Source organism: Podarcis liolepis (genome assembly GCF_965112155.1).
Source record: "Podarcis liolepis genome assembly, chromosome: 3".
In the NCBI taxonomy this organism is placed as follows: Eukaryota; Metazoa; Chordata; class Lepidosauria; order Squamata; family Lacertidae; genus Podarcis; species Podarcis liolepis.
The window spans coordinates 18,654,669-18,943,026 of record NC_139557.1 but is presented as its reverse complement, the minus strand read 5'-3'; the positions used below and the strand labels follow the sequence as shown (position 1 = coordinate 18,943,026).

Genomic DNA, 288,358 nt, shown 5'->3' with positions numbered 1-288,358 from the left:
AAATGAAGGAAACATTTTAGAGAATCCTATGTGCATGCCAAAAATAACCTGCAAGCTGGTTGCTAGGTGCTCCGCTCCTTGACATTTGTATGGCGAAGCAAAGTGTTATCTGCCAATTAGCAAAGGACCATAACAAATGCCCTTTTCAGAACTCTCCCTGTTCCAGAATGGAATGGCCCCTATATAGGGAAAGTGCCCATTGTTACCCTTCATTGAAGAACAGTGTTAAAAAAGAAGAAGCGTTGTTTCAGGAATTCTGGTAGCTGTCATTAAAATTTGCCAAGTAGATGCCATGATGCTCCAACTTCCAAACCATCCACTCTTCACATCTCTGCTTCTCAACAGATTCCTCTTCTTTGGGGCACCCACCTGCTATTCTGTTTACACAAAAGTGTCCAGGCATACTTGCTCTCCTGGGGGAGAGCGAGGCTCTGCATAAAAACCTCAGAAGGCTCGAGGCTGGCAAGGTGATAAGATTGGATGAGAAATGACAAGTGTTATCTATTCTCCTTGATGTACAGGAATTGTGTCTGTTCAGACCCAGGCATGGCCATGGGCAGAATGCAATCAGATTGTAGCATTTTAATTATGTATCCAATAGATAAAGTGGCTCATTTGGACCAATATCGGTCTTCCAGAAGTATTATAACATTGTAAACAACCCATGGGGGGGCAGGGGGGAGGAAGCAGTGGGTAGGTCCACACCTAGCTATTGTGGTAAAGGTAAAGGGACCCCTGACCATTAGGTCCAGTCGTGACTGACTCTGGGGTTGCGGCGCTCATCTCGCTTTACTGGCCAAGGGAGCCAGCCTACAGCTTCCGAGCCATGTGGCCAGCATGGCTATGCCGCTTCTGGCAAACCAGAGCAGCGCACGGAAATGCCATTTACCTTCCCGCCGGAGCGGTACCTATTTATCTACTTGCACTTTGACATGCTTTCAAACTGCTAGGTTGGCAGGAGCAGGGACTGAGCGACAGGATCTCACTCCATCATGGGGATTCAAACCGCTGATCTTCTGATCGGCAAGTCCTAGGCTCTGTAGTTTAACCCACAGCGGTACTACTAAGCAATTACATGCATAAAAACATGATTAGCAACGGCCATTGTGCGAACTGGATACCAGGCTAGATCCAGCAGGCTATTTTTAAATAATGACTGCTTAGACCAGCCTTTCTCAACCTTGGGACTCCAGATGTTCTTGAACTACAACTCCCATCATCCCTGACCACTGGCCATTTCTGGCTAGGAATGGTGGGAGTTGTAGTTTAACAATATCTAGGGACCCAAGTTAGAGAAAGGCTGACTTAGATGATGCTGATGCCTCTCTGTTTCTCCTCAGTTATTCATGATTCATATAGGAAATTGAAATAGCTACCTAAAGGTAAAGGTAAAGGGACCCCTGACCATTAGGTCCAGTTGTGGCCAACTCTGGGGTTGCGGCGCTCATCTCGCTTTATTGGCCGAGGGAGCCGGCGTACAGCTTCCGGGTCATGTGGCCAGCATGACTAAACCGCTTCTGGCGAACCAGAGCAGCACATGGAAATGCCGTTTACCTTCCCGCTAGAGCGGTACCTATTTATCTACTTGCACTTTTGATGTGCTTTCGAACTGCTAGGTTGGCAGGAGCAAGGACCGAGCAATGGGAGCTCACCCCGTCGCGGGGATTCGAACCGCCGACCTTCTGATCGGCAAGACCTAGGCTCTGTGGTTTAACCCACAGCTACCTAGATGTATGCAAAATCTGTTCATGCCAAACCAGAGAGCTGTCACAGTGGTTTCACTTGCAGTGAATAGCTATTTCATTGCATTGCATGCTAGGACTGCATGGGACCATTGTCAAGTTGAAAGACCTCTAGGCTGATTACTGATGATTGTATACAGGCATTCGCACAAGTCTGTGTTGGTGTCCAGAGTAATTCATACAGAGGTGGAAGGGGAGATGTTTTCTTCACCATTGTGATAGAAACAAATGTACGAAATAGTATTATTAGGACTATTAGATGCAGATGGTGACATAGAGGAGACATGAAGCAGAGATCTAAAGTATCAGATAAGCAGGCAGGAGAGCTGTAAACAAAGAGGGATTTCAAGTAACTCAGACTGGATGCCCATTAAAACAAAGCGGTAATCCATATGGGAACAGCTATGTTTCATTTTCCTTATGCAACTCCAGTGAGAAATAATCTATAGATTTTGTTATGAATGGAACAAGTAGAATGGAAGTGAATACATCATTTATCGGTAGTCATTCAGAATCTGAAAGCACCTTCATCCCTGCTCATGCATTCTGCTCATTTCAATGGGAATTTGAACTCTAAGCAGTACAAAGCATTGAAAACTTTCAAAATGTATCATATTCTGAAAAAAAGACAAAAACAGTAGGGGCACACACACAAAAAGGCCCTTGCATTTTGGGTGAGAATCTATTGCTATTCCAAGAGGAGGGGGAAGCCAGATTCTATGCCTCAGTAGAGATTTGGTCAGCCAACACAAAAACCTAATAAAAAATGCAAATGTTATAAATTACATAGTTCTTCTCTATCAAACCATGAACAGAGTTTAATTTTTGAATATTCTACTTTCAAGCTAGTGATAAGCATATTAATTAAACACATCAAAGTGTCTCATCATAGTGAAAAGATAATTACAACAAACCACCTAGACCCATGTAGTTCAGAAGAAGCCTGATAAAAATAACTCATTTTACATAACACGCCAAGAAAGAGAACTTAGATTTTAGAAGAAGATAGAAAGTTCCCATGCCATTTTCTCACCAAACCTATAATGAATTATAAAGCAAGCCCCTGATCTCAGAGAAGATATCTTTTTTGTTCAGTCAGAAGACAAAATACATTTTTAATGCAATCACAAACAGATTAAAGGGACAGTGCTAGGATACTTTGAGAATTGAACTTTCCTAGAGGTCTTGGCTCAACCATCTTTTATGAGAGCACATATCTTTTACATATATCAGACAGGCCTTCCAAACTTCCAGCAGTTCACTAACAAATGCCTTCCTTTTACACGTACTTTTATGTGTGATGAAGTTCTTTGTTTTGGGGGGGGGGGTGTTCATTTCACGCAAGGAGAATGGTAGAGTTAAGAACCTGGCCAATTGACTAGTAAAATTATTCACAATCTGACTGGGCAAATATTTTGAGCTTTACTCATTAGAAACTTTAATTTATATTTATTGGGGGGATTCAATTCTCCTGTTCAACTTGAATATGAAGAAAAACAATATTTGTGGAGGGGGGGAAGTGCATATTTTTTTGCTTTTAGATGATGAACACAAGAAACACCATCTTAGAATAGGTGTTGCTGCTATATATGAGAACCTGAACCCTTTAGCACTATAGTGTATAGCATAGTGAGATTATATTTCAGAAGGGCGGGAAAGAAAGAAAAAGTATAGTTGACTTTCTTTTTCTCTTGAAATCTCCCCCAATTTCCATGAGTCTTGAACATGCACACTAGAATCAACTATTGTAGACCAGGCAGAAAGTCTTCCTATGTGGTTCTGGAGGGCAAAGATACCACCAACAGAGTGCCACAAGATGGAGAACATTTTAGTCCAGTTGCCTAAGCAACAGGGATGTCTTCTTTGGCGATCACTCGTAGCTGAGTAAGATTGTCTTCCATGAACATGGTTTTAACAGTGAGTCCATAAGTGACTGTGTAGGCCAATTCTGGATCCACACATCCTTCCACAGTGGGGACATGGGTTTCTGGGTAGGAGTTGATCACGGTATGGGTTTGCCAAGCATGCCTTCCTCTTAGCACATTTCTCCCTTGTGTCCTGAGTTTGAGCGTCTTCAGAGCCCATGACACCTTTGGGAAAGGCTGTTCTCCAACTGGAGCGCTCACAGACCAGTGTTTCCCAGTTGTCGGTGTTTATACTACATTTTTTAAGATTTGCCTTGAGAGAGTATTTAAACCTACAGTGGTGCCCCGCAAGACAAATGCCTCACAAGACGAAAAACTCGCTAGACGAAAGGGTTTTGCGTTTTTTGAGCTGCTTCGCAAGACGAATTTCCTATGGGCTTGCTTTGCAAGACGAAAACGTCTTGCAAGTTTGTTTCCTTTTTCTTAACACCGTTAATACAGGTGCGACTTGACTTCGAGGAACAACTCATAGAACACGGTGTGGTAGCCTTTTTTGAGGTTTTGAAGACTTTGGTGATTTTTGAAGCTTTTCCAAAACTTTCCCGACAACGTGCTTCACAAGACAAAAAAATCGCTAGGCGAAAAAACTCACGGAATGAATTAATTTTGTCTTGCGAGGCACCACTGTATTTTGTTTTCCACCGGCATTTCGCTTTCCATTCTTAAGCTTGGAATAGAGTAGTTGCTTTGGAAGACAATAATCAGCCATCCAAGCAACATGACCAGTCCAACAAAGTTTGATTTTTGAAGAATCATTGCTTTGACACAGGTGATCTTTGCTTCCTCCAGCACACTGGCATTAACCTAAGCAACAGGGATGTATTCTCTATTCACTGTGAGGTTATAAGACCTCATTTATTCTCAATGGCATCAAAACATAGCCATATTTGATTGGTTGCAAATTACTATGATATCATCATGTATACTTAACACTAAGGGAGTGTTGACAAATTACAAGCTCTATCACTACGGAGGATTTTACGCAAATGCTTTACCTAGCACTATCCTGAAACGGGAAGTTTCACGGTGAAAATTGCAGAGCAGCAGTAATTTCGCACTCAAAGTTCAGGATGATTTATTTTTACATGCAGGCTTGGCACACAACAGCTACTACTGATTCATTTATCTTCTCATTTAGCACCTTAATTATAAATGTTCCTCTAAAAGTTATTTTATAGTTTATCTATCATTGTACCTAAACAAATGAGTACAGAGAATAATTGGTCTTCAGCGACACACTTTACAAAGCATGAGAAGCTAATTTTTTGGAGAGGGAGAAAATATTGTGCTAGCAATTTACTTTATTAAGGAAGATGGCATTTATTAAGAATTGTTTTTTAGGTACCGTGTGTGAAAAGTGGAGCCCTTCTAATAAAATGGTACTTGGTGACTGAGTAACTGCCTTATTAGTAATAGTGTTTTTGTTTGTTTTCTGAAAGCTATTCAAACTCTTCTGCAGCAACGATAACTAAAAAAGATACATTCTATAAACTTTAATATCTCCAGATACAGTGGTACCTCGGGTTACAGACACTTCAGGTTACAGACACTTCAGGTTACAGACTCCACTAACCCAGAAATAATACCTCGGGTTAAGAACTTTGCTTCAGGATGAGAACAGAAATAGCGGTGTGGCGATGCGGCAGGAGCAGGAGGCCCCGTTAGCTAAAGTGGTACCTCAGGTTAAGAACAGTTTCAGGTTAAGAACGGACCTCTGGAATAAATTAAGTACTTAACCCAAGGTACCACTGTACTAAACTCTGGCCAATATGGAGATGTTGGTAACTTTCAGACAAAAAAAAAATTGACTACACTAACCAGCCTACATCCTTATTTCTGATCGCATGGATTATTGGCAATGCTACAAAACAGGTGACACTGTGGTCTAAACCACTGAGCCTCTTTGGCTTGCTGATCGGAAGGTTGGCTGTTCAAATCTGCGCAACAGGGTGAGCTCCCGTTGCTCTGTCCCAGCTCCTGCCAACCTAGCAGTTCAAAAGCATGCCAGTGCAAGTAGATAAATACGTACCGCTGAGGCAGAAAGATAAAAGGCGTTTCCGTACACTCTGGCTTCCATCATTGTGTTCCGTTGCACCAGTAGCAGTTGAGTCATTCTGGCCACATGACCTGAAAAGCTTTCTATGGACAAACACCAGCTCCCTCGGCCTGAAAGCGAGATGAGCACCACAACCCCATAGTCGCCTTTGACTGGACTTGAGAGCCAGTGTGGTATAGTGGTTAAGAGCGATAGACTCGTAATCTGGGGAACCGGGTTCGCGTCTCCGCTCCTCCACATGCAGCTGCTGGGTGACCTTGGGCTACTCACACTTCTTTGAAATATCTCAGCCCCACACACCTCACAGAGTGTTTGTTGTGGGGGGGGGGGAAATAAAAAAGTTAGTTCTTGGTATGAGCTTTCGTGTGCATGTGTATCTGAAGAAGTGTGCATACACACGAAAGCTCATACCAAGAACTAACTTAGTTGGTCTTTAAGGTGCTACTGGAATGAACTTTTTTATTTTGACTATGACAGACCAACACGACTACCTATCTGTTGTGGGGGAGGAAGGGAAAGGAGAATGTTAGCCACTTTGAGACTCCTTCGGGTAGTGATAAAGCAGAATATCAAATCCAAACTCTTCTTAATATTCAGATATACTATTAACAGTAGACCTGCTCCTTGATGCTTGTTACATTTGTTTAGAATATTCCACTCCTCACCCCAGAAAATGTCCTGCCGAACCCCATTGGGACTGAGGTTGACAAACTGATTATCCTCACCCTCTCTTGCTTGTCAAACTTGCTGCGCCTTTAGGCCCTTTGTGGAAAACGTCACAGATAACAGGACCGATTTGCGTGATCGGCTAGCCTTCATTCCTCATGCTCTTGGGATTTTCCGTGCCTCAAAATGTTCTAATGACTAGGTTTGCCACACATCTCAATGCACGTTAATTAACTGGGTCCAGCAGTATAGAAACAAATAGCTGGAAGACAATGAGAAAACGGCTGCTGTAACATTTGCATGGGAAATATGTATGATGCAGTTGATTAATTAAAGACATATCTTACACTGCCTCCAATGCGTCAGATAGTTGCTAATTATTGGTCCGCACCACAGCAACAGGGAAAGTAATACAGAAGGGAAATCCGGGGATCATAATCCACAGCATCTTTCTGAAAGTGTGCTGAAAAACAATCTCTGTTAGCATGATATTTTGATCGACTTTCTAATTCCTCCTGGTGCCGCTTTCCGCCCTGCACAAACATCTCTGATATGAGCTGCACTATGAGAGGTGCAGTCTAACATTCTGCACACAAGGAAAAGAGGTGGTTACCATGGCAACAATCTTCATGAAGATGCTCTCGAAATATATGTGGAACCATCCTGCATATATATTTTAGATTCCCCATTAAGTGCGGGGAAATGAAAAGGGGGAGAGCGGTTCCTCTACCTTGAATGGTTGTTTAGAACAGGGCCACGTGTCAAGGGGCCCAGAAGTTTGCCTTGTTGGGCCGAGGCAAGAAAAGCTGGACTTCCTGGAATCTTCTCCTGTATAAGTAGAGGGGCCTTTATTATTATTATTATTATTATTATTATTATTATTATTATTATTATTATTTGTATACCGCCCTATACCTGGAGGTCTCACGGAGGTTCACAGAACAAAATTAAAATATAAAACCACAAAATATATAATCAAAATAAAAACACCAACCCAATAACACCCCCCCCCAAAAAAATCACATTTTAAAAGGACATAGGATGTCAATCAGATCAACCAAAGGCCTGGTTAAAAAGGAACGTTTTAGCCTGGCACCCAAAGATGTATAATGAGGGTGCCAGGCAAACTTCCCTGGGGAGAGTATTCCACAGATGGGGAGCCACTGCAGAGAAGGCCCTGTTCTCGTGTTGCCACCCTCTGGACCTCTCAAGGAGGAGGCACACAAGGAGGGTCTCAGAAGATGATCTCAGAGTCTGGGTAGGTTCATATGGAGAGAGGACATCCTTGAGGTTTTGCGGTCCTGAGCTGTTAAAGGCTTTATAGGTCAAAACCAGCACTTTGAATTGGTCCGCAAAACTAATTGGTAGCCAGTCCAGTTGGACCAGGATCAGTGTAGTATGCTCAAACCGTCTTGCTCCGGTGAGCAACCTGGCCACTGAACTCTGCAACCAATGAGCCAGCAGAGGGAAGTGTCACAATGAAGGGCGTGTCACAAGGAACTCCGCAACCTAGCAACCACCAGCACTGAACTGACACTACTCTCAACTGACACTACTAACTTTCCTTACCTGGCTTTTAATCCATGTTCAGCCCCAACACATTTTAAAAAGGGCATTGGATGTCAATCAGATCAACCAAAGGCCTGGTTAAAAAGGAACCTTTTTGCCTGGCGCCTAAGTACTGAAGGTGCTAGGTGAACTTTCCTGGGGAGAGCATTCCATAGATGGGGAGCCACTGCAGAGAAGGCCTGTTCTCATGTTGCCACCCTCTGGACCTCTCAAGGAAAGAAGGGCCTCAGAAGATGATCTCAAAGTCTGGGTAGGTTCATATGGAGAGAGGACGTCCTTGAGGTTTTGCGGTCCTGAGCTGTTAAAGGCTTTATAGGTAAAACCCAGCACTTTGAATTGGGCCCAGAAACTAATTGGTAACCAGTGCAGTCGGACCAGGATCAGTGTAATATGCTCAAACTGTATTGCTCCGGCCACTGAATTCGGCAGTAGTTGACGCTTCCAAACTGTTTTCAGAGGCAGCCAAACGTATAACGCATTGCAGTAATCTAACCATGAGGTTACCAGCGCATAGACAACAGTAGTTAGGCTATCCCTGTCCAGATAGGGGTGTAAGTTGAAGGAAGGCAGTCTGAGCAACTGAGGCCACCTGAGCCTCGAGCAACAGCAAAGGATCCAGGAGGACCCCCAAGCAATGAACCTGCTCCTTCAGAGGAAGCGTAACCTCATCAAGAGCTGGTGATTTCCTACCCATCCGGTCTAGGGAACCACCCACTAACAATGCCCCCGTCTTATCTGGACTGAGCTTCAGTTTGTTGGCTCTCATTCAGTCCATTACCAAGGCAAGACACTGGTCCAGCGCTTCCACTGCCTCACCTGCAGATGTAAAGGAGAAACAGAGCTGAGTGTCATCAGCATACTGCCTTGGCATCCTTTACATCTGCATCAAGCTGTTTAATACTCCCTGGCCCTGAATGGGGAGGCCCGGCCAGATGGGCGAGGTATAAGTAAATAATAATAATAATAATAATAATAATAATAATAATAATAATAATAATAATAATTTATTATTTATACCCCGCCCATCTGGCTGGGTTTCCCCAGCCACTCTGGGCGGCTTCCAAAAGAATATTAAAATACTGTGATACATCAAACATTAAAAGCCTCCCTAAACAGGGCTGCCTTCAGATGTCTTCTAAAAGTCTGGTAGTTGTTGTTCTCTTTGACATCTGGTGGGAGGGCGTTCCACAGGGAGGGCGCCACTACCGAGAAGGCCCTCTGCCTGGTTCCCTGTAACTTGGCTTCTCGCAGTGAGGGAACCGCCAGAAGGCCCTTGGCACTGGACCTCAGTGTCCGGGCAGAACGATGGGGGTGGAGACGCTCCTTCAGATATACTGAACCGAGGCCGTTTAGGGCTTTAAAGGTCAGCACCTTTATAATAATAATAATAAATTATTATTATTATTACACAAAGGTCACATCCACACCATACCCTGAGAGCACCCTCCAGGGACGTCCTAAGGAAAAGCGGGACATTCAAGGATCAAATCAGAAACCAGGAAGGCTTCTGTAAATCCGAGACTGTCCCTGGGGGAAAAGGGACACTTGGAGGGTCTGTACTTAGTGGAAGCAGATGTTTTTAGGGCTTTCCCACACTTACCTTTCCTCAGAGTAAATGGCTACCCACGAAAAACCCAAACTGTCGTTTGTTGTGCTTTTTCACGGGGAAAGGTACAGAGCAAAAAAAAGGGAGAAGCACTTTGATACGGAAAGCTTTTCCTCGAAAGAGTGAGGCAAAAGGTGAGCTCTTACTTTAGGTAAGAGCTTGTACTTTTCACTTGCAAAAGGCTGCGAGAAAGCTTAGCAGTCTACACAGGCACCGACATAAATAGCTGTTGCCTAACATTTTTATACCACATACATTTCTGTAATGGTTTTCCCCGCCATTATAAACAACAGAGGACAAAATACATTACGAAGCAATCTAACCCTATCAGTGTGCGTGTCTGCTTTCCCCTTTTGCTTGATGCCACAATTGGCAATGATAGTTAAATGTGTATCAGCATTTTTCTTAAAAGCCTTTTCAGTAGGTATGGAAAACACAGAATCCAACAGCCAGCTACCGACACCTGACACATTTTCCGTTGCGAAAGCAAATAGACTTTTTTTCTTTAAGCGCTGACAAAAGTCACGAGTTCTATCGCCTAGCAGCCAAACATGATCAATTAGCAAATTAAACCCATTCCAGCATTTGTTTGTTTTATCAAGATAATGCATTTCAACCTTGGGACACAAAGGTAAATCTTACTCTGTTAACTCCTTGTTCACCATATCAAAATTAAAAGGGGAGGGGAGAGAGAGAGAGAGAGAGAGAGAGAGAGAGAGAGAGAGAGAGAGAGAGAAATGTTAAAAGGACAGAATGAACCCTCTCAATGTTTAGACAGATCATATCCAGGATCACATTGAGGAGCAATTTATGTTCCTGTGGTCAGAAGGAAAAGCTGCCCATGCACACCAATGGAGCTGAGCACAAATTTGTATATAATTTTTATTAAATTTTCTGTTTTACAATTTAAAATACTCATTTTTACATCAATGACTTACCTTCTTCTCTTTCCATGGCTCATTTTACACATCATAAATCCCTTCATATTTTATAAAAAATTTCCCTATTGGTATTCCATTATTGCATCCATCAAAGCTTGTTTACACTGCTGAATTCATCTTAATGCTGCCGGTGTTTTTAGCTGTACACAATTATTTCCCATATATTCAATAAATGTTTTCCAGTCTTCTCTAAACGCATGTTCTTCTTGTTCTCTTATCTTATATGTTAAGTCTGCAAGTTGTGCATATTCTGTCAACTTAAGTTGCCATCCTTCTTTGGTTGGGACATTGCTCATTTTCCATTTTTGGGCTAACAAAACATGGGCCGCAGTAGTGGCATACATAAATAACCTTTTTTGACACCTGGGAATATCAGTCTGAATTATCCCCAACAGAAAGGACTCTGTTTTTTGGGGGAAAGTACTTTTAAACTCCCCCCCCCCAATTCATTATGGATTATTTCCCAATACTCTTTTACCTTTTTACAGGTCCACCACATATGAAAGAATGTTCCCTCCACATCTTTGCATCTCCAGCACTTATCTGATTCAGTCTTGTACATCTTAGCAATCCTACTTGGAGTTAAATACCATCTATATATCATTTCCAAGTAGTTCTCCTTCAAAGAATAACTTGCTGTAAACTCCAAGTCTTCACTTCACTTTTCCAGAATTTCCCCAGAGATTAAAACCTATATTGTGTCCCATATCTATTGCCCTAGCTGAGCACAAAATTGTGTCCTCCCCACCACCCTAAACATAAACAACTTGTAACAGAAGGGTAAACTCCAGAACAGCCTAACGGGAACTGAGCATGCTCAGTGGGCACAGAATGCTGATTGGCTGTAGGGGAGAGGTGGAGAGCCATGGAGGAGGGGAATGGAGGGTCTTGAGGGAAAGTATGCCTGAATCAGAGCACTCCACACTGCAATGATTTGTTGTGGCTTCCACTTCAGGAGTCCTGATCAAGGCCTCTTCCGTGGACTTCAACACATGACGTGGGTGTTAGGAACTCAGCCTACACTCGAGTAGGACCCTGGCAGAGACACATGCCCGACTGGAATGTTCTCTCCCTCCTGGTCGATCCTTCGGGAGCTTCAAAAGCTTTCTTCTGCCCGAACATCACAGCGACTGATGCCAACCGACATCGGCACACTTAGGGATCCACAGAGTCTTCTCAGCTTTGCGTAACAGACCTCAGCAACTCTGCATTTTGGCTAATCTATTTTATTTACATATAAACACACACACAGCACTGCAACATGGCTCCCTCTCTCTCTCTAGCATCAGACAGCAAAGAGAAAAAGAACAAAGGACAATAGTCCCACTTCACGGAACACAGTAACATAAACATCCTGTCTTCCTCACTTCCCACTCTGTGGAGTCAAAACATACACCGTCATGTGAAAGACAACAATCCCATGACTGCAATCACAGAGCAGGAATTCTAACAATGGGGGGGGGGCAGGTGTCACAAAAAGATATTCACATTTATTATTCATTATTACGCTTTTTCAAGATAACTGAATTCATTTAGTTGCCAGGCCACTGCATACTATGCTGGCGAACTTGTTTGGTTTGCATCCTACTTATGCCTCATTATCACACAAGTGCATGTTGTCAACTACACAGATTCCGATGACCTTCACTATGAAACAAAGACACTGTGTCGCGGAGCGTCGCTTTAAGCGAGAAAGATTTATTGTGTGGCATATCACGGTAAACACAAGAGCAAGATGAATGATAACTGCAGCCTCCAGAAGATTGAAGAATTTCTCTCTCTCCTTCTCCCCATCTACTGTTGTTTGCTTATTCATGCCTAATGTTCATTCTGGTTCCATGGTCCTATAGACAGGTTTGCTCGTTCCGTCATAACATGTAAAAAATTAAAACCATCCTCTATTGATCTCTTGTCTTAGAAAGTGAATGTTTTGTTCTTCTGCTACCTCACAGTCAATTGATTAATTGATTGTGTTTACAGTGGACGCACGGGTTACGAACGTGATCCATGCGGGATGCATGTTCACAAGCCACAGCGTCTGCGCACCTGCGGGTGGCGGTTCAGTGCTTTTGCACATGTGCAAAGTGCGATTTAGTACTTCTGCGCATACACAACCGCCGAAACCCGGCGGTTGAGAAGTCAGTCTGGAGTTAGAGAAGAGAGAGAGGATAAGACTGTGGGCTAGTCTGATATGAGAGAGTGAGAGAATCTGTTAAGAGGAGTCAGTCAAACAGTTGAGATAATCAGTCAGAAGGTATTAGGAAGGTATAGGCCAGTAAAGAAACTAAAGTCAAGAAACTGGCAGGAATATTAACTGAGAAACCATAAACTTGTTAATGCTTATAAAATAAACTTATTTATTTGGTTCAATTTTAACAACTGTCTGGACTCAGTGTTTTACCAGAGAATAACGGGTTGGTGGCAGCGGGGAAGCGAGCATAGTGGTGGCACAGGGATCAATAGACCGTCAAACGTCCGGGGACCCTGTGTGATCGCCACAGCCATATTTCCTGAATTTCCTGGATTCAGGAATACGAAGCATTGGGTGGAGGAGAGAAATCGATTTACAAAACATATCGAAAAAATAAATTAAAATACTGTTATGCTCTTTAGTGGGATTCTATCTTATATACAACAAACACAGAAACAAATGGTACAATGCAGAATGTGGCTTTTCTAATGGTCTTAAGTACTCCACTTTCCTGATTTAAGTCTCTTCTGGATATACCGCTCTTTCTTTCTTTCTTTCTTTCTTTCTTTCTTTCTTTCTTTCTTCTCTTTTTGTATTTCTGCTATTTTTGTTGTTGTATTGATTTGTTTAATTGTTTAAACAAATCCTTTGACTGCACCAAAGGGTTCCAAGTCCCTTTGCCGTTGTGCTGGAAAAGATGTGCTAACAATACCCTGCTCCCCTGCTCCACACTTTTTAATGGAAGCACCAGACTTATTGGAATCATTAATCTTCATTCTCACTGTTTGACCTTGAAGAGCCATCATGAACATCTTCAAAAGCGTTAACATGCTGAAATCAGCCACCTGAGTTTATAGATGAAGTGCTTAGATAAGAAGCTACTGTTAATTTATCATGCCTTTCTGCGGCATAAGGTTTCTATAACATCAACCCTCCCCACAGTTTAAAAGGCGCCATCATATTAGGAACAAAACTAGTCTATATCCAAAGAATCTATGGCTAAAACGAGTACTGTCATCCCACCAATGGGTACTGCCATCAATAATAATAATAATAATAATTTATTATTTATACCCCGCCCATCTGGCTGGGTTTCCCCAGCCACTCTAAAGGTTTGGTAGTTATTTTTCTCTTTGACATCTGGTGGGAGGGCGTTCCACAGGCGGGTGCCACTACCGAGAAGGCCCTCTGCCTGATTCCCTGTAACTTGGCTTCTCACAGCGAGGGAACAGCCAGAAGGCCCTCAGCACTGGACCTCAGTGAAGGTGGAGATGGAGGTGAAGGCGCTCCTTCAGGTATACTGGAGCCAAGGCTGTTTAGGGCTTTAAAGGTCAGCACCAACACTTTGAACTGTGCTCGGAAACGTACTGGGAGCCTGTGTAGGTCTTTCAAGACTGGTGTTATGTGGTCTCGGCGGCCGCTCCTGGTCATCAGTCTAGCTACCGCATTTTGGATTAGTTGTAGTTTCCAGGTCACCTTCAAAGTTAGCCCCACCTAGAGCACATTGCAGTAGTCCAAGCGGGAGATAACTAGAGCATGCACCACTCTGGCGAGACAGTCTGCGGGCAGGTAGGGTCTCAGCCTGCGTACCAGATGGAGCTGGTAAACAGCTGCCCTGGACACAGAATTGACCTGCGCCTCCTTGGCTTTCATCTTTGAAACGTGAACAAGTTTCTATCCCTCAAGGTACGGTGTGAAAAGTGTGTCCGGTTTCGACTGAAGATTGGGTCTGAAAGGAGGAAGAAAAATATTGCCGGTGGGCTGGGTGGTGGCACTTTTCTGCTCTTCTATTAATCATCTAAGTCTAAAGCCCTAAAGTAGGGGCGAGAAACCTGTGGCCCTACAGGTATTATTGGACTCAAACTTCCTTAAACCCCAGGCTACATAACTAATGGTCAGGGGTGATGAGAGTTGCACTCCCGCAACATTCAGAGGACCACAAGTTCCTGCTCTAAAATGATCTTGGCCCCAGTTTTCTCGAGGACCATCTGACAGTTTGCTCGTGCTTTAAGATCCGCCTCAGATATTTCTGGCTGCATCAGAAATGGTCGAGCAAGTGAGAAGGATAGAACCTGTTTGGTGTCAACACTATGGGTTGGCCTTCCAGCAGAGATTAGCTTGGCTTCCGTCCTGTTATTTTATGGGGGGCACAAATTGAAAACCATGAGAGCCAGTGTGGTGTAGTGGTTAAGAGCGCTAGTCTCGTAATCTGGGGAACCGGGTTCGCGTCTCCGCTCCTCCACGTGCAGCTGCTGGGTGACCTTGGGCCAGTCACACTTCTCTGAAGTCTCTCAGTCCCACTCACCTCACAGAGTGTTTGTTGTGGGGGAGGAAGGGAAAGGAGAATGTTAGTCGCTTTGAGACTCCTTAAAGGGAGTGAAAGGCGGGATATCAAATCCAAACTCCTCCTCTTCTTCTTCTTCTTCTTCTTCTTCTTCTTCTTCTTCTTCTTTCCAAACAAACTTTTAAACCTAGCCATGCTGCTGTTTTAATCATTCTCATTAATCATGCAGTTCTTCGTCCTTGTTTTTCATTCTGTAGGATGATATCCAATGTTAGACATTTTCAGAGTAAACCCATAAAAACCCCATGATTTTAAGCCACTTACTAACCTTAGCTGTCACCCCATGATTTATAACATTGTGTTATTATTCTTTAATGTATTGCTGTTTTTGTAAGTCATGTTAATATAAGAGAATGATAAAAATATTTATTAAACATCAAATGCAAGTGTTAATCCTTTGATGTCCCTTTCCCTGTAGCACCTTGGTATTTAACAAAGAGCAAAAAATATCTGATTTCCAATTAGGTCCTGGTATGCACAGTCGTCTGATGGTGGCTTTTTATTCAAGCATTTAGATTTCCCAGTAACAGCTTTTTTTGCTTTAAAAGCTTGCAGTGCTAAGGCACCACGATCTTACAAGACAACATACTTTTCTTGCTCCAGATTTGCTTCTTCTTTTTCTTCTTTCTTTTTTCTTTTCTTTCTTTCTTTCTCATTTTTTTGCACAAAGTTTCTAGATGTTCTACACTTAGGCAGGAATAACAAGTTGGACAAACATAAGATCTGCAGAAACTGATCTTTGATGAACCGCAAGCTCTGGGATTAAGCCCCTAGTGACTTTGTGGAGTGGAGTCTCACATCAGTAATAGAAATGTGTTTTCAGGAGACAAAGCGAAATTCACACTGCAGGCAAGCTGCAACCATGTAAGGGAGTTTGTGTGATCATCTTTTCACAGAAATCTCATAAGTTTGTGGACGTTCTCTACAGGCATCCATCTCTTCCTGACTAAACACGGGGGCTGGCAAACAGATGCCCTGTCAGAAAAAAACCACTGACCTTTTCAAAGTTTATTTAGGATGACGAATGCTTCTTGCTGTCGAACCTTCTTAATGATCTCTGCGCCAGCCTTGTGCTACAATCAAGTTCAAGTCAACATCACTGGAATGCACACGGTTCGCTTCAAGACAATAGTGACTACTTCCAAATGGTCACTATTTTGCAGATACGTGAAACTAAAGTGGATTTGGCCCTCTTGCGCAACAAACCCATTTCCTCCCCCCTCCCAAAAAAAGGCCTGAGAATTTGGGGTAAGAAAAATGATGGGGAAATACACTGAGAAGTTTAGGGTGACAGTGTTGCTGAACAACATTGTATAATCTTGACGCAAGCAAATCCGAATGGATGTCCAACAAACAGAGATGTTGTAGGAGCTCCGTGCATGTTTGGCGCAAGCAAATCAAGATGAACGCTCAATAACAAGTCATCTGGAACAGCCCTTACGCTCAGCCCATTAACATCAGATATTATTAAGCAGGATCGCTGAACGCGTATTTGCCTCACACACTGTGTTCGCTTTCTCAAATGGAGCCTTATAAAGAGGAAGCTGGTATGTGTGACTGGGGGGAAGTCGGAGGGCAGCCGTATCATTCTCTGTCCTTTCCAATGGAAAGGTCGTTTCCAATTGCCAACTCGCTTCACTCCTTGGACATCTTCACTTCTTGGTGCCTCAGAGAAGATTTGGGCAGCTGGCTACTTTTTCATACCTGTATGGTAAATTACCTGAGCACAGCAGGGCGCTGCTCTCAAGGCAGCAACTCCTAAACTGTATGCTGGGGGTAAGAGATGGAATTAAGCCGTCATGTTAAGCCAAATGTGTGTTTTTATTTTATACTTTTCAAGGTTATACATTTCACTAATTTTATATATTTCACTAATTTTACAATCATTTCGACATTTCAAAACTTGACTTCCTCCCCCCTCTTTCTGCAGTTCCTTAAATTTGTTTTTTTAATATCTTCTGCATACCCACATTAACTCAATTTGTTCATTTATTCATCTTCTTTAAATATATACTCATAAAACTGCAGGTTATTATAATAATCCCACCAATGTCTTTATCTGTTTAGAATTTATCTGTAAATATTCAATAAACCATTTCCATTCTTTTATTAAAAGTTTTTTATCTTGATTTTTTTATCCTTCTGGTAAGTTTCGCCATTTCTGCATATTCCATAAGTTTTTGTATCCATTCTTCCTTTGCTGGGACTTCTGCTTCTTTCCATTTTGGGGCAAGTAAGTTTCTTGCCACTGCAGTAGCATACATGAATAAGTTTCTATACATTTTTAGGTAGTTCTGTCCCTATAATTCCCAAAATTCTGGGTGGTTTGTTTTTTTAAGAAAGGTTATTTTAAAATGTTAAGCCAAATGTTAAAACTAATAGGCTTAAATTAAAAGTTAAGATCAAATTGGCTGAGTTATGTGAGGGTTGGTTTCAAATGAGCTTTAGAATAAACTTATTGAAGGCAACAGCAGTTTGACAATCAAACAAATTGTCTCGGGTTGTGTGCCCACTGCCCTTTTAGCCAGCTCCATTGCAATCCCGCAATGGTGTATCCCTGACATTAGCCACCATCCCTATCTATCCAATTTGAAAGCATTCACTTTGAAGTGAAGCTAAGGTATGCACATTTATTTGAGGCAACCGAACGTAAGGGGAGTTCTGTCCACCCCTAATGGGCTGGCAGATTACATTAAAGGCTCTTTTTCACAGCTTAAGAGCTTTGGCTACGAAGCAGTTTCAGGATCTAAGCAATAAATAATCCATCTTGGCTCCAAATGGTCAAAAATGGCAGTTACAAACCAGGTCAAAATTGCGGAGGCCAGAAAAAGGCTTGAATGCTATGCATAATTATTTGGGAGTAACTTCCATGGATATTGGTGGGGTTTACTTTTCAGTAAACATGTAGAGGATTGGGTCATGAGAATTTCCATCCCTCCTTCATGGAAATCACCTCTTATGTCAGCTTTGGTAATAAAGCAAAGATATACTGTGGTTACCAGACCATGTTTTCGTTTCCTTCCATCCAGAATTTAAGTGTTGTTGTTGTTGTTTAGTCGTTGAGTCGTGTCCAACTCTTCGTGACCCCATGGACCAGAGCACGCCAGGCACTCCTGTCTTTCACTTCCTCCCGTAGTTTGGTCAAACTCATGCTGGTAGCTTCGCGAACACTATCCAACCATCTCGTCCTCTGTCGTCCCCTTCTCCTTGTGCCTTCCATCTTTCCCAACATCAGGGTCTTTTCCAGGGAGTCTTCTCTTCTCATGAGGTGGCCAAAGTATTGGAGCCTCAGCTTCACGATCTGTCCTTCCAGTGAGCACTCAGGGCTGATTTCCTGAAGAATGGAGAGGTTTGATCTTCTTGCAGTCCATGGGACTCTCAAGAGTCTCCTCCAGCACCATAATTCGAAAGCATCAATTCTTCGGCGATCAGACTTCTTTATGGTCTAGTTTCACTTTCATACATCACTACTGGAAAAACCATAGCTTTTACTATACGGACCTTTGTTGGCAAGGTGATGTCTCTACTTTTTAAGATGCTGTCCAGAATTTAAGTATATATTTGCAATTTTTTGGTATTAAAAAATATGTTACCAGCTGCTTTGACATTTTGCAGAAGCCAGGCAAGCCAGTATCTCTGAGCAACAACTATTAAGGTAGGTCATTGAGAGCTTACAAGGCAGATCCACCATCAGGCATAACATGTGACTTTACTTAGTAGGACGCACTGACTGCCAACCTAAATGAAAGCTTGTTATGCACAGGAACATTTCTGTATACCTCTCTTCTTGATTCAGCAATGCAGAATTATGGGTTGTCATGGAAAAACCGCCGCCATGACAAGGCTCATGACGTCAAGTTCATTCAATGAGGTACTTTATTTCAAAAAGGGAAAAGATGTACAAAGCAAAATTGACCGGATTCAAGGAATGAAGAGTGCTTTTTATAGTCAATGAATGGAAAAATACCACCTGCTTTACCTTCATTTGGTCACAGAGCAGATGGGACTATTTTAAACATCTGGCCATTTCTTCCAACCTTTATGTTCAGAACAACTGAAACTAATTGAGAACCAGATCCTCAGTCTGGGATTCAATCTGAGATGCCCACTTACATGGGAACAAGTCCCATTGAGCCCACTGGGACTTAATTCTGAGTAAGCATGCATAATTGCAAGAAGCTTCTGGCCAGTCTGAATCCAAGCTTATACATTATCTGTGAACTTGAGGAGCTCTTCCACGTTGGTATGAAAAAGGTGTTTGTAAGGAATAAAAATGACTCCACCTGACAATGCTTGTGATGCAGAGCCTCTCACCACAATTCCTTACTTCAGTTTTACTCCAATCATATTTTTTTAAAAAATAATAATAATCCGTTTTTGTCTCATCATCAGAGCAGAAGTTTTCAGCTGCTTTGTAGTCTAACGAGTGACCTTTCAGTTAAAATTGTGAATTATAAGCATAGATTGCACGGTGGGTATTGGCTTTTAACTAATATTGGGATTTTGCTTGCTAGCTGTGCCTTTTGGGGTGGAGCAATACAATACTGTCTGTATGAGAAGGAGAGAACGAATGGTTTTGTGTTTTTTTAAGGAATATGAATTTTGGAGCTGTTGGTGAGCAGCTGTTCCAAGCAGTGGCATAGCGTAGGAGGGGGGCTTATTTTGTTTAATGGTTAATCCAATCCTGGGTGGAATCCTTCTAACATAAAGCCTAGGTTTAGCTCTTGGGGAATGGTGTTCTGTTGCGCCAGAAGTGGTTTAGTCATGCTGGCCACATGCTGTGGACAAATGCCGGCTCCCTCGGCCTGAAAGCAAAATGAGTGCCACAACCCCATAGTCACCTTTGACTGGACTTAACCGTCCAGGGGTCCTTTACCTTTACCTTCATCTCCCCCCCCCCTTTTATTAAATATTTTCTTTGTTTACAAAAGTATGTGCAGTGTCTGGGTCTTTTCTTTTTCAAGTAATGTTTTTTACAGATCAGTTTCATTTGTTAAGACATTAGGAAGAAAAGGGGGAAAGAGGTGGAGGGGGGAAAGGTGAGTGGGGGTGGGGTCGGGTGGCGATGTATCTATTTTAATTAATATATGTGGGGTTTTGTGTCAGCGTTGCTTGTGCAGGTTCTCTGCTATTCACTTGTGTTTCTTTGGTGGTGAGAGAGGTTGGGGTTGGCCTAGGGTGTGGTTGTTTGTTTGTGATTGGCTGTGGTGATCTTTGTTTTTGTGTGTGAGTGGGGCGGGTGGGTGTTTTGGATCAGGTTAGCCATATTGATTTGTATGTTGTTGGTGGATTTTTGTCATTGTCTTGTTGGGCTGTGTGGCAATAATGCCACAAAGAATTCATAACCCACCTACTTTTTTCCAAAATTAAAACAAAACATATTATCCAAAAACATATCATCCTTGTTTCCCCCCCCCCCCATTTTTCCTCCCTCCTCCCACCCTCCCACACAAAACCCACCCACCCCCACTCCCCGACTTCCCTCAGTTCCAGTCTTTGGTTTCTCTGAGACTGCTGTTTTCTCCATGTTACAAAGTTGTATAGATCCTCAAACTATTTAGCTGATTATTATCAATAAAAAGTTTGTGAATGTTTATTCAAAGCCTGCCAAGGAGTCCAGTTCACTTTGTTGCGTCTTCAAATACTTTGCAAAGGGTTCCCATTCATCTTTAAAGTCACAGTTATCCTTGTCCCGTAGCTTATATGTCAGTTTTGCCAGTTCTGCATAGTCCGTCAAATTTTCTTGCCATGATTCTTTAGTTGGGATTTCTTCAGTCTTCCATCCTCGTGCTATTAGAACTCTCGCGGCCGTTGTTGCATACATGAAGATGTTTTTCAGCTTTTTTGGCAGGTTTTTCCCTACAATCCCTAACAAAAATGCTTCAGGTTTTTTAACAAATGTTAGATGGAACATTTTCTTCAATTTGTTTCATATCATTTCCCAAATTTTAAAAATTACATTACAATCCCACCACATATGATAAAATGTCCCCTCCTTTTCCTTACACTTCCAACATCATAACCCACCTACTTTCAGCAGCCAGAAACATCATAGAGAGACACTGGAGAGATCTGTCAGGAGTAAGCAAGGACCAATAGTACCAAATAGTATGGGAAACAGCCTTACTAGAAACAATAACCAATAAACTGAAACTGACATGGGGACAAATAGAAGATGACACCTTCACCCCGGTATGGCTCCCCTTTATCACATTTACCTTTACCTTTTTACCTTTTACATGTCCAGTGAAGCTGAATTCTGGAAGGTTCAGAATAGACAAAAGAAATTTGGAAGGACCTTTCTACCTTAATTTTAAGACAAAGCCCCAAACCGTTCATCCATATGCACTTTTACAGTGAACAGTTGTGTATTCAGAGCATCAGTGGCGTATGTATGCTTTGGGGAGGGGAATCCCCTGAGACAAGGAAGCAACTGTGTTATTTGTTCATCTATAAAGTTGCGCACTCAATGCCCTTTTACAGGGTTGACAAGGTCTTGGGAGAATTATTTTCCCAAGAAAAGTGTGAAATGCACCTACAAGGCAGATTGCTCATTTTGACTAATGTGACACCTCTGTCTTGAAGAAGCTCAGCCTGACCGTTCCCCCCCCCCCTTCTTTAAAGCATAACACTCCTTGGGAATTTAATATGGGAGAGTCAGATCAAAGTGCCCTTAGCAAGGCTGTTAATTTTAACACCTTTGTGATGAGTAGCAGGACTCACCTGTTGTAAAGCGCAGGTTGTGAAATTTATGACACTTATCTGCAACACCTACGCAGAGCATTAATGAGATGGCGATGGGTATTTTTGCACTGTGGCAATTTTTCATGATCTGCTATGTGGAAAGAGGACACCTTCACCAGCTAGCTGCCTGTCGAGGCCTCAGAGAGATGTAACTGTCATGATTGGATTAGACGCCATAGAACTATATTTGGGAAATACGATAAGGTACAAGATCAGGAAGGCTGTGAAATCCCAGGGCAGATAGGCAGAGGGCCCACTATCAGGCAAGAAAAAGAAGAGGCTAGCAAAAGGTTGCAAGATGCCCATGCAAAGAGGAGGAGGAGGAGGAGGAGGAGGAGGAGGAGGAGGAGGAACAAAACAAGCAGGCCAAGGAGTAGCTATTGAACCCATTGCCAGAAAAGAGTGCACAAATTTGCATTTATATTGCATCATGTTATATTCATGCCTATACACTGATTTATTATTTCTTTCTAACCTTGGTTTCTCACATCCTAGTCCAACACTAGGAATCAAACAGAAACAGAGTCCAACTCACCATAGCAGGGAAGACTGTGACCTGTGTGCCTGCTCAGTCCAGTTACTCTGTCCAGGTACTCAGTCCATTGCTGATGGGCAACTTCAAGACCCCTGCCCTCCCCTCTTAGGCTCTTTAAACTGGGCTCAGACCAGATACCCCTTAACTGAGGCAAGAGCTGCTTTCCATTCCTCCATTCCTTTCAAAATTGCTTGAGGATGTGTGTGATTGGCTCCCAGTCTTCTTCAGAGGGATATGCTAATTATTGCACCATTGTTGGGCCTGAGTTGGGATCCCCTTGATTGTTCCTTCTCCTAGATCGGCTACCTTCCCAGGCTGATGAACCCCATCTGCCCCTCACTTCCCTCTACAACACATGCAGTTAACCACCTTCTTGACGTTTGGATGCACTATTGGTCTTGTACAGTATGCTCGATCCACCACAGCCTGTCTTCACATGCAGGGGAAGTCCCTAATTCATGGAGAGTTTGATACCCATTGGCTACTCTCACTGGTGTCAGGATGCTGTCAGCGACTCCCGGCTGGTAGCCCAGGAAAGTATAAAGACGAGGGAAAGTTTCTTACACTCCTTTTTTATTTCAATCTTTACGGAGAGAGGCTACAGAACCCAGCCTCTTGGATAATGGCGTTGTCCCGAGTGAATCTTCACCCCCAGTCTCTCCCACTTCCTCATTCGTCATCATCATCATCACCTCCTCTATGGGTGCCACTAAGTGCCCTCTGTCTTTGAGCTCTTTGCTCTACTACTTTTAAGGCTCGCCGGGTTCTGGGAGATGGAGGGTCCAGGATGCTTTCTAATGACAACGTGTCGGCCCTGTGTTGTTCTGGCTCGCCCATGATTTCCCAACATTTCCCCTCATCTGCCTCTGAGCTGCAACCTCCCTCAAACCTCTGCTGTAAATGTATACTGTCCTCTCTTCCTCCTCCCTGGAAGGGTCAGGATAGGGAGACGGTCTCCACCATTCCGCCTCTGCCCAGTTCCTGACACCTGGTTTAGCCAGCCACTTTAGCCTACTGACAAGTGGACAAACTACCCCAGAAAGAGCATGATGTGTCCCCCCACCAGAGGTACAACCCTTCTCCTAACACCCCATACCCCCCCCCCAGTGCTAGTAGGGCTATTTTATAATAAGCGTTGCCTCCCTGCACCCACATATACGTCTTGTTTTCACATTCAATTTATCTTGACAGGAAGAAATCTGCAGCCACAAACTATATTTTAGCCTTGGAGAGCATCTATAGGCTTAATAAATAATTAAGCATTGCGAGGAACTCGGTGACTCATTCACAAAGCTTGTGCTCTCTACTACCAAATTATTAATGTAGAGAGAGAAATTCACAGAATCTCCTCCAGACATTTTTCTGGCCGCCTTGTCGTCGTCATCGTAATCCTCAATTTTTTTTATGAAGCAGCTCTCACAAGAGGAGTAAACAAACCATCAATTTTGGGGTGCAACAAAAAACGTAAACATATTAATCGCATTTCATAAAGATGGCGTTTTGTATCCCCCGCTGGCAAGCTTAAAAATAAATAAATAATCATGTTCAAATGTTCCCTAACCATAGGATTCTATGCATCTTGAGTGACAGGAGTAGTCTTTGGCTTTGGAACTGTCCAGGGTCCTGATTTCCCAGACCAGGAAGAATTGGGCTGGGCGGAGAAGCAGGGATGATGTCACACACCTAAATGGTCTCTAGGAACCTTCATCTCAGCCAAGGTTCTCTGACTTTCCCCCCATCAAGTCATTGAGCTGGAGTGATAGCATTTCTCATTTTGAATTCCAAAATGTCTTTGTTACCCAGAGATATGCGCACGCAATATGAAGCATGATTTTGTACAGACTCCTTATGTTTCAATGCAGTGAAGAACACTTCTTTAAAATAAAAATGGTAATGACAAATGGGTGCTGTAACAAAATTTATTTATTTATTGAATTTATATACCGCCCTATACCCGGAGGTCTCAGGGCAGTTCACAGAGCAAAATCAAAATATAAAACGACAATATATACAATATATACGCGGGTGGTGCTGTGGGTTAAACCACAGAGCCTAGGACTTGCCGATGAGAAGGTTGGCGGTTCGAATCCCCGCGACGGGGTGAGCTCCCACTGCTCAGTCCCTGCTCCTGCCCACCTAGCAGTTCGAAAGCACGTCAAAGTGCAAGTAGATAAATAGGTACCGCTCTGGCAGGAAGGTAAACGGCGTTTCCGTGCACTGCTTTGGTTCGCCAGAAGCGGCTTAGTCATGCTGGCCACATGACCCAGAAGCTGTACACTGGCTCCCTCGGCCAATAAAGCGAGATGAGCGCCGCAACCCCAGAGTCGGCCACGACTGGACCTAATGGTCAGGGGTCCCTTAAACCTTTACTTACCTTGGTTCTCGAACTTAATCCATTCTGGGAGTCTGTTCAACTCCCGAAACTGTTCAAAAACCAAGGTATGGCTTCCAATTGGCTGCAGGAGCTTCCTGGATTCAGGCAGAAGCTGCGTCGGAAATTCGGTTTCCGAAAAATGTTTGCAAACCAGAACAATTACTTCCAGGTTTGCAGCGTTCCGGAGCCAATCTGTTTGGGAGCCAAGCTGTTTGAGTACCAAGGTACCACTGTATAATCAAAACAAAAACAACAACCCAATAACAACCCCCCTCAAAAAAAACACCACATTTCAAATAGGATGTAAATCAAATCAATCAAAGGCCTAGTTAAAAAGGAACATTTTTGCCAGGCATCTAAAGGTGTATAATGAAGGTGCCAAAATGTAATTGCATGGAGTACACCTGCAGAAGACTCTAGTTAGTTGCCTATGTCCACTCCATTTCTTCTCCTCCAACATGTATCAGGTTTTTCCCTAAAGGTACTGGAAGGACAGGTTGTGAAGCTGAGGCTCCAATACTTTGGCCACCTCATGAGAAGAGAAGACTCCCTGGAAAAAACCCTGATGTTGGGAAAGATGGAGGGCACAAGGAGAATGGGATGACAGAGGACGAGATGGTTGGACAGTGTTCTTGAAGCAACATGAGTTTGGCCAAACTGCGGGAGGCAGTGGAAGACAGGAGTGCCTGGCGTGCTCTGGTCCATGGGGTCACGAAGAGTCGGACACGACTAAACGACTAAACAACAACAACAACAATTTATATTTCCACAAACAGTTGTGTTCCCCAAAGCCTGCTGGTCTCTCTCTCTCTCTCTCTCTCTCTCTCTCTCTCATGAAAGGTGCCATTATGGCTAAATAAGTATCAGTGCTCAGAGAATGAGCCAGATATGTCTATGTGGGAAAAGGACAATAGGATTACACCAAGCACATTAAGAAGACACCAAAGCCCAGATATTAATTCATCAAGCATAATAGATGGAAGAGATTAGGACTCCTTCCTTGCAAAGAAGCAAAATGCAGATTTCTATTCACTTCGGTAGTAATCATTGTTGCCCGTGTCTTGTGTCTGAGTTTTTAATTTCATAGCGCAAGTAAGAGCCACGTAACACAGATGCATACTGATATGCCATCACAGAATGAATTGACAGAATGAATTCCTACAAAAGGCTTCAATATTTAAAAAGCATTATTAAGACTCAAGTCACATCCCCATGAACTAAACCATAGCATATACATATACATAGGGCTTCAACTACAGAATTATTTATATAGTAAACTATCCAAATGTGTGCTTTTTTTTTAGGCAGCCCCCCCCCCCCGAGCTGCAGATTTAAGGATTTCAATCAAAAATACTACAATTGCTCTCTGAATCTGGTAGCTGCAACAGTCCTCTACAGTGGTACCTCTGGTTAAGTACTTAATTCGTTCCAGATGCCCATTCTTAACCTGAAACTGTTCTTAACCTGAAGCACCACTTTGGCTAATGGGACCTCCCACTGCTGCCGTGCCGCCGGAGCATGATTTCTGTTCTCATCCTGAAGCAAAGTTCTTAACCCGAGGTACTATTTCTGAGTTAGCGGAGTCGGTAACCTGAAGCGTATGCAACCTGAAGCGTATGTAACTCGAGGTACCACTGTACAACTAACTAAAAAGCTACATAGGCATTTCTGTCCACTGTTCCTTGTTAAATGCTTTTTAAAACAGGCTTTGATTTTCATTTCCTTGTAGAACAGTAAGAATGTGTTCGAAAGCCTCAGGAACCAAAGGTGACTTGAAAATTCTTGCCTAATTCATCTTACTAGATGACATGATTTTCACACACATTTTCATGGGCAGGGACCATTGATGCACCAGAGTTAAGCTAGACCTGCACTTTCCATACAGCATTCAAAGAAAGTAGCACAAGCAGTAAAACTTGGCTTCGTTACAGTGGTGAAAGTTCCTAAATTACTGTTCTAGGAACTCAAGAGAGGCTTGTAACACCCATGTGGTCTCAAACCTCTTCACAGCTTGAGCTTTTGGGGTAGACTGGAAGGCGAACAAAGGCTTGATGGCCTAGTCCAGGCTTCCTCAACCTCGGCCCTCCAGATGTTTTGAGACATGGTGAGTTGAGGAAGCCTGACCTAGTCCCTCCCAAGATGAGCTAAGCCTGGCAGGACAGCTTACTCTATGGTTTTAACCCCTTCATGCATTAATTAAACTTCAGCATATTGGTTATATCAGACTGGTTATCCCTCAAATATGACAAAGAGCATTTATCCTGAATACATTTTGATTTGCTTACAATTTTATATGTCCTCCTGCTGATCATTCATTCATCCCACAGTTTTCATATCATGCGTTTCCCCATCACATTTATTTATTTATTTATTTATTTATTTATTTATTTATTTATGAATGAATGAATGAATGAATGAATGAGTTTGTTAGTCACTTTATCTTGCCCAGGGCAACCCAAAGTGGCAGACAGACAGACCAAAAACCCAACATAGAAATATCAAAACCAAAAGAAAAAAGAAATACTTTTAAAACACTCCATCACAGTTAAATGTTTTTGCCAGCATGCTTTTATCGTGCGTCTCCTGCTTTCTGCTACTGAAAATGACTGCACCAGCAGAAAACAACTGCACCAGCAGAACGGCAACACTAGATGCTGCCCATGGACATGCCCTTGCTTAAATCCCAGCAATATTCCACAATATTTCATTATCAATGGCGAAGTTCCCCCAAAGAGCAGGCAAGGATTCTGGCAAAGGATTGCTTTGTAGTGCTTCTAAACCAGGGGTAGGCAACCTAAGGCCCATGGGCTGGATGCGGCCCAATCGCCTTCTCAATCCGGCCGCAGACAGTTCAGGAATCAGCATGTTTTTACATGAGTAGAATGTGTCCTTTTATTTAAAATGCATCTCTGGGTTATTTGTGGGACCTGCCTGGTGTTTCTACATGAGTAGAATGTGTGCTTTTATTTAAAATGCATCTCTGGGTTATTTGTGGGGCATAGGAATTCGTTCACTTTTTTCTTCAAAATATAATCCAGCCCACCACATGGTCTGAGGGATGGTGGACCAGCCCACAGCTGAAAAAGGTTGCTGATGCCTGTTCTAAACCCTAGAAGAGAATGGAGAACCAGAACCTGCTCAGCTAGAAGTCCCATCATCCCTGATTCTTGGTCATGGTGGCTGGAGATGATGGGAACTGGAGTCTGGCAACTTCTTAAAGAGCCAGAGGTTCCTTTATCCTTGCCTTGTGGGGTCTTCTAGGGTAGTTTCTACGGCACACAACACTTTAATTTAGCTACTCTTTGAAGGTGCTTTGCCATTTCCCAATATCCTTAGAACACATTTCAACTTTGCCTCACATTGGGAAATGACTATTATTTAGAAGGACCATGAATGTACCACGATGCTGAATGCCTTCAAATTGCTGCTCTTATCTTCTTCCTGGAGCCAGATAACAGAACTCAAGGTAGAAGGTTGAAGAGATACGGCAAATTGCCTCATTTAAGTGGTGTAAGTAGGCCGTGTGGTTTCAAAGAAATCTCAGATTGAACAAGAAATGGCATATCATGGGTCTGAGCAGCACCCTGGTGTATAAATGCCTTATCTTCAGCTGCAGAATAACAAAGCAAAGCTACACGGCAGTGTGATAAGCTTATACTTTATGCTACTTTGAAGACACGTTCACACACGATCCTATCAATGTTTCCTCAGAAAAAGGTCTCACTGAATTCAATAGAACACGCTCCCAAGAACACACATTTAGGATCACAATCCACACAAATCCTTATATGACACTTTTTGAGTTTCTGGCTATCTATATAATTAGTGATGTTGCCAAGACTCATATTTCTGTGTTTTCATATATAAGCCTCAGGGACTCATAACATTTACCTCAAATATGAAGCCCAGAAATAGATGATAAACTATTTTCCAATGTTAGGGAGAGTGAGTAGCTTGGCTTGTTTTGCTGACACAGTCTAGGAGAATAATTATCTGTAGAATCACAGAAGAGGAGCCTTTCCAGGGAGCCTTACTTGGAAGCAAACTCCACTGAAATTGGTGGGGATCAAACGCGATTCAGAAATTGCAATTCCATGCAAACCTACTTTGATGCGATCTCGTGGAGAACTTTCAAGTAAGGGTACAACCCTGTGCACATTCTCCGATAGACTCAACACTTCTGAGTTAAATATGCCCAGGGTCAGACTACATACCTGCTGGAGAGAGAGTGCCCTCAATTCCAGCAATGCCAATGAGTTCTTAACCTGAGGTACCACAGCAAATATAAATCAAATAAGTGCTGGCAATGTAAAGAGAAAGAAGGTTCTTTTTATCATGTGTGGTGGTCTTGTAGTAAGGCTGAAGCTTACTGGGAAATGATATATAACAAAATGAGAAAGATGTTTAAAATAATGTTTGTAAAGAAACCAGAAGCTTGGGGGGGGGGGGAATTATAGCAACAGAACTATCTAAACTGCATAGGAACTTATTCAAAATGGAAATAAGCAGAAGTCCCAGCGAAGGAAGAATGGATACAAAAACTTATGGAATATGCAGAAATGGGGAAACTTACCGGAAGGATAAGAAATCAAAATAACAAACTTTTTATAAAAGAATGTAAATGGTTTATTAAATATTTACAAAAAACTGCAAACAGATTAAACACATTGGCAGGATTATTGTAATAACCTGCAGTTTCATAAGAGCATATATTTAAAGAAGATGAATAAATGAGCAAATTAAGTTAATCTGGATATGTAGAAGATATTTAAAATAAATTGAAGGAGACCCCGAGGTGGCTGTCACCAATGGAGGCCAAGGCTGGAAAAAGACCCAATATGGAGGCCACTTGGCCGAAATATTGGGAGATAATAGAGAAAATTGGAGATAGTTGGAGGTTGAAGAGCTTGGAGAAAATAAAAAACAAGGTGCGAGATTGGTTACACTATGCTCAAATTCAAGAGGTTTTTAAATTGGACAAAAAAATAGGGTTCCAGGTGGAGAAATCGAAACTAGAGACAGAACTTTTAGAACCTAAGACTAAGGTACTTTCGAGAATGTACAACTTGCTGCTTAAATGGAACACACAAGATGAGACAGTTAAATCTGCCATGATAAAATGGGCACAGGATATTGGGCATAACATCATGTTTGAGGACTGGGAAAGGTTATGGACCACCGGAATGAAATTCACGGCATGTAATGCCCTGAAGGAAAACATTATGAAAATGATATACCGGTGGTACATGACCCCAGTCAAGCTTGCTAAGATATACCACCTGTCTGATAATAAATGTTGGAAATGTAAAGAGGCGGAAGGGACCTTTTTTCACCTCTGGTGGACATGCCCGAAAGTGAAGGCCCTCTGGGAAGTGATTTACAATGAGTTAAAAAAGGTATTTAGGTATACCTTTCCTAAGAAACCAGAGGCCTTCCTCCTGGGCATTGTCGACCAGAAAGTGTTAAAGAAGGACAGAACTTTGTTTATGTATGCAACTACAGCAGCAAGAATTCTTATTGCAAAGTATTGGAAGACACAAGATTTACCCACACTGGAGGAGTGGCAGACACAATTGATGGATTACATGGAACTGGCTGAAATGACTGGCAGAATCCGAGATTTGGGAGAGGAAACAATGGAAGAGGACTGGAAAAAATTTAAGGACTATTTGCAGAAACATTATAAATTGTATGAATGTTAAGAAGGTGCATGATTTGGAAATTATAGCTTCAGCAAACTGATTTAGTGAATTGGAAATTAAGTTATAAGAAAGAAAAGGTGGAGACTTGAAATAATTTTATTATGTTTATTTTAAGGTACAAGTAATGGAGAAATAGTATTTTGAATCTAGAAACATAATATTTGAAAGATACAATAAGGTATGAAACAAGGTAACAAATTGCTGACGTTTTCATTGTAAAGAACGCTGGGTTCGGAAGATGTGGGGAAGTCCAGTTGGATTTGTAAAACGATTTGAGAAGTTGAATTTTTTTTTATTTTTTCTTTCTTCTGCTTTTTCTCTCTTTTTTCTCATGTCTACATTTCTGACTTTGTATACGAAAATCCAATAAAAATTTATTTAAAAAAAAAATTGAAGGAACTGCAGAAAGAGGGAGAAGGAAGTCAAGTTTAGAAATGTTAAAATGATTGTAAAATCCATGAAATGTATAAATATGAAGAGTATAAATAAATATAAATAAATAAATCTGGGCCTGTGATGCAGGCAATCTGGACTTTCCCCAAGTTTACGAAACGTTCCTCTCCACGTAAAGAAAATGGGCTCTGTGCGATGCAAGTCAGCAGTCTGGACTTTGCTATGAGGACACTTTTGGCCCAGGGCTGGTCCTAGTGGATCAGGCCAAAGGTCCATCTATTCCAGCATCCTGGTCCCACAGTGGCCAACCAGATACCCATGGGAAGTGCAGAACCTAGTCATTTTGACACTTTGGCACCCTATTTGCCAAAAAAAAATTCCACTGGAAAAATGGTTATGTGCCTGTGGAGACGGCAATGTTGAGTCAGTGGCTCATGTGATTCTGGCTTGCAGTCTTTATAAAGATTTGAGGAGTGAGGTTATTACCCCTCTATTATTGTCCATGCCTGGTCTCTCAACCATCGCTAGAATGTCCTTTCTTTTGGCAGATCAAGTTGAACAGGTGACAGCAAAAACAGCAAGGTTTTTAGCAAGGGCAATTGGAATAAGATCTATTATTTGATTATTGATGTAAACCCCCCAAATGTATTTTCTATTGTTAAGTTTTTGCCTCTATCTTCAGTACATTTTATTTTATTTTATCGCTATGGCTAGTGGCTGGTGCAAATAAAGATTCTTCTGGTTCTCAGAAGCAGGACATGAGCGCAATGCCCATTCCGATGCGCCAGCCTCGCGGGAAGCAGGGATTCCCTTATTTGCATCCCCTGCAGCGCCAGCCAATCGGCTGGCGGCAGGGGCGGGCCTTCCAGAGGCCACATAAGGTCGGGGCAGCCCTCGGCTCGCCCCCGCAACAGCACTCTCTCTACTTGCAAATCAGGTCGGGATCATGCTTGTAGGCCTTCAGGCCAGTAACTATGGTGAATATTTTGCATCTTGTGTGAGACCACTGGGCCGTCACTTTGGTTCCCATAGGATTTCTGTTGGGATGTCACTTGGACAGGAAGAATGATCAGAAAAGGCCACTCTTCAGGAACAAAAGCAAGTTATTTCAAAGGGAATTGAAACCTGGAGAAGAAGTCACATGGCGATGATGTATTAAATACAAAATGCTTCCAGAAAATTAAACCTGTATCTATAAGAAGTGTGGGATTGTGTTATCAAGTGAAATGAGCAAATGAAGAAATATATGTGCACTTTTCAGCCAGTTAAAGTGCAATCCTGAAGGACTATCTCTGTGTATGAACAAGCTTGTACCCTGCTCTCAGGCACACTTCCATTAGCCATACAATTTTGGTAGATACCAGATACGGGCCCTTTTTGGTGATGACGCTGCAATTGTGGAATTCCTTTTTTCATTCCTTTAAAATAAAAAATGTCTTAATATCCCACTTAAAAAAACCAAAAATCTCAGCAACAGGTATTCCAGGTCGCCCCACAGATGCTTTACCACTGAGCTACAGCCCCATCAAGGATTTCTTTGCTGCACTGGAACAACTCTTGAGCTGTCCAGTAGGATGACGCCAACACATGGCCATTCTCTTCTGTTTCGTTTCAGCACTACATGTTCTTTGCTGTATGTTATTCTCAGAGCAGAGAGGTAGAAACTGGCTTTTTTACTTGTGTGTTTTGCACTTTATGGACAAGATGGGTGCACAAAGCCCACTGTTCTCGCTAACCCATAATTTATACAAGGGCCTATTCTGCATTTCACAAAGCATATAGACAGAGCCTATTCATCTGAGGCTTGAACACTTTACCATGTGATTCCTTTCATGCCTAAAGGAAAGCTTATCAGTGGTTTGCTAACTCTTCTCGCCATGCGGCAAATTAAAACAATTAGCAAACAAAAGGCCGGGTACTTTCTGCAGAAGCTTCTGAAGTACAAACAGAGAAAGCCAAGGCTAGGGTGTTTTTCTGTCTCTTATAAAAGGCATTTATCATGTGACAGAATATAATTTGGGAGGCAAGAGAGAGATCTAATAGCAGTCCACTTGCCAGGACTATGCATGAAAAGCCATTAAGGGAGAAGGTTAACCCCTCTTCCTATCAGACACTCAAGCAAGCAAATGTTGATTCACCCAGTAATGAAGAATATTTGTTTAGCAGAGAGAAATGAACTGCACACAGCATGGCAAACAGACTGAAGAGGCCATAACTCATCCTCATGGTCAAATTACCCCTGGGTCTTCTCCTCTGAGGTTGAGCACCCCGGGGCAGTTCCCTGGAGAACTTGCAGGCCTCCACAGGATCTGAGGGAGGCTGATGTTATTGGCTTCCCAGTTCTCACCAGCCCCAGCTAGTATGGCCAATGGAAGCTTTCTCAACACAAGGGCCATGTTTTCCCCTGGGCAATCTTCTGAAGGCCTCGAGGCAATGGGGAAGGCATAGGGCTAGAGTCAAGTGTGCAGTGCACCAAGGGTATTTCTCCTCCTCCTCCTCCTCCTCCTTTGGCGATCACTCGTAGCCGAGTAAGATTGTCTTCCATGAACACAGTTTTAACAGTAAGTTTGTAAGTGACTGTGGAGGCCAATTCTGGATCCACACGTCCTCCCATAAAAAGCAGAGACATCACCTTGCCAACAAAGGTCTGTATAGTTAAAGCTATGGTTTTCCCAGTAGTGATGTATGGAAGTGAGAGCTGGACCATAAAGAAGGCTGATTGCCGAAGAATTGATGCTTTCGAATTATGGTGCTGGAGGAGACTCTTGAGAGTCCCATGGACTGCAAGAAGATCAAACCTCTCCATTCTTAAGGAAATCAGCCCTGAGTGCTCACTGGAAGGACAGATCGTGAAGCTGAGGCTCCAATACTTTGGCCACCTCATGAGAAGAGAAGACTCCCAGGAAAAGACCCTGATGTTGGGAAAGATTGAGGGCACAAGGAGAAGGGGATGACAGTGGACGAGATGGTCGGACAGAGTTCTCGAAGCTACCAGCATGAGTATGACTAAACTGCAGGAGGCAGTGGAAGACAGGAGTGCCTGGCGTGCTCTGGTCCATGGGGTCACAAAGAAGAAGAGTTTGGATTTGATATCCCACTTTATCACTACTGGAAGGAGTCTCAAAGCGGCTAACATTCTCCTTTCTCTTCCTCTCCCACAACAAACACTCTGTGAGGTGAGTGGAGCTGAGAGACTTCAAAGAAGTGTGACTGGCCCAAGGTCACACAGCAGCTGCATGTGGAGGAGCGGAGACGCGAACCCAGTTCCCCAGATTACGAGTCTATCGCTCTTAACCACTACACCACACTGGCTCCCAGAAGAGTCAGATGCGACTAAACGACTAAACAATAACAGATTTCCTGGCAGGAGTTAATCACGGTGAGGGTTTACCAAGTGTGCCTTCCTCTTAGCACATTTCTCCCTTTCGTCCTGAGTTTGAGCTTCTTCAAAGCCCATGACACCTTTGGTAAAGGCCTGGCTATGTAAAATTTTGTCTAAAATGTATAAATTGCTGCACAATTCATACATATGAGCACAATTTCTGTTCTCATCCTGAAGCAAAGTTCTTAACCCGAGGTACTATTTCTGGGTTAGCAGAGTCTGTAACCTGAAGCGTATGTAACCTGAAGCGTATGTAACCCGAGGTACCACTGTACACACAAACCTCACTCACACCCCGGCATGTGCTTTCCTAGCAACCACTCAAGCTTAGCTGTTGTTCTTGAGAAGTAATTAAAACCTAAAAGGCAGAAGATCTTCTTGCTACCCTTCAAAATAGGTTACGAACACATACCCTCCAACATTTCTCCAATGAAAATAGGGGTGTTTTATTACATACCCACCAACATTTCTCCTAAGGAAAAGCGGGGCATTCCGGGATCAAATCTGAAACCTAGATGGCTTCTGTAAATCCGGGACAATCCCTGGAAAACAGAGATACTTGGAGGGTCTGCCAACACATCTTTGCTAATTATGAATAGATTAGAACAAAGAGATTTTATATATATATATATATATATAAATTTATTTAGTTGGTTTTTCAAATGAAAGTTTTACAATCACATGTCCAGCATACATCATAAAAACAAAATTCTAAAGAATCTCGACTTCCCTCCTCCCCTTTGTGGGTCCTATTGTTAATCATTTCCTCCTGCATCTTTTATAATAATCCAGATCTTCTACATCTCCATTACAGTGGTACCTCGGGTTACATACGCTTCACGTTACATACACTTCAGGTTACAGACTCCGCTAAGCCAGAAATAGTGCTTCAGGTTAAGAACTTTGCTTCAGGATGAGAACAGAAATCGTGCTCCGGCGGCGCGGCAGCAGCAGGAGGCCCCATTAGCTAAAGTGGTGCTTCAGGTTAAGAACAGTTTCAGGTTAAGAATGTACCTCCGCAATGAATTAAGTACTTAACCCGAGGTACCACTGGATATCCAAATTTCACCATTAAACTGTGTTATTCCAATCCTACTAACGGTTTTAATGGTTTACAGTGATTTTTAAGATAAATTATAAATTTTCCCCATAGAAGAGAGAGATTTGATCCATGTTTTCAAAAGCATCATACATGACTATGCCATAAGTGTAATGTCTCCAAGAACCATTAACGTTCACGGTGGCCAAATATGCACGTTGGCCCTAGTGCTTCTGCGTATTAGGGTTGCCAGCTTACTAAAATCATGTTCATAGATTCGAAATGAATTTTAATCGTGACAAAGCCATGTTTAGCAGCTGAAGGCCCAGTTTTAGTACAGCACTGGGCACATTCAATGCCACATGGCCAAGTTCTTGCTTGCTGGCATCAGGTATAAATGAGGCCTGATTTGTCTCCATTCCCAGTCGCATCACACCCCGCTGCTGCATGAGCTGCGTATAATGAAGTTATACCACTTCTCTCCGTGAACTTTGTAGCTCATGGGACTGAACAATATGTAAATTTCTCTGGATTGCACCCAACATCTGGATCCACATTGTTACAAATTCAAAAGCAAGTATTTCAGTTCACATACCCCTGCATTGAATTTAGATAAAATGGTCAGATTTGCAAATCTCTGAAAAGAAAGAGAAAGGGGCGGCTGAACTATGCTAACTGGTGAATGTATTACCATTTCAAAGCCCCTTTTATCTTTCTAGGGCTTTGAAATTATAATCATCATAACACGCAGTACAGTTTCAATACTCTCTTAATGTTTCTTATTCCTGTTTTCATTTAAAGTCTCATAATTTGGGGCACTGAACTCATGAGGTCTGAATGCATGCAATATTGAACCGAAGAATTGGGGGGGGGTGGAAAAATAACCTATCCCACCCCCCACAAAAATCACAATTTTAAAATTGAAGAATGACTGGAAGAGAAAAGGTATTGTTTATGTAAGTTCCTGAACCCATAATGACTTTTGCTAACACCAGGCTCAGTCTAACAGGTATGTTTTTTTTGGAATCGCAGCAGTGAAGGGTTGTGCCATTTCAAGGAAAGCTCCAATAAAAGGATTTAACTTTTAAATAAAACCATTGAAATTTTCACATGATGTTTCAATAAAAAGAAGCAAAATTTCTCCGGGACATTTTGATATCCCCAGGCAGGATGAAAATGCAATTAAAATTCTTGAATGAAATAATAATCATCATCATCAAACCTTTTATTGGCATCACATACAAACATCCAAAACAAATCAATACAGAATTACCACTTCCCCAGTGGCACAAAACATTTGCTAAAAGAAAGGAGGCAGAGCAATCTATCGTCACATCTTTAGGTCTCCAGGGAGATCAGACGTCTGCAGTGTATTTCAACGACAAAAAACCAAATAGAGATACTTAGCCACTAACTTGGTGAGCTCCTGATCATTCCCCAGGAATAGAAAATGTATGACCTCCAACTCTGGTTTCCATTTGGGGATACAGAGTTGATCTAGAAATTGCTGGTGGAGATCAGCATATAGTTTACATATGTGTAAGAACCATATGTGTAAGAACATATGAGATCAGCATATAGTTTACATATGTGTAAGAACCATATGTGTAAGTGTTAAGTTGTGGGTGAACATATCAGACGACACAGCGATTCTCCAAACAGCTCTTGTTTATTCACAGGCCAGAACAGAACTGAACTGAAGGGTTCAGCCAGCCTGCTTATATAGAGCTCCAGTACAGTGCAACAGTAACCACTTTCTGTAACTATCCAATCACTGAACATCACTTTCAATCCCCTATTTGCATATGTGGACCTGAGTGAAAACTATCTACAGTATCCCCCTGCTGGCCCAGGGTGAGAACTTCAGTACATAACAGGAAGGGTTTCCACCAGGTGGTCTTCACATTGGCAAGTTCTTTCTCCTTCCACCCTGCCTGAGAACCTTCCCCAAAGGAGGTTTGATGGATTTGAATTAAACCTGGCCAGAGAAAATGCCCTTCTTTCTTGAGGGTTAAGCAGAAATTCAAGGTAATTGTGGTTAGTTTCATGCGCCCAAGAAAGTTGAAAGTAAAGGTGAAATAATGTAGAGTATGCTAACTAGCTACCTCAGGTATACTGAAAGTCAAAGATTGCTTTTAAATGTTTTAAGAATATTCTAGAATATATATCACAGCAGAGAAAAAGGTGTGTTTCTTTTTCATCTTATGATTTATTTTTCCAAATGAAGTTTCAGTTTCTCCTTGAGTAGGTTTCATGTGCCAAAATGTTGTTTTATTGTGGCATCCTGTAGAAATTTCCAGTGAAACCCAGATGCCTTTGTTGTTGTAGTTGAGCTAGCTGCTCTAGAACAGAACTTCATATCCTTCAAGTGTCCTGATTTTTCCAGAACATCCCAGAATTACAGAAGCCATCCCAGTGTCTGAATTTATCCTGAGACATCCCATTTCTCCACTCCAGAGCCACCACTGCCAGCACTGCCATTTGCAGTAGTACCGTACTCTTGCACAAGTCAACATCAAAAGATGTGCAACCCGAATTTCAACATGTGGTTGAATTTAACAGCTCAAAGATGTTTTGAACTGGGAGGAAAGGACTTCTGTATGTGCCACAGAACTTCCTCTTCTGTCCTGCCTCCCATGCCTCAAAATCAGTTCTGGAGCGTTGGGGGTACTCTGTGTAGGAGAAATTGGAGGCGCAGAAATCCTGTTGCCCAAGCAGAACTCGACTGGTGCAACACTGGATACAAAGCACTGTATTTACATTGAAATGGCCATAGATAAAGGTGTAAGTTTCCAAAAAAGCACCAGCATTCATTGCCATATTCCAAACCTTCTTAATAGAGGGTACAACAAATAGCAGGTGCCCCCAATTTAATCTATCCCTCAGTGCCGTATTTGCAGAATCTTTTTGCAGAATATCTTTTTAAATAAAGGATGAAGATTTTGCCCATTTTGCCCCCATCCCAGTAATCTGTACCATTCCCAGTTGCAACATACCTACTTTCCCACCTTAATGATACATTTCCAATGCATGAAGTTTACACATGCACAGCGCAGTCCTATGCATGTCTACTGAGGTGTAAGCTCCACTGAGTTCAATAGGGCTTACTCCAAGGTAAGTGGGTAGAGGATCGCAGCCTCAGACAAGGAAAAAACTAACATCGTAGCAATAGCTGCAGGAAAACAGGAAACACCATCAATTCTCCAAACACTGAGATCATCTCAATACTGTAGCTGGCAGTGTTGTAATTTAAAAGTGTTCTGTTATACGTATAAGCAAACTCAGAGGTCTCATAATTTCCAACTTGGCAAGCAAGCAAAGCCAAAATCATTAGGGTGGTTTTTGCTTTTTTTTAAACTAGAGATGTGAGCTTTGAGAGTGGTTTTATAAACGCTACAATGACAAACAGGAGCATTCTAACATGCCAGCAGATATTTATTTAACCAAAGAAATAGCAGTGTTATGGTCAAAAATGATTAATAAGTAATGTCAAAATTCCCAGACTGCTCTTCAAATCAAGCACAATCAATGTAGAGACAGCCACTGATGCCTGTTGCTTTGTGAGGTACAGTAAGGTTCATACAACGCCACTTCCCATCCCTCCTGATGGCAGGGGTCAGGCCCACTAGCAACACTTCCCATATGCCCACTGGCCAGGCAGACCTGCAGCCACGCTTTCACTGTTCTCTGATTGGCCAGAAAGGAGGTGGAGGATCCATCTCTTAGGAAATCCAAGGAACCGTTGATCACCAGGTAGAGACAATGCTTGTGTTGAGTGTCTGGAGGCAGTCGGAGGATGGATGGTGGCTAATCAAATCAGATTGAGGTTGAATCCAGACAAAACAGAAGTACTGTTTTGGGGGGACACAGGGAGAGCGGGTGTGGAGGACTCCCTGGTCCAGAATGGGGTAATTGTGCCCTTGAAGGACCAGGTGTTCAAACTGGGAGTCATTTTGGACTCACAGCTGTCCATGGAGGCGCAGGTCAATTATATATCCAGGACAACTGTCTACCAGCTCCATCTGGTACACAGGCTGAGACCCTACCTGCCCACAGACTGTCTCGCCAGAGTGATGCATGCTCTGGCTATCTCCTGCTTGGACTACTGCAATGCGCTCTAAGTGGGCCACCTCTGAAGGTGACGTGGAAACTACAATTAATCCAGAATGCAGCAGCTAGACTGGTGACTGGGAGTGGCCGCCGACACCACATAACACTGGTCCTGAAAGACCTACATTGGCTCCCAGTACGTTTCTGAGCACAATTCAAAGTGTTGGTGCTGACCTTTAAAGCCCTAAACGGCTTCAGCCCAGTATACCTGAAGGAGCGTCTCCACTCCCATCGTTCAGCCCGGACATTGAGGTCCAGCTTCGAGGGCCTTCTGGCAGTTCCCTCACTGCGAGAAGTGAGGTTACAGGGAACCAGACAGAGGGCCTTCTCAGTAGTGGCGCCTGCCCTGTGGAACGCCCTCCCAGCAGATGTCAAGGAAATGAACAACTATCTGACTTTTAGAAGACATCTGAAGGCAGCCCTGTTCAGGGAAGTTTTTAATGTTTGGTGTTTTATCATGTTTTTAATATTTTGTTGGGAGCCACCCAGAGTGGCTGGGGAAACCCAATCAGATGGGCGGTGTATAAATAAATGATGATGATGATGATAGAAATAGAGGTGCATGCCTATGCTGGCTGTGTGCAAGGGAATAAGGCATTTGCACCCATCAAGGAGCTCTTGCTTTTCCCCAGACCAGGAGAGTGAATTCAACTCCTCTCAGGAATGGCAACTAGGGTACACCAGGATATGTTCTTGCTATTCTTGCAAATACCCTGTGCTTTACACAGCCACTTGTGGAGTCCGAGGTGGTTTTAGGGTAGCACAACCACTGCGACCGCACTGGGCACCAGTCTGCACGGGGCGCCACAACAATGCTGTGGAACAGGGTGTGAGAGGCAGGGGGCACCAATTTTTAACATCACATGGGGCACCACTGAAATTTGCAAAGAGTTAAGGGGACTTGAGAACTTGATGACAGAAAACAGCCTTGGGTTAAATAGACACATGTATGACAAGGAACACGGGACGCGGGTGGCGCTGTGGGTTAAACCACAGAGCCTAGGATTTGCTGATCAGAAGGTCGGTGGTTCGAATCCCCGCAACGGGGTGAGCTCCCGTTGCTCGGTCCCTGCTCCTGCCAACCTAGCAGTTCGAAAGCACATCAAAAGTGCAAGTAGATAAATAGGTACCGCTCTGGCGGGAAGGTAAACAGCGTTTCCGTGCGCTGCTCTGGTTCGCCAGAAGCGGCTTAGTCATGCTGGCCACATGACCCAGAAGCTGTACGCCGGCTCCCTTGGCCAATAAAGCGAGATGAGCGCCGCAATCCCAGAGTTGGCCACAACTGGACCTAATGGTCAGGGGTCCCTTTACCTTTACCGTTATGACAAGGAAAGGGTTAAATACACGCATGCGTGCGCACACACACACACATGGCCATCTTCACTATTGCTATTCTTTGTTGTAACATCTGCAACAAAGCCCTTCGAACCATTATGGGAAAGAAACTGCTTCCATTATGGAAAAGAAACTGCTTGCAATATATGTACCTAAATTCCATCTTGCCCCCAAGGCTTGAAGGTGATGCATAGCATGTTTCTCCAACCACGTCAAAGAAGCACATTTTAATTGTCAAGACTGTTTGCTCAACAGTGCGCAGTCTGTCAGCACATATCAGTACTCGGTTGAAAAGTATCCCTCTGCCCACACAGATTCAGATGTCAGATACATCCATTGTGATTTGTCTTAAATGAATCTTGACAATACTGGAGCCTGTAGCACCCTCTCCCACGTTTTATAGGCAAGCTGCAAACAATACCAGCCAGGCATTAGTAAACCAATTCCTGGAAGCAAAGTTCAGTTTTGTGGACACATCTACAACAGCCCTTTATTAGGGACACACCGAGTGTGTTGGCTTTGCACCAAAGTAAGTACCTAATAAGGGACACAGGTGGCGCTGTGGGTTAAACCACAGAGCCTAGGACTTGCCGATCAGAAGGTCGGCGGTTCGAATCCCCGCAACAGGGTGAGCTCCCGTTGCTCGGTCCCTGCTCCTGCCAACCTAGCAGTTCGAAAGCACATCAAAGTGCAAGTAGATAAATAGGTACCGCTCCGGCGGGAAGGTAAACGGCGTTTCCATGTGCTGCTCTGGTTCACCAGAAGTGGCTTAGTCATGCTGGCCACATGACCTGGAAGCTGTACGCTGGCTCCCTCGGCCAATAAAGCGAGATGAGTGCCGCAACCCCAGAGTCGGCCACGACTGGACCTAATGGTCAGGGGTCCCTTTACCTTTAAGTACCTAATAAACTCATTGGTAGCCAGTGCAGTCGAACCAGGATCGGTGTAATATGCTCAAACCGTCTTGCTCTGGTGAGCAACCTGACCACTGAATTCTGCACCAGCTGGGTATGTCTCAGTATCTGCTTTAGATACAGAAGGTCACAGGTTCAATCCTGGGCACCTGCAGGTAGGGCTGAGAGACACCAGCATAAAACCCTGGAGAATTGCTGCTTTCCAGTGTAGACAATACTGAGCTGGATGGACCAGGGGTCTGATTCAGTATAAGGTAGCTTCCTATGTTCCTGTCTATTGTTTTGCAAGTTTGAGAATACCAGTTGCCCCAATCCCCTTGTACCAATGAATCTGGAAAGAGCCAGTCTTGTGTGTTTATCCTCAAATGGAACACATTCCCAATAAGGATTATACAAAGAAAGTTGTGCCAGGTTTACTCATCTCATCCTATCGCACAGGGTCCTGCAACAGTTCTTTCCTTTATGAGTAATTGGATCTGATGGGCCTGTGTCAAAGGATTGGTTATTTTGAACAGACCAGATGGAATAAGCTGCCCTGAGTTACTTCTAATGAAATATCTCAGGGGAATCCAAAAGATTAGGTTAGCCTTAATAAGATGACAGTGAGCACATGGCAAGTGAGAACTGAATGCCAAGAGGCATTTCCAAAAAGTAAAGCAACCAGTCTTGCCAGAGAAAGCAGCCGAGGCCAGCAGAGGAAGTCTAGCAGAAAGTGGAAGAAACCAGGTCAGCGGTAAAAAAAGCTGAACATAAAGAAACTATCTCGAACATCTGAACTATTAGTATGTAGCTGAAAAGACTGTGATCCTCACTACTATCCTCATTACTATCAGTGCCAAATCTTTATTTTAGAACTGCTGTCTCTTTAGTAAGGTTGAATATACAGCAGGAGTTCCGAAACTGTGGTCTATGCACACCCTTCATTCACGTGGTCTGTGGCATTCTCACGTTAAATGGACAAGTTGATTTCTAATTGCATTTCTATAGCTTCTTTTGTTTCTTATATTGTATGTTATCATATTACGATTTGAATTGTATGGATCCAAAACAAAAAAACCTATGGCCTGTGTTGCTTAGACCTCAGTTTGCCATAGGGGAATAACCTTACATTTCTAACAAATCTTAGGTGGCCATGTGTCCTACTTTACAAAACACAGTCCTCTCTTTGAAGGGCTGTCTGATTAAAGATGAAGAACACTAAGAAGGAAAGTCTGGGGCTTTGAACACACCCATGAAAAGCCAGCAGTTAGAAAGTAGCCTGCTCAGCTGCATGGGTCATCTGGTCAGCGTTTTCCCCACCATGATGAGAGCTGCATGGCATGTCTGCTTAGATTATACCTATACTTTCTGATTTTTCTTCTACACATGCAAATCAGCACATGCAAATTGTACGCAAGCCTCTTTCTGGCAGCGTGTTTCCACTTCTTTTTAAGTTGCATATAAGCGGCCATTGACTTGAAGGCTAGCCAAACTCACCAGGAACATAGAAACATGTCGGCTAAGTTTTAGAACAATAGGTCCTTGGGGAGCTATCTGCTTGCTTTGATTTTGCCCATTTTGCCATGAATTTAGGACGTGGGTGGCGCTGTGGGACGTGGGCGGTGCTGTGGGTTAAACCACAGAGCCTAAGACTTGCCGATCAGAAGGTCGGCTGACCGAATCCCTGCAACGGGGTGAGCTCCCGTTGCTCAGTCCCTGCTCCTGCCAACCTAGCAGTTCGAAAGCACGTTGAAGTGCAAGTAGATAAATAAGTACAGCTCCAGTGGGAAGGTAAACAGCGTTTCCACACACTGCTCTGGTTCGCCAGAAGCAGCTTAGTCATGCTAGCCACATGACCCGGAAGCTGTACGCCGGCTCCCTCGGACAATAAAGCGAGATGAGCGCCGCAACCCCAGAGTCGGCCACGACTGGACCTAATGGTCAGGGGTCCCTTTACCTTTACCTTTAGGGTTGCCATATTCCAAAGAACAAAAACCCAGACACATTTGGGGGCACCCACTCCCGCATCTCCATTGCTCTCCACCCCCCTGCCGCTGACCCCTTCCTCGCTCACCTGCTCACCCCCCCTCCCTCTCCTCTCTTTGCTGTCAAGAGATACTGCATCTCTCCAGACGATGCGAGAATGAGCAGCCCCGGGAAGATCACGCCAGGTCACACCAGAAACTGTGCAAGGCCTAGTGTGCGCTCCAAAATAAATAAAATTAAATTAAAAACCCCAACCCAAGACACTTCACATCAAATGCAAAAATCCACCTGGATGGGCATGCTGGCCCCAAGAAAGAGAGCATTCCTGGGGAAACCCAGACGTATGGCAACCTTAAACTAAATAGGACAAATATCATCAAAAGTTAAAAAAGGGGGGGGTAATGGACCCCTGGACGGATTACTCCAGTCAAACTTGACTATGGGGTGCAGTGCTCATCTCACTTTCAGGCCAAGGGAGCTGGCATTTGTCCACAGACAGCTTTCTGGGTCATGTGGCCAGCATGACTAAACCACTTCTGGCAAACAGAACGCCGTGAGGGAAACCAGAGCGCATGGAAATGCTGTTCACCTTCCCACCACAGCGGTACCTATTTATCTACTTGCACTGGCATGCTTTTGAACTGCTAGGTTGGCAGAAGCTGGGACAGAGCAACAGGAGCTCACCCCACCACACAGATTCGAATTACTGACCTTCCTATAGGCAAGCCCAAGAGGCTCGGTGGTTTAGACCACAGCGCCATCCGCTCCCTTAAATATCATCAAGCACTCTGTTCCCACTGACCACGTTCTTCTGCCCTTTGGTGTTGCTCCTCAGCTAAAGGATGGTTTTATGTCAAAACAAGAGCACCTTGTGACAGCATCCTTTGTGGCATCTTGGTCTTATTTTCCATACGAAACGTAAGCACCATGGCAGCATGGGGTGTGTGGCAGAATTGCTGGGGGAAGGAGAATGTGTCTTACTGAAAAGACAGAGAACCCACAGCATTAAGACGCCCAGAAACCCTCACCAGGCCTCATATTTGTTTCTTTTTCTTTAAAAACCCTGCTGTTCTGTTTCGTAGCTTTTTGACTGAAATAAAGCTAGGAGGACCTCTAGAGGTGAAAGGATGCATGAAGCCAACCTAAGCCCAAAACGGTGGTTGTTTTCCAAAATCATTATCACACGTGACAGAGCTGTACCCAGTTCTGTCGGTAACCAAGTAGGTGTGCATGTAACATGACAGCCTATCTGGAAACCCTGGCAGTTTTTAGTGCTGCATTAATCTCTGCCTTACTGGAGCCCATATCCCTGCACAATGCAGGGGAGAGCAAATGATAAGATTGCAGCCGACCAGCAGGCCTTGGGGCAGCTCTAAGGGGCTTTTGTGACAGCTGTTGGGTTACTGGGTTTCTTGCAAAGAATGCTGGAATAGTTGGAGAATAATCTGATCCAGAAAGAGGCCTATGGTGTGCTTACTTGAAGAGATTGTATTACTCTTTCTTTTCTCTATCTGCATATTTTTCTCTGTTAGCGTAGAAAACCAATAAAACTATTCTTTAGAAAAATTAAAGAGAAGATGAGCATGCTCTCTTTCTTTTAAAAACGTGGACTAAATGGAAAGCACATGTTACATCAGGCTTGTGAAGTAGTCTTGTCTTCCTATACTAGTATTGTTCGGATGGGTGAGGGAGAAGGAGAAGGAGAGAAAGAGATTTGGGCTCATGATGCTATCGGGATAGTCACATGCACAATCCTGCTTTCAATATTATTTGCCCCTGTAAAAGTTTGGGGGAGGTCACACAGCTTCATTACCAATCAGTGCCTGTCCCATAACATCCTACTGAAATCCCAAGTTCAGACAATGTTTTCTGCCTACAATCTACAGCCGTTCAGTTTGACAAAGTGACCCTGGGATCTAATATTATAAGTGGGAGGGGGAAAGCACACCATGAATATATTTTGCAAACCTCAGAAATGAACCCCATGCCTTAAAAAGGTAAAGGTAAAGGGACCCCTTGCCATTAGGTCCAGTTGTGGCCTACTCTGGGGTTGCGGCGCTCATCTTGCTTTACTGCCCGAGGGAGCCGGCATACAGCTTCCGGGTCATGTCAGGGAACTGCCATCAGAGCATCAGGTGGTGGAGGGACTCAGGCAGGATGAAAGAGACTCAACTGCTGAAGCAGGGACCAGCAGGGGGAGGAGTGGGTCTCTGAGGGAATGCGAGCAGGAGGGAGGGCTCAGGGAGGCTTCCAGCGAGAACAGTGGGGAGGTATCGGAGTCTCCCATAGGGAGACCCACACCTCGCAGGAAACTGTCACGCCGTGAGTCCAGGAGACGCGTTTCCGTTAAGGAACTTCTTTGCTGGAAACGCTTCCGCAGACAGCCACTGTCGGACTCTACTAGTGACTAGAGCAGACATGTCTGAGGAGCTCCGTCACACACGGAGGTTTGTGGGGTCGCACAAACTCTGAGGGAGCACGTTTTCACGCACAAGCAGCTAATCAAACCCTCACAGCAGTCCGACAGTCTTTGTACGCTGCCTGTGCAAGAGAAGGCATCATGAGCGAACCAACCGGAACCGGAGGAGCAGGGGCTGGAGCTGGTCCAAGCTTGGAAGATAGATACCGAGCGTTGGAGGTTCAACTGGCCCTGCAGACGGCGAGGTTGGAGGAGAGAAGGGCTCAGGATGCAGACAAGAAGGGGAGAGCCACGCAATTCCCCAGAAAGGTACCTGGATTGGTGCAGAAATTTGGGGGGGACCCCAAGGACTACCATGCTTTTAGGACAGAGATGCAATATGCCCTTAATGTGCAGTTCGATGAGTTCCCTGATGAGGAATCGCGAGTTGCTTTTGTAATTGGGCATCTTGAGAAAGGGGCTAAAGACTGGGTTCGACCCCTAATGGCAACGCACAATGAAATACTAAAGGACACAATGAAGTTCTTTCGTGCAATGGATATCATGTTTGCCAGCGATATTGAGGAAGGGGTGGTGCGCAGACAGTTAATGGCTTGTAAGCAGGGAAGTCGATCTGTCCGTGAATATTGGACTGAGTTTACCATGCTGATTCACAGACTGAGTTGGGATTTATCGGCGGCACCCGTTCAAATGCTATTTGAAGAAGGTCTTTCTTCGGGGGTGAAAGACGAGCTGGCACGGAGCCCCAGGGCGGAGTCTATGGATCAGCTGACCAAATCTGCGCTGACCATAGGAGCGCGGCAGGAGGCAAGAGCCTTGGAGAAGCGGGAAGGGAGAGGGGAACGTTGGAAGGAGTTCCGCATTCCAGACATTCCTGAGCCAGCTTTCCCGCCGGCAGAGCCGATGGAAATCGGAACAGCGCGCGCGCGCGCATTTTCAAAAACCAGCGAGGGAGCTAAGAAGGAGGGAAAGGGCCCCCGGAAATGCTATCTCTGCCAACAGCCAGGCCACTTTGCCAGAGTCTGCCCCCAGAGGAAGGAATGGCAAGGGATGGTGGGAGCTGTTGAGGGGGGAGAAGAAGGGGGAGCGGAGCAGGTAAAAGCCAACGCCTGGTTGCCACAATTGGGGCACTGCAGCCAGGCCAAAGAGCAGTGAAAGTGCCCGTGCCAGAAGCTCCTCGACCTGCTCTAGTGATTGAAGTGTGGCTAGAGCTGCAGAATGGGCACCCCCTAAAAATAAAGGCGCTATTGGACTCAGGCAGCTCCTGCAATTTTATGAGCAAGGAGTTTGCTGCTGAACACCAGATACAGACCATCCCTTTAAGCAACCCCCTGCAGGTGACCACGATTGATGGCAGGGAGTTGTTGGGAGGAGGAGTCCGCTTGCAGACTGTCCCAATGATAATGAGGGTGGCAAGGCACACAGAACTGATAGCGTTTAATGTGGCCACCCTGGGAGGCGCTCCCATTATTTTGGGAATGAGCTGGCTAGCTCTACATGATCCGCTGGTTGGCTGGCATCAAAGAGTGGTGTCCTTTGGTTCAGCCCATTGCCTAGAACACTGCAAAGGGGAGAAGGGTTCAGCAGGGGCCCAAGCCACCCTAGCAGGGACTGAAGTAATGGGGAAGGTGAAGGTACCACCACAGTATGCAGATCTCAGCGACGTGTTCAGCGAGAAGGAAGCTGACCAACTACCACCTCATAGACCCTTTGATTGTCAGATCAATTTACTCCCTGGAGCACAGCTTCCTGTAGGCAAGTTGTATGCCATGTCAGACAGAGAAATGCAGGAGTTGCGAGAGTTCATTGACAAGAACCTGAAGAGAGGCTTCATCAGAGAGTCCAAAGCCGCAGGGGGGAGCCCAGTGTTCTTTGTGGACAAAAAAAAATGCTGACAAGCCGAGACTTGTATGTGATTTTAGGCGGCTGAATGCAGTGACTGAACCGGTGGCGTTCCCTATGCCCAGAATTGATGATATTTTGACCAGGGTGAGGAAGGGAAAGATTTTCACAAAGCTGGATCTAAGGGGGGCGTACAACCTGATACGCATAAGGAAAGGGGATGAATGGAAAACCACCATGTTTACCCCTTTGGGGGCGTTTGAATACCTCGTTATGCCATTTGGATTACAAGCAGGCTCCGCGTGTTTTCAATCTTTTATGAACCACGTGCTGGGCCCTTTGCTCTACAAGAATTGCGTTGCCTTTCTAGATGATGTGTTGGTGTATTCTGAGAATGAGGAGCAACATGTGAGAGACGTCAGAGAAGTGTTGAGCAGACTGCAAGCCAACAGGCTGTGGGTCAGACTGGAGAAGTGTCGGTTCCATACCAAGGAGGTGGAATTCCTGGGGTACCGCCTGTCAGACAAGGGATTGGCCATGGATCCCGGCAAGGTACAGGCAGTGCTGGAATGGAAAACACCCAAAACCAAGAAGGATGTGCAGAGGTTCCTAGGGTTTGGAAACTTTTATCGTAAGTTCATCCGCAACTTCGCCCATCTGACGGCGCCCATCACTGACTGTCTCAGCAGTAAAAAGAAGTTTGTATGGACGGCGGAGGCGGAGCGAGCGTTTGAGGAACTGAAAAGGGCCTTCGCCTCTGAAGAACAACTTCTGCATGTGGATTTACGAAAGAAGCTAAGGGTTGAAACAGACGCATCTGACCGAGCCATAGGGGCGGTGCTTCTTCTGCAGCCGGGGAAGGAGGAGTCAGAGTGGCGTCCGTGTGCCTTCTTCTCGCGGAAGCTGAACAAATCCGAGAGGAATTACACGGTGTACGACCGAGAACTGCTTGCCATTCATGAGGCGTTCCGGAGATGGAGGCATCTGCTCGTTGGTGCACAACATAAAGTGCAAGTGTGCACGGATCATAAAAATCTAGAGTACTGGAGAACGGCGCGAGTGCTCAACCAAAGGCAGTTGAGATGGGCCCAAGAGTTCTCCAAATTTAACTTTGAGATTTGTTATGTGCCAGGCCCAGAGAATGTTAGGGCGGACGCTCTCTCACGCAAACCTGAATATTTGGAGGGGGAGGGAGCACCCGAAGAAACCCATATCATTCCAGAGGACCGCTGGGTGTGTGGGGCGACTTTGGTGGGGCAAAGGGAATTGGTAGAGGGTACGGTGCAGGATGCATACGCCCAGGGGAAACTCAGGGATCTCAGAGGGGAGGAAGACAAATCCGGTGGTTTTGAGGAGAGAAATGGGGCATTGTATTATAAGGGAGCGTTATATATACCTGAAGGGGAATTGAGGGAGAAGGTACTCAAGCAGCTGCACGATAGCCCCACAGCAGGGCACTTTGGGCAACACAAAACCATGTGGCTGGTTACCAGGGAATTTTGGTGGCCCAAGGTCAGGGAAGATGTGCGGGAGTATGTGAGAGGGTGTGAACAATGCCAAAGAGCCAAGGGGGAGAGGCAGGCGCCGGCTGGTTTATTAGAACCACTGCCCACACCTGAGAGACCGTGGGAAGCAGTGGCAATAGATTTCATGACTGATCTGCCAAGGTCTAGAGGGAAAACAGCCATCATGGTTGTAGTAGACCTGTTAACTAAAATGGCCCACTTCATAGCCTGCTCACATGCGGTTACAGCAGAAGAAACCGCCAAATTGTTTGTAGAGAATGTGTTTAGGTTGCATGGCGCCCCCTTGAGGGTGGTTTCAGACCGAGGGAAACAATTTACTTCCAGGTTCTGGAGGAAGCTCATGAGCTTACTGCATGTAGAGGTTAATTTCTCGACGGCCCGTCATCCTGAAACCAACGGGCAGGCGGAAAGAGCAAATGGGGTTCTCCAACAATATTTGAGGTGTTATGTTAATGACAGAGAAAATGATTGGGTGGAGAAGTTGGCGTTGGCAGAATTTGCCTACAACAATGCAGAGAACGTGTCCACGGGGATGAGCCCCTTTTTGGCTAATCACGGGTGCCATCCCAGAGCCTTCCCAGGGGGGGAGGGGGAGAACTGGAGCGTTCCAGCTGCAGAACAGTTCGTGGAAGAAATGGAAGCGATCCATCGCCAGCTCCAACTCAACTTAAACAGGGCTAAGGAGGAATATAAGAGGCAGGCAGACAAAAACAGGAGGGAAGGTGAAACCATCAGGGTGGGGGACCAGGTGTGGCTGTCAACCCAAGGGTTGCCATTCAAAGGAGGTTGTAAGAAATTAAGACCCAAAAGGCTGGGTCCGTTTGAAGTCATACAGCAGGTCAATCCAGTGGCTTTCAGGCTCCGGTTACCGAACCACATGAAGCTGCACCCAGTTTTTCACAGGTCGTTGCTGTCACCGTATAGAGGAGACAGTGAGGGGAGGGTCACTAGGGGACCAGCAATGGAGGAGAAGGAACACAGCTACCATGTAGCGGAGATCCTCGATTCCAGGTGGAAGGGAGATCAAGTAGAGTATTTGGTAATGTGGGAAGGGGAACCGGAGTCGGAAAACACCTGGGTTAGGGCAGAGGATGTCAATGACGAGGTTTTAATAGAGACTTTTCATCAGAGGTTCCCACGTAAACCTCAGCCTGTAGCGAGGTTCCGAAGGGAATACTTTGCCACCACCGACGAGGAAGAGGAGTTGGAGGGGTTCCCAGATTCTGAAGAGGAGGAGGATGCAGCTGGCCAGGACGACGATCGATGGAGAGAATTGTTCGAGACGTCAGAAGATGAGGAAGATTCGTTTCGGGGTTTTAGCCCTTCACCTCCCAGGGGGGAGGAATTGGGAGGGGGTGAGGGGGGCCCTGGAGGGGAGGTGGATGTCAGGGAACTGCCATCAGAGCATCAGGTGGTGGAGGGACTCAGGCAGGATGAAAGAGACTCAACTGCTGAAGCAGGGACCAGCAGGGGGAGGAGTGGGTCTCTGAGGGAATGCGAGCAGGAGGGAGGGCTCAGGGAGGCTTCCAGCGAGAACAGTGGGGAGGTATCGGAGTCTCCCATAGGGAGACCCACACCTCGCAGGAAACTGTCACGCCGTGAGTCCAGGAGACGCGTTTCCGTTAAGGAACTTCTTTGCTGGAAACGCTTCCGCAGACAGCCACTGTCGGACTCTACTAGTGACTAGAGCAGACATGTCTGAGGAGCTCCGTCACACACGGAGGTTTGTGGGGTCGCACAAACTCTGAGGGAGCACGTTTTCACGCACAAGCAGCTAATCAAACCCTCACAGGTCATGTGGCCAGCATGACTAAGCCGCTTCTGGCGAACCAGAGCTGTGCATGAAAACGCCGTTTACCTTCCTGCCGGAGCGGTACCTATTTATCTACTTGCACTTTGAGGTGCTTTCGAACTGCTAGGTTGGCAGGAGCAGGGACCAAGCAACAAGAGCTCACCCCGTCGCAGGGATTCGAACTGCTGACCTTCTGATCGGCGAGTCCTAGGCTCTGTGGTTTAACCCACAGCGCCACCTGCGTCCCTCGACCCCCATTTCTTAGTTACCTTTATATTCATACTGAAGTTCAAAGAAATTGGTGAGCATGAAAGACTTACTCATTATGATTCTTTGATACTCAGGGATCTAAAAAGCCTACAGCTACTAACCAAAGCAAAGTTATTTGGGAATAAGCACTGCTGAACATAGTGGGGATTTGCTTCGGGGGGGGGGGGAAACATGTGTAGGATTGTGGTTTATCTTTCCTGGAGGGTTTTAATTTGAAAAATCTACTCTCTGGCACATGAGCAACCAAACAATATAGACCCCGTGGCTTTTATTAAAGCAGATGGCATGGCAAGCTGCTTGCAGTAACCCGCAGAGAGGAATAGGAAGAGCTGCTTTCAGAACCAAAATGCACCACCGACTCATATTATCTGCCCCTTTATAATGCCTCTGGTGGCACCTAAATTGACAGGGCTTTGGCAGGATGTTGGGTGACTGTTTGAAATCCAAAGGGGAATTTTACAGCTGCATCAGAAAAGTTGAAAACAAAGAGAGAGACTTCTCCAGAGTAACTCTGAGTCAACAAAGGAGATCAGGAATAATTAATATGGACATAATATTTGATAAAGGAATAAAGAAGCAATGGATGGAAATTAAAACCTCACACAGGAAAAAGAAAGGAGAACTTCATTTGCGAATTTACAAATTACTATATGTGTTAATGTGAATTGAAGTTAATCACTGTAGCTGTGATATAAGGGATTTTATCCAGAATGGATTGTATTTGGTTTGAGCAATAGTCAGGAGTCAGAATTAAAGGGAATCAGACCCTGAAGTACAGCACATGGGAAGCCATACAAACTTTATAATTAATATGTAATTTGATTTGTATCTGAATTGGTATTGTTATTTGGTATTAATATAACTTGGCACATATTGAATTTTTGTAATTGAAAATTAATAAAAATTATTTAACCCCCCAAAAATAAAAAATGGCAGCTCATTGGTTTGCCTTGCTCCACCAAAGGACCATATCCTCAGCACACAGGAGCAGAAAAGAGGCCTAGGTTGAGAAGAGAGCAGTGAATTATATACATAGGCAATTAAAATCTAAAGTGTAATACAAGCACTGGAGGTCAGCATAAACCTACTGAAGACCCGTGTATGAAATCTACAAAGGGGAACTCCTCACCTGCCTTGGTCAAAGGCTCGTCAGGATGCAACAGAGAAAAATGCAGGATGTAGAGCCAGTTGCACATAGCAAAAGGGAGGAATGAGTTTTCCAACAGAAGAGAAGCAGAGGCTGCTGCAGATCTTGGGGAAGGAGTACAAGAACTAGAAATGCGAGGATTCAAACCGCCGACCTTCTGATCAGCAAGACCAAGAGGCTCAGTGGTTTAGACCACAGCGCCACCCACGTCCATTGTGGTTTGAATCCCCGCGACAGGATGAGGTCCCTTTGCTCTGTCCCAGCTCCTGCCAACCTAGCTGTTCGAAAGCATGCAAGTAGATAAATAGGTACCACTGCAGCGGGAAGGTAAACAGCATTTCCGTGCACTCTGGTTTCTGTCACGGTGTCACATTACACCAGAAGCGGTTTAGTCATGCTGGCCACATGACCCGGAAAGCTGTCTGTGGACAAACGCCGGTTCCCTCGGCCTGAAAAGCAAAATGAGCGCCGCAACCCCATCATCGCCTTTGACTGGACTTAACGGTCCAGGGGTCCTTTACCTGTTGTGGTTTTTTTACCTTTACTTCTGAATACTTACATGTTGCTGCCCTGCTATTGACACTCTAGACATCTGTGTCTGGAGAGCACAGCCTAGGCATGGATAGCTTGAATAGATCAGAACTGCACCAATCGTAAAACAAAATCCAAGACTCACACGGCGCAATCTGGGCCAACGCATGCTTATTCCTTACACACTTATGCATGAGCTCGCTTGCCCATCAAACTGACAGGTAAAGCAATCCAATGCAGCCCATAGCTGTTGTCAGCACAAGACAGAAGCATATGAGGGAATGAAAAATGAATGTATGTCCTGCTGCCTTCCAAACTGCAAGGGTAAAGGTAAAGGGACCCCTGACCATTAGGTCCAGTCGTGGCCGACTCTGCGGTTGCGACGCTCATCTCTCTTTATTGGCCGAGGGAGACAGCATACAGCTTCCGGGTCATGTGGCCAGCATGACTAAGCCGCTTCTGGCGAACCAGAGCAGCACACGGAAACACTGTTTACCTTCCCACCGGAGCGGTACCTATTTATCTACTTGCACTTTGACGTGCTTTCGAACCGCTAGGTTGGCAGGAGCAGGGACCGACTGTCACGGGGATTTGAACCGCCGACCTTCTGATCGGCAAGTCCTAGCCTCTGTGGTTTAAACCACAGCGCCACCCGCGTCCCCCCGAACGGCAAAAACCTCCCTTAAACAATGTATCCTTGATAACCTCAAATTGTGACATAGCAAAATAAAATGTTTCCCTTTTGACTTTTATTTAGCAACACAAAACACATTAGTGCAGTGGTTCCCAACCTTTTTGGAGCCATGCCCCACCTAAAATCCTGATCCCCCCCCCCCGTGACATATAATTTTTATTATTCAAAAAGTGAACTGCTATTCATGTGGAGGAAGCCTAAAAGGCCATTAACTGTTAATAACTCATTCTCGAATTGCCCCTCTCAAAAATCAAATTGCCCCCCTGTGGGGCATGTGCCCCACACTGGGAACCACAGCATTAGAGGAAACAACAGGCTCAGGCAAATGGACGAAGCACAAATGGTAGGCACCTGCCTATAATATTTAGCATTTATTGCTCTGAAAAGTAACAAAGAGAATACTGTCATTTAAAAGGCGATAGCAGTTTGGGGCATTGGTTAAAATCACTTGCAAAGTAAATCAAAATTACATATTAGCCCTATTGATGTGTTTTTCTACCCTTTCTATTGGAAAAAAGGTGTTTAGGAAAAAGAGACTTTCTGTTTTTCCCTAAAATCTACAACAGGAAAGGCGGAAGATCTTCTTTTGCTCAGCGCTTCTGTACTTCCTTTCTTTAACTGTCCTGGTTGACCACTTTACAGACTTCTATTCACAGAAGAAATCGATGGCCTGAGAAAGAGAACATGTTGTTGTTGTTGTTGTTTGGGTTCACTGTTATAGTTTTTAAACACAGTAAGCAATTAGAGCCAATTCTGAACAAAGGGAGTTGTGGAAAATCAGTTGCTTTGAAAACATGATGCGTTGGGTCCAGACAGCCACGCTCCTTGTTGAGGCCCAACTGAACTCAAGGAGCGGCGTAGCGTGAGTTGTCAGCACCCGGGGCAACGCAAGTAATTTGCGCCCCGCCCCCTAACCCGGGGCAAGGCAAGTAATTTGCGCCCCGCCCCCTAACCCGGGGCAAGGCAAGTAATTTGCGCCCCCCAACCCCTAACCTGCGAGTTGCCGCTGGCGCTGCCGCCCAAACGACGCCGCTTGCCCGGAGGAGGAGGGGGGCAGAGAGGCGAGGAAAATGCAACGGCCCAGCAGCTGCAGCAGCACCGGCGGAGGCGGGGCTGTGAGGAGGGGCTGCCTGGCGCGTCCTCCGCGGCGAGCGCTGAGAGCCGCTGCCTGCCGGGCGCCTTCAGCCCGGACGCGCGCACAGCTCGTCGGTTCCGCGAGACGTGCGGCTCCGCTACAGCCTGCGCCCGAGGCTCTTCGGCGACTCCGGAGGCAGCGAGCGCGCCCCCCGCAGATGTTGCACCCGGTGCGGCCGGCCCCCCTGGCACCCCCCACGCTACGCCACTGAACTCAAGAGTTCTTAAGTTACTTCAGCGGCTCTCCTCCAAGCATGACTGACTAGATTCAATCCAGAGTGGATCTATACAGATATAAACACTGTGAAAATGCTTTTTTAAAAAACGTAAAATATATATGGGATTTGCCATTAGCTCATCAGCCCCATCTAGTGTCATATTTAGTGCCACACATCTAGAGTCACACTTAAAATGCACTTAAAACATTATATTTGCAGCTGTATAGCTGAGTCCCCAGTGTCTTCTAGGACCACCTCTGACTTGGCTTTTTGAAAAGCAAATGTCCCATGTTTCTTGCAAAGTTGCATACAAGAGCAATGTTGCACTTCAGGAAATACTAAGACCCAGTCTCACTTCTGTATTTGGTTAGCACAAGCTGCAGTAGCCTCAGGGATGGAGGCTGTTCTGGCAGCTTTTAGGATTTTGTTGCGTTTCCTGCCTCTTTGCCCCACAAAAAGCCTCTGATGCTGTATTCTCCATGACAGGAGCTGGGTTCCCCCTTAAAACCTGAAGTCAAGGTAGTTGAAGAACATCTCCATCTTTGCCCTCCCCAATGAGAAGGCCTCTAGAATAGTGCCTGCGTAGAGCCCAGGTGGCTGGTTTGCCACCTCAGTGAGAACTAAGCCAAAGTTACGTTTAGGAAAGAAACTTGTAGTGCTTTCAGAACTCAAAGAAGGAGAAAAACAAACAAGGAAAGTCAATGTCCCTCTGTGAAGGAAACCAATAACTCAGAAGGTGAGACTGTAAAACACAGCGCAATCAGGAAAAAGCAATTGGAAGCAGTCTCACCAAACAAGCACAGAGCATACCTTGTGCCCAGAGGAGTGTTGTTCTCAGCGTACACGAGGCCAGAACCAAATCAATAAGAAACATCTTGCAGAGGCTTATTCAGTAATTTCAAGGATGCAAAATTTTCACTCAAGTTACCTTAGCAGAAGGTATGAGGTCACCAATTATGGGGTCACCAATATTCAGCCACTGCGGAAGCTTCGGCCACAAACCATCAAAGCATTTGTGTAGCAACATTTCCATAGCTTGCTCATTTCTTACCTTCGTGGAAACTGTCTCGTTTGCTTCCTGATAGATGTGCTGCTCCGTGACTAAATTCCTGGGGAAATATCCAACAGTGCCCATCTGGTCCTCGTACTGCTCTGCATAAACCTTGCGGGTTAGATCAAACAAGCCTGGAGTTAAGCGCCGCCATTCTTCAGAGTAAATGAATTCATTGCTCTGTTGGAAGCATGGGCTGCCCCAGTCGCCCTGTACACTCTTTGAGATTATTTCGGTCAGCATAAGGTACTAACAAAACAGATTTGTTCTTGTTGTTGTTTACCAAAAGGCACATATAAGTAATTGCATTTCCAAGAATGAGACCAAGAAAAATGTGAGATCATACAGATTTTAATTCCTCTTCTGTAGACTTGACTAATCATATTCTTAAAATCCTTATTTCCTTAAACTGGGATTTCTTGAAAAGGTTTGCCCTGGACAATACCCAACTCCATTTCAAAGGGTTTCTGGGCAAGAGGTGCTCTGGTGGGTCGCATTCTGTTGACAATGGAGCCTGGTGGAGTAACTGGTGCTGAGGCATTTTGAAGTAGTGCTCCGTAGCTGGGTCTGGCCATGAGTTAAATTTCCCACAATGCTCCAGAATGACAATAAATGAAGACAACGCTATTTTTTCAGGGGGGAGGGGAGAGAGATGCCAGAACTCACCAAGAACGCCTCCCTTGATCTCTTATAATGGCAATGGCACCCACCTGAGAGGTGCCAGAATTCAGTTCCAGAGAGTTCAGACTAAAAATTTTAAAAAGCCCAGCAGCAGAGGCCATTTTTTTTTGGACTCATCAAACTGGTCTCACTTTGAATGCCAAACCAGTTTTTTGAGGGAGGTTCAACTGTCATGGTAATGTGCACTGACACTGGCCTTGCCCTGGACATTTCAATAAATACTGGAAATATTCCAGTGTTTCACTAGAACCTAGTGGCTTTGTGCAAAAGCAAGTCTAACATACAAAGCACAGACCCAAAGAATAGCTTGAAGGCATGGCGGGAGGGGGGGTGGGGTGTGGACCTTTGCTGAAGACAAAGTCCAGGCCTGGCTAATACCCGAGTGCTTGAAAACTGCCCCCCCCCCCCCAAGCAGCACTGCCAAACACTGTTCCTGCAAGATTTTCCCTGCTCTCTCCCCTCCTCACTACAGTCTCCCTAGAAAACACACACACCCCACCTGAGGATCAAGGAAAGCCTTTGGAATGAGGCAAGGGACAATACGGGACAATATTCCCAAAAGTGCCATCTTCTGAGAGTGAAAATGTCTTTCCTCTCAAGCCAGGCAGCTGTGAATCCAATCCCCCTTTGTATGCTTGCTTTGAATTCCAAAACAAAAGAAAGGTGAGGCATACATGTAACATATAAATGTATTTTTAAAGTTTTCATAAGGTATTTCTTCAGTCCATTTTAGAGACTTTCCCCACCCCTTCTTATTTTTACTTTGGCACAAATCTCATAGAATCATAGAATAGTATCATAGAAACATAGAGTTGGAAGAGACCACAAGGGCCATCGAGTCCAACCCCCTGCCAAGCAGGAAACACCATCAGAGCACTCCTGACATATGGTTGTCAAGCCTCTGCTTAAAGACCTCCAAAGTAGGAGACTCCACCACACTCCTTGGCAGCAAATTCCACTGTCGAACAGCTCTTACTGTCAGGAAGTTCTTCCTAATGTTTAGGTGGAATCTTCTTTCTTGTAGTTTGGATCCATTGCTCCGTGTCCGCTTCCCTGGAGCAGCAGAAAACAACCTTTCTCCCTCCTCTATGTGACATCCTTTTATATATTTGAACATGGCTATCATATCACCCCTTAACCTCCTCTTCTCCATGCTAAAATCTCATTCTCTCTCTCTCTCTCTCTTTTAAGAAGGCTGAGTGTTTTTTAACCTCCCTCCCCATAAAGTGCTGAGCAAGGGAAGGGAACAGATGCTTCTGAACATAAAGGTGAGCTTGTGAGAATATTGCCTTGCCCTGTCCAAGGAGAGGTGGAGCAGGGGTTTTTCTAAAAACTGTGGATACTGGGGGGTAAATAGCCATGCAGACATAAGATGTGATTTAACATAGGGAAGGTCCTTACACTCCCAGCCCAGAATTCTCCAGCTCCTCTTTCTGGCACTAGCTTTGAGTAAATGTAGATCAGTTGCCCCTTTCTGACGTTAATAAATCGGCAGTCTGGCGCGTTGTAATCGTCTTCCGCCCTTGCCAGGGAGATGGCATCTGGGGGTGGAAAAAAACACCAGTAAGATTTTATACATAATTAAAGGGCTGGGTGGTAAGAAGAGGAAATCCTCATTAATTTTGCAAAGGCAATCATAGAAGCATCCCTTTCCACATTCACAGTTCATCTTCTGAGAAGGCTGCAAAAGCTATCTACATTTTGTTTTGTTTTGACATTTATATACCACTCTTTTCCACCAGGGAGCTCGAGGTGGTGCACAGTGGTACCTCAGGTTAAGAACTTAATTCGTTCTGGAGGTCCATTCTTAACCTGAAACTGTTCTTAACCTGAAGTATCACTTTAGCTAATGGGGCTTCCTGCTGCCGCCACACGATTTCTGTTCTCATCCTGAAGTAAAGTTCTTAACCCGAGGTACTATTTCTGGGTTAGCAGAGTCTGTAACCTGAAGCGTCTGTAACCCGAGGTACCACTGTACATGTTTTTGCCCGTTCCCATTTTATCCTCACAACAACCCTGCAAAGCAGGTAAGGTTATGCTAGCCCAAGATCACCCAGCGAACATGAGGACTTTGAACTCTGGTCTTCAGATCCCAGTCCTACCCTCTAACCGCTACACCAATATATATTTATGAAAAATACATCCATAAATTTAAAGTTATGCCTGGGATATGGTAAACCACAGAGGGATTCATTCATGCAAGAGTTCACATTTTCAGCACACAGTTTCACAAACGGGTGACTTACATAAGCACTCCTGATCGGCACACAGCTTCTTGCTTGCCAGCTTGTCCATAAAAATTCCCTTCGCGACCATCGGGAAAGTGAATCCAAGAAACAGCAGAAACATCAGCATGCTAACAGTGTGAGGCATTTTCTTCTCTCCCAGGCACCTCGCTCTCACTCCCTTACACAAAAGGAACAGGTTAAGGAACAGCTCTCTATTATATATGTATAAAAAAAACCATTAAGATGCAATTTTGGAGGGTGGGGATGAGAAGCTCTCTGACCAATAGGAAGTTGTGAGGGCAACATTCCATCGCTTTTAAAGAGCAGGGGAAACTTCAGGGGGACCCTTTTGCTTTATTTGCCAGGCGTTTTTAAATGCCTGCCTCTTGCTGCAGTTAAGTCAAGCTCAACATCACGTTCAGCAGATTTTGTGCAAGGATGAAAAACAACAGGTCCCCATTAATTATACAGGTTTCCAATCTTACGGGATGGTTTAAAGTGTAGCAGAAACACAAAGAATCCTATATTGGCCATGGGCTGGGGAGGAAGTGCCAGAGGAACTTTGCCAACAAAAACCAGACCAATTCCAGTGCAAAGAGACAAGCCATCTTCCCCCATCAGGAGCTTATGAGCCACAGATGATGGGTTTTTCGGACCTAGCCAACCTAACCGGAAGAGTCCGCGACCAGAAGGAGGAGGAGTATCAGGAAGAATGAACTAAATTTAATGATTAGTTAAATATGTCAAGTTAAATTAATTGGAAACAGCTTGCAGATACCTAATTGCCTTAGGATTTTATAAAAGTTAAGTGATGAATTTATATGTTTAATTTCAAAATGAAAAGATCTAAGGATGTTAATGTTTAAGTTAAACTTTACAAGAACTGTGATTTGGAAAACCATTAAAAGGATATGCATTGAAATTCAACCAAGGGGAAGCGAGGAAGTCACTTAACAATGTTAATAAGTGTAATTTCTAATAAGGTTATGATTTGTGTTTGTTTAGTTTTATGTGTTTGTTTGTTTATAATTTTGTGAAAACCAATAAAAAAAAATTGGGGGGGGGGGAGGAAGGAGCTTATGAGCCACATTGGCAGTAATGCAGCTCATAGGAGTGGGAAGCGATTTCAGTCATCAAGTTGTGGGTTTATATGTAGATGCTTGCTTTTGATCCCCATTCCATGAGCCAGTTGCTATCTCAAAGGGTTATATTTGAAGTTTGCAGCAACGTATGGCCTCACAAAGCACCTGAAGAATACAGATGACTGAGCTACTATATGGTATGTGAGTGTCAAATGTAAGGCCATTACAAATTATCACATCCTATTGTGGCTGGTTTCATGACCCTCCAGAACAGCAAGGAAGGCAGGACATAAGGGCTGAAAGGAGAAGAAGTAGGAATTTATTCCCCTTTTTCTGGCAAGCAGAAGGGACGCGGGTGGCGCTGTGGTCTAAACCACAGAGCCTAGGACTTGCCAATCAGAAGGTTGGCGGTTCGAATCCCAGCGATGGGGTGAACTTCCGTTGTTCGGTCCCAGCTCCTGCCCACCTAGCAGTTCGAAAGCATGTCAAAAGTGCAAGTAGATAAATAGGTACCACTTCGGCGGGAAGGAAAACAGCGTTTCCATGCACTGTTCTCCAGAAGCAGCATGGTCATGCTGGCCACATGATCCAGAAACTGTCTGCGGACAAACGGCGGCTACCTCGGCCTATACAGAGAGATGAGCGCCACAACCCCAGAGTCGTCCACAACTGGACCTAACCAGCAGGGGTACCTTTACCTTTTCTGACAAGCAAGAGCCACCTCCATTTAGAAACTGAGACATTCAGTGGGGTATGAATTATGAAAATAAACAAAATGAATCAAAATCCTTTCCAGAAAGTGTCATCTCTCTTTTCAGCCAACATTGGCCCCCAAATCAGTTTGTAATGAATCTGGAAAAAGGTGTAATGTATTGAATGGTCCCGGAAGACCCTTACTGTCGTGTTGCATCAAGCCTCCTCTCCTTTCAACAGTATCTGAAAGTATATCTTCTTTCTATAGGCTTTTAATGTTTAAATCTGCTGTTGCCTCTGGCTTGACCTTAACCGCATCGCATGTCAGGAATTGCTGCCTTCTAATTGTTTGGTTCAAGTGTGTTTTGTTTCTGTTTTGTGTTGTCATCTGCTCAGATTACAAATGTAGAAGAGTGGGATACAGGTATGTGATTATTTCTTTACGAGTTTATGGCAAACTTCTGCTCCTTGGCAGTAAATGTTATCGTACAAAGGGCTTCCCAGGGACATCTGGAGTTGCAGGTGGACCTGGCTAAGAAGTAGGTGGCAGAACAGAAAAGCAGCCCTTCCCTGAATTTAGGGGAGCTTGTGATGACCAACACCCATTTTACACAAGTTATTTAACTATATTCAAGGCTGAGAACCAGATGTGCTTAGTATAAGCCTAGAGTTTCCACTGACCCCAACCACCCAGGGTCACTCTAAATTAAAAGCTGGGTATCCAAGAACACAACATCAAGCAGAGACAAATACAAGCACCATGCTTTGGAGCATCAATGGCGCTGAATTCAGACAGAATCAGTATTTCAGTGACCATATTATTGAATAGGGAGTTTAGCATTCAAACCCGTTTGACACCCCCCCTGCTATGTAGACTTCTTATATTACATTCTGCAGATAATGGGTTCATTGAAAATGAAACTATCATGCTCACATTCAGTTCACCATGTGGCTTGTTCAGATTCTGGGGAAACATCTGGATAGCAGCTCCCTATTACTGCTGGGGCTTAGTGATACCAACTGCATATTTCAGGTGGACACTGTATACATATGGATACCTGCAAATCACCTGGGAGATACCCCCTTCCCCAATAGTGATGCTAAGACTACTGAAGTCAGTGACTACTGATGAATGTATTTCCTTATTTACATCTTTATGGTAAAATATTGGTCCAATTTTGGATGCAGTCATACCTTGGTTGTTGAACGCCCTGGAACTCGGACGTTTTGGCTCCTGAACGCCACAAACCCAGAAGTGATTGTTCCACTTTGCAAACGTTCTTTTGGAAACCGAATGTCTGACGGGGCTTCCACGGCTTCTGATTGGCTACAGGTGCTTCCTGCAGCCAATCAGAAGCTGCTATTTGGTTTTTGAATGTTTTGGAAGTTGAACAGACTTCTGGAACGGATTCCATTCCGACTTCCAAGGTATGACTATTTATCCAATACATCTTTCCAAATAATCTATACTGCATTGTCTACTCTAGACAGATCCCATCCCTGACAGTATTATTTTCACAAGCAGCTCATCCAAGATTGTTGACAACTCTTTCAAAATACAGAACAGCCTCTCAGTTATCTGTATCTTCAGCAGGACACCTGGAGTTGTATCTAAGGAAGATATCCCATTGGCACAAGGGAGCACTCCCTCACTCTCCTCCCTTGTGCCCCTTACTCCAAATCTGTTTTTAGGGTTCCCCCAGCCCTCCAGAGCAGGTTTTGGGGTAGTGAAAGAACTAATGGAATGAGCATGTATTTCAAATCATTAGCATTTCCAAGTACATTTCCAGTCCCTAGCAAGTTGGCAAGAACTATTGCTTTTGATGAAACACAAGTACACCTTAGATTACTGTTTCAAGAGAGAAAATGCACCTTTATTTCTGAACAGGTAACTTTACTGTGAAGGAGCCCCTCCAGTCACAGTATACAAAATGGACTTATGTACAACCACCAAATTTTACAGCTTCCAGCTTTTCAGCTGGCATTCCTTGAATGTGTTTAGAATTCTTACATACTTGTACTGACTAACTCCCAACAACGCCATACCAGATGTTTTCCTTAAATTCAAGGAACCACACTTCAGTCAATCCAAATTACCCTACAGCATGTAGGGGGAAAGAAAAACCAAACTAAGCAAGTCCTTCAGGGATCCTAGTTTCCTTCCATCACTTCTTGGCATAAGTGATTTTCATTGCGTGCGAAGGGGTAATTTTGAATCCTTGGAGGGCGTCGCGAGCGGCTCCAGCCTGCCCATCATTTTCAAACTCCACAAATGCGATGTCGTGTCTGCCGGGCACCAGGCGCACTTCTTTGAAACCAGGGAACCTTGAGAGATAAAAATTTAAACAAGATGACATGCTTTAATTTTGCAGGTTACAGGGCTGTTCTTATTCTCCAACCAAAAAAAGTTTATAAAATTGGAATTCACTGTTGAAAATAAAGCTGAAATAAAGCTATAGGCTGAATTTGCCAAGTAAAACATGCCAAAGATGCCAGGAACATATTTGTAACACAATGAAAAACAGAGCAGCTGAAATGCAGGAATTACAGACTTCAGACAATTTTGTTCATTTTATGAAGCCCACTTCGTGCCAAACTATTTTTCAGTTCATTTCCATTCAACAGATATGATTCCCAGAATGGATTTGTTCTTCTGTTTCCAAACCTTCTCCTACAGAGCTAATTCAACACAATCTCTATCCAGCCTTGACAAAGCATAAATTACTAGAATGACTAACTTAGAAGTCACATGATGTACACTTACCCAAGTATACAATGAATGGGTATTTATGTTTTGCCAAATATTTCTATACCTTAAATGCAACGTATTTCACATTAAACTGTAAAAATCGCAGTCTGCATGGCTACTGTTTCTAAAACTTATGTTGAGTCAGACTATAAACACAGACATCCTGCACTTAATCCGAGACAGGTTAAAAGCCATGTTTGATATTGTCTTTCCTTGTCCCTCAAACATGGCTCATTACCAGCATCCCAGTTTTATTTTTAGAAATCCATTGGCTATTCTGCCTTTCTTACTCATAAATATAAATTTAAATCAGCAGCTAATCCAAGAGGCAGCATGAAAGTTGCATGAACAGCCACTTCTTTGTTATTTGAAATGTCTTTGCTACCAGAGGCCAAAAAACTCAATTCATTCAGCTTGAATATAACCAAAGAGGCAAATTCTTAAGTCACATCTCACAATAACAATGAGTTTTTGTTCTATGAGTGCATATAAATGGCAGCTTGAAAGAAGGAGGAGTGTTTCTAAAGAGTCTTGGATCTCCATAGCCCTCCATAGCCTGCACTGAAGGCTCCATTATCTCAGCCCATCCAAACTGCAAAAACATAGTTGCATAGAACCAGACATCATTCTTTGAGTTCAGATGGTGAAATCTATTGCAAATGACAGAAGGTTAGAAGACCACATATCTCACCACTGGGTTCTTAACAGCCCAATCCTGTGCAGTTTACTACAAAAAATTCCACCAATTTTGTTGATAGTCTCAAATGCAGGTGTAAAGGATTGTAGAACTATGTATATATATGTATCTAGATGAACTTACTGATTGAACAGCATTGACAACATCATTTCATTGGTCTCTTCTGGCAAGTTGTTGAGGAAAAGTATGTAGTTCGGTGGATTATCAGGCACCTGTAAAGGAAGCAGCAAATAATGTGCTATGGTACGCCAAAACCACATTTGCTTTAATATTTATAAATGTTAACAATAGCTATTTTGGCATAACTCATTGACGTTAACCCAAGAAGCTGCCAATTCTTCATCTGACATAAGAGAATTGGGGTAGACGTAAACAACTTCAAGTTGTTTCTTTGTTTCTGCACTTCACAGGTTTTTAGGTTAGCTAAGCAGTCTAATACAATCAGGTGGCTATTTTGAGCATTTTTAGTTAAGAATACATCTAGATAGTGTACTCCACAACATCTCTCCTGCAAAATGTCCAGGTACTTGGCACTTCAGGCATTCAACAGCTGTCAGCCCAGTAGTACCTTTAAAAACAAAACCCTCACATACCAAGTATTCAGTTTGTGGTGTGCTATCATCTCTGTTATCCTAATAAGGACTTGGCACAATTAGAATGATAGGATTAAATTACAGATTTTGGACACTGTTTTTTATACAACAATAAATGGAGGCACAGTTATATATTTACAGTCCCTCTAAGCAAATACTAGCGGATAACACTTAACAATGGCTAATTAATCATTTACAGAAGTTGGTCATATATAAATAAAGCATGTTGCTTCCAAAATGCATATATCTGTATACAAAATATGTAGCTCTAAAAAGACCAACGTGGTGATCTGAAATTGGTATACTTCCAGTGCAAAGAATGTTAAGGATTACCTGTTGATTCTGCGAGTTTGCTTGGGAATTTGCTGAATTCTGGTTTGCTCCCTATTGAGAAATAAAAAGTTTTTTTTAAAAAAAAATTATGCTTCGAGACCTGAAGTCACTTTTAAAAACCCACTTATATTATGATTTACCCTAAAGAGTTGCTAGAGGCTCATTTTTTAAATAGAAAAAAATATTTACATGGGCTTATGTTTTTAAGAGTTAAAGGGACCCCTGACCGTTAAGTCTAGTCGCGGACGACTCTGGAGTTGCGGCGCTTAAGGCCGAGGGAGCCTTGCCACTTGTGGTTTTGCCAACAGTTGCTGGTAGCAAACACACACACACACACACACACACACACACACACACAGAGCTGCCTCCTAATTCACCAGCACATACAAGTGACTTTGCCCTCCTATTCCCTCCCCACAACTTCCACAGTCTTGTTTTTTTGCAAAAAAAAAAGATGGACAGGATAGCTGGAAGGAAATATAAAATGCTCAAAGACAAACAAATCCAAACAGCTCTGCAAAGTAAGCAAAAGTACTGGATTCCTCAAATAATTTTCTTCTCACAATAACAGTGCCCATAATACCCAAGCAGAACAAATCTGGGAGATTTTTTATCCTACATGTGGCAGCAATATCACCTGGTAGGTAAAATATTCTTAGCTCAAAGGGGATCAGTAATTTTGCTAGGGAAAAGTATTTTTTGTTAACTGCTAATCGAAAAAGCTAGTAAAAAAACAACTGCCAGACTCAATTTCACAATCATATTTCTGTTTCCTCAGAAGCAAGTCCAGCTGATCTTACTCTCAGGTTAAGCAACTGCTGATTTTTATCTGTATTGTTTTGAAACTGAGGCTTAACTCAGCTTACATAATATATAGTTCTGTTCTACATGTCTCCCAACACAAGTGCCCTACCATTTGTTAATGTTATAGGCAAATGTTAAAGAAAGAGGCTTATTCTTTGACTGATGGCAATGAGATCTGGACAAACTCACTTACCTGATTTGGCTTCTTTGCAGCATTAGCAGACTGTTCCAAGGACTTGATCTTCTTCTTCTCTTTCCTTTTCTCTTTATCAGCAAACGTACCACGCATTTTAGAAATCACATCAGAATCTGTTTTTGCATACTGGATGCGCTGTTGAAATTAGAATGCTGCATTAAGCATCAAAGCTACAAATTTGAGCCTGATATTTTGGAACAGACAAGGAATAAAGGGGAGTGGGTTGAAGGTTACAGAGTATCCAGATAATGAACTGTTTGAAAAGCTAAGGCAGTGTTATGTATTGGCACCTGGAGTCCAACTCAGAGCCTGAGTTACATACAGTGCTGCAAGCCTGTTGGGCGCACTGCCAGAGATGGCACCACCATGCCATTCCATGCTACCCTAGGCAGAAACAAGGTGCATCTCCAAACAAAACATTGGATATCGTCCAGGGTAGGGAAGAACATCCACAAAATACTTGGTTTTCACAATGCATTTGTATCAACATGGAATCCATAAAGATTTTAAAAATACATACTAAAAATAGGATTTTCATACAGAAGATTCAGGTCTTTAGTCATGTTTTTAGAACAGTCCCCTTAAGACATTTACTTCTGTTCAATTCTTGGACATTTTCCAAAGTTGTTTACCCATAAATATATTTGGAATGAGTTGATCGAGGTGTTCCTAACACACTTCACTGGCTGTATTTTAATCAAAAGAGAGCTTTTGACAGTTACATTAAATTAGCAGTCTTATAACAAGGAACTGAAACTTATTTACAGAAGAAACCTAAACATGCTTACTTAGAAGTCTTACTGATCAATGATTTTACTCCCTAGTAAGTGCTTTTAGGATTGCAGCATTGATCTGCCCTGGAAAGACAATAGGTTTCTCCCAAGAGAGAGCTTAAAATTATTTGTTTGTCTATAGTTGGTATGGTGAGTTTCCAATGAAGGGCCTTGTTATGATCTGACAGGACAGAATTTCCACATAATAAATAATAAATATAATAATAATAATAATAATAATAATAATAATAATAATAATAATAATAATAATTTATTAATACCCCGCCCTCCCCGGCCAAAACGGGGCTCAGAGCGGCTAACATCAGATGTATAACACATTAACATAAAATCAGAAAATCAATTAAAATACACCCTAAAATCAGTTCAGGATCAGAATTAAATCCAATCAGATGGCAACCTGCAGATTAGAGTTGGGGACCTTAAATGCTCACCAGGCCCAACTGTTTGTGCTGAACTTATATGGGCCTGTGAGAAAAAGTGGGAGGCCACTTTCATGCAAGTTCTTATGAAAGGGGGGTGGAGTCAGACTAAACCCCGACCAAAGGCTTGGCGGAACAGCTCCGTCTTGCAGGCCCTGCAGAAAGGTGTCAAATCCCACAGGACCCTGGTCTCTTGTGACAGAGTGTTCCACCAGGCCAGGGCCGCGGCCAAAAGGGCCTTGGCCCTGGTCGAGCCCAGTGTAATCTCCTTGAGGCTCAGAACCTCCCAAATGTTACTATTTGCAGACCTCCAAAATGTTATTATTTGAGGACCGTAAGGTCCTCCGTGGGGCATACCAGGAGAGGCGGTCCCGTAGGTATGAGTGCCCTAGGCCGTAGAGGGCAGGATTCAACTAATGAGTCCTGCCAGCAGAAGCCCTGAACAAGAACGTCCACTTGTGCAATGCAGCTTCCCCTCTCTCCACTCCCTTAAACAGGCTCACGTGGAGGAGTCGGGAGAACCCCTGGAACAGTACAGAGAGGCAAAAGAGAGAGGAACATCCCATCTGACAAGCCAAATCACTTGCCCTGAGAGAATGATCAGCATAGTGGGGTGCTGAATTCCTCCCTTTAGTGTTTAAAGAGTCTAGTGAACAGACCAAAAACTTTAAATATACTACCTATTGCTCTAGGCAGAGAAACCACAAGATCCCCAGCCACATTGTTCTCTTATCATGTTTTGCAGTAAAATATAAAACTCACCATTGGTTTACCATAAAATGGAAAGCCTTGCAACTGTCTCAGGGCATTCGTGGAGGAGCCAAGTTCTTTAAATATAACAAAGGCCTGTCCTCTCATCTTCATCGTCTTTAGAGCCACAATGTCCACTACGTGGCCAAACTGAGAAAACAGTGCATACAGAGATCTTTTCAGTTCTGTTAAGGGAAGGAAGAAAAGGAGAATTATACTTGTATCTATCTGCTTCTAAGACACCACAGCATCTTCAAGGTCAGGGCAATCACTCCAAGAGACAGCACATGACTTGGGCAGGGAAGCCAGCCAAGTTTCTCACTCCAAAATCAGAAAAGTCTGACCATGCAACATGCCAAAAATATTATACTTTCCATCATCACCTCTCTTACCCATTGTTTGCTGAAATGTTAACTGCTCCCAGCCAATTCCCCTCATGGGAAATTTTTGTGCCATCACTAGGTATTTCAAAACATCGAGAACAATTTACCACTCTGGAGAAAATGGCTAACAAATCATTTATATTTGAATGCTCTCCCCCCCCCCCCCCCGTGCATTATTAACGTTCTCCAGAAAAGCTGAGTTACAAAAATTTACCAAAGACCAATCCTCTCTCATAGTGGAGAAGTGAGGGCATAAAGCAGCTTACTTCCAACAAAAACTTTCTGTTTCTTGACTAAGCGTTCAAAATAAGGAATAATTTGTTTTCATACCTTCCTTTTTAATTTTATCATTAACATTATTGATATACAGTGTGTGGTTTGGTCGGATATCCATCTTTTAATTTCCGTCAAACTGACCTGGAAAAAAAACACACCAAGAATTTATTTAGCATACTTTCTATAAAAACCAAAACCCTGAAAGCAGCTTACATTGAGTTATCTGATTTTATCCTTGCAATCACAACGTGAGAGAGGTGTACCTGAGATATAGTGACTGGCCCAAGCCTACCCAGCCAGCAGGGATTGGAAGACAGGTCTCCCCAGTCCAAGTCCCAATGCTCCAGCCACTAAATGATGTGGGCTCTGTACAACAAAATACAGCATATTTAAAATTAAAGATCATAGCTGACTTATCAGACTACAACATTTAATTTTAAAAAGAATCAGTGGACAATGCTAGCTATTTCTGCTCAACACTATCCTAGTTTACAGGGCTGGCGAAAGCACCACAGATTGTATCATGCTAATTTACATTACTTCTGGTAGCCAAATTGAGCACCATTTGGTGGGAAGGCAGGATACAAAGTTAAAAAGACAAACATGCATTAACTGGCTGTAGCTGCTCCTCAAAAGCCTGTACATAACTTTATTTTTATTGGCAACATGTGCGCCCACATGAGTTTTTAGCTCAGATGCCAAATCCCTCCTAGCCTAGCTCCCTTTGCATAAAATAAAATAAAAAACCAGCAAGGGGGTAAAAGAAAACTGGGCTGGGGCACTGCTTTCAGGTGTTATTGGGTTGTTGTTTTTATTTTAATTATATATATTGCGGGTTTTATGTTGATCTTTGCTGTGAACTCCCTTAAGATGTCTGGGTATAGGGCGGTACAGTGGTACCTCAGGTTAAGTACTTAATTCGTTCCGGAGGTCCGTACTTAACCTGAAACTGTTCTTAACCTGAAGCACCACTTTAGCTAATGGGGCCTCCTGCTGCTGCCGCGCTGCCAGAGCACGATTTCTGTTCTCATCCTGAAGCAAAGTTCTTAACCTGAAGCACTATTTCTGGGTTAGTGGAGTCTGTACCCTGAAGTGTATGTAACCTGAAGCGTATGTAACCTGAGGTACCACTGTATTAACTCAATACAGTGGTACCCCGCAAGACGAACGCCTCGCGAGACGAAAAACTCGCAAAACGAAAGGTTTTTTCGTTTTCGAGTTGCCTCGCAAGACGAATTTCCCTATGGGCTTGCTTCGCAAAACGAAGCTTGCCCCGGGGACAGCGGATCTTCTCTTTGAAGCAAGGGGCCGCGGGGAGATAGCGATCTCCCTGCAGCCCCTTGCTGCAAAAGACCGGGGGAAGCGGGGAAGCAAAGCGCTTCGCTTCCCGCTTCCCCCACACCTCTTCTAAAGCAAGGGGCTGGGGGGAGATAGCGATTTCCCCCAAGGCCCCTTGCAGCGAAAGATGTCGGGGGAAGCGGGAAGCGAAGCGCTTCGCTTCCCGCTTCCCCCGACATCTTTTGCTGCAAGGGGCTGGGGGGAGATCGCTATCTCCCCCCAGCCCCTTGCTTTAGAAGAGGTGCGGGGGAAGCGGGAAGCGAAGCGCTTCGCTTCCCGCTTCCCCCGACATCTTTTGCTGCAAGCGGCTGAAGGGAGATCGCTTCTCCCGGTGCTCCGAAGCCGGGCGGGGGGCATGGGACACCTCCCGCCGCAGCGGGGACACCTTTTGAAGGCAGGCGGGGGGGGCAAAGACTTTGGCCCCCCGCCCGCCTTCAGAAGAGGTCCAGGACCTCTTCTGAAGGCTGGCGGGGGGCAAAAGTCTTTGTCCCCCCTGCCTGCCTTCCCAGGGGCTTTTAAATCGCCCCGGACAGCGGAGAAGTCCTCCGCTGTCCGGGGCGATTTTAAAATGCCGCCCGCCAGCATTTTAAGATCGCCCCGCACAGCGGAGAAGTCCTCCGCTGTTCCGGGGTTTTTTAAAATGCTGGGGGTGGGAAGAAAAGCCCTTGTCCCCCCCCCCCAGCCTTCAGACGAGGTCCGGGGACAGACTGTCCCCGGACCTGGTCTGAAGTCGGTTTCCCTAGGAACGCATTAATTGATTTTCAATGCATTCCTATGGGAAACCGTGCATCGCAAGACGAAAAAACCGCAAGACGAAGAGAATTGCGGAACGAATTAATTTCGTCTTGCGAGGCACCACTGTAAATAATAATAATGATGCTTTAGGTGTCTACAGGGGCAGGATTTGGCTACACCAACTAGGCTCAGCGAGATGGGTATGTACACGTGTGTGTGTGTGTATACCATGCAAGATTTCACTAAGTCGCCCTATTTTCCTCTCTTCCACCCCCACCCCCACAAAGGGGAGTGGGTGGACTCACAAAGGCCTCCCTCTCCCTTGGAGCTGGATAATATTACGAAGAGGAGCCCGGTAGATGGGGGGGGGGCAGGCGTGGGGAGAGCATGCATGTGAGCGGATGCAAGTAGCGGACACTCCACTGCCACCCCTTTTTGTGCTTCTCGCACAAAACAGAGGCCGGGTCGGCCACCTGTGGCCTAGCCGAGATTTCTGCATTGCAGCGGGTTGGACTAGATGACCCTGGGGGGTCCCTTCTATGAGGAGGTTAAAGAGCCCGGTAGTGCCGCCGCTAACCACCCACGGAAAGCGTAGGGAACCCAATGACTCCCCCACCCCTCCCCTCCTTCGCTCTGCCTGTACCGTCTCGATGCCTCAAACTGCCTCCTCCAGCGCGCCACCACCCGACATGCCTCCTTCCTGCCTTCCCTTCCGTTTCCGGCCAGCGGTGAGGTGCACTTCCGCTCTTCCCTCTCGGCCCTCGGTGAAGTTTTCCCTTATAGAGGGCAACCGCCACTGAGGGGGAACGTTTTTCCAGAGAGGTGAGCGGGGATGGGGGGAAGAAAACCTGTAACGCATGCAGCTTGAACTTCCGGTTGAAAAACAACATCCGGAAACCCATCATTGGCCGTAGGTCCATATGGGCTCCGTTGTAGGGCCGCTCTGCGCCTCCTCGTATCTATGGTAAAGCATTGGGAAGTTCCATCCCAGACCGCGAAGCGCTGTAAAAGGAAGTTGGAGACGCTCTAGCCATCCCCCTTTATCGTCTCTTTAGAATTTGCCTTCTTCGCTCGAGGCCGCTCAATCAATGCCAGGACGTCTGATTCGGGACGAGTTTTTCGGCTATCGATTGGTTCATTACCGCTTTGCGATCGCAGCTGATACAACGATACAGACACGTGTGGTTCACGCGGGTGGTTTTTACTGCTGCTACGTCTTGGGGTGTTTTTTTTGTAAGAAAGGTGCCTCTGAGGACGTACAGAGAGGCCCTCTGAACTGCTACCAGCAGCCATTCAGATTTAAAGAGGCAAAGCACATCCTTTTAGAAATAATTCGTTGCACGTGGAAGAGAAAATAATAATAATGATAATGATAATTTATTTATACCCCGTCCATCTGGCTGGGTTTCCCCAGCCACTCTGTGCAGCTTCCAACTGAATATTAAAAACAATACAGCATCAGACATTAAAAACTTACCTAAACAGGGCTGCCTTCAGTTGCCTTTTAAAAGTAAAATAGTTGCTTACTGCCTTGACATCTGCTGGGTGTTCCACAGGGCAGGCGCCACTATCGATGGTACTGAAAACCGAGTAAATGGGCAAAAAATTAGTTTTTGTAAAGTATGCTGGGATTTATGATATGCAAAATGAACCATGGAAAGAGAAGAACAGAATTCATTTATATTTTAATGATGTTTAAATGAATATTTTAAATTGTAAAACAGAAAATGTAATAAAAATTATATACATCAGGGCAAAAAAGGAAAAGACAATTTGCAAAAAGTCTAAATCCAAATCGAAGTGTTGGAAATTTAAAGAGAAAGAAGGTTCTTTTTATCATATGTGGTGGTCTTGTAGCAAGGTTAAAGCTTACTGGGAAATTATATATAATGAATGAGAAAAGATGTTTAAAATAATGTTTATTAAAAACAACAACCCTGGGAATTACAGGGACAGACCTACCCAAACTGTATTCAAATTTATTCATGTATGTGACTACAGCGGCAAGAATGTTACTCACCCCAAATGGAAAGAAGTAGTAGTCCTGGCAAAAGAAGAATGGATACAAAAACGTGTGGAATATGCAGAAATGTCAAAACGTACCAGAAAACTAAGAAATGAGGATATTAAACGTTTTATAAAAGAATGAAAATGGTTTATTGAATATTTACAAATAAACTGTAAACAGATAAGGAGATTGGCAGGATTATTGTAATAACCTGCAGTTTTATAAGTGTATACTGTATATTTAAAGTAGATGAAAAAATTAGCAAATTAAGTTAATTTAGATATACAGAAGATATTGAAAATAAATTTAAGGAACTGCAAAAAGGGGGAAAGAAGTCAAGTTTTGAAATGTTAAAATGATTGTAAAATGATTGCAATGTATAAATGAAATATACTCAGAGTCGCAAAGTGATTTCATGCTCTTTACTCAGCTCATAGTGGTGAGGAGGAATGAATGAAAGTCCCCTCACAGTATCTGCTTTATATACATTATTTACACAATGGGCTGCACATGATTGGCTAATTCCGGAATTCTACTGTAAGCCAATCAGGTTGTGGATTCACCTCTATCTGGAGCAGGATTGGGTGGTTCCTGCCAACTAATCATACTGCTGCATTGTTCTAGGACCAATCAGACTGCTGCATTTTGGATCCTATTGTTCTAGGACCAATCAGACTGCTGCAGTTTGGATCCTATTCAACTCAGTACATAACAATAAAATAGAAAATCATTTAATATATATATATATATATTTCCTAGCACGGATATGGTTAGAGCATTGCACCTGGCAAGACCGGGGTTCAAAACCCCACTTAACCATAATGCCAGTCACTGTCTCTCAGCCTAACATGGTGGTTGTGGGTATTGAATGAGGACGGGGAGAACCATGTTGAGTTCCCTGGAGGAAAAAGGTGTGATATAAATGCAATAAATCATCACCATCCTAGGAAAGAAGCTTGAGGAGACAATGGTAAAGGATTGGGCAGCAATTCTTATTCCAAAACACGAGGAGCAAACTGCTGACAGGCCATTTAAGGAACCCATCAATTTTATCATCATCATCATCGTCCTTGTTTCAGGTTTTGGTGTGGTTACATTCTGTATAGTTTCTCAGTTACTAGACAAAGCCATCGTGGCAGCATGCAAAATAACAGTACACATTCAAAGTGCATAGCTAACATACAAAGAGCCCTGCTGGTTCAGGCCAATTTAGTATTATTTTTATTATTTGTTACTTAAAGTCTGTATGCCACCCTTCATCCGAAGATTCCAGGGAGGTTCGCAACAGGAGAATACATAATACTGCAAAAATCAAACCAAAACCCACCCGGTAAAGGCTCATATAGAAACACTAATGGGCTCATGGTTCCCTGTACTCCTGCCAAACAATCAAGCTGTGGCAACTGACACTTCTGAACTCTTTTCCGAGGGCAGCCCAACGTGGGGCATTCAATCATCCCAATAGCAGATTACCAATATGCAAAGAACAGAAGCAAGACCGATTGGACTAGGAAGGTAGGTCAACATGCTTGGTCATTCTGAACAGCCCTGTTTTTATAAGTCGCTGAAAAAAAGTTGAACTCATTTGTGCTCTTGCAATTTAGTAATTAAATTGTGCCCTGCCATCTCAGTGAATGCCATGAAGTCAGGGTTGTGAGTTGCTGATTCTTGTAGCAAACCTGGGAATTTTGTGTTAAATGGTGTTATAAATACAGTAAATAATGGCAATATTAATAGCTGGTGTGCAAGCTGAAATGGCAACATTGAGCATTCATCCTGATCTGTTTGTGAGAAGGTTATCCAACTGTTATCTCTCACTTTCCAGTGCATTTTCACATCACTTTCCTTATTGCATAAAGTCCAACGGGGGCAGGGGGGGGTTGTTGCACAAAGCACCAAATCAACTTTTAACTGTGCAACCTGTATTTGTAGTATATGCAATTGAATCCCACCTGAAAATGGTGGCAGTCCAGAAGCATGCATTTAAGCTGAAAAGGGACTGGCCTTTTCAGCAGCACAAGTGATCAAAGAAAGCTGAGCAGCGAACACTCCCATGAATGCGTACAGCTTCTCTCACCCATGGCTACAAGTGACAAATTAAGCAGCTGAATTTTAATTTAGAAGATTTCAAGCATATAACTGTAAGGTAAGAAAAAAGAATGTGCAAACCAGAATCGTTTTTCTCAGCAGTCAAGGGACAAAGATATGTTACAGACGTTTGCCCTTCCAGAATGATATTGTCCAATGCAGTCCTGCACAGTTTACTCAGAAGTAAGTCCTACAGTGTTCAACAGAGCTTACTCCCTGGATTTCAGCCTTGTATGATAAATGGAGTTGTTATGCAAGGGAGTGCATGTTAAGTTTTTATTACTGTTCTCCCGACAGGATTAGTATGTGACTCAGCAAATATGAAGAACCAGTGATGTCAGCAGTTTAGTAATGCCTATAGACAAAGAATGTTTATTCAATACAATATTGCTTTGAATTATTGAAATACAAAGACTACCAAAATATTTGTTTTAATTTCTCTTGAGTTGCCCAGAGGAATAAACAAACATTCCTTAAAGGATGATGGATGAATGCTTGGAATTAGTTTGTTAAGAAAATGTCTTGGTTTCTATGAATGAGAAATTATATTTCCCCCCCCCAAAAGGAGTTTCAACAGGAGAGCTAAGGCTTCAATCCAATATTCACTCCCCAAGATTCAAGGGGAGTTCAGTCCCCTTGAACTCAACAGGGCTTACTTCTGAGCAAGTGTGTATCAGATTGTTCTTTTAACCTGGTAATGTTTAAATGCTAATAGATATGTAGAACAAATGAATAAGGCACCTGGTGTTTAGGTTATGTATTTAGTTCACACTGAAACATTTTTCTGCAGAGCATAATGCAAGTCATAATTCCCTCTATTTCCAAAGTTCAGTATTGAGTGCTGAACTTTTTTTTAATGTATCTTTTGGCCGACTCTGGGGTTGCGGCGCTCATCTCGCTTTATTGGCCAAGGGAGCCGGCGTACAGCTTCCGGGTCATGTGGCCAGCATAACTAAGCTGCTTCTGCTGAGATCAAATGCACAGTGTAATTCCTTTTATCCCTGTGCTGCAGGTTGAGCTGTGAGAGTAGCATGCAGCAACCCTGCAGTGTTGTTCACGGGTTGTTTTTTCCTATTGCAGACTGCGGAACTGTGCTGAGAGTGAGAGAGACTTGCTTATGACAGCCCTGCAATGTAGCTGACTGTGAATACAGTGGTGCCTCGCAAGACGAAAAAAATCTGTTCTGTGATTCTCTTCGTCTAGCGGTTTTTTCGTCTTGCGAAGCAAGCCCATTGAAGGATTAGCGGATTAGCGCTATTAGCGGCTTTTAGCAACTTATCTGCTGATCGGATCAGCTGATAAGCGGCTTAGCGGCTTAGAAAAAGGGGGGAGGGGGAAAACCAGCAGGAACTCGCAAGACATTGTCGTCTTGCGAAGCAAGCCCACAGGAAATTCGTTTTGCGAAGCACCTCCAAAACGGAAAACTCTTTCGTCTAGCGAGTTTTCCGTCTTGCGAGGCATTCGTCTTGCGGGGCACCACTGTATTACAAGTCAGAGGTGGGGCTGAGTCTAGTTTGGATTCCCAGTCAGAAACCTCCCTTACCTCTCAGGTTGCAACAAACGCCAAGTTACTTAAGTTGTCCCTTCCTCCCGAGACAAGCACTCTGTTGAATACAAAAGCCTTATGCTGCACTGAGTTGCGTGCAGACTGGTTGCACTTATTAATCTTTGAGAACTATTTTTTGCACATGACCCAAGTTAGAGCAGGAACCCGAGTCTTTGATTTCAGTGTGTGTGTGTGTTCTTCCAGCCACATGCCCATACAGTGGTACCTCAGGTTAAGTACTTAATTCGTTCTGGAGGTCCGTTCTTAAGCTGAAACTGTTCTTAACCTGAAGCACCACTTTAGCTAATGGGGCTTCCTGCTGCTGCCGCGCCGCGGGAGCCCAATTTCTGTTCTCATCTTGAAGCAAAGTTCTTAACCTGAAGCACTATTTCTGGGTTAGCGGGGTGTGTAACCTGAAGTGTATGTAACCTGAAGCGTATGTAACCCGAGGTACCACTGTATAACCTTTTGCAACACATTGCAATATTTTGTGGTGGGGCCCTGCGTGGTGTCCCTGTTTCCTTTCCTGCGCTGAAAGGGGTCATTCAGCAGTTCGGAACCGCCAGCACCCACCCCAGCATTTAGCAGAGTAGAAAAGAGTTGACTTAGATAAATAAATCAATTCTAGATGTAAATTGATCTCCATCTTGTGAGGCCAGGAAGTGAATCACATTAAGGTCTGACACATTCATTCATTCATTCATTCATTTATTCATAGATTGCATCCTGCCTTTCCAATTGCTGATTATAAATCAGGGTGGGGAAAATACATTGCATAGCATCCAATGACATCGTTCGGATTAAGCAAAGGATTTATGCTTGTTCAACTGGCCTTTCAGCTTCTCACCTCCTCCCTGTAGTCACAAAAATCTCTCCAGAGGCTTCCTAATAATATATTAATAATAATAATAATAATTTATTATTTATACCCCACCCATGTGGCTGAGTTTCCCCAGCCACTCTGGGTGGCTCCCAATCGAGTGTTAAAAACAATACAGCATTAAATATTAAAAACGTCCCTAAACAGGGAACAGATTTCCTAGAACAGATTCTGGGGGTTCAGGAGGAAGCTCAGGTATGGGACATCCCAGCTCACAAGGGAAAGCCTTTTGCACAATGGGATCCTGATCCAGAGATTGTCATGCACAACAAGGTGTTTCATGCGACTAGTCTCTCGAGACAGAGCATGGGTGTGCATATTTCCATTAAATTATCACGGAGGTAAATCATTCCCTCCAGATGGCGAGATTCATTTCACTTGCCACATCACATTTTCATCTATCCACTTCTATTATGGCATTTCGTGCCACTTTTGACACAGATACTTGCAGTCCTTAAAACTTCTAATTACTTTCATTAAACGAACCGGGATGAATAAAGTTGTACTATCTTCTTGACATTTGTAGCTAATTGCATCTCACGCAAAGCGTGAAATCGTGCCCCCATCTTTGTATTTTATCAGCCATGCAGAAATAAAATATCATTTAGAGGAGGAATAGAAAAGAGGCAAGCAATGAGCGCTACTCATTAAAGCACAACCCAAGAACAATGAGGTCCTTGTGATTATCAGGCGTGTGATATGAAAGTTGCCCGTGTGCCCTCAGAGTTTGCTGGGAATGTGTGGATCCAGTGCACTTGTCATTTTCTGATTTTAAATAAAGTATGTATCAGCCTCGGGAGCGTGGGCCACCTCTCCAGGGAAAAACCATAACTCCATGGTAGAGCATCTAGCGTATTTTTCACTCTATAGGACGCACTTTTCCCCCTCCAAAAATTAAGGGGAAATGTGTGTGTGTCCTATGGAGCAAATGCAGGCTCCTTGGCTTCAGAGATAGCAACGCGAAGCCTCCAAAGCGCAGAGGGAGCGCTCCCTCCGCACTCCGGAGGCTTCGCGTTGCTTTTGCTGAAGCCTGGAGAGCGAGAGGGATTGGTGCGCACCGACCCCTCTCACTCTCCAGGCTTCAGGGATAGCCGCCTGAAACCTTTGGAGCGCAGCGGGACCTCACGCTGCGCTCCAAAGGCTTCAGGTTCCTTTTGCTGAAGCCGGGAGAGCAAGACTCTCCCGGCTTCAGCAGAGACGGAGAGCTGCGCTGCGCCCCTTCAGCGAAGTGGGAGGAGAAATGGAAGGGGCTCTGTTTCTCCTGCCGCTTCGCTGAAGGGGCGCTGAGCAGAGAGGGGGAGAAATTTTTTCTCTTGTTCTCCCCCTCTAAAACAAGGTGTGTCCTATGGTCGGGTGTGTTCTGTAGAGCGAAAAATATGGTATGTTACATGCCAATGGTTGACTCTGGATAAGGAAACTTCCTATGTTCCTAAAACAAAATATTGCATCAACTACACCCATGACTTGGTTTCCTTAAGGTGGGGGAAGCCTTCAGCAACAGTAATAATAATCACAAGGTTCTGGGATCCATTTTTATGGCTTCCATACAATTCGCTAGCAAATTATCCTAATTGTACCTTGACATGGATCTGAGATATGAGGCTACAGTGTCCCCAGAAATTAATAACTTCCATATTCATTCTCTCTCTCTCTCTCTCTCTCTCTCTCTCTCTCTCTCTCTCTCTCATATAAACCCCCCCTTTCCTCCAAGCAATGCAAGTCAGTGCATATGGTTCTTCCTACCCTTGTTTTAGCCTTAAAACAACTCAGTAAAGATCACCCAGTCAGTTTTTCGGCTGCGAGAAGATTCCATTGGATCATAGAATTGTAGATTTGGAAAGGACCACGAGGATCATCTAGTCCCACCCCCTACGATTCAGGAATCTCATGCTCTACAGTAGACTTTCTTCTCTAACTACTACAACGTACTGGCTATCTGTAATTTAACCGTGCACAGTTGCATATCTTTTGTGCTGTTATAACAGTTACACATTATTTTTTTAAAGAAACTTGTTTTTTAAAAAATGCACGCGGAGCTCAAGGCATCATGTATATGGGGTTCTTGGCTGATCCAGGCAATCCAGATTGCTGCATCATGACTCTCCAGACTATAATCCTACCCCTAAGGATCTGATCTTGATAACCCAAACTCTGTGTCTTAACACATCTGCCAGGAGTTGTTTGCCTATCACCACCACACTTCCATTGCTCTTATAAAGTGCATGTACACGACATGACTCTCTCCCAGTGATTTATGGGTGGTGAAAACATTATGTTGATGTGGTCAACATTTGATTATTGAGTTCACAAAAAGTTCTACTTGCACCTCTGATCGTTCTCTGATTTCACTAAAACCATCTCATCCCTGCCAAATTTAAACATACACTTATTGCTCCAATTCCAATCATGTGGAATCTATGACTTTTACCAAAAATAAATGCTACCTTATCAGCCCATTCATGTTTGCATTTTTCCCTGTTTGCTTATTTTATCATTTCCCCATGCTAGCACACTAAAGATGAAACCTGTGGATGGTTTTAATTTCATTCAGATGGTTTAAAAATGCATTCTAATTTGTTTAAGTTTATTTAGAGGGTTGTTATTGATTAGGCACAGTGCCATCTGGCTCCATTATAACTTTTTTTGTTGGAAATAGTAGCAAAATATTTCATTCCTTAATTGCATCTATTATTGTGCTTATTGGCTTTCTACAGTTTTGTTGTTGCTAGTCAATGTCTGCTTATGGATGAACTGTGCCACAGTGGGTGACATTTTGTAAAGGACAGCATGGTTTGGAATTAAACCAATGCAGTGAATTTAATTGCATCAGATTTTTAAAAGTGTCAATTTTCATTCTTGATTACTCCAGATATAGCTATTTCTACTGGATCCCGTTCCATTCAATATTTCAATGATACTTAATGAAGATAATAGTTTTCTTTAACTCGGTAATGAAGACAAATAATTCATTGTTCACAAATTAACCTATCAAGATATACAGCTAACTTGTCTATCAATATCAGTGGGTCTTCTCCAAGTGTGATTTCGCTGTAAATCACCCTTGCACACCTACCAGGTAATAACACTAGTTAAAATCCGAGCAAACATAATCTACAAAGAATAGGGGTGACTCACTGATTCATTAATTGCATATATCTTTCAGTTCTAGTATTGATCTTTCTATCCTCATATATTAATATAATTAAATGTCTGCCTGTAGGTTAAAGAACAGATTTGCTCCACACAATATGTGTAAAAATAGGAGGAACGTTATAATTTATTTCCTTGGGAAACTGAAAGAAAAGTCTCTACTAAGTCACACTGAGAATTATGATTTTCACCCAAGGGAAACAGGTATGAAAGCAGGAAATCTGGAGGGCTGAGAGAAGGGTTATTACAATGGATAAGCATTGTTAACATTCCTTAGGCTTAGAGCTTCTTAGTTCTGTGTTGCCAGGGAACGGTGATGAGTCTTCAACCTTTTGCCAGGGCTGACGTGAGGCTGCTCCATTAATCCTGAATGCTACAGATATGGGGATCTATTTCATTTGAAATCACAGCAGCATCTACTGTCTAATGGAAACTTGGGAAGGTCATTTCACTAATAAATCTGTAGAAGAATGGAACATCTTCTTTAGAAATTACACCAAACCAAACCACAAGGAAGCTCTACTGAAGATGCTTTCTAATTTAAAAATAGGTGAGTGTTAAGTGCCCCAGCTGCCTTATAATTATTATAGGTGTATCTAATATTAATATCAGACTACATAGTTTCAAAGCAAATTAGTACTGGGCAAGTTGCTGGGATGGTCATTCATGCTTGAATTACAAATATGATGTCTTGTTTCAGTGGGTTACATTTATTTCCACACTGCCACTTCTATTTGTTCCTCACCTGAGCACAAACTAGCCATTTAGTTTCAGACATCTTAAACAGTACCAATCTGTCTATTTCCACCAATTGCCGAATGCTGAAGGCACACCCAAAATTTGAAGGACCCTGTTTGGAGCAATTGTCTCAACACCATGCATGTGAGAAACTACCTCACAGACTGTAACCACCTGGCTTTTCTTCCTTCTTCTTGCACAGCCCTCATACAAGTCAAGTAAATAAGGCTACTGGTGACTACTACTGATGGGAACGTTCAACTTGTGCTTTCAGTCAGGATGCCTTTGAACATATTGCTGGCATGCTGCCCTCGGTTTCTGCGTGTGGGCTTCCTATAGGCAAGTAGTTGGCCAATGTGAAAATCAGATACTGGACTAGACGGGACACTGGCCCGATGCAGCAAAGTTCTTCTTATGTCCAGTGGGGCTTATTTCTGAGTTGGCATATTTACAGATAGCATCATTAACTGCAGACTTTACCCCTTTCTTCAGCAAGGCAAGGGTCAAGTCCTGGGGGAAGTGAATTATCTCCTGACACAGCCTTAGAACCATATGGATCCTCAAGGTCTGTTTGACTCTCGCAGATGCTTGATATTTATTAGCTGCTCTGTAAATCTTCCAGCTTCTGTACACAATGCTTCTCCGTGGCCAGCTGCCAATTGCCAGCCGGAACATATCCTGCAAGCATCTGCCAAGGGTCTCTGAGTCTTTATGGGAGTAAGCACTCGTTTAAACACCATTAATAAGAATGCATCTCTTTATCTATTCCTGTCAGGTGTTTCCCTGAGCAATGAGAACGTGTCTTCACGTTCTACACCCCAGCCATGTAAAAGACTACAGTGGTACTTCAGGTTACATACGGTTCAGGTTACAGACTCCGCTAACCCAAAAATAGTACCTCGGGTTAAGAACTTTGCTTCAGGATGAGAACAGAAATTGTCCTCCGGCAGTGCGGCAGCAGCAGGAGGCCCCATTAGCTAAAGTGGTGCTTCAGGTTAAGAACAGTTTCAAGTTAAGTGCGGACCTCCAGAACGAATTAAGTACTTAACCTGAGGTAACAATGTGCCTTCTTCTTTCTTTGGCGATCACTCGTAGCAGAGTAAGATTGTCTTCCATAAACACGGTTTAAAAAGCAAATCCATAAGTAACTGTGGAGGCCAATTCTGGATCCACGCACCCTTCCACAGTAGGGGCATAAGTTTCCAGGCGGGAGTTGATCATGGTGAGGATTTACCAAGCATGCCTTCCACTTAGTGTGTTTCTCCCTTTCATCCTGAGTTTGAGCATCTTCAAAGCCCAGGACACCTTTGGTAAAGGCTGTTCTCCAATTAGAGCGCTCACAGGCAAGTGTTTCCCAGTTGTCGGGGTTTATACTACATTTTTTAAAGATTTGCCACGAGAGAGTCTTTGAATCTCCTTTGTTGACCACCAGCATTATGCTTACCATTTTAAAGTTCAGAATAGAGTACTTGCTTTGGAAGATGATAATCAGGCATCCAAACAACATGACTAATCCAACGAAGCTGATGTTGAAGAATCATTGCTTCGACACTGGTGATCTTTGCTTCTTCCAGTACACTGTCATTAGTTCGCCTGTCTTCCCAAGTGATGTACAAAATGTTTCGGAGACACCGTTAATAGAATCTTTCAAGGAGTTGGAGATGGCGTTTATAAGTGGTCCACGTTTCACAAGCATACAGTAAGGTTGGTAGTGCAATAGCTTTGTAAACAAGCATTTTGGTTTCCCTGCAAAAGTCCTCAAACACTCTGCACTTCAATCGGGAGAAAGCCGCACTCGCAGAGCTCAGGCGATGCTGGATTTTGGCATCAATGTCTGACCTTGTGGAAAGATAACTGCCCAGGTAGGAGAGGTCACTGGCATTTTCCAATGTTGGATATGTGGCGCTGCAGAGGGGTTGTTTTGTGCTTGTTGGTGCAGCTTGTTGGGCTCCCCTGCCTTCTAGGCCTCGGTACAGTATACCTGAAGGAGCGTCTCCACCCCCATCATTCTGCCCGGACACTGAGGTCCAGCGCCGAGGGCCTTCTAGCGGTTCCCTCATTGCGAGAAGCAAAGCTACAGGGAACCAGGCAGAGGGCCTTCTTGGTAGTGTCGCCCGCCCTGTGGAACGCCCTTCCAGCAGATGTCAAAGCGATAAACAACTACCTGACATTCAGAAGACATCTTAAGGCAACCCTGTTCAGGGAAGTTTTTAACGTGTGATATTTTACTGTATTTTTGGTTTTTATGGAAGCCGCCCAGAGTGGCTGGGGAGACCCAGCCAGATGGGCGGGGTATAAATAATAAATTATTATTATTATTATTATTATTATTATTATTATTATTATTATTACTACTACTACTACTAGGTGAAACTAGGCTCAGGGTACAATCCCTCACCCCCAGCCATGTAAAAGACTACCAACTCAATCTAGTGAGTAATTCTAAATACAGACAAAATAAAAAAATTCCTTCCAGTAGCACCTTAAAGACCAACTAAGTTAGTTCTTGGTATGAGCTTTCGTGTGCATGCACACTTCTTCAGATACACACATACATACATACAGTGTATCTGAAGATACCAAGAACTAACTTAGTTGGTCTTTAAGGTGCTACTGGAAGGAATTTTTTTATTTTGACTATGGCAGACCAACACGGCTACCTATCTACTTCTAAATACAGAGGACAGGATAAGAACACAGAACCCACCCAGTAACCACCAGAGGCTTGCCTTATTTATTTCAATGAAGGATGTTGTTCTGCCATTAAAACGACTAGGGTACAACATCTCCTCTGTGCCACTGGAAAAGCGATGTAGGATTCCAAAGAGGGGTGTTTGATTCTATACATCTTCAGGGTTCCTTGATTTGTGGACAGGAAAATTAATAAGGGAGGAACAGTAAAGATGCTACAGTTGCACTTGTTTCGAAATTAGATGTCTTCAATCTTCCACTCTAGTCTACACAATTAATTCATCCAATTAATCCACTCAGAGTCTTTCTGATAGTTAAATCAGAATAATATGCTCATTTCCTAAGAGCTGCCTGAGGTGCAGAAATTTGCACACATTATAAGCTTTAGTGGCATATTAAGAATGGAAAGCTTCATGGATGGGTCTGCTTTAAAAATGTCTGAAAAGGAGTCATTAACAGATTCAGAATTATAGCAACAGCCTGAAAATATATCTGCATATATCTGAAAAGCCCCAGGCTTCTATTGTGGAATTTAAGCAAAAATGGGATTTCTTCTAATTATAATGATCATCTACTCTGAAATAATTCTTGCCTGGATCTAAATCCACCCCCCCACCCCCACCCAAGAGAGGTGTTATAAAAATATCCATTGTCTTCAGTGGTATTTTGACTGAGGATTTTCATTATCTTCAGATATTTCTGTATCAGCTTCGTGTACTCTGCAGCCCTTTGCTGTGTAGATAATAAAAATGCATGTGCATTTCTACCCATGAAGTTGTGTATTTTATGTATTTGTGTTTCTTGCAAAATAATGCTCCGTTCGTGTGCTGTTAAATTTCTTTGATCTTACTGGAAGTCTTCAGATTTGCCAATGCACCAGGTAGACCACTAGAGGGAGGGAAAGTTGCTTGTTTTGAAATGCATAATTATTACAGTGAGATGCCTGGCAGAGTGATAGGGCGATAAAACTTTGGGTGCTGAATAATTACATAATACCTGAAATTCTTATTGGGTTTTTTGCCTTTAAAACTTTTTTTAAAAATGCAAGTCCCCTCTGCAGGAAAGAGAAAATTGCACCACGTACCCTCTTGCCTAGGACTCCACAAGAACAAAATAGTTACTGCAGCATGTTCACATGCATAGCCATTTGAGGGCAAGCTCTACCGGTGTTTTAGGAAGATGAATGTTTCAAGGCTGGCACACAAATGCACAGTTCCTATGAAATCAATGCCATCTTCCCTGGGAAGCTGACGGAGGAAAACATGATTGCTGACTCTTAATACACTATGGAGTATGTGGTACAAGGAGTGGATGACAGGAGGACAAAATGTAAACAATGGGCAGTAAAATCCTTAGAGTGGAGGCAATTTTTTTAAAAAAGGCTATCAGCGATAGCTAATAACAGCATGAGGCTCAGCAAGAAATGAAGAATGCTGTGGCATCCCTGGTGCTCCACAGAAAGAGAGTTTTAAAGAGTGACAGAATGGATCAGCTGATGGGTTGATCAGCAGTTTCCTCCCCCCCCCCCCCCAAGTGCTCAGGATCAGGGATCAAAGGAAAGGATAGTTCTGGAGATGGGCTGATCTACAGCTGTGATGAGATGACATTGCCTTCAAAGCTTTCCCTGAATAAGAGCATCTTGCTGATATTTCATGAGCCACAGATCAATCTTGGAGAGGGAGGAAATGGGGGGGGGGGAGATGGCAGTCTCGCAGCTTGGAGCAAATTGAGCAGCACACCCTCAAGCTGCTTGCTCACAATGCTGCTTTCTGTGATCCATGACAACTCTGGGAAGGCCTCAATGATGGCTGCTAGTTTGGGAAATCAATTTTGGCACAGCTTTCTTTGTCAAGTTTAAAAACTGAATTCTGCGCACAGACCGTTCCCTTGCTCATTCCCACCAGCACCGTACCTCAGAAAGAAACATCAAAATGAGCCAAGGGGGGGGGGGACTGTCTAAATCAACCCAATATAAAAGTTCTGATTTACATTTCCTGGGTATTACATTAGAGCTAGCCTTGAGGGAAGTTCCCACCTGCCCAAGTCCCTTTCATATACAGTGGTACCTCGGGTTAAGTACTTAATTCGTTCCGGAGGTCCGTTCTTAGCCTGAAACTGTTCTTAACCTGAAGGACCACTTTAGCTAATGGGGCCTCCTGCTGCCGCTGGAGCACGATTTCTGTTCTCATCCTGAAGCAAAGTTCTTAACCCGAGGTACTATTTCTGGGTTAGCGGAGTCTGTTACCTGAAGCGTATGTAACCTGAAGTGTATGTAACCCGAGGTACCACTGTAATACCAAGGAAGCTGCTGACACTTTGAACGGATCTCATGCAGTTAAGGGCTGCATGAGGGCTAACAAATTGAAGCTTAATCCCAACAAGGCAGAGGCTCTCCTGGTTAGGCAAGAAATGGACTCTGAAATTGCCATTGAGCTCTGTTTTGGATGGGGTAGTACTCCTCAGGTTGACAGCCTGGGTGTTCCTTTGCTTGGCTTTTACCTGGGTTGGTGTTCTTAAAACTTGGGTCCCATGTGTTACCAGACTACAACTCCCATCATCCCTGACCATTGGCTAAGCTGGTGGCGGATGATGGGAGTTGTAGTCCAACAAAACATCTGAGGACTCACGGTTGAAGAACAGTGACCTGAATGACTACCTGAATGTGGCCCAACCTTTGAAAAGACTGCAGAAATTTCAGCTAGTCCAGGATGCAGCTGCAAAGATGTTGCTGTGCACATGCCCATGGGATCACGTTGCAGGAATCCTGCAACTACTGCATCTTTCCATATCCCCGACCCTTTCACTAAGATCCAAAGGAAAAGCCATTCTCTGGATCCGATCTAGGACAGAAGCGCATTTGAGCGGGATTTGGAGCAGAGGTCGCTCCCAGCCCTGCCTTGAGATGCACAGCTACTGCCTCATCCCCAAAGGGAAGGAGAGGCAGCCCAATTCTGGAATGCCTTGTCGCTAGCTGGCCCTCACCCTAAGTGATTAAAGTCCATTTTATTCCTATGTGGCAGATACTGTTTTCATTGGTGGTTTTAACTGCTGTTCCCGCCTCCTGAGCTGGTTATTTTTAAATATTGTTTTTATAACATTTCCATTGCAAATGTTGTAAACAGCCCCCAGTGGCGCTTTTGCATCAGAAGGGAGGGAAATGAATAAATATTCTTAAGAACATAAGCAGAGGCCGGCCAAAGGCCCGTCTAGACCAGCATCTGTGCGGGAAGGTATTGGGGGCTGAGCAGTAGAACTCCCTGCACTTGCAAATCTCGGCATTTGACAGCAGAGACAGAACTTAGCAATGATGGCTACTAATTACTGATAGCCTTATCTTCCATGAATGTGTCTAATCCTCTTTGAAAGCCATGCACTTAAAACTAGCATTGAAGAGCGTGCCTCACCTTCATCCAACTCTGAGCTCTGCCTCTCACCCAGTTTAAACTAAGAAAGAAGTGTGCATGCACACGAAAGCTCATACCAATAACTAACTTAGTTGGTCTTTAAGGTGCTACTGGAAGGAATTTTCTTATTTTGACTATGGCAGACCAACACGGCTACCTATCTGTAACCCCAATTTAAACTGTGAACTTGCTCTGAATTGTTCATCTGCCCCCTCCCATTAGATGTGTGTAGTAAGATTGGAAAAGCCAGAGTTAGATGCCCAAATATCCAGAGAGCTTCTTCTGCCATTAATTCAGACTATCAGAAAGTTATTCCTGAGGTTTAGTCAGAATCTCCTTTCCTGTAACTTGAATGCATTGGTTTGAGTCCTACCCTCCAGAACTGGAGAAAACAAGCTTGCTCCATCTTCCATGTGACAGCCCTTGAGATATTTGAGGATGGCTATCATATCTCCTCTCAGTTTTCGCTTTTCAAGGCTAACCATACCCAGCTCCTTCAACAGGCTGTTTTCAGACCCTTGATCATCTTGGCTGCCCTCCTCTGCACAAATTCCAGCTTGTCAACATCCTTCTTAAATTGTGGTGGCCAGAATTGGACACAGTATTCCAGGTGTCGTCTGACTAAGAAGACTAGAGTGCCACTATTACTTCCCTTGATCTGGACACTATACTTCTGTTGATGCAGCCTAGAACAACATGAGCTTTTTTTGCTGCTGCATCACACTGTTGACTCATGTTAAGCTTGCGGTATACTAAGACCCCTAGATCTTTTTCACATGTACAGTGGTACCTCGGGTTAAGTACTTAATTCGTTCCGGAGGTCCGTACTTAACCTGAAACTGTTCTTAACCTGAAGCACCACTTTAGTTAATGGGGCCTCCTGCTGCCGCCACGCCGTCAGAGCATGATTTCTGTTCTCAACCTGAAGCAAAGTTTTTAACCCGAAGCACTATTTCTGTGTTAACGGAGTATGTAACCTGAAGCGTATGTAACCTGAGGTACCACTGTACTACCGGCAAGCCAGGCATCCCCCTTCTTACATTTGTGCAGTTGGTTCTTCCTGCCAGCACCTAGCCCAGGTTTTTCTAGATTTTTTTTTTAAGCTAAGGATGACACCTGACTTTTGACAGCTTCTGCACCACTCACATCCTGGTGTTTCTTTCCATCCCTGGACTAGGTGCGCCACTGGCCTGATTTGGATCCTGGTTCCGAACCCCATGATGGGCAAAACAACTTCCTTGCCTCACAGGGGGTTGGGCTAGATGGCATTTTACCCTGGTTGCCCAGACCTGTGGTGCTTGCCAAGTCTGCAGGTTTGATCCCTGTGTGTGCATGCATAATCCTACCTTGCAGGGGGGCTGGACTTGATGACGCCTGGGGGGGTCCCTTCCAACTCCTGCTGCTAGCATTTTACCACAGTTGCCCAGACCTGTGGCACTTGCTGATAATGCCCAGCTTGCAGGTTCGATCCCCATGGGTGGGTGTGCATATTCCTGCCTTGCTGGGGGGCGGGGTGTGTGCGTTGGACTTGATGACACCTGGGGGTTCCACTTCCAACTCCTGCTGCTGTTGACGTTTTACCAGAACTGTGGCACTTGCTGTTAATGCCCAGGTTGCAGGTAATAATAATGATAATAATAATAATAATACCTTTATTGTCAATGTACAACCTGTGTAAAGGTAAAGGGACCCCTGGCCATTAGGTCCAGTCGTGGCCGACTCTGGGGTTGCGGCATTCATTTCGCTTTACTGGCCAAGGGAGCCGGCGTACAGCTTCCAGGTCATGTGGTCAGCATGACTAAGCCGCTTCTGGCAAACCGGAGCAGCGCACAGAAACGCCTTACCTTCCTGCCGGAGCGGTACCTATTTATCTACTTGCACTTTGACGTGCTTTCGAACTGCTAGGTTGGCAGGAGCAGGGACCGGGCAACGGGAGCTCACCCCGTCGCGGGGATTCAAACTGCCAACCTTCTGATCGGCAAGTCCTAGGCTCTGTGGTTTAACCCACAGCGCCACCCGTGTACAATGAAATTAACCGAGCCTCCCCCCCCCCCACTCAATCTCACTGCACTCATTGCACAGGTTCAATCTGTCTGTGTGTGTGTGTGTGCATATTCCTGCCTTGTAGGGGGTTGGCCTAGATGACCCCAGGAGGTCCCTTCCAACTCCTGCTGTTGGCATTTTACCTCGGTTGCCCAGACCTGTGGCGCTTGCTGATAATGCCAAGGTTGCAGGTTCGATCGCCATGTGCGTGTGTGCATATTGCCACCTTGCAGGGGGGTTTGGCTGTACTCGACAACGCTGGGGGATGGGGTCCCCCTTCCAAGCCTACGATTCTATCATCCCCCCCTCCCGCCGCTTTAACCTGGGCCTGACCCACCCCCTACCCCGCTTCTCTCTCGCGCGCCTCCGAGAGCCGCTGGGTCCTCCCCAGGGTCCGGGCCAGGCGGGTGATCGCGCAACGCGTTCGGCGGTGTTTGTCCGCCGGCGGCACCCTTACACCATCGGCGCCCGGCGCTGCAGGGCGGTGCTGCGGGAGTCGAAAGCGGCGCGCGGGGCGGCTGAAGGGCGGGGCGAGGCGGAGGGCGGCTTTTGGCAGCGCGCGGGGAGCCGCCGGGCGGAGCGGGCCGCGTCCGGGAGAGCGACGAGGAGTAGGCAGGCCGGCGGCGGCGGGGAGGAGGGGGGTCTCGGCGCCATGGCGTCGGTGAAGGTGGCTGTCCGAGTCCGGCCCATAAACCGCAGGTGAGGCAGCCAGAGCCGAGCGAGAGGAGCTCGTGCCCTCCGCCCCCTCCCCTCACGCACTCCGCCCCCCGCGCTCGCTTTCCCCCCACCTTCTCCCCTCGTGGGTCTTCCCTCCCCCGCCCGGCCGCGACTGTCACGCGCACGCGCAGAACTTGTTCCCTCACCTGTCAGCTCCCGGGTGTGTGTCGTGGCGCAATGATGGGCTGGGGGCGGGGGGGGGGACAAAAAAAAAACCCGAAAAAAAGAGTAATTGGTATATTGAGACTGAGAAGAGAGAACAGTTTCCCTCTTTCTTAGAATTGGAGAGTTGGGGGTCATCTAGTCCGACCCCCTGCAAGGCGGGGGTCATTTGCCCAACGTGCGACTCGAACCCACGACTTTGATACTGGGAATCTCCTTGCTGTAGCGACCGACCGAGCTATGCCTTTTTATTCGTTCCTTCTACAGAAGAGGTTCTGGCAGAGTGGTACCCACAAGGAAAACAAAACAAGACAAGGGCACCTGCTTGAAATGCCCCATTTCTGTGTAGTAAAAGGACAAACTGCCTCCCTGCTGGATGAGATGCCGGTGTAAACCATCCTGGGATAGCTCGGTCTCAGGGCTGGGGGTTCAAGCCGCATGTTGGGCAAAAGCTTCCTGCCTTGCAGGGGGTTGGGCTAGATGACCCTTGGTGTCTCTTTGAACTCTGTTGTTCAAACCCTGTAAACTTTGCTGGCAGCCTCATTGCTAGGTTAGCAGAACAGTGGCATGTGCTGTCACGCCTGTTGGGGAGCCAGGTGCGAAGGAGGCTCCTGTGACTGGCATTTTGGGGAGGTGCTCTGACTCCCCCCCCCCCCAGCTGCCAGAGTCTCTTCCCTGGAACTAACAAATAAAGGGCACAGGAGAATCTCTTCTCTCCCCCCCCCCCTTTTTTAAATCTGGTCACCCTAATTTATTAGATCTGGGAAAGTATAATGTATTTTTATTTATCTACTTATTTATTCATCACCTTTATAGCCTGCCTCTCATCAAAGGTGTTCAAGGTGGCGTACATAACGCCTCTCCATTCTTTTCCCACAACAACCCTGTGAGGTAGGTTAGGCTGAGAGGCAGTGACTGGCCCAAGGTTGCCCAGTGAGTTTCATGGTTGAGTGGGGATTTGAACCCTGATCTCCCAGGGCCTTGTCCAGGACTCTTAACCAGTACACCACACTTAGAATTCTGTTCATACAAGGCACTGGCAAACATATTTCTGGTGTCCAAAGGGGTTAAAAACAAGAGTGTTCTATCTATTGAGGAGGTGTACACACTACATGCTTAAATGTGCATATATGTTCACACACACACCCTTTAAATAAAGCATGCCAGCTGTAAAACTCTGCCAAAGTAATTTTATGATGCTTTGTGCTGAGCTTGTGCTTTTGTATAAACTGGTGATGATTGATCGTTTTGTCCCTGGCGGCTTCTTGCAAACTCACTAAAGGTTCATGTCAGTTCTTTGGAAGGGCAGATGTCAGCCAGACATGTAGGAAGGTGGGTTTTATCACACCTCTATAGCTCTATATGTTATCTATTTGTTTCAAAGTTGTTATGAAAGTCATCTTAGCGTGGGAAGGTGCCACAACTCAGCATCTCCCTACATAGTTGTAGTTGTTCTGGGGTGAGTTTGCAAGTGACCAGTGTAGGGAATATGTTGAGCACCTACTTGTGAAAATGCATTGGGGTTTTTCCCTCACATGTGTGGTTACTGAAATACCGTATTTTTCACCCCATAGGACGCACTGCCCTATAGGACGCACCTAGTTTTGGGGGGGGGGGAAATAAAGAAAAAAAAAATTCCTCCCAGGCATGGGGCTGGCGCGGGGGAAGCCCGAGCTTCCCCCGACCCCAGACCCCAGAACAGCCTGCTATCCGCAAGCCTAGGGAGCCGCGCTGGTCTCCCCAGGCTTGCGGACAGCTGTGCAAAGCCTGGGTGCGCTGAAGAGGCTTCGAAATGCAGGCAGCTCTGCGCGACCCTCCGGAGGCCGGCGCGGCTTGGTGCCGGGCTCCGAAGGGTTGTGCAGAGCTTTCTGAAGCCTGGAGAGCGAGAGCCTGTATTCGCCCCATAGGACGCACCCACATTTCCCCTTCATTTTTGGAGGGGGGAAAATGCGTCCTATAGGGCGAAAAATACGGTAATAAATGAAGCTGAGGTGGAGCTAAAAGCAATTAACCCTGTTCATCATTCTGCATACATATAGAATCATAGAATCATAGAGTTGGAAGAGACCACAAGGGCCATCGAGTCCAACCCCCTGCCAAGCAGGAAACACCATCAGAGCACTCCTGATATATGCCCTACACACATTGCAGGGGGTTGGACTGGATGACCCTTGGGCTTCCTTCCAATTCTAAAATTGTATGATTCTTTGTGAGTAGAACTATGTTGTTTTCCCAGTCTGACAGGATTTAGAAAAGGTAATTTAAGGGGTATAATTTCAATGAATGAAACTAGTGTGGTGAAATTTAATTTGAAAGAAGTAAGCAGTATAATGAGATTTCAGATTGAGTGTCTAAGATTGAAAAGATATTTGACAGGTAATCCTTCTCCTTGGCATTAGAAAACATTCTGTCCTTAACAGTTCTGTGTGTTTAATCTGTTGGAACTCAATAACCTTATTCAAGCAGTGCGGGATCTTGTGGTTGTGGTACACATAGATGCTCAACACACAGAGAAGTGGTTGCATACAGTATATAGGGACCATGACAGAGTACTTTTTAAACAATCTGTAAATGTGGTACATGCATCTTTTGCTTTGAAACAAAGTCAATAAAGCTCACAGCATTTATCTTTATGTAACCTTCTTGAAAATGTGTTTTAAGTTCTTGAAAATACACAAACAAGGATTTTCCATAGCTGCTGCTTGCAGTTTTTGGAGCATAACAGAACTCTATTCTTGTAGCACTACTGAACAAAACACTGGCCATTGTTGGCTTATTTTATTTAAGATATTTATATACCACATGATTAACTTGCATTTCTAAGTGGTGTACATAAAAAACAATCCACAAAAAATGGGACAATAAAACAAACACTACCTTAAAATGCCTGCTGGAACAACAACAAAATAATGGTCATGGGCCTGAAGTTCAGCAAGGAGCTGTCTAATCTCAGGTGGGAGGGAGATCCACAGACTTTGACCCATTAGACTGAATGTACAGTTTCCAGAAGTTATGAGCCCCAAAGATCTCAGTGATTGGGCCATGATATAAGGGATCAGGCAGTCCTTAAGATATCCTTGACCCATGTTGTTAAGGGCCCTGTAAATTAACACAAGAGCCTTGAACGTGGCCCATGTTGTTGAAGCAGAACAGACTAGTCAGCTCATGACTGCACAAGAAACGCCCTATCAGCTACTTTTAGATGATATTGTTTTGGTTTTGTATCCCATTCTTCCCTAGAGCGGCTAACAACATTTAAATTGTTATCCTTGGGTATAAGTGTTACCTAAGTTGCATTCCCACTCTCTGAACACAACGCTGCTGCTTTGCGACAGAACATGATACATCTAAAAGCATGTGCTCTGAACTCAAAACAGCCTTGGGCATTTGCTGCTTTTTTCAAAGAGGGGATGTCCCACAGTTTAGGGGTTCTCTGGTGCCACAACATTGACTTATTTTCTGGGGTCTGAAAGTGCTTGCCTTTCTTGTACGTTAACTTGACTTGAGACTCAACAACTTTGACAATTTCAGAAATATTTTCTATTGCTATTGATTTCAGAAAAAAAACAAAACCTTGGTTGATGTGTCCCCCCCCCCCCTGAATTTAATTGAAAAGGGGATGTTGCCAGTTTGGAGATCTTTTATTTTAAAAGTTGTTATTGGTAGTAACTTTGTTGAAGGTGAAGTATTTGGTAATTTGGAATGGAGTTGTAATTTTGGTAATACTTCTCTGAAGTTATCAGACTTTCAGGACTCGTGATTTCATGCTCCTCCCTGCTATAAACTGAAAGCTGGAATGGGAGCAATTTGGTTACTATAAGTATTAAGAGAGGCTTCAGAAAGTATTGGTGAAGAATACTGCATCTCTGCACAAACCAGAGTGGAGAGCTGGGTTTTCCTACCTAAGGATACTTAACATTTATTTCCATGGTCGGTGGAGATATTGAAATCATATGCCCAACTTGTAAACACATTTACATTTTCTAAGGCTGGTAGGATTAAATATTTGCTCTTCCATGGAGGCGCAGGTCAATTCTGTGTCCAGGGCAGCTGTTTACCAACCCCATCTGGTACTCTGGCTGAGACCCTACCTGCCCGCGGACTGTCTCGCCAGAGTGGTGCATGCTCTAGTTATCTCCCGCTTGGACTACTGCAATCCCCTCTGTGTGGGGCTACCTTTGAAGGTGACCCGGAAACTACAACTAATCCAGAATGCGGCAGCTAGACTGGTGACTAGGAGCAGCCGCTGAGACCACATAACACCAGTCTTGAAAGACCTACATTGGCTCCCAGTACGTTTCCAGGCACAATTCAAAGTGGTGGTGCTGACCTTTAAAGCCCTAAATGGCCTTGGTCTAGTATACCTGAAGGAGCATCTCCACCCCCATCATTCCGCCTGGACACTGAGGTCCAGCTCCGAAGGCCTTCTGGCGGTTCTCTCGCTACAAGAAGCCAAATTACAGGGAACCAGGCAGAGGACCTTCTCAGTAGTGGCATTCGCCTTGTGGAACGCCCTCCCACCAGATGTCAAAGAGAAAAACAACTACCAGACTTTTAGAAGACATCTGAAGGCTGCCCTGTTTAGGGACGCTTTTAATGTTTGATGCACTATTGTATTTTAATATTTTGTTGGAAGCTGCCCAGAGTGGCTGGGGAAACCCAGCTAGATGGGCAGGGTATAAATAATAAATTCTTCTTCTTCTTCTTCTTCTTCTTCTGCAATAGACAGGCTACTGTCTTTTACACAAGCACCATATTCCATGGTAGTGCTTCTGAGACGTGTTCTGTTTTGAGTGACTGTTGAACTCATCTGATCTCTTTTGCAGCTTCAATGAAACTTTGTCTCAAGAGGATGGATCACAAAGTAGCACCAGTACAGTGGTGCCTCGCAAGACGAAATTAATTCGTTCCACGAGTTTTTTCGTCTAGCGAATTTTTCGTCTTGCGAAGCACGGTGTCGGAAAAGTTTTGGAAAAGCTTCAAAAATCACCAAAAACCTCAAAAAAGGCTACCACACCGCGTTCTATGAGTTGCTCCTTGAAGTCAAGTCGCAACTGTATTAACGGTGTTAAGAAAAAGGAAACAAACTTGCAAAAAACGCAAGACGTTTTCGTCTTGCGAAGCAAGCCCATAGGGAAATTCGTCTTGCAAAGCAGCTCAAAAACCGCAAAACCTTTTCGTCTAGTGAGTTTTTCGTCTTGCGAGGCATTCGTCTTCCGGGGCACCACTGTAGTTAATGGACCATTGTAAGATATCACACTGAAAATTGGAAATAAGGGCAACTGGGTGAACTAGCTAGACAGGTACAGCACTGAGCTCTGTTTCTGCTGCTCCTCCCTTTCTCAAGAATATGAGCAAAATTACAAACAGTTGCTAGGTTAAGCTGCTTATTCAAAGCTGAAGCTTCGTTTTGGTTAACTGCCGAATAGTCAAAAGCTTTTGTTCAGAGTTCACTGTGGTGCAGCTGGCTTTATTATGCTTCATTGCTAGATAATATGTTGCTTTTATGATCATTCTTAAACAGAGGCCTATAGATTGTTTGGGACATAATCACTTATCTTCACTTTCCATTTAAATTTCTTAACCACCAGTGCACAGTCACATGACCCTCCCTTCAGCATCTCATTGAGCAGTTCAGCAGTAACAGCTTTGTGTCATAGAATCATGGAATGATAGAATTGGAAGGGACCGTGAGAATAATCTAGTCCAACCCCCTGCAATGTAGGAATCTTTCACCTGACGTGGGGCTCAAACCTATGACCCTGAGATTAAGTGTCTCATGCTCTACCGACTGAGCTATCCCTTCACCATCATAGAATTGTAAAGTTGGAAGGCACCCTAAGGGTCATCTAGTCCAACCCCCTGCATTGCAAGAAACTCAACTAAAGTGTCCATGACGGATGGCCATCCGTTTTTAATCTCTGATTAAAAACCTCCAAGAAAGGAGAGTCTCTACCACCTATTGTGGGAGTCTGTTCCACTGTCAAACAGCTCTTACTGTCAGAAAGTTCTTCCCATGTTTCGTTGGAATCTCCTTTCTTGTAACTTGAATCCATTGGTTTGAGTCCTACCCTCCAAAACAGGAGAAAACAAGCTTGCGCCATCTTCCATGTGTGAGCCCTTGAGATATTTGACGATGGCTATCATATCTCCTCTAAATCGCCTCTTTCCCAAGCTAAACATACCCGGCTCCCTCAACCATGACCTTGTGGATTGCTTGTTCAAACTTGCTCCGTAGTTGTTGTTTCGTCTTCACCTGTATATCTTCTTTACGTTTTGCATTATTATATCTGTCTGCTTTTTGTTAGTTTGTGTTTTATATATTGTGGCATGGACTCTACTGTACCTTTAATCCCCACCCCTTGATTTTTTTTAATAATGGGAATTGGAAACCTTCTATCTGTTCCTGACCTATAGAACTGCTTTGAGGGTTTCTTGTGGTGTAGTGGTTAAGAGTGGCATCTCCGCTCCTCCACATGCAGCTGCTGGGTGACCTTGGGCCAGTCACACTTCTTTGAAGTCTCTCAGCCCCACTCACCTCACAGAGTGTTTGTTGTAGGGGAGGAAGGGAAAGGAGATTGTTAGCCGCTTTGAGACTCCTGAAGGGGAGTGAAAGACGGGATATCAAATCCAAACTTCTCCTCCTCCTCCTCCTCCTCCTCCTCTTCTTCTTCTTCTTCTTCTTCTTCTTCTTCTTTGTTTCCCCACCTCACCACCAATCAAGCTGCGCATAAATTTTATGAAATAAAATAAATTTTATAGCAACACTATAATGAGAAGGCAAGCCTTAATAGCTTTATTAGCCGTGCCGTCTTAGCAGAGGAAACTCTTTTCCCTTTACTAAATTAGCCAGAATTGTTTTGCCTTCATTTTGTTGCCTTTGCAGCCTTAGAATGAAAATGATCAATCTTAACTTCACTTACCCAGGAGAAAAAGCCCCATTGAATTCAACAGGACTTCCTTCTGAGGAGACATGGTTAAGACAGTGCTGCAAGATATTACCTTATTATATGAGCTGCCAGGAAATATCCCTGAGGAATTCGCATGTCATTGCTGGTTATAATAAGCCAAGAAGTTGTTTTCCTTTATGGAGCTCGGTGCAACCCATGAAATTTTAGTAGGAAGGCAGTTATGGCTAGACGAGCAAGGTGTTAGATTTTACTTGTGTATGCTCTGGTGAGGAGGAGGGACTGAGGCAAAGATGGGTGCTTAGGAAAGCCACTTCAAAATTGCTGATGAACTTCATCATAGGTTCGTGGCAGGTGCGCTGCTCTGGTTTCGCCAGAAGCGGCTTAGTCATGCTGGCCACGTGACCTGGAAAGCTGTCTGCGGACAAACGCCGGCTCCCTCGGCCTGTAAAGCGAGATGAGCGCCACAACCCGAGTCGTTCTTGTCTGCACTTAATTGTCAGGGGTCCCTTTACCTTTACTTTTATGCTTTCTAGTTATTGTGCTTTCTGCCTGAAAGGCAGAGACAAGACAACCCTTCCCTTGTAAGATATGCCTTCCTTGCCTAATTCAGCAACTAGGGGAAACATTAGAGTTGGATATAAAGCGAAAAAGTGACACCCCCCCCCCATGGTGCTATGGCAAGAAACTGTTCACAAAACTCCACAATGAGAAGTGAAACTAGAGTTTATGGTAAAATGTATGCATTAAGGAAAATAGTAGTTTGCTGACAACAGCTATCAGATTCTCCCTATAATTGTTTCTTAATCTACTGTAATATGTTAATTTCACAGGGAGAAGGATTTGGATGCTAAATTTATTATTTCAATGGAGAAAAATAAAACAACCATTACAAATATGAAGGTGAGTGTTTTAAGCAATCATAGAAATATTTTTTTTCTTGCTTTACTTGCTCTTTTTTTTTTTTTATTCTCCTCCTGGCAAACTCTGGGTTTTGTCATGATGGGTTCAGAACTTGTGATTAGTGGACCTGGATGAGTAAGTCTCCTTCCCACAAAGTGCTGGTGTAAAATTATCATTGGAAATTATTGGTTTAGAAAACTGCACAAAAGATTTTGCAGGTGCCCTAAATTGACTGGGACCTGATTTATCATATTGGATTTACTTAGTAAACGACTACAGAAATATGCCAGGTTAGTTGTACTTGCTGTAAAACAGAGCTATCCAGACTTCAAGTCCACTGTGATGAATGGGGCCTGGGTGGGGTGGTGATGTAACCTTCATTAAGTCCTGCCCAGGTCTGCTGCCTTCCACCTAGTGGGGAGCTCTGCTGGCAAAGAGCACTTGATGTTTCTGCACAAATGGTGGGCAAAAGCTACTTCTGACACCCCCCCCCATGGGAGGGTCCTTTGTACTTTGCCCCCCCCTTCTCCTCTGTCTGGTGCAAGTGGCAAGGTTACAGCTGCAACATTCTATTAAGCTCTGATGCTTCCAGCCAGGGGTTAAGAACACAGCATTAACTTCGTTTTTCTTGCCCAGTAGCCAAAAGTATTTTAACTAAAACAACTAGAGGGGAAATTCAAGAAAGTGTACAAAATGTGGTTCAAATATTCAAACAAATTAAAAGCTTTGCTTGAAAATTATTCCTACTGGAATACTTGTAAATATTTTTGAGATATAGTAACTTTTTAAAAATTTAAGGAAGAAAACAAATGCATTGAAAATAAGCTATGCATTTGTGCTTATTATAAATAAGTACAACCTAGGGATTGCACCTATCAAACAGTTGGTTACAGTGTCAAAACTATCGAACTGGAAGGGTGTTGCGTCCTTTCGTTGTGATACAAATTTTATGAAGCGATTCATTTTCAGCCTATTTCACTTTTGGAGAAGATACCTTTAGGTTGCAACATGCAGAACCTCTCCTAGGAAATGTTTTATATACACTTTCTGATTTGCTCTTATAACCTTAAACTGAAGATACTATGTTGCAACAATAATGATAGCCATGTTCAAAAATAAGCATTCTGCCCTGGTAGGATAGCATTCTAAACTATGACATTATTCAGTTGCCAATTTCTAACATATGCTCAATAAGTGCTTATTTTATGCTTAAATCAATTTTGTTGACAAAAGCAGCTAGGACAACCCAGTCAGATGGGCGGCATATAAATAATAAAATTATTATTATTATATATCGGCAGTAATAATATTGCACTCTCAGAAGAAGTGTTGGAAACATACATAGTTATTATCTAAGGGAGCAATATGGTAATAGGCTGTCTTATTCTTATTCTTAGATACCAGAGGGAGGAACTGGAGACCTTGGAAGAGAACGGACTAAAACATTCACATATGACTTCTCCTACTTCTCAGCTGATGCAAAAAGTCCAAACTATGCATCTCAGGAAATGGTAGGCAGACAGAAACCTGTAATTCTCTTTCAGAATGAAAATATAGTGTCAAAGTGCATTTTTAAAATTTATATTTAAAGTGCTTTAACCTGCCAAAAAGGCTCCCAGAATGACTCACAAATAGATTAGTGACAAAGAACTGCACATTTGGATTCCCATAGATGTTAGGGAGAGGATTTTAAACAATTTAGCTGCTAAAAACCTTTATACAGTAGATTTACCATGAAAGCTATGATATAAATTAGCATAGTAGCTTGCCGTTCTCTTGCAGTTCAAGGGAGCCTGCAAAAGCAGGGCATGCAAAGAACTACACAACTAGTTTTGCACTCCTAAAGAAGTTTTGGGCTTTTGCGTCTCAAACAGCAGCACTCCAAATCATAGAATTGTAGAGTTGGAAGGGACCCTGAGGGGAATTGCAAAAACAGTTTGTGATTCCATGTGGCATGGTCAAAAAACCAAAAATGGATCCCAGCAAAGAGATTAACTGAATCTCTGATGGAAGACCAACTATGGCTGCTGGGCTGCATCCAGTTTGCTGAGTGATAAATTGTGAAGGTTGGATTTGGCACAGCTTTTCTGCAATATTTTTGTGTATTTATATTGGTTCAAGGAAAAAAATACTTTTGATATATCATACTAGTTTGTTTTCTAGTAAAATGAAGTTGTAGTAAGTGGCCTTTGGAAAGAAATCCCAAGCTAATGTTCTGCAGTATCATATGTATCTTAAGGTACACCTGTGTAGACTGTTTGAGAACCCACAGAATTACTATTTTTTCATAAACACTTGAACTGATCATCTTTCATAAGCACTTCAGTAAGTGAGCAGTTTCTATAGTATGTTGTGATACTCTACTGAGGAGAACTAACTAAAACTTCTGCTTTTAATTATATTATGAAACATTGCTAGTCTCCCTCTGTTTTTATTTTCCCAGGTATTTAAGAACCTTGGCAGTGATGTCCTCAAATCTGCTTTTGAAGGTTATAATGCTTGTATTTTTGCATATGGACAGACTGGATCTGGGAAGTCATATACTATGATGGGAAATGCTGTACGTAAAGCTTTTCAGAATTCTACTTTACTTTGTAGAAATGCATGCCTTTTAAAAGTGTGCTGCTTTTCTTCTATGTATATAAGATGAGCAACATATATTCTAAATAGTTACAAGGAACCACCATATTTTTCTAGCAATTTTGGATTGAATAGAATAATTTTAAGGAATTTTGATGTTTAGCAAGGCCTCATTTGCTTGTGCACAGATATGGACAAGAGAATGTACAAGCCAGTAGCATTATATTTTGTTTTAGTTGGGCATGCTTAATGCAGATGTGAACATCGTGGCTCCCCCAAATTGTATACTTGGGAAGCAAAAAATGCATGCTTCCTGGCACAAAGTTTAATCTCAAACAGCATGATATAAACCTGATAAACTAATTCGTATTTGCCGATTCATTTTATTTATTTATTTTTCAATCTGCCTGAGATATACTCTCTAAACTGGGCCAGAAAGTAGTCTCCCACAAATGGAAGGAGCCCTTCCATAAACAGAAGGGGAAAGTGTACTTTTTGCCAATGTTCCCTTGCTGCACACTGCTTTGCCTTTTGTTTCAGCAACTCTGCGAAGCCCATTTTCAGGGCTCATGGGACTACAGGGATGCATAGAGGGGAGCAGAGAACGCCCAGTTCCATGACTGGAGCTCAATTCCTATGGCTTTGAATAGTCTGTCAGTGTTTTTTTTCAGATTGTGATGGCTACATTAAACAGAGTGCAGTATGACAATGGCTCTCATTGTTGCAGGGGGATCTCGGTTTAATACCTCGGATTTGTGAAGGATTATTCAACCGAATAAATGAAAAAACAAGATGGAATGAAGCCTCTTTTCGGACAGAGGTCAGGTATGCTTGTGTAGCAGTTGCATGGCTGTATACAACCAAAATTGTCTTGATTGTCTTTGCCTTCCTTTTTCTTATCCATGTCTCAGCTCATTGGGTGGTTATTTTATTGCAGAAGTTCATAGGCCATGTTCGGGAGGAAGAGAGAACTAAACAGTTACAAAGCAAAGATTTCATATAGGACTTCAGTCTGGAGTACATTACCTTTTACCCATATAGCTATTTCAATGGCCTGCTTATTATTTCTATTCCATTTAAGATCCTGCAAAGACTGTGGGTGTTACACCTAATTTCAGTGACACCAAATGTGGAAGATGGAGGGGGAGAATTCTTTAATCCTACCGAACCTTCCCGAAGTGTTGACTAATCCTTCCTCAAATGTGCTATAAACATACTCTAGTTCTTTATCCCTTGCAATCCTGCTGCCACCCCAACATCTTATCCCCATTCACACAGAGTTAAAAAATGCAAATATTTATATTTATCAACCTTTATTTACAGAAAATAATAAATCAGTAATAGATCAGATGAATGTCATACCGCGATCATATATTTATGTATTTATATTAATTTAATACATTTCTAGACAGTCCTTTATCACAGGGAGGTTTACAACATAAAAACAACAATAACACAACATAGTAACAAACAAAAGGTCATAGATTGTTTAATTAGCCAAAGAGGAATGGATGTGGAAAAAAATGCTTCAGCAGTGCTTGACATTAAATGTGTACTGTTTCTAACATCATCCCAGTTAGCTCTCCTAGAGGATAATAAGTTTTTTCTCCCTGGTCAGGAACTTAGCTGGGCCAGTGCAAGGATGAACAGAGTCTCCCAGCTGTCACTCACAATCAGCTTTCAGCTTCTGGAAACATATGCTTTCTTTGGCTGGCTTGCTTCAACTTCCCCTGAAATCCTCTTTTTGGTCAGGGACTTGAATATCAGGACACAGTGAAGAAGATGTCACACTGTTGCATCCTCAGAAGTCTTCTTTCTTCCTGAGGCCAACTTTACCCTCTGCTGTCAACTCTGGCCAGAAGCTATCTGGGAGTTTTCTCTGCACTGTCTGTCTTTAGTGATTCACCTCTTCTTCTGCTTACTGCTAGACCACATTGCTCCTGGACAATGCTGTGACTGACCTTTTATACAGTTTCAGTCAGGACCCCTCTAACCAATAACTTTGAATTATTTCAATACCTGCCATCCCACTGGCCTATACCTAAGAGCCAATGAGACCCAATGGAATGCTGTGTACTGTGATTATCCTTTAAAATGGTATTCTACTGTGAATCATGATTAGTTTTGGCCACAGGTTGGCCACTATGAGAACAGGAAGCTAGACTTGATGGGCCTTGGTCTCTTTATGTTCTTAAATGCACATATGAAGGTTGTGCTTATGTGAGATTCATTTTAATGGATAGGCTTTTAAACTCGGACTCTCTTCTGATTAAAGTATATTTGTTTCAGTTACCTGGAAATATATAATGAACGTGTCAGAGATTTATTGAGGCGCAAGTCTACAAAAACAAATAACTTAAGAATTCGTGAGCATCCGAAAGAAGGTCCTTATGTTGAAGGTGGGATTTAAAGAGCTGAATGCTTCTGTTTGTTGGACGTCCAGTTGTATTTTTAATTGTATAAATTTGTCTTTGTTGTAAATTGAAGGCCAGTGTAAACGAAGTTATAAAAGTCTATGAACCCTGTTTGGGTGCGCTAATTTGTGTGTAGCTTGTCACCAGTTACAATGAAAATTTTAAAGATTTCTTCTGGAGTGTGATGTCCTACTAATTGAGACTAATGATGGGTCTCACTTATAAATCAAAGGCACTTGTGATGGAAGAGTACTTATTAGAACTTAATTGGCTTAATCCATCCCCTTCCAATTTATGCTATAGCGTCCTGAGAGTACACAATGTTTAGGAAGACTGCAGATTTCTCTTCAGGTTGACATTCTGTATGTTTAACGTGTCTAGCAGTCTCACTTCTGCTAAAATAAATACGGCCAATTCAAGCTTGCCATGCACTATTTTGCAATAAAAAAAAGGGCATGATCAGTTCCCGCATATACACTCCTAAGTTTTCTTTAACTTCACAATACTTAACACTGTTTGTCAGTTGAATACATTTTAATCATTCAAATAAGTTAAATCAGTACATTTGCATATGACTAACCAATTGTCATTTTAGAAGGGGGGAAAATGCTTTCTTTGAGTTAGATCATGGGTAGGCAAACTAAGGCCCGGGGGCCGGATCTGGCCCAATCACCTTCTAAATCTGACCCGCAGATGGTCATCAGCGTGTTTTTACATGAGTAGAATGCATCCTTTTATTTAAAATGCATCTCTGGGTTATTTGTGGGGCATAGGAATTCATTCACTTTTCCCCCCTTCAAAATATACCGTAAATTTCGCTCTATAACACGCAGATTTTTTGTCCTAAAAAGTAAGGTGAAATGTCTGTGCGTGTTATGGAGCGAATGTGTGGTCCCTGCAGCTGACTCGCCGGAGCGCAGGGGCAAAATAGGCAAAAATAAGATCGGGCGGGCGGGCGGAGGGAAGAGGGAAGGCAGAAGCTTTCCTGCATTCTGCCTCAGGGTCTTACTGCCCACCCGTTTCTGTTGCTGCGTTTGCTCAAACTCAACAAAGAGCAGGGAATCCCCTGCCCTCCTGGCAAGCAGAGGGTTAAGGAAAGGATCCCGTCCTTCCTGCTAATCCTTCCCTAGTCACACACACTGCGTGCAGGCTCCAGCCCACCACTTCCTCCTCTCCGTGCTCTAGGGACTCCCAGGCAGCCGAAAAGCAAAAGCATGCAGGAGGGAGAGAGAGAGAGAGAGAGAGGGCTGGCTTGGGTGGTGGTGGGGGGGGGGAACGACTTTTGCTTTACAATGGTAGGTTTCTCATTTCTTTTCCAAAAGCAGAGAGCCCTGCCCCCAGGCCCCCTCCAAATTACAGCTTCTCCAAGCAATGTACTGCTGGAGGGAGACAGTATGCTTGTTTGGAAGAGAAACCCTGCTTCCCTGCTCGTAAGTAACAGCTGGCTGGATTGCAGAGTGAGACATGGAAATCTCTGGATTTATATGCTGTATATCAAATATCTTAATCTATACTTTCTACACGAGGCTGGTAAATCAGAATCTCCTGAGCCAGGAGGATTACAGCATCTCTCCTCTCCCCTTCATTAAAAGCCTAATACTCTTCTTTGAAGAAGTATAACGTGAGAATGTTATATATATATATATATATATATATATATATATATATATATATATTTTTTTTTAAAGTTCTTTTCCTCATTGTGTGCTATACACTGATAATTGCTGCCACAATAACAATTGATTGAAAATGGAATTTAGTCTCCCCCCCCCCATGGAGAGCTGTTCTTCAAACGTTTAGCCTTAATACAGTGGCTGATTCACTTCTGCTTCACTAGGCATTTTATATAGGGACATTAAAATTGATTTACCGTAAATAAAAAAGAAATCATACTTCGTATATCCTGTCTGGCTTGGGGGGGGGGGACTTTTGCTTTCCTTCCCTCCCCATTTAAAACGTGGTGACAAAGCACGGATCCACATGGATCCTCAGGATTTTTGCATTGGGTCACCCCAAATTCACCATCAGATCACATTACATGTCCATGGCTACAGTCTGTACCTAAAAAGTCACGCACCCACTGTTGCCTGGGGCTGCAATGGTGCAAAAACGTGGTTACAAAGCATGGATCCACAGGATCTTTGCACTGGGTCACCCCAAATTCACCATCAGATAACATAGCATGTCCATGGCTACAGCCTGCACCAAAAAAATCACGCACCCACTGTTGCCTAGGGTTGCAGTGGTGCAAAAATGTGGTTACAAAGCATGGATCCACATGAATCCTCAGGATTTTTGCATTGGGCTACTCCAAACTCACTGTCAGATCACATGTCTGTGGCCACAGCATGAACCACAAAAATCATACATCCACTGTTTCATTTAGAATATTTTTTTCTTGTTTTCCTCCTCTAAAAACTATGTGCGTGTTATGGTCGGGTGCGTGTTATAGAGCGAAAAATACGGTAGTCCGGCCCCCCACAAGGTCTGAGGGACAGTGGACCCTACTGAAAAAGTTTGCTGACCCCTGAGTTAGATCCACACTTGTCATTTGTAGAGTGCCATTCACGTGATGTTACACTGGAGGAAAGGGGGTGGGAAGATGATTTTCAGCTTTTTTTCTTTCCTGTACTCTGTCAAAAACTGCTCCTGTGGAAGAGGCAAAAAATTCCCTCTCTCCCTTACTCCAGCAGGAGCCTCCATTGGATCAGTCCCTTCTGTGACATGAAGGGAGGCCTTTGGTTTGTCTGCATCCAAAACTTTGCTTTCAGGTGGTTCATGAATCTGTTGCAGTAAGTGCCAATTTAGAAGAAGTACAGTGGTACCTTGGTTATCGAGCATCTCGGAAGCAGAACGTTTTGGAACCCGAATGCCCAAAACCCAGAAGTAAATGCTTCCATTTTTGAATGCGCCTCGGCAGTCGAATGGCTTCTGCTGTGTGTTTTTAGGTTTTCTCCATTGAACCTGCAGCCAGCCCTTTGCGCCTCAGTTTTCAAACATTTCGGAAGTCGAACAGTCTTATGGAACGGATTATGTTCGAGAACCGAGGCACCACTGTATTGCCACCTCATGGCCACCTGTGTGAGGCTTTCTCTTCTAAGATTGTCTCTGCCACCAGCTGCATTTAGAAATAGTTATTTTAAAGATGCAGATAACTTTAAAAAGATGTTACCTGATGAACTGGGGACGCCTCTTCGGTGGATTAAACACTATTAGTTGGTTAAAGGTTGCAGTCCTCATAACTGTCGGCTTGTGTTTGTGTTTTCCTCAGACTTGTCCAAACACTTAGTACAAAATTATGGCGACGTAGAAGAACTTATGGAAGCAGGAAACATAAACCGGACCACTGCTGCGACTGGAATGAACGATGTCAGCAGCCGATCCCATGCCATTTTCACCGTCAACTTCACTCAGGTACAAAAAGGAGCAGCTCACAATGAATTGTTGACATTTCTCAGATTTAGGTGCAACTCAAATTCAGCTTCAACTAAATTTGAAAAGGGACTTGAAATACGACCTTTCACTCCTTGTCGGATTAAATAGTGGAAATTTGCCATGCCCCACCTCTCAAAAAAAAATCTGGAAAGGAGATATACGTGCTTAATGCAGTATTTATAAAATGAGAAGTGCTTTGGCTGAAGCCTTTTTTAGATGTAACTCTATTAGTCTCTAGGTTTATTTTTAAATTGTATTTGTTTGTTTGTTTGTTTGTTTAATTGATTTATATACTGCCCTTCATCAAAAGATCTGAGGGCAGTTCGCAAGACAGTTTTACTTCTAATAAAAGATGTATATGTTCTGGTTATGACCACTTTGTGTTGGAGAGGGGACACGCTCTTTCTCACTTGATCCAGCACAAAAATTTTGACAGGAGAATGAGGTTTTGAAGGTGTGATGGAGCATCTGAGAGGATCTCCCAGGTTTTTTAATTGTTGCTTTCAATTTGGCTTGTGGAGTTATAAATTTGATTTAGGGAGTGGCTCTAAGGGAGGAGAAATTAATACCCCCTCCCCTTTTACCTAGTATAATTCTCCACGCAACCTGCACAGCTTAATTTTTTAAACTGTTATCTAGAAAAGTAGGGAGAACAAAATTGTGAATTATTTTCTCATCTTGACAGACTTGGAATGCAACTTTATTCATGGGAATTCTCTGTGTAAACAACAATACTCCCCCACCCCCCAGTGGCTGCAAATGGAAATATTTATGTTGAGAGTATTGAATTTCAAGTCATTTCACACCAGTTTCTCTGGCACTTATGTGTCTTGGAAAAGGATTTCACGTGTGTAAATTACTTGTATGTATAGAAAAGAACTGCTATGCAAATGATATAGTATAGTTGTACCCCTAGTTTTTCTGTACAGTGGTACCTCAGGTTACATACGCTTCAGGTTACAGACTCTGCTAACCCAGAAATAGTGCTTCAGGTTAAGAACTTTGCTTCAGGATGAGAACAGAAATCGTGCTCCAGCGGCGCAGTGGGAGTTGGAGGTCCCATTAGCTAAAGTGGTGCTTCAGGTTAAGAACAGTTTCTGGTTAAGTACGGACCTCCGCAACGAATTAAGTACTTAACCTGAGCTACCACTGTATTTCTGTTACAACTGAGAAACAGAAATAGAAACTGTTCCTCCTTTCTTTGTAGACTTCCATGTTATAGCCCAACATCTTGTTTTTCTGTAGGCAAAGTTTGATGATGAGATGCCATGTGAAACAGTTAGCAAAATACATTTGGTAGACCTTGCTGGAAGTGAGAGAGCAGATGCTACTGGAGCTACAGGTGTCAGATTAAAAGAAGGAGGAAATATTAACAAATCCCTAGTTACTCTGGGAAATGTAATTTCTGCCTTAGGTAAGTCTCTGTTTATTTTAATTTATCGACTTAATTGAGTACCAAACTTGTTATCCAGCCCTCTCTAATGGTAGTGTTGCCTCCTTCTTTTGCTCTTTTACAGCTGATTTATCTCAGGATGCCTCAAACCCCCTTACAAAGAAGAAGCAAGTATTTGTGCCTTACAGGGATTCTGTTTTGACATGGCTTTTGAAAGATAGCCTAGGAGGAAACTCTAAAACAATAATGATTGCAAGTGAGTGTGTGCTGAATTACCTTAATTCCCAGTGCTTTGCCTTTTTAAAAAGGTTATCTATACATCCAATTGATTGGCATTACAAGTGACTCATTAAGCAATATTGCTGTTTGCTATTTTTAATGGGGCTGTCTTCACAACAAAGCTTGAATAATATCCTGCCGGGAGAGTGGAGAGATGAAAGCAGAGTCAGTACACGGTGCCAGGCTCCTGCAGAATAATTGAATGCGCTGCTTCCCCCTGGTTAGGCATCTGAGAGCACATACTCAAGGGATGTAACACTCAGCTCTTCCGCTGTGCAGATCTTGGGAAGATAAATGGTGAGATCCTGCTACCTCTATCCATCTCAGGGGAGGTGCAGTTGAAACCCATACCAGTTGTTGGACTACTTAAGAGGGGGGTTTCCCAAGCCCCCCACTTAGGGCTTAGAGGAAGTTTCCCCAAAAGGTTAAGGTTCATGCCCTACACTCAACCTTGAAGCCTGTTGCAAAAAGGGCACTGGAGGAAGAGCATCATGTGTGCTTTGGGCACTTCCACTAGTCATGAGGCCTCGCTCTCAATTCATAGGCAAAAGGCAAGTCTGGGCCATCAACTTTGTGCAATGTCTGCCTCTGGGAGGGACAAGTGAACTTGTTTCACTGTTGGAAACAAGGCAGAGAACAAACTGCCTTTGTCTTTATTAGAAATCCTCGGGCACTTCTTTTTTTTAGTCTTTTAAGATGCTGCAAGACTCTTGCCATCAATTTGAGTTGAACTGATTTTATAATGAATTGATTTTAGAATGCTGTATTATTTTACTGTTATTAGCCGCTCTGAGCCCGGCTTCGGCTGGGAAGGGTGGGATATAAATAAAATTTTATTATTATTATTATTATTTGCTTGTTTAGATCAAGGGTCACCAACCTAAGGCCCGGGGGCCGGATGCGGCCCAATCGCCTTCTCAATCCGGCTCGCGGACAGTCCAGGAATCAGCATGTTTCTACATGAGTAGAATGTGTCCTTTTATTTAAAATGCATCTCTGGGTTATTTGTGGGGCATAGGAATTCATTCATTTTCCCCAAAATATAGTCTGAGGGACAGTGGACTGGCCCACGGCTAAAAAAGGTTGCTGACCCCTGGTTTAGATAATGTCCAAATTATGGTGTATCATATTTTGTAAGATACCTCCCTTTGTCCTCAAAGAAAATTGGAATGGTGGGATATTTAATGCTGCATAATGAAACTGTGAACCAAATTAATGCAGTATTTCCCCCCTAAAATTCCATCCTACTCACAACAGTGCAGCATACCGTTTGCTTTCTCTCCACCCACACTGGGTTTCTAAGATTTCTAAATGATGTACCTACATATAACTTAATTTTGAATTTACTTTCCTTAGCCATTTCACCTGCTGATGTCAATTACGGAGAAACCTTAAGCACCCTTCGCTATGCAAACCGAGCTAAAAACATAATCAACAAGCCTACCATTAATGAGGATCCAAACGTCAAGCTGATTCGTGAGCTTCGAGCTGAAATAGCCCGGCTGAAAACTCTCCTCGCTCAGGGGAATCAGGTTAGCTTTGCACTTGAGACATGAGTAGTTTCTTTGAGTGACACTGGGGCTGTCTTAAGCATATGTGGCGCGGGGTGCAAAAATCCGCCCAGCGCGCCACCCCCCCCCCCCGGACGGAGCTGCTGCGGCCACAGCTTGGTCGGATGCCGGGTGTTGGCGTCAGGGAGGGGGTTACAAATCAAATAAAATGGCCAGGGACTCCACCGAGCCAATTTCTTTGTCGCCTGCGTTGCCCTCCCTGTTTACATGTTGCCCTCTGTCTCCAGCAAGGCGCCTAGAATTTGGGAAGCAGAGAAAGGGAAGGAGGAAAGTTAAGGCTAACAGCCACCAGGCACCCAAGTGTCAAGCCTCTGCGGGCGGCTTGAGAAAGCCCATCCGGGGGCCCGGAGTGCCCGCTCACTTTGGTCCCACAGCACCTTAAGACTTTGACAATGACTCCGCCGTCAGATGCTGGGCTGGAGGGCAGGGGGTTGGGGTGGAGAGCCGGCCGCAGCGGAAGAGCCTGCCGTGGCGCTCCGACCAACGGGCAGGCTCTTACCCGGACTCAACTCTCAGAGCCCGGACTCTCGGCCTGGCGCCCGTGAGAGCCCAGCGCCCGGGTGCCCTGCACCCCTCGCACCTATGGGTAAGACGGCCCTGAGTGACACTATGTGTTTCTGTATCTTAAGGATTGTTAAATACACACATGCACAAACACATACACACACACACAGAGAGAGAGAAAGAGAGAGAGAGAGAGAGAGAGAGAGAGAGAGAGAGAGAGAGAAGATAATTGGGGAATAGGAAGAGAAGCTGGAATGCCACGTTAGAGAGAAGAAAACAGGACAAAGCACTGTTTGGGTGCATGAAGCAGGACAAGGGACTGAGTGATGTAGGAGAAGCAGCATAAAGAAAATGAGTCCCCAACAGACCTGTTCTACTTGCTTTTTACGTTGGACAGGAGCCAGAGAGTGCTTAGGAGGAGGATGTAGAATTTGTATGGACTTTAAAGGAAGTACCGTATTTTTTGCTCTATAAGACTCACTTTTTCCCTCCTAAAAAGTAAGGGGAAAATTGTGTGCGTCTTATGGAGCGAATGCAGGCTGCACAGCTATCCCAGAAGCCAGAACAGCAAGAGGGATTGCTGCTTTCACTGCGTAGCAATCCCTCTTGCTGTTCTGGCTTCTGAGATTCAGAATATTTTTTTTCTTGTTTTCCTCCTCCAAAAACTAGGTGCGTCTTGTGGTGTGGTGCGTCTTATAGAGCGAAAAATACAGTATACCATTTGTGGGTGTTTTCAAGCTTCTTGTGTGCAAGTTTCCTGAAAGACCTAGAAACTCCTTGACTTGTATAGAAACATCTGTCTTCTGTGAGGTGCAGTGCGAGAGCTGGAGTACAATCTGCAGCCAGTAACCAATGATCCCGTTTTTCAAATAAAAAAAAATTGTTTTGATGATTCTTTTGAGAATCATTACTCCTAGATGACTTCCACTTAAGGCATGCAAAGACCTATTGATATATGGCTAAGGACAGTGGCCTAAAATTGCAGTGTCCCTGAGAGTAAGACTCATTGAACCCAACAAGACTTAATTCTTAAATAGAAATCAATAGTATTGCATTGTGGGCTATCTTTTGTTTTTATATCTTTAATGTTTATTTTGTCTGCTTCACCTAGATTGCGCTTTTGGATTCTCCAACAGCCCTAAGTATGGAAGAAAAGCTTCAACAGAATGAAGCCAGAGTAAGTTTTAGTTCAAACACTTCATCTATGTCTGAATTCTTGGCAGATTTGCAGGTTTTAAGTTATGCGTTCTGTTTTAAGATGCTTGATATGCTGTACTTCAGTAAACATGGTTACGGCGGCTTGTAGAATATATAAAACAATTAAAAATCCATAAATAAAATAGAATAAAAACAGGAGAGGAAAATATTTTGAATTCAAACTTTGTTGTCCCATCCAGAAGTGCCTTTCTGGGGAAAAACCCAAAGAAAGAAACACAAAACAAACTGCTGAGCTAAAGTCACACATGTTTCCATCTACAGTAATGTAGTTTTGGTCTAATTCTTAAGGTACACTCCCTTACGTTCTCTGCTTGTACTACATTTTGCTAAGTGTGTAAGTCTTTCAAAGGAATAGTTGTGAACTCAGAGAACTTAGGACACATTTCCCACTACTTTCATTCTACCTTTACTATGGTAGTGGGGTACCTGGTGCCTAAAGGAGTAGTTTACATTTTAGCACCAATAGTTGCCCTTATATTGGCGCATGGCTTGCTCCCAAATCGCTGCTCGCAGGATTACCATCCAGCAATAGGCCTACCAAATCTTGCTTCAACTTGACTTCCAAAGCCCTTAAACTGGGCTACTTAAAATTTGTACACAAAAATTTGGAGTCAAAGTAACCTAAATCCTGAATTGAATTCAGGGGCCTGTACAAATTATGAAAACACTTCACATAGGTAGATATCTGCTTCTACTATTTGTTAGGAGAGGCAAGAAGCTACATAGGACACTGGAGCCAAATCCTTTGACCACTGGAAATCTTCTGGCTTCTGAGACTTTGCTCTCCCCTTCTAAAAAATAAACGAAAGCTTGGATTCACAGGAAACTGAATTACAGTGCAATGGTACCTCGGGTTACATACGCTTCAGGTTATATACGCTTCAGGTTACAGACTCCGCTAACCCAGAAATAGTACCTCAGGTTAAGAACTTTGCTTCATGATGAGAACAGAAATCGTGCTCCGGAGGCCCTATTAGCTAAAGTGGTGCTCCAGGTTAAGAACAGTTTCAGGTTAAGAACGGACCTCCGGAACGAATTAAGTACTTAACCCGAGGTACCACTGCACAGCCAATAACTCATTTTGAGTTCCCTGTGTTCTTATGCAATCATGGGGAATACACACAGCCTTGTTCTATAGGCTCTTAAGGCTCCATGATTGCTGCTTTTTCCAGTAGGATGGGTAGAAGGGAAAGAATTCAATATATTCACAAATAGGAAGTTTAGCTTTTGTGAAATGCATATATACTGCTTCTGCTTTTGGGTAGCTGCAGTTTGATACATCATCTGAACAGAGAAACTGTGGTTAACATTAACGATGTTTAGTTTAAAATATGCTAATTTCGAACTATTAATGTCTAAAGTTGACTTTGGTTTAAATCAGTATTTCCCAAACTTGTGTCTCTGGCTGTTTTTTTGGACTACAACTCCCATCATCCCTAGCTAGCAAGACCAGTGGTCAGGGATGATGGGGACTGTAGTCCGAAAACAGCAGGAGACCCAAGTCTGGGAGACACTGGTTTAAATCAATCATAGTTAATGTTAACCACAATTCCATGTTTAGACAGTAACCAAAAGGGGAAGTAAAACCTTCCAAACTACTCTTAATTGCAAGCCTGAGAGGAGCCTAGGTTTCTTCATGTCTCATTATCTATGGTGAGCCCACAGGCTGGGTTCATTCCATCAAGCCAGGTCAGGGGGCCAGCCAGCCCTAACCCCATTGCAGCACAGCTCAGAGGAGAGGTTGACACCTTTCCATATGGCCCAGCATATGGTGATTTGAAACTCCATCACAGCACTGAACCAAGAACCCTCTTCTTCCAGTGCTGTGTGTGCACTGAGTGCGATGTGCATTTGTGGATGTCTGTGTTAGACTATGCGGCCCTCATGCTTGTAGCGTTTGGAGAGACAGAAGTTAGCCACTCTTGCACGAAACCAGAGTTTAAAATGACTTTTGAAAACATAGCATGAAATGTGAATGAGGTAAAATGGGTTGAAAACTTAGGTTTCATGTACTCATACTCAGTTCAAAGCTGCGATAGGCTTTTGTTCCCTCCTGAATGTATCCTATTTGCTGTATCATGCTTGCCTCTGCGTAAGGTGTGAAATGGCACTCATGGGGCAAAGACAATTCTTAAGAAAACCTGAATAAAAATAGCAACTGAGTAAAGTGGCCAATATGTCAGATTCTGCTTCTCAGATCTATCCATTATCATTTCCCTTGGAAGCCTAACCTAACCTCTCCAAAATGTTCCTCATAGTTGCAGTCAAACTCTGATGTCCAATACTGGCAAATGTCAAAAGTTAGAGCAATTAAATAAATATCATTTCATTAACGTGTCTTTTTTTTCAAAGAGGGGTGAGAAAGAAGTCAAACAAACGTCTGCCTGCCTCCCTGGGAAAAATAAGATTATGTTTGCTACTAACTGTTGTGAACATAGTTCAAAATGAAAAACTTCACAATGGATGCAAAATGGAATATATTATTCATTATCTCGCAGGAATCAATCCTTACCCTGTTCAGAAATATATTTCTATGCAGGAAGTATATCGAGTGCTTTTTTATTATCTTTTGTTAACCTCATTAGTATGTTGCATGATTGATTCATGATAATTAATGCAAGCATAATGACTGGAATTTCTCCCTGTACTCTATGATAGTCTATAATTTAATGCAATAATTAATTGGTTGTATGGATTAAACTCTCTATTCCCCATGTTTCAGTAGAAAAATGAAAGCCTTTTTTCTTTTAATTGAATATACTTTTTCTTGAATATTGTAGCCTAAAAATAGAACAGAATCAGAACCACGTGTGTATGTGTTTTGCTTTTTAATGCAGGAGAACTAGGATGCAGGCATAAATGAATAAGTGTGAGCTTCTAGTTGGCTATGCTGATTTCCCTGGAGAACAGACAGAAAAAATGTGAAAATTAAAACTTTGGGTTTTATTTGTGAATAATACTTTGGTTTATCTTGTAGGTGCAAGAGCTTACTAAAGAGTGGACCAACAAGTGGAATGAAACCCAAAATATTCTAAAAGTAAGGGTCATCTAAATGCTTCTTGATTTTCTAAATCTAAATGTTTTAAGAATGGGATCCTGTATTTTGTATTTATTGAATTTACTTAGACCTTGTAGTGCATAGTCTTATACACAGTGTAGTGCAACATCATGAAAGTAAAAAGTAGAGTCCTTAATTCTTACTAAAAATTCTCCCTTGTGAAAGAGCTTATGATAAAAGCTTAAGAGAGAACTTGTGAGGAAGAATTTAAAGCAAACATGCAAGTTTTAAGGATATCAAATTAATGAAATCTTTAAAAGTGGTCAAGACTTTCATGCAATCTGGTTTATTCATACTTTCTGCTCAACACTTAAATAACCCAGTTACTTATGGAAATTATTGTTTTTCAGGTAAGGAGTCTTGACTTTTCAAATGTGGTAAAAGGTTTGAATAGGTATAGACAGATTCAAGGAGTTCATTAATCTTGTCTTTGCGTGAATAACCATTCATTTAAATATCACTTACTGAACTGTAGTCCCTTTTCATATCTGGGACATACTGAACCTGCTTCCTCACACAAAGCCATTCCAACATAGTGACATTTTATAGAAACTTAAGCAGCTCACTTTTTGTATGTGTGGCGTTAACGGACTTGTCAATGACCCAAGGATATCATACTTCAAAATAAAGTATGCAGTCTGGAATTCAGTGTTGAACTGAAAACTGCCTGGCAGATGGTGCGACAGAATGAACTGATTTGTGTAATTTCTGCCCAGATATTGAATTGGGAATTAGAATATTCACATACTTCAGAATTTTGTGAGGGTTTTTGTTTTTTTACAATATAAGGGTTTTTAAACAATGCCATCGTCTCTTAGTAAAAGTAATTTCTCACTCTCGTGGTGCTGTCCCCCCCCCCAAAGCCTTTCTTCTCTCGTTTGATTTCTTCCCCTCTCCACCCAAGTTTGATGTGCCAGTCATGTGTAACTAGCTTATGTTTCATATTTTAGCTTGGATCTGTACAACATGGTTGCTTTAGGGGAAATGGAAACATCAACTAATTTATCTGCTCTACTTCACTATTGCATGCTAAAATTCTGTGTCCTGGGAAGAAGCAAACTTTAAGTGTACACCGTAAAATAGACTGCTTCTGCAGCATAAAACAGCTGGAAAAGCTGGCCTTCCAGAGCTTATATTGGCTCCCCCTGTACTTTCAATTGCAACTCAGCATTCTCTCGCTCTCCTTTTGCTCTCCTTTATATACCTATCTTGAAAAACTCAACCTGAGATCTGTTTTGTACATTACAGATTGAGGGAAGTAGACAAATGTTGACATGACAAGGCACATCCTTAACCTGTTTATTTCTGATGTGACCTCCCAGGTAACATGAAATGGGAGATTTCCAAGAAAAGGAAAGCAAAACAGTTTAGTATAGGGTCTGCTTTTGTGAGTGCTCTACGTACATACTCAAATGCCTCCCCCCCCCCATGTGTATTTCTGTCTATAATCAAATTCCTTATCTTTGAAATCCAAGTAAGGTGTTGACTAGTTTGATCCATCTGCTGTGTACAGTCATACCTCGGGTTAAAGTAGCTTCGGGTTAAATCTTTCCAGGTTGCGTCCCACGGCGCCCCGGAAGTAACAGAATGGGTTACTTCCAGGTTTCCCCGCTCACGCATGCACAGACACTCAAAATGATGTCACGCGCATGTGCAGAAGCGGCGAATCGTGTCCCGTGCAGACGCTCCGGAACGGATCCCGTTCGCATCCGGAGGTACCACTGTACTGCCTTCCCAGCTTTGTCGATGCAAAATCTAATCACCATGAATTATGTTTTTTGGAGGAAAATTGTTCTTGTGTATGCAGGTGTGTTATTAAAACTGCTCAGTCTCACTTCTCTTTAATGAAAGGATTGCTGATTGGGGAATGAAGAGCGTGGTTTCTTTATTTTTCATGTTTTTGATATCTCTGTAACTTCTGTTCTGTTGCCTTAGCAGTTGAAGGGATTCAGCAGGCCACATTTGTCCCATGATGGTTGTAACTGTCTTGTGTTATTGACAGAAGGCTATGCTATAGTAACATTGCATATTAAAAATGGGAGAGCAGGCGTCAATTCATATGCTTGTTTATCAGATGGGTCATATAGTGTGAAATCTGTGTGAAACGTCCTGTAACCAATAAGACATTTTAAAAAATTCAGGGTGAGCACTGAGTCGCTCAGAATGCTTCTTTGGCTGCCTTTAATAAGCTGATGCTCTGAATTATGGTTGTTGATCGCACAAAAACCTGAAGACCTGACTGGACACCAGGGGGCGCTGGAATCAGGGCTTGTGTTTGTACCCTTTCTCTGTCCCCTGTTTAACCCTTTGCATGTTGAACACACCACACCAATAAAACTCGAGCAATTAATTCTACCATATACCTGATCTTACAGGGAGAAGGAAATTCATTGCAAGCACTTCAAACTGAATCAATTAATAGGATTGGAGGAGACGGAGACGGTGTCTTTGTATATTAGTCAACCAAATGTAGCTTATTTATTTCACATGTCTACTTAATTTTGTACACGTGTGTGCAAAATATGAGCAAACAATAGCAGAAAAATGCTTAGAGTCATTTAAGAAAAATTGTTTAGGATCAAATGGTGTTTCTTTTATTAAAATAGCTTGATTCATCCTTAAGCTTCCCTGGGAGCTTTTCGTGCTGAAAAATGCGATATAGACGCTTTGAATAAATAAGTTATTTTTCGGTTCCAAGGAGCACGCCTTGTCTTCACTTCTCTTAGCTTTAATTCTTTGTGGTCAGCATGACTTTTTCTGTACAAAATTTGAATTGTGCTATCCAAGTACAATTCTCCTTAAACAATGCCTCTGGCTATCACTACCTAGTTACACAGAGCTCCCGGAATTTGAACATAATTGTTTTCAGTATTCAATCCCCCCCACCTCACATAATCTCTTTTCTCACTTTGTTGGTCATCTTCCCCAATTCTCCACCCCGCCCCAAGACACACTTTATCTAATTTCCTCTTCTTATCCTTGCTCTTCTTTGCTGATTTACTATGCTTAGTCATCTGTGTCATGGTTCCCAGCCCTCCTGTCTTCACCTTAAGAAGTTCTGCATGCTTGCTTGTCCTCCCACCAGCATGCTACGGCTCTTTGTCCCTCAACAATAGTAGCAATATAACTATGACAACAATGCCAACAAGCTGGAATATAAAGCGGGGATTTAAAGCTTTAAAGCCTTCCTCCCCTTCTTCTCCAAACTTTTGTCCTGCTGCTCCCCAGTCGAAATTCATCCTTCCCACAAATATGTTCTGTGCTTACATAGGGCTTTATTGTCGTTAGGTCAACGGTTTAATGCCCGGCCGAGGCTTCTGACATTCTTCTCTGCCAAACTTTCAGATCTCTGAAAAGGCGGCTACCTCTCAAAACGAATAAGCACAATTGTATCTTTTTTTCCTTCTCCCGAAACCCAAGGGCAAATTCAAACGACGCTTCTGGCATGTTGGTTACCATGCCCATTGAACTGGCTGAAGTTTCGTTAAAGCGGCTTATGCTTCGCCACCGTCCCAAAATGCCAGTTGCCAACATCCTTTCAGTCTTTTGCAAAAGTGGGTTGGTTAAGGATATGGTGCCCCATGCTCTGAGCTTGTGGCTAAGCTTAATAGATGACTTTTTCAGTACCAATTCTGTTGCCCCATAAACACAACAGCCTGGCAGAATTGCTCTGCAAATTGATCCCAGTAGTTATTTTATTTTATCATTGATTTCCCCTTTGTAGCTTACTTTAAGTGTTTAGAATGTTTCTGGAAAATCCCATAACTTCTAAAAAGTCACCAAGGCTATAGTTTTAAAATTGCATTATTCAGCTGTGAAGAAAATATCCTGTCCTGACTATTCAAAACTTACTTACGCTTTGTTTTCCTCACCACTAGATGTCACTGCAGATGCAGGAATATGCTTCCTTTGCATGAAGGGCTCTTTGGATATATCAAAGGGAAATGGTTTGGAATAATCTGGCTTCATGTTCTATCTAGATAGCAGTTTGAAGAATTGCAAAACATTGTTATAGGTGTAGGTTGTAGCAAGATAATGTAATTCTGACTGAAGGACTTGTGAACGGCTGTTCTTTGCTGCGATGTGCAATCATTTGCACAAACAGATAAAATATTAATTAGTTTTCCTTGTGACTTATTCCAAATACCATTGGTAGGTTTTGCAACAGCAGTGCTCATAACAGAAGGCCCATTTCTCCGTCTGAAACTGCTTTATATGTATTGGTAGGAAATTTCCCATTGGCAGAAATGAGACCTTCCCTCCCAATGCAAATAGCTGCTTTTGAAGAGCAATTTTTGCCCTGGGATAGAAAGGGTTCAGCTCCTCCTCTGCTATGACCTCAGTAATTATCAGCCCCCTCCCGAACTGAGTTTTCTAAAGTGCATGTTAAGTGCAAAGTCATCTCTATCGTCACATCAAGATTTTAAGCTGAAAATTTGTTCACTGTTTTAACTGAACTCTGTTGGTATATTTTTCAGTTTTTGTTACTCTGTTCTAGCCTGTTTAGAGCTATTTCTTTGTACTGAAGTGTAATTTGATAAATGCACTTTTACTGTTTTAATGTGTTTTAACTCCTGTTCTGGTTACATGGGAGTTAAGTGAAATTACTCTTCCAGTTGAGCCTATTACCTGCTTCCTCAGGGTGTCTCTACCCCCGCAGAGAAGGTAGTACATTTCTGAGGAATGCAGTTTGGTTACATAAAACATAATCCTCATTTGGAAGGGGGGGGGGAATTATGCCCAGGATCCTAAGCCCCCACGAGTTGGGCAAAAGATTCCTGCATTGCAGGGGATTGGACTAGATTGCCCTTGTGGCCTCTTCCAACTCTAGACTTTTATGATTCTATGAGTGGATCTTTACTCATAGAATATTGACCTTGTAAGAAAGGAAGGGGGCAGTTTTGCTGCTGTGCCTCCCAATTCTGCTCCATAATGTTGGAGCATCCTACAAAAAACATTGGAGGGGGTGACGGGGGCTGCAAGGGAGGGAGGTGAAAATTTCTTCCCCCCACCTGCAATCATGGGAGCCTTTATGGATCTGAATCCGTAAACGAACAGAAGGGCAATTTAAGATTCAAGCCTATATGCTTTGGTATAGAATTCTGTGAGCAATTCAGAAGCAAGTGCATAATAATAATTTCTATTTATACCCCGCCCTCCCCAGCCAAGGCTGGGCTCAGGGTGGCTAACAAGCAATAATAAAAAGTTGAATGAATACAACTTAAAACCAAGATTAAAATACAACATTAAAATATTGAAACATTAAAATATTAAAATGCAGCCTCATCACACTGAGGTACATACAGTGTTACCTTGGTAACAACCATAATCCGTTCTGGAGGTCCGGTTGTAAACCAAAACAGGTTGTAACCCAAGGCACGCTTTCGCCAATGGGACCTCCAAAAAAAGGGGGGGTTGTAATCCCCCCCCAAAGGGACACGTACTTCCAGGTTTGAAGTGGTTGTAATCCAAAACGATTGTAATCCAAAACAGTTGCAAACTAAGGTATCACTGTATGCCCAGGTGGGAATGTGAGTGGATCTAAACACAGGAAAAAAACTCCACTATAAATAATCCAGAAATTAGCTCATTTTAACAAAAGAAAAAAATCCCAATGAGAAATCTTGTTTTAAACAATTCTGACTCTCTGGCGTCAACTAGTGTTGCATGTTTCAAATGCATTCAGTGTGCAGTTTCTTTACTAATGTAGCTGAGTCCTGTAACTCTGTGTGAGTGCAGCTTTGTGTGACCTTTGGCTGCCATGAACTAGTCAAGGGACTGGGTATCTTGCTGTCCTCTCTGCATATTCATTGGAATTATATGAGCAACATAGGTTCTGCATGCAGTTTTCAGAAGATCACTGTTCAGTCCTACCAGTTTCAATGCTATGTTGGAAGAGTGAGCTTTATATTGCTCACATGTCACTCAGCATTGACTTTTTGAGGAAGAAAGATAACAAAACATCCAGGATCTCATAACTGCCCCCCACCCAGCTTAAGCCCATCTGAATTTGCTAGTCTTCCCTTCCCACTCCTATGTGAATGGATGCGGGTGGTGCTGTGGCCTGAACCACTGAGGCTCTTGGACTTGCCAATCAGAAGGAGGTCAACAGTTCGAATCCGAGCAATGGGGTGAGCTCCCAGAAGCTCTGTCCTAGCTTCTGCCAACCTAGCAGTTCCAAAGCACACCAGTGCAAGTAGATAAATAGGTACCGCTGCGGCGGGAAGGTCAATGGCGTTTCCGTGCGCTCTGCTTTCTGTCTTGATGTCCCATTGCTCCAGAAGCGGTTTAGTCATGCTGGTCGCATGACCTGGAAAGCTGTCTGTAGACAAATGTCAGCTCCCTTAGCCTGAAAAGTGAGATGAGCACCGCACCTCATAGTCACCTTTGACTGGACTTAACCGTCCAAGGGTCCTTTACCTTTACCTACATCTTCTGTGACTTAGACAAGTGTGCTGTTTATCAAGTTCATGTGCTTTTTTGTTGTTGTTTAGTCGTTTAGTCATGTCTGACTCTTCGTGACCCCGTGGACCAGAGCACGCCAGGCACTCCTGTCTTCCACTGCCATCTTAGTCAAACTCATGTTCGTAGCTTCAAGAACACTGTCCAACCATCTCATCCTCTGTTGTCCCCATCTCCTTGTGCCTTCAGTCTTTATCCCCCTGAAAATCAAACCCTCTTTGAAAGGCTATCAGTCAGTTTTAAAGATTCTTTAGTCCTTTTCAACAATCTGCCTTTTAACCAATATATTGATGATGTATATTTCCTTAAATTCTGTCACCACCAAAATCCAAAAAGTGTATTGGGTATTGAAGTAACAATCTTTTAGAGAAATGTGCAAATGTTTTATTCTCTCTCTCTTTTTGCAGGGACTTGATTTTTAGCAATGCGGACATTAATTATGCTAGTTTTTGTGATTGTGGCAATAACAATTTCTTTTTATGTGTTAACAGACATCAATATTTGTATAGCTACGTTAGCAAACAGTTCTTGGGAGAGGCGAGTAATAAATAATGGAAAAAGTAAACTGAATTCATAAGATCTATAATGGGCCTGTAATTCCCTCTCCTCCACCACCCTAAAAGAATTCTATCATTAATTGCACATCATTATAACTTAACTGTGCCAGTAGCTGCTCATTTGGACAGAGTTGCATGCTACATCTGCCTTTTTTTAATTGACATTTATTTTGGAGGCCTATTGATGTCTGTGTGGGCTGTTTTGGCACCACCTGTATTTTCACAGTAAGCTGCTCTCAACAGTGCTGTGTTTGTGTAATGTGGTCATCATCTCTCTCTTCCCTCTGCTCGCTTTTTCAAAACTCACTGTGTGTTCTTTAATGCTCTCTCTCCCCATACCTCCGATTGATGGGGATAGTATGACCTAACATAAGGAGAGAGAGAGAGATCTTACTAGGAAATTTCAGGTTAGCAGTGTGTGTGTGTGTGTTGTGTATGCTTTTTGTGTGTGCTTTTTAACACAGGTTCTTTTAAATCACTATATTTTTATGAATAGTCTTTGATCTTTTAAAAACAGATGGCCGCCAGTAGTCAGTGGAGGAGACTTCACTTATCTGGAAGAAGCGACAATCTAGTTTCTAGAAGTTCGTCTGGAATGCCTGCCACACAATTAGACTCTAGGAATATTTTTTATATACAGTGGAACCTTGGTTCTCGAACTTAATCCATTCTGGAAGTCTGTTTGACTCCCGAAACTGTTCGAAAACCAAGGCGTGGCTTCCGATTGGCTGCAGGAGCTTCCTGCACTCAAGCGGAAGCAGTGTCAGACATTCAGCTTCTGAAAAACGTCCGGAAACCGGAACACATATTTCCAGGTTTCAGCGTTCAAGAGCCAATTTGTTCGTCAACTAAGCCATTCGAGAACCAAGGTACCACTGTACATTTTTTTACTCTTTGGGTAGAGGAATAAGTGAATGTCAAAAACAAAGACAGCTCGATTCTGTTCCTAGAGGGATTTGTGGATATTGGGAGAGATTCAGCAAGCATCTATTTGCATAAGGAGATTTTAAAAATCTCTCCTCCCACTGTAGCTCCCCTCATCCCAATAAAATAAAATAAAGCTTAAGAAGATTGGTCGCCACATTGGAGCAGATTTTAGGGGGGGGGGTGGAGAGTTGGAGGGAAGGGAGAAGAGAAACCAATGTTGCACACACATATCCATTTTATGAGTAGGTGGAAATTGTTGAATGTCACCCATGGCTTGTAACTTTAAGTATATGCTGCACTGAGGTTTATGAGCAGGGCGTCAGTTACAGAGTTTGTACAGCATTACAGTGCACCCAAAAAACTTGCATAACAATTTTTTTAAAAAACTGGCACTGCATTAGCAAGGCCCACGGAATAAGTTTCTCCTTCCTTAATGGGCATCTTATCACTTCGGTATGAATATCAAATATGTCAGAATAACTTTCTCACAACAGGTTTTGGCATTACTTTTCTTGTCACTCATACCCAGATGCTATTTAATTTTTCTCAAAAAAATTCAGTATTTTGACTTAACGGAGCCTGATGGAAGGCATTGAGAATCAAGCCAATTCTCACTTATTAGACAAGCTTTCAGTAATCATCTATATAGACTTAAGAGTCTCCTGAGCAGAATGCTGTCCATGGGAATGTGATGTTCATGTCTGTAATACTCATTCCGTACCACCTGTAAAAGCAAGAAGGCTTTTATAATTGGGTTTGGATTTTTGATATCCTAGTTTTACATGATTGGGAATACTGGCTGAGTTGCAGTAGTCCTGGCTCCTGGAATGGCAAATTGGGGCAGTCTTAAATGGACAGTCAGGATAGGACCACTTTGACTGGGGCAATTGCTGGTGGATCATCGCAATGCCCAAATGTGCAACATGAAAGCAAAGGCCGCAACACACATACTTTTTAGGTATGCACTTAACACAGGCATCCCCAAACTCGGCCCTCCAAATGTTTTGGGACTACAACTCCCATCATCCCTAGCTAACAGGACCAGTGGTCTGGGATGATTGGATTGTAGTCCCAAAACATCTGGAGAGCTGAGTTTGGGGATGCCTGGCTTAACATATCTTAAGTATATGTACAGTACTCAGAAATTTAAAGTAAGATTCAAAGGATAATATCTATATGATGCAAACATCAAGAAGCCATGGTGAGATGTGGTTCCTTGTTGAGTATATAGTGAAGGGCGAGATGTGGGTGGCTCTGCAGTCTAAACCACCAAGGCTCTTCAGCTTGCCGATCAGAAGGTTGGCAGTTCGAATCCACACAACGGAGTGAGCTTTCATTGCTCTGTCCCAGCTCCTGCCAACCTGCCAACCTAGCAGTTCAAAAGGATGCCAGTGCAAGTAGATAAATAGGTACCACTGTGGCAGGAAGGTAAACAGTGTTTCCACACGCTCTGGTTTCCGTCACGGTGTTCTGTGGCACCAGAAGCAGTTTGTCATGCTTGGATTTAACTGTCCCGGGGTTTTGTTCTTGCATTATGTGCTATGTGCAGCTTCCCGTTATAAGGTAAAAGGTAATTGTGAATACAGTGGTGCCCATAATGCTCAGCTTTGAGGTTATTTTGAAACTTATTTGTATTGCATCAGTAACAGAGCACATAAAATTGGGTGGCTTAAGAAACAGTTATGGAGTTCATAGCAGGATTTGTGTGCTTGTAGAAGTACGAAAGATATCAAAATCCATAGCTATCTGACCAGCCAATTACCTATGACATTTGAGAGAGCAAGAGCACCAATTAGTTTATGGTATGGGCACACAAAATCAAACTGATAGGTTTTTAAAGGCCATTTCATCTGTCTTCGTGGAAACACTTGATCTTTTTACTTGAAACCAGCACGAGTACACCTTTTGAGTTTGCTGTGTTCTGACCTTTCGATGGCTGTTTTGTATTAGGTTTCCAAAGAGGATGGACCATATAGCTCAGTGGTAGAGCATTTCTGTTGCATGCACAGGGTTCATGCTTCAAGCCCCAGCATCTCCAGTTTGGGCTTTGAGAGACTACAGTGGATGCTTGGGTTGCGAATGTGATCCGTGCAAGATGCACATTCGCAACCTGCAGCGTTCGCAACCCATAGCTGTGTGTCTGCGCACGTGCGGGTTGCAATTCAGCACTTCTGCATATGTGCAAAGCGTGATTTATTGCTTTTGTGCAATAACCCAGTACTTCCAGGTTTCGGCGGTACGTAACCCGAAAAAATGCAACCTGAAGCATCTGTAACCCGAGGTATGACTGTTCTGTCTGAAACCCTGCAAAGCTATTGCTTGTCCGTGTAAACGGCACTAAGCTAGATGTGCCAGTGGACCGACTTGGTATAAGGCAGCTTTCGACATATCTAACTCACAACTTAAGTGTGGGGCCATTGAGATCAGCTCTGATGAAAATGAACCTTTATTTCTTGGAGAATGTTAGGTGGTAATGGCTTCATCAGTTACCTCAACAGGTAGTATAATTTCTGATCCCTGGGCAGTGAATTGTATCGAGGGGTGGCTTCATCCATGGAAGATGGAGCAAGCTTGTGGGGGGGGGGTTTTCCCCCAGTTTCACAGGAGATGATCCAAAATAACGGATCTAAATGGCAAGGAAGCAGATTCTGACTCAACAGGAAGAACTTTTTGACAGGAGGAACCCTTTGACAGTGGAATGGACTCATGCGAGAAGTGGCGGACTCTCCTTCCTTGGAAGTTTTAAAGCAGAGGTTGGATGGCCATTTGTCATGAATGGCTTCAGGGGAGATTCCTGCACTGCAGGGGGTTGGACTAGATGACCCCTGGGGTCCCTTCCGATTCCATGACTGGTGGCGCTGTGGGTTAAACCACAGAGCCTAGGACTTGCTGATCAGAAGGTTGGCGGTTCGAATCCCCATGATGGGATGAGCTCCCGTCGTTCGGTCCCTGCTCCTGCCAACCTAGCAGTTCAAAAGCACATCAAAGTGCAAGTACATAAATAGGTACCGCTCTGGCAGGAAGGTAAACGCCGTTTCCATGCACTGCTCTGGTTCGCCAGAAGTGGCTTAGTCATGCTGGCCACATGACCCGGAAGCTGTACACCGGCTCCCTCGGCCAATAAAGCGAGATGAGCGCCACAACCCCAGAGTCGGCCACGACTGGACCTAATGGTCAGGGGTCCCTTTACCTTTAATGTCAGTGGAAGGAACTTCAGCTCATATGAGGCACCTGATCTTTACCACTGATTTTTTTACCTGATGTAAACATGTGTTGTTTGCGGAAACAACTCTCAGTAATGCTCAAATGAGAGGTCAAAGATGTTGCTTTTCCAGTTTCTTTCATTGGGCTGAAATGTAGGTGCTCTGTGCATATCAGAACTTCAAGCATTAAGGGATTTATTTTGACATGGAGACAATTCAGTGAAATAGCTTTTGTTTTGAAGGCTGTTTGGTGACTCCCATTTCTTTTTCTTTCCCAGCTCTCAGATACTGTTTTTGTCATATAGCCAGTGCACGCAAACATGTTCATGCATAGTGAAGATATACACAGAAGTATAAATACTCCTAGCCATGTTTTAGTGTATCCTACATTCAGTATTTATTGAGAGCGGGGCTATGTACCCTTTCATGGGAGTAAGTTCCACTGAATTCAATTCAAGGAAAGACTTCCTTCTGAATTGATGTTGAATAGGCGTGTTCTATCCAACCCACTTGAAATCAGTTGAATTTAGCTATGTACTTGACAGTAGTCCCAACATTTCTCTTCCATGCCTGATTTAACATTGCAATGCCTATCATAATGAAGATATCAATATCTCACAGTATGTCAGCACGTTTTCCTGAGGCTGTTATATAGGACAGAAGACTAATTTAGTTCTGCTGTGTTCAATTATACTTCTCTCATTTTTATTTTGTGTTAATGTTATAAATTTTATCTACTTGTTTTGCTTGGAACCAATAGAATCTTCTGTTACATTACAAGAGAACTGAATAATGACTGGTAATGATAGTAAGCATACTTAAATCATTTGCAAAGAACATTTATATGTGCTCAGCTGGTTTCTCTTTGTAACCTGATCACTTCTTAATCAATTGGTATTAGCTGCAAATTACCAGGTAGCCATAAACCAAACAAGCTAAATTATAGACAACAGTAATGTTTTATAGCTTAAAAGAAACTGCTTTTGCAGCATGGATTGCAATTGCTTTCGGCTAAATCAGATTAGCATGACAATCTAGCCTGCTTTAACTTCTTAACAACTAAACAAATCAGGTATGAATCCTGCAGGAGACATTGATTTCCAGTTCTCTTTTTTCCAACTCAAGCAGATTAGTACTATTAAAAAATCTGCCTCTGTGAATTTTGGCTGGTTCTTCCATTTTGGCATTTTCTCCAGTTACTGCATTCATGGGAGGTTATGTTAGTTGGCTGTTGTTCATCAGCAGAAGGTTGCGTGTTGGGGTGGGTGGGTTGGTCTTAAAATGGAAAAAAACACCCACCTATTTTCTGTGTAATTATTTCACTGGCACTATCACATGGGTTTTGCACAACTTTGTTGGCCTTTCTTGAGTCACCATTGAATAATGCAAATTGCAGCAGTGCCTTGGTCATATCTAGACTGGGCTGTTGTAAGGTATTATTTATGGGAGTGCCCTGAAAGAGCATTCAGATGCTTTTTAAAAGCCTTTTCCTTTTTTTGTTTTCATCTACTGTAGCAGATGAAATGATGTTGCCAGAGTTGTATCTGGGGCCCATTATAGGGCATAAAAACTGGGCTGTTTCATCGGTTAGCCTCTTTTAAAAGTAGCACCTACCACTTTAAAGGAGGCGATTTACTGTGTGATCTGAATCTCCCCTCTCTTGGCAGAGGGAGGACATGCAAATCCCTTCTCTTAAAGTAGGAATTGATTGATTGATTGATTGATTGACTGATTGATTGATTGATTGATTCTGTTTCTATGCCACTTTTTATTCAAATGAATCCCAAAGCGGCTTACAAACAAAAGATAAAAATAACATAACGGAACAGCATAAATTGTATAGAATACTTAACAAATCATCAGTAAAACAATCACAAATCACAAATAAAACAATTGCTATCTATGTAAAACTATTAACAAAACAACTAAAAAATAAGCCAAACATCACAGTTACACCAAAAATCATATTACAATCATACCTTGGTTTTCAAACAGCTTAGTTCTCAAACGTTTTGGCTCCCGGATGCTGCAAACCCAGAAGTGACTGTTCCAGTTTGCGAACTATTTTTGGAAGCCAAATGTCTGACGGGATTTCCGTAGCTTCTGATTGGCTGCAGGAGCTTCCTGCAGCCAATCAGAAGCTGCGCTTTGGTTTCTGAACGTTTAGGAAGCTGAACAGACTTCTGGAATGGATTCCGTTTGACTTCCAAGGTACGACTGTATAGGATTCACAAAGTACTACGGCATTCATATCTAGAAATCAATATTAATAACTTTAACAAAATAGCAACAAGACAAACAAACAAAGTCCTGTTGAATGTTCTTCCTTCCGCCATCACTCAGAAAGTTTCATTCTGTTCTGTGCATCAAAATACACCTGCGCATAATGCTCCTGGCAGCAACTCCCTTATGAAGGATCCTTTCAATGGAGGTGGTCAGAACAAAGACTCAGCTCAAATTGAGACTCAAAAGGGGATAATCCACAGTTCACTGTGCAGTGCAGTCTCAGGGCTTCTCTCTGAAGAAACATTTGCAAAGAAAGTGAGATGGTTTGGTGTAAGAACTGCAGCAAGTTCTCGGGGGCTTTTTGCAACCTCTTTGGCAAGAACTGTGTTCCCATTCTGAAATGGGAGCTTGTGTACTGAAAATTGAACCTGGCGCAGGACTACTGCACATCTGCTTACATTAATCTTCCAGCCAAGGAAATAATGCCCTACAGTTCTCAGGGCAGGTTTCAACCTCCTAAACTTTTCACTATACGCAGGAATTGTCCAAGGAGAACTTAACACTTGCAAATCTTTCTGCCTATGCTGTTGCCTACCTAGGTTAAATACCTTCTGATACCAAAGCCTTTGAATCTCAAATTAGTGTTTGTGCAATGAGTAATCAGTCCCAAGAAGTCTTAAGTTGTTGGAGGTTTAACAGTAGCAATGGCTGAAGTTGTGTTTTTTTTGCCATTTGGTTTATATAAAAGAGGGTTATTCTGCTAATTTCTTGTTAATGTGCTGCAGTTTCCAAAGGCTTTTTCTCTTACTGTTTGTGCGGTATTATTCTAGATCTTGATTTTTGTAAGCTGTGTTGTGGGTATTTTATAACAGAGAAGTGGTATAAAATAAATACTTAATACTTAATAATACTTAATACTTAATAATAAATAATACTTAATAATGCACCAGGATCATAGGATAGATAATTCTTTTTGTCCTTAAACAGGTAAGTGTCAAAAGCTGCAATACATTTTTTATTCATCTGTTTGCTTATTTAAAAATAACTGGGCTGTTTCTTTTCCAATAAAGAAACAGTCACATTCAATAGTAAGATCTTGTGTTGTGTAGCCTATCATCTTTCCTTTTTTTTCTGTGATGGTGATTTCACTCACTTTTTTCTCTTTAACTATTATGACAGTAGAATTCACATACAAAAATAAATCCAGTAAGTAGCTTTTTTCTGTTTATTTTTGCAGGAGCAAACTTTGGCGCTGAGGAAAGAAGGAATTGGTGTTGTGCTAGATTCTGAGCTGCCTCACCTAATAGGCATTGATGATGATCTTCTCAGTACTGGCATCATCTTGTATCACCTGAAGGTAGCTCAATATTTATTTGCCTTCCTGTTCCTAAATGGGCAATTTTAATGATAGTGTTAATTTGTTGTCTAAATAAGCTAAGCATCCATTACATCCCTGCAATAATGTGACATCAGCTGTTAGGTACTCTAATTTGTTTAGTATAAAAGTATCAGTCAGTACTGCCTGTATCTGTCCCAAGAGTCAATGACAGATGAATGGCACCCTAGTGGAGCATATTGGTTCATTCATTTTGCTGTGGCCGTGAATTGATGCTGCTTGGAAACTTTCAGGATGCTCTTTCTTGCCTGTTAAGGAGGAACAGTAATGAAAACAATATTTCCTTGATAAAAGCTCTTTAATCCATTAGCAGTTTTAGCTATTGTTGTTCTACGTATGTGGAATCATTTTATTTTTGCTCCATAGTAAATAAGTTTTACTCTTCTCTATAGGAGGGACAAACACACGTTGGCAGAGAAGATGCTGCATCAGAACAGGATATTGGTAAATGAAATAAGAGGGGGCGGGGAGAACCCTGTCTGAGTTATCTTCCTAAAACATGGGGGCGGGGGGGAATATTCCTCACGCTGCAGATATATCTGAAGAAGTGTGCATGCACACAAAAACTCATACCAATAACTAATTTAGTTGGTCTCTAAGGTGCTGGGACCGCGGGTGGCACTGTGGGTTAAACCTCAGTTCCTAGGACTTGCTGATCGAAAGGTCGGCGGTTCGAATCCCCGCACGATGGGGTGAGCTCCCGTCATTCGGTCCCAGCTCCTGCCCACCTAGCAGTTCGAAAGCACCCCTAAGTGCAAGTAGATAAATAGGGACTGCTTTCTAGTGGGAAGGTAAACGGCGTTTCCGTGTGCGGCGCTGGTGCTGGCTTGCCAGGTGCAGCTTCGTCACGCTGGCCACGTGACCCGGAAGTGTCCTCGGACAGCGCCGGCTCCCGGCCTCTTGAGCGAGATGAGTGCGCAACCCTAGAGTCGGTCACGACTGGCCCTGACGGGCAGGGGTACCTTTACCTTTACTAAGGTGCTACTGGAAGGAATTTTTAAATTTTATTTTATTTTATTTATTTTGTTTTGACTATGGCAGACCAACCTACCTGCAGATACATAGTTCTCTTAACATATAGTTCTCTTAACAGTAAATGAAGCGGGCCTCAGTTTCCACTAATTATGAATTAGTTTTATGTGTGAAGTGTTCTGTTTAAGTTACCAGGACATACATGTAATATTTGTCCAACTTGAATCTACTTTTATACAGGGATTTCATAGTGAGACCACTTAACTTTACAGTGGTGCCTCGCAAGACGAAAATAATCCGTTCCGCGAGTCTCTTCGTCTAGCGGTTTTTTTGTCTTACAAAGCAACCCTATTAGCGCCTTAGCGGATTAGCGCTATTAGCGGTTTAGCGGATTAGCGGCTATTAAAGGCTTAGCGGTTTAGCAGCTAAAAGGCTATTAGCGGCTTAGCGGATTAGAAAAGGGGGGGGAAGCGGGAAAAAATCGGAACACTCGCAAGACGTTTTCGTCTTGCGAAGCAAGCCCATAGGCAAATTCGTCTTGTGAAGCAGCTCAAAAACGGAAAACCCTTTCATCTAGCGGGTTTCCGTCTTGCAAGCCATTTGTCTTGCGGGGCACCACTGTATTTGCTCCCTTTACACTATTTTTTATAAGTTGCATTAGATGCTCCTGCAGCAGAAACTAAGGATGTATTTTTATCTAATTTCTCCCTTCTCCCAGCAGCCCCCAGAGCCCCCCATGTCTGTTCTGAAGGCTTGGGGGACCCTCCAGAGCATTGTGGGAGATAATACAGAGGCTGCACAGGCAAGGGGATTGGCAAAATAACTTTTTGCCTACAGGAGCATCCGGTTAACAGTGTGAGAGTCTCTGCTGCATCAGGGTCCTGCCTCTTAAGAAAAAGGAGCCCTTTTGGCTGCAGCAGGAAATTCCTGGATACAACATATTTCTCTCTCTCTTGTTTGTAAACACACACACAATGCAAGAAGATGCTTAAAAATCAGGAATCTCTTTTTCCAGTGAATAGAATGAGAGTCAATAGATTTGTAAATTGTGTATCATAAGTATCTGGCTTATCTTCTTGTTTACTAATAGAAGAAAAATGTTTGCATTTCATAGTCCTTCATGGCCTCGATTTGGAAAGTGAGCACTGCATCTTTGAACATTTCAATGGAACAGTTAATTTAATACCACTGAGTGGAGCACAATGTTCTGTAAATGGAATTCAGATCACAGAGGCCATACAACTCAACCAAGGTATCTATACATTTCTTCTTTGCAATGAAAATCCATTGTATTTTGAGATCTAATTTCCCTGCTGTTCTTTTTCTATATATCAATTTCTGTTAAATATCAAACTTCTGTTTTCGTTGTGCAAATGATACAGTGATTAGAAGTACAACATACAGTATGTTTATTTAGTATGTGTGCTCCATATGCACCATGGCATAACTGGATGCCTTCGTCTGCCCTAACTGCAATAAAACATGTCTCTCACGTATTGGTCTCTACAACCATAGCCAGAGCTCTAACTCTTCAACGTTTGACTTCACCCCCAAAAGTGCACTCCTCCATTGCCTCCAAGTCAGAGGATGCCAACAATCTCTATTTAGACACCCACCAAACCCCAACCCCACCCCACCCCACCCCCACATCCATACGTTCTAGATATTTTAGGGATCGTCAGACTGGCTTGTAATCTCCATGCAGTTCAGGTGTGGCCATTCCAGAAAAAGAGGAAAATGATTGGTGGCCTGGATTGAGTTTGGGGGTGACTGTTTAATTGGACTCAGTGTTCGCACTAAAGCTGTGACTGCAATGATGCTCAGCTGTTCAATTTCATTTTCCACCACTCCCTTGAAAGAAGGGGATTACACTTCATTTTTCGCTGCCGTTCTCTCAGTACAACAGCTTCATGTAGTTGTTGAGTATTATTAAGATGAAGGGAAGAGATGGGAGCTTGCTAGACTAGTATTTTTGAGTGTCGCGAACAATGACCAGGCAGTTGCTCTGGGGATTGCAAGACCTTTCATCAGTTTCTCCACTAAACTGGTTTTAAGGTGGATATACCCAAGTGGCCTGCAGTGCTTGAGTATTGACACCTAACTGAACGCCATATTATTTTTAACATTTCCCCCCTTGTGTTTCTTCCCCAAGGTTATTGAAGGACACCCCTGATCCTTTCTATCCTGTTTGCTGTGTTTCTTTATGAGTGCTGCTAACTAGCCTATCCACTTTTGTATATATGAAATTGGGAAGGCCGAAAGAATTCTCCCCAGCCTCCTTCATATCTTCATAGGCTTACATTTGAGAACCTGTGTTTTGGAAGAAAACTTTAGAGTCTGGATTAACCAAGACAACCAACTTAAATGCAGATAGACGGCAGCAACATGTACACCAAATCACAGTTCACAAGCTGGAAAGTCTTCATGCTAGCTTTCATTATGCATGTTTTAGCACTGTTTCTTAAATAGTGTTTAATCTTACAGTCTGGAGTCACAGCACCTTTAAATACCTGCTTCAGATATTTCTGATTAGCTCCTTTTGCACTTAACAATCTACTTTCCTTTTAGAATTGCCATGCATCGAAAATGTGTTAAACTCTTTGGGAGAGTTGTGGGGACTATGCCTTGTAATTAGCTACCGCGCCTTTCTCAAAATTAATTGAGATGGCATTAATGTGTCTTTTAAATTTAGCATAGGCAAATGCAATAAAAGTGGAAATGGTTTTCAGTCAGTAAAATGTAGCCAAAACTAGGAGGGGCCAGGAATAAATCCAAATGCTGCCCCTTAAAAAAATAAAATTAAGCTCCTAGAGTTTAATAAACCTGGGATTACCTTGTTCTCCATCCTGAAAGCAGATATCTTGCATGGTGTTACATGTGAAATCTTGTAGAGTAAAAACCAAAGGGCGTGTAGTAGCAAGTTGTCTTCTTGGGAACGGTATTCCGTATTATGTGTTTGGAGGGTCACATATTTTTGCAGAAAAAGTAGCATTTGATGATGAATGTGAAGAAGGCTCATGGGCAGAGAAAAGCAAAATTGCATAAAAATGATAGCAGGTGCTTCTTTTTATTTTTATATTTCTACATGAATTTCAATAAGGACAAATGTAAGGTTCTGTCCCTAGACAGAAAGAACCAGATGCACAAATATAAGATGGGGGACACCTGGCTTACTAGCAGACCATATGAAAAGGATCTTGGGGTCTTGGTGGACCACAAGTTTAACATGAGTCAACAGTGTGATGCAGCAGCAAAAAAAAGCTAATGCTATTTTAGGCTTCATTAACAGAAGTACAATGTCCAGGTCAAGGGAAGTGATAGTACCACTGTATTCCGCCTTGGTCAGACCACACCTGGAATACTGTGTCCAGTTCTGGGCACTACAATTTAAGAAGGATATTGACAATCTGGAGCATGTGCAGAGGAGGGCAACCAAGATGATCAAGGGCAGGGGGCAGCAAACGTTTTCAGCAAGGGGCTGGTCCACTGTCCCTCAGACCTTGTGGGGGGCCGGACTGTATTTTTTTTTGGGGGGGTGAACGAATTCCTATGCCCCACAAATAACCCAGAGATGCATTTTAAATAAAAGGACACATTCTACTCATGTAAAAACACACTGATGCCCAGACAGTCCGCGGGCCGGATTTAGTAGGCGATTGGGCCGGATCCGGCCCCCAGGTCTTAGTTTGCCTACCCATGATCGTCCAATGCAGACAGAAGACATTTAATTTACTGGCGTGATATAGGCATGCTGATTTCTCTTCACTCTTCCTTCCTGCATAACCCCTTTTTAATCTTAAAGATGGTGAGCATAATATGTTCACTGAAATTGGCATCATTCAAAATTAACCCTAAAAAGCCATTTGAAATCAAGCGAAGAAATCCCGGTTGAGCTTTGGAAATGCTGGGTGGTTCAGATGTAACACCAGAATTTGGACTGGTGATACGCAAACAAGCTTCAACTATCTCTCCTTCTCTGTTTGATTCTTGGATTTCCTCTCCTAATTCTCTTTGCTTGCCAGCACATCCGAACCGTCCCAATTTGTCCAAAGAGGAGGATTGCAAGCTACAGTATGAACTGGACTTGTAACCCTGGTTAGCAACTGAAATATGGCTTGCACAAATCATTGTTTCCCTGGTTCAGATAGAGATGCAAACTTTGCGTGGAATTCAGTGTTGTGCTGTTACAAGTGTTCCATCAGCGTGGGCATTGCAGTTTTGTTTTTTGGGCATTGATATACCACTCAAATCAACCACATCCTCTGAGTGCTTTACAAGCTCTGAATAGTTAAGCAGACTCGGAAATGTTGTGCAGTCAGCACCAGGGCCATCTCTTTTCTCAAGATGTTAATTCTTTTTTTAGAAATCTACTTTCTTCTATGTATAAGCAAATGTTGCGGCCACATTCTATTCCTGCAAAGTCATAAGGGCTTCAGTTGCACAGTCTGCAGCCTGAGACTCCCTATATGCTTGGGGAAGCATGTGTGTGAATCTTTATAGGGCTGGAATATAAATGTGCCATTTAGAGCTGCTTTTTTGCCATTATTTCAAAACAGCTGAGCGAGTGTGCTTAAATCACTCTCTGAGCTTCTCAAAGGAAAATAGTAAATTTAACTTTCAGGGTGGCAAAAAGGATGAGAAACGCTTTGTGAAGTAACAAGCATATGAAAGAGTTAAGAGAGAAAACTATTTTACAGTGTTAGCTGGCAGAATTGTAACCAGCTGGGACCCTTGACTATAGTTTCATAAAAATATCCCAATTGAAAGGAAGGCCAGCCTGGTGCAGAGCATAAATTACGGTGATAGTATTGAAATAGCTTTGCTGCATAAAGTTTTATGAACAGTAAATCTTCTTTAAGATTAGACTGCGATAAAGTGCAGCAGGCAATGTTACCATAATTTTGAATTGAAAGAAAACACTGGATTCTGCCTTTCCAAGAGGCGGTTTGGCATAGGTTGCAAAGTATACTTGTCATACAATCTCTATTACGTTTTAATTTCCATAGTGAATTGGGCATATTATTTTAAAAAAGGGGGTCCTTGGATGGAAATATGCGAAGAAAATTGTTCTGAGCCATGTTGCATTGAGATTATGTTTGTTTTTTTGGCGTTTGCTTTCATCCATAAACTGTAGTGTTCTTTTTAAAATGCAATTCTGCTCTAGTTAGTGGAAATTGCTGGAAATGTTGAAGTGGCCGAAATATAAATGGATTGATAGAATTAACCAAAGATGCTGCACTCAGTGTGTTTAACTGGCAATGAGGATTCAAGATTGAGTATTTTTGACATAATGCAGGAAGTCTTCCAAACCAACTCACAAACGGTATTTGCCTCTTCGTCTTTAAAAACACAAAGCATGCCTCCTTTTTATCACCTCTTTTTGCCCTTCTGAATTATTGAAATAGTTTTTCCAGAGCACATGGTATTTTATGATATTTACAGAATGTGATCTAGTTTGTAGCTGGAACCTCTAGAGCTCTCTTTTATCTCTCCAAGTCAAGAAAACTGTTTGAGCTGTTCCAAGAATAATTAAGGCATAACATGGAAAGATGACTCGATAGCATCTGCTTTTGTTTGGAGCAAACAGATCAAACTGAAGGGTAATGATTGGGGCTGCACTTTTGACACCAGAGAGAGTGAAATCAAAGAAGCTGAAATCCCATGTTTCCGTTTTCTTGTGATCCCTGGGATTGTCCTCATTTTTAGAATGTCTCCCCATCTGTGTTTTCAAACTGAGAAGCGGACCGTGCTGATTTGACTGGCTCTGGAAGTAGTTGTTCAGAAACAAGCTAGTGCATTTTGTTTTGTGCATTAGGAAAACCTCAGAACTTAGAACTGATGGTGTCAGACTGCACAAATTGCTGTGAGTCTCTAATCTGGAGCCAGGAAATTCATAAGGGACCGCGTTGTTGACTACAGCTTTCAACAACTGTGACCATTGGTCATGCTGGCTGCGGCTGATGATAGCTGGAGTCCAGCTACACCATAAAGGCTGCAGGTTCCCCATTCTGGCAATCATACCATGCTACCTTTTGCAGTTGACTACTGGGTCAAGTCTGTCTGGGTACGAAAAGCAGCATGGAGCCAGCTGAGATGGGTCCAAGTGTTGGAGCCTCCACTACGACCGAGCTACTCCTCCACCTTCGTTCTCTCCTCCGACGATAATTAACGGCCTGAGCCTTTGATAAGCCTCCAGGCACGTTCCCCATTCAGCAGAGTTTCAAAGCAGCAGAAGTGATGAGATTTGTGAGCTACATCACAAAGAGTTTTATTGCTAGCTACGCAGACAGAAAAGAAATCATCCTCTCTCTGTGAAAGACAGAGAGCAACTGAAAAAAACAAAGGGACGGGAAACAGTAACATCACATCCGTCTCCTGTCTTCCGTGAGACTTCCAACAGTCTGGAATGTCTCTGGAATATAAACAGAGTCTTGTGACTCAAAACACTGCACAGGGCAACACACAGAAATCTACACACTGCTTTCTGAACCTTGTGTGTGGGGCTTACATAGGCCTGCATGCCATTCTTCACACTCACATTTCTGTCTTTGCTAAATACAGTGGAACCTTGGTTCTCAAACGGCTTAGTTGACGAACAAGTTGGCTCCCGAATGCTGAAAACCCAGATGTGTTCCGGTTTTCGAACGTTTTCGGAAGCCGAACATCCAATGCGGGTCTTAGCTATTGTTTCTGGGGCTCCTGCGCTAATTGGGAGCCGCTCCTTGGTTTTCGAACGTTTCGGGAGTCGAATGCAGTTCTGAAACGGATTAAGTTCAAGAACCAAGGTTCCACTGTACTATGAAAGTGTGTGTGTTTCATTTTATTGGAAATAATGGCAAACTTACAGGAAAAGGGTAAGAATGTATATGACTGTGGTAACTGAAACACTTTTTTATTCCACTTTGATCCCTTCAAAAGGCCTTGAGGGCACGTATAAGAATAGTATTGAGAGATAATGTTTGCTGCCAATAAGTTGCTTTGACGTGTTCATAAATGGGTAGGCAAGACCCTTCTGTTCTTTATTAAATTCATTTTAAAGCAGTAGTGAAGGAGAACATAAGCTTAAGTATATTAAATTTGAAACATTGGCAGTTCTCTGCACCTAATTTTTTTGGCTCAGTTTTGCTTTCTACTTGATGGAGCAAACTAATTGGCCTAGTTTACAATTCCTGGTAAGCAAAACTATGGCTTACAGAGATTGCTCAAATGTGCTGCCTTCGCATGTCATCTGAACACAGGCTTGTTTGAAATGTTTAGTGTTAGATGTGAATACGGTCTCTCTCTCTCTCTCTGTGTGTGTGTGTGTGTGTGTGTGTGTGTGTGTGTGTATTCAGAATCTGTACTCCCTCAAAAAAGCTCCCTTAATGTGTTATGTAGTCAATTGGATTATGTTTCTTTCTGGCCAGGTGCTGTAATATTACTTGGGAGAACAAATATGTTTCGTTTCAATCATCCGAAGGAAGCAGCCAAATTGAGAGAGAAAAGAAAGGTGAGTTGGGCTATTTCTTCCTATGTACCTTATTGATGCCTTTTTTGCATTAGACAGGCACGTTGCCCTAAATTGTATTACGAGATTAATGCATATTTTGTCTGGGGAAATGTGAACAGTTTTAAGGAAAATGTACTTTGATATTAGTAGTAAGTAATTATTTGATCTTCTGCTGTCTTATTAGAGTGGACTGCTTTCTTCCTTCAGTTTGTCCATGTCAGATCTTTCAAAATCTTGTGAAAACCTCTCCGCAGTTATGCTGTATAATCCAGGGTGAGTATGTTCCAAATATCAATTCCTTGTGATATCAAGTCCATGTGTGTGTTTGTGTGCGTGTGCGTAATGTCAGCCTTTGAAAAGAGCACTTTTCCTAACTAAGCTGGTGCATGTGAAAGCTTGGTGTTTATCAAGCTACTTGTTAAGTAATGTTGCTTGGCATATTTGGTCTTCATTATGTAGAAGTAGACACATAACTATTCACATTCTTCTCTATTGAGTCAACTTGTGTCCCTCTTCTTGAATAACAGTGGTTTTCGAACATCTCGGAAGCTGAATGATTCGGTTTTCAAACGCAGAAAACCCAGAAGTAATTGCTTCCATTTTAGAACACACCTTGGAAGTCAATCGGCCTCTACTGCGTATTTTCCAATTTTTCCAATTGAACTTGCAGCCAGCCCTTTGCGCCTTGGTTTTCGAACGTTTCGGAAGGCGAACGGTCTTCCAGAACGGATTACGTTCGAGAACCGAGGTACCACTGTATTTGTGTGAGATGGTGGTCATAATGCAGCCGAGGAAAAGTCCAGTTTTGCTTTTTGTCCTTTCCCAAGGTTCTTAGTCCTTGACTTCTATAAATCTCTGCGCTCATTATATTCTTGCCTTCTTTGGGACTTTTCATAATGGAAACAGTTGAACTTCCCACAACAGTTTTGCGGTGCTGAACACATGTTTGCAGCATATGCCATCAAAGCTGCTTTTGGGTATTGGAAGGAAGCATCTACTAAAATAATAATGCACCAGATATGTTAAATATGATCATGCATTTGGCATTAACATGTAGCTTGGTTCACAGAAGAATGCTTCTAGGAAACCCACAAAGGAAGCAGTCCCCAGCAATTGGCATTAAGACCTCTTCTCTCTTTTGCTGTAATGGCTGATAGCCGTTGATAAACCTGGCTTCCATGAATTTGTCTAATATTCCTTTAAACAATTACAATACAGTGGTGCCTCGCAAGACGAAATTAATTCGTTCCGCGAATTTTTTCGTGTAGCGAATTTTTCGTCTTGTGAAGCACAGTTTCCCATAGGAATGCATTGAAAATCAATTGATGCATTCCTATGGTCAAAAAAAGTCCAAACAAAGCCAAATTTGGTACAACAAAAGTTTATTAAGTGCTCTTTAAAGTCACACATACTGTAAAGAGCATTTCAAAATTCAAACCCAGATTTTTTTAAAAAAAACAGCAGAGTGGCCCAATGGTCACAGAAAATCATAAAAATGCAGGAAAAAAAACACAAGCTTCCAGATTCTTGCAAACCCCTTCCCAACACCAAGTCCTTGAATTCCAAACACCCCAACCCAAAATCCAACCCCCCCAAAAAAAGTTTTAAAAGCTTAACTTACCAAATGGCTGCAAAAGAAGTTTTGGGAAAGCTTCAAAAATCACCAAAGTCTTTAAAAACCTCAAAAAAGGCTGCTATGTACACTGCGTTCTATGAGTTGCTCCTCGAAGTCAAGTCGCAACTGTATTAACGGTGTTAAGAAAAAGGAAACAAACTTGCAAGACGTTTTCGTCTTGCGAAGCAAGCCCATAGGGAAATTCGTCTTGCGAAGCAGCTCAAAAATGGAAAACCCTTTCGTCCAGCGAGTTTTCCGTCTTGCGAGGCATTTGTCTTGCGGGGCACCACTGTATAGCATTTGCAGGTGGGTGGGGGTTGTCCAAGCACTTCTTTAAAGCACACAAATTGGAGCCTTAAAACTTTTCCTATCTGATTTTCACTGTATAGTGGTACCTTTGTTTTCAAACTTAATCCGTTCCGAAAGCCTGTTCCAAAACCAAAGCGTTCCAAAACCATGGCGTGCTTTCCCATAGAAGGTAATGCAAAACGGATTAATCCCTTCCAGACTCTTAAAAACAACCCCTAAAACAGCAATTTAACATGATTTTTACTATCTAATGAGACCATTGATCCATAAAATGAAAGCAATAATCAATGTACTTTACTATAAAATAAATAAGACAGTATTGTAGATGATTAAAATTAAAATTAAATAAAAATTCTTACCTACACTGAGGATAGTCATTTTTGGGATGGGGGCTTTTACCCATTTCTACAGTCACACAATCCATCAATCAGTAGCTGAACTGGGTTGCACACAGTCACAAAAACAAATTAACTGAAAAAGCCTCAAAAACAAAAATGCAGAATAAATAGCAAAAACAAAAGCACCAAACTTAATCCATTCCGGAAGTTCATTTGCCTTCCGAAATGTTTGAAAACCAAGGCGCAGCTTTCTGATTGGTGCAGGTGCCCCAGAAACAATAGCTGTCAGCTGCACCAGACGTTTGGCTTCCGGAAAAACATTTGAAAACCAAAACACTTACTTCCGGGTTTTCGCCGTTTGGGAACCAAGGCATTTGAGTATCAAGGCACCACTGTAGTCATTTTATTCTTCTGCTTCTGAGCCTGTATGCAGCATTGGTTTTGACGTGCACTGACTTCGGAGCGACACAAGCCTAAAGTGAAATCCCAGTGTAAGCCAAGTATTTAGGGCAAAACTGACCGGATATATTAGCTGTCTACTTTGGTTATCCCTGCAAAGAATATAGAGTATCTCAAAACAGCAAACAGCCATGCTTGAGACAAGAGAGGGCATTCTCCCTTTTAAATTACTGATGGCTGATTTCATAGCAATGCCGTACATGTTAGCTTCAACACTGTAACTGTGGTTCCATGAATACTATACAGGGAGTGATTTTTAAATGTCTGAAAAGGCCCAAAGTATCTTGGAGTAATACTGTAGCTGTTTAAGTGTGGACAACGGGCCATATTAAAGGTTTGAGAGATTACCCCCCCTCCAAAAAAAGAATAGTAAGTGATTCCAGGAGGGGATAGACAGCAGAAATATTTGTGATAGCGTAAGTTTATGTTACAGACTATTTTTTGCTGCTTTTCTCTTTAATCTTATACCTATACATTCTTTTCTTTACTGATGACTTTATTTCTCTCTACCTCCTCTGGCAGCCTTTTCCCTATTAAAGGACCAATCTGTCTAAGGTAGAGACACTAAATTTCATTATATTGATTGCTATACCTGCATGTCCCTAACTTGTGGAAGCCATGCTAATCGTTCAACTGTCTTACTTAATGTGGCTGTGTTTTGGTTATAAATTATATGCAATATAAAACTCACAAGTTATTGAGTATGTTAAATTATACAGTATATCAAATTATATAAAGTGTCAGTTCTAACCATTCGTCATAATTTCTATTTTAAAATTTAATGTTGCTTTTCCTTTTCCTTTGAAAAAAAAACACAGATTAGAATTTGAGAGACAGCAACGAGAAGAACTCGAAAAATTAGAAAGTAAAAGGTAACTGATATGGATGTTTGACTGTAAAGACGCATGTTGATAATTGGTAGAAAGAAGAGGAATTATATTATTTCTTTTACTGGAATATTTTATTCACACATTAAATCTTAGGGAAATGGGGAAGAAAATTTCATTTGTTAGCTCTCAGGCTTTGCAGAGTTTTCCATTAGACAAGTCTAACATGGAAGGACAAACAAGGAAGTCCATAAAATTACCTTAGTTTTTTTGTACTGTACATGTTATCAATCAAATATGATTTTTTAAAGTATGTGTTTATGCCGTAAACTTCATTATACTTCTTCACATTCTATGCACACCTCTTTATAGTGTTAATAATGATTTTTAATGAATAACTTGTTTTAAAAACCACATAGAAGAATCTCAGAAAATTAGAATATTAAATGAAATCAGCAAAACAAGGACTGCAAATAGAGCAATATTGGACCTCTGGACTTAATGAAGCACAGTGGACCAACACCAGCTGATGACGTGGCTCCCCAAATCTCTTTTCTGAGAGAGCAGCTTTTGCATCTCATTTGGAAACCAAGGATCCAGAGTCTGGAGGACGAATGGGGAGGCACACAGTGCCAGATGCTTGAAGTCCAGTGTGAAGTTTCCTCAGTCTGTGTTGATTTGGGGAGCCATGTCATCAGCTGGTGTTGGTCCACTGTGCTTCATTAAGTGCAGGGTCAATGCAGCCGTCTACCAGGAGATTTTGGAGCGTTTCATGCTTCTTTCCGCAGACGAGCTTTATGGGGATGCTGACTTCATTTTTCAGCATTTTCCAGCAGGACTTTGGCACCTACCCACACTGCCAAAAGTACCAAAACCTGGTTCAATGCCCATGGGATTACTGTGCTTGATTGGCCAGCAAACTCGCCTGACCTGAACCCCATAGAGAATCTATGGGGCATTGCCAAGAGAAAGATGAGAGACATGAGACCGAGCAATGCAGAAGAGGTGAAGGCTGCTATTGAAGCATCCTGGTCTTCCATAACACCTCAGCAGTGCTACAGGCTGATAGCATCCATGCCACACCGCATTGAGGCAGTAACTGATGCAAAAGGGGCCCAAACCAAGTACTGAGTACATGTGCATGCTTCTGCTTCTCAGAGGTCCATTTGCAACCCTTGTTTTGCTGATTTCATTTAATATTCTAATTTTCTGAGATTGTTAATTTGGGGTTTTCATCAGCTGTATGCCATGATCATCACAATTATAACAAATAAAGGCTTGACATATCTTGCTTTGCATGTCATGAGTCTATCTCATATATTAGTTTCACCTTTGAAGTTGAATTACTGAAATAAATGAACTTTTCCACGATATTCTAATTTTCCGAGTTTCACCTGTACGTGTCCTAGATACAAAATATTTGAAAAAATACAATCCTCCTCCTCTCTCTCTCTCTCTTAAAAAAACTTTTAGAAAGCTGATAGAAGAAATGGAGGAAAAGCAAAAGTCTAACAAAGCTGAACTAGAAAGAATGCAGCAAGAAGTGGAGTCTCAACGTAAGGAAACGGAAATAGTTCAGCTGCAAATCCGAAAGCAAGAGGAGAATCTGAAAAGGAAAAGCTTTCATATAGAAAGCAGGATGAAAGACTTGCTGGCAGAAAAGGAGAAGTTTGAAGAAGAGAGATTACGTGAGCAGCAAGAAATAGAGCTTCAAAAAAAGAAACAAGAAGAAGAATTTTTTGCTCGAGTTAAAGAAGAACTTCAGCGATTACAAGAGCTCAATCAGAATGAAAAAGCGGAGAAAATGCAGATTTTCCGAGAACTGGAAAAGCTTAAAAAGGAAAAAGAGGAGCAGTATATCAAGTTAGAATTGGAAAAAAGAAGGTTGGAAGAGGAAGAAAGAGATCAAGTATTACTGGTGGCAAACTTAGAAGAGCAGCTCAGAGACAAACAAGCCATGATACATCTGGTCAAACTAGGAGATGTGCAAAGGGCTGAAGAAGAGAAGAAGAATCTTGAAGACATCAGAGAGTCCCTCTTGCGAGTCAAAGAGGCCAGATCTGAAGGAGACGAAAACAGCGAAGAGTTAGAAAAGGCACAGTACAACTACATGGATTTCAAGAGGAGGCAGCTAGAACAGCTAACTAGTTTAGAGAGAGACTTGGTTCAGCAAAGGGATCATCTAGAAAAAGACGTAGCTGATGAACATGAAAATCTGAACCGTTTGAAGTCTGCACACGCGCAACATTTAAACCTTGAGAAAAATGATGAAATGGATGCTGCCTTGACAGTTGAAGAATGTAACAAAATAAAATCATGTGAATACAGGCTGCAGCTTAAAGAACGGCAGCTTCTGTATCTGACAAATAACCATTTGCCAGCTTTGCTGGAAGAAAAGCAGAGAGCCTCTGAAGTTCTCGATAGAGGCCTGCAGAACTTGGACAATACTCTTTATGAAGTTGAAAAAGAAATGGAAGAAAAAGAGGACCAGCTAGCACAGTACAGGGCAAGTGCCAGCCAGCTGCAGCAGCTCCAAGAGACATTTGAATTCACTGCCAATGTAGCTCGTCAAGAAGAGAAAGTTCGGAAGAAGGAGAAAGAAATTCTAGAATCAAAGCAAAAGCAGCAGCGAGAGGCACTGGAGCAAGCGGTGGCTAAGTTGGAAAGGCGACACTCTGCTTTGCAACGTCATTCAACCATAGAAATTGAGGAGCAAAAACAGAAGCTTGCAACTCTGAACAGCAGTTGCAGCGAGCAGGCAGGCCTGCAAGCTACTCTAGAGGCAGAACAAAAAGCCTTGGAAGAAGACAGAGAACAGTAAGAACCAATTTTATCATTAATAAACACATACTTGCAGCTTTTCAAGGCCACCCAGTTTTAATACACCCAAAAGTACTAGTCACCCAAATTTATGGAAGTTGAAGGCTCCTTGTTGTGAAGGTTTTTTCCTTTTAGCTGTAGGCGCTTCCTTTGTGCTTTCCTAGTGGTTTTCAGAGAAGCAATTACAGTGGAACCCCGGGTTACATATGCTTCAGGTTATGCTTCAGGTTACAGACTCCGCTAACCCAGAAATAGTACCTCAGGTTAAGAACTTTGCTTCAGGATGAGAACAGAAATTGTGCTCTGGCGGTGCGGCGACAGCAGGAGGCCCCATTAGCTAAAGTGGTGCTTCAGGTTAAGAACAGTTTCAGGTTAAGAACGGACCTCCGGAACGAATTAAGTACTTAACCTGAGGTACCACTGTACAGTGGAACCTCAGTTGTCAAACGTAATCAGTTCCAGAAGACCATTCGACTACCGAAACGTTCGACAACCGAGGCACAATTGCCAGTCGGCAAATTCCTTTTAAAAAATGGAGAAACATGCCTTGGAAGCCATTCGACTTCCGAGGCGCATTCAAAAACGGAAGCATTCAATTCCGAGTTGTTGGCATTTGGGTTCTGAATTGTTCAGCTTCTGAACCATTCAACAACCGAGGTTCCACTGTATTGTCACAGCAACAGCAGGAAAGGGTTAAACTCACTCCCCATTTCCTAGGATTCTGCTAAATACCACCCCAGCAGATGTTATCTGCATTTTTTCCAGAAGTGCATGTTGAAGGCAAAGACCCATTAAATGCCGTGTCTAGTTTGGCCATTAAACTGCCTCTTTGGGGGCAGATGGATGGCCAGTCTCTGAGGGGAGAAGCTGAAAACTTCTTTTAACTTCTATTGTGCCTGTGTTCTACCTTCTAGATTTTTCTGTATAGTTCCAGTTGCACGTTAAGAATTATAACCATTTACACAAACAGCATAAAAATGACAAACCCACGGGCAAGCCTAACTTCAGTGCAGCAGGAATGATAGCCTCCAAACTAATGGCAGCTGTAGATTGCTGTAGTAAGAACTTTTTTTAGTTTGTGGGGGAGATGTTAAATTCCTATTCCAGTGAATCATTGTGGGATGAAGATACAACTTTATATTTTGGTTTCGGCTCTTTTGGATGTGGACCAAACCATACGTCTAAACAAATAATCTTGCTCATTTAACATTGCAGCAGTTCCGCAGAAAGGAATGAGTGATGTTTTCTTTTTCCCACTAGTAGAAAATTTGAATTTGAATCAGCTGTGCATGTCTACATGTAGCAAGCAGCTAACTTTTGGGGTGGGTGGAGGGGAATTGTTAAAGTTCTTAAATACTTTCCAGTGCAGGTATTAGATTCAAATTTTCATAGAATCATGGAATTCTATTCTAGGGGAACTGGAAAGTACCCACGAGTCATTTAACCCTTCAAAACGATCATTTTGAGTGATCTTTAAGGCGTATGGACTGTCAGGATATGCAAGGCTGCTTGCATTTGAAAGCACAGAAAGCAAATTAATTGTCTACCTAGTTGTTATTTTTTAGCATACTAGTTTTCTACTCCAGGTTTAAAAGAGGCACCCACTAATCATGGACTTTCTGCTCTGTTGAAGTTTGCCCTCTTCTAAAATACTCGAACATTTAAAAACATGTTTGTGTTCATTTGTTTAAATCTAATGGCATCTTTTGACTTCAGCCAGTTCCTCTGGAGACTCAATTGCTGAAATTGTTGTTGATGCTCTGAAATGAGGCAGGGTTACTCAAGTGTTGCTAATGGCCTAAGACTCATGAATCAATCTAACTTTAATGAGCTGACTAAGATATTTGCTGTGAAAATTACTAGTGTTCATTTGTTTAACTAATATATTTAAATCCTAATGAAGTTCCTTGTTGACAAATGACTACTTAGGCACATATATTGACAAAAAGAATGTTACAGTCTAAGGAAATGCCCCTTATGGAATAACATCCTGATTTAATTTCTTCTCAAACCATATTGGCTCCATTTTTGTGTCTACCATATTAGACACAAGTATGATTGGAGGCAGTAAGCACTGTTGAAATTGGGTCCACATATGAGCAGTCTATTAGTACTCCCAGTACGTTTCCGAGCACAATTCATAGTGTTGGTGCTGACCTTTAAAGCCCTAAACGGCCTTGGTCCTGTATACCTGAAGGAGCATCTCCACCCCCATCGTTCAGCCCAGACACTGAGATCCAGCGCCGAGGGCCTTCTGGCGGTTCCCTCATTGCGAGAAGTAAGGTTACAGGGAACCAGACAGAGGGCCTTCTCGGTAGTGGCGCCCGCCCTGTGGAATGCCCTCCCTTCAGATGTGAAGGAAAGCTATCCTATCTTTAAAAGACATCTGAAGGCAGCCCTGTTCAGGGAAGTTTTTAATATTTAACGCTGTATTGTTTTTAATACTGGAAAGGGAGCCGCCCAGAGTGGCTGGGGAAACTCAGCCAGATGGGTGGGGTATAAATAATAAATTATTATTATTATTATTATTATTATTATTATTATTATTATTAGGGAGACCCTCTTACAATCCAGCTTAGTATGAGTATTCCACCCCTTCACCCACCACCTTATTGATTGTGCCAGGGACAAGAAATAACACCCCTGTTTTTCCACAGTCTTTTAGTTTCTTACCCCCAGGATAAGAATTACCTACCAGCTGAAAATTGCCTCAATTTATTTTGTCTCTATAGGCTGAAACTGAGGGGTTTGGGGTGCAGCTTTTCTTTAGGAAGTTTACTGCAGCAAAGCTTTAAGAAACCCTACTGTGTTGATGCATCTTAAATAATACGTGTTGAAATTTTGCCGACAGCTTGGACTTGCAAATACAGCAGTTAAAGCAGAAGATATATGAAGGCGATGGGGTTGAAAAAGGGTCCCTAGGAGCTGGAGAAGAGAGATTGTCCCATAGCAGTTCCCCTTCTAGTGTTACAAAATCTCAATCCCACTTTATTCCATTGGTAGATGACAGGTATGTATTCCTGGTTTCACCCCAACCCAACTTCTACATCTTAAAAAAACAACAAAAAACTATAATGCAATTTTCTTCAGAAGTATTTTTAGATGGATGTCTTTTAATAGCACTGCTAAAAGAATGCTCTCATTGTAATCAGAGTATAATGGCACAGTTTTTTGCTTTGAGGCGTTTGAAATGTTTTCCAAATAAGACTCTGAACTTTGTTTGATTTTACCTGAGGTAAGCTCATGAGTTTGGTCTCTTAAAAACAGAGCCCAGGGGCTTTCAGCGTTTTATGATTGTAGTTCCACAGCGGCTGGGAAATCTGTTTAATGCCATGTAATCAAGAGAATATAAAATATTACCCAATAGCATACAGAGAGCCAAATCTCCCCACCCCCGCAAGCACCCTTGAGGTGGTTTTTTAAAAAACAACATTATCATTGTGTGCACCGTTTTGCTCTTCCTTCTGTTGCTTTTAACCAAGATCGTGCTCTCTCTAGCAACTCTTACGATAATGCTTTCTCTTATTATAAATAAGCAAATTTCACAGTGGGAACTAGAATTATATGCTGAAAGCTGTGGAAGCAATCCTGTTGTTACTGAAGGCAACAGCAAAGCTTTCATAGATTTTTAATGGATAATTACAGCCTATGGCTGCCACTGGATGTTTTAACTTAATGGGGGAATTGGCTGTCACTAATTCTTGTCTTTACTGCAATTAGTAAGTGCAGAAAACTTAAGAGCAAGGCAAGCAATTCCTCCTGCAGTTGAAGTGACTGTACTAATGTACTACTTATTTATTGTGTAGCCTGCCCCTTCCAAAGTCTCGGGACAGGTAACAATATATTAAGACCATAAATCTGTTCATTATTAACACTTCCATCATCCTGCCCTATCTCTAACCATCAAAAGACACTTAATCTTTTTGTTCAAGGTTACCTAGGGGACAGAGCCTTAATGGTCCTTTACATAGTTGAGTAATTCTTCTCTCTTTTATTTGCAATTTTAAAAATATCTAGAATAAATGCCTTTATTGAAGAAGAAGTTCAAAGACGTCTTCAAAACATACACTATACATGTGGAGAAAATAATAATAGCCTCCTGCAGTCTGCAGAACTTTCAAAGGTGAGAAAATATAATTGGTCTGTCCCTAAGCATGAGTTTATGATCACATCGGGGAGGGGGAATGTCTCCACAAAGTTGTATTCCCCTCATATTCGCCTATGTGTTGATAACTGCCAACTCAGAAAAGAGAGAGAAACCACACACTTTTAGCTTTTGCTTCCCTTTTTCTCGCACAATGGTTCAAGCAGCAGTAAAATGGAGTTTGAACTGCTTCTCTGAAGTACATTTGCTTTTGTACATCCAATCAGACCCACTTATTCCCCTCGATTTAATCCCTGACAACATGGTTATTGCAGCTGGTACCAAATAATTTGTAAATGAGAAATGATAAAACAAAATGTTGTAGCATTCCCCTTGTGTACATGTATTTCCTGTACCTGTGGCTGAGAAGTGGAAGAGAGCAACGAGAGAATACAAAACAGCTTTCTACATGAGGCTTGGAAAGGTGTTGTTTTCCTAAAAAGAATAAATTGAGTTTTTCAGATTTTAAAAATTTACAAACAATTATCAGCCAATCAACATAGAAAGAGAATTCCGAAAAATCTCCTGAACTTCCTTCCTCCCCTTTGTGGGTCCTTATATTAACCTTTTCCTCCTGCATCTTGCCTATTAATCCAAATCTGTTATTGTTGTTGTTCTTGTTGTTTAGTCATTTAGTCATGTCCGACTCTTTGTGACCCCCTGGACCAGAGCACGCCAGGCACTCCTGTCTTCCACTGCCTCCCGCAGTTTGGTCAAACTCATGCTGGTAGCTTTGAGTACACTGTCCAACCATCTTGTCCTCTGTCGTCCCCTTCTCCTCGTGCCCTCAATCTTTCCCAGCACCAGGGTCTTTTCCAGGGAGTCTTCTCATGAGGTGGCCAGAGTATTGGAGCCTCAGCTTCACAATCTGTCCTTCCAGTGAGCACTCAGGGCTGATTTCCTTGAGAATGGATAGGCTTAATCTTCTTGCAGTCCATGGGACTCTCAAGAGTCTCCTCCAGCACCATAATTCAAGATCAAACCTATCCATTCTCAAGAGTCTCCTCCAGCACCATAATTCAAAAGCATCAATTCTTCGCCGATCAGCCTTCTTTATGGTCCTCCAAATCTATTAAATCTCCTTTATCCCCAAAATTTAACATTAAACTACAAGTGTTATTCCAGTCCTCCTAATAATTTTAATTGTTTACAATGGTTTTTAAGGTAAATTATGTATTTCCCCCATTCCTTATTAAAATTTTGGTCTTCCTGATTCTTCTGGTCATTTTTACCAATTCAGCATAGTCCATCAACTTTATCTGCCATTCTTCTATGGTAGGGACTCTTCTTCTTTCCATCTCTGGGCTAGTAAGGTGTGTTTTTTCAGCCTGCACTGAGTGTACCCCATCATAGATGGGGTGCTGTTGCCAAGGGATTGTGTTCTCTTGCTACAGTTACAGTGTGGGAGTGAGCTTTAGGGGGATAGACAAACTACCATGGGCTCAATTTGGTACATTTTCCATTTGCCAAATCTGAGTATTTGGACTAAACAGGCTGGCATTGCTGAGCTGGGCCATTTGTTGTCTTGATTACTTTTGTGCCGCTCTTCTGAACATTTGAACTTTGCCTGATTTCCAGGATAACGAGAAGTTTTATAACGACACTGCTCAACGCAAGTTGAAGTATGAGGTAAGTTATAGCTTGTCATCTTGAAGAAGTGCTCATCTTAAATTATGGCATGCTCTGTAATTAAATTTCTTTAACATTTTGCAGCATAATTATAATTCTGTATTCCTGCAAGATTAATAGCCAATGGAATAAGGCTTAAAATTAAAGCTTCTGCTCTGGTAAAACTTTGGTTGGTCATAGTTTGTTATTATTATATATATATTTTTGACACTGCAACAGTTTAAGCGATCTATAATTTAGAAACAATATTTATATATTTAGGTGTAAGTAATTGGTTGAATACCCTGATATCCTGCAACTTAGATTCAATCAATCAGTCAATCACCTGCTCTGAATTCCAACCTATGTCAATGGTATGAGAGGGCACAGTCTTCTAGTCAGTTGTTCATGGCCCGTATAATCTGGAAAAATTAAAGTTCACTTTTCCAAATGATCAGTCATAATACAGAAATACCGCATGCAAACTGTTGCAGGTGCCCAACTTTAGTTTTCACAGTAAGTTTCTTTGCTTCTGGTAATATGCTTTCCTTCCTGTTTTCTGAGCAAAAAGACATGCTTAAATAACAGCTTTTTATCAAAGCTGGTTAGGCGATTTTTATCAAAACATTTGCTTCTTTTGGGGGACTGATAATATAAATTTCAGTTTTATTTTTCAAATCGGTAGCTCCGCCATTAGGGATGTGGATCGATTCTTCAATATTTACCTCAGTGAAATGGATACTGTTCGAAATGCAAGATTATGCTAAAGGGAAATTATGGGTTGGAATCACAACTGATCCCACTGATTTAACATAGTGTCAATGCTGTTTAATCCAGAGTTGAACAAAACAATAAAATCCTCATCTGAAAATTTACATGAGAATACATTTTCGGTTAAACACAAGAAGTGCCTTTTTGTGTTTGTTTTTTTGACATTTTAAACAGAAAATACCCTTTTATGGCTTTCTCGCTCTACCTACTAATGACAGCCAATGTTATACAAGTGAAGATACAAGAATAGCAGGCACCAGTAAGCAGGACGAAAGCATAGATGCATTCAATCCTCATTGGAGAAGAGTCCCGGAGTTCTGCATGACTCAAAAAACTACAAATAAAAAAAGACAGTTAGGACAAGAATACATCCGCTGGCTGTGCAGTAATGAATGTGACTCAAATCAACCCAAAGTCATAAATAGCAAGAGAACTTGCTCCAAATATTCTGCAGATTTTCATCTTCAGGCTCATGACAGATATGGAATGATTCATTCATCAGGAAGCAAATCTGCATGCTCTCATTTCGACAGCACAGGCTTAGCTACTACAATCTGGGGACCCAGTAGTTTGGGAGCAGAATCTGATCTTGTTGTTGACTGCCGTATTCCTCCCTCAGAACTTTTAGCCTCTGCCAAACATCAGTCTGGAGCTTGCATTTCTCGCTCTCTCAGAGAACACAGTAACCAGATCCCCCAAATTTGTGCCCAGATTCCAAACCAGCAGTTAGATGAGAGAGCTACGAATGCCAGCCAGAGACCTCTCCCAGAGTCCCATGTGGGAACAAAGCAGCGTTATGGGCTGGGACATCTCTTCAGCAAATTCTCCAGTATTTACAGTGATAACAACTATCAAGTGTTTAAGAGTAGCTGGTTTTCTAAGCAGATCAAAGGTCTGGCCAGTCTGTGTGACAAAAATGAGACGTGCACACAAATGGTGTCATATGTAAAAGACTTTCCATTTATTAAAAAAATACAGTTAAATCTTCTTTTAGGTGTGAACAAGAATAGCTTCCACGATGCAAGTATCAGTCCAGGAAGTCCTGTGCAAAAAGATGAAGATATGAAGTTCTTACACTCCGGCATTTCAATTGATATGTGTACAGCAGATCATTCTGAGAGATATACTTACTTTCCCAGAAGGGAAAAACTGGAAACTAGCCTTGTGCTTAAGCAAAATTTTGTGTGCTTTTCAGATGGGCTTCTGAAATTGCAGCTGTGCTCTCAGGATGAACTGTTGCAATATGTGAGCTATATCTTGCCAGAAATTTGTGCCAAACCTGATGAGTTAAAAGGAATCTACTGGATTGCTGTAGGAAACCGTAACAGAACTGGACCAGAGCCTGCATGCTTGCTTTTACTTGGTTCAGTCCTGTATGCCATTACTACATCAGCCAATCCACTGGAGAACAGTCAGGACTCTCTGGAAATTTTTCATGTTTTCCCAATTACTACATTAAGAGAAATCCAAATTGGCTATGCTGGACAGAGCATCAGACTTTTGTGTTCTAATGAAGAAAATATAATGAAAATATTTACCTTTAACAAATATTTCACACAAAGAATTTGCCATGACATACTTAGCATCGTAATATCATCATCTGAGTCTTCTTACTTAAATCACCCACTCCTGAAAGGAGATCTGTTGCACCTTTCACTTGACTGGGCTTCAGCAATCTCCGATTTGGTTTTTGAAAATGGTGTGTGTCTCTCATGCCGTTTTGAGGCCAATTTAGCTGATCTGGTTTACATGTTGCATGGAAACATGGGAATCAATAAGCCCCCTTTAGGAGAAATTCAGATACTGCTGTATACAACAGTAAAACTAGAGGGCAAAATCCGATCACTAGTCCTTACAAATACTCATGTAGGTCTTGTAGAGGAAGATAGTATCTTCTGCCCAGTTCCTAGCCCTTTACATTCCCTGGCTGACCAATTGCAATTTGACAAAATTCAGCTGCACTGTTTGAGTGAGCTCAAGTGTATAGTTGTCCTGGAGAAAGAAAATCTAATTGAAATTGAGCTTGTATTTTCTCATGCAGGTAAGGTTGGCTGTGATTCATCCCACAGTTTGGGTTGCATTTCTCAGAGAGAGGGATTTACCCAGCTGAGAACTATTTCACCCTTTTGTCATGCCCAACCTAGCACTCCACCATATATCTGGAAATTGACTTTCAGTTCAAATGAAGATGCCATTAAGCTAATGCTGCATTTGACAGGACAGTAAATCTGGGTGCTTTTTAGATGCTATGTTCAAAATAATGCAAATCAAATGTGTGTTTTCATGTAAATAATCTCTCAGATGAGACACATACTTAAGTCTTAGCAAGCAGGGCTGTGTTACGGAAATAGTCATGCAAAAATTTCAGCTCAGAGTTGCTTTACACTACATCCAAGATGTATCTGAAATTTAAACCACAGAGCCTAGGACTTGCCAATCAGAAAGTCGGTGGTTCGAATCCCCACAACGGGGTGAGCTCCCGTTGCTCGGTCCCTGCTCCGGCCAGCCTAGCAATTCAAAAGCACGTCAAAGTGCAAGTAGATAAATAGGTACCACTCCGGCGGGAAGGTAAACGGCGTTTCCGTGTGCTGCTCTGGTTCGCCAGAAGTGGCTTAGTTATGCTGGCCACATGACCCGGAAGCTGTCTGCTCCCTCAGCCTATAAAGCGAGATGAGCGCGCAACCCCAGAGTCGGTCACGACTGGACCTAATGATCAGGGGTCCCTTTACCTTATTGGTGTTAAGCATCAGTTTTAAATATTCTTTATGGTAGGAGAGGAAGGCACTAATATCCTCATGCCCTGTTTCGGACAAAAAATCTAGGAACTGAGTTTTGGGTATTTCATGTTCATGCACTTGTATCTTCAATTCGGAACACTTTCACATTTGGGAAGGCATGATTTTACATTGGAGGTACAACGACAACCATCCATAGATGTGGCAACTGATCTCTGTATGAACAGGGAAGATTTAATACAACACTAGCAGTCAGAAGTCATGTAAAGATTTGCTTCTCTGCCTTAATCCAAAAATGATTTAATGGAAAGCAACAGCTTGTTTGCGGGTTTAATGCTGATGCAATGATTTCTCCCTTTTGCTCCTCTTGAATAAAACTTTTGCTGCCTTCACCTTCATTGGTACATGATCTGATTGCTAGGGTGTTTTTATTTCTTGTTTCTGTGGACTGCCTTGAAACTGTCAATACATAGCTCACTTATTAGTGTATAAATGCTGGGATAGTGTGCATATACTGAGACACAAAAATAAAATGAAAAACCACCCAATTCAGATTTCAAACATTACAATTCCCATGGGGAGATGAGTTGCCTTGACAGGGAAAGTAATACGTGAAACTACCATAAGAAACAATTATGATATCTGTCCTGAAACCAGCATTTATTTAAGTATCAAAGAGAAAAGTGTTATGAAATTAATCTTCATGCTATGTCCTCAAATGACACCTTTATGCTCATTACTGCTAAATCTTTCAATAGACAGAGTCATAATATCAATAATAGCCTTAAGGAAAAGTAGGCACTAAGCTGGGTTTTCTTCTTTTAAATGGCAAGTTACCATTCTAACACAGCACAAAATTCTTAAGGGAAAACTTCATTTTGTAACTTTTTGCTGTTGCATAAATATGTGGAACTATGACAAATGTGGATACCCACATACTTTCTTTCTTGTTTTTTTAAAAACAACTACTAGGGACGCGGGTGGCGCTGTGGGTTAAACCACAGAGCCTAGGACTTGCCAATCAGAAGGTCGGCGGTTCGAATCCCCGCGACAGGGTGAGCTCCGGTTGCTCGGTCCCTGCTCCTGCCAACCTAGCAGTTCAAAAGCACATCAGAGTGCAAGTAGATAAATAGGTACCACTCCGGCGGGAAGGTAAACGGCGTTTCCGTGTGCTGCTCTGGTTTGCCAGAAGCGGCTTTGTCATGCTGGCCACATGACCCGGAAGCTGTACGCCGGCTCCCTTGGCCAATAAAGCGAGATGAGCGCTGCAATCCCAGAGTCGGCCATGACTGGACCTAATAGTCAGGGGTCCCTTTATTTTTACTACTGCTGCTACTACTACTACTACTTCAGTTTGTAATGGAAGTGAGACTGTTCAGTGTCTTACTGGTTTATTTTCCCTTTTATACGCTATTTTCATCCAAATTAGCATACTGCTTTATAAAAGACATCTTCAAGGCATCATGCCATAAAGAATTTGGATTAAACTTGGATTAAAGGGCATGCTTAAATAAATTGTTGGAGAGCCCCCGCCCCCCCCATTCCCCCATGCCACAATTCGCTCCCATTTAGCAAGATCCCCGGTCCTTCAGTGGAGCATTTTGGAGTTCTTAGAGCCAGTTCCACAGGGAGGAGGGGACCGAAAAGTCAACTTGCATCAGCCCTGTTATGTGCATTTTACTCTGAAACCAGCATCACATCTGCAGGTATATGGCCCAGGAGAGAAATAAAACGAATAGAGGCCAAGGATAGCTAATTTTGGATAGAGTTATCCTACACATCTTTGTTTAAGGAAGTCCCACCAATTCCTTGCAGTTTTGACCCAGATAAGTGTGCATATTATTGCAGCCTTACCGTGTAGAATGATAATGTACTTCCTGCCCTTCCTCTGAGGTTTGGCTTAACCCCCAACTTCCAAGTTTAGATGGGTGGTTATCAAGAAAACAGCCTTTTTTGTGTTGGCACCCTGTTGGTGGACACATTCACGTGGTGCAATTTTCTTTCTCTTAGGTACCAATTAAGTCATATATATTTTATTTTGTCAAGTATTTGATGTTTTACATTATCTTCCTTTTTTTGCGTTGCTTCTATTTTTAATTTTAATGTAGGTTTTTATTTTATATTGGCTAGTTTTTAATTTATGCTTCTGATTTCTCTAATCTTCCTTGTAAACTTTCTGAAGTTCCAAGGCTGTATTTTTAAAATGTGTGCATATGCAGCTTAATTAAATAGTATTCAAAAGATGCCCAAGAGGTGGTTTGGCTTCCTCCTTCAGCACCAGCCTGTCATATCAGCTCCAAAACTGAGGGAGGAGGGAGGCAATATCCCTCCCTCTTACATACATGTTCTGTGAACCGCCCTGAGATGGTGGTATATAAATTCAAATAATAATACTAATGTGGAAATGCTTTGTTCTTATGCATGCTACAGTGAGGGGGGAAAGTATTTGATCCCCTGCTAAATTTGCCCGTTTGCCCTCTGATGAAGAAATGACCAGTCCACAATTGTAATGGTAGGTTTATTGTAGCTGCGAGAGACAGAATAACAACAGGAAAACCCCCAGGAACCCAGAAGACAAAAGCAAGAGATTGATGTGCATTAGAATGAGTGAAATAAGTATTTGATCCCCTATCAACTAACCAGATGTCAGGCTACTTGGTATCTTCACTGTATGTAATGAGCTGAGATTAGAAGCACCTGCTATAAGGGAGAGGTTTTACCTGTAATCCCAGCTTGTTACAGTACCTGTACAAAAGACACCTGTCGAGAGAAGCAATCAATCCAGCAGATTCCAAAGTAGCCACCATGACCAAGACCAAGGGATCAAATACAGTGGTACCTCGGGTTAAGTACTTAATTCGTTCCGGAAACTGTTCTTAACCTGAAGCATCACTTTAGCTAATGGGGCCTCCTGCTGCCGCTGTGCCACCGGAGCATGATTTCTGTTCTCATCCTGAAGCAAAGTTCTTAACCTGAAGCACTATTTCTGGGTTAGCAGAGTCTGTAACCTGAAGCATATGTAAACCGAGGTACCACTGTACTTTCCCCCCTCACTGTATGTATTTATGTGTATGGAACCCGCCCATAAAAGGATATTTGTTTCCTGAGCTTTTTCCTCCCAAAATGAGGGTGTTTCTGTTCCTGAATGATAAAAAGTCAATTGCTACAATGATCCATCAAGACACTTGACAATTTTCAAGTAGTCTGTGGGCAGGCAACGACTGGCAACCACTTCCTTAGTCTCTGTGCTACCTTCTTCCCTTGCATGCAGAGAACGGGCAAAGATGGTTTGTCCTTTCCTGCAAGCCAGGGCCACAAGCCAGGTATGCATGCAAGCACAAACCATCGTTGGTTGTTTGGATGGATTTGCAAACTATTAGCCGACACAGACTGGGAATAGAGACTTCTAATCTCTGCATATGAAGGGAGGGAGGAGCTCATAAGTTGGGGGCTATGCATGGCTCTAGGAGGGCTCATCGTGTTTGATTTAGCTGGAGAAGAGTTGCCTGAATAAGTGATAAAATCCATGTTTCCCACTCATCCCAGAGTCTAGCTGGCTGATAGTTCTGCCCTCCCTGGTACACTCCTGCCTTATATGAGGCCGTTCATAGACTGGCTCGAATACATAGTTTGTTTTAAGGTGTGATTTAATGTGACTTCCCACCTTGGCCATAGTCTGCACTATTTCTCTGACCCTCTCACGGCACAGGACTCTGCTGTTTTTTATCCCTCCCAGAACACCATTAAAGAGCGTGTGGTGCATATCCCTCCAGTGTTACTCAATATAGGTTTCCTCCTGCTGCTTGTTATTTATCACTGTTTCCTTAAAAACAAACAACCTTGTCGATATAATCTTGCACGGCTGCCATACGTTCTGAGTCCATGCAGCTTTGATTTATTTTTAGAGACCCATCCTCAAGACACTACTTCTACAGAACTATCTAACCAATTCTTTTGTTGTTTGCTACGTTAACATTTCTGTGTGCTGTTATTTTGTCAAGCTTTGCTAAGCCTATGCTTGTAAGATTTTAAGGACTCCTCAAGAGTGAGGTCCGTTCTATACAGAGATGTTCTATAGGTGGTGCCAAGTAAAACCACCGAATTTGTTGTGCGTTTGATCGCTTACATTGTCTAGGGCAGCTACCCAAGTGCTATCTGGAGATAGTGAGAACTTTCAAAACCCACATGGTTTTATGATGAGAAGCACTAAAATTTGCAGTGTCAGTAAGCATAGGCCTTGATTTCATGGCTTAAACTACATCAGTTGATAAAGCTATTGGTGCCTGTATGATTTTTAAAAATAGTTTTTTTATAATAATAGGAAGTCTTTTTTCGTAATCTTGTACAGATTGCTACTTTCACCATATGCTGAAATATTTTAATAAATATGTTAGTAAAATCATAGAAAAACCAACCGAATGATCAATTTTAAGGAATAGCAAGTTGCCAGCTTTCTTTAAGCTTTCCTTGATGCAGCAAAGGTTACTTTCTTTCTGATCAGAAAGGCTTGTGACTACGGATTGCATTCTGAGTTTTCCTTCTGTAAATGGAGAGGATCCAATTTGTGGAAGAGGCTACAATCCAGTGGAGGCTCCTACTGGAAAGTAATTTTCACCAATTCCTCCTTTCCTTTCAGGAGCCTGCAACATCTCTCACATTGTTCCAGAGGTTCTCAAAACTTCTGTCAGAGATTTTCAGGAGAAAGAGGAATTGTCAGAATTTGTTTCCCCACCTCCTTCCAACAGACAGGCTTTTAGATGTGTTTCTTACGTGATCATAAAAGTGGTTATAAAGTTTTATTATCTGTTTTTCATTGGGCTTAAGGTTGCGAAAAGAGTAAGCAACACTTGCAGAGATTATTTCCATTTTCCTCTCTGCCCCTGAAAGAACTATTGCAAGAGGATTACCACTTGCTTCTCATAAACCCTCCATTTAATAATAATAATAACAATCTTACTTTATTTTACTTTTCCGTCAGAAAACGTATTTCTGGCCTTACAGACTGTTGTTCATGAAGTGATGCACATTTTAATTTGTTCTTCCTGTTTGATATTCATTTGATAGCGAATGATCTGCCGCTCTGTTAAAACAAACCCAGATGACCTAAAGAATCCAGTTAAAATTAGTATTCCACGCTATGTCCTTTGTGGACAAGGGATGGATGAGCACTGTGAATATGAAATAAAGGTAAGAAATTTAACTTCTTTTTAAAATGAAAGGGGTGTGTGTTAGAGTGGGAGGAGAGAGAACTACAGGGATTCACGAAGAATCTAAGCTGGATGCATTTATTATAGGAAGCTTAAAACCACGGGCACTCTCTATGGATTTTACTATCAGCTCTGCGTTCTGTTGTCAGTTTGCCCACTGAGTCAATTGTGCGGATGTGGTTCTCTTGCAAATCCTGTATCAATGAATGCATTTATTCCCCATGTACAAGATGAGCCAGTCCCGATAATAATAGTTTGATGGGAGAAAATTGTCCATTGCAGGGAGCCATAGTATCTGTGTTCCAATATATGCTTCATTCATCTTAATTTTGCTATTTTCCTTTTCACCGCTTCATAACAGATATCAGTCCTCGATGAGACGTGGACAGTATTCAGGCGGTACAGTCGGTTTAGGGAAATGCATCAAACATTAAAATTAAAATACCCAGAGGTAAGTTTCTAATTAAATTATATCCACATTTGTATTCATCTTGCCTTTTCTGCTCCAGGAACGCACAATTTATTGTATTTCCGCTACAAATGATCCTTTCAAGATCTGCTACCATGATTCAGTCTTTTACTTACATGTTGTTCCTTTTCCTTCTTTTGTCAGAGAAAGCGCTGGAAGGATTTTTGTGCTATCATTTACAAGGCTGTGTGTGTGTGTGTGTGTGTGTGTGTGTGTGTGTTTCACTATGAAGCCTACCAAAATTACAGAAGGATTTTGTTGTTTCTTATAATATCACTGAAACAAAAGTTCAAAATAGATATTTGGGGTGTTGGTTCCTTCTGAAATTTTTGAGTGTAGAGGAATTCATGAACATACTGAATCTTTCTCTGCATTACCTTTTTACCGTTTCTCTTGTATTTTCCCAGCATTCTGTTGTAGTAGTTTTTAATTGTGAAAAATTCTATGTAATTTTCTGGAAAACATTCATTTAATATATAAACACGATGATTTGCAACATAAGGATTTGGAAACATCCTCGGTTAAAAAGAAAAAAAAGTGCAGAAGAAAAACCAAGCAGTGGATCATAAAGTGCCTGTAATCCTCTTTATTCCACAGCTTCTGTTGGTTTCCTAGTAGCTGAGGAAAAACTTGGGGAGATCAGTGCAGGTCATACAATATGATAGTAGCTTTCCCCAGTCAGTGTGAGAATCTTAAAGGGGAAAGGATGGCTGCCTGCAGATGATCATTGTAGAGCTCAAGAGTGAAAAAGGCCACAATGACGCAGTTATGTCCTCTTTTTCAGGACAGGTGTTTTATCCATTAAGAACAATAGTTGCTTGGAGGTAATCTTTCTTTGGACATTTTATTCATAACTCTAGTGAAGTGAACTTCAGAGTATTAGAGGATTACTGCATGATGCTGTATTCAGCTGTCTGCCTCTTCTAGTATTGGTTTATAAATCAGTTGTGCACATTCACCACGGAAGTTCACAAATGTCTTCTGCTCTGGATAATCTAAAGTTACAACAGAAAGCACCTTCTCTCTTCACTACAAAATGACACCCCCCTCCCCTGCCAACAGTGTTTTAATACTGTAATTGATTGAGGTGTCTTTTTGAGTATTTGTTGTTAAATTAGTTAAGAGAAGCGGATCTTAAAGGGAAATGTGCTAATTTAACAGTACAGTGGTACCTCAGTTGTCAAACGTAATCCGTTCCAGAATGTTCAAAAACCGAGGCGTAAAGGGCAGTCGGCAAAGTCAATGGAAATAAAAGAAAAACACACAGCGAAAGCTGTTCAACTTCTGAGGCGTGTTTGAAAATGGAAGCAATTACTTCCAGGTTTTTGGCATTCGAAAACCGAAACGTTCAGCTTCTGAGATGCTTAAAAACCGAAGTGCCACTGTACTTAAATTCAGTTTCTATATATGCTTCGTTGTAGAAGCTCCCGTGTTTCTGTTGTTGTGTTCCTGGGCACTGACAATTTTCTGAATCCCTGGTTTATGGTATAGAAGTACCTAGTAGTTTAAAAATGCATACAATAAGCTTGCAACATATGAGCATTTAACTTGTGTGCATTCAGCTGTACACACTTGGCAAAAAAGAACAAAGAAATGGAAAAGTGGGGAAGGCGTCCAGGAAAAAAGACTTTGGCATTCCCACCTGTCACTGAACCCAGTGTGCTTTGACTCTATGAATTTTGGCTTTAGGCACATTCCCCAGTTCGTAGCCCCAACGTAAGTTGCAGGCTTATTGTATTTGCATATTTTTGTAAATGAATATAATGCAGTTTAGATGTCTCTGTGAAATGGTATGCTTCTGTATGTGCACTTACAGTGGTGCCTCGCAAGACGAAAAGAATCCGTTCCGCGAGTCTCTTCGTCTTGCGGTTTTTTCATCTTGCGAAGCAAGCCCATTAGCGGATTAGCGCTATTAGCGGGCTTAGCGGATCAGCTGATAAGCGGCTTAGCGGATCAGCTGATAAGCGGCTTAGCGGATCAGCTGATAAGCGGCTTAGCGGATCAGCTGTCAAGCGGCTTAGCGGCTTGGGAAAAAGGGGGGGAGGAAAAAAACCCCGCAGGAACTCGCAAGACATTTTCGTCTTGCGAAGCAAGCCCATAGGAAATTCGTTTTGCGAAGCACCTCCAAAACGGAAAACCCTTTCGTCTAGCGGGTTTTCCGTCTTGCGAGGCATTCGTCTTGCAGGGCACCACTGTACTTTTTGGTCCAACCCCATGATTACAGAGGTTTTGGGTGAGCTTTAAAATAGCACTCTTGCTATTTAAGTAGAAGAATGGTTAAAGGTCCATAAATTCAAATATCTAATGTCAAAAGGGGCGGGGGCAGAATCCCAAATCCTGTGTGCTCATTATTGTAGCAGGGCTCTTTTTCACAATCTTCTAACTCCAGATTTATATTTATTGTACATAGAGAAATGCATGCTTGCTTAATTTATGCAATGTCCTGTAGAGGTGAACTTTATAGCTCATTAGCTGTTCAGTTCTGGGCTACTGCCTCTGTATTCTTAATCTAAAGATGCATTTCATGTTTCCGCCACCACTTTTCCAAAAGAAGTGTGTTGAAATATTGATTTATCATGGGAGGTAAAATTCCAACAGTTTATTAAAAGAGAAATGCTGTCATCTTACAGTTTTGAAATTTTGCAGCATATTATTTTGTCGAGTCAGATAAACAAGTTGTTGTTGATGACCACATGAATGCATCCAGTCAAAATGTTGGACGTGCTCACTTTGAGACTAATATGTTGGTGGTGTCAAACACTAAACATTGGGTATTAATTATGCATTTGGTATTAAATCATGCCTAAATGTCTGCTGGCATTTAGAGACTCATTATTTCCTGACCTTGTAGCATGTTAGATTAAAATGGCGCTTCACAACACGGTCCTAATGCTATAAAGAAGCAATGTGCATGTTGACTGCATAGAATCAACACTTGAGGAAAAGTGGACTGCAAATAGAAATGGATAAAATGGAGGGGGGAAGGAAATTAAGCTTTTTGTTGACCCTAAGAATACACACTGAGTCATTCTGTTGTGGTTTGTTATTTATATTTCCATACAGTAGCAAAGAGCTTATAAATATAATTCGGTTAATGAATTCCACCAATTAATAGCTGAGTACGCTCGGTTATTTTATTCTATTTATTTACATGGCTGTACATAGTGTATATTTACCAAGCCTCCTCCTCTTCCTTAAGAAACCCTCACTGGATCTAGAAAATCGAAGCCATTACTGATTGGTCACCAACTCCCTCCTTCTGGAGCAAGGTCCTTGAATGAGTGGTCCAGAAATCCAGGCTGAAACAAATTTTCTAGATCCATTTCAAGCTGGGTTCAGGTCCGGCTTGGGTATGGAAACTGCCTTAGTTGCTCTGTAAGAAGTTCTCTGTCAGGAGAGAAACTGGAGAATCATGTCCCTTTTAGCCCTGATCTCTCAGTGGCTTTCAATACCACGACTGTGGCATTTTTATGGAGAGACAGGTGGGTGGCAGGGTCAGCCCAGCCATTGGGTAGGGTGAGGCCGCCGTCTCGGGGCAGAGAAGCGGTACCAATTTCCAGCAAGATCTCGTCAAGATCATGCGAGATCTTGCAGAGCATGAGAGAGCTTGCCTGAAATCAGCACCAATACCCGTGCAGCGAGGCAGGAAGTCACTTTCCATTTCTCCTCAAGTGGCAAAACAGGATGGGGGCCCCTGGGGGGTGGCATCCCTCAGTCGTGTTTCCAGGTCTACTTGGATATTGTTTTCATGAGGTGGTGCTTGAGGACTGATGTTTGGCCCCATGGAGCCTTCAGTTCAATTTTATCTCTCATACTGCTTAGCATCTATGTCAGGGAAGTGACTAATAAATTTAAATAGTAACAATAATAACAATAAAATTCCAGCTGGTACAGATTTATTTCTTGCCTTTGCTGCTTGTCTCTCAGTTCCTGATGTTGAAGATCTTCTTGACAATATTTCCCTGGTTTTGGGGTGTATTGCTGCTGGTGGTGATCTGAGCTCTAAAAAGTGCAAAGAGATACTCAGTGCAGAAGACCTTAAGCTTATCTGAAATTTGCTTGTTATATTTTTGGTTAATCACCTCTTTGTGCAATTTGTATAAACACAGTATAGATTTTCTAAACTTAAATACCGTTAAAAATGCTTTGGAGTAAAGCAGAAATTGCACTCCCCTCCCTTTTCCCTTTCTGAAGATCTGCTACTACTCGCACCAGATTTAACTTAAAGGGAGGTTGTTTGTTTGTCTGCAGGTATATTTCTATGTGACAGCTGTTCTTTTAGACCCTGGGGCCTGCTATTAATTCTGAGAAGTCAGAAACACATCCATCTCATCAACACTAAGAATTATTGCTATCCTTTGATGAGTTTTCATTATTAGCATTTCTCAGAGGCAATGGTGGCTGAAATTTACAGCACTGTTTGGTCTCATAAGACAAGAAGGTTTCATAAATGCTGCCAGATGTTACCCAGCTGAGCTTCTGTGCAGTGAGAAAATCATCTTTAGAGGGGACTGTAAAATCATCTTTGGAGGGGCACGCTAATGTGGTTATGGAGATTTTTGTTTCACATAGAAGCCAGAGTGTGAGACCCTGTCAATTTCAGGACTGTGACTAGAATACATAATGATCAGACAAGTCAGAACCTAGTCAATACATTCTTATCAATTTAGTGGGGGAACCCACTAAAAAGCCAAGGATTGTGCAAGCATAGCCTTACAATAGTTTGTGCCTCTAAGACATACAACTCTTTATATGTTCTCCTTTGATAATCACATTTATAAAATCATAAAATACCGTAAAGTTGGAAGGGAACACGATCTTTTAGTCCAACCCCCCTGAATATTTTGCCCAATGTGGGGCTCAAACCCACAACTGAGATTAAGAGTCTCATGCTCTACAAACTGAGCCACAAGCAAATGTTTTAAGGTATGAAGAGTGCCAGTATTGGTCCCTGCTTAAATTGTTTTGCTTTTAAAACACTCCTTGGGGCATTAAAGAAAAGAAATGGTACTTCAGCTGCGTTCAATGTGTTAGATCACAAAAGAGCTATTCCAGGCTCTACAAAGATACTTTATTTATTTATTTATTTATTTATTTATTTATTTATTTCTGCATTTGTTTGCATCTTTATTGGTATTTAAAAACCAATAGCGTAAAATGATTGTAGCATTTCCATTGTAAATGGAAAATATAACCTGCACTGTTGCATGTAAATACTCAACTGTCCTCTTTAGTTGGCATCCCTGAAAACTGTTTGTGTAGTGCAGTTGATTAGTGCAATTTGAACTAAATGGAGTTCAGCGTAAATTAGGTTAAGTGTAAAAATTTGGGAAGGTTTCAGTCTGTCCGTTCCCCCCCCCCCAAAAAAAAACATTTCTCTATTATTTTGCTCAGATAAATAGTACAATCCAGATAAAGTTAAGCATTCCCTTGCTGCAGGGATGGGAGGAATTTGACCCAGACTAGAGCATGGCAGGAGGGAGATATAACTCCTAAACTCTGGAAAAGCTATTTGCTGATCTCCTGTTCCAGTCCTGATTGGAGTGCCGGCGACAGCTTTTGCAAAAAAAGAAAAAAAATGAAAGTATTATTTGTTTATTTGTTTGTTGAATTTATATACCGCCCTATACCCGAAGGTCTCAGGGCAGTTCACAGAACAAAATCAGAATATAAAACCATAGTATATATAATCAAAATAAAAACAACAACCTCAAAAAACCACCACATTTTAAAAGGGCATAGGATGTCAGTCAAATTGAGAGAAGAGGCACATAAACAAATAATAATATTGCACTTGAAGTAAAAAAAAAACCAAAAAAACCAAAAGAAAACTCAGGAAGTTGCTCAGGAAGTTGAGCAGTAGCCTGTTGTACACATGCTTTTAAAAAAGTATATGTGTAACATACTGTGTTCTTTGGCCCTCAGTGAACAGCTGGAAGTCACGTTTGAAAAACAAAACAAAACAGATGATCGTCATCATAGATACATTAGATATACATTCAGATTGTAGTAGTTAATTCATTACTATTCTGGATGAGTATTCGGAAAGAGAAATTTATCGTTATCCAGGAAAGATTCTAAAAAAATTGGCCACATATAGAAAAGCTATGTTCAGTTCTAGAGAACAGAGGAACCAGATGTTGGGAAGAGTCAAAGTAGTACACAGTACATAGCTGAGCTATGGAATCTTGTTGCCACAAGATGTGTTGATGGCCACCAACTTGGACAACTTTTAAAAGATTAAAAGGAAAGGCCGCCAATGGCTACAAGTCATGGTGGCCAGATTACCTCCAACATTGAAAGCAGTGTACCTAAATACCTTTTGCTGGAGTTCATGAGTAGGAGAGGGCATTTGTGCCCATGTTCTGCTCCTGGACTTCCCTACAGATATCTGGTTGGCAGCTGTGAGAACAAGATGCTGGACTATAAAGGCTGTGGGTTAGATCCAGGAAAGCTTTACAGATCCCTGGCTTGCACTCTTTGGATCCGTGGGACTCTTTCATAAACTTGAATATAGAATAAAAAAATTCCTTCCAGTAGCATCTTAAAGACCAACTAAGTTAGTTCTTGGTATGAGCTTTCGTGTGCATGCACACTTCTAGCTCGAAAGCTCATACCAAGAACTAACTTAGTTGGTCTTTAAGGTGCTACTGGAAGGATTTTTTTTATTTTGACTATGGCAGACCAACACAGCTACCTATCTGTAACTTGAATATAGAAGAGAGCGCAAAATATGGTTTGAAGCTCAACATCAAAAAAACGAAGATCATGGCCACTGGTCCCATCACCTCCTGGCAAATAGAAGGGGAAGAGATGGAGGCAGTGAGAGATTTTACTTTCTTTGGCTCCATGATCACTGCAGATGGTGACAGCAGTCACGAAATTAAAAGATGCCTGCTTCTTGAGAGAAAAGAAATGACAAACCTAGACAGCATCTTAAAAAGCAGAGACATCACCTGCCAACAAAGGTCTGTATAGTTAAAGCTATGGTTTTCCCAGTAGTGATGTATGGAAGTGAGAGCTGGACCATAAAGAAGGCTGATCACCGAAGAATTGATGCTTTTGGATTATGGTGCTGGAGGAGACTCTTGAGAGTTACATGGACTGCAAAAAGATCAAACCTATCCATTCTGAAGGAAATCAGCCCTGAGTGCTCACTGGAAGGACAGATCCTGAAGCTGAGACTCCAATACTTTGGCCACCTCATAAGAAGAGAAGACTCCCTGGAAAAGACCCTGATGTTGGGAAAGATGGAGGGCACAAGGAGAAGGGGACGACAGAGGACAAGATGGTTGGACAGTGTTCTCGAAGCTACCAGCATGAGTTTGACCAAACTGCGGGAGGCAGTGGAAGACAGGAGTTCCCGGCGTGCTCTGGTCCATGGGGTCACAAAGAGTCGGACACGACTAAATGACTAAACAGCAACAACAATATATATGTATTAGCATAGCATATCTTGAAATTCAGTGGATATAGCTGAGCATATCCTGAAGCAAAGTAAAAAGAACAGGTGGCGCTGTGGTCTAAACCACTGAGCCTCTTGGGCTTGATGATCGGAAGGTCAGCAGTTCGAATCCGCACGGTAGGCTGAGCTCCCGTTGCTCTGTCCCAGCTCCTGCCAACCTTGCAGTTCGAAAGCACACCAGTGCAAGTAGATACCGTATTTTTCAGTGTATAAGGCAATACTTTTTGCTATTAAAAAATAGGCAAAAATTGGGTGTTGTCTTATACACAGACAGTGAATGCAGAGGGGGGACATGCGATTAATGGCAGCAGCAAGCAGGAGATTGTCAGCGGCGAGTGGGTGGGTGATTGGTGGCTGCAGTAAGGCCTGTTGGCGATTGGCTGTGGCTGTTGGTGATTGGCTGTGGCAATTGGGCAGGCGATTAGCAGCTGCGGCAAGTGGGCAGGTGGGCTGTTGGTGGCAGCGAGAGGACAGACAATTGGCGGCTGCAGCAAGGTGTGCAGTCGAAAGTGGCGGGCAGGCAGATGAGCGATTGGCGGAAGTGACCTCCCCCACCCCCTCCAAAAAAGCGAAACAATTTAATTTCTTAATTTTGGGTTTAAAAAAATAGGGGTCGTCTTATACATGGCGGCGTCTTACACACAGAAAAATACAGTAAATAGGTACCGCTGTGGCGGGAAGGTAAACGGCATTTCCGTGCGCTCTGTTTTCCATCACGGTGTTCCGTTGCGCCAGAAGCGATTTAGTCATGCTGGCCACATGACCCGGAAAGCTGTCTGTGGACAAACGCCGGCTCCCTTGGCCTGAAAGCGAGGTGAGTGCTGCAACCCCATAGTCGCCTTTGACTGGACTTAACTGTCCAGGGGTCCTTTACCTTTACTTTATCATGAAGCAAAGTAAAAAGGGCTGGGGCAGTGAACACATAAGGATAAAACTGGTATGACTTGAGGGAATAAACTTGGTTCTATGGTAAATTTATTTCTGTAAATAGCCCGTGGCTTTACTAGTCCTGATTTTTTTTGTACGCAATTTAAAATCCAGTTAAGGCTCCATAGTGTTTATAGCACTATAAAAGGTTTGCATGAACTTCTAAATTGCACTCCACTCACTTTTTATTAGAATTCTGCGTATGAACACTACCCTAGACTACTTATAATGAACACAACGGTGAAGTCGTTTATCAAATGATGTAACCTATCATCCATGATACTACCAGTGTTTACTGCTATATCCAGCTAGGCCCCCAAAAAATTGCTTTTGGGAATGAAAGATGTCCCTAATCTGGATAAAATTTTTCTGCAGAATTTAATTTGTTTCCTTAATAACATCGGGCAGACCGATGTTAAAATAATAATGCAATAAACCATGGTGTCTAGATCTCCTCTACAAGTCTATGTGGAAGTGGGTGGGATTCTGCTCATTTTTTTCTGGCTACGGAAATCAAGCCATGCTGTCATTTTTAGTTTAATTAATGTCAACTTAGCCTATGATGAAAATATTGTACCATAATTTATAGACCAGGTATTAAGCATGATGCCATCAGGAAATGGAATTTAACAGAACAATTCCCAATATAAAAAAGAGAGCACCCCTACTTTTTGGGGTTGGCAAGGAGAAAGAGATCAGTAGATCATAGCCAGTCATGCACTTCCGTAAATTGCAGATGCGACAATAGGAAGCCCTGCATCCCATCATTGTGACCTGCCAAGACAGTACAAGCAGTTCAGGGACCTAGGCCATAAGATTTGGTGTTCTTCAAACAGAACCAAGGACAGCAAACGGACGAAAGAAACCCTTTATTTGATTGAACTGTTGTGTTTCAGAAATATGACCTGACCTGATTTAGGTGATACTCTTCTCCCTTGTAAAAAGTTTGAAAAAGGTTTTACTTTGCCTTAATTGGCTTTTTTAATCAAATGTTTGTTCAAATTATATTTCCCCTTCTGACCTGTTTTAGAGCTGCTTGCTGTAAGAAGCTATAAGCTATAAGTAAGGCAGTTTTGCCTTTCTTACCGTGCCTCTTGAAAGCTCTGTAGAAATGTAGGCAAAAGCTGTTTTATCCTCAAATAAGTTACTGGAGAAATCTTCCAAGGCAAGAAAGATAAGAGTTGTCAAATTTCCAAATATATAGTGCTACTTCCAACTTAAGAACTTTTTTTTTTGTCCAGTTCCTTTACTCGAGGAGTTTCAGGACTTCTCTAGAAGATGAGGCTTGAGTTACTTGTTTAAACTTCAAAAACTTTAAACTAGGACACTTTTCCCCCTTTTCATTATAAGCTCAAAAGTAAGTGAAGCAGCCCCTGACTATCTACAGAAAGAGACCACTTCTGATTTTTCTCGAATCAGACATAGAAAACCAGGACAAAGGATCAGAAGTCAGACATAGCCCTTGAAAAACTGAGAAAATCTAGGCCTGAAAATGTTAAATACCTTAATGCTTAAAGTGACATTATTTTAATATTTCTCTCTGTAGATTTGAAAGGCTAATGCACAAAAATCAAGTCATAATGAAACATTAAAAATTATTTCTGCTCATACTCTGCTTCTCTTTTCTTTAAAAGTTCCCCCTCTCACACCCACAATCTGTATTGGGGGCACTAAAACAGATTTTCTTATACTTTGAAAATGAAAAAAACTGGCACTGCTTTTTTATTATTTCATTTATTTATAGTTGCATTTATATCCCACCTTTCTTCCATCATCATACCTGAAGGGGATAGATAGATAGATAGATAGATAGATAGATAGATAGATAGATAGATGATAGATAGATAGATAGATAGACAGATAGATAGATAGACAGATAGATAGATAGATAGATAGATAGATAGATAGATAGACAGATGATTGATAGATAGATGTGTGTCTGTGTGTGTGTGTGTGTGTGTGTGTGTGTGTGTGTTATAATACATGTGTTCTGTGTGATGAGCTGGAGACATCAGCTGCTCCACATTGTGCCCCTGCCTCCTGAATACAATCTGTGGTACGTCTATCTATGCTGACTGCCAAGGCACTTCCGGTTCAAGATGCTGACTTTTAAAGCCCTTCAAAGCATAGAATCAACACATCGTAGAAACCACCTCTGCCTATTTTGGCTGCTGTCATAATTACATTCCTCAAACGGGGCCCTGCTTCATCTTTCATCAGTGCAAGAAGAAGCAAAGCCTTTATCATAATTGCCAAAGGCTGTGAACAGTCTTCCTGCGGAGTTTTAAAACCGAACTTGGTAGCTGCCTCTGGAGAAAGGCTGCAAGGAACACCTATTTCAGCTAACTGCTGTGGCTCAGTGGGTGGCACGAACAAAGCCTGAGTTAGTAAAAACTGCTTTGGGGTGGGGGTTTTTTTGTTGCATTCCCCCTGCTATCTTAAATACCGTTTTGCTTGCTTGCTTGCTTGCTTGCTTGCTTGGAAGCTGTTTTGAGGCTATGACAAAGTGGCTTAGAATTCTAGGCAGTTCTAAAAAATTGCCTCCAAAGAATGGAAGAAGGATTGTTAAGCATATCGGGTCGGATTCAACTAACTGGTCCCGCTAGCAGAAGCCAATGCAAGGGTTTACACAAGCGCAACAGGCCTTCTCCCCCCCATGACCCTCATTGGCTCGGGTGTGTGTGGTAGACCCCCCAAAACAGCACACAGGGGGAGGAGAAGTGAGGTCGCTCCATTGGGCTTAGGCTGATGAAACATTTGTAATGTTGAATTCCTTCTCCAGATTGCTTTTTTGCATTTTAAGGCCTAACTGCTGAATTCATTTACTTAAGTATAAGTCCCACTGACGGGTGGTGCTGTAGGTAAAACCTCAGCGCCTAGGACTTGCCGATCGCATGGTCGGCGGTTCGAATCCCCGCGGCGGGGTGCGCTCCCGTCGTGCGGTCCCAGCGCCTGCCAACCTAGCAGTTCGAAAGCACCCCCGGGTGCAAGTAGATAAATAGGGACCGCTTACCAGCGGGAAGGTAAACAGCGATCCCTGTGCTGCACTGGCTCGCCAGATGCAGCTTGTCACGCTGGCCACGTGACCCGGAAGTGTCTGCGGACAGCACTGGCTCCCGGCCTATAGAGTGAGATGAGTGCACAACCCTAGAGTCTGTCAAGACTGGCCCGTACGGGCAGGGGTACCTTTACCCTTTACCTTTACCTAAGTCCCACTGAACCAGGTATGTCTGACATATTATTGCACTACAAATGTTTTACAATAGAACTGAAGAGGTCTTGTGTATACTGGATTATAACCTATGGTTATAATCTAGGTTTAGGTTATAACCATAGGTTATAATCTAGTATACGCATGACCTCTTCAGTTCTTTTGTAAAACATTTGTAGTGCAATAATATGCCAGACATACCTGGTTTAGTGGGACTTACACTTAAGTAACCTTAAAGCACAAGACTCTGTGATAGTTTGACTGACATAGGCTTGTCCTGCCCACAATTACAACCTCGGGTTAAGTACTTAATTCGTTCCGGAGGTTCGTACTTAACCTGAAACCGTTCTTAACCTGAAGCACCACTTCAGCTAATGGGGCCTCCTGCTGCTGCCGTGCTGCCAGAGCACGATTTCTGTTCACGTCCTGAAGCAAAGTTCTTAACTTGAAGCACTATTTCTGGGTTAGCGGAGTCTGTAACCTGAAACATATGTAACCCGAGGTACCACTGTATATTAAAAATGAGTTTGAGAATGCTGTTGCCATTAATGCTGTACAAGCAAGCTACCCATGTACATCCTTTCCCCTCTGTATCTTATTTCATAATTGCTAAGAACATTTCTCAGTTGATTCATTCTCTGTTGCGTCTTGCAGCTGGCTATGTTAGAATTTCCTCCCAAGAAGCTCTTTGGAAACAAAGATGAACGAGTCATCGCAGAGCGTCGGAATCACTTAGAGGTAATAGAATTTTATTTTTATTTTTTAAAAAACTACTTCCTTTAGATATATTTACACGGTTCTGTCTGCTTGACCAATAGGAGCCATTTCCATGTGGTAGAAATTAAATAGCCCATTGGTAAATGGGCAATTGCGGCTGCTTCATTTGGCATGGAAGATGGCAACAGTATATCATAAAGTAATGTGGCACATAGATCAGAAATATTCTTATGGTCTTGTAAAGAAGCATCGTAGGAGTTGTAGGAAATATGTTCATTAGAGGGCTAAGAGGTTGGGAATGAGATGAGTATTTAGAACAGAGGGAAGATTTTATAGATCTTTTTGATTCTGAATTATTAACTTGCTGTTTTGGCTCACATCAAAGGTAAAGGGAGCTTATATAGACCCATAAGAACGCCCCACCAAAATATGTATAAGGGCAGTAGTTTTATTAGACCACCAAAATATCACAAAACAGTATGCAAAATTTCAAGTTCTCCAGAATTCTCATTATAAAAGTGTGACCAGATGCAGATTCTGTGGCCTCAATACCAGCATTATACACACACACAAACACACACACAGAGAATATTACTATATGTACTTCCCTTTAATGCATTGACTATTCGTGCATGGGACAGGCACTAACTATTAACTACTGTATCTCAGAGTAAAGAAAACAAAATTCTCATAGAATCTTAGAGTTGGAAGAGTCCTGGGGGTCATCTAGTCCAACCCACAGCAATGGCAGAATCTCAGCTAAAGCATCCATGACAGATAACCATCCAACCTCTGTTTAAAAACCTCCAAGAAAGGAGAGTCCACCACCTCTCATGGGAGTCTGTTCCGCTGTCAAACAGGTCTTAGTGTCAGAAAGTTTTTCCCGAATGTTTAGTCGGAATCTCCTTTCTTGTAACTTGAAGCCATTGGTTCAAGTTCTACCTCCCAGAGCAGGAGAAAACAAGCTTTCTCCCTCTTCCATGTGACAGCCTTTGAGATATTTGAAGATGGCTATCATATCTCCTCTCAGTCTCCTCTTTTCCAGGCTAAAAATGCCCAGCTCCTCAATCAGGCTTAGTTTCCAGACCCTTGATCATCTTGGTTGCCCTCCTCTGCACACATTCTAGCTTGTCAACATCCTTCATAAATTGTGGTGCCCAGCATTGGACACAGTATTCCAGGAGTGGTCTGACCAAGGCAGAATACAGTGGTACTATTACTTCCCTTGATCTGTACCCTATACTTCTGTTGATGCAACCTAGAATAGCGTCCTGTACAGTCCTCTCTCAGCAGTATAAATGTCTAACCATGGTAGAGGTGCATAGCTGTCAAGTGTCCCTTATATGGCGGGACAGTCCCTTATCCCAGCACCATGGCCCGCTGCTGTCCCTTATTGATGATGTCCCTTAAATTTCCCGGGTTTCAAAGGAAGCAGCTCCTCTCCCTCCCTGCCGGCCGGGGAGGAGGGAGGCTCCAACTGTGTTGCTTGGCTGCATTGCTCACCCAATAAGGAGTCTAAGAACAACTGGGGGGTGGAGCTTGCATGCCTTGTGCCGATCAAATCAGCCACGTTGCCTGGGGACTCGCCTTTGCTCAGCGCTTCCCAGCAGAGAGGTGATGGTGGTTTTCCTTGCTGCATCCCCTTTGCCAGGTTGCTGCGCTATGGGAACCACAGCTCGAGGCTTCGTTTGGCTGCTGGCTGGGCTTTCTGCCTTTGGCTTGGAGGGGCTCAGAAGTCAAACATACCTGTGCTGGGAAAATCCCTTATTTTGACTGCTGATCCCTTATTTTCGAGGCTGCTGGTCCCTTATTTTCAAATCTGTAAGTTGACAGCTATGTAGAGGTGCAGGACCACATGGGCTTGCCTCACCCATCAACGTTCTCGCATTCAGCAAGAAGATCTAAAGGAGGGTTGCATATGACCCACCAAAAGCTCAGGGGGAGGGGACGACGACAACATGGGGACCACCAGCAAATAGGCAAAATATTTAGTTCCCCATCTCCCACACATTCCCCCTGCCCTTTTACATTCCCCCCAGCAGTTGCATATCAGCATTGGGCTTCCCCAAGTTTTCAGCAATTCGTTCTGAACTGGAGCTCCTAAGAACACCCCAAAACACATCCTTTTAAAGTGTGTTTTGCTGCTTCCAAGTGCACTATTAATAGTACCAGTCTGAAGGTGCCTGCTATGCCACAGCCAGAAGATCAACGCTCACATCGATTGCTGCCAAAGGCATCCCAGCAGGAAAACAGCACAGCAATCAGCATAATTAGGTCAGCATTCAGACAAAAAGTAGCTCTCATTGTGGACTACTTCTGAAGGCATCTCAGTGCTAGAGAGCCAGCTTAACAGCAGTCAGCAAAACACCATCCGGTTAGGAGGCACTGGTGGAAATAAAATAGAAGTGAAGCAAATTAAACTTCGGGGGGATGGGGGGGGAGCATAACTGGAAGCCAACCAAATGAACTGTGTTTACATCAAACAGCCTGGCTGGTCCCTTCATTTCACATAGAAAGTCAGTTTATTCCATAAGCAGACGATCACATTCGTCTGAGGTCAGTAGGCCAAGACAAGATTTTCTTTATGGAACTGGCTGGCAGCAGCTGAGATGCTGTCTCTGCTTGTCACCTCGAGGGATAGTGCAAAAGGCCATTAGCACCAGGTGGCTGGCTGCAAAAATTTGAGCGCTGCTCCTTGATCAGGAAGCAAGGTTTGCTGGGCTTTGAAAATTGTCAACTGTAGATATCCACATGCAGCTGGGAAGCAGAGAATGACATCCCTGTCAGTAAATGTTTATTGCTTTGATGAAGGATGCTTCTCACCTAGTCAGTAGCCTAGTAGTATTGTTTGCATTCTCCTGGTAGTTTGCAAGCATCTGACTTCAGCAAATTTAATGCATATGTAGGAACCAGTTTCTGTGCAGGAGAATCCATGGTGGGATGTGAACCTCAGTGAATGGTGGTTTGGTAGTTGTTATTGGAGGAAATGTGTGGATTCAGAAATAGCCCATGGTAAAACAGAGTCCCGTTAACTGGTACAGTTCTTTCATTTTTAGCTTTCTGTGAAAAGCTTTCTCTCACATCAGACTAGACTGCACAGAGCATTGAAAGGTATTTTTTCCCATATGGGAGTTAAAAGTATTTCAACGAGAAATTAAAATGAAATATAAACAATAAGATTTCTCAAAGATTAAAAAAAAATTTTGGTCAGAAAATAGTTAAGCAATAATGTGTGTGGTGTAGTGGTTAAGAGCGGTAGTCACGTAATCTGGGTAACCGGGTTCGCGTCTCCGCTCCTCCACATGCAGCTGCTGGGTGACCTTGGGCCAGTCACACTTCTATGAAGTCTCTCAGCCCCACTCACCTCACAGAGTGTTTGTTGTGGGGGAGGAAGGGAAAGGAGAATGTTAGCCGCTTTGAGACTCCTGAAGGGGAGTGAAAGGCGGGATATCAAATCCAAACTCTTCTTCTTCTTCTTCTTCTTCTGTCGCTGCTGCTGTTCACAGTAGTTAGATAAGACTTTGAAGGAAAAGTTTCTAAAAGAACTCACTGAGCTAGCAAAACGATATCTGTGGTTTATCAGTCCAAATTGCAGATAGGGACTCACAGCACTCCTCTTCACAAAAAACTTCCCTGAATATAGACGTTAGGGAGAACAGTTCTTGCCTATCCTTTCCCCTGACACCCTAGTTTTCTGTATTCATGGATTTATTTATTTGGTGAGGTGGAGCATTCAGTCATATGTGTCCCCACCTGCAGTCTGAAGTGAAGGCATGAGTTTGCCAGCTCAGTGAGAACTAAGCCTAAATCTCTGGCTTATTTTGTCAACTTTTAATTTAGTGGTCTATGAGGGCCTGTTGCATGGTAAAACTCTAAATTAATTGTTCAGCAGTTTAAGTACTGCAATTTAACTTTAAAGCCACCCTTGCTTAATTAAATCTGTCTTGACTGACACAGCCAAGAATTTTGTTGATTAAAGTTAATGAATAGAAGTTAATGTTGTTTATCCATTCATGCCATTTGATAACTATAAATAGGGGAAAGCTGTCATTATTTGACTGTTTTTAAAACCATGGCTGTGCGGGTATGTGTATTTAAAGAAGGGAAAGTAAAGCATGACAAAATTTAGTATTAAAATTACTCCCCTTTAAAAGTAGCAACTTAGCCGCCGTTGGACACCTGCACCAGGTTTGTTAAGATGCAGTCTTTTGGACATCACAAAATGAGCACTGAACAACTCTGCGCTTGGGATATGGCTGTGAATGTGTGTTGTTGTTGTTGTTTAGTCATTTAGTCATGTCTGACTCTTCGTGACCCCATGGACCAGAGCATGCCAGGCACGTCTGTCTTCCACTGACTCCCACAGTTTGGTCAAACTCATGCTGGTAGCTTCAAGAACACTGTCCAACCATCTCGTCCTCTGTCGTCCCCTTCTCCTTGTGCCCTCCATCTTTCCCAACATCAGGGTCTTTTCCAGGGAGTCTTCTCTTCTCAGGAGGTGGCCAAAGTATTGGAGCCTCAGCTTCGCGATCTGTCCTTCCAGTGAGCACTCAGGGCTGATTTCCTTAAGAATGGAGAGGTTTGAACTTCTTGCAGTCCATGGGACTCTCAAGAGTCTCCTCCAGCACCATAATTCAAAAGCATCAATTCTTCGGCGATCAGCCGTCTTTATGGTCCAGCTTTCACTTCCATACATCACTACTGAGAAAACCATAGTTTTTTCCTATATGGACAATTGTTGGCAAGGTGATGTCTCTACTTTTTAAGATGCTATCTAGCTTTTCTCCCAAGAAGCTGGCGTCTTTTAATTTCATGACTGCTGTCACCATCTGCAGCAATCATGGAGCTCAAGAAAGTAAAATCTCTCACTGCCTCCATTTCTTCCCCTTCTATTTGCCAGGAGGTGATGGGACCAGTGGCCATTATCTTAAGTTTTATTGATGTTGAGCTTCAGACCATATTTTGCGCTCTCCTCTTTCACCCTCAATAAAAGGTTCTTTAATTCCTCCTCACTTTAGCTACTGTTTATAAAAGTCACACCAAATGGCTACAGCATTATGAGACAAATGGAACATGTAAATCCACATTATAACATCTTATTACATCATATATGGTACCACATATGTTGGGTTCTGCAGGATATTTCACAGCTTGTTGATAAAGATACCTTTGTTCAGCATGTGATTGTTATACCGGCCTACACTGTAACCCGTCTCCAACATTTTTGTGACCCATGCAATGCTGACTTATTGCTTCATTGCACATCTAGCAGTAGTTGACTTCTGCCTGTACTGCTGATAGCCACTGCTTATCCTGCATCTGTTTGTATGGCCACCATCACACCACAAAGTGTGGTACTGCACTGATGCAGCACACTTTGTGCCCAGTAGTTCATAAGCATAGCTTTCCGTTACTGCTGTCTCCTGTTCTCGGAAAATACATCAGTTTAAATTAACATGCTTGTGAGTCAATTTATTGGTTGACATCACAAATTTGCTACCTTCAAAGGAAATTGCCTAGGAAATATTCTTCTTCTCCCCAAGTCTGGCTCCAGAGTGTGGAGTTCACTGTGTTCCAGAACCACAACAAAGGGCACGCTGTCAGTATTGGCTATTCCAAGCAACTCATATATTAGGTAACTTTTTTGAAACTGGCATGGTATGATTTTGAAAGTGGCATGGTATGCTAGAAATCTCAATTTGGCCGTCTGGCCCAGAGCCTTTGCTTTCTTAATGGCTCATTACTTTTCCTTTGTTTTCTTAATGGCTTATCTCCTAGGCGATTGATTACCTCTTGAGGAAACTAGCCTGTCTTTAGCTTTTAGCTTTTAACATTTGCTGGGTCCGGGGATTAAGTGCCTAGCACCCACAAACTCATAACATAAACTCATAACAATAAACTTCTTTTGTCTTAATGACTTTCCTGTTTCCTTTTGCCCAGTTGTATTTAGTGCTAATTAACACAGCCATTTCTTGTCATTAGGTGCTTTTCAGATAAGTTATGTCTTTTTGGAATTGCATGTGCAGCTTAATGCCTGCAAAAGGGATTCAGCATATGGCCATTTATTCTTACAACACTTGCCTAAAAAACACAAGATTTGTCGGGTTTCTATACAGATACTTATGAGGTTAAAAGAAAAAGGGTGTTCCAGGTATTGTGCCTCAGTTCCGTGTTAGGTGTAAAAATAAAGCCTACAAAAATCCTGACCTTTGAAACACTAGACTTCCTGAATCTCTATCCTGGCTTTCATTTGCTGCCTACACGTCAAGATAAAGGAATAAACAAATGCCACGAATGTTGCAGTACATCAAACCGAGTTGCTTAAGGCTCTGAAGGGCATATGCTACTAGTTTTATCAGATTGAAGAGTCGAGTTATTATATAAACAGCATCACATTGATGCCTAGCAGTAGACAGTTGTAAAAGAAGATCGTGCAATGGAGCTTGCTTGCAGAAACGAATGGAATTTCATCCTCAGGATTCAGTTCGGTGACATGCCATCATAACAAAGCACACCACAGAATGATTTTTATATGGGCAGGAGGGGAAGTAAGGCAATATTGTTTTCTACCCAGTCTCCTTCATACTTTTTGGATTATGGCCACTTCTGTAACCCAAAGATTATCAACTTGTCATTATCAGTTTGTCATTTAATAATCTGAATCATTGGGGTTTCTTCAAGCCTATTGGTCAGCCCTTTTGTATTAATCCCTATGACGGGGTGAGCTCCCGTTGCTTGGTCCCTGCTCCTGCCAACCTAGCAGTTTGAAAGCACGTCAAAGTGCAAGTAGATAAATAGGTACCGCTCTGGCGGGAAGGTAAACGGCGTTTCCGTGCGCTGCTCTGGTTCGCCAGATGCGGCTTAGTCATGCTGGCCACAAGCTGTACACCGGCTCCCTCGGCCAATAAAGCAAGATGAGCGCTGCAACCCCAGAGTCGGTCACGACTGGACCTGATGGTCTGGGGTCCCTTTACCTTAGCACTTGGATGGTTGGTTGTAGGGGTTGGCCATTCACATTGGGCTGATCCCAGAGCTTCAGAGCTTTGTAGGTATCATAGCAGCTGCTCAAACCCCAATATGTGCCTTCAAAGATGTCGCTGCTGCCTTCAGAAAACCAGTGGGGGTCAGCACTGTTTTGTGGGGCTGTGGCACAGCATTTATTCCTCCTGCTTTGGACACTTGCCCCCTATGTCCTTTAAGACACCAAGTAAGGAGACACCCAAAGCTTCAGAAAACCAGGTGCAAAGAGAAGACTTGCCTGAAGCAGAACAATGCAAAGCAGCACCCCACCCTGAAGAACTGAACAGCACGTGGCATTTGCAGGAACAAACTTGCCATGGCTCTTCCTTAAATACCATCATTTAGGCAAGATGTTAATCACTGTAGTTGCTCATATGCCTTACCCTATTTCAGATAAAATGTGGGGGGAAATCCAGTCAAATCAAGGAGAAGGGGAACTCTTCTGAAAACAGTAGTAAGGGAAACATTTATGTTTTTCTGGTGGGATTTTATGCAACTGTGCTCAGTTAGGAAGAGCTGTCAAAACTGCTAGTTAGATGTCAGTTGACAAAAAATTATTAAGAAAATTGTTTGTGTTTCCAGTTCCAGAGCTTTGCAAGAATTGCTTTAAGGCAGCACCTTATTATCTTGGCTTCTCCAGTTTTAGGCCTGCGTTGTTACTGTTCCTCTTTTTCTTTCTTTCGTTTTTGCTTCTTTGACTCAGCCAGTTTGACGTTTTAAAAGATTACTAAATTGCTACTTTTTTTTCATTTTGGTCATATATTAACTTTTTTGAAACTGGCACGGTATGATTTATATGCTAGAAATCTCAACTTGGCCGCAGATGGTTTTCATTTTAGTGGAAAAGGAGGACGAAGTGACTAATATTGGTGTGTTTCTGGGGGGGAAATATATTGTTTTCCAGTTTAACCTTATTTAATTTCCTTTGCTGTCAGATCAGAGCAAATTTTTCAAATGTGCTCGCCAGTCTGCGCCGGGGCTGTGTACCTGTATAGCTTTCAAACTGTGATTTTCACGTTCAGAGCTCGAGTGTATCAATAAAGCGACCACTCAGGCAAGGACGCAAGATGCACTTTGGTCCTGTCCTTTTTCAGAGCAACCTTATCAATCATCCCTCAGTTTTTGATTTCACCAAAGGAAGTTGAGGGTGATGCATGTCAAGCAGTTGGGTTAGCCGTTTGCCAGGACCACTCCAGCAAATGACATCCTGTCACTGCTGACCCAGAGATGCGTAGGAAATTCAATTCCTTTGTTGTTGTCTGCAAATGGATTTTGACAAGACTTCTTTTAACTAGTGCTCAAGAGGAAAGATGGATTTCCTTCACTGGCCAGGCATATTCTGAACTTTTCAAACAGGGCCTTAACACATCCCTAAAAAAACCAGATTCACAAAACTACAAAACCCCTGTAAATTCTAGGTTCCCCCAACAGTTTAAATAGTGTTGCTGCTGTTTTCATCTGTGGCAAAGAACATAAGCTTTATTGCTTGTGTGTGCTGTAAGGAATATTAAATCCTAGGGATTCTGAATGAATTTAATGTTATACAGTGGTGCCTCGCAAGACGAAAATAATCCGTTCCGCGAGTCTCTTCGTCTAGCGGTTTTTTCGTCTTGCGAAGCAACCCTATTAGCAGCTTAGCGGATTAGCGCTATTAGCGGTTTAGCGGCTATTAAAGGCTTAGCGGCTTAGCGGCTAAAAGGCTATTAGCGGCTTAGCGGCTTAGAAAAAGGGGGGGAGCGAAAAAAAATCGCAAGACTTGCAAGACGTTTTCGTCTTGCAAAGCAAGCCCATAGGGAAATTCGTCTTGCGAAGCGCATCGAAAAACGGAAAACCCTTTCGTCTAGCAGGTTTTCCGTCTTGCGAGGCATTCGTCTTGCGGGGCACCACTGTATATGGGTGTAGTAGGAAGCATTATTGTAGATAATTATTGCAGCTTGAACTTTACTTGCTTGGACATTTAGTCGGTTTTGTAAGGCTCAACATAATGTGAGGTGCACTGGGAAACTCACTAAAGCAGAGATCGGTGCAAGAAACACCTGCAGATTATAATGCTACGTTTTACCTGGCTGTGAAAAAGCAAGCTCTCAGCTATGCTGTTACAGACAATGGCTTCTCTCCAGTTCAGAACAACCGTTGGTAGAAATGCAGACTTAAAAGTACTGGTAGAAATAATACAGTTGTACCTTGGATCCCAAACGCCTTGCAAGTAGAACATTTTGGCTCCCGAATGCTGCAAACCCAGATGTGAGTATTCTGGTTTGCAAATGTTCTTTGGAACCCGAACATCCGACGGGGCTTCCGCGGCTTCCAGTTGGCTGCAGGAGCTTCCTGCAGCCAATCAGATGCTGCGCTTTGGTTTCCGAACATTTTGGAAGTTGAATGGACTTCCGGAACGGATTCTGTTCAACTTCCAAGGTACGACTGTAATTAGTATTCTGATTCTTCATATTGGCGGGCATGCATACTATACCTAGATTTAAATCTAGAGCTTTTCAATGTATTGCTCATGTTGTAAATACTTCAAAACATTGGTTCTTAACCAGCTAGAGATATAGGACAAAGAGTTCTCCGTTTTTTTCACACGTTCATTTTCATATGCTTCATATGTTCACATGCATGTTGTGTTTGTAAAATCTATCCAAACCCTCAATTTCCCCACCTCCTTTCATTATTCTCTGATTCTTTCTGTGAACTGGAGGCAGAAAATTAATCCATCCTCAGAGAGCTGGTTTTGTCAGTTGCAAACCCAACTTTCCTTTTCTTCAGAGTACTTTGTACCACGTAAGGTTTAAAACAGTGCAGGTATTGGAAATCATGATTTAAAAAAAGAAAACTTTTAGTTAATGTGCTGTTGACTTCAAAGATTTGCAATAGATTATGAGAACAGTGCAAGTGAGCTACGTTCCCTGTTAATATGTCACAACCAGAAGAGCAATTATGGCTCCTCTTTGAATTGCCCAAAGCCATTAATTTTTTTTATAATTTTGATAACTTTAAATTAAACCAGGATTTATGCTACATACCCTGAAAACCCGAGCCCCTACGATGTGAGATGGTGCAGAAAACGTTAGAATGACATCTCTCTGCTGAAATATTGCCTATCACATGAACACCAGGCTAGAGTTAAAGAGTACAGGTCTATTAAAATAGCTTCCAATAAGGTTTTTAAATGGCTACAATATCACTCTTGCCTTAATTAACGCTTGAGCAAAGTTGCTCAGCCCAGTCAATAAAGAAGCAGGTCTGAGTTTTCGCAGGCTTACTCGTTCTTCTTTTCTCTTCCTCTCAGGGGTGTTTGAATTGGAAGGTTAAAGCTTTGAACTAAGCATAGCTCACACCGTATGGATCTGGTTTGGCTGTCTAAAGGGCATAATTATGTGGGACAAACCAAAAGGGCAGTGCTGCTGTCACCTTTTCAAATGTTGGGTCAGACGCTCTGTGCAGCAGCAGCAGCTTTGAGCCTCAAATAAAAGTTTGAAACAAGTCCACGTTTGGCGCTACAACCTCTTTGTAGATTGTCAGCCGTCTTTGTAAGTGGATAGAACGCTTTAAAAAGAAAAGTTGCCATAAAACAAAAGAGGCAGCGAGGAAAAACTAGCAAAGCTGACGTTGCATGTCAGAGGAATTGAAGAACATCCAGCTATAGACATCCCTAATTCATTTATTGATTAATCTGATAAATCCATCCTCATTCCAAGGCGATATGGATCTTTTCAAAGAATTGTAGAGTTGGAAGAGACCACGGGGGTCCCCTGTATTGGGAAAATTTTAATATCTAATGTTTTACAATTTTTGACATATTGTAAGCCGCGGGGTATAATAATACAGTGGTACCTCGAGGAGACTCTTGAGAGTCCCGTGGACTGCAAGAAGATCAAACCTCTCCATTCTTAAGGAAATCAGCCCTGAGTGCTCACTGGAAGGACCTATCGTGAAGCTGAGGCTCCAATACTTTGGCCACCTCATGAGAAGAGAAGTCTCCCTGGAAAAGACCCTGATGTTGGGAAAGATGGAGGGCACAAGGAGAAGGGGACAACAGAGGACGAGATGGGTGGATAGTGTTCTCGAAGCTACCAGCATGAGTTTGACCAAACTGCGGGAGGCAGTGGAAGACAGGAGTGCCTGACGTGCTCTGGTCCAAGGGGTCACAAAGAGTCGGACACGACTAAACGACTAAACAACAACAATCTCGGGTTACAAACACTTTGGGTTACAGACTCCGCTAACCCAGAAATAGTACCTCGGGTAAAAAACTACCTCAGGATGAGAACAGAAATTGTGCAGCGGCTGCGCGGCGGCAGCGGGAGGTCCCATTAGCTAAAGTGGTGCTTCAGGTTAAGAACAGGTTCAGGTTAAGAACAGACCTCCAGAACAAATTAAGTTCATAACCCAAGGTATAATCATCATCATCATCATAGTTGTTGTCCAACCCCTTTCCCCAAAAATGGTGTTTGAACCCATGACTCTCAGATTAACCGTCTCATGCTCAACCAGCTATGCCATCCCTTCAGAACATAGGGTCCCCCCCAAAAAATAGGTAGTAGTATATATCCAAAGAAAATTGAGACAAAACACCGGTCTATAATATTTAAAACGTTGGTGTTGTAAATACATCTTCTGAGTAAGACATTGGTGCATTTTCCTAAGTTGTTTATAATGCTTCTTGCAAGGAGGGTGGGATAAAAATCCTTTAAATAAATAATAAATAAATCAAACTGTTATTGCAGTTTAGCCACTTTAACTCTCTATCCAGCTATACCCATTTTTGAAATGCCCGCTGCACAGCTGCTGCATCCAATGTTTGTGTTTTCGTTGTCTTATAGAGGGAATGAGCATGAAACAGAGGAGACCTTGCTCTGTGAACTAGTCATAACTCAGGCTGACACATCTGTTCACTGATTTAAATGACTGTTTTGTCTGTTGACATTCATTTTACAGGGATTTTGTTGTGCATCTCAAAGCAAAACGTTGGTATGGAGGTTAGTACAGTCAGTAAAAAAAAAAAGACCAATAAAATAGCTTTTCGCTTTGCTTAACATTTTGAAGTATTTGCGTAATAAACCTCTGAGAACTTTAGCAGTATTTAGACACGTCAGTCATGTTTACATGGAAAAACTTCACCTGAAGATGAAATTTCTACTTTATTGGGGAAAGCTGCTCAAAATAAATTTGATGCTCCATGTAACTCTCTGAACTGTGCATTTTTCAAAGGATACTTTAGTAAATAGATTATTTTCTCCCCTGAGTCCACAATTACAGTGTGCAGTGTCACTGGGATACAGCAAGGCTGTTATTATCCAGTCTGTTACCGAGGAAGCCTGATCCTTTTTACTGTACATAATATTTCCATCACCACTGCTTACATTTCACGTCTTCATTTACTCTCCATCATACGTTTTATGTGCATTTGGGCATTTCACATGCTTTCGTTTTCCACTCAGATATTACATTGTTTTCACCAGGAGTTTGAGATACGTTTTGCATAAATTCTCCTCATGCCATGACAGTTGGTCACTTGCAATTCTTAAGGTATTATTTATAGTGAATTTTACACACTATTCGGGACTCCACAAAAAGTATCAGGGAGCAAATGCACAAATGATAGGCACATCTGTACTTTCTGGTATATCCTCTATAATCTACCCATAGTAAAATGCCCACGTATCTGGAATCTCTGTATCTTTCTGTAGGGCAGATTTTCAAATTCCCTCTTCAAATGTTAGAGTTACTGGATTCCTACAGTGCTCAAAGCTACCCATATCAAGGGGGCAATGATGAGAGATGAAAAAATGTCTGAACTTCTTCTAAATTTAGCTATAATAAAGAGAGAACAGGTCTTGATATTGCAAAAGCTGAACTCATGGAATTGCTGGTCATTTACTGATATTTCCCAAGCACTTGTAACCCAAGCTTGAAGCATTGGAAGAGAAATGCAGGACATTATCATAGGGCCAGACTAGATGTGGTGTTTTGGGGGGGGGGGGTTTAGTGGGATCACCATAAAGATGCTAGAACATTTTGAAGTGTATAAAATCCACAGGATATTGTAAAGTTGGAAGATAGGTAACTGGTGGATAGTAGACATAAAAATTTCATTCTACCAATAAAAAAAAACCCTGAATGCAACTTTTACATCAATTTCTTTTCAGAAACAGTGTTCAAAATTTGCACATTTTGCACCTGGCAATCAGCCACAAGACAAAATGAAGATGCCTGGGCGCCAGGATAGTGCCTGATATCTCCACCATCCTCGTATCTTGACTGTTTTCACACACTAACAACACATCCATTAGAATTCTATCCATGTTGTTTTATCTTCACAATCAGAACAAAATTCAAGAACTGAAAAGTCATATTGAAAAATAGTGACTTTTCAAGCCATCCGGCCCTAAAATGGCAACTAGGTGTTCTGTTTCATTGACTGTAATTCTTTAATGAGCCATTTATATCTGAGTTTCTAACACTGTTAAGAAGTACTGCAAACCTTCGTGTACTTCACATTGTTAGATATTTTGCATCTTTATATACCTCACAAAACTCAAACATTGTGACTTTTCAATACTGTATTCATTATTACTGTATTCTTTATCTTCTGAGGTAAATGTTTTAAAGTTGACAAAGCTATATTTACCTCAGAAGATAAACAATACAGTAAAGATGAATACAGATGGAGCTATTAAAATAAAACATGAAAAATCTCATTTTATGGCTCAGAATGTTGTTTTGACAAAGTGGCAAACACTTCTTTCATGTACATTTTTTGGTGAAAATAGCACAAAAAAAGAGTTAATCAAAGGATTTCTAAGGTAAAAGGCAGGTTGGGCATTCCAAATATTAAACCATATTACACCCAATGTACTTGATAAAATTCATCTATATAGTGGACAATAAGTATTTACTAAGATTCTATTTAGTGATTTATATGGTTAACCAAGCAGAAGAGGAGGCCTAAGCAAGAATCGAACAATGCGTTTTCAAAGGGCAGTAGAGATTGCCAAGACAATGATCTTTCACAAATGGAGGGCCCAAAGGAGACCAGCTAGCGATAACAGGTCTCGCAACTTCTTGAGTCATGCAGACAATGAGAAAGCAGCTTATTTTGAAAGGGAGACTCTTAATAAGTCTGAACATATCTGGCACAACTTCCTCCACCTCTTGTCAAAGGTGTGTGATTACCCAAGACAACTGTCAGAGACACTCTGAAAATATATATTCCCCTATTCCCCCTCTGTTTTTGTTAATTTAGTTAGTCTTATGTGATTTGAGCATCTAGAGGTTGGGATTCTGGGACACTGGCAATACATTTGAAGGTGTTCCAGTTTTATGGGGAATAGAAAAGTGTTGAGAAAGGAAAATGTTCCACTAATTCTGGGCCACATGTTTTGAAGTATGAGTTATTGTATTGTTTTATTTAAAATAATAAACAATGAGCAGAATACATTGATAAAGAATTGAAGAGAAGACCCATTTACAGTGGTACCTCGGGTTACATACGCTTCAGTTTACATACGCTTCAGGTTACAGACTCCGCTAACCCAGAAATAGTGCTTCAGGTTAAGAACTTTGCTTCAGGATGAGAACAGAAATCGTGCTCCAGCGGCGCGGCGGCAGCAGGAGGCCCCATTAGCTAAAGTGGTGCTTCAGGTTAAGAACAGTTTCAGGTTAAGAACGGACCTCCGGAACGAATTAAGTACTTAACCCGAGGTACCACTGTATATCCGTGGATAGGAGTTCATTGATTTCAGTGGTTTGTTAGTTGGATATATAACATGCAATACATTTGTTAGTAGAAAATTGGGAAATGTTTAGAAAGAAGATAAATTTTTAATCAATGTTTAAGATTTTAGTCAAGATGAATAGTTTTAAAGGTTTTGTATTTCAGTTGGTATGATTCTCTTAATTTTCTAGTGATTTGTAAAGCTTCTCTAAGTGCAGTATTCACTGCATAACAGTTGTGATTCTGTTTTTCTCTCCCTCCACAGGAATACCTCAGAAATTTCTTTGCTGTGATGCTCAACTCTCCATCGTCACCACTGCATGTAAACAAAGAGGGCCTGGCCCTTTCAAAACATGCTATCTGTGAGTTCTCATCGTTCTTCAAGAAAGGTGTTTTTGACTACAGCAGCCATGGCACAAGTTAACCATTGGGAGCCTCACTTTCCAGCCGAAGAATACACTTTATCTTGTCTTCCTTGCTGCTCCATGAACTCAGCAACAAAATTGGGTTGCCATTCCTGGAAAATTTCCACCCAAACGATTGACTGTTGAAAACAGCATTTTTAATGGTTCTTCTGCCTAGTTCTGGGTTCTACTTTAAAAGTTTTCTACTTTACATTGGTCTGAGAAACAATGCAAGTTTCACACACGGTTGAGACCACTTGATGGCCAAAGGTCTTTGCACATGTTCTCTGCAATACAGAGAGATACAGCCTTCCATTACTGTTTCCAAGTTATTTTGATTATGTTTTCAGCAGGCAGACAAGCTTATTTATATCTTAAGCAGGTTTCCTGTTCCGCTTAAAAAAAATACTGGCATGATGCCTTGTTTATCTCAAGAACTGCACTTTATCTATTTGATCATAGCATTTTCTTCCGCATATTACCTTAAATTTGAATGTTTACAAAATATAATCTACCGAGAACTGGACATCATTGTAATCCGAAGACTTGAGATTTTGAGTGAATCATTTGCCATTAATTCAAAAGAAAAGGAAGCAACAGCTGTTTTTGGAGGGGGGAATGAGTTCAGCTTCTTTTCACATTTTCTAATTATATGGATTGTTACTGTATATTATGTATCATATTGTGCTCACGGCTAGGCATAAAAGAAATGCAGCATGGAATCTTACTTTTTAAACTTATTTTCCCCCATAAAGGTATAATGCTATCATTGACTGATCCTTAGTTGCAAGAATAAGAATTTAGACTATTTCAATGCGCTTTAAGATTTACTCAGGGCTTATTTAGAATTGCACATGTATAGAGGCAGCAATATCCATTTTGTAGAAGTACAAATTGAAAAAAAATATTATGACCTACAATGGAGGCATGTACATACTCTGTATATAATAAAGATTTTAAAAAGCAAAACCACCGACTGTAACTATCTTCAAGGTACTGCTAAACTCATTTGTGAGCGCTCTCTTTCTCTCTGTATCTTCAAGTACAATAAAGATTCTCCATTTCATCAAAACTGAGCCTTAAAGATTTCTTAGTATTAGGCAGAAGAAGTTAATCTTGATTTTATTGTTGCAAAAGGCAGGGATTCTGTGTGTAGGATTTTCATAGACTTTTATTCCATAGCTGTATTAGTGCTAATAATAGGAGTTCTGTTCAGAAGGAAATTGGGCTGTCTAAGTCAGTTTCCAGGGTAACTTCTCCCATTAGGATGGAGCTACAAAAAAAGTCAGAGTATTCTAGATTCATTTGTGAATCTAAAAGTGTGTGTAAGAGTACTGGATTGCTAGATTTCTCTTTCAAACAACCCTCTATTCACTATCCAGAATACCTCTTCTAGGCTGAACTCTACAGTCACAATTATGACGGCTGAGAATACCATATTCATCACCTCCCTAGCCTAGACTTTTGATTAGACTTTGATGCAAGCCTGTTTTCATTCCCTCCTCTCTTTTACAAGGTTGTTATTGTACTTCACCAGATCTTAACCTATTACAGTATTTGTAAGAATGGATTCCAAATATCCAACTCTGGGGTTGGGGCGCTCATCTCACTTTATTGGCCGAGGGAGCTTCCGGGTCATGTGGCCAGCATGACTAAGCCGAGAACCAGAGCAGCGCACGGAAACGCCATTTACCTTCCTGCCAGAGTGGCTTCCAACAAAGATTAAAATATATATTCAACCACTGAACAATAACTCCACTCATATATAGCCTAACTCAGTTTATTTTTGTCAGCCTAATTCAGCTGGAGGCTGTATGTACGTGGGAAGCAAGCATTCGTGTGATCAAATGTAGCCACAGGCAAATAGGTACCAAATACATTTCTCCAGGAGCTGCATAGGTGTAGCCCTTTTTCTTTTTTTAAAAAAAGCCCAAATCTCACTGGAAGGTTTGGAGCAGTGTGTGCATGCATGCACAACACGGAAGATGATGTTAAGGAATTCAGTCCTAATAATGCAAATTATGCAGATCCATCCTTCAGAGAGAGCAAATACTTTTCAAAGCTTAGTGAAGCAGGGCTGGATTCTGAAAAATCTGGTCCAGCATAAAGTGATGACAGAAGGAAATCTATTCCTGCATTGCTAATTCACTGCATTTCCTCACTGCTGCCTGAAAACTGGAGACCCCGGGCACTTCCTGCACGACCAGATTGCTGCATTTCCCTTCCTTGCACTGAGAAAGAGGCTTCCCTTATCAGCAGACAGAGAAATAAAAGCTGGAAAAGGATTAGTGTGCGCATGTGATACAAATAAAGTGGGGTGTATTTAGTATTTAGTACCCTATAGATTTTGTGTGTGTGTGTGATGTGCAACAATAATGTGTGTGCTTCGGTCCCACTTGCAAATAATATGCAACTTGCAACTGTTCTCCCTTCCCTGAGTAAATTTGGCTGTTGGGGTGGGGAATAACCCCCCCCCCCGTTTTCTGGTTTAATCTACAGTGAACTGTAATGGATCTAAGGGTACTGCCCATTAAACTGTACAGTGGTACCACCTTCCATAAACACAGTTTTAACAGTGTGTCTGTAAGTGACTGTGGAGGTCAATTCTGGATCCACACATCCTTCCACAGTAGGGACATAGGTTTCTGGGTTGGAGTTGGTCATGGTAAGGGTTTGCCAAGTGTGCCTGCCTCTTAGCACATTTCTCCCTTTCATCCTGAGTTTGAGCATCTTCAGAGTCCATGACACCTTTGGTAAAGGCTGTTCTCCAACTGGAGCGCTTACAAGCCAGTGTTTCCCAGTCGTCAGTGTTTATACTACATTTTTAAAGATTTGCCACAAGAACAATTTCAGGTTAAGTATGGACCTCCAGAACGAATTAAGTACTTAACCTGAGGTACCACTGTAGTTGCTTTGGAATACGATAATCAGACATCCACACAACATGACAAGTCCAACAAAGTTGATGTTGAAGAATCATTGCTTTGACACTGGTGATCTTTGCTTCTTCCAGTACACAGGCATTAGTTTGCCTGTTTTCCCAAGTGATGTGTAAAATTTTTCAGAGACACCATTGATGGAATTTTTTGAGGAGTTGGAGATGTCGTTTATAAGTGGTCCATGTTTCACAAGCATACAGTAAGGCTGGTAGTACAATAGCTTTATGAACAAACTTTGAAACTGTGTGTGCGTGTGTGTTTGTCTGTGTGTGATTTGGTGGTCGAACACATGCTTTGTGTATATAGTAAAATAGTGTGGCCTCCCACACTCCTTCCTCCCCATTCATGTAGTCATTTAGAGTAAGGACCTCACTTGTAAAAGGAATGTGTTCTGTACTTCAATTTATGTCTCTCTCTGGACTGTGAATGTGCCTGAAAGGCTTCTCCAAAACTTGTCGTTCCTTTGCTGATTATCAGTGTATGTGCACCTGATGATTTCAAGATCCAAACAACCTGAAGCTCAAGGCACAGACAACTAGATAAGAACACCGCAGGCCTGGAAATCAGCTGTGGTTGTCATTACGTATCCTCAGTGCCTGCAAATAATGAGATACCTAGGTTAGCGCTAGCAATGCAGGAGATGAGTCAGAGGAAACCACAGCGGGATTTGGCGGAAGTGCCTCGGTGCCGTCAACACACAATGACATCCTGCTCCAAGCTTCATAATTTCACTTAGCACTTTCCTATGCACAATAGAAAGTAAGCCTCTACCTTCCCTTTGACAGTATAATGCAACGTATCTCTTGCCTCCAGCCTTAGCACTGTGGCACCACAGCACTAAGACTGGAGACAAGCCTGTATCAAAGAGCAGGGAGATTGTTGTTTAGTCGTTTAGTCGTGTCCGACTCTTCGTGACCCCATGGACCAGAGCACGCCAGGCACTCCTGTCTTCCACTGCCTCCCGCAGTTTGGTCAAACTCATGTTGGTAGCTTCGAGAACACTGTCCAACCATCTCGTCCTCTGTCATCCCCTTCTCCTTGTGCCCTCCACCTTTACGAACATCAGGGGCTTTTCCAGGGAATCTTCTCTTCTCATGAGGTGGCCAAAGTATTGGAGCCTCAGCTTCAGGATCTGTCCTTCCAGTGAGCACTCAGGGCTGATTTCCTTAAGAATGGAGAGGTTTGATCTTCTTGCAGTTCACGGGACTCTCAAGAGTCTCCTCCAGCACCATAATTCAAAAGCATTAATTCTTCGGCGATCATCCTTCTTTGTGGTCCAGCTTTCACTTCCATACATCACTACTGGGAAAACCATAGCTTTAACTATACGGACCTTTGTTGGCAAGGTGATATCTCTACTTTTTAAGATGCTGTCTAGGTTTGAGCGGGGAGATACTAGCCTCCAATGGTAGTGTTGTGGTGCTTAAGCACTAAGGTAGACAAGAGACCCCAAATCTCCAATCATCAAACTAAGTGCTTAGATGAGAGAAAACAGACTTTTTGTGCCTCATGTCAGGTGGGTGTGCTTTGCTCAAATTGGGCTCCTGGGCCAGATTCATAGACCCAATGGGCTGGAGTTGTTAGGAGATTTCCCACTGCTGCTTTAAGGGCAAAGAGCCACAGCAAGAAGGCAACTGAATCAAAAGGGTTTTTTTAAAGCATTTTTTAAAAAATAACTTTCCCCTCTTGTCATGATCTTGATCCAGAGAATGTCTCTGTGACTGAGCCAATAAGCAATTAAAAGCATGTCTTAGTTGTCCCTCGACTTTGAATCCACATTAATCTTGGAATGCAACTAGTTTAAGGCTAGAATACCGAAGGTTTGTTTTTTTAGGGGGGGTGAAGATGGGGGGGGGAGCAAATGATAGTGTGGGAAACGTTTTAAATTGCTAATGAAATACAAAGTAAGGATTTGTGGAGGAAGATAGGCCTAAAATAATTGGGGATTATTGGACAGAGAACAATATATGCATATAATTTTATGCATAAAATAAAGTGATCGATAACGTAATTGGCTTAAATGTTACAGAGGAAATAAATGTTTGATTTTAAGGGTCCTGGTGAAAGTCATAGTTTGGGAAAGCAGATCAGGCACTACTTGGAAAGAGATTAACATAGCTTTAAGTATTTGTGAGGGATTATGTCTAAGTCCTATGTGGTTTCATTTAACCTTGCAAAATCTGTTAAAAATAATTCACCTAACCGTGAATGTCTTACCCCTTCTGTGTCCTAAAATTTCTCTTGCAGTCTGCATGATGCCCTTTAAATGTTCAGATGTAACCATCACATCCAATAACAGAAAACTCTTAATTTCCACATTTAAAAAAAATATCCAAGTAAGTCATGCTCAAACCCACAGACATCAATCACCTAAGTTAGTTATAACTATGTTGTTAGATTGCTTTCAGTGTGAGTTAGTTAGATAGAACTTTCAGAAACATCACGCTGGACTTTAAAAAAAGAGTTTATCTCCCAAATAATCTTCTTTCAACAGTTTTCAGTGTGGTACTCTATAGACAAACACAGCAAGGCATGGCTTGCAAAACTGCTAAGAAATCAGACACCAAGATCATTTATTTCTGGTGTTTATTGAAAACCTATTCCTTCGCTCAGGACTTTGGGTTAGTATGACTTGTTTCATTTTAGATAGTTGCTGCTGCTGCTTCTGTTGCATTTATTATTGCTGTAAACTGCCTTAATTATTGGTAATAGACAGTATATTGTTTTACTTTAAAATTATTTTAATTTATAATAAAATATTTGAAAGTTGCACCAGATTTGACCGTCATGTTTCTAGCTCAAGCAAGTTGTCCTAGGGATTCTTCTCAGATACTTAAAATTCATGTTTTGGTTGGACACTCAGCTTATAGCTGCCTCCATGATTTTGGAGGCTGGGAAGCATCCATGAAGATCACAGAAACTGATGTTGCTTCTATATAGCCACAACTGCTTGAATCATACATTGAATGTTAATAATAAGATGCCCATGGTCTCATTTTAAATGCCTCTTTGTGGATTTTTATTTTTTTATTCCTCCTCCTCCTCCTTCTTTGGTGATCACTAGTAGCCAAGTAAGATTGTCTTCCATGAACACGGTTTTAAAAGTGAGTCTGTAAGTGACTGTGGAGGCCAATTCTGGATCCACACCTCCTTCTACAGTGGAGCCATAGGTTTCCGGGCAGGAGTTGATCATGGTGAGGGTTTGCCAAGCATGTCTGCCTCTTAGCACATTTCTTCCTTTCGTCCTGAGTTTGAGGGTCTTCAAAGCCCATGACACCTTTGGTAAAGGCTGTTCTCCAATTGGAGCACTCGCAAACCAGTGTTTCCCAGTTGTCGGTGTTTATACTACATTTTTTAAGATTTGCCTTGAGTCTTTAAACCTCTTTTGTTGACCACCAGCATTATACTTTCCATCTTTTAAGTTCGGAATAGAGTAGTTGCTTTGGAAGACGATAATCGGGCATCCGCACAACATGACCATTCCAACAAAGTTGATGTTGAAGAATCATTGCTTCGACATTATTTTTTATTCCTTATTTTGGTTAAGCTTGAACAAAGGAATTTGATGCTTGTTCTTTTATCAGTTAAATCCCTAAATTTGACAATGTTGGACCAGAGCTGAAATTAACGGATTTTAGTAACATGTGTTTGAGGGCATAAGTCAGTCTTTCTAAATAAGATATAACTTCACATTTAAGTGAAGGATTCCTGATCTGCCTGTCAACAGCCAGTCCTCCCACAGGCTCAAGATTCTGTGTGTGTCACCTCAAGCTCTTTGGAAGAAAAATGGACTATAAATAAAATCTCTTGGCTCGGGTGGAGTGCTGAGACATTTCCCCTCTCTGGATTTTGTCATAAAATGTTTTTTCGTATTATTGCCCCAATTCCCACCCCATAGCTACTGAGAAGAGATAGGGCTGGAAAATTCTCAGGACTGACTAGCAACCACAATGGAGGGTTTACCATGCCAGAAATGGGTTAAATCCCCAAACAACTGATGTCCCAGCGTAATAAAGCAGACGCGCTCTCTATTCATATTAAGGAATAGATACATTCATCTTAATAATTTGAAAACAACCAAATGCTGGGTTCACATAGGAGGGAGTGGCATTGTGACTCTGGGAAATGTGAACTGTGGCAGAAAAAGAAAATAAATATCCATCACAATCTTTTCAACAGAGGTAACTTTGAAAGTTTGTTGTGGGGAAAAACAGCAAAGAGTCTTGTGGTACTGTTGGGGGAATTGAAAAGGGGTCCCTAAGACTGGAGGTATCCGTCTCAGAAACTTCAACAGACAAGGATGCATGTTCCAAGTGAAATAGCAATTTCTCATAAATAAGGAGGCAGCTGCAAAGAACCACATCCAAAGCAATGTTTCTTATACATTCCCAGATTACACACATGATTTCTATTTGGCAGTCAAAAGATTACAGCAATCTTAGCAGTTGCAACCCAGTGTCATCATCCTGAACCAATCAAAACTATTTAGCTCTCCAGATCATAATATCGTGTGATTACATATAATCATTTCTCATTTTTTTTTTAAAAAACTTTTGACTAATTTTCCTATTCATTAAATGTCTCCCAATATCCTCTTTCATCTATCTACAAAACAATTCAAGATGAATCACAACCGCTATGCCTAGCTGATTTTCTTTTCATGCATGCAATGGTCACCATGGATTCTAACAAGTTTATTCTTTTCAGTGTTATGGAATGAAGATTCGCTACATACGGTACCTGAAAGCAACTAGTTCTGTAGTGTAAAATGCAGGCACAGGACTTTTCAATTTAGCTAAGCCATAGACTCCAAAGAAAATGGAATCGTCAAAATGATAGTTATATGAAATCATTATTTTCTCCATCAGTACTTTAAAGACTAATCGATCTAATGTGGCTTAAGCTCTCAATGACTGCAGTCCATTTTGTTGTTACAGGAACAGTGGAAGTGTATCCATGCAAATAGCATCTGTAAGAAACTAAGTGAGCTGGAAAAATGAAATTCTGCATATGAACAGAGGGTTTATGCTGGGTCTCATTTGGATCAACACTTGTTGTTGTTGTTTAGTCGTTTAGTCGTGTCCGACTCTTTGTGACTCCATGGACCAGAGCATGCCAGGCACTCCTGTCTTCCACTGCCTCCCGCAGTTTGGTCAAACTCATGCTGGTAGATTCGAAAACACTGTCCAGCCATCTCGTCCTCTGTCGTCCCCTTCTCCTTGTGCCCTCCATCTTTCCCAGCATCAGGGTCTTTTCCAGGGAGTCCTCTCTTCTCATGAGGTGGCCAAAGTATTGGAGCCTCAGCTTCAGGATCTGTCCTTCCAGTGAGCACTCAGGGCTGATCTCCTTAAGAATGGATATGTTTGATCTTCTTGCAGTCCATGGGACTCTCAAGAGTCTCCTCCAGCACCATAATTCAAAAGCATAAATTGTTCGGCGATCGGCCTTCTTTATGGTCCAGCTCTCACTTCCATACATCACTACTGGGAAAACCATAGCTTTTACTATACGGACCTTTGTTGGCAAGATGATGTCTCTACTCATCATACTCAACACTATTTCCATTCAAATTTACCACATTAGTGCAGACAAATACACACGCACGTACAGTCGTACCTTGGATCCTGAACTCCCTGGAACTCGGACGTTTTGGGTCCCAAATGCCACAAACCCAGAAGTGATTGTTCTGGTTTGCGAACTATTTTTGGAAGCTGAACGTCCGATGGGGCTTCCGTGGCTTCTGATTGGCTGTAGGAGCTTCCTGCAGCCAATCAGAAGCTGCAATTTGGTTTTCGACCATTTTGGAAGTTGAACGGACTTCTGGAATGGATTCCATTCAACTTCTAAGGTATGAGTATATTTGCATTCTCAGTTAAAGCTCAAATCCACTTGTTTCTGCCTATACCAATAGGAAATCCCTGCCTGCCAATTTGTTTGTTGAAAAATGATCATTTTGTACAAATGGGGCATGTACTCAGAGAACAGCCAAGCAACACAGGCATCTTTTTTATTAAAAAAATAAATAAATGTGGCCACTCAGAAATTACATGATACGACACACCTGGCAATTCCCAACTCAATACAAGCCAGACTTTTTAGTCTGTAGATGAATTTGAAAATAGAAACATGTTTTCTCCCAATGTTAAAGCTTTCCTTTAAAGCCAGTGAGTCAATATAATTTTAAGGTGTGAGAGTGCGCTTTTCATTTTTATTTTTAACTCCTACGTTAGCTTTTACTAGGTTTGGTTAGTAGATCATTGCAAATTTACAGAGACATTTGGCATCCAGGCCTGAAATATTTCACATATGTCAGGGGCTTCCTGGATTTATAGTCTATTGTGCGAGGAAAGTCAGAGCCAAACTTCTGACAAACCTCTTTGCATTTTACAGTTCTTTTCCTGCTGCGCTGTCATGCACACGCACATCAATTATGTGTTGAAAGTAAACAATAATGCAGCTTGTGTGGAGGAATGGAGGCAACAGTTCAAGGGTTCAATGGGGCACTGATCATCTAGGATGAGATTCCAGTTTTGTCCCTTTTGTTTTGGCTGAGTATTTATGTTCCTGTAACCAGCGATGTGTGCAGATGTCACTTTTCTTTGGGGTGGGCGAGACAAAGGCACTCCTGTAATCCCTTCCTGATTGGGAATATAGACATTTTCTATCAAGTTGTGCCTCTCTTGTTGCGGAAAAAGAACTATTTTACAAGCATACAAGCCTCACATCCTGACCCCTGGCAAAACTGAATTTCCCCTGTCACAACACTATGTGTATAATTGTACTATTGAGTAATGCCTTTAACAGTGGGGGCTTGACCCACACCTAATTTAAAAAAACAAAACACCAAAGCCATTTGTACACTGTTTTTCTTGGAGTGTTTTGGAGTTGCATTTTTCAAAACTTTTCAAATCCCTGAATTGAAGAACTCTCAATGTACAGAATTCACCTATGCATCAGTCTGAACATACTAAGTTTGGGTTCAAATTGCTAAAGTATACAATTCAAATTACCATTTCTATAACTGAATTTGTCTTCTCGTGGCAGCCATTTTCATGGTGATCATTCCTGCCTCCTACATAAAAAATGCAATACACAAGGTAAATTGTGATTCCAGCTGGCACCTTTTACCACAGATGTATATGGGAAGAATAAATGGCTCACACAATTCTCATCATAACTCATGTGTAGAAACATTAATAACAGTCTTAACATGAAAGCTACATCTTCCAACTGCCCTTTGTAACCTGGAGTAATTACAGTGCCCCATCAATTTTGCCACAAGTAGAGGGGCTACTTCGTCGGAGATATTTTTTAGCCCTCCCTCATACAATTTTCATGAATTTCTCTGCTCAGAATATAGCACTTTAAATTAAAGAATTAAAAATTTAACAGAGGATTGTTTCCCAGACAACAGAGAGCACCATGTTTAATAGACACATACACGTATACCAGAAATATTGTAGTTCAGGAACAACCAACGTTGTGCTTTCTAGGTGTTATTAGACTCAAAATTCCCATCATTCCTGATCCTTGGCCATACTGGCTGGGCAGATGGGAGTTGTAATCTGACAACATCCAGAGGCACCACATTGTCTACCCCTGAAATAGTTGGTGGTACTAGTTAGAGATGATATACCTCAAACTTAGATTAGATATGTGGAAATAGCTGGCATACACATCCATAAGCCTGATCTACAATTTGGCCTCTTCTCCCCCAAAAGGAAAATGAATAGAATCATGCAAACCGAGAAGTAGACCTATGAAAGAAACTGAGATGGTATTTAAAACTTCCGGTTTTTTGTTTTTTAAATCACCTGAGTTCCTTTTCTAGGTTTCATACAAGGATTTGGGTGTAGTGATGCTCTGAAAGTTATTACTAGTTTTAGATTAGCTCAAATAATGTACATGCATCGGCGAGTTTAAGCAGAAAATGGAATGAGCTGCTTAAGATTAGGCTTCCTCAGATTTTTGATCTGTTTTAATTCTCTTTTCATTTCTCACAAAGCGTGACACAGGCCTTATTCAATAGGGCTGTTAAGAAATCGGACAAATAATAAAAGAGCAGCAGAAAGTCGCTGAAATTCCACCCCCACCCCCCTTACGGCATCAGTAGAGAGAAGCACCTCCCTTTATGTACAAAGTTTCATATACCCCTCTGGGTTGAATTGGAAACCTGAATCTGAGATTCTTTGCATCTTAGTGAGCAATGGACCCTAGAAACCAAAGTGTGAACTAGTCATAGGAAGTAGTTCAGTCCACTTCATATCTTAAAGCAACTCTACCCAACTTGCACTTCCTGAAAACATTTGTGTGCACAGAGCACAACCGGCCTTCAAAATTCCCTCTTCCCTGAATTTTGCAGTGCATTCTCCTACCAATTGTTGTTGTTCTTTAGTCGTTTAGTCATGTCCGGCTCTTTGTGACCCCATGGACCAGAGCACGCCAGGCACTCCTGTCTTCCACTGCCTCCCGCAGTTTAGTCAAACTCATGCTGGTAGCTTCGACAACACTGTCCAACCATCTCGTCCTCTGTCATCCCCTTCTCCTTGTGCCCTCCATCTTTCCCAACATCAGGGTCTTTTCCAGGGAGTCTTCTCTTCTCATGAGGTGGCCAAAGTACTGGAGCCTCAGCTTCAGGATATGCCCTTCCAGTGAGCACTCAGGGCTGATTTCCTTAAGAATGGAGAGGTTTGATCTTCTTGCAGTCCATTCGTGAGAGTAATATACAAAAAAATGCATTGTAGAACCATGGATTCATAGAATTTGTAGAGTTGAGAGAATCCGCGAGAATCGTCTAGTCCAACCCTCTCCAATGCAGGAATCTCAGCTAGATCATATTTGACAGATGACCTCTGCTTATATTAAAGGCAGGGCTGGCCTCAGGTGGCAGAATTCAAAGGACCAATAAGATCCTGTTGTAGATCTTTAAAAGGTAAAGGACCCCTGACAGTTAAGTCCAGTCGGAGACGACTCTGGGGTTGCGGCATTCATCTCGCTTTACAGGCTGAGAGAGCTGACGTTTTGTCTGCTCTGCAGACAGTTTTTCCATGTCATGTGGCCAGCATGACTAAGCCGCTTCTGGAGCAATGGAACACCAAAACCAGAGCAGTGCACAGAAAGGCTGTTTAACTTCCCACCGGAGTGGTACCTATTTATCTACTTGCACTTTGACATGCTTTCGAACTGCTAGGTTGGCAGGAGCTGGGACTGAGCAACAGGAGCTCACTCCGTCGTGGGGATTCGAACCGCTGACCTTCTGATCAGCAAACCCAAGAGGCTCAGCGCCACCCATATCCCTTTGTAGATCTTTATTCTCTCCTTATTCTTGATGCAGCTCTTCACTCAACCTTTCTTATCTGGCGAGGGGAGGCATTTTGTAGTTCACCTCAGATGCCAAAATGTTTTGGGCTGTTCCTGATTAGGAGAAATTGTTTGCCGAATGTGTACATTAAAGAAAATTGCATGCAAAAATGTGTACATTAGCAAAAATGCACCCTCTAAGGCTGATTTTCACTAGGACTTTGAATTATTATTTTTATAATAAAAAAGAATTGAGGGAATGTGAAAGAGACACACAGAGAGACCAAAATTGGCAAAGTTGTCCGCCTCTCCAGTGAGCTGCCTCCCTATTCATGGTAGGCAGGTTATGTGCAGACATCATGCTGCAGATCATTAAACTGTATTGATTTTTTCCCTTTCCTTCCTTTCTCAAAAACTCAGAGCGGATTACCAGATTAAAAAAAAACAAATCTACACACAAAATTCACTTCCCAAACAAGTACCAATGTTGCTATTACTAGTGTTTAACTACATATCGAAAACCCCAAAATATCTTAGCAACTGAAACCCTGAAAACGTTTCTACCCAATCCACACCCAGAACAGTGTTTTACTTTAAAAACCTAAGTATAGTGGTACCTCGGGTTACATGCGCTTCAGGTTACATACGCTTCAGGTTACACACTCCGCTAACCTCGAAATAGTGCTTCAGGTTAAGAACTTTGCTTCAGGATAAGAACAGAAACCAGGCTCTGACGGCGTGGCGGCAGCAGGAGGTCCCATTAGCTAAAGTGGTGCTTCAGGTTAAGAACAGTTTCAGGTTAAGTACGGACCTCCAGAACGAATTAAGTACTTAACCCGAGGTACCACTGTACTGAGAGTGCTTTTTAAAAAATATATGCTTCTGAACTTTGCATCAACAAAACTGACATGCTCCTTCTGTGACAATAATACGGAAGATACCATTTTCCAAATGTGGGTAGGCAATAACTCATGAGTTATTTGAGGGGTAAAATATATGTTCCTGGGCGAAGAAGGCCAAAAGAACTGTCAGTACTCTGCTGATGATAATTCCTGTAATGTTGCAAATGGAAGACAAGAAAAATCTGGAATTAAATTGTCTGTCTGTCTGGGAGTCAATTTGAGCCTTCCCAGAAATTGGGGATGGGAGGTGCATGTTCAGAGCAGAAGGACAGGACAAACACCTGCAAATTCAGACAAGTGCCGAATATGGAGTTATGGGGCCGTGTCTTATTGGCACAGCTTTGCCTTGCAGAAGGTGGAAGCAGCACAGGGGAGAAGTTACATTCAAAGTTGTAGTTTTTCCAGTTGCACAAGATTCAGAGCTAAGTGAGATGTCATGGATAGGGAAAAAAAGAAAGAAGTAAGAAAGCTGTCATGCTAATATTTAACTATCCAACAGTAAAGAGAAATTGGATCAAAATAAAGCTTGGTTTCTTCACTGTTACCTAGAAGTGCACTACCATGAATGGACTGGGAGTTTACTATGGAGCTGACGGTGGCTTCTTATTGGTTCTTTTTGGTACAGTCAAAGAGGGTCTTCCTTTGCCTACAATAACCACAGAGAGCCACAGAGAGGCTGACAAAAACTCCGTTGTTTTATGCTATCCTGAAATGTTCTTAGAACATTTCCAGTTCAGTTAGAAACATACCGATTTTTCCCCTCAGAAAGACATGGTTGGGTGCCTTTCCGCTGAGGAATCCTAACTACTCCCAAAGCAAAATCACAAATATAGCTCAGAAGCAAGGACGGAATCTAGCTGAAGTTTAAAGAAACGGGAAGAGAAGTCGGCTTTCCTTGCCATCCACAACATTTTAAAATGTTCTAGATTCATTCCCCAAAGCTGAACAAACTGGGATTGCAATGTGAATCCTGACTTTCAAAGACATTTTTCAAAAAGGAAAAAAGAAAGAAAGACCCAAGCTTGGACTTAAGCTTCATTAGATGGCAAAAGGACACAGGTGGAAAATTTCTTTGGACATCCCTTGTCATCCCAATGAAGGGTCATGCCACAGGGCAAAAGAAAGCCATTGAGGCATGTCTGCGCCTTCAGAATTTATTCTAACAAAGCAATCTTGCCGTTGCTGAATGAGGCACAAACTTGGGCTTCTCAGGGAATATAAAATATATACCTACACACTTGGTTTAATTGCTTGTTTGCTGGGAAAGTGTTTGCTCACAAGCAATAATCAATCGACACAGCATAGGGCATTACTTACATTAGATATGGCAATTTCAGCTTTCAACCTGTGACTGACACATGCTGAGATCAGTGGTGACTTGGACAAACAGGAGCCTTCCCTGATTTACCCCCAATGACACCCTCATTGCTCAGAGCAAAGTGAGTGGTCACATATAGTTTTGGAGCCTGTATGGAATTGCAGCTGAACCAAATTAATCAGTAACAATTGTGTGTGATAAAATACACCTTCAGCCCAGAACAATGTCTGGGGAACAGAGCAGTCCTTAATGACCCAGACTTCGTCCATCCCTCATCTAGATAACCGCTCCACTTCAGGATTTATTTATTTATATATTTTGATCTGACAGAGAATATTACGAGAATGAATGTTGGGAAATGCCTTCCCGAAAAACTCCCATCCTCATAGAAATCTCACCGGCTACCGGGCAAAGAAGAGAACATGTTTCGTGCACCCATTTGCAGGAGAAATGTAGGATTCTGCTTGTATCAGCTTGGTTGTTTTTTAGTTACATGCGGCTATATTACACACGTAATAAAACAGGATTTGGGGTAATAAACATGACACATTATTTCCAGAATGTTTATAACAGACAGTAGTCGTGCTGGGTGTTATATTGGAGTGGATGAGTTGAATGATGTTTATATATAGCCGGCAGATGAAGAATTGGAAGTTCCTTGGTTGCTTAACTTTATTTCTTTTTATTTCTTCTCTCTCTCTCTCTCTCTCTCTCTCTTTCTCTCTCTCTTTCTCTACCGCCCCTTCTTTCTTCTCCTCTGGATGTATGTTTTTATTTTACTTATACTAATGTTTTAGTCTGGACAAAAAATGTATTTGATAATAATCTTTGTATCTCTATAAAATCTAATAAAATTTATTTTAAAAATAGAATGCTTATAACACTGTTACTGCCACAATGTTTCTGTTGCCAAGCTGTTTACTTTTCTATCAGTAACTGTGCACACAGTTGCACAATCATGAGAGGTTCTGTAACTGAGCCCAGGCCAAAAGAAGGAAAAGGTACACATTCACAGCAAATTAATTAACCTAATTCCAGGCTGGGCTTCATACGATCTTCTCTGCTGCTATATCCTTGGAGCAGATCTTGCTTTCTACTATGTTTACTTCAACGAGTAACTGCTGAACATGTTGCATTATATTGCAAATACGGGTGTAACTGAGAACCCTGTTCAGATTTTTCCCATTTCCTCTTGGCCTTTGTACAAACTAGTTTGCAAAAACCTGACCTTGTGTTCCAGAAGAAAATGGCATCCAGTTTTCCAGAGGTCTTGCTGCACATGGGATTCCATCCCTGTAAAAACTGTCCTTCCCCTTGTAAATCCTTCATTCTTCTCTGTCTTCTTTTTCAATCCCTTTTCCTCTCCTCTCCCTTTTCTCTTGAAGCTGACTTATTTACAGGTTCTCTGTTATCTTCTTTACAGGTTCTCTCGTTCTCTCTCTCTCTCTCTTTCTCTCTCTCTGTGAAATATGAGAAACGAATGCAGAAAATTCCTTTGGTTGATTTTACTGTTTGTTTGGACAGCACTACGGGGAGGAGAATTTCAAGCGTAAATATTAAAAAGTCAGCAGGCGGCAGAATGTGATCACAGCAGAGCAATCGAAGTGATTCGAGTACTCCATAACGTGGGAGGGGGAAAGATTTGTGATAGGGTTATGCTGAAGTTTTACCATCCATTATTCATCCAAGCCAACACCCCCATGGGATAATCAGCCGATGAGATCAAGAAGCCAGAGTTTTTCTTCTTATGGGCCGGGGAGCTGAGGGGGTCAGGAGCCAACTAGCACCTCGTATGTTACAGCCTGTTGCTGCTGCCAGCCTCCCGGCAAGTCAAATTGCCATCTCCCTCTGGGGATGTCTTGGTTTACTGAAAGATATATTATGTGAGTGGACATTGTTGTTCATCCTTACAGGCAGCAGGGATCACTTAGCAGATTGGGAGTGACCCACTTCTTCCCCACTGCTAGCACAGTTATCTGGCCATCAAAACTACGCCCCTCTGCTAAGATCCACGGCCATATTGGTTTGGGACCACGAAGAGAAAAGATCTTAAAAATGAAGAGCCCTGCTGGATCACACTAAAAGTACATCTTCTTCAATATCCTGATTTCACAGTAGCCAAACAGATGTCTACGCAAAGCCAGCAATTGGCATTCAGTTGCTACTGCCTCAGAGAGATGAGGTTAATGTAGCTATCGTGACTAGTAGCCATTGATGGAAACTAAGAAGACAGGATCCATGTTCTGCTATGTTTTGCCATCTCCAGTAATTCTCCATTAAAGAACATTGATGTCCCTTTTGGGAATTATAGGGACAAAACTACCCAAACTGTATAGAAATTTATTCATGTATGCGACTACAGTGGCAAGAATGTTACTTGGCCAAAAACGGAAAGAAGAAATACCAGCAAAAGAAGAATGGAAATATAAACTTATGGAATATGCAGAAATGGCAAAACTTACTGGAAAAATAAGAAATCAAGATAACAAACTTTTTATAAAAGAATGGAAATGGTTTATGGAATATTTACAAACAAACTGTAAGATAAGAACATTGGCAGGATAATTGTAATAACCTGTTGTTTTATAAGAGTATATATTTAAAGTAGACGAATAAATGAGCAAATTAAGTTAATTTGGATAGGCAGAAAATATTAAAAATAAATTTAAGGAATTGCAGAAAGAGGGGGAAGGAAGTCAAGTTTTGAATTGTTCAAATGATTGTAAAATTATTGAAATGTATAAAACTGAAAATCATATAAAAGAACATCTATGTCCCAACCCCATCCTTTCCACTTTGCTTTCTCAGGTAAGGAATCCAGCTAGGGCACTGCACATAGTGAGTTGTGTACTTTTCTTACTGTTAACTGTTCTTGCTTGGCAAAACACACTGAGATTCTGTAGCAGCATTCATATTTACAGAGGGTCCTTGTATGTATGTCCTAGTATAAATAGCTGCAGAAGTAAGCCTCTGGCTTATGTTCCCCAAGCATCCACATTGCACCTTATTGCTCTCTCAAATCCAGGCTGAGAGAACAAGTGGCTGCTTAAAGCCTCTTATTGGGGAAGCTTACACTTGAACCGGAGATATCCCAGTTCAGAGTTCATACTCCACCATGATGCTACGCTATTTTTGCTTGCCACCTTGCTGAGACATGCATTAAATCCCCAAATAATATTTAGGATAAGCCTGCCATTATGTGTGCAACTGAAGCAGTAGAGTCTCATAAACCTGCTCTGCAGGTATTTTAGGAATTTTACTATTGTGTATAGTTTGTTTTAAACAGAGAAAAACAGTTCCTGACATGGGCCTTTGGAGGTCAAGGCACAAAGCTGTTTATCCTGTGGTCGTCAGACAATGAATGATATCCTGTTTTCTCCCTTTCCCATCCCTAAAATGTGGACCCTAATCCATTTAAAAGTTTACTGAGTAACTGGTTTGTTGTGAGCAAGGCATTCTATTATTAGCTCTCTTTATGCTTGTTTTAAAAATAGGTCTTCTTCCACAATTGTTCTCTTATCCGTTAAAGTGCTGGAAGCTGATTTTCCCAGAGAGTGAAGGAATACAAGAAGACAATGTATATAATTTGTATTGCTAGATTTGCACCAAGTCATCCATGCTAAGTGTTTTTCCATACTGACCTATCGTGCCCTGTCCAGTGATCCACCAAGAGGAGAGAAAGGGAGAAGCTCCTGTTTATATGTGATGTTCCAGATAAAGGCATATATACATCAATATACTTTTAAAAATGTATCACTTAATTCTTGTATCCTACAGCAATTTTTTACGATTGATCTCACAGCAAGCGGGTGGCAGACTGAGGTGGAGGGCAAGAGTAGTGTGGGAATGGGGGAATAACCTATTATTATTATTATTATTATTATTATTATTATTATTATTATTATTATTACTAGAATTTATATACCGCCCTATACCTGGAGGTCTCAGGGCAGTTCACAGAATAAATTCAAAACATAAAAGCACAAAATACATAATCAAAATACAGTGGTGCCTCGCAAGACGAAAAGAATCCGTTCTGTGATTCTCTTCGTCTAGCGGTTTTCTCGTCTTGCGAAGAAAGCCCATTGACGGATTAGCGGATTAGCGCTATTAGCAGCTTTCAGAGGCTTTTAGCGGCTTATTGGATCAGCTGATAAGTGGCTTAGCGGCTTAGAAAAAGGGGGGAAGGGGGGAAAAACCACAGGAACTCGCAAGACATTGTCGTCTTGCGAAGCAAGCCCATAGGAGATTCGTTTTGCGAAGCACCTCCAAAACGGAAAACTCTTTCGTCTAGCGAGTTTTCCGTCTTGCGAGGCATTCGTCTTGCGGGGCACCACTGTATAAGCAGCAATCCAATAACACTGTCCCCCCCCCAAAAAACCCACATTTTAGGGCACTAGCTAAGTGCAGGTAGGATCAAGATGCAGTTGCAGAACCTTGGACAGCTCAGAGGTGGATACTTGTTGCACCGAGGTTTTGAACTCTGCTGAATGACAGTTGCCGGGAATCACAAGTGGGGAAAGTGTTGTTGCTCTCAGGCTCTGCTTTTCAGCTTCCTGAAGAAATCTGGTTGCCTTATGTGAGGACAGGATGCTAGACTAGATGGGCCATTGGTCTGGTCCAGCAAGACCCTTCTTGTGTTAACCTTTATATCCTCTCTAGGCCTGGCTTCTTCTCCAAGTGTAAACTGATTTCCTGAGTAGTGGAGATTCCTAAAGGAAGAGGCCACTAGTCTGGAGCCCAGCACCATTTGGAGGGCACTAGGTCCCTCAAACTTGCTAGGGAATGAACCTTGTGGCCTGGGAGTGATGCTTAGAATCTGTGCAGCAATATTGTAGTGGTTAAGAGCGGTGGACTCGTAATCTGGTGAACCGGGTTTGCTTCCCCGCTCCTCCACATGCAGCTGCTGGGTGACCTTGGGCCAGTCACACTTCTGTGAAGTCTCTCAGCCCCACTCACCTCACAGAGTGTTTGTTGTGGGGGAGGAAGGGAAAGGAGAATGTTAGCCACTTTGAGACTCCTTCGGGTAGTGATAAAGTGGGATATCAAATCCAAACTACTACTACTACTACTACTACTACTACTACTCTTCTTCTTCTTCTTCTTCTTCTTCTTCTTCTTCTTCTTCTTCTTCTTCTTCTTCTTCTTCTTCTTCTTCTTCCTTGCTTTGCTTTTTTAAAAAAATACACACATACACACCACAGCTATGCCCATTTCCCACCTTCTGTATTTGAAAGTGCTTTAAGAACATTAGCAGAGGATAAATCTTTGCAAGCTGTCACTTACTACGTTACTTGCACTCATGCACGATACATTTATAGCCAATCATTGGCTCTCTGCCATTGTGCTAGATGATTTATTGTGGGTCAATAAAAAAAAGTTGACTTCCCTTTGCTAGTTCTAATGACCAGCTTGAGTGTTATGTTTCTTCCCTGCCTCTCAAACTCTTAAAATGTCCCTTAGTGGTCTTGCCATGGGCTTGACTATTCATTGAAAGGGGGTAGAAAAGGCATTCCTCTGCACCTTCCATACATTTGAATTAATTATTGAATTGTTTGGCTTTAAGTTTAACATATTCAACTCATCCGTTACAACTATCATAAGTGGAGATATGACAATATTGGCAATTGCTTACTGTAAATAACAGTTACAGTAAAAAAAAACTTTGCAAAATATTTACTTTACAAAAAAAAATAGGGGGGAGCTTTTTATTTTCCACTCAAACAACTTTTTTGTAGCTTTGCAGGACAATGCTATGCATGTCTACTCAGGAATCCTATTCCATTCAGTAGAACTTACTCCCAGGTAAGTGTATAGCTTTTCGAGCCCCAAACTGGAATCCTTAATACACCTGTTATAAGCATTTTATATGTAATGAATTTACACGAAATTTTATATGTAATAATTTTAGCAACCTCCAAACCAGCTCCTAATAAAACAATTCAAATATAATGAAATGAATTAAGTCCAATACAACCAGCAAGAGGATTTTTAAAAAGCATAATCAACAGGCGAGATAAAACTTCCAAAAGACGAAACCTACGAGGAAGTAAGTCCCACTATGTTCAGTGGCATTGACTTCTGAGTGTACATGCACAGAATTGCAGTAGTCATCTGTTTATTTCTCTCCTTTTGAACCATGTAATAGTATTTCAGATTCAATTTCTGAACTCTAGCTAGTGTGAAAGGGGAAACAAGCAAAAATGCATTGTGGGTGCAAATGCCACTCATTTCATTTATTGATGGCAAGAAGCTTCCCTAGTTTCATTAACAAAGATTTTTTTCAAGGATCTTTCTGCTAATACGTTCAGCGCTGTGCCTTCCATGATCTAATCTGCTAATGCGCAGTTTTATTGGAAACAAACATGTCATCAGTGCAAGGAGTGGAGTTGTATACCATTCATAATTTAATGCTCCTCTAGAAAGCAGCCGATGCCTACTCTTCCCAGACCTCATAGAGAAGGTCAGAGGGCAGGTGGTGTTTGAAAAGAAATCAAAGTCTCTTCTGGGCTGAAATAAAGTGAGGCTGCTCTTTTACCTTGCTTCATGCCTCCCTTCAGAAACTGCAAAGTCAGTTCATAACCAGCTTGAAACTCTGAGGAGTTGTGCAACCAATTTCCCATTTAACCATGAAGAATAAGAAAGCAAACAGCCTTCTCCCTTTAATATATCCTCACGCTGGAAAAGGAGACAGCAACTGAATGCAGTGCAAATATAGGTTGAACCAGCAAGCTCTCTCTGATCCCTCCACCCAAAAAAGCTGCTTCTTGTGCATGCAGGCTTGAATTACCTGAATCTAAAAAAAGTTAGTAAAATATTTAAAGTATGTATGTTTAATCAGGTTAAGTGCTCTCTGTATCATCTTCTCTCATTGTTATAGCCCACTTGATGTAGAGGTGCACTAAACTCATTAAAACACAACCGCAGCATCACAATATTTACAATGCATATTTAACAATGAAACACTGCTCTCCTCCTATTATAGTTTATCTTCATTCAATAGGTCCTCGCAGATAAACCGGGAATGAAACACTTTGACGTAGCCTCAGAAAATTAAAGAATAATCATGTTCCTTTATGCCTGGTAGGAACACGGTCACCATGTTTCAGCACAGAGAAAAAAGGAACAATAAGAGAATGAAGATATTTCTTTTTCTACAACAGAGAGTGTTCTGAATGAACATCCTGGGCTTTTGGGGGGCTTTTGTATGCAACACCTGCTCATTGACCCTTCTTGGCCAGGAGTGGCCCAAGACATTTTGCTACCTAAGGCAGAGCAGCAAATTGTGCCCCCACTCCCTTCCCAACAAGACCAGCAGAGAGGAATCAGGAATGACATGAATGGTTATTTTGCAACAATACAGCTCTGGGAATAGGCCAGTGATCATTTATTTCATGGGAGGCACTAAAGAGAGGGCATTGGAGTGTTCAACCCAACCCATATGTTTGCTCCCCCCCGCCTGCCTTCAAAAGCCGTCCGCGATAGCGGAGAAACGCGCTGCCTTTCTCCGCTCTCCCGGGAAGGCAGGCAGGGGGGAGCAAAGACTTTTGCCCCCCGCCCGCCTTCAGAAGAGGTCCAGGACCTCTTCTGAAGGCGGGCGGGGGGCGAAAGTCTTTGCTCCCCCCCGCCTGCCTTCAAAAGCCATCCGCGATAGCGGGAAGCGCTTCCCTGCTATCCCGGACTGCTTTTAAAATGCTGGCGGTGGGGAGCAAAGCCTTTCAGCCCCCGCCGGCCTTCCTGGACCTCTTCTGAAGGCCAGAGGGGGGGAAAGGCTTTGCTCCCCACGACCAGCATTTAAAAGAGGTCCCCGTAGATTTCCCTATGGGCTTTTTTCTTGCGAAGCAAGCCCATAGGGAAATTCGTCTTGCGAAGCGCCTCCAAAACAGAAAACCCTTTCGTCTTGCGGGTTTTCCGTCTTGCGAGGCATTCGTCTTGCGGGGCACCACTGTACCTCTCCAGTGGGAAGGTAAACGGCGTTTCCGTGCGCTGCTCTGGTTTGCCAGAAGCGGCTTAGTCATGCTGGCCACATGACCCGGAAGCTGTATGCCGGCTCCCTCGGCCAATTAAAGTGAGAGGAGTGCTGCAACCCCAGAGTCGGTCACGACTGGACTTAATGGTCAGGGGTCCCTTTACCTTAGCACTTGGATGGTTGGTTGTAGGGGTTGGCCATTCACATTGGGTCCCTTTACCTTTACCTAAGATGCTCTGCTCCGACTATTCTCTCTTATGACAAATCAGTGGTAGGCTCCTGATGGCTTCGCGATGTCGCACTTGATGCAATACATGCCCATGCAGGTTTCTGCAGTCCGTCATCCCCATAACTGGACTCATGTGGGGACAGGACACCGCACAGCACAGGACATCAGAGCTTTTATAAACTGGGTTTTAATCAGGAAAACTGTATAGGTTCTTCATTTGACTAAAGGAGGTGGGTGGTTTATTGCTCCTCCTGAGTCTTTTGCCCTTTCCCTCCCAGACACCTTGGCCTTTTATAATAATATGTTAAGGAATGTGGACTAGGCAGGCCCTTCAGACATCTGTACAATGCTGTGGTCAATTTGATCTTTGTTAATTGAGTGACATCTCCTTTCATTGCTCTCCACCTCCCTCATCACACATCCTTAAGCTGCAATCCGGAGTGACCTTGCTTTGGAAGTAAGGCTCAAGGAAATGGTTCAATGGGACTTATTTCCAAGTAAACATTGTTGAGGACTGGGATGTTAAATGGCAAGCAGTTGTCTTCATGGGCAAAACGATTAATGGATTTATTGTTCGGCTGCAAGCGTCAACCCAAAGATGCACAGGCAGGTGAGAATCCAGCATGAGGCCAGCACTCGCCTGTGGCTTGTATGCCAGCAATTCCCACTACCAAAGAACGAAGTCACTATTTCAGTTGAGGCTTTGAGGGAGAGTCACCATGCTTATTCGCACAGGGATGCTTTACAATTGTTCATTTCTGGGTTGTTGTTCAAAAAATTGTCCAGAGCAGCTCACCAACAAACAAGTATAGTGGTACCTCAGGTTACATATGCTTCAGGTTACAAACTCCGCCAACCCAGAAATAGTGCTTCAGTTTAAGAACTTTGCTTCAGGATGAGAACAGAAATCGGGCTCTGGCGGCACGGCAGCAGCAGGAGGCCCCATTAGCTAAAGTGGTGCTTCAGGTTAAGAACAGTTCAGGTTAAGAACGGACCTCCGGAACAAATTAAGTACTTAACACGAGGTACCACTGTATTCTGGCACAACGATAAAAGCAGAGGAAAAGCAACAGGGGTGCAAGTCACCCGGTGAAAAGACTTTGAGAATAATAAAGCATCTACTGGCCTCTGGAATGGCACTAATGTTTGTATGTCATTGATGTGTTGCAGGAAAGTATTCTGCAAACAGGGTGCCACCACTGAGAAGTCCTTGGCTGCCTGAACTCTGATGGCAGAAGCCCCCAGAGGAGTGTCTCTGAAGCAGATTTTAAAGGTGGAGCAGGATCCTGTGGAAGAAGAGAGTCCATCATCTACAGCGTGACAAAAGAATCCAGCAGGTGCAGCGTCTGGTAGAATTTGTAGTGATGGATGAAACATCACCTGCGAATTTCCACCTTCCATGCTCCTATTAAAGACATGCATCCTGCCAAAAGACCAGGTGGTGACACCCCTATTAATTAGGGTGCTCTCATTTCTCACCAAGTTCTGTGATTATTATTATTAAAATGGAAAAAAAGTCTTCAGCTATTGAGCATCTTCATTCAGTGTGGGTTTCCCTTTGATCAAAGGCAACAGATGGAAGACTTTGCAAACAGCTGACACCTCTGTTCTTGGCAGTTAATCAGAATCAAGAAGCAGCTCAGGTGCTGGCTTCTCTTCCTATCCTCAGTGTTGCAGTTAACTAGATTTGTCTGGAGGATTAAGGAGGCAATGATTGTCAGAATTAAGCATCTGCACACAGGTAATTTGTCTGGATGTGGTTTTGGGTGTTGCCGATGGGAGGAGGATAAATACCATACGAAGGAATTAGCTCTGTTTTTAGCCCAAGCCTATGCAGAGCTAGGCTTTGAACACTGCATTGGATTGCCTGCTTAAGAGACTAGCAATGCATTCTAAACATGTCTACTTGCTTTTCTCCTTGCAATCTCTGCCCCCCCCCCTTGCAGGTCTTACCTGTATACTGTATATTATCTTTTTCATATTACTACGTTTATTGCTATGGAATATTGGTTGTCTTGCTACTCTGTGTGTTTCTAATATGGCTTCTTCAGTGTAACTTGCTACTGGTACTTCATTCCTCCCAAGTTTGCCAAGTGACTTCCTTTTTATAGAAAAAACAACAACTCCAATAGCTATACAGTGGTACCTCGGGTTAAGTACTTAATTCGCTCTGGAGGTCCGTTCTTAACCTGAAACTGTTCTTAACCTGAAGCACCACTTTAGCTAATGGAGCCTCCTGCTGCTGCCACGCCGCTGGAGCACAATTTCTGTTCTCATCCTGAGGTAAAGTTCTTAACCCGAGGTACTATTTCTGGGTTAGCGGAGTGTGTAACCTGAAGCGTATGTAACCTGAAGCGTATGTAACCCGAGGTACCACTGTACTTGATTGTAGCTTGCTTATTTTTATGCCATTTCCGTTGTTCTAAAAAGCAGGGAGCAAGGAAAGAAACAAACTATTGCCCATACTCTGATTAGTTTCATGATGTTGCTGTGTCCTCATGCCCTCAATCAAGGCTGAAAATGGCAGCCATGTCTGCTGATGTCACTAGGACAGTAAAAGGCTCAGCATAAAGGGGGGGGGCGCGAATGAGCCAGGGAGGTCGGTTTTATTTCCCTTTTACCGATATACTGAATCCTACCAAGAAAGTAAGGGTACAAACTTTCATCTCAGACATAATTTTCATATGAACAGAGCTCCAAGACCAGCATGTTCTGAGTGAGTCCACTCTTCAGGAAAGACCATAAGCCGTTGGTCTTCTTCTACAACTTCTCTCCATATGCTTTAAGATGGCTTTCCCAATGGCACACGGATGCCAGCTCCTGGTGAGGTCAGCAGCTGGCCTGAGGCAAATCTGTCGCCTGAGGGCAGCTGTACTCCCTTCCCCAAACACAGGGGCAAAGAGGAAAGGGAGGAATGGCTGTGTCAAAGAGACTTCCTGCCATCTATGAGGGGGTGGGGTGGCGCCACTGGTTTGTCGGTCTTCCACCATGCTCTCAAAGTAACCTTCCATGTACACTAGATCAGAAATGGGGAACCTGTGGCCCTCCAGGTGTTGGACTGGAATTCTCATCAACCCTGACCACTGACCATGCTTGATGAGACAGAGGGAAGATGGAGCCCAACATTCTTGCCCTAGATGCTTACCAGAGTCCTCAGATGTGTGCAGATATAATACAGAATACCGTAGATACACATCTATTTCCAGCGAAATTGCATGTTCTCAGGTTCTTTCAGTTCATCTCCCTATGGGCATTGCTCAGGATTCTATTCTTGGTCCTGTTTGCACTCTTTTATTTCCTGATAAACTCATCTCTTCTGCTGGTCTCTGTTGTCATTTCTGTGCTGTCAACAACAAGCCCTCTTTCTGCCCCTTTCTCTCCTTGGTACTGCTGACTTGTAAGCTGGGCCATTTCCACTTCCATGGTCCAGAGGCATCTTAAGCTGAATACATACAAACCAAAATTCTGTCTCTCTGTACTTATATTTACTGTATCTTGATGTTGATCAATTCCCCAACTCCTCTGGCAAAGGTTCAGTGCCTTGGTGTCTTTTTATTTATTTATATTTTTTGCTTATCACATTTAAGCTATCCCTGGCCTTTCTAATCACACACAAAACATCTCTCTCTCTCTTCACGGCTAAAGATACTGGTTTGAGATTCGTTTCACTTTTGAATTATTGCTTTTTTTGTTGTTTTCTGGTCTTCCTCTCTCACACATTAAACCTTTTCATTGCTGTTCAGAATTTGGCTGCCCACATTATCCATCCAGCATGGTGCTTTGATCATATCTCGCCTCTTTAGTGTTCACTCCACTGTATTATCTTTCATACGAAATTCAGACTGTTGCTTCTTACTTGTAAAGCCTCGAATGCCTTGGCCCCTCTGTACTTGTCATCTTTGATCTCTTGTTACATTCCTTCTTGTGCTTTTCGCTCTTTCCACTTTTGTCATCATGTTCGACCTCAGCTTTCTTGCTCTGTCTCTCATCTCCATCCTTTTGCTTTAGCTTCACCGCATGCTCTTCCCACTAATATCAACCACGATTCCTCACTGTTTCATTTCAAAGCTTCTTAAAATATAACTCCCTGCCTGCCCACCCGCCTGCGTTTGGCTTCCCCTCCTGAAGAGTATGAGAGGTATTTAAGGAAGAAAATATTCTTCACACAGTTAAGGATAATGTGTGTTTGCGGATAGAGTGCCTTTAGTCTAGGACATAAATAAATAATATATTTAAAAGATTTATATGCTGCTTTTTATCAGAGATCTCAATGAACCTTACAAAATTAAAGCAACAAGGACACTAATAAGAAATATGCTCCAAATACTTTGCAGATAAAGAGTAGCATTCATGTCTGGAATGGCTACCCACTTATTCTTGCATCTTGCCCCCCAAAGGGGATACTGGCAACTGGATGCTAATTGGCCCTGTTTCTTGGGTCCATGTGGTCCCCCCCCCAAGTAGAAATTCCTAGTGTCCAGTATTTCTGGTTTTCTATTGGGTAGGTGCAAAATCATATTGTCTTGCTATTTACTGAAAATATTAGGGATGGCCACTGGGCCCATCACCTCCTGGCAAATAGAAGGGGAAGAAATGGAGGCAGTGAGAGATTTTACTTTCTTGGGCTCCATGATCACTGCAGATGGTAACAGCAGTCACGAAATTAAAAGACGCCTGCTCCTTGGAAGAAAGGCGATGGCAAACCTAGACAGCAGAGACATCACCTTGCCAACAAAGGTCCGTATAGTTAAAGCCATGGTTTTCCCAGTAGTGATGTATGGAAGTGAGAGCTGGACCATAAAGAAGGCTGATTGCCGAAGAATTTATGCTTTTGAATTATGGTGCTGGAGGAGACTCTTGAGAGTCCCACGGACTGCAAGAAGATCAAACCTCTCCATTCTTAAGGAAATCAGCCCTGAGTGCTCACTGGAAGGACAGATCCTGAAGCTGAGGCTCCAATACTTTGGCCACCTCATGAGAAGACTCCCTGGAAAAGACCCTGATGTTGGGAAAGATGGAGGGCACAAGAAGAAGGGGACGACAGAGGACGAGATGGTTGGACAGTGTTCTCGAAGCTACAAACATGAGTCTGACCAAACGGCGGGAGGCAGTGGAAGACAGGAGTGCCTGGCGTGCTCTGGTCCATGGGGTCACGACTAAACAACAACAACATTAGGGATGGACAACTCCCACCATTCTTGATCATTGACAATGGTGGCTGGTGCTGATGAAAGCCAGGAGTTGAACCACATCTGGGGGTTCTGTGCGCTTGACATACATGTTCCTTGACTTGAATCACTGTTACAATGACGGAGTGATGTCTACCATTGTTTTAGCATGCCTTTGCTTGATGGCCGTCCTCTTCACCTCCCAATGAACTGTTCTGAGCACATGCTTGTTAATGAACTCAATTTGGAAACCCAGCAATGTCTCTTTAATATTTGCCAATGTTTGTCTCCAAAGAGAGTGTTCTTCTTGACACTAAAATGTCACTCTTTGCCGTCTGTTCCATTTCCACCCTGAGGATTTTATTTAAAGGCTAAGTGTAGGCAAAGGATAACACACAGCTGCCCATCTGTTTAAGATTCACCAGACCTAAGGCAATTTGTGCAATCTGATCTGTGTGCCTCCGAGTAGCAATTTCATTTAGCTCTCACCAGAATGGCTGGTAATTGGCATGTTGCACATATGCACTCCGAGAAGCATCAGAAACCACCCACCACAAGGAGAAGAGGCTGCCTTACAGAAATAGCTCAGCCAGAGATCTAAACAAGCTCAGCAAACTAAATTTTGATAGGGTCAGTCGTGAATTCTGATTTGAAGAAGGAGAAGAGATTGGTTGATTTTGAAGAGTGACTTTGGCTTCATAATATAAATGAATTGGAGGTCACTTGTAAAAAAATAACGTGCTCTTGATTAAATTAAATCACATTGATTTCATTTCCATTATCAAGAGGACTTTCCACTCTGAGGCAGTAGGCTTTCCCCTATTGTTGGGCCCAAAACATTGACTAGGTTTGTTGCTAGTGTGTCGTCCACCCTATGGCAAGCAACCTCCTACCTGAGCTGATGGAGGCAGCCTGGGCATGGGTGGTGTTGGAGAGCCCCCAAATTTCAACATTCATGCTGAGTCCTCTGAAACTGGTCCAGCTTGGGACTTCATGAGGTTGTCTCAATATGTTACCATCCCAACACACAAAACAGCTCATGTCCTTGATTTAGTTTTTGCTTTGGGGTAGGGGGTGGTGGGCTGATGCAACTGAGGGAAGGAGAATAACTCCACTTACACTGTCAGACCTCTACCTTCCCAAGGGGAGGGAATATTGTGATGGTCCTCCCCAGAGACTTATGGAGTCCCAGCAGAGGCAGATTTAGGAAAGTGCAACAGGAAAGTGCAACTGGGCACTGAGCTGAGAGGCTGCTGCAACAATGACAAACGATGGAAGGCAAGAGGCAGGGTGCACCAAATTTTGGCATCACACAGGGTGCTGTTGAAATCTTAAAACCCAAAGTCTGCCACTGAATCCAAGGAATACTTGAATGCTGGGGTGGGGAGTGAGATTTTCCTGTTGACAAAGCTGGTGATCCAGTTGAAGCCCTGCACGCAGGGTGGAATGGTGGAATAGAATAGATCATCAACAAAATCACTCTCAGGTTCTCTTGCAGACGTGTAGAAACCCCAGCTGCCCCATCAGTTTCCAGCACAGGTGGCATAAATGTTGTCATGAAGGTGACCAAACCCAGTTACTGGTTAAAGCATGTGATTGTTCTTACTGTGCAGCAGTGATGCCATCGAATAAGGGTTGCCTTTACTTATTTACTTACATAGCTAGCTGTATGTTTTATATTCCACCCCACATCACTTGTGATCTTGGAGCGGGTTGCAACAATTGAAAAAATGACAAACAATGAGAACAAATAACAAAATGCAATTAAGAAGTACCATCCTCCTTCACTGATTAAACCTTTTTAATTAACATGGCCTTGTAAACTGGTACACAGCTTGTTCTTCTTCTGTTCTTAAAGATCAGGCTGGAGAAAAAAAACTGGTGCCAAAGAATAACTAAAGTGGGCCAAAGCTTGCATACCCAAGTGCATTACCCATCTGGGTAATAACTGGCCTAGCCAGCTCATCTCTCCTTCCCCACCCTAGGTTTGCTACCTCATCACTAATCAAATCACGGGTGAGTGATATCCAGACCAATCTGGTGTTCATGGATTGCACCAGCAATCTGTATGGCAACAGTCATCAATCAGGTGCATGTGGGTTCCTACAGAGGCTGCCCTCCCCGCTGAAAGTAGTTTTGAAAGAGGCATTCTGTTGTAGTCAATAGAGCAGGTAGCAGGATATGCTTGGTATGTATGGTATGTATGTCTCTGTGTGGCCACAACTGTTTCTCCTGTTCGCAAATGTGCCCAAAGAGGTCGACAACCCCTGCATGTAGGTCAAACTGGATCCTGAAGGCAAGCAGACTACCCAGCAGTGACAATCAGCTGTAGCTGATTATGGTCTCTCTTGCAGCTGGCCTTTTTGTCTGCCTGTGCCTTGTCCTTGACTGCTACAATGGAGTCACCTTGGTCCCCGCAGCTCCTCTCCACCTCCACACATGGCCTTGCCCCACAACAGTGGAGAATAAAAAAGCTAAACAACTATTGCACCCTTGCAATTCAACAACTGGACTTATCCTATACAGTGGTACCTCAGGTTACATACGCTTCAGGTTACAGACTCCGCTAACCCAGAAATAGTGCTTCAGGTTAAGAACTTTGCTTCAGGATGAGAACAGAAATCATGGTCTGGTGGCACGGTGGCAGCAAGAGGCCCCATTAGCTAAAGTGGTGCTTCAGGTTAAGAACAGTTTCAGGTTAAGTACGGACCTCCGGAACAAATTAAGTGCTTAACCTGAGATACCACTGTACAGTGGATGCTCGGGTTGCGAACGTGATCCGTGCGGGATGCACGTTCACAACCCGCAGCGTTCGCAACCCGCAGTGGCACATCTGCACACGCGCGGGATGTGATTTCGGTGCTTCTGCGCATGCGCAAAGCACGATTTAGCACTTCTGCGCATGCCAGAACCCTGAAGTAATCCGTTCCAGTATTTCCGGGTTTCGGCAGTCCATAACCCAAAAAAGCACAACCTGAAGCGTCTGTAACCCGAGGTATGACTGTATTTTACGTGCAAATGTAAAAACAAAACTAGATGAAGATAATAAAATCAGCATCCCAAGGCAAAGAAGTAAATTACCGTATTTTTCGCTCTATAACACGCACCAGACCATAACACGCACGTAGTTTTTAGAGGAGGAAAACAAGAAAAAAAATATTCTAAATGAAATAGTGGATATATGATTTTTGTGGTTCATGCTGTGGCCACAGACATGTGATCTGGCAATGAGTTTGGAGTAGCCCAATGCAAAAATCCTGAGGATCCATGTGGATCCATGCTTTGTAACCACGGAGGAGGAAAGGAAGGGGAACCATGGATCATCTGCTCATGACTGCAGCAGATCCCACCCGCCACCCGTAGGCATTCGCTCCATAACACGCACAGACATTTCCCCTTACTTTCTAGGAGGAAAAAAGTGAGTGTTATGGTGCCAAAAATACGGTAATTCAAACAAGCTCTGGATCATACATCAAATTTAAGGAACACATGTAGGAAGCTAAGACTGCACTCCTACCCATGTTTACTCAGAAGTTAGGCAAGACTAACTTTCAGGTAAGTGGGGTTAGGCTTGCAGCCTTAGACAGCTAAAACAACAATGGAAGAGCCTGTGTATCAAAGTGTCATACAAATGCATCTGGGAAAATGCAAATTTTCCCAGTGACAAGATGATATGCTAGAGTACTGGGGAAATGCAATATTCCTTATAAGGAGAAGATTAACTAGTGCAGTCCAGATCCAGCAGATTTGATTTTTTAAAAAAATCTATGAATCCTGAAATGTGAACTCTTTGCAGAAATCTCAAATGGTTTCACAGCACAGCCTTATTTGGTGCTCATCAGAGGGCAAATATCTTTCCATGTTCAATTTCCATCTCCGTCAAGACTGGAGCATAGTACAGCATTTTCTTAAGTCTTAGGCTTGCTAAATTCCAGCTGTCAAAGTTGGAAATTCTGTCCTTAACCAAGGCATGGTCCCAGCCCAGCTCTCAACCTAGCCATCTGTTGGTGTGGCATGATGCCAGCTGAAAGAGTAGCTTGCCAGTTTAATTAGGGGGCATAAATGCCAAGCCCAAATTGGTTTAGAATAGATAGGCAGCCTGAATATGCTGCAAGTCGCTTCTTTTCTGTAGTCAGATGGTTTCTACATTACTCACCGGTGTCATGGCAGTCGTTCCACCAGGCTGCGCTTGCTCCCAAAGCAGGGCTAGAAATGCTGAGCAGTTCAGAGATGTGCAAAGGTTGGAGAGTTCTGCAGTCGTCTGAGAAACCTTTCGACACGACAAGGAATGTGAATACATGAAGTTGTCCCCCATAGGAGCAGATCATATCAGTATGAGGCCTTCTATTCATATTCTGGCAAGACACTCATTACATGAACCTAATTGAGAAATGTCAATACATGCTGCACCTTGGTGCACGATGCAGCTTAATTCTCAGTTCTTTCTGGAAACGTTTAATTATTGCAAGTGCTAAAGATTTCATATGCATATACAGGCAGGGCAAACACATGCAACAGAGTGTCTTGCAGTGGTGAATCATTGAGGGGGGAAAAAGGAATGCAGAAATGCAGCCTAGTGGAATTAAGCTCAAGTAAAATCATGGTGAGGCAGCAAATATTGAAAGTGACTAATGATCCAAAGTAACTGACTAGACAGTGATCAGTTATAAGGCTGCAAGAAGGGCAGCTTCTAGCATTTAAGGCAAGAGAACTCTTCCCAAAATGCTATAACTATGCGGTCTGAAAGTTCTGTTCATTATGAAATGCAAACTTGTAGCAAACTTGCAGTTTGTCAGAGAATTGACGCAGGGAGAGGGGTATAAACAGAACAAGTTTCGGAAAGGGCCAAAATGGATAAGGCATACATTTTTTAAATTTATGCTTATTTAATTATTTGTCTATACAATCCATATTGTGATTTCAGTTGCAGCATGTGCCTTTGATTTGCTTTGTTTGGTGATCTCAACTGCATGTGTTTTGAGTTTCTAAGATAGCTCTTAACTCCGCATTCCAGGATTTCTGTCAGCCACCCCCTCTCTCAGCTTTTATCCCATTGCCTCAGTGCACTTTGAGGATTACAACAATGGACTGCACTGTATGCTTAATACACATCTTAAACCACCAGTGTGAAGATAATAAAAGCGGGGCGGGGGGGGGAAATGGCCTCCCCTGCAGGCATGATATAAAGACAATGGGATTATGTAAGCAAACTGTGTTCAGCACCTTAAAATTTAGGACATCTAATTACTATTATAAACCCTGATTATTCATACAGGTATAGTTCGGTGAATTTCCTTTTCAAAAAAGCAAGTCTATATTAGGATCTAAAAATAATAGACATTGCAACAAGGTATTTATCTTAACTTCTGCACCATATATGCAAAAGGTCTTTTGGTGGGGGAGCCTTGCATATTGTGCTCATTTACAACTTAAGCTCCATGCACCCACAACTTCAACCCTAATCCTCTTCCCCTGAAGCTCAAGTTAGCGGTGTGCCAATCTTTAATACGGAATATGCTTTTCAAATTCCAAAGCTTTGCAATCTTTAATAAAAGCTAAAACCCAGCAACGTGACTCTTCAAGCATGATCACCCATTAGACGTTCCGACTCCCCTCGGCCTCTGCTTATAATTTCACATGATTTAACTAATTCATTCTAAACAGAGCCAACCTGTTGCAAAGTCAAACCTTATGCCTGTTTGGCGGTGAGGAGGAGCCGGAGACGCCACTGCCTGCTTGCTGGTTGGTGCTCTGCTTTGCAAACAGGCAGGTGGGAGCAGAGGGAGGGAGAAACAGTCCAAGACAACCGTCAATATAGTTAACATTACAGCAAGTGTGACCTATACACAGAAACAGGTTTTCAATCACAGCTCTCCAGCTGCACCTTAGAGACCCACTAAGTTTGTTCTGGGTATAGTGGAACCTCGGGTTGCGAACGTGATCCGTGTGGGAGGCATGTTCGCAACCCACAGCACCACGTCTGTGCATGCGCGGGTCGTGATTTGGTGCTTCTCCGCATGTGCAAAGCACGATTTAGTGCTTCTGCACATGTGCGGGTGCCGAAACCCGGAAGTAAACCGTTCCGGTACTTCCGGGTTCAGTGCAGTGCACAACCTGAAATCACATAACCTGAAGTGTCTGTAACCCAAGGTACCACCGTATAAGCTTTCATGTGCATGCACACTTCTTCAGATACACTGAAACAGAAGTCACCAGACCCTTATAAATAGTGGGAGGGTGGGGTGGGGTTTTTCTCAGGAGGGTAGTAGGAGATGGGTGATTGACTCAATGAGTATGGTAAACCTGTTGACAACTGTTAACGACTGCAATTAGTCCTACAGGAAAAAGCAGTATGCAGATGACCAAAAATAGCTTTAGCATGTGTAATGAGACAACTACCCTTCTGAGAAAAACCCCACCTGACCCTCCCACTATATATAAGGGTCTGGTGACTTCTGTTTCGGTGTATCTGAAGAAGTGTGCATGCACACCAAAACTTATGCCCAGAACAAATTTAATTGATCTCTAAGGTGCTACTGGACATTTTATTTATTTATTTTGACTGTGTCAGACCAACAAGGCTACCTACCTGAATCTAGTTCTCCAGCTGTTGGTTTAAGTGGGAACAAAAGAAGACGAGACGTATTCATGGAGGTCAACAGCCATTAGCTTAGAGAAAATCTGCAAGTGTAGAGGCAGTTTATCTCTAATTGCTGGGAGACAAACAATGGGATGGGGCCATAGGCTTCACTAAGACATCTGGTTAAAGGTAAAGGTAAAGGGACCCCTGACCATAAGGTCCAGTCCTGGCCGACTCTGGGGTTGCGGTGCCCATCTCTCTTTATTGGCCGAGGGGGCCGGCATACAGCTTCCGGATCATGTGGCCAGCATGACTAAGCCACTTCTGGAGAACCAGAGCAGCGCATGGAAACGCCGTTTACCTTCCCGCCAGAGTGGTACCTATTTATCTACTTGCACGTTGACGTGCTTTCGAACTGCTAGGTTGGCAGGAGGAGGGACCGAACAAAGGGAGCTCACCCCATTGCGGAGATTCGAACCGCCGACCTTCTGATTGGCAAGCCCTAGGCTCTGTGGTTTAACCCACAGTGCCACCCGCGTCCCCAAGACATCTGGTTGGCAGATAGACCTTTGGTCTGACTTAGCAGAGGTATTACATGCTCTCTTATCTGGTCCTATATCTACACATACTTACTGTGGATAGGGGAAAGATGGTGCTGCATCAAGGAATGCGCAGTCAGTGTTACTTCCCAACACATGAAGCATTGCATTGGATATTGGCCCTGTCAGGCCCTGTCACAGAAAAGTGCAAGATCGGAAAATTCAGCCGATTATATTTAGGTCTGGTGCTTAACAGCATTGGAAATCATTACTGTGGGTTTGGGGTTATTATGGTAGTTTTGATTGGTTTAAACCTGGGGACTGTTTTAGATTTGAAATATTGTTCTGTTCTTTCGACTTGTCAGCTTGGCTTGAGTTCCTCAGCAAGTAGGTTTTTAAAACAAAAGGAAACCCAAACAAATAAATACTGTGATAAATAGCAAAAATGCCAGTGTGGCCATTTTGACTTCTCCGCATTTTTAGAAAAGGATAGCATGAATTTTGAATAGGTATTGTAATATAATTTCAAGTGTTTAAAGCATCCTTTGGGAACCTGTCTCTCTGCAAACACATCTTCTCTTTCTTGCAACCATGAAAAACAAGGGAGAAAAAGAATGCTAAGTAGTTCTTTTCCTGCCCCTCTGCTGTAAAATTAAGCAACCAAAACGTCAACGTCTCAAACCAAGGAGCATGGCTTTTCTTCAGCTCACAAGTAAAATTTACTGTGTGAGAACTCAGGTGGTTTCTACCGCCAAGATATAAACCTCTGACAGTAAAGGTTTATAATAGAATTTTTGACACAGCCATCATTTTACAGGCATGGCCCAGCATTGTTGTGACATAAACCCAGAAATAAGGGCAGGAAAATCGAGGTTTCAATTTTCATTTGTGCTCGAGGACTGACTGTGACCCTCTTCACACAGAGCTCTGCAAACATGTGCCATAAAGAAATAATTGAAAGAGATGCAGATGCCGTGCAGAAGGGTATCCAAAATATGTCAGGGGTTCAGCTTTTATTATCGCAGCTCCCAGCTCTTTCATCACGAGCTGCATCACCTCTCAAATTTCACAGGCAAAAGGGGACTTTCTGGGCTGACCTAACAGATCACGGGTGCACAACAAATGTTTCTGAGGGCAAATATTATTATTTTTATAAATCCAAGAGGGAGTCATCACTACATTAACTACAGAATAGTGTTTTTGTTAGATTCTGTTAGATTAAGTTTTTCTTAACCCATTGCCCATGCTCTCTGCACACCCCTGAGGCATGTTCTCCTCTTTCTGTTCTCTCAGTTTCCCTTCCTCCTCTGTCTTCTCTCCACTCCATAAAACCTAGTCCTCTTCCTCTGCACCATACATTGTTTGAACTCTCCAAACCCATCTCTCCTCCTCCCTTCCTTACTAAACAGGTCTTCTTTTCCCCCTGCTACCTTCTTTTTCTACTGTTTCTATGCTCTTTTTACCTCTAACCTTTATGACTCTGTCCATACAGCAAAATAAAAACACCTTGGAGATCCCGGGCCACAGGGAGGTTAGGCTGGCCTCAACCAGAGCCAGGGCTTTTTTGGCCGTGGCCCCGATCTGGTGGAACGCTCTGTCACAAGAGACTAGGGCTCTGCGGGACTTGACATCTTTCTGCAGGGCCTGCAAGATGGAGCCTTTGGCCAAGGCACAGTCTGACCCCCTCTCTCCTTCTGTAATCCTCATAGAACTCTAGCCCAATGGTTGCCATTAATTTTATTCTGAATTGATTTTAGAATGTATTTTAATTAATTGACTGTGTGATTTTATGTACACTGTGCTATTTTTACTTGTTGTTAGCCGCTCTGAGCCCGGCTTTGGCCAGGGAGGGTGGGATATAAATAAAAAAATATTATTATTATTAATCTTACATCACCAACCCCATGTGTGCATTGGTGCAAAAGTGGTTTGGCTGTTCAGCCTCTGAGTCCTAAGCCAGTGCTTCCTATCCACATTAGTGGGTGATCCTTGATGTGTCCTTGTGGTGTGCGCAGGTTCTCTCCCCATAATTATTACATTCCCCTTTCATTATCTCTGTTACCATTTTTGTTTTCAAACTAGTCGTGTGCATAGTCTTTCACCAATGCACCCACATCTTAAAAAAGAAATCCCCAGGAAGGGTGCAAGAGCAAATATGACCATTTGCAAATATTTGCAATGGGCAAAATGAAGGGTTGTGAATTTTGGGAGTGGGGGATGTACACACAGGTGTGTGTGCCTGTCTTTTTGCAATGAATGCAGATTTCGGCAGAAGACACCCTCTTGGAAAGCCAGTTGAGGAAATCTCCTACTTGCTTTCCTCCTCCCTTCCCTGGCGTTCCTTCAGCAGAGAATTCTAAACAACCCAAACATTTTGCAAATATTTGAAACATTGGGGACAATAAAGCTTTTCACTCCCCCCCCCCCATTATTTAAATATGAAATGGACAAAATTCTAGCCTATGCCAGGTGAAGAAGAAGAGGAGGAGGAGGAGGAGGAGGAGTTTGGATTTGATATCCCGCTTTATCACTACCCTAAGGAGTCTCAAAGCGGCTAACATTCTCCTTTCCCTTCCTCCCCCACAATAAACACTCTGTGCGGTGAGTGAGGCTGAGAGACTTCAGAGAAGTGTGACTAGTCCAAGGCCACCCAGCAACTGCATGTGGAGGAGCGGGGAATCGAACCCGGTTCACCAGATTACGAGTCCACTGCTCTTAATCACTACATCACACTGGCTCTCAGTTAACTCTGCCTGTGCTGTATTCTCCTGATTCTTCTCTCTCTTGTTAGCCTAGTTGTCAGTGCATTCCCAGTTCTCTCCCAAATCGTGTCTACACTGAGCATGTAAGTTGAGAGTGGTCAGTGTGCATATCAACCAGCCATTGTGCACATTCTCCAGGCTTCATGGAGAATGCTCATGCAATCCTTCCACAAAGAGGGGAATTGTGCACATTTCCCAGCCAACAGAAATGATCTCCAACAGACCTTTGGAAATGTACATATATTGAGTAAATTTGGTACATTCTCCAGCTGTTATGCATTATCCCCGACAGGTGGGTGGGTGGGTGTGCATATCTCACCTACATGTTATACAATATCTAGGCAATATACACATTCTCCAGTCAGTATGCATAGTCCCCAAGAAAAATGCCTTTTTCTATTTCCTGTTCAGAAGTATGCAATCTGTGCTCCCCAAGTTGCTTCTGGCCTGATGCCTGATCTTACATGTGTCACAATATACCTTCCCAGTGACCGGTCAAGTACTGGGAAGAAGGGCTTCAGATAAAGACCAGTTTATTTAAGCGGTCCCTACTTCATTTCAGCCACTTTCCACCATGCCCTAGCCAGTTGAGAAGCACAAGGGGAATTGCAGGGAGAGGAAATGTGCAAACCTTCCCTCCCAACCCCATGCTTCTGATAGAAATCCCGCCCCTATCCCTGCCTAGCCTTTGTTATTCAGCTTAGGGAAAAGGCTAATAGCAGCATGGGGTCAATTGCCACAGGAATGGCAGAGGAAGGAAGGTTTAAGCAGCTGGGGAAGGGTTACCCAGAAGAGAAAAGAGAGCTGGGAGAGAGTGTGTGTGAAGAGCCTCTGGTCCCCACTGGCTGCTATTACAAAAAATATGAACACACATAGAATTATGTTTCCTCTACTACACCACAATATATTTAAGAAAACTTGAAGTAAAGTTAGCAAACAATGCCTTAAACCTCCAAATTATATATGTACCGTCGCTAGGAATGCACGCAGAAGACATAACCAACAATCTATTTCAGTATAATTTTAAATAACAGCCATTAATCCAGCTATTCTGAAATAATTAATTGCAACCCTTTAGATCATTTTGAAACAAATATGTGGGCTAGGAATTAATAAATTGAGTCAGCAAAATTTGACAAATAGTGGCCACTTATCATGAAAAGGAGCCCAGTTTTGACAATTTCCCTTTTATATTATGTGGTTTATCAGTGCAGGCATGACTACAACGTTCTGCATTTTTACGATCCATTCTTCTAAGTGTGAGATGATTTCCAGTGCTCGGGGTATACTAATCTAACAATTGTTTCATATAAATGAGTCCGTTCTATGAACTTCTTTTGTATTATGGCTGAGATCCTCAGCAGCGTTCTGTGATTTGCACTCATGGGATACTCCCACCAGTGGAAGGTTGCGGGGCTTCTTTGCATTTTTCACCCATCTTGTCTTCTCCCATGCGATTCCTTCAAAAAGCTTCTCTGGAGGGCTGGAGAAACCACTAAGGTAGCATGACAGGTGCTTCAATGGGAAGGGCATGTAGGTGGAAAATGCCACCCTGTCCTTACACTCTTTCAGGAGCCTCCACTGGACCCCAATTCGCTCCATCACAGAAGCAGCCCTCCCATCCTTGGAGGCCTAGTTTGGATCAAAGCTTATATCTGTTGTGTGTTTGTTAGGAGATGGTGAAATGGAGAGTTCAGCAACCTTTTTCAGCTGTGGGCCGGTCCACCGTCCCTCAGACCATGTGGTGGGCTGGACTATATTTTTTTTTGAGGGGGGGGGGGAATGAACTAATTCCTATGCCCCACAAATAACCCAGAGATGCATTTTAAATAAAAGCACACATTCTACTCATGTAAAAACACCAGGCAGGCCCCACAAATAACCCAGAGATGCATTTTAAATAAAAGGACACATTCTACTCATGTAAAAACATGCTGATTCCTGGACCGTCCATGGGCTGGATTGAGAAGGCGATTGGGCTGCATCCGACCCCCGGGCCTTAGGTTGGTGACCCCTGGTGTAATGGATCTAATAGTTAGCCATACAGAACAAGTGGAGGCTTTTGTTCGAGGAGCAATAAGTCCAAACCCCGCCATAACTCATGGGATGGATGTGCTTTGGAAACTGGGCCACATTTTGATTGAATCATTTGTGGAGAACTTTACATGTGGTGTCTAATGAATGAATAGTAATCACACTGTTTCCTCCTTGAACAGTATACCATGCAGAAACAGGAAGCCACTGTCCTCGGTTTTACATTCCCATGCTTCTTAGTGTTTAAAATAGCTTATGATTTGCTTATTTTGAACCCTTTCTCCACCAACTCACTACCTGAAAACCTGATTTGTCACAAAGCTAATGCTGTTCTGGACTTCTAAGTATGGATCCTACTGCTTGGAGACTCCCACCCACTCCAAGATGGTTCAAAACCATCTATATCATTCTTTAGGACAAGGCCTTTCTCCAATAGAAAATGAATGTGGCCTTGAATCACTGATTTCTATACAGGTGAAAAGAATGTCATTAAGACCCCGGGCATTTTTGTGTGTGCCAAAGTCACCTCCAAAATATCAAAGTTCCACTCAGCCTCATGCAGCCTTCCTTTCCACATTTTTTTTCACCTCTTTGTATTTGTCCTCCAGCTTATTCCATTGAAGGACTCTAAGGTAGAAGCTCTGGCTTTCAGCTGCCTTTCCTCAGTTACTGTGGGCCACAGCCAATTGTTGGTTGTACTCAGAGTAGACACACTAAGTCGCATCAGTAACTTGGGTTTATTCATTTCAATGGGTCTACCCCAGGAAGAACTAGCATTGACTCTTTATCGATGGCGTGACTTCCAGAGTTTCACACTGCAGACAGATTGAGGACCACACACACTAACTATAACAGGATGGCAACTTTTGCAAAGTCAAAATGAAGATTATTTTACGAAGACTTTAAATGTAGGCACCCCCCTCATATCGTATTAAAAGCACGTAGCATGCTTTCTCCGCATATAGTGCTGGATGAGAGCCAATGAAAGATTCCAAGTCATTATTAATTAACTGCCAAAACAAGGGCTACAGTGATAAACACCTACAGCATGCGTCCCTCTGTGATTACAGCTTTCCTTTGCACTAATTTTGCATTCATAGCAGCTAGTTTGTTCCCGCTTTTTGAATTGCCCCTCATAAACCTGCTCAGCTGCCGTTTAAAGGGGTACTAGGGATTTGATCAGGGACCAAAACAAGGCCTTTCTTATCTGATATCTGCAAAATCCCATCATTTTTCTTTCAACTAGAGGAAACCATCTAACGCAAGAACACACATTCAGGTTCCTCCACACGGTGTTTGCACATGGTTTCTGCACAGGTGTGCGGATGGCCCTAAGCAGATGACACTATGGCATGGAATCTTTGGGGATCTATTTGGTCCTGGGGAATAACCTCTGCATACATACAACTGGCACGGCTGCAAGGGTAATGTCAGAACTGGGTCATCTCATATCACCCTGCTCCTTTGTTTTCAAGAGACGAGCACCATGTGGTCATATCTCAAGTGATGCTCTTTGTAATAGCAACACTGCTGCTAACATTTGTAAAAGTGTGCACCGGGCTGGATTCAATAAAGAAAGAAAAACAAAACAGAGGTATTTAACACTGACTCCCATTCACTGGTAGTTTAACCACTGCAGTCGTTGCAACAGCCCCTCTAGATCTGATGAAACATGACAAGTGAGAGATCCAAATGGAATCTATACTAATTTCCCCTGTGGCCACTTTGGGTTTATACTGTTTGTTTATACTGAAAACAATTTGGATCAAACACCATAAATGCTTTGGTACTGCATGACAACAGGCGTTTGTACTACAGGGGCATTGTGGTACAAACGAGATTTGGCAGCAGGGAGAATAATTAATAATAAATTGTAATAATGCAGAAAGCCTTAGCCTACGTTCTAATCTCTGGAATCTCCAGCTAAAGGGAGGGGAAGCATTTGGCTCTGGAGATGCTGTTGGACTGCCACTTTCATTATCCATCGGCCAGGCTGGCTTTGATGGATAGGAGCTGGAGTTTAGCAACATCTGGGGGACCACAGGTTGCCCATCCATAAGTTGAGAGGCTCTCAGGTTGCAAGGCTGGAAAAGGCTTCTGGCTGAGACACTGGGGGATAGCTGCCAGTCAAGAGTAGGCAAGACTGGGCTGGATAATAAATTAATGAGCTGACCTAGTACACAGTGCCTTCACAATGGAAATGTATGTATATGCTGATTTGTATATGTGATTTTTGGACGCGGGTGGCGCTGTGGGTTAAACCACAGAGCTGAGGACTTGCCGATCAGAAGGTTGGTGGTTTGAATCCTTGTGACAGGGTGAGCTCCCGTTGCTCAGTCCCTGCTCCTGCCAACCTAGCAGTCTGAAAGCACGTCAAAGTGCAAGTAGATAAATAGGTACCACTCCGGCGGGAAGGTAAACGGTGTTTCCGTGCGCTGCTCTGGTTCGGCTTAGTCATGCTGGCCACATGACCCGGAAGCTGTATGCCGGCTCCCTCGGCCAATAAAGCGAGATGAGCGCTGCAACCCCAGAGTCAGCCATGACTGGACCTAATGGTCAGGGGTCCCTTTACCTTTACTATTTGTGATTTTTAGGTACATTCACACCAAAGCTCTCTGCTCAGCGTGCAACAGTCCTGGGCTTTGGGTAGTGCCTTGGTGCTAGGTGAGAACACAAGTCTTATAGCAAAGGCATTGCAAAATGCCTGAGGAGGCTCATTTGCCAGCAGCACAACCTCAGTTGGGCATCAAATTGACTCAATTACAATTGAAATCAGTATGGTTTATTTCAAGTGTCTACAGCCCTTCATATGCATTAGTTCAGTAATCCTTACCAAAGACCATTATTCTGTTGCATGCCATCCCAATCTTCAAGCCGTGCGAGATTCCAGGGGTCCCTGGCACATACCCAGGGTTTGTGTTTCCTTTTGGGAATGAGACACAGCAGAGACCATGGTGTCTTTGTGATATACGGTTTATTTACACATATTTACAAGCTGAGCCTACGATGGAGGGGTTCACAGCATCAGCACCCCAAAGGGGCCTTGTTTCACCCATAGTTGCAGCCTTGGATTCAAACTGACATCACTACTGTCCCCCATCCTGTATTTGTGCAGCTGTTTCTTTCTACCTTACATTTACAGTGGTGCCTTGCAAGACGAAATTAATCCATTCCGCAAGTCTCTTCGTCTTGCGGTTTTTTCGTCTTGCGAAGCACGGCTATTAGCGGCTTAGCGGCTATTAACGGCTTAGCGGCTTTAAGAAAAAGGAAACAAACTCGCAAGAACTCGCAAGACGTTTCGTCTTGCGAAGCAAGCCCATAGGGAAATTCGTCTTGTGGAACGACTAAAAAAACGGAAAACTCTTTCGTCTAGCGAGTTTTTCGTCTTGCGAGGCATTTGTCTTGCGGGACACCACTGTATCCCTATTACATTTCTTCATTTTAGGCCAGTTCTCCAATCTGTTAATGTTATTGGTTGACATGCAGTTCTACAGTAGCAGTGGCCACAGATCTGGAAGGGAGATATGGTCACTGTGGGCTAGGGAGGGAGGGAGTTCACCCCACATTAGGCACAACTCTCTGCTTCATTTGTACACTTCATTTGTACACCAGGATAGGCACTGACCCCCCCAAAAAACAACAACAACAACAACAGCAATGCAGCTTACAACAGATACACTGACATCTTGTGTGCAATCTACTACACATATTCATTTTCCCATTGGGCCATCCATCAAACGAGAAACAATTCTTCAAGGTCATTCCACAGTTTTGTAGCACTCATTCATTAGCTATCTGACATATGCTATCTCTAGAAACAATAGAATAAACTTTTAAAAAAACAAGAATTAATTTGACTGTTAGTTTGATGCACTAGAAATGCAGGCATCAAAATTAGAGGCCAAGTGAGTTTTTATTTTATTCTTTGGTATTTTTTATGTTGATTCTCTCTCTCCATTTCTCAAAAGTCATGCACTAGATATATTAAGATTGGACACCTCTAAAAGGGGCTGCTAAGGGTAGACCCCTTTGCTAGAAATTTGTTCACAACTGCCAATGTATCATTTGGCTTCTGTTCTCCTTCTCTGAAGGTTTGATCTGAACGATGCTGCAGCCTCACATCAAGTTTAATTTGTAGAATGTCAAGAACAGTGACAGAGCTAAAGGAAAATGTTTGCTCTGTGTTGCCAATTGCACTGGGGGCTTTCCTTTTGTGTTTTTCCTGGTGCTTTTCCAGATTTAATCATATCAAGACATTGATGGAGAACTGGTTTGAAGACCTTGGTAATTCATGGCAGGTCATTAGCTATAACTATTGTTGTAATGCATTTTGCTAATTTGTTCATGATGCATTTTATTTAGTGGTTCATTCCTGCTCCCTCGGTTGCCAACAGCTTTAGCAAGAGGCAACATTTTCAGTCTGCTGATTTCTAGTTTGATTTGGCTTATGCTTTTCTGTTTGACAAGTTTATTCTGAGATCACGAATGTCCCTAAGAGCATCACTTGTCTTACCCAATCACAGAGGTGCTGCAAAAACTCTGTTATGACTTCCAACAGAAATATATGAACTGGTGTTTGTAGACCAAGGTTCCAGACTGTTCCAGACTGGGAGGCTGTTGCTTATCACCAATGGGTCATTGGCAACAGTTTGGTTGTTGTTTTTTTAACTTATTGGATTTTCTGTGGGAAAGGATGTGGCACAGTTCTGCTTTTCCCAACCTGTCCCTTGAAGATTGCTTAGCCTTCCCGTCCCCTCTCAAGTAGGGATGGGGCGGGGGGATTTAGTTCACATCCAAAGCAGCAGAACCTTCTCAATTTCTCAATTTGCAGTTTTCAAAACCCTATGAGAACTGAAACACAGCCAACCTTTGAAAACCACACTTTCTCCCATTTTTGCTGTGCAATTCTCCAGCCAAATAACACGTATAAAAATGATACTGGGCTCAAATATCCATAAAATGCATGTACTAGTGAGCATAGCCTACAAAATACATTATTTTAGGCAGGATTAGGTGCAAATTAGGCAAAATTGCATACAAACCTGTATATTAAGAGAAATTGGCATTAAAACGCGGATGAATTTTCATGAGGACTTTAAAAAAACAAGAACCCACCAACTGATATGGAAACTCTGAATTTAAGCCTGGAGAAATGAAAAACCGAAAGAAACTACAATTGATAGATTCACCCATCCCTACGCTCAAGGCAGATTTTGGCAGCTCTCAGCAACATTTGATGCCACCACACCCCGGCCCTCACACTACCTTCCCAAAGCAGGGTAAGCAAGGTGCTGGATTTTGGAAAGGAGACATGAGGGCTCTGATGGGGTCCTAGTTAATGTTTTCCCAGCTTTGGGAAGGAGGTGGGAGGGCTCTAGGACCTGCCAGAACCTCACACCTATTTCTTAAAGCCCAGTGCCTTGTTTACCTGGCTTTGGGAGGGCAGTGCAACGGCTGCGGGGAGCATCCAGTTTTGACTGAGCTCCTTCCACCCTGTATGACAAGGTCATGCACAGCCCGCGGGTTACATGTCAAAGTGCTCTTGCTGCCCACTTGGTATGAAAGTTGGACCACCCTGAGTTTTAGTGAATTAAACAGAATCTGATCTAGGCTGAACAGAATGAGTTGAACTCACTGGCATTGTTCATATTTGGCACACATCATTTGTATTTGCATTTTCCCACCCTGGTCGCATGAGAGGCTTAAAAGGCACCCTGAAGGCACCCTAGAAATGTCAGTAGATGACACATCTAAAGTTCGGAGCACATACATTTCCATTCTCTCCAACGCTGGAAGATTTTGAAGCTAAAGTTGACAGTGTCCACTATTTCTCTGCAATAATGTTTTCCAGACTGCTTATTGCCTCGAGGCAATGACAAGTCGCAACGACTTGAGAAGAAAGTCCAGTCCTCTTGTTCTTATTGATGAAAGCAGATATGCTAGTCGCCACTAAACAACTGAAAAAACTACTTGGTCAAACACCAGATGTGTCCAAAGTGCATCACTGATGCTCTTGACAGCCTTGTTATGGACACTGAGATGCTCGCTGCCAATGATGAAAGCATCTCACGCATGTGGAAACCCGTCTGGAAAATGTCCCAGATTTTACATCTGTTTCCTAACCTCATTCCGGAGAGAATAGTGCTGAAAAAGGAGAAGGCATGGATTAAAAAACAAACTGTTCAGTGAAAGTTGGCAATTTTGCTGGTTGGCAATTTTGCTAGAAAATACATCTTTCGCCATTCATACACAAATCATGCCATATCTACAACCCAGCTCAGAAAGCAAATAAAGGAATTGCATTCTGATATGGTCAGCTCCAGTTCTTTCCCTTTTACCTTAATGCTTGACTATTTCTTGTCACATCTAACCCATCTGCAAAACCAATTTAAATGAACTTCTGACTTGGGGGTGGGAAGCCAGCCGCTCTCCAGATGTTATTGGACTCCTGCTCTCTCAGCCCGAGCCATCTTGGCCAACCATGAGGGATGATAAGAGTTAACACTCCTCTGGCAACAAGGTGTTTCCCGCATCCCACCTGCATTTTAACCACGTAATGAAAAAAGTTCCTAACTGCAGATTTGGCTATTTATTTCTACGTGTTTTTTTGTCTGTGAGTCTAGCTGTGCTTATAGTCTGGGTGTGAAGACCATGATTCCCAGAACAGAGAGCAGAAGGGGCAAGCAGAAAGAAAATGGAAAAGGTGAAAGGATGGGAAATAGATGACTATAAGTAGAGTGAGCTTTTCTTTTTTGCTTGTTCTTTCCTACATTTTGACCTCTCAAATCCTATTTGGAATATAGACTCGGTAATATGCCTGCTGGAATTTATTTGCTACTTTGCATCATACTCTGAACAGTTTCATGTGCTTATTTTTTTAGTATTATTAGTCATTGGAGAAGCTGGGCAGGTTTAGTTTAACTCTTAAGTTTGAAGGAAGTTCAAAATGGTACCCAGATTGGTTTTCCAGGATGTCTCTGCTGGAAGCGTTGGAAGGGATGTAGAAAAGAGACATTGTGCAATGTGGTTGGACTTCTATCTTTGGGACTTCATGTGTGTGAGACAGAGAGTGGAATGGAGTCCTCAGCATATGTTGTTCATTAAGCAATTAGATGTCTAGCAAAAATCACTGAGAGGCACACAATGTCAAGAGACTGGGGAGTACTGATAGCAGTGTACCCAGAGGAGGTCAGCCACACAGAGGGCTTAGATAAGACGGCAGTGTCATGCTTCCTTCCACGATGGTGATGATGATTTACAGATTATGAAGGAGGCAGGGGTGAACTTGACCTGATATCTTCCCATTCCCCCCCCCCCCATGTTTATGGTGTGGTTGCTGCAGCTGCTGCTTGTAAATTCTAATAACATCATGCTGGAGTTGCTATGGCAATTCTTGCTCGGCTTATTAATAAACGAATGGCAGCAATTAACAATGAGAAATGAAAACATGAAATATTGATGTCTGACTTCTAATACAGTGTGGTTTTTTTATTATTATTATCAGTGAAAGAAATTAAAAGGATGGGGCCAATGTGAAGCTCAGTTGGATGGGCACAGATGGGGCTTTTGTCACTAAGAGCTGATTTAGGCCATGATTTCATAATGGACTCAAATATAGGCTTACAAAAAAAAAAAAGGTCAATAAATGCATGAGGTTATTGCAAAGGCTAGGTATAAAATGCGCTTCTTCTTTTTTAAGGTTTATTGATTAGCTGACAATAAAGGAAGAAGAATAAGAGTTCAAAAAGCTAGCGCCCAAACAATATGGGCGTAATGATTTTTATTCTATGGGAAGGTGCTAACACGGAAAAACATTAGGTTATTGAGTGGAACAGCCTGAATGTTTAGATTGCTATTCAATAACTGTTTTGTACGGTACGAGCACTAAGAGTTTCCTGTTTCATTTTTTTAAAAAAAATCTTATCTGTCAACAGCTGTGTATAATCTTCCACGAACAGATCGATATGTGCCAGAGGTATTGTGTTATTGGGTAGTAATTCCCGGGGGGAAAGGAGCCTACATTTAAGTTTGCTATGTAAGTGTGCGAGCTAAAAGCCACTGGTGAAATCTCACTCTAAAAGCAGATCATCTAGAAAGTCTGCATGTATCACATGTGGAAAGCAACCTAAAAGAGAGCGGGACTGAATGAAAAATATAGTAAAATGAATGGAGCCTTTTATGCACACGGTGATACAGTCCAATTAAGAAGATGGTTAGGGAAATTGCTGTAGCCCCTGGGAGATAGATGTCCCTTGGCCCATAGGATATATTGGATCTCTCTCAGCATTGAAGACAGAGATCTAACGATAGAGAAGGTCAATATTAGATCTTCCCCACAGAAACCTCCAATGCCCTGCTCCACCCCAAACACATTGAATCTCCACCCGTATAGCCAAAAAGTAGAGGTGTCATATGGGGGGGGGGTGCCAGGAAGGATGTGGGATGCAAAGGGTCCAAAGCTGTCCCAGTCTCCTACTTTGTCCCCAAACTAGAGATTTAGACCAGATCCTGAACTGATGTGCTAAATTTCTTCCTTCTTTCCTCCCTCCCCCTGTTTCAAATGTGCGTGGGAGGGGCTGATTTCCTTTTTCCTTTTATTTTTTTGTTTAAAACAAAAACCTTGCAAAATGGAGGAAGGTGTGTAAAAGCATTTCTCTAAGGTTGTGAGGTTATACCACTTCCGGATTACATTTGTACGCACCCCAGCCTTGGGACTGCAGCATAAGTGTTGCGTGACCTTTGGAAAAAATGGAAGCGGTGTTTACGCCACGGTTAGGGGTAGATGTGAGGATGGTACCCATTTGTGATGAAGATGAAAGGAGCTCCACCCAGGCAATTTGTGCTCCTTCATTTATAAGAGGAAACGGAGCAGTTCGTAATAATAATGCCGCTACTGTTCTGCCGTTGATTCTCATGCATCCTAATGAAGATGAACGGGCTCACTGTGTGTGTCCATTTGGGTGTAACAAATTAACCATGTTGCCAAAAGGGTGCTGATGAACAGAGTATTTGTCCTCATCACATTCATTAGGGTGGATAAAGCTAACCATCTCTTTTCCACTGCATTTCTTATTAAGATGATCCTCATTGCCTAGGGATAGTCTCACAGTTGAAATGTCATTTTCATGTATTACACTCTAATTAGAGCCTGCTTGTGTGTGTTTGTGTGTGTGTGTGTGTGTGTGTGTGTGTGTGTGTGTGTGTGTGTAGGCTATTCATAGGCTGCTTTCCAAGCAGCTTACCACTCAACAATAAAATCACAATTTAACATGAGCACCCATAAATATTATCTACTTTTGTCAACTCAAAAGCCAGCCATTTATCATACAGACTCTGCCTATTGTGGACTCTGAATCTTCCCAGGGAGGGAAATGGGAGGGGTGAGAAAGAGATGCCCCCCCAAAGTGAAAAAATGTGTGAACACACAAACTAGATCCTACCCTCACTGTCAAAAAGTACTGTGACTATTCCCTGCCCCCCCAAAAACTTTTTGCACATATAGATGGTGTTATGTAGAGACTATTTTTATACCAGTCCAATGTATGGATGGTGGGGGACATGGAGATGGGGGGAGGTTTTCTGCAGTAAGAAACCCATATTAAATGTGAACAAATTTCAGGCAGAGGTTTTGATGGCATCATGCGGGCAGTATAAAATGCTTGCGTGCAGAAGCAGCACCAATTACAAAAAAGGCCTCCATCTGGGAGCACCCTAAAGGAAAACAACCCTATTCATTGGTGAACATGTTACTAAAAATATAAAAATAGAGCTTAGCCTCACCAGCTTTTACATCTTCTAGCCATATTTTACACCTTCAATATGAAATGGTGTGATGATTAAGTGATTTACATTTCAAAGGCAGGGAGTGGGGAGCGCATCTTCCCGTCACAGACTTCTGTGCAATCCATCCACAAGGGTTAAATACCTGCATCAATATTTTAATTTAAGAGGCTGGGTTTAATTTAATAGCAGTCCCTTCCCTTACCCCAACAGGAAGAGGACAGAGGGAGACAGAAATCACATACCCAGCAGATTCTGCCTGACTTTCTCCATCTGTTCTTCTTCTCCTCTTTAAATCTCCTCCTACCAGCTCACTTTCCCTCGGAAGCAGGCTATGGAACAGGGGTCAAGTTAGGAATATCAGGAAATGCTCTAGTTCAGAGTTCAGCAAACTTTTTCAGCAGGGGGCCAGTCCACTGTCCCTCAGACCTTGTGGGGGGCCAGACTATATTTTGGGAGGGAAAATGAATGAAATACTATGCCCCACAAATAACCCAGATATGCATTTTCAATAAAAGTACACATTCTACTCATGTAAAAACACCAGGCAGGCCCCACAAATAACCCAGAGATGCAATCTACATAAAAGAACACATTCTATTCACATAAAAACACGTGAATTCCGGACCATCCGCAGTCCGGATTTAGAAGGCGATTGGGCCAGATCCGGTCCCCGGGCCTTAGTTTGCCTACCCATGCTCTAGTTTCACAGACTTCAAACTACTACATAATTTGTGACCCCCAAAACGGAGCAAAACATATTTTTCTTACACATCTTCTAGCCGGCCCTAGAGCCACATGTTCCCTGTTCTGCTGCAGTCATGGATAGAACCACAGCTCCCTCAAAGGGAATGAGCCATTTAGGTTGGCCATGTTAAGAAGGACTTAAGAGCCCTGATGGATCAGAGCATCTAGTCCAACATCCTGTACTCCCTGTGGCCATCCACAGGCCCATGGGAGGTCCACAAAATGAGCGTGAGGACAGCGGCCCTTTCCCAATTTAGCAATACATGTGTTGCTGGTTATGTGGGAAGTACCCTGCCTAGAGCTATCGTACTTCTGCATGACGTGTGAAAATTGCAACAGAGCACACTACCCCTCGTGCTCCTTTGATTCAAAGGGTGCTTGAAACATTTTCTCCCTACATTGTGTGCACACACACACAAACATGTGGACCCTTTTATACACCACCAGCCCTGCTGAGACTAAAGATACACTTCTAATCTGGGAAGATCAGGAGAGAAGGATTAATGACTGGAGGCACGCAGCAACAGAACTTCTGCTATGCACCTCACTCAACGGCACATCTTACAGTGCATCTCTGTTGTCACGGGTATACAGTGGTGCCTCAGGTTAAGAACTTAATTCGTTCTGGAGGTCCGTTCTTAACCTGAAACTGTTCTTAACCTGAAGCACCACTTTAGCTAATGGGGCCTCCCGTGCTGCCGCTGTGCAATTTCTGTTCTCATCCTGAAGCAAAGTTCTTAACCTGAGGTAATATTTCTAGGTTAGCAGAGTCTGTAACCTGAAGCGTATGTAACCTGAAGCATCTGTAACCCAAGGTACCACTGTAATGGGAAAATTTTCTCACAGAGGAGTATTCATTCTCTTCTCTTCTCCTCTCCTCGCCTGTAGTGTTGTATCTTGGAGCTTCCCCTTCCTTTATTTAAAGGTAAAGGTACCCCTGACCATTAGGTCCAGTCCTGGCCGACTCTTGGGTTGCGGCGCTCATTTTGCTTTATTGGCCAAGGGAGCTGGCGTACAGCTTCTGGATCATGTGGCCAGCATGACTAAGCCGCTTCTGGTGAACCAGAGCAGCGCACGGAAACGCCATTTACCTTCCCGCTGGAGCGGTACCTATTTATCTACTTGCACTTGATGTGCTTTCGAACAGCTAGGTGGGCAGGAGCTGGGACTAAACAACGGAAGCTCACCCCGTCGCAGGGATTGAAAGCACTAACCTTCTGATCAGCAAGCCCTAGGCTCTGTGGTTTAGACCACAGCGCCACCCGCGTCCCATTTCCTTTCTTTACCAATGGAAAAGATTATAAGGGTTCATGGCGGGGGGAGTGTGAGGTCCCACTGCATGAGCAACAATTTGTTCCGCTCATGTCATGGGAGTGCTGCATGCAATTCTCTGCTGTGTCATTCACCAGCTTCCACATCCATCTTGAAGGCCCCATGATTCAGGTCAGGATTCGTGAGTAGCCTACAGAGCTGCTGATTACAGCTATAAAAGCGGGACTGCCTTGTTTAGTTCTGCAAAATAGGAAGCCTTCCCCCTGCAGAACAACAGCTGTTTAAACAATCACAACTGTAAATGCAAAGTATTATTATTTTGCAATCAAAACACATCAATAGCTCATAAAAAGGAGCAGGCACACACCAGAAAAGGCCAAAAAGTTATACTGCTAATTGGATCTGTGGCTGCTTCGAGGAAAGGACTTGACATTCGGAATCAATTACTGAAGGAACTCAGTCCTCCGTTTTAAAAGGCTGTCTTTGAAACTGGAAAAAGAAGAAGAAGAATAGAAGATGGTGATTATTTTTGAAGTATTTGCTATAATGATTTCCTACCAGCCACAGGTCCATAAGAATGGGGAGGGTGTGTGTGCCTTTTTGTGTCTGCTTTGCTGTTTGTCAGACTTGTCTTTTAAATGACAAAATGCTTATTTTCCTACTGTCTCATTTCTAGTAAAAAAGCTGCCTTCAGCAGGAATTTCCTCATTAACCTCGTAGTAAAGTCAGAGCTTTTAAAAATGTCCCTACAGGTTCGGAGAGGCGTCTTTTTAATCTATGGGTCACAACAGGCCAGAAGAGAGTTGGGGGAGGGGACCCAAAGAAACCCTGGCAGAATAGAGGAAGGATGGGAACTTTTATGCCTTCTGGGGTTAATCATGCCGCACATCAATTTGAGCGATAACATGGGCTTCCTCACTTTGTAAGTAACATTTCTGAAAATGTACTGGGAAAGACAATGCACTCGTAAGGTGTGCATGCTCTGTTGCTCTTTGATTTGCTTAAGCATTTTTGACTTTTTGATCTATACTAGATGTACCCAAACAGACTCTCTCTCAGAAACACACTAAACAAAAAACATTGATTGGCACAGCCCTCTCCAAAACCTCAGGTGCAGGGGGGAGGCAGCTATTACTACCCTCTCTGGTGTGATACTATATTTTTAAAAGAAGCCCGTCTTTCATAATCTCATTTATTATCTGAAATTACATTGCCCTGAAACATTAGACGATCCACCATCCACTGAGATGGGCTAATTTTAATGATTAACTGAGGAACTGTTAAATGTTACTTCACTGTTCCACTGTCATTATGGAATTAGTATTAGCAGCCATGTGCTGTAAGAATCCTAATGAGGACGACTGTGATGGACAGCTCAAAGGAGTAGTAGATCTACAAAATATAAAACCAGGATTAGGTCTCCATCATTGGAAGGAGGAGGAGGAGGAGATGGGGGCAGCCATTAGAGTCCTGCCATTTGATGCCCTGATGATTTTAATTCTGTTAAAGAATCATCACTCTCCCCTCACATCACAAGTGGCTTTTAATTGAACTTGGATGAAATTAGCAAGCAGAAAATCAACACTTGTAAAGGGAGATTCTCATTACAAAATTATAGTGAGCTATGTCCCTGGGGGGGGGGGAATCCAGTAGGATTTTTTATTTTATGTATGTCATCTATAAAACCTTTAATTACTGCTGGCAGATCTCCTTTCAAAGACAAATGAAAAGAGAGGACCCACAGAAACACGGATTCCTCTTTTTGATGTGGTCCCCTGGACACACACACACACACACACACACACACACACAACTGAAGGCATTTTTAAAAATAGTAATAAAGGTTTGTTCCTATATTCTACAATTTGCTACAATTTGCTCTTCATTTATTATATTCCTGGTGGCTTTTCCTTTTGCCTTTCTGCAAAACTTTGGCAGCTTCAGAGAAATTCCTGATGTTCTCCTCTGATCTGAATTCCATCCCAGATGACCCATCTCCATCACTTGTTATGACAAGTGAAGGTTCACCCACAAATGCTTCCTCTTCTCTGACAGCTATTTATGCTTCATTGTCTCCTAGACAGTTTTCATTTTTCACTCTGCCTTCTCCACTCAGTCCACATGATCATGCCGAAACATTTGTTTTCCAAGTTGTTGGAATGTCTCGCCTCTTTGTTTACTTGTCTGCTGCAACTCCCAGCTGCATCCTTCAAAGAATATTGACATAGGCTCAGAACTTAGGGTGGCTGAGACTCATTGTTACACCACATTTGGTCTAAAAACTGGTCTGATGACTAACAGGGAAAGGCTGTAAATCATGATCAAGCACATGTGTTGGGTGGAGAAGACCCCAGGCTTTGGCATCTCCAACTGAAAGAACATAGAGGGGCTCTTTTGTGCTTCTTGGTGCAGCACTTTGGTTTTTGGGATGTTGAGCGATAGGCCAAGCTTTTCGTAAACTTCTGCGAAGGTATTTATGATGGTTTGGAGATCATCTTCTGAGTGTGCACACACTACGTTGTTCATCAGCATACTCAAATACCTCAGTGGGAGACCACATCCTGTGCATTTATACAGTCCCACCTCTAGATTAAAAAATATATATGGGGAAAGATTGGGAAAGAATTCACTGCCTGCAGAGGTGCAACCATTCAGAAAACACTGCACCAGGCTGGATGGACCAATAAGGTGTCAGTTCCTTATATTTCCATGCTAATTCAGATGAGAGTTTCAATGTCTATTATCAGCTTTCTTTGACAAAAAGAAAACCCAAGTAGGTGTTTTTTTTATGTTATCTCCGTTTGCCAGATGAGAGTTTCAAAGCAAAGTAATTGGGCAATCTACTGGCTGTTTCACATCACCTCCACTTTCCTGCATTTCTGAATCTTTTACAGAATTGTATCAGGAGAAGAATGAAGATGAATCCAGATTGTTCAGTGATGTACAATGGTAGGTGCTCAAGCTTGCAACATTGATTGATGAATGCTGCATCTGATGAAGTGGGCTTTGCTCCATGAAGGCTGCTGCCATAATAAATTTGTTAGCTTTTAAGGTGCTGCAAGACTCTGTTGTTTTCTCCGCAACAGACTAACATGCTTTTGCTTGTAGAAAGCACTGATTATTTATCATTTAACACACTGAAGCCACAAGTTTGCACTCAGAGTTGTTAAAGAGTAGGAAAGTTTGTCTCGTATTTGTGGATGTTTCAGGGATGGAATGGCAACTCTATATTAGCAAGCATTTGTACTTAGGTTATGGAGAAGAGCACAAACTTGATTGTGGTGTAAGCGACACAATTATCCAAAGTTAACGTCAAATTTCTAATCCATAAGATTTTTCCATTATCTTATCTACAGTGGCTCAATGAAGATAAAAAAATCATTCCTGATTCCAACAGGCTACTGTTGAGATACCTTATTCTAAATACTCATGCAGTACCTTTAAAAATGCATGATTCCCTGCTTTAAAACCACCACATATCTGTTTTCATAGCTGGATGTTCTACCTATTAGGAATCTGAAAAGCAAAAAAGAGTGGAACCTCCACTCCATTTTGCTCTCCAGACACTGTTGGATTCCAGCTCCCACCCTCCTCGACCATTGGTTATGTTGGCTAGGACTAATGGAAAGCCACAAGTTCCCCATCCCTGGTTTAGATGGTGCCAAACAACACACCTCTGACTCTAAATAGAGCAGAGCTGACATCTTATACGTGGAAGCTATTTAGGGGGAGCTTTCCAGTGCATACTAATTTGCAGGATGGTTCAAGGGCCGTTCCTCTCAATGATTATAGAATCAAGGAATATTTCCTATGAGGATTCTTTTGACTTCCCTGCCTTTTGGTCAGCTATTCCCCCCGTGGAACCATTTCCATGGAAGCCAGTGACTGAACATTCCCCCATACCAGACATGCTAGGAAATGAAGAAGAAGGGTAGAGAGTAGGTAGATAGCAAAATCATATGCCACTTCAGGTATCGTGCTGAACTTTTCACAGCTCAACAGGGGGTTGAGCAGCATTTCCGAATCTTTAACGAAATTTCCCTTTAAAAGAGAAGCCCGGCAGGTTGTTGGTTTGAGTGACCATGGGAGAATGTCAACTAGATAGAGGCTCTGTTTGCTCAGTAAGGTAGCCATGCTGTATCTCTACCTGTACATGGCACCATAGGATGTATATTTCAATGTGTCTTGAGTTGGGACTCCATCTCTGGCTGCTTCAGAGACTAACATCATGTCATACAAAGTTCATCTGAGGCCTGCACAGGCAGAAAAGTTGCCAATGTCAACACACTGCCTATTACATCTCATAGTGCCTCTAGCTTCCGGCTTCTTTTATGAGTTTCACTTACAAACCAGTTCAGACATATCTACAATTAATCAGCAGCTACATTTCCCATTCTCTTCCTTTTCTTTCTTTTGTTTTGAGCAGAAAATAACTATCCATGTATATATAATGCCCCCGGGCGATAATACCAACATGCTAAAGTAGTAAATAATTTTTGAATGCAGCGTTTGCTGTAGCAGATGGAACAGTAAATTATTCACCTCTTCTGGCAACAGACCATACTTCTTTGACTCACCATAGGAGATATAACCTTAATATCCCTTCCTAGTGCATCTTATAAATGCTCCTCACCCCCCCCCTGTTTTTATGCTTTACAGAGCAGGCTGGCTTTCCCCTTTCCCAACCACCATAACGTTGGCAACTCGGATTTTCTTGCTGTTGAAAATTGCAGACCTGGAACTCACTTCCTCTCACTTACATTATAGCAACAACTGCAAAATGCTTTTAGCCAATGCACAACACTAACTAAGGTCATCAAGCCATTAAAGCAATCCCTCCCTCCTCTGCAACTGAGGTGCTGCCACTGCTAAATAAACTTCCAAATACTGTATGGTGGTTTATTGTGTTTTGCAGCATTTTATTGTTCAAACTAGGTAAGAAAAAATTCCTGTTCAAAATAAGGAGGAGGAAGTGAGAGACAACATTTCTACTCGGCTTATCCTGAACATTCTCCTAGGCTGCTATGATGAACTTCACTGTCTCCATTGTTTTTTATCACCATTACGAGATCTAAAAGGTACTCCTTGTTTATAGCGAGTGCTGCTGTATATGGTACACTTGAGGCCCTCAAGCTGGTGTCTTCCAGAATCATAACATTGCTTCTCTTTTGCTTTGCCCCTTACAATTTACTGTTCCTTACTATTGCTGCTACTTATGCTTTTTTGGAGAGAAAGGCAGACAAACAAGCATGCTTTGCTTTGTGTGTGTGTGTGTGTGTGTGTTGCAGTCCTTATTTTTTTTAAAAAAATCATTGCATCAACATTATGCATGACCGTCCACCAGGAAATGGCTGGGTTAAGATCTGTTCTACCGAAAGGCCTTTCTGATACCAGTTCTCTATGTAACAACAACAACAATTTATGCCTCACCCATCTGGCTGGGTTTCCCCAGCTACTCTGGGCAGCTTACAGCACATAAAAAATTGTGAAACATTAGATATTACAAATTTCCCGATATAGGGTTGCTTTCAGATATCTTCTAAAAGTCAGATTGTTGCTTATTTCCTTGACATCTGATGGGAGGGTGTTCCACAGGGCAGGTACCACTACTGAGAAGGCCCTTTGGGGGAGACGAGATGGGACCTACCAACCTCAGTCCAAGGGGGCCAGATGCACCCCCATCCTCCTTAGTTGGCCCTTGAGGTTTTCCATAGGTCACACCATCTCCCTAAGCCACATACCTTACCAGCCCTGCTGAGCAAACTCCTTGAGCATGTTTGTTTGGCTTGAACATGCCCTTGAAATTCTTCCTCTTTGTCTAGGTGGAGTGGTAGAGGGAGCATAGAATCCTCTGACTTTGGCATGGGCTGGTGTCATGGACTAGTTGGACCCAGAGGAATGGTGAGAGGAACCAGCTGGGGAACCCCCAAGTGAAGAAGGCTCAGAGCCAGGGGACGACGATGGGTGGTCATAGGGAGAAGACTGTGAGGATGAGATGTAAGAGGCTGAAAGGGTAACAGGGCTTAGTGAGTGGGGAGAGTTGGTGGAAGAGCAAAGTCCACGATCAGAAGCAGAAGAGGAAGGCCAAGAAGCAGAGATGGGTCAGGCCTGTGAAGAGGCACAGATGTCTTCCCCTCATCTTCCCCTCATCTCCCAGCAAGGGCCATCTTTAGCATATGTGCTGCAATGATCTACCCAGCGCCCCTCCAATTTAGTTTAGCCCCCAAATTAACTTTTATCATGCTTATGTCAGACACCATGCTTACGCCTTATCTCATTTACAAAAGAAGGGAGGAAAAAGAAACAAACTTTTTAATTTGCTTATTTATACGCTTAGCATTCGTTGTAAAATGAAGAAAAATGAAGCTCGCGGAATTCATAGTGTGTGCTCTAGGCGTGTTTTTGCGGAAACGGAAAACTAAAATCGTGTGCTGAAACACATGTGTAGTAGAGCCCTAAGTACTAAGTAGTTAGTCAAAGAAAATGCCGACAATTAGTCTGACTCAATATAAGGCAGTTTCCATTCTCTGATTTCCTTTCCGTATCTGCATATATGAAGAGATTGCCCTCCTTTGAACTCTGATGAGAAAGAGAGAATATTAACTCCAGTTAATTCAGTCTCTTCACTCATCATTATTACCAACTTCCTTTTCTTATTCTATAATAGCTCCAAACCCTGACTTATTTTGTTTTGTTTTGTTCCTAATATGCTTTAAAGAGCCTCAGATCTTTTTTATTTATTTCACTATCTGTGCTACATCTCCAGCGTCAGTAATCTTTGTTAAATATTTATACGTTGTAGTGGCAGTCCAATTAATCACAACTGCTTCTTTTGTGATGTTTTGTATTTTTGTGAGGGTTTCTTTTGTTCTTTTTTTGCGGGGGTGGGGGGGAGGCTATATGCCTAAGCGGGGCTTTTTTCAGCCAGAAGTCACCAGAATTCAGTTTCTGTCTCATTGCCATTACAGTGGTGCCCCGCAAGACGAATGCCTCGCAAGACGGAAAACTCACTAGACGAAAGAGTTTTCCGTTTTGGAGGTGCTTCGCAAAACGAATCTCCTATGGGCTTGCTTCGCAAGACGGCAATGTCTTGCGAGTTCCTGCTGGTTTTTTTTCCTTTCCCCCCTTTTTCTAAGCCGCTAAGCCGCTTATCAGCTGATCCGATCAGCAGATAAGCCGCTAAAAGCAGCTAAAAGCCGCTAATAGCGCTAAGCCGCTTATCAGCTGATCCGATCAGCAGATAAGCCTCTAAAAGCCTCTAAAAGCCTCTAATAGCGCTAATAGCGCTAATCCGCTAATCCTTCAATGGGCTTGCTTTGCAAGACGAAATAACCGCTAGACAAAGAGAATCACAGAACGGATTCTTTTCGTCTTGCGAGGCACCACTGTATAAGAGAACAAGGGTTGTTAGGAGGCCCTTATTCCCCTCATATAATTACAATTCCCAGAGTTCCCTGGGCAGAGGGACTGATTCTTAAACCACTCTGGGTGGGGACTGGGGCTTTCCTAACAACACCCAGCGCCCTTAACAAACTGCAGCTCTCATAATTCTTTGGGGGAACCCATGACGGTTTAAAGTAGTATCATAGCGCTTTATATGTATGCCATGAATGTGGCCTCGGGGGGACTCAAAATGGGACTCTGAGTCATCATTTTCGGCAGAGATGTTCACACACACCCCCCCCCGTGTGTTCCCCAAATGTGTGAAAGGAAGTAGGATCCTGCCTGCTAGTCATTATTATTTAGTTAGGAGGTTTATATGTCTCGTTTCCATCAAATTAGCCGCCTGTTTCCTGCATGCCAAAGAGCATGGCAGTGGCGTATATGGCGTCAGTGTGAAAGGCCCTTAAAGGTGTACAGATGCACGTGAAAATGGGCCCTTCCAGGAGATGTGAGCAGGAAGAGCCCTGGTCAGACAGGGTTTCCATTTGGGTGGAGGGCTCACGTGCAATTGTATGTGCATATGACCCTCTTCACCCCAACAATGAATGTGCATGTGCCACAGGCATGCTCCTGTGTCAGGGCACAGCTCCACCGCTATCTCCACACAGCAAGGCAACATATGGAGAGGTAGGCTTGCCATACGTCAGGAAAATGTCCTCGTTTTTGTCCTGGTAAAAATGGTGACGGGAGGAATTTTGCTGAATTGGCAAAATGTCAGAGAAAACCTGGGTGTATGGCAAGAAAAAAGTTCCCAAAATAAAAAAAAAATGGGGGGGGAGGAGGCTTCCCAAAAAAGCTTTGTGTGTTTCTCAAAAAAAAGCTCAACAATTTTGGGGTGGGGTCCTCATTAAAAAATGCTTTGCGGGTGTCAGGAATTTTACTTTTTGAAATATGGCAACCCTAGGAGGGGGCTTCTGCGAGCATTGCCCTTGTGAAATCAAGGGTGCAATACCTGGAGCACTCTTTTTATGGCTTTTCTAGAGAAGGATGGGAAACGTTTCTCAACCTGTAGGCCATATTATCTGAGTTGGAAAGCTCTTGGGGGCTGCATTCCAGTAGGAGGTATGGGCACCGCCAAAGCAAGGCGGGAGCAAGCATGCATAAACACAGAGACTCACACACAGAATCTATATCAGGAGGAGCCAACATGGTGCCCCTTCAGATGCTGTTGGACTCTAACCATCATTAGCCAGTCCTAAGAGATGACCTGGACCATAAAGAAGGCTGATCGCCGAAGAATTGATGCTTTTGAATTATGGTGCTGGAGGAGACTCTTGAGAGTCCCATGGACTGCAAGAAGATCAAACCTATCCATTCTGAAGGAAATCAGCCCTGAGTTATCACTGGAAGGACAGATCGTGAAGCTGAGGCTCCAATACTTTGGCCACCTCATGAGAAGGAAGACTCCCTGGAAAAGACCCTGATGGAGGGCACAAGGAGAAGGGGACGACAGAGGACGAGATGGTTGGACAGTGTTCTCAAAGCTACTAACAGTTGACCAAACTGTGGGAGGCAGTGAAAGACAGGAGTGGCTGGCGTGCTCTGGTCCATGGGGTCATGAAGAGTCGGACACGACTAAACAACTAAACAACAACAACAAATGAGATGACAGGAGTTGTACTCTAAGCAGCATCTAGAGGGCACTGTGTTGGCTCCCAGAGAGGTTATACCACCCATATTTTTCTGGTTCTATCAGTATAATGTCATTTTCAGCCGGGAAGAGGTCTTCCCCGCCAGTGCTTCATCAGTATAATTGATCATGTAGATTTGGCTGCTGCAGAGAGATCAGTTCTCCGACTGAACAAAACCTGGTGTCCTAGCAACCAGGCTGACATGAATGAAATGATGTATTTTGCCATGATCTTCACGCAACTTCTTATTTGGCAGGAGGGAAGGCACTCGCTGGGCATCAATCCATTGCAGATTAATACCAAACGATAGTGGAAACCATATCTAGGCAGGGCAGAGCATCCACAGCATAAATTAAAACTTCTAAATGCAGGTGTTTGGTGTTTATATACAGCCCTAATATAAGATTATCAACCAGGAGGGATCTCCCCTCTCTTTTCTAATGTCCCAAAAGACAGGGATATTTCCTGTTACTAATTATGTTCAGTTGTTTGCTGCACGAGATATATGGAGCTGATTTTTGTCATTAGTGATCCCTATACCTGAAGGAGCGTCTCCACCCCCATCATTCAACCTGGACACTGAGGTCAAGCTCCAAGGGCCTTCTGGTGGTTCCCTCACTGTGAGAAGTGAGGTTACAGGGAACCAGGCAGAGGGCCCTCTTGGTAGTGGCTCCCACCCTGTGGAACGCCCTCCCATCAGATGTCAAGGAAATAAACAACAACATGGCTTTTAGAAAACATTTGAAGGCAGCCCTGTTTAGGGAAGTTTTTAATGTTTGATGTTTTATTGTGTTTTTAATATTCTATTGGGAGCCCCCCAGAGTGGCTGGGGAAACCCAGTCTGATGGGCGGGGTATAAATAAATAAATAAATAAATAATTCTGAAAAGCCATAATGTAGGAAGTAATGAAATGCTCAGCTGCTTTGCTTGTACATTGTGATCATAGTCTTGCCAGATGTTCGTGGAGTAACAGTAAAAGCAAGTCCCCTACATCTCAGTGAGCCGTTTTGACATAAGCAGAAGCAATCCTATGGAAACACCTCTTTTACCTCTTTGTCTCGGGAAAAGGCATCTTCCCACATTTTCAAAGGTTAGGCTGCACCTTCCGCTTCCCCTTTAAATGATCCTGAAATGAGCTGAAGTTTTCAAAGCTGTGTTCCATAAAACGAGTAAATGGGAATTGTTTGGTTTTTTGTGGGTTACTGATCAGGCCCCTTAAGCCTTTTAAAATAGCTTTGGTCCCCCCCATTTAAATGAATGGCAAGCTGAAGGATAATTTCAGTTCTGCGGGTTTATTAAAAAGTCCATTGCAACAAATGCCTCTGAGAGTCTTCTCTGGGCAGAGTAAGCCTGGGCATGTTTCCATTTTATTTCCTCCAGGACTAGTAATTCATGCCATTTAGATCCAGCACTCATTAAATTTTGAGAGCTGCTAGCCTCTCCCCCTCTTTTCTCCGCCCCTCCACATTGGGTCCCTCAAGATGCTCACTAATTCAAGCAGAAGGGTTCATTAAAGAGAGAGCTCTCTTTAGGGACATGCCATTTCACCATTTGTCCTTGTTCCTCCGTCACCAAGCCCATACATTAGCAACAGCACACAGTCCTGGCTTCAGGAGAGAGGGAGGGCAGAGAGAAACAACAACAGCAAACTGTGGAAGCTTGGAAGTTAAAGAAAATTGAAAATGTGCCCATTCGGACTAGAGGGAGCATCTGTAATTCGTTTTGTGGGGGAAACAGCATCCAATCACCAGTACACATATGGCATAAGTGCTTGAAAAGTTCACAGCCTGGCAAACAAGGCCACTCTGCTCCCATCCAAGTTTGCAACGAACAGAATAGCCCATCTGTGCAGTAGGTCCTTGGCTGGCTTTCATACTTTGTGCAATATATAAGTTACAGGAAGATGGTGTAGGCAGCTGAATCAGATTTATGGCACTGATACTGTCTGCTTCTCATTAATATTGATCTTTGCATATTTCATCTCTAACTGCAGCTGGAGGGGCCAAAGCAATCCCTTTCCTTCCCATTTCCTCATTTGCAAAAGAAAAAAAGAAATTGTGTGTCTCTTCCTTGACTACACACACACACACACACAGAATCGTACCTTGGAAGTCGAACGGAATCTGTTCCAGAAGTCCGTCCGACTTCCAAAACGTTCAAAAACCAAAGTGTGGAAGCGGCGCAAGCCCTGTCGGATGTTCGGGTTCCAAAAATAGTTCGCAAACCGGAACAGTCACTTCCAGGTTTGCAGCGTTTGGGAGCCGAAACGTTCGAGAGCTAAGCTGTTCGAAAACCAAGGTACCACTCTGTATACACACACACACACACACACACACACACACACACACAGCTCTTCGGCAAAGTTAATTCTGGCTTGCTTATCACTATTTTCCCACTGATGCCACTGAACAATTTGCCTGATGCTTGTCAGCAATTTTATTATGAAGTAATAATAGTTCATCCCCATTATACGTACTGAGTCAAGTGATTACAGATTAATATTGCTATGCTTCTGACCATGTGTAATTCTGGGACACTTTATAAAGCCACGTTGTAGGTAATTGAAGCTGCTGATCCTTCAGAATTGGGAATGCATACTCTGCATATTATCCTCTCTTTGTGAAAGAGCTGGCCCAAGACATTTTGCCACCTGAGGCGAACCACAAAGTGGCGCCCCCTCCCCACCAGGGAAGAACGTGAAGACCTACTTTTGGAACAAGGGGGGTGGAGAATAAAGAGGTAACAACAGGTTCATTGTAGCCACATCATGCAGCAAGGCCTTTTCCATACCCCTTTGTTGTTGCTGCCACCAAAACCATTCAGGTACCTCAGGTACCTCTTCCTAAATGTTGGCTCTCTTGTACACATGTGTGCGTCACTGCACACACACACACAGACACAAATCTTGGCTGGCCTGCACTTCTGGGTAGATTTCATGCTGTAGGAACACCCGGTATTGCACCCCTCACATTGTGCTCTCCTCCTCAGGTTATGACATAGCTAAATAAAACTGGTCTGGCTCAGTGGTCAAGAGAATAAGCTGTGACCTGGGAGATGGCTGGTTCATATCTCATCTCAGCCACGCACTTGCTTTGATGGCCTCAAGGAAGCCAACAACTCCCACCCTCACCCCTACTCTGCAACAGGAGACTCGAAATCCTGGCCTATTACACAAGATAAGATATAAAGAACATGCTGAAAACATTGTATGGATGCTAAGTATCGGTGCATGCTTTGAGCAGCATGAAACTGCAGGGGTTCCAGTCAATTACCCAGGGTTTATGTTTCCTTTTGGAATGAGGCGAGGCGGAGACTGTGTTGTTTTTATTAAATATGTTTTATTACCACATATACACAACCTGAGCCTGCGATGGAGGGATTCACAACATTCACACATTCTGTTCTCATCCTGAAGCAAAATTCTTAACCTGAGGTACTATTTCTGGGTGAGCGGAGTCTGTATCCTGAAGCGTATGTAACCCAACGTACCACTGTACAGATGGTTTAAACTGGTTCTGTTATCTCTTTCTGTCAAGGTCATTTGTTTGTTGTTTAGTCATTTAGTTGTGTCCGACTCTTCGTGACCCCATGGACCAGAGCACGCCAGGCACTCCTGTCTTCCACTGCCTCCCGCAGTTTGGTCAGACTCATGTTTGTAGCTTCGAGAACACTGTCCAACCATCTCGTCCTCTGTCGTCCCCTTCTCCTTGTGCCCTCCATCTTTCCCAACATCAGGTTCTTTTCCAGGGAGTCTTCTCCTCTCATGAGGTGGCCAAAGTATTGGAGCCTCAGCTTCAGGATCTGTCCTTCCAGATAGCACTCAGGGCTGATTTCCTTCAGAATGAAGAGGTTTGATCTTCTTGCAGTCCATGGGACTCTCAAGAGTCTCCTCCAGCACCATAATTCAAAAGCATCAATTCTTCAGCGATCAGCCTTCTTGATGGTCCAGCTCTCACTTCCATACATCACTACTGGGAAAACCATGGCTTTCACTATATGGACCTTTGTTGGCAAGGTCATGCTGACTGTAAAAGTAAGGCAGAAGGAGCCTGGGTTTCACTTTTTCTTTCCATCTCTTTTCCTTCTGGTGTGGTGTTCTGTACATAAGTATGCTATAATGTTAAGGTTTAGGCTTATTATAAGTTTAAGTTAAGTCTTCTGCAACTGGATTTCTTAGGGACAGTGCCAATCCTGAATGTATTTGATTTGTGACCATTATGCTCATTTGCCTTCAGTCGCAGTAAAGCTCTGCTGGATGAAATACAATTGCCTCTGGTCTATTTTTTGGGGCGGAATCCTGCAACTTGTTTAAGTTTTTACTCTGCTAACTAGACATTGGAATCTACTCTGGATCAATATTGAGTAGAATTCCATGACAGTCAACTGTGGGATGTCTCCTTTGCATAGGTGCTGAGTATGTGGGGCCCTGGGTGCCCAGGCACCCACAGATGTTAAATGAAGGAGCTGCCCATCCCAGATTCCACTCGGTGGTGTGCACATGCCATGGGGCATGTGTGTGTATCACATCAGCACGCCCCTGCCACATGTGGGAGTGACATCAGCACGCCACGAGCATGACAATGTGACGTGCACACAGTGGGTGTGATGATGTCATGTGCATGCACACACGCCCCGGGTACCCACTGTCATGGGGGCAAGGCGGTGCACCTGCTCCTTTGTATATGACTTACCGTATTTTTTGCCCTATAGGACGCACTTTTTCCCCTCCAAAAATTAAGGGGAAATGTGTGTGCGTCCTATGGGGCGAATGCAGGCTTTCGCTGAAGCCTGGAGAGTGAGAGGGGTCGGTGTGCACCGACCCCTCTTGCTCTCCAGGCTTCAGGAGAGCCCTGTCGCCAGCCCCGCAAACTCGGGGGACAGCGGGAGAGGCGCAGCGCGCCTTTCCCACTGTCCCCCGACTTGGCTAGAAGGCTGGCGGAGGGCTTTCCCCTCCTCCAGCCCCGCAAGCTCCCAGAGCGATGCCAAAGCTGCACGCAGCTTTCACATGGCTCTGGGTCCTGTTCTGGGGGCTGGGGGTGAGGGAAGCTCCGCTTTCCCCGCCCCCAGCCCACAAGCTCCCAGAGCGATGCCAAAGCTGCCAAAGCCCAAGCTTCCCTAGCCCCGCGCCTGGGGGGGGGAATAATTTGTTCCCCTTTATTCCCCCCCCCCAAATCTAGGTGTGTCCTATGGGCCGGTGCGTCCTATATGGCGAAAAATACGGTAAGTTATGATGGCAGACTAAGAGCCAGCTCTTCTGAGCACCACTGCATTGACTTCTGCCTACTGGCAGTGTGGATGGAGGCAATTGCATGCATGAAAATGGAGAAGAGATCTCTGTATACATTGACTTTGAGGAGGAGGAGGAGGAGAATGATCCTGCTCAAAATGCTCTGCCTGGTAGAAGTACTGGCAGCCATGCAAGGCACGCAGTCATGCAAATCAGATTTAAGCAGGATATTCCTAGACTGGAATTTATAAACTTACGTTTGCCTTTCCACCTTAAAAGTATGGCAAAATGAATCAAATACAATCTGGATGAAAGCAAATATTGAAATATTTATTCCAGGGTGCAGATTTATTTGCTAGATATTTTTAAAAAATGTATCTGATAACTAGGAGAACTCCAAGGCAATTCAAAGCTAGCTATTAGTAAAATCTGCTGAGAATGTCCAGTGATTGAAGGCAGGCGTAGGGCTATCGACAGGCCTTCAAATACTGGATTACTTGCAAGATTCTTAGAAACATGTTGCAAGATTATCAATAGTTCTCATGAACCATTGGGTGCATTTATTGCTTCCGTAGCAGTCAAGAACTTTAAATTGGCATGATGGATTGGGTGCGGAGCGAGCTGCAATCAATATGGCATATTTGAATGAATATCATGGCTTTACAGTTCATTAAGGGTGACTTGGTTATTTAGCATTTCAAGGCTGTAAAATGGCTGAGATCAGCTGTGTAATTTGCTAACAATGGCTCTACTGCCTCATTTTGTAGCTTTGTTCGTTTCGTGCATATGCAATGCTGTTTTATGTTTTTATGATGAGCACCATTTCTACATTTTTGCATTTCAAACTAGGAAGGATATGTCCTTCAAGAAAAGTTCCAGAGAAAGGCACTGGCATGCTAAACATTTTTGCTCTGTGTTGATTTGATTTTTTAATGAAGATTGCTTTAAAATACACATGATGACTCTAGGTATAATATTAAATTAAGAATACCATCCACTGGAATTCTCCTTTGCAAAACCCATTGAAATGAATGGAAACTGAGCAAGAGAACAAAGTAACAATGCCATTCATTTCAATGGGGCTCATATGGGAATTATGTCTGCAGGACACCAGGAGTCTCAACCTCTTTATTAGTTTGTTGAACTAAATTCTGCCAGAGTTTAATTGTAAATTAGCTGTTAAAAAGCAAGATCTCATTCTTATGGAGACAAAGTCCAACATGTGCTTACAGGGGGGGAAACCATGTTAAACAGGATTGTGCAGAATACAATGGCAATTCCATTTTCTTGGCCTATACTATGGGTAGTAAGCTACCCAAGAAGATCTATTGCCCTAATTAAAATTACAGTGGTGCCCCGCAAGACGAAATTAATTCGTTCCGCAATTTTTGCCGTCTAGCGAATTTTTCTTCTTGCGAAGCACGGTTTAAACGGTTTAACAAAGTCGCAAGACGTTTTCGTCTTGCGAAGCAAGCCCATAGGGGAATTCGCGAGGCAAATCGCGAATGAAAAAACCTTTCGTCTAGCGAGTTTTTTGTCTTGCGAGGCATTCGTCTTGCGGGGCACCACTGTACCTGCTTCAATGTGCACTTCTATCATTTCCTGGTTTGTCAGTGTAGGCCCTGGATCTTGTTGCATATGCTTTTTTAATTGGAATGTGTCAAGGGTTTTGTAGTCCTTCCGCTACATTTGCAGCTGTTCTATTTTGCTGCAGGAATTCTTTACTCATAAAGCTCCATCAAGTGTTACTCTCAAACACGTGCGATGAAAGGGGTTGTTATTGCAATAATAAATATATGACAAAAATATGCATAACTATTCCTGCTGTAGCACTGAAAACATGCAAGCATCTTGTGGATAAACATGAACAGTGTTTATTAAAAATAAGGCACATTTTCAGTTATTCTGTCTGAATTTTTAAGAACAGCACCCCACTTGGTCAGACACGTGCAATTAGACCCTAGTTCTAATTATTAATGGATTTTGGCAATAGCCCTCCAGCTTGGGTGACAACATATAACTGAGACTGAACAGATAAAAAAAAAAATCTCCTACAGCACCCAAAAATATTGGCCAAGGTATCTCTTAATTTTAGAGGTTTTCTGTAGAGAACTTGAATGGTGACATCAATTCTTAAGTAAAGTGTTTTACAAGAAACAAGTTAAACAAATCAACAACTTAGCTCTGTCGCCACTATCTAAACTTCAGAATACACTACTGCCATGTATGATCTAGTTGAGATTCCTGAAATGCAGGGAGTTGGGCTACAAGTTCCAACATTCTTGTCTGTTGACCATGCCGTCTGAGGCTGATGGGAGCAGGAGTTGAGCACTCTTTGAGTTCAGCTACAAATGCACATGCCAGCAACATTGTCTTGTCTACCTTTTACCATCTTCTCTGCAAAAATATCATAGGAGTGTGTGTCAAAAAGCTTGCCGAAATCAAGATTCTACAGTTCTACAATTCTGTGATTCTATGATTCTAGATATGCTATGTCCACAGCATTCCCCTGATCCACCAAGCCTGTAACTCTGTCAAAAAAAAAGAAAAAAAAAGAAATAAGATTCGTCTGGCATGAGTTGTTTTTGAAGACTCTGGCTGGCTGTTAGCAATCACAGCATCCTCTTCGACGTGTTCACAGACCAACTCTTTAATTATCTGTTCTAGGACCTTTCCTGGTATCGACATCAGGCTGCCTGATTGGTCTTTCCCTGGGTCCTCTCCCCTCCACCCCCCTTGAAGAGGGAACATTTGCCTGCCTCCAGTCTGCAGGGACCTCACCTGTTCTCCAAGAATTTTCAAAGGTATAGACAGAGGCTCTGAGATTACATGTACATGTCCTTTAGTACCCTTGGGTGCAGCTCATCAGGCCTGGAGATTTCAATTTAAAGTAGCTAGGTGTTCCCTTGCCACTTCATTTCCTTTCTTGGGCTGCATCTCCCTCTTTGCACCATTTATTCCTTTATCACCCAATTGGACACTGTTTTCCTTTTGGCTACGGAGCACTTCTGCCTTCTCTCTCCATCTTCTCCACACAGAAGACAAAGTACTTCCTTGTTTTTCCTCTTGCCCAGGATGGCTGGGGCTGCTGTCTAAATCAGGGGTCAGCAAACTTTTTCAGCAGGGTGCCGGTCAACTGTCCCTCAGACCTTGTGGGGGGCCGGACTATATTTTGAAAAAATATATGAACGTATTCCTGTGCCCCACAAATAACCCAGAGATGCATTTGAAATAAAAACACACATTCTACTCATGTAACAACACCGGGCAGGCCACACAAATAACCCAGAGATGCATTTTAAATAAAAGGACACATTCTACTCATGTAAAAACACACTGATCTGGACTGTCCGCGGTCTGGATTTAGAAGGCGATTGGGCCAGATTTGGCCCCCGGGCCTTAGTTTGCCTACCCATGGTCTAAATCAACTGCCTCTGCAATAGCAGGTTTGCCTTGTGGAGAAACCCCAAACAGCCAGGAATAAATAGACTCCTTCAATTGCAAACTTGATATTCCAACAGAAATCTATACATCTGCAACAAGCAACCTTCCGTATGTGCTTACTAGACAGTGAGTCAAACAAGGGACTGGGGATTGTGCGGCTTCAGCTATCAGGCCAATGTTATCAGGATCGGTCAAGTTCAAAGTGCATTGGGAGGGACAGCAGCTGCAATGCAGCAAATGATAAATGGACCCCTGACAGCCCATAAAGATAAATGAGTTCAATAAAGCATTGCTCTGTCCACCCCGTCTTGCCTTTAGCAAACACTTTAACCTGCATCAAATACAATCCGTGCGAGGGCTTGGGAACATCACCTACATTAATAGGAGGCAGGAGGAGATGTGTATGCAGGATACTGGCCTGAGCTGCCCCATTTCAATTTTTCTGCTCTCATGAGGCTCTTTAGTGCTTCTAGCTTGTCAATTAGTTGTCAATCTGCCACCTGGAGAGCTGGTCCCCAGCTAGGGAATTTGATCATTGTCAGAGCGTTGGGAAGATTAAAAGAGAGAGGGAGAGAAGTATAAGATGAAGAAATGTGTCCTTCAGTACATGGATATGTAATAGCTTTTGAAATTGCTGTAGCATCTCCCTGCCCGCTGCGTTTCATTGTTGCGGCAAGCATGCCGGTCCTTTCGGTAATTTGACACAGCTCATCAGCATTTGAAACCAAAAACTTCCCTCACATGCCAAAATCGGTGTGACTCACCCCTTATCGGAGGACAAAAAATCCTAGCAAGCTTTCTGTGCTTATAAATGTTTTCTTCTTTTTGCGAGAATATGATGACCGAGAGACTTTTATTTGGCCCGGCCGGTCACGTTTACTAGCATTTCTCTCTTGTTCAGCCTCTCAGTAACTCTCTTGCATTTTTTTATGACTCTTCCGCCACACAGAGAAGGCGAGGTAGGGAACCTTTTTTGCAGCCAAAGGTCCACATTCCCTTCTGAGCAACCTTTCAGGGGCCGCAAGGCAGGGGTGGGCAGTGCCAGAGGCAAAAGTGGTGGTTTACCTTTGTAAAATTGGCTAGTTTCATGTGCACACAAACACATCCATCCAGGCATGCAAAGACAGCATAACAGCAAGGCAAAAAAACACTCAGGAAGATGTCCCATCTTGTTCACTACCTGGGGTAAGATGGGAATGTGCCATTTCCACTGGAATGCCCCCAACCTCGCCAAACCCGGCGAGAGCTGGGGCACTCCCGGGGCGGGGAAGAGGAGTGGCAATGCCGTGCGCCAAAATGGCTCCCTCTCGCTGGCAAGAGGGGGGCATTCTGGCGGAAATAGTGGAGCAGGTGGGGTGTTGCCTCTTGTGCTTCCGCTGCCTGAGGTAGGTGCTTCACCCTGCCCCACTGGTGGGCCGGCTCTGGGTGTGAAGCAAGGCTGATGAGAGGCATGGCTTAGGGAGAGGGGGAAGTGTCTAGGAAGGGTAGGGGGTATGGGAAGAGTCCCAAGGCCCAAATAGAAAAGGTCAGAGGGCCACGTTCAGTGCCTGGGCCTGAAGTTCCCAACCTCTGAAGGTGGTGAAACAAGTGGACAGCAGAGGTCCAGGTTTTCACTCAAGTGTTACTCCTCCTCATAACTGACCCCGGTGCCTTTTTATGATGTGCTTCTTCCTGTTCCTGTATTTAATTTTTCGCCCAGCAGGGAAGATGCTCATGATAACTAACAATATAGTGGAACCTTGGTTTTCGAATGTAATCCATTCCAGAAGACCGTTCGACTTCCGAAACGTTCGAAAACCAAGGCACAAAGGGCGGTTGGCAAAATCCATTGAGAAAATTGGAAAACATGCAGTGGAAGCTGTTTGACTTCTGAGGCACGTTTGAAAAGAGAAGCAATTATTTCCGGGTTTTTGGCGTTCGAAAACCAAAACGTTTGGCTTCCGAGACGCTCAAAAACCGAGGTTCCACTGCATAAGGATCTTAAAATCAATTGCAGACTAAAATGAAAGAAAACAACACTGGGAAAGCACACCTGAATATTTATTATCATTTTATTCTGTTTCTGCTGATGGGGTCATTAGGCAAAACACCCTGGCAAATCCAAAGGAAGAAGCAGCAGGATCACACCCCGTAGCTCAAAAAGCTTGGCTCCAGGCAGTTGTCAATTTCCAATCCACGTGGCTTTCATTTCAGGACATGTATCGAGATTCTGTATCAAGCAAATCTACTGTCATGTGTTCAATGAGGATGCATCATGCTGTCTCACGAGGCGACTGACACACCAACGCTACTAAAGCAGGTAGGCCTTTGTCTGAGAGCTGGTGTGGAACAGCACAGTAGCTAAGAGGCAAGTTGTTAGCCGGGAAAGCCTTGCATGAAACAGCACTGCGGCCATTCACTCACCAGATGGCCTGGTGGCAAAAACCACACTGCCAACATGGGTTGCCATACGTCCGGCTTTTCAAGGACATTTTGCCGATTTCTGCCCAGACACTGCTGCCAACTGCAGTATTCCATATATGTCCAAGGAATTCCAGATGTATGGCAACCCTAAGAAGCAATAAGGAGGCTGTGGCTGATAGGAACTGGAGTCTAGCAATGTCTGGTGGGGTCAGGGTCACAGGTTTTCTATCCCTGCCCACTGTTCTCTCCTTATACCACAGTGATTCTACAGGCGTTTATAGAAGAGTTACTGGGCTCATATATGTGCAGTGCTTTGAATACTCTGAAGTGCTACTTGAATGCTAAGTATGGTATTTTTGCCTTTCCCTCAGGCTTTCCTCACATAGCATTAAAAGAAGAAGAAAAAGATGGTGATATATTTTTAAGGCCTGTCATAAACTGAATCCGTTCCAGCAAATTAATAGCAATCACTTCTTCTCCTTCTCCTTCTCCTTCTCCTTCTCCTCCTTCTCCTTCTTCTTCAACATAACAAGAAAAAAGTCGTCACCTTTTTGGAAGCATCTTTCTGATGTGAAATTTGGTCCTGTGTGTTTTAGGATAGGGCCAATACTCCACAGAGCTGTATCTCAAACCGCTTTCCGAACTCAGGCTCTGGGCCACGAGAAATAAAAATAATAATAAAGTAAACAGTGCAGGCAATTTATACATCACCAATCAGCCAGCTGCAACAAATTTGCCACTAGAGGTAAAAGGCAGAATTGATCCTGGCATTGTGACTTCCCCTTGTCATAGGTAAATTTCCATTGCAGGAAAATGGGCCTAAAATTATTGACTAGATGGCGTTTCAGGCCATGGAGAAGAAAGAAAGTGACTGGAGAACTATTCAAGCAACCAATTAGAACATAGGCTGCAAATCACCTAAGTGATAGCTGTCTCTCATATTGGCATTTGTTTCCTGTAAGAATTAATTCATCTACATTTCAAAATAGTTTGATTTGTATCTCCTCTGATTAAATGAAAAGTCAGGGGGTTTAAATTGCAATGATTGATTGATACAAACGTTGGCTCCAATCAATATGGCACCTTGGAATGAATATAGCCTTTGTACACTTAATTAAAGGCAACTTGGCAAATTTCCCAAAGCACTGCGAGAAAGATAGCTGGTCAGATGCAAGTGCTTTCAGTTTGAAAGACAAACCTTGCCAGATTTTGACTGTAGCTTGACTTACAAACAAATGTTTTTCTCGTTATTTTTATAGGGAAAAGCCATGGTGGTGGTTTATGAGTTAAACAAACCTTAAGAGCTACCTCTCTACCCCACTTCAGCTGGGGGACCTCATTGCCTCCTGGCATAGCTGTCAACTTTTCCCTTTTCTTTCGAGGAATCCTATTCGGAATAAGGGAATTTCCCTCAAAAAAAGGAAAACGTTGACAGCTGTGCCTCCTGGGCAGCAACCTGGGGGCAGCTTTGCAGTTGAGAAGGGGCAGGGGCAAAAGTGGATGAGGCGATAGATGCAACTATTAACTGAGTACAATAGGCTCTAGTCGAGCAATCCAGAGGTTTCTATGCACACACCTCTCCATGCAGGCACCGTATTTTTCGCCCCATAAGACGCACCGGCCCATAAGACGCACCTAGATTTTAGGGGGGGAAATAAAGGAAAAAAAAATTATTTCCCCCCCAGGTGCGCTGCACTACACCAGGAGCTTGGGGCGTGCGGAGCTCAGCGCGCCCCAAGCTTCTGCGTGCCGGCAAGGTCTCCGCTAGCGTGGGAGAGCCGGGCGCCTCTCCCAGGGCTAGCGGACCCCTGCGCTAATCCAGAAGCTTGGGGCGTGCTGAGATCAGCGCGCCCCAAGCTTCTGCATGCCGGCAAGCAGTCCGCTGCCGCCCCAAGCCTCCCGCACCCGGCAGGAGGTCCCGCCGGGTGCGCGAGGCTTGGGGCGGCAGCGGACTGCTTGCGCGCACCTAGAAGCTTGGGGCGTGCTGAGGTCAGCGCGCCCCAAGCTTCTGCATGCCGGCAAGCAGTCCGCTGCCGCCCCAAGCCTCGCGCACCTGGTGGGACCTCCTGCCGGGCGCGCGAGGCTTGCAGGCATTCGCCCCATAAGACGCACCCCGATTTCCCCTTCATTTTTGGAGGGGAAAAAGTGCGTCTTATGGGGCGAAAAATACGGTAATCAGGAAGCATCTTCATAGTTTAAGGACACATTCCAGTCAAGCAAAAGCACCCAAGAAGAGGATGCAGTTGCGCTTGTGATAGGCGTGGCCTCATAAGGGGCGTGGCCTAGGGAAGGGGATTTCCCAGGGAAGAGCCCTCATGGCTGGATAGACCTACCTTTCCCTGCCCCTGTCATAGTAAGAGATGTCCTGGCACACACACGCTTAAAAAAAGTAAACGTTGCCTGGCCCTAGACTGTACAAAAGCAAGGGGGAAGCAGGGGAGCTGCGCAGAGACAATGACAAAGCATACAGCACAATCCTATTCAGAAATAAGTCACACTGAATTCCATGGGGCTTACTCTCAAGTAAGTGTTCAGGGAAGTTTTTAAGGTGTGACATTTTGATGTATTTTTAATTTTTGTTGGAAGCCGCCTAGAGTGGCTGGGGAAACCCAGCCAGATGGGAGGGGTAAAAATAATAAAGTATTATTAGATTATAGCAACATTGTAGCCTTAAAGGTAATGGCGCTGGAAGGTAGCTCCAAAGCTCATCCAGCCGAACCCGCTGCTCTACAGCCTCTGTGTCAGACGGCTGCCTGGCTTCTGCTTAAACAGGTCCAGCAAGCGATTGCTCACCACCTCTTTAAGGCTGTCTATTCCACTTTTCATGTGGCTCTGATCATCAGAATGTCTCTTCTGATTTTTCGCCGAAAACTTAACATTCTCTTCTCCAGGATTTAAAACAATTTTGGGAAGGTGCAGACCCTTTTTTGCTTCCAGGCATGCATATGTGAATTCCGACACGATTTTATATGCAGACAGATTCCCCCATCAGGTGGAAACATAGCCCCACTGCTTTATAGCTTCTCCACTGTAATGTGATGTTAATATAACTTCCCAGAAGGGTTTTACAGATGTGAAGGTTTTGTGAGTTGCAAATACGTTAGCTTATTAACCCCCAAGCACTTCTTTACAGGCCTCGAGCTCAATGCGGAAAGCAATTAATTGTTCCAACGGCATAAATCATCAAGTGATGGAATTCATGGAGATTCCATCTGTTTTAAGTGCATTAATTTTTTTAAAGCCAAAAACAACCCATCACTTGTCACACATATCAAGCTATCAACACTTCTCCCATTTATGATTTCTACCCAAAGGAGCACTTTATAATATAGTAGCAACGGTAACGTCTGAAGGACAATAAAAGCAAAATCTCTGGAAGAAATGGCCCCTCATTGAAGCAGTCAGTCTTGCAGCCTTAATGGTAGTCTCCACAAAAAAGGTTAACCAGCTGGCTTAGCCTGTTTAAGAGGAAGCTACACCAGTCATTTTATTTTCATTTTGCTTTTTACACCGCCTTTCTATATTGCTATACAGAAGGCAGTCTACAGGCTAAAGAAACAACAAAATACGCCACAAAGATTGTAAGGGTATCAGGGGGTTGCTCGAGAGCAATCAGGCAAATGCCTCCCTGGTCGGCCGTAAAGCTTTGTTATTGGTGTCAAAAAAAAACCCTTCACTGTGCAGAGCGCCACTATTCCATGGCTTGCTGGCAGAATCTGAGAGTGGGAGGTCCTTTAACCTTCCCCAGCAGAGTAGTTTCTTGACGCCCAGTCTGCGCTTCCCCTCTCTGCGCGGAAGCCTACTGCGCAAGGAAGGCGTGGGTAACGGAGGACCTCTCTCGTCCCCGCTTTGCCCAGGCAAGGTGTCCTGGCACCGCCTTGCCTCCTCCGAGCCCTGCAGCTCCTCTCCACTAGAGGCGTGGCTACTCTCCTCCGCTGAGGAGGTGCTGCTTCCCACAATCTTTGGGGGCTCTCTGTAATCCATCCGGCCTTTCCCCTCTCGCCCCTGAGCCGATGGCAGTTGCCTGACAAAGATCATACACCTTGTAACACAATCTGACCAAATACAAAAGTCATAATAAAAACACGACTTTAAACTACTTCTGTCAAATAAAATAATATTCAGCAATCCATTTGAATAGAGTAGTACACAGTGCAATTATCAGCATGTAATATATTAGCAAATTAAAATGAAACAAATTCACGCTTAACAAGTACAATCATAATTACTAAACTACAATCAATAAAAATAACAGCAAGCTGCAATGCATAAAACACCACAGTGCAAGCAAAACCATGTAAAAACAAAGACACACAACTCATAAAATTATATATATAACCTATAACTCCTCTTCTCCTTTCCCAGCTGCTTCTGCTGGGCTGGAGGGTGGGGCAAGGCAGTGGGGAAAAGCCAATGCTTGATGGCCAGCACAAGTCTCTCTCCCCTCACTCCATCTTCACCCCATATCTGCTAGAGGTGAGCATTATAAAGCCCCAGTATTATTTTCCATCTCAGAGAAAAAAAACAAACCAAATTGAACCCAACCTTTCTACCCAAGTCCCCAAATTGCAGGGCCCCACCTCATATATAATCCTAGCGTGCTTAGATCTAATTAGTGCATGAAGAGGTTAAAACCATAGAGTTAGCTGTCCTGCCTATGTCACTTCCTCTCACCTTGGGAGGAAATGGGTCACCAAATCTTTGTTCTCCCTTCTTCCCTCCCTCCTTGTGGATTTCAATAGGTGAGGAGCTCTGAGCTTGGCTTTAAGCAGCATTCTTTCATTTCAGACCAGAATGGAGTCTGAAAATAGCATTTTTTTGCCCTAAGAGTTTAGAAACTTTTGTGACTAAGCAACATTTCCAACTTCCTGCGCACCTTTGCTGACTCCTGCATGGAAAAGCCTATTAATCAGAGAGTTTTGTAAGTAAGCCATTTTATGACTTATCAAAAATGTGGACTCTATGCTAGGGAAGTGGGAAAGCTTAGAAATAGCTTCTAAAAGGGAACCTATTGGGACTCACTGGAAAGGCACATTTTAAATATCGTATGGCCCATATTTACATGCTTTGCAGCGACGAATGTGTGCTTAATCGCACGTCAATTGAACACCGGTAAAATGTTCGCTGCCTGTAATAATTGTAAGGTGTATTTTTTAAAAAGCCATGACAAATGCTCTAAAAATATACTCTTGTTTTGTTTTATTTGCAATTTAATATTTGATATATACAAAAGCAGTGCTTCAAGCTTGGCAGGTAATCTTGCTGCTCCTTACTGGACCCTAAAATGGCAGCGAGGCACTGAATCTCACCACACAGGGACTGTGGAATGAGTCATGCGATCCCCTTGGTTTTCTTTTCTTTGATAATAATTGTTCTTAGTTTTAAATTACATTCCAATAATAGCCTCATTATAACAATACCCATTTATAATACAATTACTAATACCAATCGTTCAAATAACAAATTATATAATTTAGGTGGCTCCCCGTGTGCTAGAATTGATGGTTTGATGATTTTCTTTATTTCTGTGTTCCAAAATCTTGCTAATTTCAATTACATCTCAGTCATAGTAATAATCCCACTATACAACAACTGCAATATTAATAACTTCAATTCGTGTTGACACATTAAATGATTTGTAAGACTACAAGTGAGACACTCAAACTATATCCTTGTTTTTCCTGTGTGTGGTCCAATCACCTTAGTTTTCAAAATGTTATCGGCGTTTACCTGCCTGTACAGATAAAATGGGTATTTTCTGCCTGAGTACTCTATCACAAGGCTGGAAGTCAAGTTACTACAATGGCACCTTGAGAAACAGCCATCTTGAAGCGTTTTGTGGTGGCAAGCTTAATCTGTATTCAGGTGACCGCTTCTCTGTGTGCCATGATACACCTTGGCTGACAAGAAAAGTCAGCGTGGGATAGAAAAGTATAATCCCCAAAGCTACTCTCCCTAAACCTACCAGTTTGCTTGTCTTGCCCAAACTCGAGTTGTCAAAACAGAACATAGCAAAACATTATTTGGAATTTGAAGCCGAGGCAGAGCTGTAAACAGAAGTATACTCTCAGGATGGGTATGGCGGCAGTGAGGGAAATGATTAAAATAATTGCAGCTTTGCTTGATTAGGTCTTCTCAAGAGCATAGTTTTGTGGTGGTGGTGCTTGAAAATATATTTTTACGTATGCCCCTGTTGCAAAATTGACTCAACTCCAACTGTGGGTTAGATTCCATCTGCCGTTTCAGATGCGCCTGCTTCCCTCTCCTGCGTTGTCTTCAGCTGCTGTCTGCTGTTCAGAGTAGAGCTCTGTGAATCTTTATATGGATTTCGATCTTCTACAGAGTGGCTCTAAAGACGCTGCCTACCAAAATATTTTGAGGCAGCGTGGTACTGAGCTTTGTGTTGCCGTTCGGGGTGTGCATCCACCAACAAGATTTGGTTCAGCTCCTGATTCAACACTTCGGAAAACAACTTTAAATCGCTGGAAAATTTAAAAATTACACTTTTATTACTATTACACTTTCCCCTTGGATGGGATGAAATTTGCAAACACACTACCCACCCCCCACTCCCGCCAAATCAGGTAAAGGTAAAGGTACCCCTGCCCGTACGGGCCAGTCGTGACAGACTCTGGGGTTGCGCGCCCATCTCGCTTAAGAGGCCGGGGGCCAGCGCTGTCCGCAGACACTTCCGGGTCACGTGGCCAGTGTGACGAAGCTGCTCTGGTGAGCCAGCACCAGCGCAGCACACGGAAACGCCGTTTACCTTCCGCTGGTAAGCGGTCCCTATTTATCTACTTGCACTTAAGGGTGCTTTCAAACTGCTAGGTGGGCAGGAGCTGGGACTGAAAGACGGGAGCTCACCCTGCCGTGGGGATTCGAACCGCCGACCATGCGATCGGCAAGCCCTAGGCACTGAGGTTTTACCCACAGCGCCACCCGCGTCCCTCCGCCAAATCAGTTAAGTCTGCCTAATTACAGGGCAATAGGTTCAGGGGCTTTTAAGTTGTTGTTGTTGTTGTTGTTGTTGTTGTTGTTGTTGTTGTTGTTGTTGTTACTATTTATTATTTATACCCCACCGATCTGGCTGGGTTTCCCCAGCCACTCTGGGTGGCTTACAGCACATAAAAAATGGTAAAACATTAGACATCAAAAATTTCCCACTAAAGAGTTGCCTTTAGATGTCTTCTAAACCTCAGTTTTTTATTTCCCTGACATCTGATGGGAGGGCATTCCAGAGGGCAGGTGCCACTACTAGGTTTTGTTTTTGGTTTTTTTGTAAAGGAAACATCTATAATAGTTTTTACTTTTTTTACATAATCAAATGAAGTTTGTGGGCCATACGTGAGAGGATGAATTCTGCCAAAGTTCAGAAGGTAGCCATGTGGATATTCTGCAAGGGCAGACTTTGCAGTTTGAGGATGGATCAAAAATGGGAATTGCTTCATCTCTCATGATGTATTGTGGACAATTTGTCTAAAAACAGCACACATTAGAGAGGCGCCCCTAGGTAAGAAACCTGCCAAACTGCAGATAAATCAGTCCACTATGTTTTTGCAATCTTCTTTAAAGTTTACTTTTGGGGAGGCGGGTGGAGAACTAAAAGGGATTGAATTAGATCGTCTCTACGTCCAAAACGCTGAGACTGGAAAGTCAGGGCAAAATCATCCCCTTTGGCTTGATTTGTTAGTCATAGCAAATCTCCCCCACCCCACCTCATCCCTGGTGTTTCCCTACCCCCCACCTCCCCTTGCACCCTAGCATTTTCCTTATATGAGAAGCTTGGAAACATTGGTTTTACTTTTAGCAGAGACTTGTCTGCAGTATTTTGTGTGTGTGTGTCTGAGGCACCCTGACAAGCTTCAATATGTGCCCCCAACTTTGACCCTTCACACATGCTTCTTAAAGGTCCTCCTTTACCCCCAGACAAACCTCAAATCCCTCCAGTGCACTCTGCTTCAGCCGAGGATTTATCCAGAGCTGATGACTGATCCTGGTTTCCATCTGGAATGAATGAGTTTGCCAACACTGCATTTGTTATTCCATAAACAATATTGTACCTGGTTTTGGGAAGCTAGATGGCCTAGTGAGCTTCTGTCCTACAAGTTTGGCACTGTGCAGACATATTACATGGTCCCCTTTCCCCTCTGGGCCAGCCGTGTTGGAATGCAACTCCCATAATTCCTGACCGTTGCCTATGCTAGCTGGGGCTGATGGGAGTTGGTCTAATATCTGAAGAGAACTAGATCATGGCCTATCAAAATGGCAGAGCTAGTTATGAGGTGGCTGACTCAGGCAGCTGATTTTGGATGTCACGAAGGCCAGCAAATACCATATTTTTTGCTCTACAACACTCACTTTTTTCTTCCTAAAAAGTAAGGGGAAGTGTATGTGCGTCTTATGAAGCTAATGCAGGCTGTGCAGCTGCACAGTGATCCCTTCTTTCGCTGCACAGCGATCCCTCTTGCTGTTCTGGCTTCTGGGATTCAGAATAATTTTTTTTCTTGTTTTCCTCCTCCAAAAACTAGGTGCGCCTTGTGGCCTGGTGCGTCTTATAGAGCGGAAAATATGGTAGCTACATTGCCACTGTTATTCTATTTTTACTGCCAGAAACATTTTCTTATTCCCAACAGAAATACACTAATGTTCATTGCTCTTTTCCATGTTATATGCTCCTTGTGGTGCGGAGCTGAATCCTTCTAATTTCCCATCTCCATTTCCCTTTCCTGTTTCCTTTGACCTGTTGGTGTCTTCTAAGAACGAGGCTTGCAGTGCAAGTACTTCTGCCATGAACCCACAAAAACCCAGGGTGGGCCCTACTAGGCTCTGCAGTGTTCATGCTCAGATTTTGTTCAAGAACATGCTAGAGTGAGTTTCCATTTCCACAAAGAAACCACAGCCCAGCCCACTGATCTGGATTATTAAGTGGTTCAAGATCTGGTTCCAAAAGCCAAAAATCAATCATATCTATTAAACCTTCTGCACCTGGGAGAAAGTAGAACAATGCCCCCTTTCCCATATCGAACTGTTTTTAGCACATTCCTCATCAAAAGCTGCTGCCAAATATTTACTGCCATTTTCTGAAGGGAGAAGTCCCCGATTTTTTTTTTTAGTGGTGTGACCTTCAGCTTTATTGACCATGATAAAATGCACATGCCAGTGCTACCAAAATGCTTTATTGCCCTGCATGAGATAAGCTAAATTACATTCGCTCTCCCAAACTACCGAGCATTCTTGATGGGAGCCTGAAGCATTTCTATTAGGAAACGGCAGGTGCGGGCCAGGAATTAGTAGATGGTTGCCATTTCGAGAAATATTTCACAAAGACCGCCGTCTGCGTTTGACCTTCCCATTGAGCTGCTTATCACAGCCAATAAACCCTGACTCATTAATTAGAGCTGCCCTCCAAACTGAAGGTGCTTCAGACAACAGAGTTTGAAATGGTAGGACTTGCTGGAGTGCATAGAACCGGATGGCTGGGAGCGAAACAACATCTCCTACAAAGCGACTATATTTCCGGGTAGGGGATGTTATCAGCGTTACATTCATAATTGCTTGGTGCAGCATACAAATTTACCCAGAATACTGCTCAGCTGTGTTAGGAACCAAGTGCCATTCCCCAGAGTAGCTCTTCTCCAGCTAGGAATGCCAAATGAGATTCTGAGCATATGTGGCTAGCATTCGGCAGTTTGTAAGTGACCTCGTGGAAGTTCCTTAAGGCTACTTTTCACTCCTGATGAAACTCTCATTGACTGCTGTGAAAATACAGTGGTACCTCGGGTTAAGAACTCAATTCGTTCCGGAGGTCCGTTCTTAACCTGAAACTGTTATTAACCTGAAGCACCACTTTAGCTAATGGGGCCTCCCGCTACCGCTGCGCTGCCGGAGCACGATTTCTGTTCTCATCCTGAAGCAAAGTTCTTAATCTGAGGTACTATTTCTGGGTTAGTGGAGTCTGTAACCTGAAGCGAATGTAACTTGAAGCGTATGTAACCCGAGGTACCACTGTATAGGGCTATTCAGAAGAGGCCTCCCTCAGTCCATGTAGATAGCCAGCTTGTGGAAGGGACAGCTGGAGATTGTCCACTGGCTCCTATAATGTCCATAATGTCCGTACGTTTGAGTGCAATGCCAGGAAGGAGAGCTTATGAATATCCCACTGTATCCAAATGGGCTCAGTTACCAAAGTTCTTCTCAATGAGTGGACATCAAGGGAGACTGTAGGGTATAGGGGTGTGATGGGTAGGGGCAGTAGTCGTGGCCCGTTAGCTCTTCACTTGTATAGTTTATACCTGGAGGGTTAGAGTGCACCAAGCCTTTATGTCAGCTGCAACAGGGCCAGTTGCTTTGCAGGTAGAAGTCCAGAGGATATTTTGTATTAATTGTATGCTCTCTTTGAAATGCCTGTTGGTTGCAGTGAATGACATACCCAGCAAGGGCAGGCTTTGGTCTTTCAAATTTCACAGGAGTAGGTCAGCAATAAAAAAAACACCGGTGTCAGTGAAGTTAACTTTATTCAAAGAAACCCAAACAGCACAGGCCTAGTGGTCACAGCAACTCTTCCCAGTAGGTCTTGCCCCAGTGAAACAGTTGGAAAGACTGCCTTCCCACCATTCCCACCATTCTCTAAGGCTCCTTCCCCAGTAGCCTAAGGCTCCATTGTCTTGTCTCTTGTTGCTTCACCCTCTACATTTCTCTGCATGTTCTGGGAGACCAGAGAGGAGGGGAGCAGGTCGCAGCAAGAAGGGGAGACTCCCTGGATTCTTCAGCAGCCTGCCTCATTTCTGTCTCCTGGCCCCCACTCCTCTCCTGCCTCCGATTCAGGACTGCTCTCTGCCCCAGCCTCTTACTGCGCACTAAACCCTGTTACCTCTTCAGCTTCCGGCACCCCCTCCCAGTCTGCCCTCTGCAGCCAGCCAGACCACAACACCCCTTGCCTCTCACCTTCGTTTCTGCTCAATTCACTAGGTCATAGTTGCAGCTCTCCTGCCCTCAATCTACCTCTGTACCCAGATTACCTGACCAAGCAAATCAGCCTTTTGTTGGGTGAGATTCTATACTCTGTGGGTCAGTCAGTTCTCTTGGTTCTTTCTTATAAGCCTTACCTATGACTGTTGTTTCTGGTTGTGTGTGTCTGGGGCAGGCAACTGAATTTTCAGGTGTCTATGGGATAGGTTGAAAGAGAAAAAACAAACCTACAGGTCATAGTCTGCATGCGTACAAGCACACCAGATGCAGGCAAGCTTCTTTCACTTGCTGAGACAACTCGTAACATTGAGTCAATTCTGAATTGAGCTGAAAGGAGTTTGCCTCGTCACTAATTCCACACCTGTTCTAGCATCAGTGCCAACCTAAGCCTCTAATCACCTTTTTCTGTGGACTATAAATGCTATTTAAGCTATAACACTTTCTCAAAGGACTGCATCAATGCCTTTCTGACATTGGCGTGAGAAATTTCTAATAGAGAGCAGCAGCCTTATGCTGGGATTAGGGATGGGTAAATCTGTTTCAGTTTCTAAATTTTCCATTCTTGGAAAATTTCAGTTGTTCACATTTCCACATCAGTTTGCTTTTTTAAAAAAAGAGGTCTCATGAAAATACACAAGCATTTTGGTGTGTATTTCTTCACAAATACAGAGTTTTGCATGCAATTTTTTCCTAATATGTACATTTTTTGCAAGGCGGTTTCCAGTAATGTAATGCAGTTTTGAAAACTTTGAATATTAAAAGTGAACTGAGTCTAATCCCCATCCATAGCTAGGATCCAGCAAGTTCACTCTAAAGTGCTGCTTTAGGGGCTAAACTGGATGTGTGTAACCACACAGATTAGAACAGGATGGAAATATGCTCCAAAACCCAGGAGAAGTACTCTGGTGCAATTTCATGTCCTGAAAAGGTAATTTACACACACAGATTCAGATGGCTGTTGCTGTGACTTATGCAAATATACAAATTACACAAATTTTGCAGGCATGAAACGAGTTGTAAGCATGCTTATTTGGAATTAAGTCTGCAGTGCAAAGCACACGTAGGGTGAGGAACGGCTAAGGGAGCTGGGCATGTTTAGCCTGTAGAAGAGGAGGTTAAGGGGTGATATGATAGCCATGTTCAAATATATAAAAGGATGTCACATAGAGGAGGAAGAAAGGTTGTTTTCTGCTGCTCCAGAGAAGCGGACACGGAGCAATGGATCCAAACTACAAGAAAGAAGATTCCACCTAAACATTAGGAAGAACTTCCTGACAGTAAGAGCTGTTCGACAGTGGAATTTGCTGCCAAGGAGTGTGGTGGAGTCTCCTACTTTGGAGGTCTTTAAGCAGAGGCTTGACAACCATATGTCAGGAGTGCTCTGATGGTGTTTCCTGCTTGGCAGGGGGTTGGACTCGATGGCCCTTGTGGTCTCTTCCAACTCTATGATTCTATGATTCTAGGGTGATATCAAACTAAGTAGTATTGTTGGACCGCATGTGACTCGGATATTCTGGAGCACGGACTGGACACAGGGAGGCAAACACCAATTCAGGTTTTAAGCAGAGTTTATTTGGTTCGCATCTGCAAAGCAAATGGTGCAGTGCAATATGTTCGCAATCTGCACACCCCAATCAGGGTGCACCCACTTTTTATAGACTATACAAATAAGCAGAGAGTGAAGCTTTACATTCTTATCCAATCAGGCTCTAACATTCCATGTTTCTCCTTTTGAAGGTTAGATTCTTAATTTACTCATTCTTGTTTGTCTGCCTGCTATGGCCTTGCTCGTCTTGTAACAGTTGCACGATAACTGCGTGCTGGAAGTTTCTATTTCTGAGGCCCTTCACTATTTTGAGTAGACCCATTTAAACAAATGGATCTCTTCTGAGTAGGATGATAGCTGCAAGAAACTGTTACGGTATTTACTCCTCACAGTAAATATCAGAATCCATGAAACCCATAACAAACTATAGTTCCCAAGGATTCTGTGTGTGTGTGTGTGTGTGTGTGTGTGCGCGCGCTTCAAATGTGTGGTGTGTATGCAGCCTAACACTGAATATCACCCTTGAGAGGGAGTAAATTCAGTAGAACTTACTTGTGTGTCAAGGTCCCCAAGCCCCCCCCCCCCCAATAACTCACACATCACACATCAATTTTGGTTTGGGTTTTTGGCACGATTTTGGTCACAACTTTATTTAAATACATCCAAGTGAGTGGTTGCTTAGGCATTGGTTCCAACTGTCTGTCCTTGTCCAGGGGACAGAACTGACTTCCGGATTCCAGTGAAAGCCAGTGCGGGAAACAACTTTTGGGGAGAAAATGAAGCTGGACCTCAGTCCCTCACTTCTCACCCTCATGCTCCTGGTGGCTTGCACGGCCCAAGTCCGATGCCAGGGACAAGGACGAAAAGAATGGCAAGCCCCTGGATTCCTTTAACGGAATTCCCTTTCCGCACCACCATTGGAGGGGTGGGCACTTACCCCTCCACCAACCAATTTGAACCAATGCCTAACCGCCAACCTTACAAGTTGTGACGATTTGCTACGCAGTAGGCAAAACCAAATGGCACCAGCCAATCAGCCAAATGGACAAATTCCTACCAGGCCCCCGCCTCAAAGCAGACAACCCCATGACAGGCATAGCAAGGTCAAGCGAACAACCCCCCCAATACACGGAGGGTGGGCGGGTGATCCGGTGCAAGCAGCCAAGAGAACGTTCAAAGTTGGGCGACCAGTATTTAAAACCTCTGACCCCTCCTTCAAAATTGGCAACAAGCAGTTCTCCCCAGCGACCCGATTAACCAATTCACTGCCTGGGTCCCTCTACAAATCCGCCCAGCAACAATCCCCCACCGCAACACGTGCTCTCTGCTAGGGAGAACACGTTTTCTGAGCACACCTGCTTAGACTTGGGTTGAAAGCTCAGCCCACTGATAACGTGCCAGGACACTGGAAATGATGAGAGATGCCTTTCACCTGGTCACTCCCACACTGTGCAACAGACAAAGGAGGCCGAGGAAAGAAAGGGGAAATCTTCCTCCTCTCTTTTCCCCATGTGGTCCACAAATATTCTCACAGCCGCTGCCACCTGAAGGTTAAAAAAAGGGATGTGTTTGGGGTTAGGAAAAGGAAAGGACTGACGCAGAAGAGAGGGGAGAAACAACAAATCCTTCTGTGGCTTGTATTTTGATATGAGCTGGGGGTCGGGGAGGAATCCAGTATTTTTGAAAGCTTGCTTCTCCTTTAAGGCACTACCAAAGTCCATTTCTGAACCTGGCCTGAAAACAGACACCTCAGGCTTCCCTATCCATTTTTTAAAACTATTTATGATTTTCAGGTTTTTCATTTCAATAATTTTATAGTCATTTTAACATTTAAAAACTTGTCTTCCTTCCCCGTCTTTCTGCGGTTCCTTAAATTTATTTTTAATATTTTCTGCATATCCAGGTTAACTTAATTTGTTCATTTATTCATCTACTTTAAATATTATACTCTTAGGAAACTGCAGGTTGTTACAATAATCCTGCCAATGTTCTTGCCTGTTTACAATTTGTTTGTAAATACTCAGCAAGCCATTTCCATTCTTTTATAAAAAGTTTGTTATCTTGATTTCTTATTTTTCCGGTTTTTGTTCCTCCCCTCCCCTATTTTTCAAATCTCCTTTACTTCCCCAAGGCATCCCTATCCCTGTTCGTGTCTGTCCCAGATCCAAACATGGACACAGTAGAGGAAGCCATTATGCCCAGGGCCGGCCTGAGATGTTTTGCCACTGCAGGGAAAATACCCCTCTCACACAGCCCCACCTGCCCTGCAGATCTATCCCGTCCTCCCGTGCCCACCATTGTTCCCACATTCCCACTGACCCTGCCACTTCCCCCTCACCCATGGCTGCACCCATGGCAGCAGTGAGGGCAATGGTGCAGTGGTGGAACGGGTAAAGCATTGGTGGGACTGGCAGTGGCGCAACGGTGGGGGTAGAAAGGAGTTTGCTTCTACCGCCCATCTGGCCTCATTGAAAATGGCACACAACAGGCCTTCTTCACTTTCCGCTCCCTCCTTCAGGTGGCAGCTTGGACCATCTTCGTAACGCTGCCTTCCTTCCCATGGAAAGCCATTGGAGTTCTTAATGGCTGTTCTGCTCCCAAGCAATTTGATGGGCAGGAGCTCGCCCAGAAAGTGTGACCAAGAGATGGAAATTCCACGTTATCTTTACTACACATGACTCATTGTTATGCTTGGTAGAATGTGCCCTGAGGTTGCGGAGATAAGCTTGTGTTTGCACAGTTTGGAACACATTGCGCGCGCACACACACACACACACACACACACACACTATAGCTGTCAACCGTCCCTTATTTGGTGGGAAACTCCCTTATCCCAGCGCTGTGTCCCGCTGCTGTCCCTTATTGATGATGTCCCTTAAATTTCAAAGGAAGCAGCTCCTCTCCCTCCCTCCCTGCCAGCCAGGGAGGAGGGAGGCTCCAACTGTGTTGCTTGGCTGCCCGGCCCGCCCCCCTCTGGCCTCCTCTCACCAGCCTCGGCCCCCGGGAGCCCCTCTGCGCCGGGACTGGCGGGAGCCTCGGGCCCTTCCACCGCCATCCTCCTCGCGGCCACCGAACTGGGGCCTCCCTGCCGCCGCTGCTCTCGCTAGGCTGTACCTCGGCTGCACCGCCAAAGGCCCCAGATGAGATGGGCAGCCTGGCGCAGCCTATGAATTGCTGAGGAGCCTTGAGAGGAGAGCGAGGGCAACCATAGAGAAAGCAGTTCAGAGAGAGGAGGCGGAGGCGCGGGCAGGAGTTCCAAGGGCTAACCATAGAGGGGGAAAGTGGAGGAAGGACTGCAAGTCCCATAGATTTGTAGTGGTAGACTAGCATAGATGGTCTGATCTGCGGGTTTACTTTGGGCGCTATTTCCCCCCCCCTTCCTCCTACCTCATCTGATGGAAATGAGAGCTGCAGATGGAGCACGAGAGAAAAGATACAGAACTGCAGCAGCATCTTCATAACTTGGACTTCCTTTTGCGCGAAAAGTGGTTGCTGCTTGTAGTTATTTAATTGCAGTGTTTCATTAGCTGGTGTCTTGAGCAGCAACCTCTGGAAACGAAGGGCTAAAAACCGGCGCTGCTCTCCAAAATTATCTGGTCCCTTTTAACTTCGTATTTCAGCTGGTTGACTAAAATCCATTATTTTGGCTGCTGATCCCTTATTTTCAAATCTGTAAGTTGACAGCTATGACACACACATACCAGCCACATATCTGTCACTAGACACTGGTCCTACCACTGTCAGAAATGCAGAGCAGTTCTCATCCCGACTGCAAAGTTGTCCCCACATGCAGAATTTTGTTTTCCCTTGTGTGAATGAAGTCAACAGTGGCTGACTGATGAGTCCCCAGGTGATAACAAAAATGTTGATTATTTATCCCTGTGTGCATGACCTTATACTATGTACTATTGAATTTCATTATATTTCTATCATTCCGTTTTATAAGGTCATGCAATTTATTCTGCGTAACGGAGCAATTCTTCTCCCCATTTACTGTGGTTCCTAACTCAGTGTCATTCACAAATTTCTTCAGATCTCCTTTACTTCCCCAAGGTCACAACTGTATAAAATAATCCCTGAACAGTGACCCCGAGAATTTGGCTGGTTATTTATCTCAAATAAGATAACTTACCTTTTATCATAACTTTTGTCTCTTTTTTTCAAACTATACCATATAGAGCTTCTTGTACATACGTTGATAACCACTTTTGCCAGTTTAAGGAATATTATTTCATGTGAACATGTTGTTCTTCTTTGGAGATCACTCATAGCCGAGTAAGATTGTCTTCCATAAACACGGTTTTAAAAGTGAGTCCGTAAGTGACTGTGGAGGCCAATTCTGGATCCACACATCCTTCTACAGTGGAGCCATAGGTTTCTGGGCAGGAGTTGATCGTGGTGAGGGTTTGCCAAGCATGTCTGCCTCTTAGCGCGTTTCTCCCTTTCATCCTGAGTTTGAGGGTCTTCAAAGCCCATGACGCCTTTGGTACAAGCTGTTCTCCAATTGGAGCACTCGCAAACCAGTGTTTCCCAGAGGGCACCAGATTTGCCTTGAGAGAGTCTTTGAACCTCTTTTGTTGACCACCAGCATTACGCTAACCATTTTAAAGTTCGGAATAGAGTAGTTGCTTTGAAAGACGATAATCAGGCATCCAAACAACATGACCAGTCCAATGAAGTTGATGTTGAAGAATGATTGCTTCGACACTGGTGATCTTTGCTTCTTCTAGTACACTGGCATTAGTTTACTTGTCTTCCCAAGTGATGTGTAAAAAAGACACCATTGATGGAATCTTTCAAGGAGTTGGAGATGGTGTTTATAAGTGGTCCACATTTCACATTTAAGGAATATTATTTCATCTGATCATGGATCAGGTACTTTACTAAAGTGCAAACAGAGTAGTTGTGTTTGTATTTACCCCAGCAGAAAGTTATTTGTCGTTTTGAAATGGATATTGATCAGAACATGAGATTAAGCAGAACATTTGTGGTTAGCCTCTCCTCCCTCCAAGAGGGGAGGTGTTGTGGGCGGGACGCGATTTCTGCATCACCCACTCACCTGGCTGGCGCACCACGCCCACAGGTAAGCGCCCAACCGGGCGGCTTGGAGTGGGTGTGGATTGCAGTTTATGTTACTGCTGCGCCAGCCATTCTGCCTCATTTTCCGCCTTCCCATCGCAAATCAAGGACCTTCCCTTGCATCTCCTTCACGAGCTCAGCAGCGAGGAAGCGACCACGTGGATTTTACTTGGAAGAAGGGAGGCTCTTTCATCAGGGAAGTTTTGCGTGAGTTACTGGCTCCCCCCATTCAGTTGTTGTGTGCCTGCTTTATTTCTTAGAATTTTCCCCTGCGCGGCTGTACGCTTTCGCCCTGCTTTCTCAATTTAAACCCCACTGCGACTTTGGGACTGCTACTGTGTGCTCTCTCTCTCTCTCTCTGTCTCTCTCTGTGTGTGTGTGTGTGTATGCCTGTGTGAGACATCAGCAGCAAGTTATGGGATGTGCACTGACTGGAAATGAAGCAGTGTGACTGCCCCAAAACTTTTGCAAGTGCAAACAGTTGTGAAGGGGTATTGTCTGTGGCTGCCTTAATAGCAGCCACAATATGAGCACAACTCATCATGAATGCACACTAAGAAGTAGATCTGGTTGTGTCTGTGGTTCTCCAAAGGGTTTCCTTGAAGGAAGCTTGGCAGGTGAACTTTACTGGCATCTTGAATTAACACTATTCTGAATCAGTCCCTGGCTTTCCCCTATCTTTCTCCTTTTCTTATCCATTACTTGAAAGCCCTTTGGGTTCAGCACCTAGCACACCACTTGTGCTAAACAAATGAAGTAGTCAGAGCCTTTGGGCATTCACAAATGTTTAATAAAGTTGCTACTGTTTCTGACGGCATTCATATTACAATATCCAATGTTCTGAGCTGTCTTGAATATGGATTCGCAATGTTTCCCCTGATACACTGGAGTCGTTACAGGAATCATTACAGTCATTGATCATGCACCCATTTTTGTAGCTTGTGGTATTGCTAGTACATGTTTTCCATGGAGAAAACCCTACATTGTAGTGTCAGTGTTTGCTCACCTGAAATGCTAGGAGGCAGGTGTAAGAATGTATTATGTGGGAGTTAAAATCCCACTCTTTGATCACGGGAGAAGGCTCACTTTGGCATGCTTCTTTAGACAGTGTTTCCAGTCACTGCTTAATAGCATGTTTGTGATCTCAGACATTATCACTGCACTCATTAGCACCACTTCAATGCAGCAGAAGGAAACCAGGATTTGCCTGCTAAATCCAGGCTAGCCTGCAGGGGGTAGAGCTGGATATATGCTCCTTTGCCATGTATTTATAGCAGGCATAGGCAAACTCGGCCCTCCAGATGTTTTGGGACTACAACTCCCATCATCCCTAGCTAACAGGACCAGTGGTCGGGGATGATGGGAGTTGTAGTCCCAAAACATCTGGAGGGTTAAGTTTGCCTACGCCTGATTAATAGTATTAAATGCCTACACGGCCTTCCAACAAGGATAGGGTCAGGGTGACTCAGACTTTAGGACAAGGCTATGACATGCAGATGAAGTTGGAGATCCATCCCAAATCCTATTGTTTGTGTAACCAAAAGTTTTCTTCAGTGACCAGTAGTTTGCTGTTTTTGCAGAATCAGTGGTTGTGAATATATCAGAAATCTTTCCTCAGGTCATGTATCAAGGCTTGAGGCCAACCAAGCTTTATCTCAGCTACCAAGAGTGTCTGCCATTATTCTTGCCTATATTTGTCTCTCTCCATAGGGGAAGAACCCTGGGATTGAGGATTAGGCAGTTGGAGGAACAGGAATAGGCAAATCTGTCAGTTTCATTTCATTCTGTTTCTCGTTTTCCTCATCACAAATTCCATGCTCCACATTTCTGCAGCAATATTTGGGTGTTGTCTTTTAGAAAAAAATGTCAGCGCAAATTTCTTTAGGCAAAGCAATTTCCCCATATATGAGAGATGCACTGTTATGCGCACTTTGCCCTCTTACATGCATTTTTTTTTGGTAAGCGTTACTTGGCTTGAGAACTGCATTGCAAAATTCAGAGATGTGCAAATTTTGAAGGTTGGCTGTGCTTTGGTTTGTGAATTGTTTTGGAAAGTGCAATTTTTGAAAAGTCTGCCTTTAAATGTGAACTTAGTCAAATTCCTACGGAGGACTTTTGAGCCTGTTTTCCATGGTTTGGCATTATGTACAAATCACTGGGTATTCCAACTGCCTGCCTCCCCAAGTCATTTTATCTGTTCGGGGTGGACAGTACTGATAGTTGAGAGCAAGTCCCGTTGAAATCAGTGGAAGTTGCTTTTGGCTAAATATGTAGAGGATCTGGTTGCAAGTGAGTGAACACTGCTAGCAGGGGACCAGGGAAAACAACCCTGGGGACTGTTGTCTGGCAAGGGTGCTGAGAATTCTCTGCTAATGATCTATGGCTTTCCCCTTCCTTTTCCTAGAACTACAACTCCCAGGACAGCTTGGGGTGAGGAAATGGCGATTAAGCCAGTTGAACTAGTGATGTCTATATAAGCTACATGTTGCTATTGCTACCCTTCACCCAAATTCTGGGAACTTGTGTTCTGAAAAACAAGCAAAAGACTAAGTTCACCTGCAGATGGTCACTGTTTTGCAGGAGGGATTCAAGTGCACACTGGAGCAGTGGCGTAGCGTGGGTTGTCAGCACCCGGGGCAAGGCAAGTAATTTGCGCCCCCTAACCTGTGGATTTGCGCCCCCTAACCCGTGGATTTGCGCCCCCTAACCCTAACCCCCAGATGTTGCGCCCGGTGCGGCCGGCCCCCCCTGCACCCCCACGCTACGCCACTGCACTGGAGCCCAATATTTGTGCAATTAAAAGTGCATAAAATTGTTCCGTCACCTCAATGCAACAAAGCTACTTAAAAAATAACAACAGCTTTCTGCAGTTAGGTGGGGAAATGCCCTGAAAAGTGTGGGATAGAGAAATGATTATAAACACAAGCAACCCACGATGAATGCTCATTGTCATATAACCACCCCACAAACAAATCAGAACAAAGACTCCACAAAGATTTGACATAATTGCAGAACAGCTGCAATTATTGAAATGAATAGGTTACTTGATAATCTTAGAAATGGATTGAAAAGGGCCAGTGAAACCTGACATTGCTAGTTGAGAGGCTATTTGTCCCAAGTGTTTATGTTGAAGCAGAATTCGGATTTGGTCTCGCTACCAAAAGCAACAGATTTTAATTTGGAAAGTAATAGGCAGGAGCTACCACTGTACAAAAGCAATCAGGCATCACATGTCATGTAGCCATCCCAGCTGGATGGCTATGCAGCAATATCAAAAGTGCTAAATGTATCCTATGACCTTTTGCTCCTGGTCTCGGGCTCCCCATTTGGATGTATTTATTTTTCTGCAAAACAAACCACTCCATGCCTCTCATTGTGTTTCATCTTGTGTTTAATTTAAATGGAAGATAGTCAAAGGCAAAGGACTAATTTGTCACACTGGGAAGAGAACTCTCAGTGAGCAACTAAAAAACTTTGCTGCTCTATTATCATTTTTGAAAAGGGATGCAATTATTTTTTTTGTTTTCCCGGAAGTGTTAATATGCTACATTATTCTTAATGGTAAACAACCTCGGCAGATCTTCTTGAAGAAGCCACCTAGAAGGGAAAGGGAGGGGGCATCCTCGTCTCCTGCCAACACAATTGGCCTTACTCTAATTTAAGCAACATAGTCAGAGTTCACAAAAACTTGTCATAAAGCATGTTACAGAGAAGCAAAGAGTTGGAAGGAGCAAAAGTCTATCTAGGTCACTGTAGTTCAGGAATCAGGACATCCACCTACAGCCACATTTGCAGCATTTAGAAGTCCACGTCATATTTTTTTCCCAGCAGTTCAAATGCACAAGAATCTGGTCTAACCTTCCCCAACCTGGTGCCCTCTGGATGTTTTAGAGGAGTTGTTGTTGTTTAGTCGTGTCCGAATCTTCATGACCCCATGGACCAGAGCATGCCAGGAACGCCTGTCTTCCACTGCCTCCCACAGTTTGGTCAAACTCAAGAACATTGTCCAACCATGTCGTCCTCTGTCGTCCCCTTCTCCTTGGGCCCTCAATCTTTCCCAACATCAGGGTCTTTTCCAGGGAGTCTTCTCATGAGGTGGCCAAAGTATTGGAGCCTCAGCTTCAGGACCTGTCCTTCCAGTGAGCACTCAGGGCTGATTTCCTTCAGAATAGATAGGTTTGATCTTTTGGCAGTCCATGGGACTCTCAAGAGTTTCCTCCAGCACCATAATTCAAAAGCATCAATTCTTTGCCTTCTTTATGGTCCAGCTCTCACTTCCATACATCACTACTGGGAAAACCATAGCTTTAACTATACGGACCTTTGTCGTCAAGGTGATGTCTCTGCTTTTTAAGATGCTGTTTAGGTTTGTCATTGCTTTTCTCCCAAGAAGCAGGCGTCTTTTAATTTTGTTGCTGCTGTCACCACCTGCAGTGATCATGGAGCCCAAGAAAGTAAAATCTCTCACTGTCTCCATTTCTTCCCCTTCTATTTGCCAGGAGGTGATGGGACCAGTGGCCATGATCTTATATTTTTTTATGTTGAGCTTCAGACCATATTTTGCGCTCTCCTCTTTCACCCTCATTAAGAGGTTGTTTAATTCCTCCTCACTTTCTGTTTTCAAAGTTGTGTCATCTGTATATCTGAGGTTGTTGATATTTCTTCCGGCAATCTTAATTCCAGTTTGGGATTCATCCAGTCCAGCCTTTTAGCTTCCCTAATTTCCAACCAAGTTTTTGTCATTTTGATTAAGCATTTTGCCAGGAAAGATGAAACAACAGAAGAAGTGCAAGGACACGTGTAGTGCGACTGTGAAAATCTAATTTTTGCCTGTATGCCCTGCACCATGCCCCTTCCACTAAAGATGGGTTTAAAAATAGCTGGGGATTTATGTGCACCTCAAACCAACCTGAAAAGTACAAACTCAGCACCTGATTTGTGGTATAGGGTGTTATATATATTCAATCAACAAGGAAGGAAGGAAGGATTGGGTGGAGCTGTCAAGGGTAGTTGCAGGCAACACATGAGATGAATGGAAGAATTTTTGACTGTTGAATTGTTCTTACTCTGGGCTTTTAAACAGGGACACAAAAACCACAGTGGCAGAAGGCTAGAAAAGATAGTCTGCTTTACCAGCATTATCTCATTGAGGAAAAACTGCTAAGGAGCACTTTCGATGTTCAACAAACCTCATCCCAAATCTGGAGTGGCTGTAGAACCAAGCTCTCGCTGTATAATTTTCATTTAGCAAAGTGGATATGGCCTCCTATCGTTTTTGTCCCCTCCCTGCCCCCCAGCTGTACTCATGCACATTTGTCGGGCAAGTGGACCAGGATGGGATTTCCAAGGGGAAGAAGAAAACTACTGACCCGAGCTGGAGGATCAGAATAACAATATCATTGCACTCAAAACAGGGTAGCTAGCTGTGTTGATGGAACTTTTGATTCAGAGCTGTTTTGGCTGAATGGTTTTACTTATGGAAATACTTGGGTTTCCTGTGCAGCTTGTTTGGCTTTTGTGGAAACGGCTTGCTTTAGACAGCACACTGTGAAATCTGCCGTATGTGAGGTTAGAGCAAAAAAAACAACTCCAGCCAGGTTCTTATAACAATTTTGCCTCCCAAATTTGATGTGCAGGAAATTCTTGTCATTGCCCATCAGCAGTAAGCAGGTGGATGTCTTTCTGCATCTGTGTTGAATGTGTTTGGATGTCTGGTGCTGTTTTCTTGGCACGTAGATGTATGTGTGGCAGCCTCCTTGCTTGCTTGGAGGAGCTGCAGTTCAATGGCAGAGCATCCGCTCTTGCACAAATATGGTCCCAAGTTCTAAATCCCAGACAGATCTCCCTGGACAGAGCCACCATCTGTCAGTGTTGACCAGAATGAACTTCAGTGCTTCTCAAGCTTGCATCTCCAGTAGTTGTTGGACTACAGTTCCCTAAGTTTGAGAAACACTGATGGATTAATGGTCTGGCTTGGTTTAACTCAGCTTCCTATGTTACACCTTTTTAGATCGTGTTTGTGTGGTTGTGTTAGGGCTTCCCAATCAGAAGGTCGGCGGTTCGAATCCCCATGATGGGGATTGGTCGGTCCCAGCTCCTGTCAACCCAGCAGTTCGAAAGCACGTCAAAGTGCAAGTAGATAAATAGGTACCACTCTGGCAGGAAGGTAAACGGTGTTTCCGTGCGCTGCTCTGGTTCGCCAGAAGCGGCTTAGTCATGCTGGCCACATGACCTGGAAGCTGTCTGTGGATGAACGCCGGCTCCCTCGGCCTATAGAGTGAGATGAGCGCCGCAACCCCAGAGTCGTCCACGACTGGACCTAATGGTCGGGGGTACCTTTACCTTTACCTTACCTTTCTCTTACAACCACTAAAAAACAGGGAAATGTTGTAGGGCTACCATATTTGAGAAATTCTGGGGTTTCTCTTTTGGAACTACCATCAACTACCAGATATGGGCTTGTTGCACGTTTTATACTTCATAGTGTAGAGCATAATATACTGACAATCCTACAGCTACACTTTTTCCATCCCCCTTGAGAAGGCAAACTTCCCTTGGCTTACTTGAGAATTGAGTTGGCAAGTAACAAGCATCATTGGAGAATGTGTGGGATAAACATTGCCACTGGTAATTTTTCAAGAGCTCATAACTCTTTGGCATGTGCTCTTTCTCAGGATATGTGCCTCCCACCTTCCCTTCATGCAGACAAAGGAAACAAGCAAACCACCAACCATAAAACAAAATTTGAGCTGATTCAGGCAGCTGTCAAAACACTTTGGGATGAGGCAGGCTGTTTCCTGAAGCATTGAATTGGTGTCTGAACCAATTCTTGTGATTCGTGCACACACTTCTGTGTTGGTATAGATTCAGATATTTCAGCAATACTTTTGATGATCTCAGGGTGAGAGTGTATTATTGGTGAAAGCAGCTATACTAAGGCCAGAACTTTCAACAGTGGTGAGAATTTTGTGCATCTTCCTATTTAAATAATGTTCTCTGTAGCTTTTGCAATATTTTTCAATATTTGAATAATCTCCAAACATCATGAGCACTCTTTCTTCAGGGAAAACATCAATGACAATGTTGATAGGACTAAACTCAATGTTAAATAGCACAGAGCCCATGGAACACACATTTTGCAAATCTGGAAGGAACACAAGTAATTCAGCTTCAATCTCAGAACAAGTTTTATTCTGATTTTGTTTTTCACAAACATTTTAGTATGAAGGCATCATTTGTTAGAGTTTTCAGTTATGTATGGCACAGACAAAAGGAAAAGAACAGATTCATCAGCAAGTCCAGCATTTAAATGTCAGATTAACAAAAGAGGCTTGTGTTAACCCTATTTAGCAGTCTATATTAGAAGATATTTTGCAAGCAAGAGACTACATTTATTTGCATTGAAGTAAAAACATATTTTTGATCAAGAAAATTACATTTTTTTCTGACTTTCTTTATATCACAAATGTCAGGGTAAGGCAAATCCTTGATGAATTGTATGATAAAAATCCTATTTCCCAAGAAAATATATCCAACATATTTTGCTAACTTTGTCATTTTAAAAGCAAAGCGAACATGCACTGCATATAGAGAAATGTCTTCTTTGAAATCAAGTGCATAAGCAGAACAGTGTTAATTCACAAAAGAGGCTTTTCAGTGCTTCAGGGAGAGATTTACAGTTAGCTGCAGTGAATAGTATGCGGTCCAATATTAGAGAAAGTAATGTCCCAGACATCTCATCTGTAAACTTTTTATGAAAAGGAAACTTGTCAATCATCAGAACAATTGCTAGCATAGAGTCTCCCCCCTCAGTGTAGAATGAGGACATGAAAAGGACACCTAGGGAACAATAACGTTAAGATAATAGTTTTTGGATGCAAACACAAGTAATATAGGGCCTCTGTTCTCCATGTGCAAAGTATTGTGAAGGCAGTCAGGATGGGGGGGCGGTATATCTTTTAGATGTCAGTAAAACTTGGTGTTAATGTAAGAGTTCACACATTTTAATATCTTCTGCGGAGCCTACTGTGCGTGTGTTTCTCTAAGCTCTAACAGAATCTACTCAGGCTGTATTAAGAGTGTTTTGTGTGCAGCGTTAGCTGAGAAAATGGGAATTGTATTATTGCCTGCATTATTTAGTTTAAAAACGGCCACCCCGCCTGACCCGAAAGCACATACAGCCCTACAGTCCCAAATGAGAAAATCATAAGTCACAGAGTCAAATCTGACACCAGACTGTTGCGATTTAATCGACCTTCCCCACCTTTGTCGTCTGAGATTCTGTGTTTGCTTCACACTTTGTGATAGTGTCCTGAGGCAAAACTTTCAGAAAGAAGCACCACTGTTAAGGAGGACCAAGGTTAAGTGGAAATGGCAATGAAATTACTGCCATGTGCAAGGGAGGAGGGGGGCGGATAGGCTCCAATCCAAGTATTTTGGTAGTTAATTATGTCGTGCACCTCTCCATCTTCAGTAGACGTTCAAACAGCTTTTCGTGTCTCTGCATATTTTTCTACATTCCTCTATTGTCTAGCCTGGTCCCCTTTTTGTCTGCTCCTTTCTAAAACTTAATCACAATGCTGCCTGAGGGAATTTAGATGCCAGTAGGCTTTGGTTCTCCACTACATACAGAGATGAGGCTTTTCAGAGGAATAATTTGCTGCTGCTGTGCTCTGGCCCAGTTGGATCCTCATGTTCACAGATACCACCTACAGGCACGCTCGCCAAGCAGCACCAAACATATGGCTAAGGGTGGAGGCAGTAGGCATAGTCTGGATTTAACCCCACGCACCTCCAAGCTCATGTCCAGCTTTGATATTTTCTGTAGAATCTACTGTGTGTACTTCTAACTAAGCTCTTAAAAAACTACTTAGTCTGCATAAGCATGTGCCTGTATAGCACAAGCCAAAAGAAAATGGGAAACTATATTATTGCGTGCACATTGCTTATTTTCAACAACACACGGGGAGGAATTCAGCTTCACTTTTTCGATTGTTCTGCCAGTAACCTGCCGGATAGAACCATCTCCCCTATCTTCCCCCTGTGTGCTATTCCAGGGGTTCTCCTGAACCCCCCACAACCAATTCAAGGGGTGCTTGGTGGGGCACGGGGAACCTCACTGCTCAAGCAGAGGTTCTTGTGCATGGCTTCCACTGGTGGGACTCCTTAGTCGAATCTTGCCCATACAATCCCATATGGAAAAAAATTGGCTCACATGATGTAACATTCCAAATTATGGTTTACTGGGCTTCTGGAGAGTTCACAGTTGCTTTATTATTACGTATTTATTGAATTTATATACTGCTTTGTTCCTCTCCGCTCTCTTTTTTACTGCCACGTCATGCAGAGCTAAGCCAAAGTTTAGCTGAGCATATCAACTCGACTGAGGGCTTGTCCACACTTTTGCTTGCCCCATGTGGTTTCCCCCTTGCCTCTCTCCTTTCCTGGGGAAAACCTGCTCCTTAGTGCTAAATGGGAGGCAACGTCAATCTGGAGAAAACCCAAATTGCCGTTTGCTCCAATTGAGCACAAAGAGTGGTTTTCCCTAGAGGAAGGCAGCAGGGCAGGAAGTGTGGATAAGTAGTGAGACGCATGTGAATCACTAAAGGGCATCATTTAGGTAGCCCCGTGTGTGGGATTTTTAAAAAGCCCCACCACCTCTCTTTTCATGCATGGGTCATATTGGGCAAGGTAATCCATTCTCCGAAGGCTGCTTCTACATGCAGATTGCCTCTGCTAATTTGGGGTGTGTCTTGTGACGTATAGCTTGCTAGTCCTTCGATCACAGTAAGTGGAATCTACCAGAAATGATAAATCAACACAAAGAGAAGGGAGGTGGGGCAGAAAACATAAAAAAGATACTTCTGATTCCAGTTAGCAGGAATGGAAAAGAAGAGGCACAGGAGCTCCACAGGTATAATGGGAGACTAAAATACATTCTTACTAAGTATAGCAAAATATCAGACAACATGGATTTAAATGTAACCCATACAATTTATTATACAGGGAACCTAGGTTCATATTAATGCTGATTATATTAATGCCTGTGTGATTCCAGATGGGGAAAAAAATCTTACTTTCTGGACATCACCGCAACGGATGGTTGAAAATGACAGGTGAAATTAGCAATAGACGATGCCATCTTTTCATAGCACAGTGTTTCTTCCCCCTGCCCATACATAAATGTTGCTTAATTGGCAACACAACTATAGATCACAATGGAAACAGCAGCCTTGGCTTGGTAACCCACCTACGTGGCATGCGGTAAACTAATTCATATTTCCATATACAATTGTGGAAGCTTAAAATATGTTTACTACTTTGTTACAAATTCAAGTTGGCAAAACTGGAAGAAAAAGAGTAGGGCTGATAGATTTTAGCTTAATTACACACACACACACACACCTACCTTTGTTGTTTGGGGTTGTTGCTGTTGTTTTGAAAATTCCTAAAATTATTTTAGGACTGTGGAGGATGGTGTCTATGCATAATAAGTTAAACCAGAATCTCATAATGTAAAAACATTCCTCTAATTGTTTTTAACAGCAGTTGGAAAATAGTTTTCAGAATATCAAACCATGGACTCATGCTGTGTGTTCTTTCAATCTTGCAAGTAGGGTATCATTTTAATTTACAGTGTGGTTGAAAAATGAATGTAAAATTCTTGTTTTTAAGTCGAGCGCAGCATTTGCGAGCAGAACAGATGACATATGGTACAACATTCGTCACCAAATAACTGTTAATTGCATTTTTATGTATTAAAAAGTGTGCATATGCAGTTGAAAATATAACAAGAGTTGACAAGAAATTGTTAAAGCCAGAAGCCACATTTTATAATGTGCTAGATGCAAAATATCAGCTCTCCCTCTCATCAGAGGGCACCAAAAGTGATAGTAATGTTCCATATCTTAACTGACCATTACTAGATAATAAAATATTGGGCCATGTGGCAACACAATTGGGGTACAAAAATGTTTCACGCCGTGAGTAGTTTAGCAAAGGATTTGCTAACTATGGAAATTGATTGTCATATGAAAAGTCAAGTTAATCTAGAAACGCCATAGCCTATGTCTCTTTTTTTTGCCCATGAGTAACCTCATACATCCATGAAGGATAACTTAAAATGCACCCGACAGCCAATTCAGTTGTCACCAGCCCACTACATGAAGTGTACTGAAAAACATAGGAGTAGCAATGCTTGCAAGCCTCTTATCAGATGGATTGGCTCAATCATAGGGAGAATCTCCATATGGAAATATTTTCCAACCTCTGGTTTGCATAAGGCTACCTGCAGGCAACTTCAACAACACCAGAAATGTTTGTTTGAGCAGATTCCACATGGGAGCAGTAATATCTGACACAAGGGTCCTGAAATCTCCATTCACACGCCTCTATGCATTTCTCGTTCTTATACTTTCCCCGCTGCCCGTAGAAAAGTATAACAAGCCGAACACTACGAGGCTCCGGCCTTGACAGGCTGACAAGTACCAGTATGGCAAAGGATAAGAACATTCCCCTAGACCTCTGAGGATTTCTAACAACGTTTAAAGGTCATTCGTACATGTTGCCTTGAAGAGGTATTAGAGCTGAGAAATAATATTTAGGGTGCGTGTGTGCGCGGACATATTCTGCAGAGGGGCTTAGATTTTCAAAAGAAGATGAAAAACATACAGGGTCGAAGCAAAGAAGATTGAACCAGGACATCGTAATCAAGGTAGAGAAGCTTCATGTTGTGTACTGAACAAAACGAAACAAAGAAGAGATCCTTGTCCTTAGTCCCCCTCCCCCCACCCCCCACTCTCCTTGGTGTGCTGTTGTCTGCTAGTCATAAAGTTGTCATATAGTGCACCAGTGACTGCAGTTCTTGTTCCACTCTCCTCTTCTCTTCTTCTCTCATCATGGTCGTCTGCGGGGATGGAAATAATAATCATAATCATAATAATCAAAAAAACCCACCTGGTTGGGTTTCTTCAGCCACTCTGGGCGGCTTCCAGCAGAACACTAAAATACAAAAACCTATTAAACATTAAAAGCTTCCCTAAACAGGGCTGCCTTCAGATGTCTTCTAAAAGTTTGGTAGTTGTTGTTCTCTTTGACATCTGGTGGGAGGGTGTTCCACAGGGTGGGCGCCACCACCGAGAAGGCCCTCTGCCTGGTTCCCTGTAACTTGGCTTCTTGCAGCGAGGGAACCGCCAGAAGGCCCTCGGCGCTGGACCTCAGTGTCTGGGTAGAACAATGGGGTTGGAGACACTCCTTTTAGGTATACTGGACTGAGGCTGTTTAGGGCTTTAAAGGTCAGCACCAACACTTTGAATTGTGCCCGGAAACGTACTGGAAAGAAAGCAACTCATCATGCAATTACTGTAATGTCACAGAACTCTACAGGAGTACCGACGATGTACTTTTACCTGTGTTTTTGGAAGGCTACTTCTGACGTTACATTTTAATAGTCCTGGCTTTGCAAATATGTGGAGGAAAAACTGAG

General features: G+C 43.0%; 5 protein-coding genes and 2 long non-coding RNA genes across 22 annotated transcripts in view; 4 read left to right on the top strand and 3 right to left on the bottom strand.

The window, feature by feature from the left end:
- Positions 1-53,898: 53,898 nt before the first annotated feature.
- On the bottom strand, positions 53,899-59,684 carry OTOR (otoraplin). The gene is made up of 4 exons (XM_083497239.1): positions 59,085-59,684; positions 58,240-58,379; positions 56,158-56,268; positions 53,899-54,424 (listed from the first exon to the last, which is right to left on the bottom strand). The coding sequence occupies exons 1-4, from the start codon at positions 59,209-59,211 to the stop codon at positions 54,401-54,403; spliced, it is 402 nt and encodes a 133-aa protein (XP_083353365.1). The 5' UTR covers positions 59,212-59,684; the 3' UTR covers positions 53,899-54,400.
- Positions 59,685-62,687: 3,003 nt separating this feature from the next.
- Positions 62,688-71,777, bottom strand: SNRPB2 (small nuclear ribonucleoprotein polypeptide B2). 2 transcript variants are annotated; one of them, XM_083495757.1, is made up of 8 exons: positions 71,552-71,696; positions 69,099-69,201; positions 68,890-68,976; positions 68,189-68,361; positions 66,211-66,348; positions 65,214-65,264; positions 64,411-64,499; positions 62,688-63,166 (listed from the first exon to the last, which is right to left on the bottom strand). In XM_083495757.1, exons 3-8 carry the CDS (start codon positions 68,951-68,953, stop codon positions 63,007-63,009), a joined length of 675 nt encoding a protein of 224 aa, XP_083351883.1. In that variant the 5' UTR covers positions 68,954-68,976; positions 69,099-69,201; positions 71,552-71,696; the 3' UTR covers positions 62,688-63,006. The 2 variants fall into 2 exon arrangements, with proteins under 2 accessions (XP_083351883.1, XP_083351882.1); XM_083495756.1 differs by lacking the exon at positions 69,099-69,201 and having other exon boundaries at positions 71,552-71,777.
- Positions 71,778-71,889: 112 nt separating this feature from the next.
- LOC310703481 lies at positions 71,890-75,800 on the top strand. The gene is made up of 3 exons (XR_014524175.1): positions 71,890-72,141; positions 74,351-74,431; positions 74,849-75,800. It is a non-coding gene; the product is annotated as an uncharacterized lncRNA (long non-coding RNA).
- A 14,173-nt stretch (positions 75,801-89,973) lies between these two features.
- Positions 89,974-187,665, top strand: LOC310703264 (kinesin-like protein KIF16B). Of its 5 annotated transcripts, none has more exons than XM_083495429.1 (27): positions 89,974-90,155; positions 98,077-98,146; positions 99,544-99,657; positions 100,590-100,706; positions 101,454-101,551; positions 103,016-103,125; positions 106,412-106,554; positions 107,821-107,989; positions 108,093-108,224; positions 109,604-109,779; positions 111,434-111,499; positions 114,518-114,577; positions 129,211-129,330; positions 129,762-129,813; positions 131,456-131,593; positions 137,748-137,830; positions 138,015-138,103; positions 141,074-141,106; positions 141,370-141,423; positions 142,852-144,195; positions 147,050-147,208; positions 148,216-148,321; positions 149,921-149,971; positions 158,521-158,643; positions 159,025-159,114; positions 171,390-171,473; positions 186,455-187,665. In XM_083495429.1, exons 1-27 carry the CDS (start codon positions 90,109-90,111, stop codon positions 186,611-186,613), a joined length of 3,987 nt encoding a protein of 1,328 aa, XP_083351555.1. In that variant the 5' UTR covers positions 89,974-90,108; the 3' UTR covers positions 186,614-187,665. The 5 variants fall into 5 exon arrangements, with proteins under 5 accessions (XP_083351555.1, XP_083351556.1, XP_083351557.1 ...); XM_083495431.1 differs by having other exon boundaries at positions 90,066-90,155; positions 101,454-101,546; XM_083495430.1 differs by lacking the exon at positions 141,074-141,106 and having other exon boundaries at positions 89,986-90,155.
- LOC310703317 (uncharacterized protein) lies at positions 149,980-157,766 on the top strand. Its single transcript, XM_083495610.1, has one exon. It carries the CDS (start codon positions 151,043-151,045, stop codon positions 152,945-152,947), a length of 1,905 nt encoding a protein of 634 aa, XP_083351736.1. The 5' UTR covers positions 149,980-151,042; the 3' UTR covers positions 152,948-157,766.
- A 75,149-nt stretch (positions 187,666-262,814) lies between the features above and the next one.
- Positions 262,815-288,358, top strand: part of LOC310703456 — an 82,003-nt gene continuing 56,459 nt past the window's right edge. For all 3 annotated transcript variants that reach the window (XR_014524142.1, XR_014524143.1, XR_014524144.1), the window contains exon 1: positions 262,815-263,202. This is a non-coding gene — a long non-coding RNA (uncharacterized lncRNA). The remainder of the gene's footprint in view (positions 263,203-288,358) is intronic.
- MACROD2 (mono-ADP ribosylhydrolase 2) overlaps positions 283,044-288,358 on the bottom strand; it is a 993,596-nt gene continuing 988,281 nt past the window's right edge. For all 9 annotated transcript variants that reach the window (XM_083495642.1, XM_083495644.1, XM_083495646.1 and 6 more), the window contains one exon: positions 283,044-287,779. The gene's annotated coding sequence lies outside the window, so the exon portion shown is untranslated. The remainder of the gene's footprint in view (positions 287,780-288,358) is intronic.

Bases quoted from the DNA above. Each gene is read 5' to 3' on its own strand.
- LOC310703317 (XM_083495610.1), top strand. From the start codon at position 151,043: ATGACTCAAAAAACTACAAATAAAAAAAGACAGTTAGGACAAGAATAC.
- SNRPB2 (XM_083495756.1), bottom strand. From the start codon at position 68,953: ATGGATATCCGACCAAACCACACACTGTATATCAATAATGTTAATGAT. The intron at 64,500-65,213 runs GTAATCCTTAAC...CTTCCTTTACAG, and splicing joins CAAACTCGCAGAATCAACAG to GTGCCTGATAATCCACCGAA. The intron at 63,167-64,410 runs GTAAGTTCATCT...TTATCTCTCAAG, and splicing joins TTGTCAATGCTGTTCAATCA to GTTCCCTGGTTTCAAAGAAG.
- LOC310703264 (XM_083495429.1), top strand. From the start codon at position 90,109: ATGGCGTCGGTGAAGGTGGCTGTCCGAGTCCGGCCCATAAACCGCAG. The intron at 129,814-131,455 runs GTAAATGAAATA...TGCATTTCATAG, and splicing joins TGCATCAGAACAGGATATTG to TCCTTCATGGCCTCGATTTG. The intron at 158,644-159,024 runs GTAAGAAATTTA...GCTTCATAACAG, and splicing joins ACTGTGAATATGAAATAAAG to ATATCAGTCCTCGATGAGAC.
- OTOR (XM_083497239.1), bottom strand. From the start codon at position 59,211: ATGCCTCACACTGTTAGCATGCTGATGTTTCTGCTGTTTCTTGGATTC. The intron at 58,380-59,084 runs GTAAGTCACCCG...TTCCACCCCCAG, and splicing joins TGCCGATCAGGAGTGCTTAT to ATGCCATCTCCCTGGCAAGG. The intron at 54,425-56,157 runs GTAAGAAATGAG...TCTCTTTCTCAG, and splicing joins ACGAGACAGTTTCCACGAAG to GCCATCGATTTCTTCTGTGA.